Source organism: Larus michahellis, chromosome 6 (genome assembly GCF_964199755.1).
Source record: "Larus michahellis chromosome 6, bLarMic1.1, whole genome shotgun sequence".
Classification (NCBI taxonomy): Eukaryota; Metazoa; Chordata; class Aves; order Charadriiformes; family Laridae; genus Larus; species Larus michahellis.
The window spans coordinates 21,134,848-21,423,205 of NC_133901.1; the positions used below are offsets into that span (position 1 = coordinate 21,134,848).

Here is a 288,358-nt window from a genome sequence, read left to right on the forward strand (position 1 = left end):
TTAGATACTGTTAGGTGCTTCCTGTTACTTGAAAAACATTCTTCATTTAATATACAGAGAGAGGTAGTGTTGACTAATGAGCTGCTCCATTACTAACTTTTACCAGTTAGTAGTAATAGTTTTATCAGAGCTGCAAACACTTTTGAATAGCCAGATCTTTGTTTTGAGAACTGAGCTGAAATGTTCCAAATACAGTAAAACTCTGGAGGTCATGCGCAATATGGATTCTTTGTTCACCTCCTGTACAAGCTGAAAGAGACAACCTAGACATAAATGGCCATTTGTTCTCATTACTGATCCCAAGGAATATTGTGAAAGAATGTGGAAATTAATCTAAGTATCTTGGCTATGATCCAGCTCGGATAACTACATCCTCCGTACCCTAAACACCCTCTATTTCTCTCCACTCTTTAATTTCATTTTAATAAATTACTCATTTCCTCAGTTATAAAACATTGAGTAGTGCTGATGATAAAGAATGTATGTTCCTCTCTGAGGATGGTTGCAGAACAAGCCTTACCTCCCCAGGGTCAGGCTGGCTGGGGAGACAGCATCCTATCCGCTTGAGTTGCTCCTCAATTAAAAGTGCTGAGTAAACATAAGAGATGAGCCAAAGCTAGGAAGAGCAAATTTGAAACAATACATTGCACCTTTCTAAGTAGGAGAATGTTCCAACCTAGGAGGGGAAAGGGTTCACTGCCTTATAAAAACATGGGTTGTGTTTGCAGCTGTGGAGCCATATTCTCATCAGACTTTGAATATCCGTAACTTGGGTCTGTGGCTACAAGTTCTTCCTCAATTTCAGCTGTGATGGCAGAAGAGGTCTCACCAGCCTACGTCCCCATCACAGCTTCCCACCACCCTCTGGCTACTGCTCTCTCAGACCTCCCAGCTGAGCTACTTCTCTGAGTGCTTGTTTTAGACAAAGTAAATCTGATTGGCATAAACAGCTTAATAACAGGTCTGAGCTAACACTAATCCAGTCCATCTTGACTGGAATAGGGCTAGGGAAAATGTCACAAGCAGCTCAATTGCTAGATACCAGAGGACAGTGTATTGTTTCAGGGTGACCAAGACATCCACCTAGGGGCTGGTCTCTTCTTCCAGCTTATCTGCAGCCAGAGAAGGATCTATGTCAACAGTAACTCTTGTCTTTATCCAAAAACATATAAAGCAGGATGCTTTCGCACTAAACTGGAAAGATCCAGTCTCTTGTCATAAAGCAGAGTTCATATGATTAAATTTATACAGAGATAACCTAGCCATACATAAGGGCACAGAAATACTGAAACATAAGCCTAGGAGGTCAAAGTACTGTTTGAAGAGATCTGGCTGTTATATCAGAGGCCTTTCAAAAACCTTTTATACCCCTACCATATTTTGTTGGTTGAACTGAATTTTTCCACTGTTGCTGTATCCTATTAACACTAGAAAAAAATACTAGTAAGGGGGAAGGAAAGCAATTGTCAAAGGTGAGCAGCAACAAGAAAAAAAAAAAAAAGACAAGATCCAAACATACAAAGTCCAGTATATGGTAGTGATGCAGTGCAAGTAGCTACCCTGCTCACCCAACTCCTAATCAGTTTTCTGGACTGTACAACGTGAATAATCATGGCTAGAGGATCTTAGAAGACACTGTGCTCCTGAGTGGGACTGAGAGGTACAAGTGGTAATGGGGCATGATAAACCAGAGAGGAAAAGAATTGTCACTTCGCTGCTTTTTCTGGCTGGAGTAGAGCTGACCTTTCCCCGCCTCTCCAGAATTTGGCATCCAACACCAGGGTTCATAGCAATTTGGAGTTACACTTTCAGCTTGTCAAGTAGCCAGCGGCTCAGATCCACTCTAGTTTTCCAACAAGTTGCAACACCCACAATGTTATTACTCCAAAGAAGATGGCTTCCTGGGTTTGTCAGCATTAAGTAAGTTCATTTAAACATCAGTTCAAGGCTAGAAATATTAGAAGCTTATCCTAGCAACAAAAGGTTGAATACTGAAAGTGGATTACAAAGTTGGAAACAAGATTACAAAATAAAACATCAAGCAGAGAACTTAAGAAGGCTCACTCCAGAGTCCCTGCCCATTAAGCCTACATTTTCCCTTTCTTTCCTCAAAACAAACTCACAAACTATTCACAAATCTTTAGCCAGCAATAGCTCTGATAATTCACATTTGCCTCTACCTTTTCCTCATGAGCCTGGCTTTTCTCTTTCTTCTTTCAGTACAAGTAAAACATTTGGTAACTGGTGCTGAACAAATTCAGGGCAAATCAGGCATTCGGAGCATCTCTGGAAGGGATGACAGATAAAGGGGAGAGGGGAGCTGACTTTCAAAACTATTAAAAAAAAATTTATGAATCCAGTATCATAGGAAATGTTCACTGGATGCACATCCTGTCTCTGGCTCAGTTTAAGCTCTCCACAGGGACTAAACTCAGCACATTAATAATACAGATGACAGAACTGGCATGTAGAGTCTTTGTCTGAACTATATTCCCTACTGTCTTCTTGTCAGCTTGGAGGCTTGCAACAAGTGGGTTGCTTCATCCATCGCTCTTTTCTATATATCCACAAGGCTATATCCAGCAAACAAAAAACTGCTTCAGATATTTCTCTTAAGCATGACAGTAGTATCACAGTTTAAATAAAGATGTTTCTAATTTTCTTTTCTCTATTTTATGTACTTTATCTTTTCACTGAATTACTATTGTTTCAGTCAGAAAGAAATGTCATTGATTTTTTTCTTATTTCTCTGTATAGCTTTATCTAGAGCACCCAGTCTTTGATTTGCAGTGCCAGTGATCATGACTAAATGGATAGTTAATCCAGTCTGTAAACTGTGGTCGCAGTCCAGCTTCTTCACCCTTTCTTACAGAAGACATTATCCATGCTATCATAGAAAAAAAATTCTCCTATGAAACCATAGAAGTCTGAAATCTACTTCCTAACTTTCACCCCTCACTTTCCCTAAGAGCAGCCAAGAGATTAATTGTCTTTTACTATCAGAACAGCTGAACACCCATCAACTCTTAATTGCAGTTACCTTCACCACACTCCTGAGGTAAAGCAGTGGCATAGTCTCTACTGTACTAACAGGAGGCACAAAGAGTCTGTACTACTTGCTCAAAGCATTCACAAGGTCTGTGGTAGAGGCAAGATGTCAGTGCTCCCTTTGAAAGCCATGGCTCATCTTTTCCAAAACCAGGCAACACAGAAGCAGTGGAACTTACTTGCTCCCTCCCCATCACCCTCCTGCTTTTCCAGTTTTGATGGATAGGAGGGTTACATATTGGGGACTTGTCTAGAAACCCCTTATTTTGTGGGCAGGAGGAATAGAAGGTTCAGTCAGTGAAGGAGATGTTACTACCAGTCAAGCAGGTCTGTGACTACAATAATTTCCTGTAACATGCATCCCTCAACCCAGCTAAAGACTCCCTCAGCCACAGAAAACCTGGGAACAGAGATCAATACCACTTCAGCCTCTCTGCACATCTGTCGTCTTTACCATCAGTTTGTCATTTCATGAAGAACTAAATCAAACATGCAAGAATCTGGTTGTGCGTAAGTTTGCCAGCCTCAATGCAGACTTGCCAGACTCAATACAGGAAAGACAACCCTGAAGCTTGGGTTTCTGGGTTCCTGTAGTTATGGCAACTTATCTTAAAGTGTCCTGTCACAAATGAGACAATTCACCATTGTACCGTAAAGTGTTCTGTTATGCACTTGCATTTGTATCAGGCTAAGCACTGCCATCAATAGCCCCATAAGCATTTTTCACACTTGTACCATCCAGTTTAGGAGGATATGCTGGTTTTATCTCAATTATATAACGTAATCCTCTGCTTAATTCCTTCTTTCAGATTTTACTGCAATTTATTCTATTCGAAGTCTGCCTTTGCTGTTAAAGTTGTTACCATCCAGTATGGACGTTTGCAGTGCACTACTTTCTTCTTGAATCACACCAGACCCTTTCTAGGTTATAATAATTTCTTAGGCATTTTTTCGCTTTTTTTTTTTTTAACAAAAGAAAGTAAAAAAGATAAGGAAATTGTCCTGTGGGTACCACAACTAAGTAAGGCAAACATCCTACCTGTTTGTGTCCTCCATCCTTTAAAAGCTCCTCCTCTCCTCCATGCCCTTTCCATATCACTCTTGCCTTCTCTTAGTTCCCAGAGCCACATACCCTTATAAACAGAAGAGGTTACAGACAACTATTTAAACCAGAGCGATTAGTAGCTCCTTCTGTCAAACTTAAGTTGCATGTGTGACAACTGTCCAGCTGCTTTCCAGAATGGCAAAGATGCCAAGTTATAATCTTTCCGCTTCAGGGGGAGAGATGCACTATAGCCTCTTCTGAGCCACTAATATGCACTACATAACACACCTTTGAAACTAATATCCCTCTGTCAAATTTGGCTGAAGTTGTCCAGTGAGTTCCAAAACTACTGAGAACTGAAAGATAGACGGATTGACAACATGGTTTCACAAATTTGTCTTGAAAGCGTATCGCATCCCTCCCATAACAATTCAGTCATTAGCTGTCTCTAGATTCAAGACAATGAGACAGGTTTAATGACATTCCAACACAGTCAAAAAACACAAATTTTAAAAGCATGTGGTCAATCAACAAAGATTATCCAGACTAGAGTAGAAGTGAGTGGATCTGGTTACTACTCTGCCTGGGGGGGTACTCCTCACTTCTGTTAGAAGCACAAAGAACCAGCATCATATGGAAGCTCCATGTTTAGCTTGTTTTGAAGTTTAGAAAATTGTCTCATCTCCCACCATATCTATGAGATTGAAGTCCTTTCCCACAAGCACACAGACCATATCTTCCTCTTTATCCCTATCTAACTATACTGACACATACATTCCAGTTGTCATTATAATCCTGCCAGGGGAAGGGGGGTGGGGGTGTAGATTTTTAAAGTAAATCCCTCTAAGTTTTACTTTAAAGTTACTAAATTAGTTCCAAGTTAGCTTTTCATGTCCCTTTTAATTTACTTCATTTTCTGAAAAAGTTGCTTGTGAAGCAAGCAGTCCAAGGAAGGTAACTCTAGTTGTCTTCAGAACCAAGGACTAGAAGCATTCCTAAGGCTTCAGTTATTTCTTATGTAAATAACAATGAATAAAAGTCAACCCTATAAAATCAAGGTCATTATGGTAATGATGCATCCACAATATCCAGATCTTGACAGCCTCTATAGTCCAGTCTAGTCTGTTAAAATAGGGTGTGATCCAGTTGTAATCAAAAGTAGGTACCTTCTAAACTTTCTACACATTGACTTTCTCCCCTTTGCCAATACATCTTCCAATCCCATGTATCTCAATAAGGTTTTCCAGGAATTGTGGGATAGATACACATGAAGCAGTTCAACTATAGATTTGATATATATTTTGATTTAGTTCCCAGTGCTTCATTACTGCGTGATAAGAGCCATGAGGGACAACACAGTACTCAACTGCTTTTTTATAAGAGACCTTAGAACTTCAATACTTTTCATAGAAGCATGGGAGTTTACAGTATCCAGATGATAGCCAAAGGACAACTTACACTTAATTTTTGGTTTGAGAAACTTTATCTCAGTATAAAAGTAATCTGAAAATTATTTAAAAAAAAAAAAGTAGCAACAGTAGTAAACAGGACCACTTGTGCTGATAATAACATGATACTTTTCCATGGGGATATGTATTAGCATAGATATTGGAGTGCACCGTTTCTGACTGTGGCAATACAAAGCTTAACCTCTTCCTGCGTATCTCAAGCAAAGTGAATTTACCTTTTTTGCAATTTATCGCAGCACCATTAAAAACTTTGGGTGCTGAACTACAGCTAGTGATCAGCCCTAAGGCAGAAAGTACAGCAAGATAGTGAAATGCAGAGCAGTTTTCAAGAAAAGCAGGAGTGCTGCCAGGACTGAGAGGCATCTTCTTGGAGAAAAGGCAAACAGGACAGTAGAGCAGTGGGATGAGGACAAAAATGATCATTTGACTCCATTAAAAAAAAAAAAAAAAAAAAAAGTCTTGAACTGAAGAAGCAAGGCATTTAGGATTCCCCCCGGCCCCAGAAAGAAAGGAGGAAGATGGAAGCAGAGACACTAATAAGTCTGGTGAAGTTTTCTGGGGTTTCCTTCTCTCATCATATCTGAACAATGCTTGAAAAAATATTTGCATTTAAAACTTTTGTAAAAAATTTTGTAAAACTATAACAGAGAGTGAAGTGCTCCCCCAGACCCATGGGGATGTAAACTTCTCTGAGGCATCCAGGACTTTGTTGAGGCTTGCAATACTGCCAAATATGGAAGACTTAAGAAAGCGTAAACTGCCTTTTTGTGTAATTCTCCTGTTAAGCAGAACCTTGACACTGTTGCCATGCACAAACAGGGACAGGTACCTCTGTGGTTAATCCGTTGCTTTTATTCTCCCAAAAGGAATTCTCTGCTCCTTGATCGAACACTAATCTTCCATAATCTTACAAGATTAGGTTACCCATTTATGCCCAGAAACCGTCTCTATCCTTATCCTAGCTTGCTTTCATGTCTTCTCCCCTTCTGAACAAATGCATTGTTTTGTGTCTGAGCAGGGGCTTACAATGTATTTTCTCTTGTGAGTGGTATTGAGCCAAAGGCACATAATACACACTTCACTCAAAGTCTGAGCAACACTCACTTAAAAAAAAATGGCAATAAAATCTGTCACCCACAGCTAAAAATAACCCCAAATGCAAAAAATAAGACAAACTCCAAAAAAAATTAAAATTTGAAGAGACAGGGAACAGCACATCTCCTTATATTTACCTGGAGGGGCAAGTTTTGGAATGAGTGAAAGGAACAGAACAGAAAATGCAAAGAAAGAAGAGTTCCTTGTAGCATTAATTTCCCTGACTGCTTTGCACACGCTTTGAGGGAGATACAGGGCAAAATCGTTTTGAGATCACAGCATTTTGAGGCAATAATGTAGCTCATTTTGTCACCACTACAGATGGCAGGCTGTAATGAGCCCACGTTAATGACTACTATAGATATTCTATACACAGATATGTAATGGTGCGCTGCGAGATGTCGGCAATGAAACCAAATGCTGAGAGCCTTGGCCTTATTTCAGGTTTTGTTACAAGCATGTAGCTCAGACCCAGTTTGCTCAAAGGTGGACATAAGATTAGCACATTCAAGAGTATTTGGTCCGATTTTTAAATGAAACAAAGGTTGATTAATGATTTTGTACTGAATCATTTTGCCCCAGATAAAACCAGGTGAAACTCACAGTTTTTTCCTGAACTGTCATGTTCATTTTTGGAAATGAGCTGGCTGAAACTGAGACAAAACTGGACACTGCAAAAACTGGAACTCAGAAACACCCCTGCCTTTAGAGGTGACAGAGATGGCCTTTTAGCATATAAAGCCCCACAGAAACTCACATGAACATACATTTTAACTACATACAGTCAGGGCTGTGAGTGCATCAATAGGTCCGACCTGCCCTAGCCAGTCTCACCCAGGACCTGCACCCACACCCTCTGCCCACGCATCCACCATATAATCCAAATTTAGGCTGAGACCCGCAGTCCTGGTCCGAGCTATGCCACAGGTATACCTGTTCCCATCCCCGCACCTGAGCTGCTGTTGTTAAGACTTCCCACACTGACCACAGACCAAACCTGTTGCCTTACCTGACGATGGCTGGACTGCTGCTGGTGTCACTCTACTCTGTTCTTCCAGTTCAGACCAGAACTGATGGCCCAGGCTTGAGCTTAAACAAGGCTCCTAGACGCACAAGTGAGGGGGCAGGTATCAGGTGAGGCTGTTCAGGACAATTAAGCCTTATTGGTGCACTCAGGGCCCCGATATATACACAACTTGTGAAAGCTTGAAAAAAAAAAAAAAAAAACCAAAACAAACCAAACAAAAAAAACCCCACAAAACCCAAACCAAGAGATATTGCTTATAGTCTTTCCAAAGAAGGTGTAAATAGCAACCTCTAGTCTAGGAAAGATAGAAAACAGCAGACAGACACTCTATGGGGACTGGGAATTAACTTTTATCTTTGAAAAGTAGTGATAATTTCCAACAACAGTTAGGTGCAATACGCTATAGAAATGCCTCAACAACAGGCAGGCAACCTGATACATACAAAGGATGTGCAGTTACGCATTTCCATGTAAAGTTACCATATTTTGAGCCCATAGGTCACATCAAAACACCACTTCTGCTTCTTCCTGAAGTAAGAGGTGAGTGAAAGCCATACCTTGTTGGCCAACTACAACATCTCCAAGAGATATATCACACAGAAGAATCAAGTGAAATTGAAGTTGACAGCTATGCTTTGTGGGATGGAAGTCATTCTGAAGGACAAGAGTTTGTCATATGAAGAACTAGCATTTGGGATCAGTAAATGAAGAGACATCATTTGAATAAACTACCAGGTGGGAAACACACTTGTCATGAAAGTCCCCTTAATTGGCTCCAGCTTGAGGCTAATCTGAAAAATGGGTTCGGACACAGCAACAGACTAACCAACAAGAATCAATAGCAGTAACTCAGATAACAGCCCAGGAAACAGCTAAATGAATGTGATGCAAGGATTATAAGAGTGTCTGATGTCATAAAGTTATAAGGGGGAAATTACTGACCTTGTATAATTTCTGCCTGAAGTGGTGATAAAATTCTAACCATTTGTCACAACCACAGGAGCAAAATTAAAACAATGTGAGAATACAAGCTGTCTGAGAAGCTTGGTACAGCTATGAAAATGCATTGCCTTGATATTAAAGACATCTTCCACTGCTCACTGTAAACAGTTTCACAGAATCATGCTGTCCTTTATTGGTATACCAACTGGGAATGATTCTCATCTCTTTTCTAGCATCATTACAGCAATGTCAACCTTTTAATGTCAACGGAAATAGTTCTAAATTACTGCTTAACCAGAAGAAAATCAGATGCATTAACCTTCCAGGAATGACATCTCAACATTTCTAACATGGGCAAACAGACACATTGTTTCCATCATTAAGTGAGCAAAGAAACAAGTTTATATTCTTTTCTCAAGCTACCACAACTTACTCCCAAAGGATTTAAGGCTAATGAACAAACTTCTTACACACTACCTGAAATCCTCCTGGGGTAACCACTTTTTCAATCCTTAGCATCACATCACTGTGTTTCTGTGTCTCAAAGAGTACATTGTTCATAAAGTGCTCTTTTCCTGTTGCAAGAAAGCTCAAGACCCTTAAGCCCCAGCTTCTATCTAAAGTATCCCCCAAATATTTGTAGTCCCTCCTGTATAATAGGTTTCCTATATGAGACCCAAGTTATACACAAAAAACCTACACTAATTGCTTTTTATTATCTTAATAATCTTAACATTTCCTCATCTAATAATGGTTAATTTAATGTGCTCCTGTAATGCACTCCTAAATTACTAGTTTATTAAAAAAAAAAAAAAAAACAAAAAACAACAAAACAAAACAGTGCTGATTTCAGGTTTCCACACATTGCATTAATTATCTGGAAATGTCTCTGATACTTCCTAGGAGCAGATTTTCACAATCTCCTTATTATCCCTGTGCAGACGTTTTAAACATACTGAAGCTACTCCAAGTTCATCATCCTTGTAATTTACGCAAACCTTGTAATTGATATTTGTAAGCACAGAAAATCTGGAAGTGAAAAGGAATATTAGATGGCCTCCTGCTTTTAGCTCACAGATCTTCCACTTGAACAGATGTACTGAGAAGTGGTGCTATAAAGAGATGCAGACCCCCTCTCCACTGAATTCAGGGGAAGTAAGAGAGGGGAGGGTGCGCACAGCCTAGCCCTATTCTTCCTTTCATACAGGCTGCTTTCAGGTGCTTATTTGCTATTTAGGGAGATTTACTTGTGAGCCCAGCAGTAAGCAGAAATGAAGAAGGAAAAAAAAAAAAATCAGGAAAATGAAACATGAGAAAAAATGCCTTCCTATCAGAGTAGAAAAAATAACTGTAATCGCTAGTAAGAGAACATGCAAATACCATAAACTGAAAGGTATTATTAGATAATTCAGATATTACAATGAGTACTTTCCTCTCTCTTCTACCACCAGTGTGAGAGCCAGAAGCCTAAATCCTGAGTTTGCTAAACAAAACCACACACACAAAATCACACAGCTCAACGTAGTCTGGACAAAGATAACACCTGTTATGAGGTATAATATAACAGGCAGGATAATTACTGTATGCCACAGTGTAGAATAGAGTCCGAGGGTCTCTTCCACATCCCATTTTTATGGTGGTACCAGAGTTCAACATTCTCTGACCAGTTCTTTTAGATATTCCATACTTGGAGGGTGTAACGCTTAGTAACAAATTTACTTATTTAAAGAAAGCTGATGTTACAGGTGATTTCTGATTTAGTAGACTGATAAAAAAATCTGTTGAATAATACAGTGCAAACATAAATTACACTTCGCAAAATATATAGCAATTGCAATACACAGTTTAGTCAAAATCCTAATGTGATTCCCATTGCCAGTCTCTAGAATATGCTCAGCATCACGACGTTGGGCATCCCCAATTGCCAGGAATGAATACATGGGTTGAAGCCAGCTCAGATGCTTTGCTCTCCAGTTTTTATACTCTGTGTTGGGCTGAGCAACATATTCACTCCCCCCATGTTGGTCTGGCTAACTCAGGGAGACATTCACACTCTCTTAATGAACTCATGGAGTTTATCTAAAACAAAGGCCACTCTCCAAACCCCTTCATGCTGAGATAAAGCCAGCTCACTGCAACAGCTGTTGTCAGTCATATCCTGCATTATTCCCTCAGCTTCACAGGCACATTGCCCTGGCCCATCTCCTCTGAGCCGTCTTCCAGTTCAAGGGTGTACTGGTCAGTCACACAGTTCACAATCGCTGCCTCTAAAGGTACACAGTATCACTTTCTTCTGAGCAATTAGAAATAGGGGATGGAGACTGGGAAGCTTCCATCCTCTCTCTTGAAGAAGGAATTAAATTATCTTGAGTGAAAGGCTACTTGTATCTGCTTCACCAAAGAAAAAGGGCACAGCAGATACATAAATTACAACATTTAGACAGTTTATCACCTGTTACAGTAAATGGTTCACACAACCAAAACTTGGTTTGTGCCAGCTGCAGAGCTAGAAAGATGTCACTGGACATCAGGTATCCTTCAGTGACATTGTGACTTGGGTCAGAAATATCTTTCCACAACCATGAAGAATCATTCTTGGTAAAATAGCGTTGCTAGGGCCATGTCTTTCAGACTTTTTAGGATTTTAGGTCTATATCTAATACGTTTGAGTCTTAATCTGGCTGTGTTAGGTACAAAGAGCATGGATTTCAGGACAGCAGTAATACCTACGAATTGCTGAATTAACAAGGTACGCATCAACAGAAGATATGACCATGTGGTGGCAAAAGGTTTTGTATGCATCTCACTGTCACTAGCAAACACACCTTCCAGCATAAAGTACTTTTGTGCAACAACAGAAGAAAACTGTAAGGTTTTTCACCACCATGACTTTTCCAGTGTCTTTCCTCTGTTTGTCTCCAGCTGCCCCCAGAGGTTGCTGACAGCCTCTCACTCTGTCTCAGCACAGGGATGAAGGCCAACAAGGCTGCTGGATACCTCTGGCATTCCCATGGGCAAATGTAATTCACAGAACGTGGCCATGAGAGTATTAATGCAGGTGCTTTTGTGAGTAGTCCCACTGTCAACAATATGTCTACTCAGAAGATTAGTTTACTCAATTGCAAAATTTGACAAACATGTATTTACACTTGGAAGTCAGTAACAGAACAGTTAGGAGAAAGTTAATTCATTTTGTATCATTCCAGAACTTAACCTAAAGCACTCAGTAGTTTGGGTTTGCCGGTGTTGGAGGCAGGGTCTGCCCTGTGGCAGCTCCAAGTCAGGTGGGAATGCTCTAATTGTCCTCACCCAGGTGCTGAGCAGCACCAGGCATGGCTAAGGAAGGCTTCTCTTTGTCAGTAGCAGTCCCTTGGAATCTGACCCCAGAAAAATCCTGACAAAGCTTAAATTGTACCACTTAGAAGGTATAATGCAAGATGCAGCTCCTTGTTTCCCCTAATTTTATTAGCTAGGACAATGGCATATCCTCTTACTTGATGACCTCTCAGGACCGGCCTGCTTTAGAAAGTCATTCTGGCCCATATGAAGGAAGAGATATTATATGTCTTCTTCCTGGAATCCATATGTGGATCACAGGGGAAAAAAAAAGGAAAAAAAAATACTTAAAGGCAAACAAGAACAATTTAGAGCAGAACAAATTGTATGTATGTACTTTAGCAATTAACATGCCCTGAACAGAAACATTCTTTATCAGCAGCACATAAAACTTGGGCATAAGGATGCTGCGTTGATAAAAATAAATACTGAAATATAGTTCTTGGCTCATGTCTGTATATGGTATATTCCAACTCCCTTTGATCAGCCACACTATTCAAGGTGCAGTTGTGGTGGTTTAAGGCTTTTCATCCCAAAACCCAAGAAAAAGTGAACAAGTTACTGAATCACAGGAGTCTTAGAAACTAACAGCTGCATACTGGTGAGTTTGTGCCAGCCAAAGCACATAAATCATAACAATTGTTCTTTCCGCACCCACTGGATATTTTCCACATTCTGGGTTTCCTTCTTATTTCCACCCTCTGTGGAATATCTTTATCCTAGTGCTACTATTCTCTTAACTATTAAGGAATTTGTCTAGCTTCTTTGAAAAAGTCACCTTCTGTGTCTCCTCCCTTTGTTTTGTTCTTACTTTAATTGTCAACTCTTCCTACCCTTGTGACCTTCATGTACTTGATTTTTTTTTCCTCCTCTTTTTCAAAAAACTGTTGTTCCTACAATCACCCTTTCTTTGGAAAAAGCTTCCTAGAGTTTATCAGTCATAACTTTGCACCAAAACAGTTACTTGTCAGACCACAGAATTTAATAGGAGAAATTCAGCTCTGCTTTTTACATGCTTGGATTGTTTGGGTATGGTCGTGTTTTTTTTGTTGGGGTTTTTTAATTGGAGACCTTCAAGCCTAGTAAATGCTACAGAATGACATGGAAAGCCTATTAAAACATTCACATTGTCCACTATACTATACAAAGCAGTTTATATCACATTCGTTCCTATAATATCTGAGCATCTTATAATAAATACGTCTGTACTTGTAGCATGCATCATGGCATATAGCAAGCAAATAGCCCTATTTTACAGCTAAAAGAGATAGAGCTCTGTATGCATAAAAGAGGATGCAGCAGCTGTTAGGAGTGCAGGGCAGGCTATTTGTCACTCTGGATTTTGTGGCAGTGGATCAGTGACCCTATTTGCCAGGCCTGTGTCCCCTTTTCTGACAGGGCTCCTAAGACACCTGCATCTCCCAACAGACTGCTCTCACTGGAGAGCAGCATATAGGGAATGCTACCCAGTAAAGCTGACTCAATGATCAGCCTTTATCTGGATTGCTCTGGGAGAAAAAGGGCTGCAGGAACATGCTGTGTCTGTAGCTTTTATGACAGTCGTCTCATTTCAACTAAATTTGTTATAGCAGAAAGGTATCTCAAAAGAGCATTTTCTACAGATTTCAGTCAAGTTGAGCAAAGAAGGATGTCATGAGACCTGATTCTGAGAAGGGCTACATCATGGTATCTCCTTATTAGGCACCAGGGAACGCACAGAAACTTTATAAATGCCCAGCCATAGGAAGGATTCATGCTTCTCATGTACCAAAGGAAGAGCAATGTAAGATACTTACGCAGGAAACTGTAGGATCATACTCCATAAGGAATGTGGCTTTACTAGTGCCAGTACTCAAATAATTGCATGATTGCAATTGGTGTCTGAACAAGTAAAGTTAAAAAAAAATAAAAATCAGAATGACTCAAAATTAAAATTGTAGCTTATGAGGTTCTCATGGACAAAATAAAAAATTCCATTTAAGATGAAAATATTTTGTGTCAAGCTTAAAATAACCTTTTTGATTTTAAGACAGTTAAGAGAACACACTTTCTTATTCACATCTGAATTCACAACAAAAGTGACATTTTGAAATTGTACTTTCTTTTGTCTAAAACCGTTTGCTTATTTTGACCCTAACTCAGTAACTATTTTTGTTCTCCTTGAACTCCCTTTTTCAGCAAAAACCCACTGGTCTTTATTTTTTGTACAACTTTATTTCACAGCATTCAAAAAAATTCAGTTCTGAAAAGAACGTACTGTTCTCAGTACATTCACTAGTGCCTCACTGGCCATTTTTTCCTATAGATGCAGTCAAAAAATTATCCACAGAACAACTCCTGTGGGTGAAAAAATTGCCAAGTTTGACCTTCACAATTAGCAAACAAGAAAACAGAATGAGATCTTAGGAGGAGCTTTTCAGTGTGCATTCTTCATCCAGTGCTACTAGTTTTGCTTTAGATCACACAGAGGCAAATGTTAAAGCCAGTAAAATGCCTCGTCTTTATCTCCTGCCTTGTTTTTCTTTCCTCTGTTCACAATAGCAGACTACCCAGTGTGGAATGATTCCCTATAAAGACCTGTCTTGCTCTGTGTATCCTGTGTTGTTTTTTCTCTCTTTTCATACCACAAGCACCCCTTGAGTGGAATAACGACCTGTAAAAGGTACATGTGCTACATGTTGTCTATTTGTGTTTTAAATGCCTTCCCTAGTGTGGTATAATAACTAGTAAAAATCTGTCCTGTCTTTACATTCTGCATTGTTTTTTTCTGATACTATTGACTCCTGCATCTGAGCAGTGTCAGATCCTTGTAAATGGCAGCGGTATTAATACCATGAAAACAAATTATATTCTGAAATGTTTCTCCTTAATTTCTAGAACAAACTGTGCCAATAAGAATAGGTGGTATTCTGCATAAACAACCACTACTGACAAGTACTTGAACTGTAGGAGACTGAGAAACAGGTGTACTAAGAATTTGGGGACAGACATTCAAATAGTGTAGGTACACAAAGATCACACCTACTCTCATCCCAGTTTCTGCAAGCAATAATATGCAAAAATTAAACACACAATTGTGCTTACTCCACCCAGAGTGCAGGGGAGAAAAGAAGAGGGTTTGATCCGGGATGGCCATTTCTATCTGTTATCTTCTCCAGCCCGCTGTTCAGGGAACAGAAAAATTAAGTGGTAGGGCTGTACACCGACAGCTCTCCGTAATCCAGAGTAGCAGGAAGCCTGGATACAGTAGAGAATGCAAACACATGAAAAATATAGGTGCTACATTCTGCAGAACATAGTGCTGAGACCCCAGACAAGCTCAGGTCCACCAAAGCTGCTTAGCTCCTGCTCAGCTGTTCTCATACCGTGTTCATTACACTTTGCTTTTTCCCCATTCTCTCTATCAGCACTATGCATGCTCATTTTCTTTTTAGCTAAAAACCCTTCATCACCCACAAGCATAAAAAACAAGTCCCAGCAATGCTGGGGTTTGATGATCATTTTTAGTTACACATTACTGCTTTATATATTTTCTGTGGCAAATCAGCATTTATTCAGAAGTAATTTTCTGGTCTAAACTAATGAGCAATGAGTGTGACAAATACTGCTGTTAGTGATTGTGCATTTTAAGGCAATTTTAGAGTGCATGATCTCTGTGGGAATAGCCAAGCACATTTCGCTTCTCATATATATAACTTCAAGTCTCAGTGATAAAGTCCCATTAAAGATATCCTACCCTCTTGACTAGGGTTTTTATCTTTGCTAATGTAACGCTAGTGGCTCTCATGCAATGTGTATGTCCTTGGACTGATTTAATTGGGCGGAAATCTTTGAAATATGCACAAGCTAATTCACTTTGAGGGTTAAAACAATGAATCCCTGTAGAAAATAATATATTAGTGGGTAAAAAGATGAATTAATGGCAGTACTTGAATATCATCTCTACAGCAACCAGAACAGATGAATTAATAACATACCAGGGTTTTATTATGGCTTGAGAATTACAGCTATGATGACACTACGAGTAGCTCAGCCTTCCCCTTTATTGGACCTTTGTAGACATGGTAATCCTTTGGCCCCTTGAGAATTTGTTCTCTCATGATGATCGAGCAAGGTTACTCCATTTACATGATCATCTCCTCCCTTAACCATCTCTCTTGCGTGTGCATTTCTCCCCCTCCTCCCTTTCTCTCCTACAAGTTCACACACAGGTCACACAACAAAGTATCTATGTTATACCTGGACTCATGCAAATGAATAGCTTGGAATTTGATTGCCCTAACTTCAAATCATAGTTTTCAAGGGAAGAAATGAGCTCTCATTCTGCCCACAAGAAAAAAAAAAGTATGGCAATAAAAATAAAAATCCTTTGCATAAAAAAAATCCTTTCTAAGTAATACTAAGAAATCAGGAGACAAACTCTCCTGTCGTGTGCCTTGGTAAAAAGCTGGAACTGCCTCTGTACAACCAGGTGAAGGATACCAGATTTACACTGGCATAACAGTGGGGAGACTGCAGCATGTGTTTCTCTATTTTTTTTAAATCTAATGATATTTTTCAACAAAAGGCCTCCTTGTGTGCATCTGACACTAGAATATTTATTTTAATGTACTTCTTTCTGCACCAAGAATTTTAGGGGAAAAATCCTTCAGCTACAGCATTATCTTCAGTTGCTTAAGTGCTTCCTTGATTGCTACAAGTGCCATCTTGTATCACAGAACGAAGGAGACATTTTTACCAGTATGCCTAGTTCTTGCAAGTGCTATTCATGAATACTGTAGACATCTGCTAATGTTATCTGTCCTTTTGGTCAAGAACTTTAGATTGTTTGCTCTATGAAAATTAATTCAAACACCAAAAAAATCCCACTGCATCTCAATAATCTTAAAAGGATTTGATTAACTTGAGGGACCAAAGGCATAAAAGGTCACTTACCATACTTTTTAAATCTCTTTATTTCATTCTGTTGGAGAAGACAAGGGGTTTGGATGGGACTAAGGGGACCTGAGATTCTTGGCTAGTTTGGTTTTGGGGGTATTTTTCTAATTACAAGAGGGAATTGCTTAGTGTATTTAAGAATTCTACTTTTGACCAGATCAGAATCAAAATCTGAGCTGGACAGGCAGAATCACCATTCAGCTTCCAAGTCCCTGGAAGAACATGGCAAGAAAAGACAGGAAAAGACCTGTAAAAAGCAGCAGATGCAATGGCGGAAGGAAATGAAAAGGAGAGGCAAGGAATTCAGTGTGGTAGCTTTATCTTTAAAGCTAAAATTACTTTCCACCACACTCAAACCCTTTTTACCACATACACAATGATCACTTGGCCTCGTTCTCTGGATATTTCTATTCTATTTCATACACATTTCCTGTAAATGGGGATTAAGCTATTTCAATCATGACCTGCTCACATAACAATTACTCAGGCAAAAGAGCTATTAAAATCAATGGGAGAGTTTGGCCCATTTAGAGAATGCAGAATGAAATCCATTACTGCTGGCATTTCCCTAAACCTGTGTTGTTAGGGGTACTGAAAGGAGCGTTTTACTGTGCAGGGTTTCATAGAGGATAATCGCATCTGTAAAAGACTGTTGTGCTAGGAACAGATCAAAATGACTTGGGCAAAAGCAATGCCTAGAGCTCTCAGGGTGAGAGCATGGAGCTTGGTTTGTCTCCAGGCTTTTTCAGATATACCTGTGCTGTCACTAACCTCTCTGCACCTGAATCCCCACCTGCCTTCTACTGGGTTAGCTTACCGAGATTGGTACTTCTTCAGAGAAGAAACAGTGTTTGTCTGTACTACAAACAGGTATGGGTTTGAAGCATTCATGGACATACCTGAGCTAGCACCTACAGGAAAAAAAGATCGAGTGGTAGTAACAGCAGAAAAAATGCCACAGTGAAATGCATCAGCTAGAAATTAGTAATTCAGTTCATTCAGGCTAGAACTAAAATGCCTGTTTCTACATAGAGAAGATAATTAAGTCATTAGAAGACATTACCAGAGGAATTGTTTAGTTTCTCAGTCACCTAGGTCTCTGAACTCTTTGCATTTGAATATGTTTCCAGTACATTCCCCCACATACAAATCTTCTCAGATGCAGTTAGCACTCAAACTGAAGAGGTAATCTTGATGCCAAAATTGCTAGTTCGGGTGCTCTGGCCTACATCACCATGATGCCAGGTACACATTAAAAAGGTCTCCTCTTACTTCAGAAACTAGGAATTTCCTAATTAATTCCTGAGTGAAGTTCCAGAGATCGAGTAGGAAAACATGCTATCAAAAAATTTCCAGTCAACTTTGTAGATTGACAGTGTCTCACATTTTGTATAACTATCTGAATTCAGAGTGTTTATGCTGAACACCACCTTAGTAAACCTCCTCATCAGTCACCTAGGTCCATACAAGGAAATATCTCATTTAACTTTGCAAATAGATATATATGAGACTGAAAATCACATTAGATTTGATAGCAACAGGCCCAACAGAGAGAATACAAGAATTGTCACTCATTTGAGATAGGGCAAAAATGTCATCCTTCGCTGTTATAAATACTGCTTGTGTCAAAGCAATGAAATTATATACCTTGAGCAGAAATGTGAGTTGTTATGAATCTGCCCCAGGCCAGTACGCTATGAACAGCGCATTGTCAGTGTTTTGAGTGTAGTAGGAGCTGGTAATCTTCAGAGATTACAGGTGAGGGGGCAGGCCTGCCATCTAAAACTAACAAAATGTGTGTTGTCTTTAGCTTACAGTTCTTCACAAACACTACCCTACATTCATTTTCAAGCCACTGTAAATTGGACACTCAAAATCTGGTTTTCTTTGAGGTTTAAAGGTTGAGTTATAGGCACTCCTCAGGGGAACAGGCTACTAAACATTTGCATCAGAGTAATCTGGAGTGTTTTGCATGCTGTTTTCAGATCAGCTAGTTTGTCTAATGAATGAGATGTGAAATGAGTTCCTAGGGCTCTGGAGAAAGCTGAAGGATTTCTAAGTCTCTCTGAAACTCATAGCATTAACCCTGCATACGCTATTTTATGTCAGTGTGTAACAAACACCTAGACAAACCAATCCATCACCAAACCTTCTGCAAAGCATTAGCAGCCAAAAGCAAGGGAAAGGGCAGGATGACTGTTTTTTGAATTCCAAGAATTTTTAAAGAAAATAAATGTTGACACATGAAGCTTTTGCCAGCATAACAGTATCTGCTAGGGTTCTTAGCTTCTCTGCTGAGAAAAGCCCCATACAAACACAATGTAAAATACCCTCAGGGCTACAGGTTGTTTCAATCCCAAAACCATACACAAGATAAACTGGCAAATGCACTTTTTTGCTGGTATAAAGAGAGTCCAGACTATGTCTCTTTTCCTGTGCAGGCATGTCAGTATTGCTAAAAGACATCGGAGGCGCTTGAAACTATTTTCAAATACCACAGTCTGAACCTTTGCCACAGCTAGATCATTGCAGGAACTGAATGAGGACTCACATTAAAGAAGAAAAAAAAAAAAAAAAAACAACATTCTCAGTTGCAAACTGCAAATGATTTGTCACTTATTTGCATACATAAATGTAGAGCAGAGCATGTGGGTGCCACCCTAATATACATGTTTCTTACAAGCTATAATAACATCTTTATTTCCATATATAATGTCCCATATATAAGCACTGAAGAGTTTCTCCATGAATTCCCAGGCCTGCCCCTACCAGCCAGGCTGGGCTCTTTCCTTCTCATGCAAATACTGTACAAAAAGGGTGTGAGCAGACCAGGAAACCACAGTAGAAAGATTCCCCAGGCCAAACTGGAACTTCACTAACATTTGTGACAACCCCTGGCTTTATGACTGTAAAGCCATCCTCTTTGTTAGTCATCTAAAGACACACACCCTGTAAGAGAACGCAGGACCTGCTGTTGGTTCTCTCTCCAGAGCTAATACAATTGACAAGGACGAAGAATTCAGAGAATTCACAGACAACTCAAATGAGGGAAGCCTTATTCTCCTAGTAGAAGAGGAAGAAAGCAGTCTTTCCAAAATCAGAATGGCATAAGCTTTTGGAGAAAGGGGAGGGAGCCAAAGCTGGCATTACTGCTGCCTCAGGTATTGTGCTTCCCTCTAATCACCAGAGAAATTGTTATCATTAAATGCTATCAGTCATATTTATACATTGGTATTTCTAGATAAGTGAGATATCCTCCTTTATGGACACTATAAAAATCAGACTGTATCTCCACAATAGTATAGATGTCTAAGAAGATGTTTCTCAAACAGCAGATGGATGACTAAAACCTAACAAAATCACTTATTAAAACAAAGCTCCATCAAAAGCATAGCATTCATGGCCAACAGTGATCAGCGCTTCAAAAAAGCATAAGCAACAATAACCGCAGCTGCTCAGAAGGTTCCCAATATCTCAGATTCACTCAAGGTTCATATTAAAGATCCTCCCGTGGCTAACACAGTTTTAGGACTTAGAGAGGTGCATTCTGATACAGACCTCAAGAAAAAAATCACATCACTCTGTGAGCAACTCTGAAACCAAATCCTTCAAGTGTTGCCCATCGTTTGAACTCTCTCACTACATAGTTCTTTAGCAAATAGCCTTTGTTACTAAAGTCACAGTTAAATAGTGTTCCTATTTGTCATTTACACTTCATAGATATAAAGGAGTATAGATAAAAATCTGTTAGTACTGTATGGCACCCAACCACCATTCACTGGCAGTAATTAAATCCTGCTGTAAAACTGCTACAAATATTTCTTGAAAGCAGGAACAGATGTTTTCTTGCAACCAAGCAATGACGAAAATCTGACAATGCCATAAACCAAAGACGTGGGCACTTCAGAGAAAACTTCCTCTATGATTTTTCTACCATGCTGTCTCAATTTGCCAGCAATATTACAGAGATAAAACACAACCGTTTTCTGGTATTATTATTCTCGTCTTCAGTAACAAAATAAGTGTCAGGGGAACTGGGAAGTAAGAAAAAAAAATCATAATAATGAGGCACAAGGCTTACAAATTTACATTTCTGTTTCCAAACTATTGTAAATTAGCACAATCACTCGGTTACGAGTCACAAATCATATCCTCATGTAGCTTTTATAAACTATGATTGTCTAATTAATATCAGTACTTATAAACCTCTCCTAGCTATTCAGTATATTCTCCTAATCCTACTCCTATATATTCAGTATATTCTCCTAGCTACCATACTTTTTTGGTAGGTATTGAAATTCAATTACAACACATACGTTGTTCTAAGCCGTGCCCAAGCTGTGAGATAGTTATAGAAGATGGGGGAGGGGGGGCCTTGTACATTTTGCATTTTCCTGGCTTAGGCCTGGTGTAAAGAGAACCTTAGTCTTTCCTTCAAAATATGTCACTAAGCCACCCTGAAGAATTGCTGTACAATGAAGCAAACCTCCCCTTCAGTTCCAGAGTGTGTATATTCACCACAGAGTTGTCATGATAGCTTGTCAGAAGGGTGAGATGAAGAGAGCTATTTGATCTGCAGGGATGTAAATTGATAGCAGAGATACCTTGTTCAATCAAGAGTCATGGTAGCAACTAGGAAGAAAATTCTTAATCGAACTGGCTTTAATACAGTGACATGTAGTTTAAACAAAGAGGGAGGAGGCAGACACCAGATTTCCAATAATGCTCAGCACCCCCAACTGGGGTAATATTTTTAAAGAAACAGCTCGGATCTGAGATAGGCACCTGTAAAAACAAAGGGGTTTGCTCGGTGTCAAGAATTTATGAAAACTGGGCCACTTGGACTACATGTCTTAACAGCAACTGAGCTGCCTAGAAAATCTGACACATAAATTACCCAGAAAATATCGTGCCTGCATAGGTTCCTCACTGAAAAGCACGATGACACTAGCTACCACTTATTTAAACTAGTGCATTTCATTATGTCAGGGCAATTGCTACCCTGGTACATATCTTATTAGTGCTTATTTATTATCAATGTTAAGGAGGTTAACTGCACTGTTATTTCCTTTGCTACTGGGCTTTATTGCATATCTGAGGCATGGAGCTCTGACTAAGTTCAGGCAGCAAAGGAAATAACAGAGGCCGTGGTTTAACAATAAATATCCTCTAAAGGAATATAGCAATCAGGTAGGGAAAAACAAAGCAAATTTCTTCTGGGGAATATCAAGAGAGGAAGCCTAGAGCACCCACTCTGATGAGAGCTAGATGAATAACCGACAAAGGTCATTTGTCTGAGAAATTGAATCTTTTTTTTTTTCCTGTTGCAAAATATCTGCAGAGAGTGTGATCTTCACTTGCTTGGCAACTTGCCAGAATTCTTTGATTTAACATTATGGGTTGATTCCTATCAGTTGCTGTGGAAAGTCATTTCTCATTGTACGAGTAACATTAATTAGTTGCTGCCTGGTCAGAAAAGTTACTTTGTACTACTGCTGATGTATCATTGCATGACCTTAAAAGCACTTCCACTAGTGATACTCATAGTCAATCGGAGCAGTCACCTGTTTAAAAGCTTTCCCATCGCACCTTCAAACACTTGCCAATGTGATTACAAGGGAAAGTGATATCAATAGGAGTCCACATCTCAGAAGAAAATTGTGCAGAAGAGAGTCTTGCATTATTAGTATAATTTTTCTTTTGTCCGCTTAACAGGAGCTCTGGTAGAAGAAAGCAGTATAACACTTAAGCTACCTGCACAGAAGTAAAGATACATTAAACAGACCATAAAAAGTTGAAAAAATTAAGAGAAATAGCTACAATGGTAACCAAGCAGTAAACCAACAGCTGCAATTTTCTGTGCTCTTCCAAACAGTCAATGGTGAGTGCTACCTTTAAAATTCCTTTAAATATTGTTAAAATTGGATTAAATCACATGGATTTTTGCAAAAATACAGTCTTGAACAGATAGGAAATGGCAGGCTCATCATTTCACAAAATGAACTGCTAGGTTAATCCACAAAATTATGCTTATCCTCGTGCAGTCTCAAGTAATTTACACGAGCAGGCTCACCTGCACACACATACAAACAGCAATGCCCGCACTCCCCGGTCACCGGGGTTCCTGCAATATGTGACCCAGGAGTGTTTCTTGCGTTTCTTAGAGAGAGAAGCAGCCCAGTTCTAAACAGGAAAAAGGTTTGCTGCGCGTTATGACAGACATCTTGCAGCTTTCTCTGTTTGCTGAGACAGAAGCAAACACGCCACACACAGGCAGGGAATCGGAGTAGCCACCTTAGCTGCTGCGTGCGGTTTCTGGCTAAACAGACACCTTTCCTTTACAATTATATTGGGAACACTGAAGCCCAAAGCACATATCAACCACGAGTTAATACAATGACTACTTTAGCTGTTGATTTTTACCTAACATAACATTTGGGAATATATTTGTTGGATTTACTGTTACACACACAGAAAACACATTTAATGCTCACTGTTCTCCACTTGACTCCCTCAAATACATGCGCATGTATATCTATGGATACATTTTGTATGCATGTCTGTAAAATAGCTCTTCGCTTCCAGCACTGCTCTCTTCAGATCCTATGAGGAACATAAACCAGAGCCAGCCTCCCCCAGCCTGAGGAGGGGGAAAGACCCAGGCACCCCCAGAAGAGTGCAGCAGCCCACGCACACCCTCAGCAAAAATAGCTGAAATTGGGGAAGGAAAGCATCCTCTTTACCTTCTGCTAGTACCCCAGCACTTCACTGAACACCATTTGCTCCCGAGCGCCGTGGTTTGTTATGCTGTAGGGATGCTGAGAGCTTTCCATGTGCCGGGCCAGTTTTGTGGCATTAGCACAACTTCCCAAATAGCCATTATTTTTTCAAAAAAAAAAAAAAATATTAAAAAAATTACTAGGGTTGTGAATAAAAAGGATGCTTTGTGCAGATGAAACCACCACTTACCTTTCCTTTGTGTTTTGCACCATTGCCAGCACGGACAGTCACTTCCAAAAGGGCGGGAAGCTGGTCTGGGAGGGAAGCACCTTCCTGCCCCCCAACGGCTTTTTAACAAAAGCTCTCTTTGTGCTTGTTAACCCCAAACAAAAGAAATTCACCCACTGGCAGTTAAAATACAGTCCACAGAAGAGAACATGGCGCTGCAGGAGGCACTGGGTCCCCTCGCCACTGGGCTGGGCCCACAGCGTGTTGCTCCACCTCAGGCATGGGCCAGCAGCCATGGACGTCCTGGGCAGCCTTGCCCAGGGCACCTGCCTTGGATATCGCCTTTCTGACTGGAAAATTTCCACCTTCAGCTTTGTTTCTTGGGGGTAGAAAAAATTTCTTTAAGTTCCACGCAATTCTCCTGCTTTTTCCTGTCAAATCGGTCTTTCTGTCTCTGCTGGCTACTGCTCAGCCAGGTCTGAGCCACTGGGCTCACAGGGGAGCGGCTGCCAGCTCAGGCTCAGGCTGGGGAGCAGTGGCAGGCCCCCGGCTTGGATCCCCAGGATGGGACACCCTGGATAGTGGAGCACTAAGTTTACACCTTCTTCTCTTCTCCCCTCCGGATGCCTCTTTTTTTTGCCCTTTTCCATTTGTCATCTGGAGGGCTGACTGACTCCGTGTTTCACAAAGAGACAGGTTAGAGACATTGCTACTGCTTTTGCTCTTTCGTCTGCACAAGGCAGAGGTGGTAGAGACAAAAAATATTGCACAGATCATTTGGGCAATCTCTCCAGGAGTGATAAGATTGCTGTTTATTGGTTCTTTAATTAATACCTATAGGATCAATTTTCAAGAATCCCCCGCAACCTCACTTGGGATGTTATTTGAAAGGCTAAAGGCAGTACAGAATATTTTCCCTACTATTCAAATTATTTTTTTCTTTTTATATTCATTCTACTGCTCCTAATTATGTCATAGCTTCTATGGTGTGACTGAATCCTTGGTTTTATTCTATATACATCAGTTACATTATTTTGCATTATTTTGCTCCTTAGCTGGTATCCTGCTAAGCATGTAATATTTACCAGAACGTCTTATGTTTACCTCTATACGGCAGTCCTTCCAGTCCACTTTATTTCTCTGTTATCAGTATTTTTGAGGTCACTGATATCTTTAAAAGATAACCCAAATGCAAGTACATGAGGATGCATGTGGAGATATCAAGGCCCCAAGATACCGCTATGAAAGACACAGAGCAGCTAATCTGGGGAAAAAATAGATGGCATTAAAACCCCAGGGAGTCAAAGCAAGAGTCAGTCTATGGTTTATTTGCTCCAGTACATGTTCCAATGAATCCAGCCCCAAACTGCGCTAGCCTTTCTTTCTGTTACATCACATTGCAGATCAAAGCTAATTTTATGGAAACAATCACTCCCGAGTCTTTTTACTACATCTTGTCTTGCTATATCTCTCCCAATTTGGAGCACACTGTAGGTAGGTTTTGTTCTCATATATATAAGTTTGCATTTTTCCACAGTATGTTGCATTTTATTTTCTGCTCATGACTCAAATCTACCTGTGGAATTAACAGTTTTCACCAGATAAATCGGAAAAATAAAAGTGAAGTAGGGTGGATAATACAAAACCACTCAAGAAACCAAGAAATAGAGAAAACTCATAAGAATATTCATTCAAATTTAAACACAAAGGTGCTCCAGTTATGTTAGCATCCATGATACCTTTGCTTTCTACAAATACCATTGTAGAGTCTTATAAAACTGAGTTTTATAAGATTTTCTCTAAATGCTTGGGAAAGGAAATCTTAACTTTCCATACATGATCATTCACACAGGAAGCTGATTAGGGGGGTTATGTTCATCTAGTTGAGAAGTAAAAATAATACCATACACTTTGTGGCAGTCATCTGTGCCGTAGACCCATGCAGAGCAGTATGGAAGTCAATTCCTTTGACTGCAGGACCAAATATGAAGTGAACAAACAGCCTGATAGGGAATGCTAAGTACGGCAGTAGTTAACTGAAGTGCAAGCAAAATTCATGAAACATTTAATAAAATAATTTTAAAATATGAATGAGCTTTAAAAAGAATCAGAGACTGTATCCAAACTCTGTGAAAAGGAGAGGGGTGGAAAAAAACAGACCAAAACCCAAAAAACACGACATTGGAAAGATACTCTTCCTGGAGATTTACATACTTTCTTCTGTGGGAGGTTAAGCTGGGCTACAGTGTTAGACAGCAATCAGGTGAGAAGACTGGTGAGGTATGAAAGGATAAGACTGGGGAATAATAATTTGACGTACTTGATTTGGATGAGAAGAGTGAGGAGAAATAGATTGCAGGAAAATCTTACTGGAAATCTAGACAAGCAGTCCCACAAGGAGCTTTGTAACCATAGGAGATGCCCAGCCAAGCACCAAGGAGCAAGGAGATGTTCAGCAGCTAGTTTGGCCTCACTGACATTGTAGAGTTCCTGCAACTCCCTCCCTTTGACCTTGCTTCCTGTCTGGGAAGTAGGAGCTGGGGTAAACCCTGCTCTGGATGAAGGCAGCTCAAACTTATCTCTAGATGCACAGCCCAGATTTCTTCAAGATGCCAGTGCTCTGCTTACCTCAAGAAGCTGGTGAGCTTCATAGCTTGTTTACTGCAGAGAGCTGTCACGCAGTAGCTGAAATTCTGGTTTAAAGCAACAATTCTTTCTGGAATAATGCAATAGAAAACAAATTTGGAAGCAAATAGTTCTGTCAGATTCAAAGCTTTCCTTTCAACAGAAGCAGCCCAGCTGTATCCCGAGTCCCAGCGTATGGGTGGTGTGATCATGTTGCCATTGTTCTTCTTCCCTGCTTAAAACAGACACTGATATGGAGAACATATCTCTCAAGCCATTATGGATACTATATGCTGTAAGAGAATACTATTCCCATAACATCTCAAAGGAGACATAAGATATGGCTCCCTTGCCATTCTTCAGTGACCATTGTTAAATAATGTATAAGCAAATGAGTGGGCTGCTGTACAAGGGGGAATTTTTTTTTTCTATGACTTCCAGGGTTACCTCAGTGAAATGCTCAAAGACCTTACTTATTTAGGTGCTTTTAGAAAGTGTTTGATTCCCCCCAGCTGAGAAAACTCTGGAAAAGAAGCTCCTGAGCTAGGGTAATGGCTTTAATGGAGTTGCGCCTACATTTAAGATGTGTCCTGCAATCTTCTGTCTTGCCAGCCTAGTGGGAGTGCTTTGCATTGCCATACAGGTGATTCCAGGCTTGATTTTCATTTCCACTTCCCCATGTCAGATGAAGGTGCCAAATCTGCTTAAAGATAGTAATCGAAACCGTATACTCACTCCCAACCACATTCTCAACTCATTCAGCCTTAAAAGGCTGATGTACCCCACTATGAGGTCAAATTGGCAGAGGCTTTAGGAAAAGGCCTGGCAGGATGAGAAACACCCTGCTCATAACAATCCAGAGTCTGCCAGTTACTGTAGCAAAAAGAAAAACCCAGGAAAACTGAAGCAGCTTTGAACTCGTTTCGGGACCTGCCTTGCTCTGTGCAACACAGAGCTGAGGAAATCCCTGCTTGCAAGCCCAGTTGATAGCACAGAGATTAATCACATGGGTGTGCAAGAAAATAAGTGGGTGCATAAACTCTTCAGCTATGCTGTGCATTTCCCAATGCAGACTTCCTTCATTTTAATGCTGACAAGCTGTTGATTTTTTTATTTTTAATTATGAACTGAAATCCCTCTTGCTATCAGTTATAAATAGAAGTCTACGGTTTAACTTCAAATTCCATATCACTCATGCAAGTTGTAAGTTTAGTCAGCTTAATATCTCTGAAATAAAATATTTGCCAGCAGGAAAATGAAAGGTTATCTTGTATTAAATAAATACATAGTGATATGACTCGCGAGTAAAAATTCCAGCCAGATGACTAGTGTTAATCTTGTAATACCATTAAACAAATCCACATTCATAAAGGGTTTCTCAGCCCATTTCAAACAGAAAAAATGCAGGAGGAAAGATATCCTTGTGATTAAGGAACAGGTTTGTGATCCTAAAGATCTGACTTCTGTTCCTGGCTTTGTCACATACTGTCTGGGTGACCTTTAATGAAATAACTACCTACCAGCGTGCCTCAATTCCTGCTTTGTAAACCGGGGATAATGAAACATTCCCTTTTTATAAATAGATGGGAGTATCTTTGGTAGAGAAACTGTAACTGACATGTTCAAATAACACAAGGGGAGCCTCAAAGAAAGACCAAGATCTTCTGACATCTTGATAGAAGTAACCTATAAAAACAGTAAGAAAATTATCAGTTTTTTCATCTGGGGCAGAGGGGTTGCTAACTGTGGAAGTAAGTAAGCTGCTAAATGCCTTTCTTTTATTTGATGCATTCCCAAATGTCAGTCTCGCAGACAGACTGATCTATTCTGCGGCTGCGGTATTCGCTTCTGCCCTGCTCTGAGAACCAGCCCTCCTCCTCCTTTCCCTGCCCTCCCCTCAGGTCCTTTACCTCTGTCTCCTTCCTATGTCTCCTTTGCTCTATTTTCAAGACTGTCAAGGCTACAAGAGGTTCACGTTTGAGAACCTCTGGCGCACTCAGAAGTCGTAAAAAGAGGATGTCTGCCTTCTGCAGAGAAGCAGATAATCTTTCATTTTTCTTAGGACAGCAGTTTTATAAGAACTTGCTTTAACACACCTTGTCAACTACTGGGATCGACAAATCTGTGAGAGGGAAATGTTGTTACCAAAAATATCTTAGAAACTCTGACTGATCTCCTTTATTTTCTTTAAATTTAAGGAAGAGGAACAGAAAACCTAGCCAAACCCTTTGCTTGACAGACATGCTGTAGGAAAAAAAAAAAAAAATTCTCCAAAAATGAAGCGCTGTTGAAAGGCGGTACAACACCCCACAACTACAATGAGTGGCAATAGGCAGCGTGCAGGAAAACAAGCTCGTCTTGAATTCATGAATCGACTAACTGGTTTCTTACAATAATTATGAATCATCACAAACTTCAAACTTCTAAGTCATTATATATTATTAACTGCTAATTCAGCTCTTCTCTTTCTTGTCTTTTGTCTCTTTAGAGAAATGGGAAGGCGTTTCAGAGTTTCCTTGGAACTTTTGCATTGCAGTTGATTACTTCAGTGCTATCCCCAGGAGCGTCTAGTTACCATCTCAAACAGCGTTATTACTCTAATTTAGAATGGTATTAACACTTCTGTTAATCCATCTGTGTTGCAAAAAAATGTGTCCAGATAGTAACTGCATACACTGATAAGGAAGTTTTTATAGCAGAAATATGCTTTCATATCTATTATTCTATTCTGATCTTTTGAGGGTGGGGTAGAACTATGGCGTTGTTACAGTCTTGAAATAGGAAATAAAATATTTACTAAGCAAAGGTAAACCTTCCTGGGAATACATGTTGTTAATCAAACTCTCTTACTCTGGAGAATCAATGTCACAGAGCAGTTGAAGTTTTGTTTCAGTGAGGGTAAGGCACTGTCAGGTCCATGAGGCCTCCTATAACCTCATCAATGTCTACAGTCTGTAGTATCATCTAAGTAAGCAAAATGTACAAACACAAGTAAACAAAAGCTATTATTTTTACAAGAGAATGTATTTTCTTTAGAGAATAACTACTTGTAAGCTGAAGGTAGAGTCTGTAATTTTTGCATTTTTAAAAAGCTTGTCACAACAGGTACGCTCACAAAAGACCATTTCCTACCAATGAAGTCAAGGAAGTAAAGAATATTTTCCAGTAATTTTAGAGAAGGGGAAGCAAGATCTAAGACACAGATCTTACATGAATTTAAGCATCTAACCAAAAAAAGTCTGAAATTCAAATGCAGTTCCTAAAAAAAACATAGAGGTACCCAACCTGAAGTGTTCATAAATCTAAAAAGACATGTTTCTGTTGAGAGAAACCATCTAGGTTCTTTCATTACCCATATTGCTTTGTAATGTTTTGATAGCATTAATTTTTCCTGGTGCAGACCTGGTCGGAGATCCCTTGAAGGAGCTGGGAAGAGCCTCATGGACTTGATTTCTTTGGATCTTGAGTGAAAGAATACAAGTCTTGCAAACAGCCTATTTAGAAGAAGCTATTAAACTTAATTACAAGTGCTTATCCTGTCCTTTGAAAATGAGCAGTGTCCTAAAGTACTCAACCCCGCAACTAAAAAAAAATCCACCCAAAATCAAAAAAACCCACAAAACCTCTTTAGTTCCCAAAGGCCATTTTGCAAAGTAATGCATGAAAAGGCAAAGAACTATTTGGAATAGGGAACATAAACTTTGAAATTACAACTAGGGCAATGCTGTTTGGGCCAATGGCATGAGCATGGCCGCCTGTCTACAGATCAAGGAACGGGAAGCTGTTTTACAGACTACCAGACAGGTAATTTCTGTTCCATCAAGGCCAAGATCAGCCTTCATCTTTCATATGGTATTCATTAGTCTGTTCAGATAGTCCATAATACAGCCCAAATAGCCAAATGATTGCAAAGAAATGCAAGAAAGCATTACTTGTTTAAAAGCGTTAACACAATTAGTCAAACTTCTTCAATACATATGCTGTAGGTATTTATCTGAATCTAAATATATCCCTGAGACAAAGTAGCTCCAATGGTATGCAACAAAATGCTATGCTTCTATTAAAGCTAGGTGAAAACAGAGCAGAAAGGAACCTAGTTTATCTCATTACCAGTGTGGGCTTCAACTGTATCAGGTCGCAGCCTTGCCCACCTGTACCAACACTTCTGTAATTGATTCCTACAAATCCTCATACGCTATAGCTTCCAGTTCCATTCAAATGCAGATGGGGACTAATGGAAGGGCTGCACATTTCTGAACAGAAACTCAGGGAACATATTACTTGCCTATTCAGTGATTTGAATGCTTTTATTCTTTTCCTTAACAGCCTTTATTTTGTTGTGTGTATTTTTTTTTTTTAATTTAAACAACATGGGTTTTTTTTCCATGCTCTGTTAAAAGAGGAAGGGGGAAAAGAGCTAATTATATCTGAACTGAAGTGTAACCATGGCCCTATTAAATAGGTAGCAGTTATGGGCTATTGATCGCAGTTCACAGGAAAAGCTTGTCATGTAGTGTCAAGAGGTTAATGTAATTACAAGAGCGGGCAGCAGGATCAGCTGTGTCCTCGAATAGGCGAATAACTAAAAGCTGCTTTAGAGACACATAATGTTGTCAAAGCATAAATAATTCATCCCAGCATTCGAGAAGAAATTACTGCTCCGTTCCAGCGTATTATTCAGCCATTAAAATCCTGCCCTTGTAAAGTCTTTTGATGTAGTCATATTTTCAGTTCTAAGAGCAGTTTTGGAGCATTCAGCTTTTATTAAGCCTTATATTGTGCAGTTTTCAAAGTATTAAAAAGGATATGAAATAGACTTACAATTTGTTTAATAACTGCATTGCGATTCAGATAAGAGGGAAAGAGCCGTGTGGATTTATGGAGTGCCTGTGCAGTGTGAAGAGGAAGCCATGGCATGATGTGATGGAATTTTTAACTCCCCTAAGCTGGCCAGAATTAAATGGGCTTCAGCTATTTACTAGCACTGATAGCTGCAGCAGTCTTCACAGCGTTTGGTGACCCATTTCTCGCGAGCCAGCTAAGTAGGAGAGCTACAAGAAGTATCAGTGTGCCCAGCTATTCTCCTGTTATAGCCTCTTGACTCCAGCTCTTTGCTTGTCCTTATTAAAGTATGTGGCAATTTGATATTGAACGGCTTCCACTCTTTGCCTTTGTAGCCTGAACAACCTCTTGGTTTTGGTTGCTAAGTCTGAAACTGCAAAACAGTTGTCCACATTTACTGTCAGGGGCTATTGTGCTAGTTTATGTTAAATTACATGAAAAAGACCCTATGTAATTGCTTCTCTAACGGAGTGCAGCTAGCCCCATGCAGATGGGTAGTTTGGTGGAACAACAGAAAAGAGAGAGGAAGGACCAGGTGTTACAAGGAACTGCCCTCTCCTCAACCCTCCCACCCCCATACCAAGTTAACCTGATGCTCAGACGCCTCTCATGCAGCCAAAGCCCCCAAACTGCCCTTTGCTAATAACTCCTAAATTAAATTCCCAGTTAAAATTTGCAACTAAAAGAGACCTTTGTGGTCTATCTCTTCACAAACTTAGGGTTGCTGTGACTTTGACTATGTATGTAAAGGAAAAAATGTGGAATCTGAATATATGATTTTGATATCTCTGATTATTTTTTATTTTAATATCCAAACAGAAAAACAATTGCTTGCTTGAGAACAGACTAAGCAGTTAAGAGCTTTAAGGAGAAGGGGTGTGTCTTGACAGAGAAAACAGGCTTTCATTCCAGTTTGACCAAAAGAAAGTTGCCCTCCACACACACCCAGAGCAAGTTCTCCCCACCATAAGTATTCATCTTGCTCTCCTGCTAGAGCCTAGTCCCAGTCCTTCCCTTGCCCACAAACGTGGCTAGAGCTGGAAAGCTAAAGCTGGAGACGTGAGCCTTACCTTTCCCTCTGCTAACAGCACTTCTGCAAGAACGTTGCCAATATTACAAAGTCTATAGAGAGCTTTCGGATAGTGATGGCTGTGGACCACCGTTCATTTCCATAAAATAATACAGCAGCCTTTATTTGGTATACAGTTACAGAAAACAGCCATAGAATGAAATACTACAGCTCTCATACTACAGTGATTGGTAGCAACCTGACAAAGAAAAGAATCAAAATTTAGTTATAAAGACAGTACAGGAAAAAAGGAAAATAAAACAGAAGCTAAAGGTAAAGCTGAGAAGACCACAATTGCATGAAGTAGAAGCTTAGAAACAATTTCAGGGGTGGGGTTCACCAACAGAGGAAAAAATACACAGAAAACATGAAGAAAGCAAAAAAAAAAAAAAATACAGATTCTCCATTATCTTTTCCCTTACGAAAGGCCTTAAAACACCACTATTCTGGCATAGCAGTTACTCTTCTGGTTTATTTTCAAGAAACAAAAAACAAGTGAAGTCCTGTCAAAAACTGCCTTTCTAATTTTAAATCAACTTTTGAACAGGACATCCCCAAAAGTTAGACATTTTGACAACAGCACCAAAAGAGACCACATTTCTATGACAAAAAAAAAAAAAAAGAGCTAGTTCATTTGAGATCCTGTCATTTCTTTTCAACGACAAAAAATAAACCAATTTCCAGGAAAAAAAAGACTTGGAGCAAGCAAGTTGGTCCTCACCATGAATATCGTTATCTTTAAACCATGTATATACTGCTTTTCCATGTCTACTTCCCGTGCTTGAGCGTATGGATGTTTGCTGTGTTGTGAGGGGAGTTTGTCTTGGCTTTGTGTATATCTGTATGGTGTTGACAGTGGAATTTTGATGTTTCTTGCACTATTTCATTCAGAGCCTGAGGAACTGAGCCCAGTTTATTCCTAAGGGAAGTTGAATTTAGCATCTTAAACCCGCAATGAGTAAAATAATTAAGAATGTGTCAATATTCTGTATACACAGGTTACCACTCCACATAGTTAAACAAAAGAGGAGGCAATATTTGACACTGCAAAACCAAGCCTGAATAGCAACCTAAATGCAGCTTTCTGATGGTTCAAAATTTACAAACTCTGGAAAAAACATGAAAGATGCAAAAATAGGAGCTTTATGCTGGTTTCCTGTCCCTTAGGGTTTGAGTAGTCTGTGGCAGCTCTGGAATCACACCATTGTGCATAAGGACAGCTAAGGGCCAATCCCACATTGACTCCATCAGGTGGAGATTTAGTCCAGCTGAGGACTGTACTTTTTGTCATTCATAAAATCATAGAATTGCCAAGGTTGGAAGGGACCTTTCAGATCATCTAGTCCAACCATCAACCTAACTCTGACAAAACCATCGCTAAAACATGTCCCTCAGCACCACGTCTACCTCTCTTTTAAATACCTCCAGGAATGATGCCTCAAACATTTCCCTGGGCAGCCTGCTCCAATGCTTAAAAGCCCTTTCACTGCAAAAATTTTTCCTAATATCCAGTCTAAACCTCCCCTGCTGCAACCTGAGGCTGTTTCCTCTTGTCCTATCACCTGTTACTTGGGAGAAGAGACCGACCCCCCACCTCTCTACACCCTCCTTTCAGGTGGTTGTAGAGAGTGAGAAAGTCTCCCCTCAGCCTCCTCTTCTCCAGGCTGAACAACCCCAGCTCCCTCAGCTGCTCCTCATTAAATCTCATCACCCCTAATCAGCTGGCCTGGTTCACACCTTACAGCTGTGTTTGGCTTCCTTGAACTTATCCTGTGATAAGCAAGGATCAACACTTGCTTCCTATGCATGCCACGTACTAAAAATAAAATCTATGCGTGTGCTCCTGTACGTTAACAGTAGCTCAGTTGTCTACCATGACTATGTGAAAACAGATTATTCACTGCCATGGGTTGGACCTAAACCCAAACAATGCTGGCTTGGATTTGAAAATAAGCCAAAACCTGAAATTTTCACCTGGCTTGGATTTGAAAGTTTGGCAATTTGGCAGTTTTGAATAATATCTGTGAAAAAAACATAAACTACTAAGATTAGCCAAAGGCTTGTTCAGAAGGTTTTTTGACAATTTTTCCAGAAAGCTAGTTCCACATTTCTAGTTCATAAAGCAATCTGAACCCCATCCCTCCCGCAGGGGAGCGCTGGCTGAGCCAAGTTCTTTTACTGTGAAGAGATTCACTAGGTGATTGAATAAAATAACACACAGGTTAAAATCTTTCTTCTTTTGAAGACAATGATAAAACTCCCAGTGGGGCTGGGATTTAACTTGAGGATTACAGCTGCTGTGAATCAATCCTCTACCAAGTTTAGAGGAGTTAGGCCAATTAACACCAGCCAAGGGCACAGACCTTTCATTCTACCCAGAAAACAATAGTATCCATTATTGTTTTTCCCAGCCAGCACTCTGCCGTTCTTCTTCCACACAGTTTCCCTTCCATCTCCCAACTTTTCTCCTTTCCCAGTTCTGACACTTGACTTGCAGAGCCCTCTGAACCCTTAAAAATATTTGCTTTCTGAAAAGTAATAGGAAGAAAAATGTTTGGATTTTTGCTTTGTCAGGAATCTGCTTTACTCATGTCCAATTAAAACAAAGATAAAAAGTAATCTCCCCATCTTCAGTGGGGAAGGAGCTGGGGCTTTTAAAATATACAAATCAAGTGAAATAACAGCACAGACTGCCAGCCCCAAATCAGATGTGCATGGAGGGACGTATGCAACGCATTACAAACATCCGCTCCACATTGCGGGCCATGTCCAGGGATCTCTAGGGTCCATTGTCCATGTTGTGAACTCTTTAACACACAACAGACTCCACGTTCTTAGATTATCTTTTGTTTCGATAATTAGTAAATATAGTTATGAGGTTTTAATTCATCAGAGCAGAGTGAACACTGTTAATTTGTGACTTCACTTTTCATTATGACAACTCTAAAAATGAGCAAATCCTCCTTTTTGAAAAACTTTGTAACATGCTCTTTTCCACGTTTTTGTGTTATAAATTGTTCCTCTGCTTTTTTTCCCCCTCCTCTTTCTTGGCTTCCCTTTTGTTCCTCAGCCTGGCTGCAGCTCTGCCCCAGCCGCCGCCTTCTCCTTTCAGACAAACTTTTCACATCCTGGAGCCCGGACTGAAGCAAAGACAACCTCCTAACTCATCAGGGCGGCGCAGATTTATACCTGCTTACAAGGCTTGGTCTGAACTAAAGCGCTGCAAGACAAACTGTACTAGCTCTGTGCTATTTCATGCCAGGAAAACCCCAGCTGACTTCTTAAGCCATCTTTAAGGCTGCTTCACGCTTCTAGAAACCTGGGCCTTAGAATATGAACAGAGTTTTTCTGTTTTGTGTGTTTTTCTTTTAAATTGCAGTTTCTCACTGAGAAAGTTTGATTGATTCAGGCAACATAAAAAAAAATCCCATGCAACTCAGTTGCCCAGTCACACACTGAATTTCAAATAGCAATGAATCAAAGAGGACAGTTCATGAGCTGAATGCTTGGCTGCGCTCTTCAGCAAATCCATTAAAACAATCCGGTTTGGTTTACAAATGATATATAAACAAAAAGAACAACACCGCATATATCAAATACCATCTACAAATGAGCACACAGCTGAAACGCAGCTGCTTTAAGTGGTTTTCATTTGAACCAAAGCCCCAGAACACAACACTGAGCCCAAAGAGAAAAGAAAAGGCTGCAAAATGAAACAAATGAAGGAACACACCTCCAATCCCACCAGTTCAATACCGCCCTAAGTAAATACTCAAGTGCAAGTCACCTCATCTATGGGGATAAATGCCAGTTCATGCAGCTACATATGGAAGGTGCATGGTTATTTTGCACAGACTGTGGTGGGTTGACCCTCACTGGACTCTGGTCACCCACCAAAGCTGCTCTATCCCTCCCTTCCTCAGCTGGACAGAGGAGAGAAGGCTCATGGGTTGCGATAAGGACAGGGAGCGATCATTCAGCAATTACCATCACGGGCAAAACAGACTTGACTTGGAGAAAATTAGTTTAATTTATTACCAATCAACCCAGAGCAGGGTAATGAGAAATAAAACCCAAAGCTTAAAACACCGTCCCCTGACCCTCTTCCCAGGCTCAGATTCACTCCTGATTTCCTCTACCGCCTCCTCCCCCCGAGCAGCCCAGGGGGATGGGGAATGGGGGTTGTGGTCAGTTCATCACATGTTCCTGCAGCCCCTTCCTCTTCCTTCTCAGGGGGAGGACTCCTCACACTCTGTCCCTGCTCGACCATGGGCTTCCCTCCCATGGGAGACAGTCCTCCACAAGCTTCTCCAATGGGGGGTCTTTCCCACGGGCTGCAGTTCTTCACCAACTGCTCCAACGTGGGCCCTTTCCGCAGGGTGCAGTCCTTCAGAAAGACTGCTCTAGCATGGGTCCCCCACAGAGACACAAGTCCTGGCAGCAAACCTGCTCCAGCATGGACTCTCCATGGGGCCACAGGTCCTGCCAAGAGCCTGCTTCAGCCCAGGCTTCCCACAGGGTCGCAGCCTCCTTTGGGCATCCACCTGCCCTGCTGTGGGGTCCTCAGCAGGCTGCAGGTGGATATCTGCTCTACCATTTACCTCCATGTGCTCCAGGGGGACAGCCTGCCTCACCATGGTCTTCACCATGGGCTGCAGGGGAATCTCTGGTCCGGTGCCTGGAGCACCTTCTCCCCTCCTTCTTCACTGACCTTGGTGTCTGCAGAGTTGTTTCTCTCACCCCTCTCTTTAGCTGTTGCTCCACAGGGTATTTTTCCCCCATCTTAAATATGTTACCCCAGGGGCACCACCACCATCACTGATGGGCTCAGCCTTGGCCAGCGACGGGTTTGTCTTGGAGCCGTCTGACATTAGCTCTGTTGGGCACACGGGGAACTTCGAGCAGCTTCTCACAGAAACCATCCTTGTAACCCCCCTTCTACCAAAACCTTGCCACGCAATCCCAACACACAGACTCAGACTTTACAATTAACACAATTTGTTCACAAATAAGACCTCCAGTTGCTCAATTTAAGATTCCATATGCTGTTCCTGCTGATAATGAGATATTAAAGATTATGAGATAAACCAACATGTCATTCTGATTCAAAGAGGTAAGCTTATAAGTCCATGGAAATCCTTTTTTAATACAAGCAGAAAGGGCTTAGCATTAGTACAAGTTTGTTCAACAGTCAATAAAAATTAGAACCAATAAGGAAAAAGGTAGATGAACAAAAGATTAATAGTCCGTCCAGAAATAAGACTTAGCGTAACAAAAATCATCTGGTGACTTCTCCCGTGCTAGGAAGCTGTTTGGGTTACGTGAATGCTTGGAATTGCCTGGGCAGTCCCATGTCTGTTGACAATACCACATACGGCTTCTCAGTCGCACACGAGGGGCAAATTCATCCCCAGAACACGAAGCACATATAGAGGAACGTGTGCGATGTTTAACTGCTTCTCCGCGAACAAAGGCAGGAAGCATTCCAGTACCCAACAGCACATTGTCTTTATTTCCTCAATAATTTAAGTAGAGCTGCTTTTCATTTATTCCTGAAATATGTTTGTATTTGCATTAGATACTGTAGTGATGCTCTCTGGATGCGTGTCATTATGACAAGCCTCTCCAGTCCTGTAACGAGACCGGGGCTGCCAGGAAGTCACGGCGCATTCAGGACTTGGGAAAATGGAAAATCCTCACCAGTGGCAGTTTGGGAGTGAGGCATGAGGGAGGTTTAGTGATGGAAAAGGAAAAAACTGACATAAATGCGAGCTGGAGAATAGGAAATATGAATAATTTGGGATGAGCATAGGAAGGAAGCAATCGAAAAAAACAATAAACCAGGGCTTTATCAGCCAAACTTTGACTTGAGGTTGTCTGCATCAAGAATAAGAGCACCGAGGGACTGAAGACCCAAGCACAGATGAACAAACCCAGCACCGGCACTGCTGATAGCACTGTGTGGAGTAATTACCAGTCAACATAATTTTTCAAATGCAAACGTGCAGGTTTCTTGAGAGAGGAGAATTTCAGGCAGAACCTGCCAAGCAGGCCTAGTGATTCTGCTGAAGGTCCAGACGAGGCCCTTGCTTTATTTATTTCTCTAGCTGGTTTCTTTGATCAATGCAATACAAATCCGAGCTCAGGCCCAGAACTGGTCGTATGCTCCTGGAACGCAAACCGATTCTGTTCGGCTTTTCTTCCTCCGCTGTGAATAACAAAAGCTTATTTCAGTTGGCTCAGTGTTTGACAACAATTAACTTTGGGAGGAGGGAATGAGGACCATATCATTTTTCAACAAACTGCAGAACTACAATCTAAAAAAACAATATGCCCCTGCTTTCAGTTAAAATACGTGCACGCGCACACACGCACGCACACAAATTTAGCATGATTTTGCAGGTGTTTCTGATTTAAGCCACACTTGTTTGCTGTTTGCTGCTTTCCCCCACCCCTTTGGTACGCAAATGACAAGCTAAAGGCTCGCTATGATACGAAACACACCACAAAAGCACCAGCTGAGGCATCAGATCTGCTGTTCCCCAGCTTCTGAGCCCAGAAACATCATCCCTTGAGATGCCCCAAGACTCACAGAGCTCGGATGCATCCCCAGCTGAGCCTGGAGGCATATTCTGGTCAGGAAGAGCTTGCACCACTTCCGTAATTAATTCACAGAGACAACATTTGCATCTCCTGATACCGTAACAGCTCCCAGCCCTGCTGCCCAAGCCCAAAGAGGAAAAAAATGACCTTGTATCCTCAGGGAACTGGCTCCTTGTGAGTTCCTTCTCCCCTTCCAAGCAGCTGCTGGCTAGCTGGGGAGCCAAGAGCATGGGAGCACTCTAATTGCGGTTTGCAATTAAAAGAGATGCCCAGCAGCTGGGATACACCTTGGATAATTTCCACAGCTGGCAAAGGCTAGATACACGTTGACCACTCGTGGTTTTATACACCTTCCAAAGGTCATGCTGAAGACAACCAGTCGCAGTTACCTCAGACAGAAACAAAACTAAAGTAGCTGAAGTTAGGGTAGCAAAAAGACGCAATGTCAGCAGCGTGTTTGTCTTTTCTCCTTAACCAGGTTACCCCTATGCGTAGGTGGCCCCAGTGAAAGAATTTTACCAACCAAATCTCTATCATTTTAATATGTCATCAGTCCCACCCAAACTCTTCCAGTCAAGCTCAGGGACAGATTGATGTGACCTGCCTGTGTTCTTTTATAAGAACAAAGAGTGATTTTCTTTTTATTATTAAAATAGTCCCAAGATATTTTTTCTTGTTATTAAAGAGGTTGAATGTGGAAGAAGTCTGCACTTTAGAGGGAAGGTGGCTGCTCGCAGGGACTCCCGTCGCTTGTGGCAAAAATTCTCACAGGCTCAGAAGCATTTTTTTTAAATGTTCTCCATGGATCCCACGAGAACCCTGGTCCCAGCCCACCACCAGACGGTCTGAAAGCTGCAAGTGAGTGAGTCCTGCTGCATGAGGGCTTGTACCTTTGTTTGGATCTGAGTCACCTTCTGACAGGTTGCTCTGTATTGTACCAAAAGCATCCCAGTGTATTGTGCACATTCATTCCCGGCTGGACTTGTCGTATTGTGATGAAAATAAACAATAATGCCATTAATGATTTGCCCTAGAACACGCAGTAGCAGCAGCATGCACAGCATTTGCTGTGGAAATGGTCCTTCAGCACTTGACATTTTCAGCTGTGCAAGTAAAGGTAATTGGACCTATTTGAGAAACTAATGCTGGTACTACAAATCGTATCTGAATTGTCTGCTAAGGGTGTCCCTGGGACAGGTAAGCCCATGCACGCAGTGAGCCGACGGTGGCGTCCTCCAGAGCTAGCTCCCGCACACCGCCACGCTTGGTGTCAGTGCAGCGTCAACTAGAGCTTGAGGAGGCGTCTCCAGCGGTAACACTCCAGAGACGCGGCTGGGCTGGGGCGAGAGCGGAGGTGTGGTGCCCAGCGCTGGACCACAACGCTCAGCCAGAACAAAGCTCTTTCCATGCACGTGTGTACACCAGGCAATTCCATATACTCATAGAGAGACACAGAGAGATTTTGTACTACACCTTGTTGGGATGAAAGGAGCCTCTTTTTGAAAGCTCCGTTGCCAGATGCTACCTGGCAATATTACAGCAACATTTTACTACAAAAAACTCCTCAAACTCTTTTCAAACAATCCATAAACTTATTCTTCTCACTATTTAACTTGTTACTAAGCAAGAAAAAAACCCCCACCCACTCTAATCCAGCACAGCTCTTGCACATCCATCTGTATATTTTGCTTATAATACTCGGCACTGATGAATTCACAGGTTTAATACATAACTTAGAAGTTATTCCCAGAATTGAAACACTTGTGTGGACTTCCTTGGGTTTCAGAATAGCTCCTTCATAGAAATGCCACAGTCAATCAATTAGAGGAAACTAAAGGTAATCAGTCACCCACGGTTGATTGGATTTAGCAGTTGGTGAATGCTTTTTGTTCTTGGATCAAATACACCCACTTTCAAGGCTGATTAAAAATTTGTGATGATCTCTTACACCTGTTCAGGATGATAAACTGGCTCCAAAAATAATCAGCTCCAAAACTAATCCCCTCCAAAGCCCTGTGTAAGTCAAAAGTAGCTCTTTGTGGGCTACAGCCTGGTGTGAAAACAAAAGCAAGTGAGAAGTGAAGTAACACCTGTGTAAGAAAAAATTCTAGATGTCAGTTTTTGACGGCAGCAACACCTAGGAAAGCGGTATCCCTTGTCACGGGGAGAGTGGAGATGCTGCCTGCAAATATTCAGTAGCTGCCACTGGCTTGGTGTCTCCTCCCTACTTCACCCAGCGCAGTGGGAAGCCACCACAAAAGCCCACATGGTGTCAAACAGCATCATCATTGGTGAACCTTCAAAACTTGAAACAACAGAACCTGCACTGCTGGTACTTCTGAAAAAAACCAACTTATTAGGTTGCTTCCCCTTCATGAGGGATCAGGAAAGTTATCAGAAGTGCCTGAATCCCAGCTCTGCCAGTTCCACAGCTCCTCCAGGCAACGCTGAGCCGCTGCTGCCCTTTGGACTGTGGACACTGGGAGTGCGTCGTGTCCGTGCGCGCCCGCCCAAGCCTGAAACTCATTTAATGGCATGAGGGGGCTGTTCAATTTTCCAGTTCTTTCCTCCATCTGGGGATACTAGAGATCAAAAGTCGGTGAATGATACATAGAAGTCCTGCCTCTCCAACAGCCAGAGTGGAGCACTCTGAGAGACCCTGCAGAAATGACAAAAAGGGTCCCTGAGGACGTCGTGTTGCAATCCCAACCATTTGGCCAAACAAACCCCATCTGCCAGCATAACATGAACCTGAAAACAAAGCTGACAAAGAGAGGAGTTGTGGGACTCCACAGAAACCCTCCTGTCTGTTGTTGGATACCACTATCTTGTATGGTTAAATATGTACTTCAAATATTTGCATGAGTAATGGCCACGTAAAAAAATACAGTGGACAAAAAGACCAAGCTGAATGTGCTAACACTACTTGAGTCGTTGCCAAATCACACTTTAAAGTATTTTTTCTGGGGAAAAATGTAAATAAACATTACCTAAAGTTTCATGTAGCTAAGGACTAGATCCTTAAGCTGATGCAAGTCAGGGCAGTTCCAGTGAAATCAGTTCATACCACCCATGGGATCAGATTAACTCATTTATCCTTATTTTCTTATTATTGTCAGTGTCGCCCTTTCTAGGCCTTTCACATTACACTGCTTCAATCAACTCAGCAGCCTCTCTAAGTGTGGAAGAACATCATCATTCAATTTTAACCTCATATTTTTTTCCAGAAGCATTTTTTTCCAGGAGAGTTTTAACCAATTTTTCGAAAAGGTGAAAGCAAATGCTCTTTAATACTTGTCATATATTGCAAATCTGCTGGCTGGCAAGTCCCAGGTAAGCTCCCAGACACAGGTTAATCAGATGAGCCGGGCACTCCCCTGCTTCCCCGGGGATTCTTGTGCTGAATTTTTGAGTTTCCAAGGGCTCCCATCGGCACGTGGCACTGAGATGACGAGATGGCACTGAGCTCCACAGCACTTCTGAAAATGTGAGGCTAGAGCTAAGGGTCATTTGGATTTAAACCTACTGAAAACTCTCTCTCTGAAGCCCACTCCCCTCCCACACGTTTGCATTTTCAAAGCATGTATGACTTGGCCAGACACAATTGCGGAGCAGCCTAAATGCTGATGCTGTCCCAGAGCTAAAGACCTTCCCCCAGCCTTCAAACAAGAAGGAGCTCAGAGACCATCTCCCAGGACAGGAGACACCCACCCCCCCGTCCCCTCACTTGCCGGAGGACCCTCCTGTGCCTTTGGCCTGGCTCAGGCCAGGTGACAGGAGGCCCAGGTCAGGCCACCATTGCTGGTGAGGAGGCAAGACAACACCTTCCAAGAAAGCTGCCATCCCAGCAATATTTCTATTGTGAGAGAAGGACTGATCGTGAAGGCCACAAGAGGCGGGATGGAAGAAGAACCTGCCTCGGGCAGGTCTCTGATGGAGACTGGCTCAGGGCAGGGTTTGCAGCAGGCTCCGAGGCGTGAGAGGCACCAGAGCAGCACAGCAGGTCCCTCCACAGCTTTCCAGCCTCTCTGAGCTTACCTGGCTTCTTGCTGTGACAGTTGGCTTCCGAAAAATCCCTCCCCTGGGTGATTATGATGGAGACATTTTGGGAGCTTCATCAGCAAGACAATTAATGTGAGGCTGAAAATCCGACCGGGAAGCGGGAGCTCAGTACGTGAGCTGCTGCATCCCTCGGCTAGGCAGCTCCAACGTGTCATTACAAAGTTGGCAACAGGCACCTGTAATTAATTGCCCGACAGCCCCAGACTGCCCGGCCCTGGGATTTTAGTTACTGACCCCAGGGCAGGCGGGGGACCGTGGCAGAAATGGGAGGAGAGCGGGGTTCCTGACGGTGGTTTTGTTCTGCTGACCAATGGGGGGGGGGGGGTATTTTAAAAACAGTCTTCATAAAATGAATACCAAAATGCCTCAACCCATTTAATTCGTTACAAGATTTTATAGAACAGAATCATGAGTAACTTCAAGAGCACTATAAAAACGAGGATTTCATTATCTTTTGTTGGTCTGATTACAGGCTAGTAATCCACAGCAGATTACTGGAATATAATTGCCCTATATTTATGTATATGTATAAAAGTAAGTTAGTGTAGCATATTCCTGTAGCTGCTCTCTCCATCCACCCATGGAGAATACATTTCACTAAGCTGATTGGAATGGAATGTTTTAAGTTTTAATTTTTTTTTTAAAGAAAACGTCTGCATATTCATGTAACTTTCTCGGAGGCTCCTGTAAACAAAGAATTATGTTCAGGGCCACTGCCAGAAATAAGATATGTCAGAGGTCTGTAACCCATTCAGTAGAGAATCAGTCAATGGCCCAAGGGTACTTCCTCGCAAGGGAAAGGGTAAAATAACTGAGGTCAAGGCCTCAAACGCAGCTCTAGTTTTAATCATGTTGTTGATTTAGGACATAACGTGCTGGTTCTTTTTCCTTCCCCATTGTCAAAAACCATTTTGTTTTTCTTGACAAGTCTAGAAAGGCCCCACTGTCTCCAGACAAACCACGTCTGGTCTTCGCGCTGCTCCACGCTCAGCCCATGGGCAGCTACCTACAGTGTCACCGAGATCAAATATATGGGCTTTATGTGTAAACAGCCTCGCTTGCCTCATGGTGCTGTATAAATACGTGGAAAGAGTGAGGGGCAGAGAGAGAACCAATGCCTTTTTGGTAAGGAAATACTTCAGTAAAATCCATATACTTGGAGGAAAACTATTAGGGTAAAAAGTTTGGATAGGATTTGGGAGCTAAAAGAGAAAAAAGAGCAGAATATCCAAAAGCGAAGGGAGAGTACCCAAGTGTTGAATCCTCACTGGACATTTTGAAACAGTTATGTCTTAAAAAGATGTAAAGGTTTTGCTTTGCTTTCGTTTCACAATAAAACTGAATTATTTGTAAAACTTCTTCATGCGTGTGAAATGGAATCTGTTTTTCCAGCCATGACACATTCTCTCTTAATACACCGACTGGCTGAATAAAGGCCCAGGAGAACCTGCCAGCCGGCTGGCGGCTCGCTCTCCCAACTACAAAAGGACTCAATGAACTTGCTTTTAAAATACAATAAACCCAGCGCCATCGGCGGGACCTTCTTGGGACCAACGCTGTACAATACGGTTCTGCTGGCATCACTGGGATCTTTCCCAAGAAGAATTTGGTTCAAAATATTTTTCAAATAGACACGTCAAAAGCTTAAGCAAATTTCTAGAAGAGTCACCATTCTTTCCGCAGTACCTCTGAAGCGTGTATGTATAGAATTCCGATAGCTAAAGTGCCAGAAAGTCTGTATATCCTAAACTAAGCAGCAGCACTGCAATGATGCGATGGTTAAGGACATCACACCCTCGGCACTCGGACCACGCAGCAGGCGCCCACACGTGTGTTACCATCACACCGCAGTATCCTCCACACAACATCCACTCCCTCCGTCCTCGTCACAGAAACTGTCCCGCTCCATTTTCTGCTGCTCCCCGCCCTCTCACGCCTCAGCTTTGCATTTCATCCCTCGGTTTCTCCCTCCCTCCTGGATCCTTTCACCTTCTCCCTCTCTGGCCAGGAGCCCACAGCCCCACGCAAACATAGCCTACAGCAGAGCAGCAAGCGCAGTAACTCAGCAGCAAGGTCACAGTTCCCACATTCCAGGCGAAATCCTGGCCCAAAGGAAGCTGCGAAAACTGTAGGATTTCTGCCAAGGTGACGCCTGGGCCCAGGCAAGGTCCAGACAGCGGGAGACAGGGGAGGGAGACTATTCCCAGCAGATCCCAAGAGTGCAAATAAAACATCATCATCATGATCCTGCAGGTTTTTCTCAGACACGGCGCCCATGGATACTCCCTGGTCTCCAAGGAAAAATCACCGAGACGGTTAACAAGGTCAGCCTGACTGCAGCATCCTTCCCACATCACAAATGCTCAGCACGCGGCACTGGCCGGGACGGAAGAAGAAAAAGTAACGTGCTTTAAGGTACACGTGGGAGTTACGTAGTTCAAATAAAGTCCGGGAGTGTGTTCCTGTGAAGTCTACTGAAGAGAATTAATCCCTTTGGGGCAAACACCAGGATTATTACTCTGAATTCTGCATTCTTATCTGTTGTGGATAAACACTAAATAAAAAAAAATAAATGCAATAATTAGAAATAGTCCATTTCAGGTTTGTACAGCAACTACTTTATTATTTTCAAATGCAAATGTTTGCATTGTTTGCTATTTTACAATTTTACAAACTAGGTATAAAAGACCATAAATAAATGACATAAGTTATGTGTACCTAAAATTCATGGAGGGGGAAAAAAATTACAAATTAAAACAAAATAGAAAAATCTCTATATCTAACCCAGAGATCGTTCAAATGCACGAACCAAGAAATGCTGTTAGATTTTTTAAAGTATGAACTAAATTATAATATGCCTCATACATTCTAATTTTAACCACAGTCCTTGCATATTCCAACATACTTGCAGTGATACAAAAAAATAAATGCACTCTCTTTTTATTTGTCTGATTAGTATTTCAGATTTTTTTTTTTTCTGGTTATGAAAATGTCACATAAAAGAAAAATACTGCTTTTTAAGTCCTGTTTACTGGTTACTTACCAGCCTTTTGTATTTTATACATATATATTTTTAATACATAAGATCCATCACAAAATTAGTACAGCAAGAAACCCAGACAAACATCAACCAGTGGTGTGTGAGCAGGACAATTTCTTAACAGACAGAGGCTCTACCATGCGAGACGGCCCTGGTGATGACCTCTTCAGTGCCCTGGCACTCGCCTTCCTTTCGCACCCAGCTCCGTCCGGAGCAGCCGCCGCAGGTGGCCCGTGCTGGGTGACACAGTTGGCACCTCCCAGCGCCATGACCGTGCCCGGCCTCCACCGACAGCGCATCCGCCCTCGCTCCCCTTCCACGGACCTGCGGCTGCTCCTCCACCAGAGCAGGCAGAAATACGGGATGAGATCAGAGGGTCAGCGAGGAGGGAAAAGAGGAGGAAGCGGGAGCAACTTTGGGACACCACTTTGCGGCTCCGCTCTCCTTTAAGGCAGCGCATCCAGCATCCCCACGTCTGCTGGAGCGAGCCCCTGTCCCGTGGCAGTTCGCTGGGCTGCGTGGGCTGCCACGGCAGACGCCAGCCCCCCATGGCCAGGAGGCGAGCGGGGAGCATCTCCTGCCCTTCTCCAAACACCCAGCGGCCCTACGCTCCCTGGGCTCCAGCCCACGGCTCCACTCAAAACTAGCTCACGCTACGTTAGTGGTGAATTTTCCGAAGACAGAAAGCTTTTCTAGGTAGTACCAGTAAGTCGCAGCACTGTTCCTCGGGCCACGGAAGGAAGAGTGCCTTCTACTGCACTTCACCAGCTCTTCATCGCCCACACGAGGAACAGGACACATCTCACAACTCTTGCTACCTACTGTAACCTCACAGGTCTTGCAATTTTGTTCCTTAACTGTGCTGGGAGCAATTGAAGTGTTTTGATTATTACGTTACAAGTTTCACAGCTTGCACACAGAGCAAGGTGCTTCTGTGAATGGAAGAATTGCATATATTTGTTCGCATTCGACAAGTCTTTAAAATCCTATTTTTGCAGATAAAAAAGGCTACTTAAGAATTCAGTTCAGGGTTACCAGTGGATGGATACGCAGGTGTTGCCTCCATCACCAGCGCCACTGAGAAACTGGTCGGTCTTGATCATGGACAGGGCATCAGTATGAATAAATGACACTTCGGAAAATCTTTAGCACCCTTATGGATCCCACAATCCAGAACTCCAAAACTAACTTGAAATTGCCCGTTTCAGGCTGCAGAACTACTCATTAAGGTTAGTGTGGCAGCTAAAAAATACACTTATAGATACAGAAATTTAAACATTTTTTAATGTGTGTGTTCTTGCTACCATTGCAGACACGAGCTATTGGCCTGCTCTCATATGACAGGAGACTCCTGCGCTTCCAGAGACATTTTCGGCACATTCACAGGCAGTTTTACACACAAGGTGACTCGCACGCAAACACACGCACACAAGCACACATACGCACCTTTCAGAGGAGATAATAATCCATTATCCATTCAAGGGAAAAAAAAATATACTTATATCACTGCAATGGCACGTTTTGTGTAAAATGTCACTTCAGCAATGTATATAGGCAGCTCACAGGAACTGGGTTCTTTGCTGCGGCACCTGGCCCGGTGTCCATGGTAAGATGTGTAGCGCTGCGTCACCTGCCTTCATCTGAGATGCAGCAGTGACAGCCAGGGGGATGAGGAGAGAAAATGCCAAAATATATAAATAAAACCAAAGGTAGGAAGAGAAAGCAGAAGGGGAGGAAAAAAAAAATCCAGAAGTCTGCAGAGCTTTGACACAGTACATTCCTCAAGTGACAACCGGGTGCTGAGTCTTATCAAGTTAGTTATCTCTCAATGAAGAAAAAAACCAGGGTGGGCGGCAAGGAAAAAAAAAAGAGAAAGTAAAAGTCACGCTCTCTTCAGGGACCGATGACTGTTCAGTGTGTGTTTTCCAGAATCAGTGCTAGGGAAGACACAACTGTGGATGCAGAAGGCTTCATGTCTAGTCTATGTTCCTCCATGGTCAATATGATCAATAGGACGGGCTATGAGTCCGTGAATGCAAAATCTAATTTCCCTGCACAAAAAGAAAACACAAATAGAAAACACAAATATATTAAACAATGTGCAACATGACAGAAACACCTACAATTGCCCGAATGCCTCCTGCTAGATTTCCCAGCAGCAGCAGTGCCCTAGGCAGCCAGCCCCTCCTTGGCTGGTGCCGTTGCCCATTCCCATCACGGGAAAAGACCCAAATTCCGCTCTGCCCCGGTGAAGAGGTGACGCGGCAGCAGGTTCATGGAATTAAACCTCTCCCCGGAGAGGGGAGAAGGATTCCCTGAAGGACGGAAGAGAAAGCAGGAAGCGATGCAAGCCTCACTCAGAAGGGTGGCTGACGGGCAGATGCCGGGGCTGCCGCGTCACCACGCGCTCACCGGCTGCTTCGGCCGCCTGGGGCCAGAGAGACAAATACAACCAGCAGTTCTCAAAGGCTGAGGCCCCTTTGCCTTCCTTGGCCCTTTTCTTTCCCTCACGCTATTTCAAAGTCTTTCTTCCACAACATACCTTATAAACAGATATGTAATCTATATATATATTTATTTTTTTATATACGTGCCACCTGTTTTTTTTTTCATCTGTCCTCCTCTAGCTAAACCACAGTCGAGTGGATGCCCCCCCACTGGCCATATTTTATCACAAGGAACACAACCATCAATGGCAGTTCCAAAAACCCGGCATCTTCGCAGTTTTCACTCTATAGGGCACAGTTTTTCATTTTGTGCGGAAAATATTGGAGTGTTTTGAACTACCGCAACTAGACTCCAAGAAAGCAATTTTACAAACTGGCCAGAAAATTGGGTGTATTTTGTTTTTACGTAAAAAGGCAATCTCAACAGAATGCAACAGATTTACAGCAAGAGGAAACTTAAAGTATCTCTGCACTTAAGAAGCAAAAGACTTTTTGCTGATGAAAGTACAAGTGTCAGGTCTTTAAAATGAGTAACCACTTCTTAGGTTGCCTCACAAAATGATATTAAAATGTGCTGATTTAAGTAGTTTTTTAAAAGAAATCTTAAATCTCTTGAAATGGAGAAGCTTTTATAAGTAATACTGCAGAACAGAGTTTACTAAGCTGTCATGACTTGACAGGATCCGAATTTAGCATCTCATATTCTGAACAAGCTGTTTTCTGAGAAAGTTGGGGGTGAGGGAGTTAGTGGTTAAAATCAGCGAGTTATTGTTAAAAGTGACAAAAAGTGATGCGAGTGACAATACAGTAAGTGTGACTTGTCCAACTGAGTGAGCTGTTTTGGATTTAGAATAAATGCAATTATTAAAAAAATCTGACATATAAAGCCCCCAAATCATTTCTGAATTTGCTTTCAGGTGTGGAGAGGGACCAAAATATTACAGACGAAAGAACCAGTCTTAGCACCATCAAAATATAAATCTCACCTTTCTGACATTGTGCCTGGCAAACCTGAAACACAATGTCTATTATAGAGGATGTGTCGTGAAAATCCTCCTCCTACCCACCATAGCATAAGTGGGCCTGATGCTGTCTCTTTTTCTAAGGTCACCTCATCACTTTGGTCCTCCAAAGGACTTTAAAAGGAATCTAATTTATACACTCTGTTCAAAAGGAGTAATATAAGCTTTAATATAAATATAAATAAATAAAATTCCAGCCTAAATGTGTTCAGAGCTTTACCAGATAAAGCTTTATCCTTATGTGACCTAATGAGGACAACCACATTCCTATAGCAGCCACCTCCAGCAAGCGACCCAGGGGATGCTTTCACCCACTCAACTTTCCATCTCTTTCTTAGAGGAGTTGGAGGGCAGCTTTTCAAGCAGGTCACGCCCCAGCTTGTTTGCCCTACTTGCAGAGGGGCGCTTGAACCCCAGCCATGCAGCCTACACCTGGCCCTCACACCCACAGTTGCCTTGATAACCCAGTCCATGGGGCTGGTTTCCAAATTGAATCCGGTTGCCACAGCTGACGAGGCCGGATCACCACGTCTGAAGGGTAACACAGAGCTATCCCCATGCCCAGCACCCAAACGCTGAAAAACCAGAAAGGCTGCGCGCACAACCCCATTTCCTTCTGCTCCCCCTCCCATAAAACCACTGACACAGCTACTGAGACTGATCTTTTTAAAACACAAATATTTCATGAAAGGACAGGAAAAGTCCTTGGTTCTTCTTTGTGCATGAGTATCGTAAATGAGTACTTTACAAGGTTACTCTTTCTATGGGATCCATATCTGTGGGGTTTTCCACCCCAAGAATTAGGGTATCCCTACTGCTTTTACTGCAACGTGGGGTGTCAAGCTCTTAGCACCAAACTGAGTGAGCCCCAAGACGTGCTCCAACACCTTGTCTGCACATCCTAGCACACAACGGTTTGAGAGCAAGACCAGGTTTTGAAACAACGCAATTTTCGCTGTCATGAAATAGAACGAACAATGGGAAACACTAAGCAATTAGGCTGGGAAACGAGCACAAGTTCATACAAACCGGCTGGGAACCCCAAATAATACATACCACAGCACTTTTTTTTTTTTTTTCCCCCAACGGTGATGAAATCCTAGCACAGTTTAAGAAGCAAAGCACCATGAACATGTTGGACACTGTACTTCCACTGACCTCCGTGTGGCAAAGGGAATCGCTTCTTCAAAGAGAAAAGAAGTCTGAACGCTCCACAGCCACGATTGTCACAGCTGACTACTGGCAAGATGTTCACAAAACGTCTTTAAGTGGTAGGCTTCAGCACAGCACAACAACAGCCAATCATCTCCCCAGAAGTCCAGTTTTGCCCAGTAATCCACGAGGTGGGTCATTTCATGTCTCAAGCCCGTAAACGGGTAGATCACTAATCGGCAGGCACTGATTAGCCAAATGATATTCTCACTGAGGTTTCTGCAAGGTATTAGTGACGCGTCAAGTCTGCAAAAAATATCCCAGGGCAGATTCTTCATTCCAGTGAAAGATGCACAACGGTGGTTTCACCCACAAATAAAACACTATGGTTGTAATCCTACGGGTCATGGGGAGAAGGAAAGTAATTTGTTTTTGTTTTTTTTGAGCACAGTATCTGGCAGCAAACATAGCATCAAAACTTGAATGTGACTTTATATTTATATAGTTACATGTATTTTACATATCGTTGATCAACAGAGAAGTATGTTCCAAGAAACAATTTGTTCCAGGTCTGGTTTAAAATGACGGCTTGTCATTTCTGGAGGCCCCCCTCCCAACACACACGCTCGGTTTCCGCAATCTGTACATCAAGCAATGCTGCAGATCTTTATTTCGACGGGCGAGGAGACGAAGTAAAAAAAGTGCAGTTCTTCAATTAAAGTGCATGGATGAGGTAAACTAATTTCAAGAGTTTTGAGTTTATTCAGTACTGGCTCAGACGGGAACCATCCTGCCGTGCATCTGTTGCATTTGGGTGCGCATTGCTTGAACGCTGCTCAAGATCTTGTTCTGGTGGGCGATGGCAGTGATCCCAATCCTTGCCAGGTCACTGTGGAAAGCAAGAGAAGAAGCAGGGGGCTGAGAACCGTGGATCAGATGCTGGTGCAGAGAAAAATACTAAGAGTCAACCACAAGCAGCATCGCAAAAGCAAGGCAGATGTACAGAAATGTTTAATTAAATAAGTGAAGGCATTGTGGAAGCATTTTAAAGTTATCCTCCATCCAAATGAAAGGCATTCCATTCCTTTAATGAGTGTAATGATATGCAGCACAAAGCAAAAGAGGCCGATTAAATCCAGATTTACCAGTTTTTTTGTTATATCGCTGAGTACTTACTCCTGGTTCATATGCACCACTGCCTCTAGGGTGGTATAGCCAGCAGCTGTGAAGTTATCCTTGTATCGCTCCATTTTAATGGCTTGGAGCCAGTCACCGACAGAAACAACCGCCGAGAACTCAGGGGAGCTGGGATCCAGCAGGGCTGTGCTAGGTCTGGATGCCAAACAGTGAAAGGACAGAGAAACGGTGTCAGCTGGATCATGAATCGCAAACCAAAGTTTGGTCTGTGCTACAATTATCTTCAATGATCAGGTAAAAGTAAGGGCAAGACGTTGTGCCCAGCTAAAGCGGTGGCTCTCTGCACAGCAACGTAGATCAATGCAAGAAACTTAACAAAATGCAAAGAAATAGGCCAATTTTTGCTAAGGATGAATTTGACCTTAGGTTTCTATTTTTGCTTTCAGGTCTAATTTGAACCACAACGCCACTTACAGTTTTCACCTCAGATGCAACCAAGTTCACAGAAAACGCTTTTACTTCAAAAAACAAAGAAGATGGTGATGCTGGAAGGCGCTCAGCCTGGTGGGTCTGTATCTCACAGGCAGCAATGCCAGACCTTGCCAATCCTGCGTGTGTCAGACCTCAGCGCTGCAACTATAGAAACACTACTGAAGTACGCAACCTGCCAGACTGGTTTGGAGGGCAAAACTCAGGGCGGGTTCAGATAAATCCTGTTTCTAGCCAGGTTCGCAGGCGAGCTCAGCGCATTCAATCAAACTCAGGACAGCAGGGAGTTAATCCCCTCTTTAATCAATCCATTCCTGACCTGCGCGTGTGCCAGGAGTGGCGGGAATCCTGCAAGCTTTGATCTGTGTTTGCACTGAGGAATGCGCTTCTCATTTTCCCTTCCACAGATTTGCAAATAATTATTTTTACAAAATTTGCTTCTCTTATTACTATCTCATTTATTATTTCGTGTATGTTGTAAATCACAGTTTCATTAAACCATTATAAATTACTATTATCTATCTAACCAAAACAATTATCATTTAGCAATTTATTTGAAAATGCACATCATCAAAGATTAGGTGTGCAATAGCGTAGTTATGTCTTGCCTAAGGCACCGAGTACACCCTGGTAATACTTGGTACAACTCTTTTACTGTACTATCTAACACAAGACCAATGGTGGCAACCTAATTATATACAATTACGCCTCACGTTTAAAGTCATATAATATATTAATAATGTTATGTGCATATTTGAAATACACGTTCCAAAGAGAAGAAAAATAAAGATCTATAAATAGCCATGAACATGAAATGTCCTTGAACAGGTTATTAGCTTACATACACACGCACACCCCAAATGACCTTGAAGAGGCTATTAACTTTTGTAAAATCTATATATTTTCAAAGAGTACCTGTAAATTGGAAAGGAAGCAAAATGGAAGAGTTCATACTGTGATTCTCAAACCAAATTATCACAGCAGATCATATTGTGATTCTCACCATGTAAATTATTTAAGCCTCAAGGGCGGATACATTTTTGCCAGGCTACCAATGCAATTAGGGCAATCTGGAAGATACGCGGTGATAGTGGCCTCACAGGGTTAATAATCTCTCTTCTGATAATGTACATTATAACCAAGACTTGCAAAGGGACCTACAAGTTTAACCAGGAAAATAGCTTTTTCTAGGTGTTGCTCTGTTGGAGGCTGAAGCAGAATCTCTGTTACTGCTTCACTGATTCAAGAAACTTAATTTTGTACTGCCCAGTGGATATTTCTGTACCTTCCCTTATATTGAAAAATATTTTCCCATTATCTTCCTCTTGTTTCTTTTCTTTTAAGCTTTTTTCCGTATTTGCTGTAAACAAATTTACCTGACAAAGCAAATATGTTTGAAAAAAACTGAAGAAACCTGGTGTAAATTAGTAAAGCTCCTATTACTTCAGCAGTGTTTCACCAGTTTAAACAAACTGCTGATCTGTCCCAACAAAGATATTTTGGTTTCACCTTACAACTTTGGGAGTTTCCTTCCTACTGCGCTTCTTTTGCACATACCATGCTTAGCAAAGAAAACAAAACATAAATGTAATGCGGGATCGGTGGAGACATGAAACTGGCTTTCCACAAAATTAAATTCAAATTCACATAAAAATTAATCCACACCTTCCCAATGCCCGCAAGGCGTTGGCTGTAATGCCTTAACACTCATTTGCAAATCCTACACAAATCTAGGGTTTATAAAACTTGATGATGTACTTTTCCTGCAGAAAACCACATCACTGCTGTTAGCTGCACTGCATTAAGGCTACCTGTTCCGGCCCTTTCACTAGGGGGGAGCGGGAAAAGACACGGCAAACTTTGTATTCAATCAGAGCTTGCCTGCATCAGAGCTTTTTCAGACTGTGCTATAAAACTGGTCAGCACTGGCGCGATACAGCAACAGCTCTGCTCGTTCCATTTTCCTTCTGCCAGAGCGAGGAGAGTCTGGGGTGCCCAGTGGGGTTCAGCAGCGTGACCCCTCTGCTGCCTCGCACGGCACAGTGCCTGCTGTGCAGTCTGGCTCTGCAGAGCTACAGAGCACGCTTTAATCCCGGCGCAGAGGTTTAGGGGACTTGCAGCTCTGCCTGTCATCTCCACTCTGCTCCCTCGTACATCACCATTACAAAAGCGCAGCTGACCTGGAGCTCTCGCTCCCCGTCCTCTTCAGGCTGTTGGGGTTGCGGATGAGTTTGTCCAGCATGTTGACAATCTGTCCAAATTTAGGCCTGTCACTGCGTTCCTTCTGCCAGCAGTCTAACATCAGCTGATGGAGAGCAATGGGGCAGTCCATCGGGGGTGGCAGCCGATACCCTTCTTCAATGGCTTTAATAACCTATAAATGGCACAATTAGGAAGGCATTAGAGAACATCAGACACTACTCACATCTACCAGCTGAGTATCATTTGTCCTAGGGCGATCCAAAGTCTGGAAACAAATCCACAATTAAGTGAAACAACATGGAAAATTGCACTCAGACTCAGGCAGTTGGTGGTCTCAGAACTGTCATTTCTCTTCAGCAATTCAAAACTAAAAGGGTACAGCATCCAAAGGAGACATCAGATACAGCAGGGCAACGTATCACAAAAGAGCACATGATACAGGGATGACAAAAGAGCCCAGGTTAGAATTAAGCAACTATCCTTCTTGGACAGACAGCTGGAGAAGCAACAGCTCTACAGCAAATCTTTAATATCTGTCAGTTTTGGGTGTGATATGTTGAAGATGAAACTTTCCCCATCGTTTTTAAGATACATCAGATCACCCCCTTCTCCTGGGCTAGCTCATCTCTCTCAGTAATACAGGCCTTGTAGAGAACCTGTTCTTTCACCACCGTACGCTCTGAACCAAGAAATGCAGAGATCGGAAACCTTTTGTGCAGCTTTATCAAGAAAGTTACTGAAGTCCAACACAGCAGCTTAAGTATGCATTTCATAGTTAATAGAAAGCAGAAAAATTCACAAGCTGAAGTCATTTCAAACCCTCCAGAAAGGGCTCCAGAGCTCAGTGCTCTGCTGGCTTCTTAGCTCTCTCAGGAGCACAGGACGTGACCAGGACTCAATTCTGATATGCCAGGGACATGACCCAGAAGCCTTCAGATCTTAATTAATCAATATGACTTTGCTGGCAGGATTCACCATGAGACTAGAGACCAGGAGTGCACAGAAACCGAATTGCACTAAATTCACTCGTTCTGGTCTTGTCCAATTAGTGGCTAAAATCCACCGGGAGGACAGGCCGAGGGGTATGCTTGCACTATCAGCAGCTTTCCAGTGACCACAAACTAAGTGTCTCTCACTACTCCAGAAAGCATGAAGACCCTTTAGATTTCTCCTGATTCAAGAGATGGAGAAGAATTGGAAATCCACTTCTGCTTTGTTGTGAAAAGCCCTGCTCTCACCATCGTTAAGGAGGGAAAAAAATGGCTCATCTACGCTATGTATTAAAAGAGGATGCAAAGACAGTAATAGTGGCTTCCACTGTCTTGGTTCAAGGCAGCTTTTCGACATGGCCTAGCACCGCACATTAGCAGCGTATACAGCCTAATGTGCTAGCTCTGCTTTTGTGGCGTTGAGCTCCGCTGTGCTGTGTAGACATGCCTGATATAACTGAGACACATCTGGTGTTTTATTTTCTTGCTAAGTCTTGATGACTTCCTGTTAGCAAAGGAAGGCAAGACTGGGTGCCAGAAGAGACATTTCACATCAGAAGGAAATTAAAATTATATCCCCCGTTTAGATTAAATGCCATCCGCATCTAGACACTCTTTGAAAATGTTCAGCTCTACATAAGAAAGCAGATGACTTTTAAAATGACTTAACCACTCCCATGACCATGTATTCAGATTAACATTTTCTTCCTCCTTTATATGTTTGTAAATCCCCTGGGAAAAGAATTATGGATAATCTATGCCTCATTTTCACTGGGAATTTTTTTTTTTTCATTTAATAAAAATTCTATTAGCAAAAGCTCTTATTAGCATTATTATTAAATACTCTTCTGGAATAGCAGCCATTGTGCATGCTCCCTCTTGGAATACACTGAAGTAGTCCAGATGGTACGGTTAAACAGGACATGCATAATTTAAGAATGGTCATTTAGGAAAGCTGCTTTTTAATGTCCTCAGGGGGCAGCTATGCAATTGTCACAAGGATGCTCTGACTGATAATCAGAATTGGATTTCATGTGTTGTTTTAGCTATCCTACAAGAAATAAAATCATCTGGAAGAATTATAAGCATACTGGGGCTTGAAGAATTAACTACTAATAGGAAGCTCCATTAAATTCAAGTGTCTTTTCTTAAAGACTTCCAATAAAGTTGAGGTTTAATATCAACATTCAAATCTTCCCTCTCTTGACAGTATTACAATCTGACAGTTTAAATATATTCGTTCCCCTTTCCTCCATTCTTCTTTCTTACTTTAATTGCTTATAATATTTTTCCTTAAAAAAAAGGAAAAAAATACATGCACATGTTATAGACCCTAAAAGAGAATCCCTGACCATAAGACCAGGCTTGAAGTATTCAAGCAAGTCTTAGTTCCAGAGAGGTTCCCTGAGAAAACAGGAATTTACCACCCATGAGATCCTTTTAAAAACTTCCTGGAGTAAATGCCTTATAAACATATAGCAATTGACACAGAAACACATCATCAGACATCTAAGGACAAAGATAAAGGCGCAGGGGGAAAGGCAGAGAAAACGAAAAGGAAGCTCAGAAGGAGACTCACGTCTTGATTGGACATATCCCAGTAAGGTCTTTCTCCGTAGGACATCACTTCCCACATGACGATGCCATAGCTCCACACATCACTCGCTGATGTAAACTTACGGTAGGCAATTGCCTCTGGCGCAGTCCACCTGATGGGGATCTTGCCACCCTGTCACAAATAAAAGAAACCACTGGCTAGTGTGTCACTGACCCGGTAATGTGCGTGGCTGACACTGTTCTACACTGACATTAAAAATACATAATGGTTTTCTGTACGCAATTCCAGAATCCTTCTTAAAAAGGCATCCACTTTCTCTTTTCCCTGCCATAAAACTGTCAGATCCAACCAGGAGGCAACGCTGCCCATCTGTTTTCTTTAGTCACAAGGAGGCGAACCAGTAAATTGTTAAATGTATTTTTATCAGCCCTCTACGAGATCTCTGCTTAGGGCTATGCTGAAGCCTGAGAACAAGCCAGGGGTTTTACAAAGTATATATTTGAGATTTAGTTGACAAAACAAATAAGTACATGCTGTTAATTACTATTTTCTTGCTTGCCTGTCTGACCTGTTTGGCCTGTTTCAGAAAAATGGGATTATAAACGTTTTGCTTTTCAAAAAGGTAAAATAAAGAGAGGATAAACTGGGAAGATTTATGAATACCGTGGTGTTTCCCATGGGCAATATCCCAACTCCTACCAGAGATGTGAGACAGCAAGCAAGCCTCTGGGCTCTCCCAGTCCCTGTGGGAGGACTTCAGCACCAGACCACGGTACAAGGCTGCTTCTGATACCTGTTGGAGAGGGCTGCCTCTTGGTACGATACTTCTTTTTAAACAGATAAAAGCTCTTGGGCAACTGATTTGGGCCACTGAGGTCCTGCACTATTTTAAAAGGAACTCACTCCATCCTGTTTATCTGATTTTGCCCTGGCTGAGTGATCCCAGGCCAGAGATTTCTCCTTTTGTTTATGCTAATATGCAAGGTGTTTTTAATTGAGCTTTTGGTTTCCTGCAGTTGAATCTGGGAAATGACTTAAGCTGAACAAAGGTTTTAGGGTTGGTTTTTTTTTCATTTGCTTTTATGATTTTTTGATTAAGTTTATTTTGGTAGGTTCCTTCTCAGCAATCTTCTAGATAGTTTTTATCCGTAACCGAGTGCAGCATGTGCATAGTTAATAGTTTATTGTTCCAGTATCTCTCCCAAGTGTTTAATATGGACTTGTTCCAAAGCCAAGTGAAATCAAAAGGGGTCCTTCTCCTGGCTTCTTTGGCCTTGGCATCAGGCCCTTTGTGAATCAGGTTGTAGCAGTATGTGCCTTGTGTGGCTACAGGATACTCTCACTTTAATGAGTTACACTACTAACAGAGAGCAGAACACACCCATCTCTTAAGAAAAGGATGGTTTAAAACTTGCATTTTATTGCATCTTCCCTTGTTATGAAAAAGCTCTATTCCTCTTTCAGACACAGATGCATGGGCATTGTTTATACATGGTTGCCATTCTAAAAATTGTCAATAAGCTCTTTTTATTTAGATGCTTGAGTACAGTGGAGTTCATCCAAATTTTCCTGATCCTTCATTACAGATACCAATGAAGACAATGCACTGTAAAGCAAATGTCATTGATTCCCTGTAGTTTACTCTTGAGAGCAAACATAATACTATATCTCCACTCACTAAATGCAAAGGGAAGCTTTTTAATCATTTCTCTCTTGCCCTTGTGTATTTGTCTAAACTTTGATTTCCCTGAATACAGCTTTTCAGACCTCTGCTTCTGCTTCTTCCACTTGCCACCCTTAGGAGTGAGGAATACCAAGGCTGGCCAGCGTTTAGTACTACGTGAATCTATCCTTCCCTGTAATGAACTGTGAATCCATTAAAGGATGAGTGTTGGGATTAAACTGCAAAATCTGAGTGCTGCAAACAAACTCTGCACTAGGGAGAACAGATGGAGAATGGCAGATATTTTAAAACGAAGAAAATAAGCAATTAAAAAAGGAGACGTTATAAACTCTGACTTTTTTTCTTCGCGCGCATGTTAATTACAGAGGTATTGGTACAAATGCTGGTAATGATCGGGATGTCGTTTTGCGGCCAGAAGTACTCGCTTGCATTAGTACTATTCCACATGCAGCATATTAAAATGGCTTTAGCAAAATTAGTTAACAGTGGGATGCTGAAATAAGATAAAACGGGAAAGAAACAAAAAATGGGAATAGAGGCATCACACTTTTCACAGTCCAAATTATTTAGGTCAAAGTCATGACAAGCTTTGTGATGGGCAAAAGTGGATTTTTTTATTTTTTTTTTGGTGGCATATCTACACTTCTGTATCAAACCTCAGTGGCACTAGCCGCTTGAAAATCATTATGCATGCCTGTAGGTATCAGAAGGAACAGAAGCCCAAGCCCTCATTTCTGGCATCGGATTCCTGTCACACACACTAGCACGCTGAAGGAACCAGAGGAATACATGGGTCACATCCTCAGAGAAGAAATAATGATGTAGCCACTGATGTGGCAATAACACTATATCAATTTATACTAGCTATGGAGTCTGGGCCACTCTTTATTTTTAGGTTGGGATACAGGTTTTCACTTGTGACTGAGATTATTTTAAAACTAACCACTGTCACCTCCCACGCAGTCAGACAAAAGCAGTATGTAGGCAAGAAAACCCACTGGACTTTTTCTTTCCCTCTTTACCCGTGTGGTATAAGCTGCTTCAGGGTCGTCTTCCAGGACCCGGGACATGCCGAAGTCAGACACTTTGCAGACCAAGTTGCTGTTGACTAGTATGTTTCGAGCAGCTAGGTCCCGATGCACATAGCTCATGTCAGACAGATACTTCATTCCTGAGCCAATGCCACGAAGCATCCCCACCAACTGGATGACTGTAAATCTGCCATCATTCTTCTGCATATGGGGAAAGGAAGAAAATCACAGAGCATTAAGCTAAAAGCTGCATTACTGCCATTGCTGAAACTGGCAAAGAGCATATCTCTGGATTCCCACCTTCTCTCAAATAAAATGCAACGTTATTTCCTCAATCTTCTGACTAGTGTCTATAATTCACCAGTAAAGTAAAAACCCCGAGATTCTGTCACAGCTTCCTGTGATGCAGTACCCAGTTTGCAATGAATCTGGTTTTAATGGGTCTATATAGCATTGCGATGCTTTAAAAAGTGGAGCAAATCAGAACTGTTCCCATTAAACATGGATTATTTAAAGACCCTGCTATTTCAAATATTACACTTATTCTGTATTCTTCCACTTAACATTTATTTTGGTTTTTGATAGGAGCAACACGAGAAAACAGGATTTCCCAAGTACAAACACAATTTCTTTAAAAATGATGAATTTTCAGTATCTTTCTGCAAAAGAGAACCAGAAAGAAAACCAGAAAATGTCTCCCAGTATAAAATCTCCTCAGCTTATTATGAAGAAATCACCTACCCTGAGGAAGGCATCCAAGGAGCCATTCTCCATGTACTCAGTTATGATCATTACCGGTTTACCTAGAGTTCGGAGAAAGAAAAACACAATTCCTTGATGAACACCAATGTTAATGGGATAAAAATGGGTTGCACATGATTTTACTGCCAAGACACCTGGCTTACACAATCTAATTTAATTTGAAAAGCACCAAGCTTATGCCTCAGCTGTGGGGAGCAAGAGAAGAAATATTATAGGACAGAAACATTTCAAGGGCCCCATCTGGAAGGTTAACCCTTTGGTTGACTCATTGACAAGGTCTGTAACTAAAGCGGCTCCTGTTCTCTAAGCAATATATGAATTGATATTGAGAGCCAAGAAACAAAGATTTGTTCAAACTTGACAAAAATCTTTAGTGCAATTAAATTGCTTGCAGACTAGAAAGCCTTCCTCTTTCAAAATGGAATTTGTGAATGCTTTGGTCTCTCTGTCTCTTTCGAAAGATCAACGCTTTAGGCGAGTTAGAAGCTGTCGGCAGCTCCAAGGTATTCCAAGACAACTGGATTCAAGAATGCAAAATACAAGCTGTTCCTCTGAACTTTCTCTGTCCCAAATTTGTATCCCATGTCTCTCGTTATTTATAAATGAGCCAAAGCCATTTGCCTCATGAAGTCAACCACAGGATAAATGATTCAATGAGCTGTGTCACACGTGGGGCATGGTGCTTCAGCAGCACTCAGCTTTCCATGCTGCAATACAGAGAGCCAAGCTGGGCGATCTGAAGAGAAATGTAATGTAATGTTGCTGACATGGGGATGCTTTCTAGGCACTCTCCTGCCTAAAACAGCAAGTACATAAATAATGCTTGATGTTGTCTTTAAGAGCTTTACAAAGTCATACGACGTTGAAACTGAAAACATTTAGGTACATACAAGTAACATTAATTATTTCACGGAGTTAAATCATGCTGGATATACAGCATCTAGCTATTTGCAGAAATAGGTCCAGCATCATCTCTGTTCCAAAAGCGAGCAATGGGAGATGTACAGAAGTGACTTATAAAAGGTTGAATGACAAAAGTTCGGTCGCCCCAAGATGAGCACTGTTAAGCCCACCTGAAGTCAAGGGAGCACCTGATAATCAGCATCAGGCCAGCATGACAACACTTCTTCCCAGTTATGCTTTTACTACAGCAACTATAGAGCTTTTTCCTAAATGAAAGACAGTGTCCCAGAGAAACTCTGTTTTGTACTTCCTGGAGCAGCTCTGAATAGGGAACATGATGGGGAAAGAAGGGTTCAATGGACACGTTACCTAAACTGTCGATAGCTCAATTCTGTCTTGGTGTCAGAACTACTCTTTTCCTTGCTTCTGTCACCAGCAAGTATCTGCTCCAGAACAACCAGCTATGAAAATTACCCTACCGTGAAATGCTGCAGCACTTAAAGTTCCCCTAATCATTTCTACCTCAGTGCATTTTTCACCAAGATGCTTTTCTCTTCGTTTGTCAGGGATAGCTACTTTTGAAGGAACCTTTTTTTTTTTAATTAGAAAACAATATGCTATAAGGACTGACTGTACTGAAAACTTTACATCATTTCACTTAGGCCAACATCTATGTGCAATACATCCCTTATTTCACTCATCATTACCTATTCCACCTTTTCAGTCCCAACCTATCCTTTGCAGGGCTTTTACTATTCCAGCTTCTCCTTCCCTTTCCAGCTGATACCAAAACTCATAGTGTTTTGGTCCCATGCAAACTGGCCTGTGAAATGCCAGTCTGGCAGCCGAACCCCTTCTGATTTGCGTGAACGCAGCAGAGATGCGATGGGATTGCATAAAGCAAACTGCTCTGGATGAAGGGCTTAGTGACCTCGGCTGAATACTTGCACCCTTAAGGAAAGGGATGTGATAAAACATCATTCTCCCTCTAATTCACCTTTGCAAGCATTCTTTGGAAGAAAGAGAAAAAACTCCAACCAAATCTGCATATGTCACTGTTTCATTTATCCTTTGCAACTGTGACCGGAACCCTTCCACTGAACAAATACAGCTAAATGAGTTTTAATTAACCTTCCTCAATCAAAAGATACTATGTCAACGCAGAAAGGATGAAGGGGAGACTCTTTCAGTGCATTAACATGTGATTTCATTACTCAGGCACTTCTTTAGCAAGGGAGGGGGATAGAGAGAGGAGAAGTTACCATCAGTGAGTCAATTATTAAAGTACTTGACTAGCAGCCAATAATGTATTCATGGTTTTTTGCTGCCTCTCTCAACCCCTATCTACACCACTATTTATCTCACATTTTAATTTTCAGTTTATTAAATGCATTCATTTATCACAGTATTCAGAAAACCTACGGAGAAATTGAGATAAATGTCTTCTTAAGTAGCCCTGTTTACCAAACACACCAGCTCTGAGGTAACCAAGCCGGCTGGCTGCGGGAGCATCGCTCACTGCGAGCCAGGCAATGAAACGTTCTGGGGTCAGGCTACCACCTCCTCGGTGAAAATTTCAAATCATTTTAATTCAGTGACAACTGCATTATGCAAATGCACACAGTCATTTGTAACTGCTAGAGCCGTAATAGCTCAGGGGTTTCCAGCCTCGGTGGGATTTCAACACAAAGATTCCGCTGTTGCCTTTCTTTTACAGAGGTGCTAGAAAAATCACTGTCTGTGGCAAACACTGTGGCCTGACCACAACCCGCCCCCGCTTTGTTACAACAACAACAAAAAGAGAAAGAGAGACTCAGACCTTCAAAATTCAAACAGAGTATTATCTTTTAATTTCAGTTTTGAGGGAGGCCCTCAGTAAACAATGGTCAAAATTAGTCCAAACCCCTACTTTCCCTAGCGGAATTTGTCTTGAAAAGCAAATAGTGACACACTGCCATTTTCAACAACTGTGAGAGAAGGCAGACTAGGAGAGGGAAACAGAAATGAGCATGGGTAAGATTTCCAAAACCACAAGTGGCAGAATAAGTACTCAGTTCCTGCCCACATTCAAGAGGGACAGGGTTTTTCAGCGGTATTGATGGCTTTGACAACCCTCTATGGGAGATGCTTTGTTCTTCTAGTAATATTTTGCTTTCTAACTTTTCATCCATATCTAATTTTAATTCCTTACACTATTAATACCCTGCATTCATGTTCATCATGCACACCATCAGCTGCAGAAGGTAAGCGTCACGAATTCCACCCTCTAACAGCAGCTCACAAGATCACTGCCTGCTTTCTTTGCTACCCTGAGCATGAGCCCCTACATCCAAAGGTCTTTCGGATTAGCGGTCAGTGCCAGGCTCCGCCAACATGCTACTTAGGGCAGGCGAGCACGGACAATAACTATACCATTGCAGTGGCACCTTATCAGGTCAGACTCAAGTGCGTCTGTCTCACAGGTGTATTTTCAGTTCTAGCCTACAAACATCATCCAGCGAGTGCTGCCATTCTCTTTCTAAGGCAGGGTTCATGGCACAGGGAACGCTAACAGACTTAAAAAAAACCCAAACCAACCAAACAAAAAGATGGGCCAGGTAAATTCTGCAGAGTGAAATTATCACACCTGTAAATCAGAGAAAACAAATAAGCAAGTTTCATACTAAAATAGTCTACTTAATTTCAAAGGCTTGCTCCTTACATCTGTGTTTTGTACCTTAAACATATGACTCTGTAGTTTTGTTTTGGTATTTTTCCCCCAACCATTTTAAATTCTTTGCTCACCATCTGCTTTTGCCTATCCCGTAACAATCAGCTCAGTCTAGCAAAGATGTGAAGGATGCCTGCTTGGCATAACAAGAAGGGGGGGAAAAAAGCCAACCTCTGCAGTATTAATTCCCCCTACAAAATCTTGTACAAGCTGCCTACAGATAGAGTATCAGTTGAAACCATAAACCCATTTATAGCTGACAACAAGATTAATGACTTGTCCCGCACTGATTTCCTCCTATTAGCTATCAGCGGATCTGTTCCATCTGTCATTTCACAGGAAAGAGGGTAAAAAGAAAAAAAAAATCCAGCACACACCACCATAGACTTAATTTCTCCCTGACTTCCAAATTGGCCTTGTCATGAAAATGACCTACTTACATTTAGTAACAACACCTTCCAAGTGGATGATATTGGGGTGGTCAAATTGTCCCATGATGCTCGCCTCGCTCAGGAAGTCTCTCCTTTGTTTATCAGTGTAACCAGCTTTTAGAGTCTTGATAGCAACACAGATCTCTCTTTTTCCTGGTACTTTGAGACGTCCGCTGCATACTTCACCAAATTCCCCTTAAGCAAAAAGGCACGAGAATGGTCAAAGGTCATGAACATGAAGCACTCACTTGTGTTGTCAAACTGTTATGTCAGTTCATTTGGGGGAGCTGTCATACAAAAATCACAGGTTCCCATGTTTCCTAAAAGCAAATTTAAAACTATATTTACTGAAAAAATGCAAAAGTTCTGGCACTTACCCACACCAATAACTTTTTCAATCTTTATGCAGGAGGCATCAATTTCTTTGGCAAATTCCCTCACAGCTTGGTTTGGATCCTCATATGTAAAAGGATCCACATATGTTCTAACACCTGCAAGGCAGAAATGTTTTATTTGAAGTCACTGATCTACATGCTGCTGAACACAGAACATATGAGACTGAAGCCTTAATGATATACAACAGCAAAGAGAGTGTACAATAAAAATGCACTGTAAGCCAGGAATGACTGATGAAGGAAGGATGGACTTAATGTATTTTTCCTTGATGCCATTTTTTTAATGTAAACATTTAATATTTCTCAATATTGATGTAAGGAATCAGGCTTTTGCCAATAAATGAACTTCACAAATCACTGCCATCACTAACAGGCCAATAGCCTGTCTATAGACCTGTGAGACTAAAACACATCCCATTCTCCTTTTGGAAGCCAAGAAATTCTGAGCTCAGGTCCTAGGTTTGGTACCTGGATGGCTGAGACGGAAGTAACAGTATGAGTCAGTCCCGGAAAAAAGGGCCCATTCAGAAACTGCTTTAGCAGAGTATTGTGGGGGAAAATCCTGCCTAGATATGACAGGCCAAGAACAGATGTCTCTCAGCAGAAAGAACAATGGAAAAATTGGATGAACCACTCTCCTGTCTGTCCCCTCCAAACTTTTTACCCAGATACTTCTATTTTCCCTGGTACTAAAGAACATAGTCTTGAGGAAGGCAAGAGAGGAAAACAGAAACACATTCATCTCAAGAGGAATGTCATCCCTTATTTACCAAGCATCAGAACATGAAACATGTTTTACAAAACAAATCAAAAAACCTGAGCACCGCTGCCTTTTACCTTGGTTCAAATGTTTCTCCTCATCTGCCTCTTGCTTAGCCTTACTGTACTTACTGCGCCTGTCAGAACAAAAAAAAAAAAAAAAAGAGTATTACAGTTCAAAATAAGTATCTTTCTTTGAGACAAGCTCAGTCTTCCCGACCTGCTGGGACTTGAGCTGTTTGCACCTGCCACGACCTGTGCTCGGCAGCTCCCCTACAACAGCCCGTGACACAACACACATTTACCAGCGGGGTAGGAGACTCCTCACCTCAAACTGCTCTAAGTGTTATTGGCATCAACAATGCATCAAGGGAAACACAAATCTATTTGCATCTCGGCATTTAAAGAAAGAAAAGAACGCTTGTATTTCGGCTACTTTTACTTCAAACGTGTATTTGCAGTTCTGTGAAAAAAGGGGCCAAATTGCTTTATAGCCCTGTCGCATATGGATTTAAATGCTACAACAGAGGTGTTTTGGTAGATTGATTTTCAAACATAATTAGGCAAATGCTAATACCAACAGTTTAACTGCAAATTTAAAACTGGAACAAGTCTATTAACACAGAAATCAGGATGGCAGCAGAAAAAAAAAATCCTGACCATCAAAAATGCAGATCCCAAGGATTTTGTTTATTCTTTTTATCACTGTGTAATTGAAGGGGACAAAGAACTCGTGATGGCAGAGCTCCTCTAATAACCTCTGAGTTGGAGAGAATAACTCAGTATAGTATGTTAATTCTATAGATTACTAATTCTACACCTACACACGTGATATTGTATCCAGTTTTGTATTTAATTAGTTCAGCTTTAAACTTCAATGGATAAGTGGCATTAAGAAAAGTTAATACAGGAGGTTCGCCTGTTAGGGAAGAGATTGAGGAATCAGCTCAGCCAAATGTGTACTGGGGTTTGAAGTTCTGCAGCATCTAATAGTATGTAGATGGAAAGATTTGATTTGGGCTTTTACCCATCAATCGTTGAAAGTTCATAACCAGGCGTAAGAACAGACATTGCTGAAGAGAAGGGCTCACTGTTGCTTCTTCCTCAGTTTGCCTGTTCCTATGGAAGTCCAAGTCCCCCAGCATGCCAGACCCAGGTTAGCTAACTGGCAAGAGTCTGGGCTGGAGTGAAGAAGAGGGAAGGCAGAAGGAGAAACCAAGCCTGGAGAACAGGAGGCAAGACTGGCACTGCCTGCAACGGGCAACGCACTGCCTGGCGTGGGCAGGAGACAACCAGGCCTGCCATGGACACTGGGGTGAGACCAGGTTAAAAGACTGAAAACGGTGAATGGGTGGAAGAGGAAAATGTGAGTGGGTGAGAGAAAGATATATCAGGAGTTGTGAGTTAAAAGGGGTCAAAAACTCGCAGACAACAGGAAGAAAACACGTGACTGAGAGTCTCGCTTGCAGCAAAGCTTCCTGAGTCTCACCATTCCCCTCCCATCAGCATAACCCTTCTGCCCGTTAGCAAAAAACATCTTGTTTCCCACTCTGCGCCTGGCCTGCGGGGAATGGCAGCTTCCCATTGCTGTCAGCTGAAAGGCCATTTCCCAGCCTTTGTCTTTGCAGTCTTTCAGTGCTGGGTGTTAAACACTCTATGCCAATAATAAAAACTATAAATTAACCATGAAACAGAAGGAAAAAAAAATCCTGTTTGACATGTGAAGACTACCTGATCTTTGAACCAAGCCTCACAGCTCCCAACAACATCAACAGGACTTCTCTTCAGACATAAAAAGCAGGTACCTATCCAACCATAAACGGTTGGGAGCTTCTTTTCTTGATGAAAGTCAGTTAAATGCACATGGCTCCAAATCACAAGAACATCATTATTAAAAACAACACTGGATCCAAACATCAATTTAAACCATTTATTTGCCCCAGGATTTAAAGCACTGGTATAACAGAGATGAGTTAAATAAAAGGACTATGTTCTGCTCCCAGTTACTGAACTGAGTAAGAAGGAAGAGGTAGCACAAATCTCACCCAGTGCCATATGGGACCAAGTCAGCTAAGGGGATTGCAGAGATGGTTTCAGGTATTACACAGCTTCTCTCAGAGGAAAGAAAAAAAGGGGAAAAAAAAAAAAGATTCTGCATGTTAAGCAGGACCCCTTCAAATTCATTTTATTAATGTTCAAGCACAGATGGGAGATAGGAAACACAAACAGGCTTTGCATGAAAGCATTTAAAGTATGAAAAAATGCTCTTTATCTTATTTTTAAAAGTACAAGCGCCCTAACAGCAGATAAAAAAATAACCTTCCCCCACTAAAACGCAAAGATATGCAGAAAGCAAAGAGAAACAAAGGGATTACTGTTCAAGCAATATAATGGTAGCTCATTAAGTTTAAATAATACCTTCCAAACTAACTACCTACTTCCACTTCTCCCTCTGTCACCTGTTGACCTCTCCTGCTCGGATGGGGGCAGACACCCCTGTCTGCCACTGTCCCCCACGGGGCACGCGGGGCTGGAGCTGCCTCTCGGGGCAGCTCACCTGAGTGGCAGAAGGGAGCCTTTGTTGCAGATCCGAACCCCGTAATTACAGGAATTTTGGCAGTGGTGATTAAATAGCCGGCAGTCAGGACAAGAACACAGAAGCCTTCAGAAACTGTGGGGGTTGGAGGCACAGGCAGATCTACAGGTGGGGGCTGGTGACAAAGAGGATGTAACAATGGAGGGTTTTAGCACGAGCTGAGGTGAAACAGCGCGGACCTGGCGCCGCACCTCCTCCTCCCAAACAAATGAGGGGCCGGGGGTGCTGCAGTGCTCGGGCACCAGGGCAGCGGAGCACCTGATCCAACACCATCGGCAAAAGGTGGGCAAGCGCGTTCAGCTGTTGATGGAGCAGAAGATAAATCAACCTATTGATTGGAAGAATTTCTGACAGAAGCTTTTAGATGACCAGAGGATTCTATAGGGCCATCTTACTCCACCCAAGACCTTTTAGAAAGTGGCTCTCTCTGTTTTACACTTTCCCAAATCCTTTACAAATCTATTTGAGGTATTCTAATTTCACTCAGTGTTCCTGCAGGATAGGGTTTAAAAACACTCGTGCTACCTCCTGCGCTCTGCTCTACGGATATGCTCATCTTAACCTCAGTATGTTTAAACTAACATTTAGGCAGGTTAGTTCTCATGTTAACACAAATGCCGTGGTCGTGGGACAGAATCAAACAGCTTGAGTTGCCTGAAGGCAAAGTCCTTTGACAAATTCTGTTGTAAAGATGAATTTGGGGATTTGAGCAATGACTTGAGAAAACGTAATGTTAAGTTAGTAGTAATAACCCAGGGTTCAAAAGTGGGCACCTACAGCATATGCCCAGTTCCCACATTTGGCTCACGGATGCAGAGAGGCCGTGACTGCAGGCCAAAGCATGATTTTGATTGTAAAAATATGACTTTTAGGTCATGGCTAGATTACAAAAGCTCCTCATGGGGACTGTATGGACAGAAAAGCTTTTTCTCATCTGAAGTCATTTTGGAACAAAATATAATTATTTTGCTATTAACTTCTGCTGGTGAAGAACATCGTGAAATATCCCCAAAGCCCACACCTCTAAATGACATTGGTAAAGTGGTTAAAATCATTAAAGGAATAGTGAATATTAAAGTAGATTCTGTTTATTGAGAGCTACTTCCAGCTACTGGAGAGCTGTGTATTGAGGAAGGCTATTAATTAGCAAGGCACCATGCATTAGTATGCACAGAGCAGTTTCACTGTCCTAGTATTTCATTCATCTTGCTATGTCTTTCCCCTTCCACAGCCTCGTTGAGACCTACCAGCGCAGAGCTACGGGACATCTCTGAACCCATGGCCACCACCATACTTTTATCTCCATTCACACCAGTGCTTGGACCAGCCTTTCGTCCCTACTGCCCACCTGCCCTTTGTCTTGTCTTTGTCCAAGTTGAACGCTTGCAGGCAGAGATAACTGAACAGACAGCCCGAGCGGTGAGAAGACCTGCCTGAGCGCGCACCCGCATCAGCGAGTCTGTCAGCTACCTGGCTCCAGGCAGCCTTTCCTTTGACAGCTTTATGGCCGATACTAAAGAGAATCAATATGAGGGCAAGGGGTTGACATTTCATTTTCTAAAAAGTGATCCATTGAGGGCCAATCACCAAGCAGTGTTTATCAGCCTTGGGAAGCGACATTTTTTTATAGGGGGAGGAGGGGAAGGAATCATCTCAAAGCAGCTCGACAGGCTCAATTCTCCAAGGTGGCGACTCATAATTAGAAATCCAATGTATCCTGCTATCAATCCTGCCTTAAATAATAAAGTGATCAATAAAAGCGGAGAGGAGATTAAGTCATCAAGCTCAGTGATGCTATTTTCTGTTGCAATGGCTTTTAATAAACCTGTCTTTCTGCATTACATTTTCATATGTTCTGCTCTTCTTTCTTCTTGCCAGCATGGAGGCTTTGAGTTGAACACCCACAGAAAGCTATAACAATGCGTGTCTACTTTCCAGATATTACAATCATAGTGACTTAACTGCTCTTTAAGACAATTTAAAGTAAGAGACCAAATCAAGAGGAATTTGTGCACATTTATGGCTGATGCCTTTAAACTGATCAACAGAGACTGACAAAACGTGCATCCTTTGCATCCCAGGCTTCAGATGCAGTAATGATACAGTCAGTTTTATCTCAGAATTACACCGAAGCAAAATCACGCTGATCTTTTTAAATGAGACTCAACACAAAGACGAAGACAGAAACACTCACACTGTGTTTCTGCTACACTGTCCTCCCATTCACAGGATTGTTCCTGATGCCTGGGTTGAATCTGGGAGAATGAACAAGTACTTGGTAGAAGATTATGGTCCTCCTCTGATGAAATAACCATTGATCCAGTCTGCTGTGTAACTGCAGCTGATGCTGAACGACTGTGGCTTCTGTTTTACAGTCATATCCACTCACACTGGAAGGACTAACCCAAAAGACTAATGCAGACCCATACAGACTAACACAAAAATCACAAGCATAGCAGGCTGATGGCTTAGTTCACAACAGTGCAGTTGTTTACTCCCTGTCCATCAGGAGTCAGTCCAAGAAAATCTACTGTACCCATACCCATTAAACTTAACTTCAAATTACACTAACCACAAATCTCTAGCTGGCTTGCTTCTCAATGCCAGTTATTGGAATCAGCTTTGCATTTGAAGGGCAAATAGAGCTGGAACCATTGCCATTACATCACATGCTGCTTGGTACTAATGTTGAGAAGATCAAAGCTACATGGGAGAAGGCTTGTAATGCAAATGCACTGTTTATGATGCTAATCAAAGAATTTAGCTTTGTTTGCAAGAGACAAAAGGCTCCCTCATGAAAGAGAGAGGGGGAGAGAGAAGCTTAAGTTCTTACCTCCTGCTGATGACAAAGGCTGCAATGAGAATGACCACAAGAACAACACTGCCAGCCACTGAAACAAGAAGCACTGTGGGATTGGTACCATCGCCAATGATGGGGGAAGGAACTGGAAACAGAAAAGGGAGCATTAGTGTTAGACACCCTCAAAAAATCAACCTAGGTAGCACTCAATGAGGCTTTCTGGCTTGTGAAGGCAGTTTAGAGTAGCACTCAAATCTACTTTCAGGCCTTTATTATATAGCCATTTGACACAATTTTCCAACAGGGCCCTAATTAGCTGAAGACATGATGTTTGATAATGATTTGGGGAACTTCAGCTCACTGGGAACAAGTACTCCCTCTCCTTCTCCCCGTCAGTGTTGCTCAGAGGGTATAACGGCTATTTTTTTTTTTTTTGCCTTTCTAATTGCTTTCCACTCTTATTTCCTCCTCCTTTTTCTCTCAGTGGGGCCAGATGATCGCTCCCCAACTGACACAAGGAGAATAAGTTATTTTAAAACGTCTTCCCTCTTCCTGCTGGATTGATTATATTCAGCTGTTAACATCCTGAAGGATACTGCCACTAACTGGCATGACCTCAAATTGATTTAAACAGACCTGTTATGTCCAAAATAAAATAGGCTCGGTCGCATTGCCTTCCTGCCACTGAAAAGCAAACATTTTGGGGGCTAAATTTGCATGTTTCCTTGAGCAAAGTGAAAAGCTCTACTGACAACATAATTCGAACATTCTGTCTTTATATGACTGTCTAAGGAAAAGTGTAAATATGTGAGCCAATGTAGGGCACCTAACTGATGTATGTCAATAGCTTGCAAAGGGGAATAACAGGGTTCTGTTTTCCTGCAAATGAGATATTCCAAAAACGCGTGCAAACATCTGCATTTACAGTAAACAAAATAGGTACATTAATCTCTCAAGCATCAATGGCTTCCAAGTGTTTATAGAGTACATGTCTCCTTATGCAACACCGAAGTACTTTCATTGTTAGAATTTAGAATATAGCATATCCAAATAGATGTCTCAGGTCAGATTCATGGCATCATTAACAGGCATGTGGCCATGGAAGAACATTTCCCCAGAACAGACACACCAACGTCCAAGCAGGCGATGGGAAACTCCCAACACACAGCTCAGTTACGTTTGCACTCTTTGCTCAAGGAAAAGAAAAAGAAATCAGTGGGCATGTCATTACCTGTGTTAGTTGTGAACTCAAATGGTCCACTGAAGTCTCCATATCCTGCTGCTGTCCTGGCCCGCACGTGAAATACATACGAAGTCAGGGGGTTCAAGCCTTTGATGTCGGTATTCCTGGAGGCTGTCTTCACAATGCGATAGCTGCGCTCGTTTTGGTCCTAACAACAAAAGAACACAGTGGTGATCAAGTAAAAATGCCTCCCTGCACCATGAACCGTGGAACCCCACTTCCTTGCCAAAACTGTCATGATGAAAGAAGATGAGTAACAACATGGAATTCTCAAAATACGTCCCAAGGGCTCCTGCTGTCGGCCTTGCTCAGTACCCCTAGCACTGTGTGCTGCAAGGAGCTCTCAGCAAGCCAAAAAAGGATGACGAGGCAGTAGGTATGATGCTCATATATCACTGATTATTTAAGAAATCACACAACAAAATCCTTTGGAAAATAGCCAAGCCTTCAAATAGGATCCTCTTGATGAACAAGCTGCATTTTACTCACACATGCTGGCACTTCCCTTTTCTTCTTACCAGCCAGGAGCCACATAAAAAAAAATGATAAAAATATTTTTTAAAATAAAAGACTTAGAAAATGTCTTCCAGAAAGTCCAATCTTAAAAACTGTTCTATTTTTGGCTGGAAAATCCATCAAAAAATGTAATAATGTAGATTCCCTGCAAATCAGATGCCTTTTTCTGTATGTGTTAGGGAAGCAAAGAAGTGATTATCTTTATAAAAAAAATTTAGAAGTATGCACGTGCACGTGAGAGACAGCGCACACAAGCAAGAACAAGTAATTGTTCATTTTTGCAGAGAACCTTCAAAGAAAATAGCTCTTTTCATAGTTCCATACTTGAGAAGTTATTTGTCAGAATAACATCTCCCTCTAACTTGGAAAGTATGAAGAATGTAATTTTCTTTCCTTATTCTCTATTAAAAGCCAACCAAGCCCACACTATCACTCTAAGCATGAAGCTATTGGCAAACAGATTTTATTATTATTGCTGTGTTATATACTTCATTATTATACTTCTGTCTATGAAATAAAACTAATGTCTCACTTCTGCCCAACATTATTGATTCTCATTATAAATACGCCTGCTACAAAAGCTCCTAGGTAGGAAAAAAAAAACAAAATAAACTTGTACCATTCAGCTGGAACAGCCTATGAGTCTTATTCTTTCAAGCAACCATTCAAGTGCATGAAATCCTTAACTGGATTTTATTAAACTGAATTTATTTGGTTTCAAATGATGGAATCCTATCTGGAAATAAACTGTAACGGAATGAAGTAAAAAGCTCTCCCCAAACCCAAACAAAACTCCTTGCTTGTCCATTTTTGAACAGTACCTTTTCATAGTATTTGACTTCATATTCCAAGATAACTCCATTTGGCCTGTCAGGTTCCAGCCAAGCCAAGGCAACGCTGTGCCTTGTTATCTCTTTAGCCTGGATCAAAGCGATTGGGGATGGAGCTGCCAGGAAAAAAAATACAAACATATAAGCAATGATTTAGTTTTAAAGTTTTTAATCATAGCTTTCACAACATGAGCACCTTCAGAAACTGTTTTTCTTGCAGGGGGGTTAGAAGCATTAAGTATTTCTCCTGTTTTCTCTAGCAAAATTGCATTTAATTCCTCTCTAATAAAGCTCGGTATCCTGGGCAATACTAGATAGGTAGGCTTTGAAGTAAAATTACAGTTGCCTAAACACTGCAATGTTCGTGATGCATAGGTACAAATCTCCCTAACAGTCCAAGGTACTAAAAGATTCTGCCTTACTTTTGTCCTGTCTTAGGCACAATACATAGACTTGTACTTTTGTTTTGGTCCACAGTAATTTTCTTCTTCCATCTCCTCAAATTAACTGATGTTAATTCATTAGCTGTTTGCTTTACAGGAACTACGAAATTCCTGAAGGGCCAATCTGGTTTTCTCTAAAGCTGAGAAAATATTGCCACTGAATTAAATAAGATCAGAATAAAGCTGAATACATATGAATTTGGACCCTCCCATGAAACCCAGGAAACTTGTATTTCAAGAGTCTGAGCCAATTTGTGCTTCCTAACTTGCCCTGCTTACGCTGAGTCTGTGAGCAGTCCCTGGAGAATGAGGAAGCTCAGCGCCCAAGGGCCAGATTCTGGCTTTGATAGCTCCTTCCCAGCCAGAAGATACGAGAGATTGGTCCATTGTGTACCAAACTGGCATCATCTGACCCCGTCCCGTGTGGCACTATACCGATGCGACGAACAGAAAATGCAGGATTACACTGCCAAGGGTAAGGGCTGCGTGATTTTTGGAAAAACTCTACCTAGCAACAAGCTCAACTCAAAGATCCTTTAAACTGTATCTGTGTGCAGTAATAAGGGCTGCAATGAAGAAGATAATGGAAAACATCTCATTGTGCACCCTACACTTTCAATAGAGCCCCTGCTAATGCTGAAGTTCAGGTTTTTGACTGGCTGGCGGACAATGCTTTCTCCCTTTGACTGTGATAGCAGCAGATTCACGGCTGCGCTGGGGGAACGGGTTTTCTGAAGATTTATGAACCCGGCTGCCCCTTTCTTGCTGTTGTGTTGCTGTGTGGTCACGTCTCTAGCCAGCTGTTATCAAGCCCTTTTGATGCCGACAATAGCTGGTATAAATGGCAGAGTCTCTAGGGATAAAAAGGGACATTCATGAAATTTTTAATCTTATCTAACAAAGCTGTCCTGTATAACCAGAGATTAGAGGTCTTCCTAAATTGAATATATTTCTTCTTTTGTCCCCTGAAGCTGTAGACGTGTTGCTCTTTTCCCCCCCTCTTTCTTTTTGTTTCTTTTTCTACCCTTAACTTTGGGATGACGATCCATGAAAATGTTAAGAGAGTAAGAAGTATCCTTGAAACTTGTACCCTTGAAAACTACCAAGAAAGACAAATAAATAAAACAGTCACAATAAATGAAAAGAAAATTGAATGTTGAAAGCCTCAAACCTACTTGACCATATCAGACAGTTCTGATGGAAGTGAAAATAACCAGTAGACGCTGCACAGTCACAAAAGGGTGTCTCCTCTTGATGTGAAACCATCAGGGAGCTGCTTCCCGATTTACTATCTGACAGTTTGGCATCTCTGTTAGAAATGCCTCCAGAAGCGTTGTCTCTTTTTCCTTGTCTGTCTCTCACATGCAAAGGCAAATACTGGATGACAGAGGAGACTATAAACGCAGCCAACAGGGAGGATCCAGGTGTGCTCCATCAAGTTATATCTGTGGCATGACTGGGAACCTGCTTAACCACCTTACACTTCCTCAACAGAGAATCAGTCCTTTCCCCCCCCACACCTTTGCAGTAAGAATACCACCTAGCTAATAAATTAGAAATCAGATTTGTTAACCTAAAACGCACACATGGGCAACACTACTGATAAATCAATCAGAGAGAAATCTGCTTAGTTAATTGGTGCTTTATGCAAGGCAGACAGGCAATTCTTTTTACTGAGAATCTGTCACTTATGCTGGTCTGACCTGAAGAATTGCAGAAAGTTGACTTTTTTTCCTTTATCCTCTTTTTAACTTCCTTGGTTTCTCATTTCATTTCTGCAGCATTTATATTGGAATTCAGCGAGTCCTTCAATATTGGGCTGGTAAGTGCTGTATGAAAGCGCTTTTCTTTGTTGTAAAATGGCTATTTGCAGCAGAAGAATATATATTAACTACCCCTTCTTGTGGAAGATGCTTAGCTTTCTGTGGTTTAACAGCTGCTTTCTCATGTCTCTCAAAAATGGGCAGCTGATATTAGGCACTGCGGCATACTGGAATAAAGAACCTGCTCCTGGCCTCCAGGACACAAGGAGGATTTGTACATGAGTTCCTTTGTTACTCCTTACAATTACAATTGTAAGAATGGCCCTAGTTTTTCCTTCTTGTCCTTTATATGCAAATTCATCCTACTTAACTTTTAATCTATTCTTTTGTCCTGTATTCTGCAGATGAGCAATTTGTTTCTTAGGTTTTTTGTTTTGACTGTACATCCTGCCTCTCCATATGCTACACAGAAATCCTAAGAGTGCTGAAGTCCAGCTACAGGATGAAGTACCATGATTGCAACAGGCTGTCCAGGAGCTCTTTGACATCTCCACAGCATAGACCTGTAATGGTCTATGCAACAGGATGGTCATCTGTAGCTCTGTGGACCTTGAGGAACTGGCCTCAGTAACCACAGGGAGTACTACAGTTTTCCCACTGCATGGATAAAATCCTCCATTACCAATTCTCTCTTACTTCTGCAAATAGCCCTACAAATCAGGTTTATTTGTTTCCTTGTTTTCCAGGATTCACCAGCTGACCTGAGGATTTGAAAGACCGGGCTTCTGGAAAAACAACAGGTCTGCGTCTCCTTGGATGTCTATTACCAAAAGGGCGTAAGAGTCCAGTCAGTAGAGTCTGGGACAAAGAGGACATCACCACTGCCAGCTCATCACGGCAATCCAGGCAGCAGTCACAGCCTTCTGGGTGAGGCTGTGCAAAATATTTAAATTCTTTGTTCTTCTGCCTTTTGCCTTTAAATTGCCTCTTAGGGATGATGTGAAGATAAACATGTAACAGGTTGTAAAATGATGCTTTGATCACGAGCAGAATAAAAGACAGAATCTTCTCTTGTATGTGCGTGGGCTAACTGTTCATTATGCATACATATTCCTACACAAAACATACCGAGGACAGCTTAACAAAAAAGAATAACGTACATAATTAAGATGTTCACAATAAGATCACATAATACTTTTGGAAGAGAGTGGGAGATCACTTTTTCTTTCACTTTTTGCACATTCCAGTTCCCTGCTCCTTGACATTTGGAAAGGAAAACTAAGCACAAACTTGTTTCTCAATCATTATTGCTCACACAGCAAGTTTTTCTGCCACACGTGCACGGATTGTACATACCAAGCACCAATTCTACCAGAACAGCCCATTTCACAGGGAAGAATGATGAGGTATTTTGGTGTCTAAAATGTGGTCCCCTTGAACAAAAGCACCACGTGTAACTTTCTCTAGTTCAAAGCTCAGCAGTTCCTCTCCCTTAAAAAGCCCACTCCCTACTGATACGAATGTTGCAATTTTCTTTTATCTACTTCCTCAATAACCTGCCATTAAACACCTACTAGTAGTTTTATTACTGTGGTTCTGAGCTTGTGGCCTACAGAGAGAGAAAGAGCACAGATGTACTACAAAAACTTCACCCAAATGCCATAAAGCCATATCCCAAGGCTAATAAGTGCTGAATTATAACAGTTTTGAGGCACTTTAAAGGATGGCAGAAGCAGAGTGTCAGTTTTTCATTACTGGTTCAAATTAGGGAAAGCGGGGAGAGGAAAAAAACAGGAAATAAATAGATGCAATAAAGTCTCTGGCATGTAGGCATCCATGAGTGAAAACAGCCTTTTACAAAACTACAACACACGAGTACTCAGATATCAAAGATACACAATGCCCAGTATTTTAGTGAAGATGCCTTCTTAACCACAGCAGGGTTTGCTTTCCACTCCCCATGATTTGAATTTAAATGGATCATATTTACTCAAGGGGTCTTTCACTGATTGAAAAATATACCCACAGTTTGTACATTATCTCAGCTAAATTCAAATAACATATTTAAATTTAATTACTTGAAGCTTAGGGGTTTTCATGCTTTTCTTTTTTCCCTCAATTGCACACAACAACACTTATTTGTTCTTATCAATGGCTATGTGCTTTGTCAAGCATCAAAATTAAATGCTTGAAAGCACTAATGATGTTACTGTGATTAAGGGTTTTTACCTTCCAGGGTAGATACTAAAAGCCTGCTCCATTATTAATTACTTAAAAAAAAATAAATTCTGAGAATCTAACACAGAATAAAAGTTCTCTTAGAAATCAAAACAAGACAATAAAAGATCTTCTCTTAATTGGGACAAAACACATTAAAGGGAACCTGGCATATTTCAGGTTTTGAGTATTTACCTTGTAATATTGTGGGTTTCTACATGGGATTTTGTAAATTATATTATCAAATAATCTCACAGCAGGAAAAGGATATACAACACAGAGAATCAAATATGTTTTTAATCATTTCTAAAGGCAACGTTCTCCAGGCCAGATTCTGGTAATTTTATTCATGTAAGAGAACAGCTTACTCTACTGGCTGTCGCACTGACTTCAAACCAAGAATTATCCAGCCCTATTCAGTTACATGTACCAGAATAAATTAAAAAAGAAAGCAGTTCTGCCTTTCATAAAATGGTGGTGTTCAATTCTGTTTCCTGTTGGTCCCTTGGACCTTTCACCCACTCTCTCTTGTCCAGGCAGAAGTGCTCCAGGACCCCTGCTTCTGAGTAACACACCACCCCTGTGCTCCGAGTCCTCCTGGCTTCACAAGGGGGAATGCATTTTAGCATCACTAAATATCCAAACATATGCATAGCATATGTATAAGCCATGTATGCGCATAAGGATAAGCACATGAAAGGGTTTTGCACATGTGAACCTATGTGCACGCACGGAGACTGGGCACCTCTGAAGAACAGAGCATTCCCAGTCCTCACTGCCAGTGTGACAGCTACGCCTTTCTCCTAGGGACCAGCAAGAGTCTGCGGGCTGGATGTGCACTTTAAAAACTAACCACATGCATATTTTTTTTTTTTCATTATTCCTTCTGTGTAAGCGGAGCAAACATTTGTACTAGTGATGATTGTGCCAGGTTAGGACTTGGACAAGGATCTAGAAGCCCTGATTGCTCAACTGAACCACTGGAAGCCTCCCAAGACATTCCCTCGTCCTCTGTCTTCCCACCGTCTGCCTCTCCCTCCCCCAGGAATGACGACTGGCAAGGAACACCTCCCAGCTTGGAAACTGAGACACACTGAGATTCAAGCCAGCATTTTCAAGCTTTAGCTTTTAAAGCAAAGACTTAATCTACGCCACTGGAGTAAAGCGCCCAAGGTTATCCACCCACACTTGAAAATCCTGGCCGACGTAACGCGAAGCTGTGTGACAGCTGAGATTGGCCTCTTTCTCTCAATCCCTTCAATCAGCCGTAATGCTTCTGAATTAAACTTTCCCTCCTTGTTACTTAGAAATCACGCTGCTCAGGAAAAGCACCAGCTTGGCCACAGGGACACCTTCACCCCAAAACGACAGGCACAATCGATCTTCCCTTTCTTTCCAGGCTCGGCAATCCAGCCGCTGCCAAGGAGCTCTGAGTGAAACAAGTGACAAGCTCTCAAACCTAGGGACCAGCTCACATCAGCTACATTTGTAATGACGTGTTCATAAAGGAAGGGGCTAGAAAATGAGATTTTAAAGACTGTTAACACAGCATTATTATGTTTTAAACATTTCCTCTGTTTTAAAGTTTTCATTTCTTGCCTCTCCCAAAAGAACCTGCGCTGCAAATCTTGCCAAACCACAAAAGCTGGCTCTGACTTGCATCAAATCAAAAGCTTGAAGGAAAACCCAGGCTGTTAGCAGCAACAAATAGTAGTAGTTGAGGATTATTAGAGTGCTGTATTTTTACCACCCTACTCCAGCTTCAGTTCTTGGAGACATGCGGTAGCTGCTGAGGATCCACAAAGAGCCTGTGCATTTTCTGGGTTGCATGCTCCGTTCTGTGTCAGTTTTAGCACAGACTATTTCAGCACACCAGAACTGCTCTAATTTAGATCAAACCAATTACAGGAGCTGAAGTCTGACCACAGCTCCCTGTGGTTTACATCAGGAACTGCAATGAGACAGGGGTGACGAAGAAGATTTTGCACACTCAGGAGATGGCTCATTCTGGCTATTAATTTCTGAGGACCAGCTCTTGACAGCACTACATTATTTTCAGGTACTGGCCCTCCAATTCTGAAGCCCAATCATGATGTCAACTAATGCAGTGCAGGTCTGGTGTAATTCCAAAGATCTGAATCTGCAACCTGCAATCCCAAAGATTGCCTTAAACCATAAGACTATAGAGTCTACACAGCATTTAGCAAGAGATCTGTATTACAACTCAAGCATGGGGTCTGTTTAGTCTGAGAACGGCTTGTTTTCTTTCTGCTAGCTTGCTAAGAAATCCTGTTGGCATGTTCTGACAAGGATAACTTAATAGTTGCCAACAGAAACATGGCAGAATACCGTGTATTTCCTGTATGTATGAATGCCAGTTTAAAACAAACAGGAAAACAAGTCTTTCAGTTGGAAGGCAATTTACAAAAATCTGTCTGAACATTACAACCCCTTAAAAAAAAAAAACAAAAAAAAAAGAAAACAGTACCGAAACATTTCTAAATGCTTAAACTGGAATGATTAACACAAGAAGGGTGAACATACTTAGCACTGTGAATTGCTCTAAGAAACTCTGGAGTTATAAGCAATTTGTTAAAATGGGGAATTAGTCAGCGGCTGTCTGACCTGAGCAGGTTTGGAGCTGCTGGTCACAAAACAGGTCACGTTGCAGTTACTCTTCCCTCTAGGTGAGGTTAAAACTTGACCCAGTATAAACAACAATAAATTTTGTAGCCTAAAGAAGCCAACACTGATGCTCCACTGCACTATATTGGATTGAGAAAAGCAGAAAAAATGGACCGCGCAGTCCAGAAAAGGAGAGATGGCCGTAACTCTCACAGCCCTTTCTTTGGAGCCCACACCAGTCATGCTTAGAGGTAGAGGTAGGATCCCACAACCTGAATTTGGGTTGAACATTTCTGGGAAGCACCTGCTGTAATCATCCTCTTACTTCCCAGATAATGGTCCAGCAAGCACAGCCCGCCAGAAACCATTGATGCTGGGACACAGTGTATGGCACCCCAGGGTACAGCGGCTCTGGGGGAGCCAGAACGAGAAATTAGAGACCATAACCTCTAGCTATTAAAACAGGTAATAAGGTTGGAAATGGGGCATTCCCCATCCACTCAGAATAAATAGCCTGGAGCAATTTGACCCACTTACCACCATTCCCTCAGGGCAACTCTACTCACCCACACAGCCTGCTGTTCCCCCCGGGAGGCCCAAGGTAGCCACCAGAACTAATTCCTCCCCAGAAATAGCCTGTCCTTCACCTTTGTACTGCCACACAGGAGGAGGAGCTGCCTTTTCAAAACAAACTCCTCCAGTCCCTGTTCCACAATGAAATCAAAGCTACCCTCACAGACACATCAGATGCCCCTAAATAAGACCTCTGTCCCATTCTGCAGGCTCTTCCTCAAGCCAAGCAACCATCCAGCTACTTACTCCTCCTCCCATTTTCCCATCTTCCTGCCCATAGTCAGGGGAGTTACGGCATGTCTGCACACACTTCATGAGTCAACAGATGAAAGGGGGTAGAGTTGTTCTTAAATGGTACAGGACCAATGAAATAACTTACTGTATCTGTGCCCACCACTTTTTCACCAACCACTCACAATAGCATATCAACAATCCATAAAACAATACTGAAAATATTGACCCTGCTCTATTAAAATCCCAAAGGGGCAACCCTTTGCCTCACATTGCGAAGGACTGCTCTCACCTGATGCCTCATGTCTCTATCTATTAAGAGAAAGCCTCATTTCTGCTCCTTGGTCCTTTCTTACACTTACCACCAAACCCCCTGAGCACATGGTTACCCCAACAGTTATGGTGTAAAGCTTAACCCACTGCGCAGCAAATGTGTGATGTGTTGCCCAAGGCAACACATCTCCTAATGCTGTTCTGCCTGGTTCTTGCACAGTTACTTTTTATTTACTTGAAACATGGATGTCTAGATGATATATATATGTGCTAAATAACTTTCTTTGTCACTTACTTTCAGCATTAAGAATATTAGATTTTGTAAAAAGAGCTGCTTAAAAGCCTTTTTGAAATCCAGACAAATAAAAGACTCTGCCTGTTATGTCACTTAGATGCTTTGGAAATACCAAAGTAGCTTCTAAACAAAATAAATAAATAAAAGTTATGACTCATTTTGCTAAAGCAGCATTCGTTATTTTAATAAATAGATTTGGCCACATTGTCTCATCCTGGCTTCTGGAGTGCTATGGTAATAGCAGAGAGTTAGACTTTGCCATTTGGGCTTCTCAGATCAATCACCCGGAGTCAGAAATGGCAAGAATTTTGGAGGAATAAAAGATAATAAAGTTATAAAAATTTTACTTCAGCTGTGATACACAGCTCCAACAGCAACTGCAGGCTGGGTCTCAAACTTACCCTCCTGAGCCTGCGGCACCCAAAACAATCAAAACCCAGGACTCATCTGACAATAAAAATCACTATTCCTGTCTTGAGAGTAATAAATTGTTTTGAAGTCACCAAAGTTAATGAACTCCACCTTTGTTTACTTTAAGCTCCATCACACAGAAGAGGCTGGTGCAGAAGGTCTGTATTTACATTTCAGCTGAACAACCTATAAATTTTAATTGTAGTGGATATTCAGAGCATTAAGCTAGAACTCCGGTTAAGTATCTTCTGTACAAAAGTTAGATAGATTCAATATGATACCATCTCTCTGCCTTTGGGCTGTTGAGAAAGTCTCAAGATTCAATCAAGGTTGCGGTTTTCTGGGCTCACTTTAGTAGCACTTTATGAGGACGCTGGTCTGACAGCACTTGGAGATCCTCAGTTCTTCCAGGATGCTGCGAGACACCCTGCCATACTACCCCATCAAAGTTCCTCTTCTTCAGGGGAAAAAGATACTCTGTGCTTTTGGAAAAGTATCACAGAGACTCGGACTGCAGCACACCTAACTCCCACACTTGGAGTTTTTCTACCAGGTCCTCTCACTGGAACTGAATTAAGCCCCCTTTCCTCCACCCTCAACGGGTGTATTTCTTCAGGAAATTAAAAATCATTAATAGACCCAATGAGAGAGGAAACTATGTTCTGCATGCTGTGTTGCTGCAAAAAGCAAAGGCACCTGAAGTTTGCTGTTCAGTTAAAAAAAAAGTGATGAGGGACAAACTGGGGAAGAGTCTTAAGCTTCCTGAAACACATAAACCTTAAAATTAAAATCTTAGTTCATGATGTCAGTAACCGATTACATCATAGGTGGCACATAATTAAACTTATAAAGGGGTTTCATTATTTTGGTTTTATGCCGGATACTGAAAACTAGTGCATTATTCATTTAAAAATTGTGTCAGTTAGAAAAACCCCAAATGGAATAAGCAATTAAATATTAAAGGTGGCTGCCTCAGTGGAAAACAGTCAGAATGATAATTGGTAAAGTTTCCTGTATGATGCCAGTGCCATTACAAAGTCTGAACAATTTCAATCCTAAATAAATAAATAAAATCAGCCTCATGAGGGTATGAAGATTTGGAGATGTACAAAGAGATCGGTCATGTTTATTTTCTGGAGAAGTACTGAGTTACAGCCTGGGCAAATAAAACCCTGTGAAAATAATAATCCCGAATTAACTCTCAGCAATTGCACAGATGGGTCTGAATTCCGAATCTGGACCTTCATTTTCAGTCCCAGATTTGCGGCTGCCAGGAAGACACTGAGAGCCCACCCTGACCCCTGGTGAGAAGGTCTCTGCGGCGGGTCCCCCCTCCCCTGCGAGGCCAGGGCCCCGAAGGGTACCGGCAGGGTGGAACTGAGAAGCGCACAGGATGGGGACTGAAAGGAAAAAATATAATCCGCATTCAAAACCGGCAATTCAAAAGTCATTTCTTCTTCCAACAGCATGCAAAGCACTTTTCAACGTTACATCTGTCCTCCCTATAAGGTTCATGGCTTTGTTTTTAGCTGAGCTTTGTCATCAACTGGTCCAAAAATTTGATTATCCCCTCATTTGATCCAATGAAGCCATAACTTTCATTTAAGGCTCAGTCAAGACTGAAAATCAGCTAGGACACTCCTGTGCTACAGAGCCCCTCTAATCTGTGGTGTTTGCAGCTCATTGGTGTAACAAATATAAATAAAAATATTCTCTGGTTAAAGAAGAATGCCACATCTGCAAGCGGTGCTAAAGAAGCCTCCCTTTGAGCCCAGTCCACTCTCTTCAAATCAGTTCTTCCCCGTACTGGCATAATTGCCATTTTAACCTTCAGCACAGGCAGAAGCAAAAACTCTTGGAAAAGCACCGCTAGGTCTGCACACCACCTCTGAAGTACGACGGAGAGCCCACAAATCTCCACAGCTCCTACAGGACTCCCCTTGGCCACCCAGTCCCAGAGTGCCTGCGGAGCTCGAAAAGCACAGGATTTAACACTCAGCCACTTACATATTCCAGTCACTTTCCGTCTTATTTATGTGCATGCACAATATCCTGATAAACTAGAAGGGAGGCTGCAGCCATTCCATCTGCGTTGCCTTTTATGCTAAGAAAGATAAATTGAGGCTGATTCAGAGGACAGATTTAAAGAACGCAGTATGTTATCGAGACAAGCGCAATCTTCCCAGGGAGCCGTTGTAGTGGGTTGTCTTGAGATCATGCCTTTATTTGTTTGCTAAAATAAATGGACACCACACAAAACTCAATTCATATACGAGACACCTCTTCCAGCCCACTATACCTTCCTATTTTGCTTAGCCAAAACGGTCTTCACCTATTATTTATTGATGGGACCACTTAATGGCACATAGAAAATTAAAAATAATAAAAAGCTAATTAAAAACTTCAGTGCTTTCCTTTCAGTCTTCAGTAATCTATCGAACTGAAAGACATTTATATCCAAAGCACATTACAGTTTACGGGGTTTTCCGTCTGTGATAATTCATGGATACTTTCAATGGATTTTAATACAGGCAAAACCAAAGAGATTTTATGGAACAGTAGAAGCATTTAATAAAAAATCAGAATCAGTCAATCATCTTTTTAAGACTAAGGGATAGAATTTGATAGCAGGGATAAAAACCCTAATAAATTCCATAGGAACACCTCAGAAGGCTGAGGCAAAAAGTGATAATTTTCTTTTAAATTAACAGTAGAACTTTTCCATAAGGGATGTTACAAAATACAAATGACCAGAGGAATAAAATACAAATGCTTGAGCTTCCTACATCTCTCTAGACTGTATTTCAAAAAAAAACAACAAACCCATCCAAAACCACAACTAACTTTTGTTACTATCAGTTTACAAATCACAACTTTCAGAGACCTCGAATCCATTCTTGGAGTGCTCTACTAAGAGTTCTGGGACTCTGGTTCTTGAATTTAGTAATGAAGGCGGATTACCTTAATCTAAGGAGACGCCATGAAATCCTTGAAGTAGATGCAGAGAGAGGCGACCCATTTGCCTGCTTTGTTTGGGAGGGGAAGCCCACTGGAGCCCTGCCATAATAATGAAGTGCTCCCTGCACACCAGTTCACACGTGGGGCTAAATCTGAAGTGACATTTCACAATGAAAGGAGCAGTATTCACTCGTGTGCTCAGCATTTTGATGTCCGCCAAAATCTGGCAAACATGATTATAGAGATCCAGCAGGCATGGCACAGCTCTATTTAGTCCTCATGGTTCAACGCAATGCTATGCAAGAAATAAATAAAAAAATAACAGGCTGCCTTGGGATGGCATTCTGGGAGTATGATTTCATGCATATGGATGGACTCGACACACGTTTTGCAATTCCTCATACAAGGAATATCTGAACCAAAGGGGGGGTGCTTTACCCACCCTGACGGGGTCCGTTCAGCATCCTGCCCTCCCAACTATAAGCCAGCGCAGAAACTTTGGGCTTCAGGGACTAGCGATGTTTATTTGTGCTACTCTGCATGGCATTTTAATTAGTAACTGTGCGGATTTAAAACCTTTGAATGGACACACAGGGGCAGTTGTGCAGCCTAGCTTTTGTGTTTCCACTCTCTCAAAAAAATCCTGTTTGAGGACATCAGCAGGGGGTTAATGGAAGCTTTGATAAAGTTCTCCAAAGCCTTTTATTGTTGCTCAACTACGGACCGGACTCTGCTGTCTCTCTGGCTGTTTTCCAATTAATTTCGTCAGCTGCAAAAAAACCTAGAAAATTTAGAAGCCCATCTAAACATTTGGTAGCCACAAACAAAAATCTCCTTCCACATGAAAATATGTCCTTGCTAATTGCTTAAGGGAAGCGCTCAGGCTGGACAGCCAGCTTTACGAATGTGAGATGTCAGTGCGCTGCCAGAGAAAGGAAAAGCACAGCTAAATAGTCCAGAGCAAATAAAAGCTGCAGGACCGCATCTTCATCTCTCTCGATTTCGTAACTATTCATCTGTACCAATATCACCAAGACCAGAATTTGATCAGATTCGATGCCTCCTAAAAGTAAGTTTATGTAATTTAAATACGGTCAACACTACCCAGTCCTGAAATTAAACACCTTTTTCCCCAAGAGAATATGTAACTAACCTCCATTTTCCATAGCAAACCATGAGATCTTTTTAAAAATGTGACCAAACTTCTATTTAAATGCTGCAATTACCTCTTGGCACTATCTGACATCAACTTGTCTAAGCTGTTCGCTGAACCCTGAAGCTGGTTATTTACTAAGGATCTTTAGAAAGCACTTTTTTTTTTCCCCTTCCGACCAAGACTTGAATCCCCCACCTTGAATACAAATTCATGGAAATGGGTGGTGCAGACAGCGTTGCCAGCAAGCAGGCAGTTGTTATTTTAATTATTATTTCTTTGTGGAAAGCTGTAGTTACCTTAAAATAATAATTTAATCCCTCCCAACAATAGTTTTCCCGGGTTTGTTTTTGAGACGGGAGCACGTATGCTTATAGCTACACATTTATTACAGACCATCAGTTAAAGCCTGTGCAAGAACACGGAGCTGTTAATAAGAAACTCCCACTTGCATCTGCCAGCTTGGAGAAGCTCCTTACTCAGAAACATTACCTTACGCATGTAATTAAATGTGCAGAAGAAACCTGAAGTGGTCAGCACATGACATCTCTGAGGCTCTGAGAAATCTCACGCTAAACACTGAAATCTGACAATCCTGAAGTATTCCTAACTGTTTGCTTCCATGCAATTCCCAAATTTCTTGTGCTGGGAACAGTTATCTCCTTTGTGGATCTCCCACCGCCTTTATATTTGAAAGGTCTGCAGTTTCCCAAAATACATTATTTGGTTTGCTTCAGAAGTCCTCGCGGTAACTCCCTTCAATGTAAATCTTCAGACAGCGAAAGCCAAAACACAACTCCCTTGGAGAGCAAACGCGAGGGAAGAAGGAGGCAGGTTGTTGTCCTGCACAACCCGGCAGGTCACCCCACCGACTACCGCAGGTGAAACCCTACAAGAGCTGACAACTTGTCCCGACCCTTCTGCTTGAAAATCTGTGTACGGGGCGGGGGGCATTGCCGCTTATGTTTAGCAGATAAATGTGAAGCCTTAGAAACCACACTGGTTTAGATTCAAAATGAGAAAGTTGCATACAATTAGCCTGGAATTCTGCAAGATGCTGCAACAAATCACTCAGAGTGTCACGCTTACGGATCACCCCTTTTTCAAGTCCCTGCTTACTAGTTTTGAATCTCCTTCCCTGTTGAATTCATGCTTGACACAGGTCCATTTGAGGAACAAGGAGACTGCTGATCCATCATCCTTAGTACAAACACCTTTATAGCAAAATAAAAACACCTCCTTGCAACTTCCCTTTTCCATTACCCTGACATTTTGCAGAAAAAAAGAATGCAGCAGCTAGAAGTATTGCACACACATCCCATGCTCTGGACATCTGGCGTGTATCCAGATGTTTGCCAAGAAATTATTTTAAATCAGCTTGTGGGGAACTGGGTGGCCGGGGTGCTGTGACTGTTTATACACACCCAGCTACGTGCACGAGTTTCCTCCAGGGTTTGTGTGCCTGTAAAAGGACTCCTGGAACAGGCTATTTGTATCCTTTGGCTGCAGGGAACAAGTAACTGGAAAGGGTGGGACCATGCTGGTAGCAAGTACTTTGGAAAAAATAAAAAACTGAATAGATTCCTGGATGTCTGGGAAGGCTACAGCCAGGTACTGCTGTGCCCAGCATCTGGAGTGCCAGTCACTCCTCATGTTTGGTCAGGGACATGAACTCGCCCACCTTCACAGCTTCCAGGTTGGGCTGTCCAACTTGCTGCAAAGCCCAACGCTTTACAACTGGTGCAAAACACTCACCCAGTAACAGCCTGCCCTTAGTCCTGCCCTCCACGAGGCCCTAAACCTCCCCAGCACTACCCCGTCCTCGCACCAGCCAAGGGAGCCAGGCGGGGAGCTGGACTGGGAAACCCACCAGGCGTGAAAGAGGAGCTGACCTGCACGAGCCTCCCGACACCCTCAGCAGGCACTAGGGAAGGGTGGTGTCAGAACAGAAAATGACTTACTTCACCAGCTTACATTATTTTAGAGGGTCTGTGCAACTGACGTAACTGTCTGAGGAATCCTGTCTTCAAGCCCCCCGAGCTCCTTCCCTGCCCATTGGAGATGATGTCTTCCTCGGGGTTATACAGCCCGTAACAGCTCATCGCCAGGATTACATTAAAAAAAAAAGGAAATTTTTTGCAAGAGCTGAGCATAAAACTACAGCAGTCTGGAGAACTACAAACTTTGCTATTTTTGAAAGCAAAATTAACTTCTTTTACCACCTCCCTATCGATATGATTCTCGATATGCACATAAATATCTCCACATACAAAATCAAAAAACGTTATGTTCACTCTGAGTGAACAGAAATGATTTACTGTTATTTCTACTGAAACCAGGACTATGCTCAAAGAACACGATGGAGTTTAGAGAGTCAGAGGGATCGATCGATCTTCAGAGTCTCTGTTAATTTTATTTTCCAGTAGTAGTTTAAGGGTATTCATGCAGTCACCTAAAGAAAGCTCTGTGACTGAAATCTAGTTAACAATGTCTTTTGATGTTTCACTACAGAGCAATTCTTTATAGATAAGTTATAAATATCCAGGAAAGTAGCACATTAAAAAGAAAATACTGAAAACCTTAGGTTTCCTGGCCTTGGCATGTGTTGCTTTTGATCTGCCTGAGCAACTATTACTTTGTCGATATGAGGAGTGCACACTGACCAAGGGCAATGTGTGTCCATGAATTTTTACTGACTGCAAATTTAGCTCTGCACAGGCTAAACCACACTGGCAGAATGTAAGACCTTATATGCATTTTCTGTGCTGTTCTGTACAACACGTGAGGAATGCTAATCAGCATTTGAAAGGAAACGTGGGCTTTCAAAGAAGACACATCGAAATGCAAAATGGGAATATGTATTCCCCTACCAAAAAGTCCAGTAGAACTTGTGAGTCATCTGGAAGCAAATAACTCCCACTGCTTCCCCCCCCGCCACCATTTCTAACTTAAAACACAATCCTCCTCAAAGGATCAAGGTCTTTCAGATTTTTTTTCCCATTACTAATGGAATTAAGAACATAAACAACAAACAAATCTAAAGGCTAAATAAATCTGACTAACAGTTGACATTTTCCTTCCCTGCACCGTATGTCAGTATTTCGGGTTCATCACATTTGGTCACCAAAACTGCAGCCTGTCCCAGAAGAATACTTGATTCATGTGGGCCTTCTCAGCGGTGCTCAAGTCCTGGTGGCACCGTGACCCATTTTAGCTCCTGCCTGGAAACGGATACTGAAGAACAGCAGGGCGCTGAGTGATGGTGAGGGACCGGGGGAGCACAGAGAAGGGGGGGGAAGGACTGCAGCACAGCCAGCCACACCGCTCTGCCTCCGAGATGAAGCAGCCTTGAGACAGGCGAACAGACAGCTAGACAGGCAAGGTGTGGGGGATCGCAGAGACAAAGGAACTGGGGAGAGGAGCGAGAACAGAAAGAGGAAAAAAATGGGACAAAGAGCCTGAGATATTCATAAGAAAGATCAGCTCTTGATCCTGAGCACAGGCAGCTTGAAAACATCCAGCCCGATGCAATGTGAGAAAGAGTAAGTTTATTTATTTATACTGTATTTTCATCCTAATTGGCACATCCTGCCTCCACCTAGCTGTGCTGGTCCACTTAAGGAAGCAGTGAGCCCAAGGTAACCTAACAAGGTAACAAATCACCAGGCAGTCTGCTTATTCAGAAATACCGACCGTGTTAACTCCAACAAGCAAAGGAGCAAGAAGGACACCCATCCCTCATAAAATGCAAACAAAAAGAAGGGCGGAAAGCGAGCAGCATAATGAATTGTGATTTTAAATCTCATTTAGAGCTTGTGTAGACTCTCCCGCCCCCCCCGCCGTCACTGCTCCTCTGCTTTATGAATGCCTTTAGCATCCGTGCGAAACCTTGTCCTTGCGGTGCTGCCCCCTCGGACATGCACACAGACTGACTTAGCAGTGAACCTGGCTGTCAGGTTGGAGACCTAAACAGCTCGGCTGTAATCTTTAATAAAAATATAAACTGTTCAGTACCTCTTCAAAAACCCCGAAAGCCTCCTTCTTGCTGTGAACAAGGTCTCTTTATTAAGAGATTTACTTTTAATTTTGAACAGCTTCGCAGCATTATCCTTAGCAGAAAAAAAAAGGGCCCGGAGGTTTTTGAGCTATTCAGTCAACTGCCTGGTAGGATTTCTCATTGAAATCAGCTTCTCCTAGCAGCATCGCATGAGAATTGCTGGTTTGCATCTCTTCCACAAGTCATTTCACATTTTTAAAGCATTGAGAAAGTGGTGATTTCATTTGATCAGAAAACAGAAAGCCACAAAAGTCACCACTGCTGGTGGAGACCCTTAATATCAGCATTTCCCAGTACTCATTGTGCTAAGGGCGCTGGCTGCAAGTTCCAACAGCTCAGTGTTCCATCCTCTGCTTTTTTAATTTATTTTTAATCTTATATGGGAAGAGAGTAGCAGTTCCCATCTCAAAAATCTCAAAAAAATTATTATACTAAACATGTAGAATTGCGAGCTGAATCCACCATTCAAAATTCTTAAAATGTCACAACAGTGAAGTATTTCACTAGGAGACGGGAATTTTTACTTCGTTCAAAGCCTGAAATTTATCTTCTTTCTTTAAAAAAAAAAAAAAAGAAAAAAAAGAAAAAGCTATAAAACCCAGGACCTTTTTCAAAGGAAGCAGGAAAAATACTTTTTCAAATGCTTTTTGATCCTACTTTGAATGGCAAAAGCTTATTTTCATTTAAACATTTTTCTACAGTATTGGAAACTTAAGAGTTTCTAAACAAAGGGGGAAAGTAAACTGCCTCATTTCATTATCTCCAGGAGTAAAATGGCAAAAGCAAACAAAGAAACACCTGTGCCTTTCAGCTGCACTTTTTATAGTCACTGCAACACATTTCTTCAATTTTGTGCTGAATGTACCAGTAACTGATTTCTCATCGCGTTCTGTCCATCTCCAAATGCATACATACCTTGCTGGCATCCATGCAAGCAAATGTACAAATACTGGGATTTCTGAATCTGACATTAAAAACTGTGTTCTAAAAATTCTGTTTATTTTCTTCAGATTATACGGTTGCATATTCGGAAGGTCAATTTGAGACCGCTGTTAGGAGGATGGATTTCCTGGTCCCTTGCATACTTATTATCCCTACTGAATTTAACTCAAAGATGCACCTCTTGGAAACAATTCCATGAAATTCCCCAGAACAGGACCCAAAAGCACTGCTCATATCTAAAGAACCAGGTTAAAAATATTTTTTTTTCTATCAAATGTTGTAAAGCACAAGCATAAATAGCAAAAACAATAAAGCCGTTTACAGATTTTCAGTGTTGGCAGTTGCATTTTTATTAGCAAAACAGGAAAAGAGTGTTACTAAGGATGAGTTTGGCTCTAATCTGAAATTAGAAACTGCTGCAAAGAAACCAAGGTAGCTTTACATTAGTGTAAGAAAGGTGCAAGATCAAAACCAAGCCTGTGGCAGTGCTCTATCATGACATGATTTCTTTATAATGAAATATAGTGAAAGCAAATGAATGGCACAAGAATTTTAATGCACCCCAGACACACATTTACAATGATTAAACAGATCAGTACTTGTAAAACCCAAGGGTCCAACTTTACAAACCTTTACTCAAGCAAGCAGTTTCACTGAAATCAATGGGAGTATTTGCATATGTAAGGGCTATTTATCTCAGTTGAGATCTGTAGGTTTAGGCCACACATTTCTATTTGGATCTTCTATGCAGCAGAATACACAAAGTCATATGAAGAACGGGAGAACACCAGCACTTTGGAGTTAATTTTCATTTGTACCAGTACAGTTTTCTCCAGCCCTCTGAAGCATTTGATAGACTGGGCATGTTTCATAATTGGAAATGTTGGCAAAAATACAAATTTCCTGATGTGAAGAACTGCTACTCATGGATAATAAACAAAATCAATTCTTATTTGCATATTCAATCAGATTTCAGTTTGCATATTAAAGCATAATATGGTAGAATTTTCACACGGTAGATGGATCCCACTCACTTATTCATGCATATATGCATCCACTAATCCTTACACATGCCAAAATCAGTCAGAAATACTCTCTTTGCTAGGCATTCATAGCACAAAAACACTGTCCCTGCTGCTGTTCTCAACCTTCTCTTTTCATATAGCGTATGACAGCATTCTCCCGCGGCTTTCTCCCAAGACTCTGTAATAGCCCCTGTTCTCTATTAGTCTTCTCTTCAACTAGGCAAAGCGATAGTTTGAATTTTTGAATCATAATTTAAAAGGGATGCTGTCAACTGTATGTGTAAAGAACAAAAAACACTGGACCAGATTTTCAAAGGAGCTTCAGCGTGGACTTGACAATTTTCCTTGTAACTGTCACTGCAAAATTGAACGTATCTCTGACTGTTAATATCGAAGTGTTCTGGACTCCAGGTAAAATCTGTAGATTTAGAATGTGCGTATCTATTTTTCACACGCCTCTACTAGGAAACAGAATTCAAAATACTCATATAGTCCAGTACTATCAAAACATACAATATTAATATTGTCCCATAGACCATAAGTCTAATGGTAAATGATACCCCTGTAAGCTGCGCTCCCAGGCGCTGAATGCCTGCAACATCTTGTGGGACTTGAAGGCAATCAGTGCTGTGAGCGATTAGATAACAGGTTTGACGGTCTTGTAGCCAGTCTGACAGTCTGGATAGCTACTTTGCATATAGAAGAGTGTCATATTCAAATGTATATAATTTTGTGCATTAAATTAAAAATTCAACTGGAACCCTGTGCTCGAAACCCTAGCTAGCTGCAAATAAGAAATGTTTTCGTGTAATTAAAGAAAAAAAATCACACAAATGATCATCAAAACTAAACCGCAATCTGCTGCAGCAGCCTTTACTAGGTCAAGCACAGGGGACTGAAAAAAGTAGAACTGCCTAGGGTATCTGAAATAATCAGGTATAAAGAGAAATGGTATTTCACTCTCCCAGATGAGTGAAATGCAAAAATCAGGCAGCATGAAGATGAAAGCTCACATAGGATTTCTAAAGTAAAGCCATCTGATCAATTGAAACGTTGTTAGCAGCAGGTTAAGGAGGTGTTTATTTAACAATGGGACAGAATCTAATTGACTTTGCAGGAGAGGAGAGCAAGCAGCACCAACTCATCCCTCTTTTTGAATCTTACACAGCCCTTTTTGGAAGGAGGCAGAAGCACAATCCTGTGCTTCCCAAGTGCATGTTTTCCCCTCCCTGAACACCAAGGGCACATTCGTGTCCATGTGCAGGGTCTCCCCTACAAGGGGACGAGCCGCTGGCAGCCCTGGCTCTGTCCCTTCGCGTCGCCCAGGGCAGCTGTGCTGTTCTGCTTCTGCAGAATGCCTCCCAGTGTCCTCGCAGCGTGCTGCAGCACAGCTCTGCTCCCAGCTACAGGAGTCAGACCCTCTGCTTTTCTAGCTGTAAAGAATTTATACTATCCATATCAATAACCAGAAAATAAGGGTTTGACCCAGTTACACATCTTAGGGCTCCTTGCGTTCATTTGCTAATGCTACATGCAATGGAAAGCACAGCTTTCCTAAAAAACAGGCAGAAAAGAGTAAGAGAATTTGTGTTTAGGTTCCTACCTGCTTGGTTAGTTGTCACAGTGACTGACACAGCTTGGTCCTGGCTGGGATTTTGCTTGGACACTCCATTCACCGCCCAGACTTCAAAGGTGTAGTTAGTGTGTGCCAGGAGGTCAGTAATGGAGACTTTGGTGGTTTTCAAGCCATTCTGCTGGGGGCTAAAGTGCACACCACTGCCACAGGACCGGCAGCGGCTGAGGTCGCCGGCACCGCACCTCTTGCATACCACGTTGTAGGAGATGTCTTCTCGACCACCTTTGTTCTGGGGGGGGCTCCACTCCAAGTTCACCGATGTCTCATTGACATTGGAAATCAGGTTCTGGGGAGCAGACGGAGGGCCTAGAAAGGAAAAGTCCACATGTTTTTAGTAACTGGAAAAACCTTGCATAGTATCTTCAGACTTAGGGTCCTGGGTGATACTAAACATATGCAACTCCCAGTTAAGTCAAGGACAGCGGAGACCACACAGAATTTTACTTGTCTGTGTTCTCAACGAAGGTGAAAAATTGACTGGTAAGTCAAACGCTGATCTCTTCATCTGATAAATTAACAGTATCTTCCAGCTCTAAATGAGCCTAAAAGCCCAGTATTGCAATTAAACAAGAGTGAGGCTTTTTCATTGTCACTATTTATACTTGTAATGAAAATGTAAAATTTACATATTTTACATTCATTTTTTCATGATCTCCCGAGCAAAGCATCAAATGCACAAACCCCTGCTTCACTTGAGATTTTCCAGGTCCCCCATTACCTACAGGCAGACTCTCATTGAAATTGTTGATTCCTGGTATTTTTTTGTTAAGAATAGAAGTGCAATATTTTCCAGACAAGTTGATGTCAGATCACATTCAGCAAACACTGAAGCCCATCAAGCAGGGAGCTGGGCATGGCACTTTAGGATGCAGGAAGGAGATTTCAGTAGAAAGCCAGGCACAGAACTAAGGCTTTGAAGGAGGGAGAATAAACGTTACAATAGGGGTCGCTGGATAATGTGAAAGAATCGGGGAGGAAAATACAGTGAGCAGCTGAAAGAAGAGCTGATACAAGAAAACCGGTCAGGAACAAGAGACCATACAGAAAGCCTGGAAATAAGGCTGAATCAGAGACACAAGGTCAGCTCTTGCACCACTGCGACAGGAGACTTTAAGACTCATACACACGCTGCCAAAGAGTTCCTAGCCGGTTCCAGCCTGGGGACTATGGGATTTGGGGACAGAGCCGGAGGCAGGCTTGGGAGGACCTCCCTGGGCACGAGAGGGGCAGAGCTGGGCGCCGGGAGGGGTGGCAGCAACAGAGCAGAGCCCGCAGGAGGCAGCTCCTCCGGGCACCTTCATCAACCCGCTGGGACTGTAATGGTCGGTTCTGCCCGACCGGGCAAACTGCCTCCAGCAGCGCCCAGACACGCTCTGTGACCAACGCACAGCCAGGAACCCTATTTATGTGCTTAAATCCCCACAGGACCAAAACCAATAGGCACGCTGAAAATGCAGAAGAGCTAATCCTGTGACTCTTAATCTAATTTCAATACAGTTGAGGTGAGACACTTTTTGTACCCTTAAATTTAACAAGGATGATTCAGAGCAACCCCATGAAGCAGATGGGTATTTTATACATCACAAAAAGCTTCACTGATCATCAAAAGTCATCAAAACCCCACATCAAAAGGTGTGGGGTAGCACACAGGGGTGCTCTGGCCACACACGCAATACTTTGGGACAGGACATAAGGTAAATACCATAGCGAATAGAAACGAAACAGAGAGTGAGAATGAAGCAAAATGTAATGATCCAAACCGGAATGCAGTAAAAATAGCAGTCCTTGGTAGTTACTCATAGTTACAGCTTTATATACAAATATTATTACCAGAAAAATACTGGAAATAATTTTGTAGAAAGTCACAAATTCAGTTTTTATTCAAGACACAGGAAAGCTCGTGAAAGCTTCTTAAATTTTATCAAAATACATGTGACGGTTGGAATTCAAAAAAAGTTCAACCAGATCTCCTGTCAGAAAAAGAAGGGAAAGAGAAAGTTCTGGCGAGTTTCATTCCAGGTTTTCATTCCTGTTATTTGTCAAATGTTATGAAACTGGAAAAAAAATTCAGCCAGCCACCAATTGTTTCATTAAGTGTATAAATAAATCAATCATAATCTCTCACATGCCAAAGGTACAAAAGCAGCCATCGGGGTAAGATGGGAACCGAATAAATTATAGTGAAATTCTGCTGAAATTACAAAGTGACTCAAGTGTAGCAGGGGAGAGGTTAAGCCGTTAAGAGGTGACTATGGTGAAGATTAATTCTGGCTGCCTCAATCCATCAGGTGCATCTAAAAGGAAGCCTGAGACATGAGCACACTGTGAGGACAAGGTTTTGAGAACTGCATCACGTCCTTGGGTCTGTGCTTGAAGCCGCCAGGATGTAACACATGTTCAACAGCAGACAGGACTTTTAGGAGAGGCAGCTAGGTTAAGAAAAGAGTCTTAAATTACATAGAGGTCAAATATATCTACTTATCTTCAGTACCTAAATGAAAGGCCCCTGCTGCAAGAGTAGCTGAGCAAGGATTGTTTTGTTTCTCTGTGCTCACTTCAGAAATATGAAATTAATATATTCGTTTTGAAAAGAGGGAAATCCTCCCTTCCTGCCAAACCTTTGAAACAGTCTCCGAGTTAATCAGGGCTGACAGGTAGAATTACTGCAAGGAGAAGAGAGAGCCCGGGCCAGCTCCTGCGACGGGGAGCCCTCCCGCCTGCTGCACCACCGGGCTGCCATTCATGACTTTTATTTATACACTGGCAGCATTTAGGACTCCTAAGGACAAAACCCTTTTACTCAAAGATCAGTTACCAAACACAGTAAGAGATGTTTCCTGTTCCAAAAATGATTAGAAGCTAGCAGAGAAAGAAAAAGGAAAGAAACTGGGTTTAATCTCTGTTCATCATGAGGAAACTGAGGTAGAGAGAGATGTGGCGAGCCAACAAGGGCACACAAGATGTGCCTTGCACATCTGGGTATCGGTCACAACTCTCCCAAGTCTCAGCCCGGTGCCTCTGCCCCATAGCCAGCTCTCCTTCCCCCAAAAGCTGGGTCTGCCAGCTCCCCTGGGCAGGAGAAAGCGATCTCTGCTTAGCCTGCAAATACATAAGCCCTCCTGGTCAAAAACACACTCCGAGTGCAATGAGGTGGAAGACACTCCGGAAATCATGAACTCGAGCAGCAGCGTAGAAATTGCTGAGCAGGAACTAATCTAAACCCCACCTACCCCAAAACTCCCCAAACTGCCTCACACCAGGGCTCCCTCTTCAGGGCAGGCAGGTGCACACGGTGACAGCATTTGTCCCTCCGCACTGCCAAGGAGGCAGGAGAACAAACAAAAGCCTCTGGAGGAAACCAGCAGCCTCAGTAGACTGCAAGCCCAAGTCCACGCTGTACAGCGAAGGTCTGACCTCGCCAGAGCAGTTGCCGGAGCTGGTGGGAGTTAAGGATGTCCATCCTCACAGAGGCTGCTCAGTACCTGGCAGCAGCAAGCCCTGAACAGAAAACACTCCTGTGGGAAACAACAAAAGCTTTAACAGTGGCAAAAGGCAAAAGACGTTTTCTTACAGTGCGTTCGTTTGCTGCAATCACACGAGCAAGAGCATCAACTTGGAGCACAGCCAGGGGAGCTGAGATAAGGTGGTGCCAGTGCAAACACCTCCCCTCCCGGAGCAACGCCCGGCGCTGCCAGGGCTGCCCTTGTTTCAGGGGGATATTTGGGAAGCGAAGGACTCCACATGAGGAAGGTTCACACTGTCACAGTTACAGGCTGAAAGATCTGCCTTTTAGCTCAGATACAGCAGCCAGTTTGGGGTTAAACTCAGACTTACTCTGATGTCCATTAAGATATTTTCCAAGGCTCTAGGTCCAGTTTCACGTGGGAAAATGTGCCAGAATGAATCAAGCTCCTCAGAAGCAAAAAGTCAGTAATTAGTATGTGGGACAGGGCATTGCAGTGTCTAAACAGAGATGCAATGAAGCGGAAAACCAGGGAAGCAGATGCTTGCAGGTCACAGAGATGAGTGCACCACCTCCAGCATGAAAAGGAAGATGCGGGGGAGTCTCCAAATGGTGGGCTGACATTACAGTGAAGTGAAAAGCAATTTCTTTTCTTTCTGGAGCATAGTCATCAATGGAGCTGTTGGCACTGAGAGTGGGGAATAGTTTCAGATTGATGGGCCCGGTTTCAGATGTGGAAACACAGGGCGTATCTGCTCCTTCAATGGTGATCAGGATTTGCTTTGTTTCTGACAACAGAGACACTGCCAATAGATGAGAAGAAAACCCTTTCAGGGCCGTGGCAGGCTGGAAGTGCCAGCGCTGTTCCAGGATGAACCCAGCTAGCAGGACAGCGTCCTGCTGGTCAGACCACCACCCTCGCACTAACCCTTGTCCTCTGGCAGAAATATCTAGCTATGGGGCTTAAGAAAGCTTAAAAATGTGACAGTTCCTACAGAAAAAAAATTAAAATCTAGACATTTTTATTTTGAAAACCAACTAATTCTAAAGGTCATTTTATGATGATAGGAAACCAGGTGCTCTTGCTTTCCCTGCCCAAGACAACAGAACCTGAGGGATGGATGTAGCGAGCCACTCGCACGTCTCCCATCGGGGACTGCAAAGGGGACACGGTTTGATCATGGTGCCTGAAAGCCAGATCCCTCACCCAGCCCATTACCAGCACCGTGAGCGAACACGGGGGACTCCTCTGTGGGAACATAGGGAACGGAAGTTTTTAATTTTATTCCTTCCTGGGGCTCCGTAAATCTTGCTTCACAATAAACCCATCAAAATCAACTGAGCCATGAAGCAAATGGAAAAGCCCTGGGTGGAGCAGTTCATTGTGTGTGTCAGGGCTGAGGGAAACACTCAAGAGTGTTTAGCAACAAATAATCTTTGTCAAGCTAATCTTACTATCTTCCTCAACCCTCCTATTAGATTGACTTAAATGTATTGGGCAATGTAGATTGTTTGGCTTTCTCTTGCTGCAATAAGCTATAGCCATTTTATCTCTCTCTCTCCCTCACCCACAGATAGACAGATCTGTCTGTCTGAAGGACAATGTTGTATCCTACGTCAAACAAACATTCAGGAAAACTAGAGCTTTTAAGGGGTTAATAGCACAAGCATCACTTGTACTAAAAGAGACTGATGTATTTTAACACTCTTACTACAACCTCAGGCTGCATTTTAACTCTTAGTCTGTCGATATTTCTCTCCCTGCCTTCCCACAAAACACTCCAGTCACACTCCAGTCAGAAGCCTCCCGCAGGCCACTGCAAGATTGACAAAGGCCTGATGAAAACCATGACGAGGGCACATATCAACACCTGACCGGCTTCCTCCTTGCCTTCCAGACCACAGGACATCTCCGTGTGCTACATTACCTGTGTGCCAGCTCTCTGTGGATTATAGGTCTCTGTGGGCATAGTTATGGAGCGTCTGTGATTCATACCAGGGATCAAGTCCTGTCCGAGCACCAAAGGAAGTGACTCACATACAGCTTCCGCAGGGAAGACCCAGTCATGAACTCACTATGTGGGACTGAACTAGCACATGTGGGGTGCAGATGGCAAGGCGCCACGGCTGTGAAGTAAAGCAGGCTGCACACTAACACTGGGCATAATGACATTTCAGTAAACTGTTTATTTAAAAGGAGAATAATATTTTGCCTTTCAATCAGCTGCCCTACACACTGAGGGACCATCGGAGGTTGTTGGCTCAACCATCAACAGGTTGTTTGCCGGTTGTTCAGACACCATCCTGCTGAGGAAGATATCCCAAAGCCCTTTTTTTCCTGCCACCAAAGGATAACAGCGCAAGTGTAGGACGTTCAACCTAGTGGGACTTGGCAAAATCGTTCCACCAAGGAAAAAGTCTCTCCTGAATGCAGCGAACAATTTCAAAGGCAAATAGCACAAAGACGATTAGCTGCAACTGAGGGAACATTCCTGCTGCTCTCAGGGATCAGTCGTGCGCAGCCCTTCATGCATGCCAAAGGGAAAGTACAGACACCAGGACCCTTGGTGTGCCCAAGGACGGGGCCTAACGAGGCTGCGCCAGGACTGCGAGGTTCATCACCACCATGAAGCCACGAAGGGAGAGAGCCTCTCACCCGACAAACTCCATATACCACAAACCCATGTCAAAGAACCTGCTGGAGCTGGGCTTCTGGAGTTGGAGGGACTCCAGCGAGACAGACAGACAGGCACAATTTGTCGGGTGTGCAGATGGACTCCAACCAAGTCAGCCCGCCCTTTCGCCCTACAGCTGTAAACCTGACCAATCTACGCAACCGAAAAATACCTCTGGAAACTAACTCTGGGATCTGAGAGTACAACTGTAAATGCACTGTGCTGGGGAACTGCATTTAAATGGTTATGACAAAGGTTTTAATATCCCTGGTTTTACATCTTCCTTTTTTATTACTGATCTGCCCAGCAAGGTGCTTCTCTAAAAGCCTCTGTGGGTGTATACAGTAAATTCAATTACAGTTTTCTACAACTGGACCAGACAGACTCGTTTGACATAAAGAATACTGTCTTCACTAAACCAGTTAATTTAGTTCAGCAACAGTGTATGGTTAGGAGGCGTGGATTAAAGGGCAGTGAAAGGAGAAGAGAAATAAACGATTCCCAGCAAAACACCTCCCAAATGAGTTTGTTGTCCCATAAAATGACAAAAAATAAGGAGGACCTTGCAGCTTGGTTCTCTGCTGCCCCAGATTGTTAGGATGCCAGAATCCCACTTTTAGACAACTAGCAGCTCCAAATTTTGGGCAGACAGCTTTAGTTCACCAAAGCTATAGGTAAGTAAAAATTTCTTTTTCCTTTTCTCAGAGGTCCCATGGACAAAGCACTAAAGATAAAGTTGTGCGCTTTGGTTTGGCCAATTTTATCAGACGTGAGTAGCCACTGTATACTATTTTCTTAGGTTGAAAAACAAAAGCATCACAAACCAAAAAGCACCTCAGCACAGGGTTCTGACACTTAATGCCTTTAAAGTGAATTTAGCACTTATGAGAAACCCACTCTGATGGCGCCCAAAATAAAGCGCTCTCTAGCCACCAACAGCTGCCTGCCCGCGCTCCTGTCACAGCCTGTGCCCTGGCAGAGGGCTCCTTACCGGGAGCTCCTGGTTTTGTGCCAGCTTAGTCCTCAGCCACTAACAGTGGCAGTGAGCTCTTTTTGGCAGCAACATTACCCATTAAGGACTACACTGACATTATCGGTATTTGGACTGTAACAACATCTGTTTGTTACTAACCTATGGTATGGTTAATATTTATTACCTTGAAAGATCTATCTGTGGGAGGAGATCTATTAAAAACGCAAGCTGAAACCCACACTCTCCATGGAAGTGCTAATGCAGATATTTCAAATATGTACCCTCAAGAAGGCAAGCCTTCCTTATGAGCATCCTGTCAGTCACCAGATCAGTGCATTTGAAATGTACCCTCTTAAAAGAAACACGCTTTCAGAAGATATGTATGTGACTAAGTAACAAGCAGGATGAAGCTTCTGAGCCCTGGAAGGAGAAAATGATTAAAAAAATAATTTACTCAGTCTGTGTGTGCACATGTGTAAAAGCACATTTCTCTATCAGGTAACGGATGTCTCTGCAGCCAGGGTGATGGATAATTATTTTCAAGTGGGTTGTCACCCTGCATTCCGTCTGCGTTCGCTTGACAGTGTGAAATCGGAAGGAAGCTTCATTGGCAATTCCCACCAGACATCAGAAAACCTCAAGCATGTAGAAAAGACTTTAATCTTCCTTAACCATTCCCACACTCTCCTTGAGGAAAATACCACCTCTCTTTTTTGAGGCACAAAAAGTAGGCCTTAGCTTGATAAGGATTAAAAATCATTCAAACAAACAGTAAAAATAATACGATAACCTGCTGCAGTTTGAAGCTCTCTAACTTCACCCTCAAACTGAGAAAACCCTATAAACATACTGGTTAGATGCAGCAGAGTGCCAACTACGGGTGTTTGTTAATCAAAGTCAATCAGGCAGACCAGCAGGCTTCAATGGGCTTTGGACTGGGACTGACAAAAGGATCCTCTTCATGAGCCTGCTCCAGAGATGCTGACCCTCTTCATCTCCAGTGATTTCAAAGGGAACTCAGGGTATTCAGAAATCTTGAGCTAATTTGCTACATAATAAACAAGATTCATACAACAGGGAAGGTTGCTATGACTCACCGTTGTTTAAAAGGAGCCTGGTATGAACTGGCCTGTTTTGATTCGGCAACTTGGCCTTGGCTATACTACAGAGGAGCAGTTAAGTCTGTGATAAGTTACAGGAGCAGCAGGCACCTGCGAGTAAGCATCCGGCTGTCTAATAGCAAGAAAACCTAACTAGAAATGCACTATCAGAAGCAGTGAAAAGTTCAGCACATCTTCTGCTACACAAGATCTGAAAGCCAGCTTTTGTGTACAACACAGCAAGAAGAAAGAGAACAAATAAAGAGGTGTAAAAAAGAAAAGATCCATACAATGAACAACTCCAAAGATCTTTGGAGCATTTCTACAGAGTGCAATGAAATGTCACTGGAAGTACATCAAGTACCTTTGAAGGGGCTAGCTCAGGCACTAAAGGCAGTACGACTCTGCTAAGGCTTTTGGTCGTGTTGCCAGCCTCACCAATGTGACCATACTCCTACTCTCTCAACAGGGCCTCATGATGCCATTATTTTACGGACAGCCTTTAACAATTCTAATCAATACTCTTTAACTTGATCATGATCCTAAAATTTGTCTCCCTGGAGGCAGGGCTGAGTGTGTGAAATAGAGAGTTTACTATTTTCAGAGTGGATGCAAAGAAAGTAATTATTAAATAATCAATGTCTTTAAACTCTTTAAGTTCTCTCAGAAAAACATCTGGCAAAGCAGCGCCAGCACAGCCTTCAAGAAAAAGCACTTTGGCCTCCTCTTCCCATCTCATAAAGCTTCATTAAACCTGTACAACTGTGGAGCTGTCAATAATGTTTCAGCATGTCAGCTGTGAAGCCCTTCAGATGAGCCTTTGTTGTTGATCTTTAACCATCTGAAAGACAAGTTATAACGCAGAGTAAACACCTGGGCTGTGTAAGTTTAGGCTTAGAAATAAAGCCCACACTTTCCCTGTGACAGTTGTGTATGTTGCTGCCACTAATTGCTTCTTTCAGCAGTTGTGGACAGGTCTCCTGTTGCTGTGGGCTAATTTACACAAGCACTGACAGTTCGGACAACGCTCGCTTCTTGTCTGCCTGGCTATTCCTGACCATTTATCATTATAGATTATGTGTTTTTACAACTGGTGAGACCAAAGTCAACAGTCTGCAAGATGCAGCAGACACTTGAAATATCAGTCATCTGCTCTATTTCCACCCCCCTTCTCCTTTCTGTGCATGGTTAGCATTACAACTGGTTTTAATAAGGCGACTGATTTGGTAAACAATTCTTAATTTATTTACTTGGGCAAGACTCCTTTGACTTCAGTGGGAGTTCTGCCAAGCTAAGGATCTTGGACCAGCGCCAATGATAAAATGCCCATTTTACTGGCATGTACGATTTCCTATTTACTTGCCAAAAGAACCCTGGTTACCAGCTTCACAATAGGCTTTGTTCCTTTCACCTGGAGAACAATCCAACTGATATTTCCTCTTCTCTCCAAACTAAGGGAGTTAAGCAAAGAGGTCCAGTTACCACTGGCAGAGACATGGGAAAACTGGTGCCACCCCTGTGGGCTCTGGGTTTCTCTTCCAAAAACCTCCATATAAGAACATTTTGCTTTGCCACGTATGCCAAGACACGTTATTGCATCTACTCTAATACGCTGTGCTGCAGACAATACCACCTGTGGTCACTCAATATTTCAAGATAAAAAGAAGAATTCCGCTGTGGATACCAGAAAGTTATCTGACAGTCTGACAGGAAAGAAATGCAACCAGAAAAATAAGTTGTTCTGCCATTGCCCAACTGCTGAATTTCTTATTCTGTTAGCCCTCTAATTTACTTCAACGACTCTACAGAACTGGGTCCTGACTAACCAAATCAAAGCCCCCACTTAATTGAGTAAATGTCTCTGTTAATTTAAGGGTCTGGCCAGAAAATCAGAAGACAGCTAATAAACAGCTGCTGTATTTAAAGGAGTGATGATTTTAAATCTACTGATTATAAACACACATTGTCAAATTACTCCCGTCTCCTCTCTTCAAGACATAACCACTCCCCTTCTTATTCAACATTTTCTCAATTCCTTCAGCCCGTCACCACAGACGAGGGGAGACAGCCTTCTCCTTTGAGATTCCCATCACTCACAATCCCTTTCTCTCAGTCTGGCAGCGATGCAGCGATGGATGGTCTATTTTCCCAGCCTACGTGGAGAAGAAAAATCATGGTCTCCGAACTGCCTACTCGCTGTTCCCTCTGCTCTTGCAACTGCTGTAACTGTACCCTAAGAGGCATTTTGACGTACTGTTCACATAATCAACCACCTTATATAGTGTTTTAAGAATAAAATAATTTACTTAAGGTACAGACATATATAAAACCATGGAAGAATTATTATGTCATAAATTCAGCTTCTGAAGATCAGAGGCTGTATTGGCATATCCTTCATATTATAGAGAACGGGTTCCAAACGCAGAGGTTAGACTGAAGTAGTGCCAGAAGAAGTGTGCAAACCCTGGGAAGGAAGCATGGCAAAGCCAGCGCAAAGCTACCTACAACACACTAGCCAGCATGACCGCGCGGTGTACCCTACTTTCCTATTCTTCTAAAAGCTAGAACAGTGATAATCGGCGTCTGTCTGGAAATTTAGAAGAGGCACAAGTTAAGTTAAAGGAAAAAAGAGCACATTTGTTTATTTAGAAGTCTAAGCAATCATAATAAACATATGCTCAAATAATCAGCTCCTGTGTAATTACTCATTTGCAAGCACAGTTATTAGGTACGTAAATTCACTCTTTTTTGAAAATGCAGGTCAAATATTTATCTCAGATATATTAAATGCAACACAAGATTGTGCTAAGGGTGTGTATTAGACTGTAACATTTAGAGAATTGAAGTGTTTAGACCTTTCAGACCTTTCTTAAAGCCTTGACCTTGGAAACAAATAAGGACAGTGTTATTTTAATGTGCATTCAAATTTTAACAACACAGTCACACAGCTCTAGTGGAATCCACATTGAGTTTCCACTGTAGATTGCTCATCATTTCATTATGGTTCATTATGCTGATAACTGTCAGAAAGCATTAGAAGCAGGAGCCTTGAGTAATAGCACTGAAATGGTAATTTAAAAACAATATACTTTCTGGAGGAAATACAGCAGTGCACTAAATTCAATTAGAAGAGGCAAATGTAAAGACAAGTAAGTGACGTTTGCTGTTTGAAGTCAGGATCTTCGATTTCTTGATAACCTAAACTGGAGAAAGTCCTTTTAAAGCCGGCACTTTTCTCTTGCACCTCACTAAATCTGCTCTCATTATCTCTAAGCTTCTCTGGTATAAACTGTCTTAAATGCAACCGTTTTAGAAATATTTCAGGCCACGCCAAAATATCAATCAATCAGTCTCTGTTTGGGTGGCACAACAGACTAAATTATTCAGGGTCATTTACTGAGACGAATTTCAAGATGGACAGTCTATGCTGGTAATCTCCCTTTTGTAAGGGGCTCCCAATTAAAAATCATTAATAATCTGAATCGAACAGACAATATAAACAATACAAAACCGTCCCTTTTTCACTCATAATGTGAGCATTGTTTGTTAAGAAACAGTTAGAGAACCCAACTCATTAACGGTGGGGACGCAGGGCCAACACCCATTAACTTGGGTGGGAACTGCACCTGCCTGCGCCAGGCTGCAGTTCACAAAGTATCTCCTTACGGAGAAGGAAATTCAGGGTTGAGGACTATGACTGAGACTGATTGTTTTCAAGCCTCATGGATTTGTGTGTTGGTAAGGCGATTTATTCTCCATTAGATTGCTAACCTTATGAAAGACCCATCCTCTCAGCAAGTACTGAAATATAATGAAGGTCTGAATAGTTGCCTTAATATTATTTTTGCGATGCTTTCAAAAGGGAAAGGCATCCCTGTTTTCCACAGTTTGTGCTCAAGTGTATTACAGGTCAATCATACCATTTCCATGCCCAAGCACACAGCTGACAAGCCCACTGTGCTTCAGAGCTGAAAGTCTAAATTCCTGAGTTAGGGCAAAGCAGCAGATCCCAGGCGGCTCTGCTCCTCAGCGGTGACAGACACATTGATGATTATCCCCATGAGGCAAGCTTGAGTGAAAAGATGCATCGCTAAACATGTGTATGTCACGGTGCCTGTGCCTGGCCTTCCGACACAGCCCACCCCACCATCTCCTACGCTCACGGCCCGCCACACTCTGCTCTTAATTGTACAAGCTTTAAGCCAGACATAACTACTCACTCCAGCAGAGCTAAAACAGAGCAGAATATTAAAACCAGAGTTTGAGTTATTTGTTTAGATTGGATGCCCAGCTTACCAGAAGGTTAGGCACAGTTTTTACAACTCAACAATGGATGGAGATGTCAGAGTGTGGTGTTATGGAATGAAAAAACTCTGGAGCACCTCTCCTGACTAGCACATCAGGAAGTAGGTGTTGCTTTTATTAATTACCATGGGAATTGCAAGGACGGAAAAGGAAGGGGAATTCTCCAATTCCCTTTCATCCACTAGCACAATCAGGCTAATGGAAAGTCATAATGGTCTTCCTCCCCCAACCTAGAAGGCGAGACAAGTGACGAGACCAGCCAGTTTATTACTAAAGGAAATCAATAGCCAAGGGTCAAAGCTTTACAAAAACATATCCTAAGAAGGCTGAAGTTCTCAATCTTAAAAAGTGTTTAGAAATAATAAAGAAAGGATCAATCCACAGTCCATTCCAGGTGTTCTCTCCAAATTACCCAGTGTTACTTTTATTCACCTGGTCTAATAGTTCTCCAAGTGTACAGAAACCTGATTTTACAAGCCACTGGAGCAGAGTCTATCTTTTTGCTAGAAGAATGGATCTCAGATACTGTGTTTTATTTCTTCATTAGTGTGCCGTCACACTGAGTGATTACTAAATGCAGGGCTGAATGAGAATACCAGGGTTAAAGAGAGCATAATGAACAAAGAAGGTGCCTGATTATTATGGCTGTCAGCACAAGGGAATTGGGTTTGTCACCTGGTTTAACCAACTGGTAAGAACTGATTAGAGTCTGAATCCGTCTGAAAGAACCTTTGATGTTTACGCTCCCTTCTGTCTCCACATCTTGTCAGGAAGGCAGACAAACGGGGAGCTTCTTCCGGAGGGGCTTCCTTCCACAGGGGCCCTCAAAACGCTTTCTGTCACTTGCCTCCAGTGCGTGGGCAGGAGGCTACTCCACGTGGGGAGCACGGCAAACAAACGGCCCTCCCAGGCACCCCTTGCACCCCACTCCCTGCAGAACGCAGAGGTGCACCACGCACGCAGGGCTGCATTTTGTGCCTGTGCAGGTACCACCATCGTTGCAATGTTCAAACACTGCTAAGGCGGACCTCAAAGAGGGGATATGAGTGAGCACAGCAGTGAGTGGGGGAGCAAAGCTGCCCCACGGGCCAGCTCAGAAATAACCTCTGTGTCTTCCTTCACCTTGCATCACTGAAAAAAAAAAAAAAGTACTTAAGCTACAGGAAAATTCAAAGCTATGAAATGGGACCTCTAGAGACAGGCCTGGTTTCCAAGACCAGGTGTCCGGGGGATTGTGGTGTTGGCTTGCTCTGCATGCCAAGTCCTCCTAGACTGCTGCAGAGATGAAGACGGGCCAACACCATGGCCCTTGCCTTCTCTTCTTCCCTCTTCATATTTTCAGGGTAAAAGATCAAGATCAGGGACTTCAACTTTGACTGACCTCCGAAGACAGGAATGGAGAAGGGTATCAGAAGTAGGCCCAAGACTTGACAAAAATGGCTAAGCTTGTAGGGATACATTTTGCAATAGAAGCAAACACACATATCATTTGCTCACAATTCCCCCATCTGGAAGTGTTTTGCTCTCTCCTCATACTTCACTCACTGCACATGTCTATTCAAATTCAACCAGTTGATTACTAATTTGATTTGAATTTGGTCAGGATATCACTAGGACCAGGGCTTTATGAGAAACTTTTGCTCGTATAATGTTATTTAGGGTGTACCTTCCAAACAACAGTTTTATTGTAGCAAAAAGACATTTTTCCTATCAAAATGGTCAAGCTTTATATCTCCTAGTGTAAATTATATTATAAAAAACATGTTCCTACCCACTTCAGCAAGGTTTCACAATACAGTTAGACCTCCATCACCAGTCAACATTTGGCAAGGGATATACAGACCTCCCTGCTTTCCTACTGAGCAAAAGCAGCTGCTCCTGGCTATGCCCAGACCTGCTTAACCACCATCCAGCAAAACCCGCAGCTGAAAACGAGGAGATCACTGAAGAAGAGCTGGAATCAAGGGGGCGTGGTGCTGGCTTAGTTATGGACATACTTTCTTTCTGCCTTGTAAGGGAGAAATTACGATTTAAATAAATGTGAGTCATCTCTCCAAAATGAATTTGGAATATATTAAAATGTTACAAAAGAAATATCTCAGCCTTTCCTCACTCACAGACAGACACACACTCGCTACATAAATATACAGCTGAACTCCAAAAATCTGGAAGCGTTTCCAATAGCTTTCAGGGAAAGCCACACATGGATATCTGTGGTAAAATACAGCCCTTTCACTTACTGCTTCAAACTGCTCTGCCCCTACAGGAGTGAAAACCAAAGAACTGGACGATCAAAATTTAACACCAGGGCATGCCTGGAATCCCAGGTCTTCGGCCGTGTGAGCCGTTAACCAACACATAGGACAAGGAGTTGTTCCAGCAACCCCGTGGGTGTGCTCAGTGCACTACGCCTCTGGTTCTTCCTGGTGAAGGCATTTTGGTGGAACTAAAGCAAATTCCATTTGCTGTACATGAGGTATTTATCTACAAAGAATAAAATAAACCATACTGTGGGTGTTTGTTTCATTTAGTTTTAAGATTTCTTATTACCACCCCTTTCAGAGGAACACTTTTATGTTCCTAAGGGTCACAAGCTATATTTTGAGCAAATCCGAGATATAATGAGATTATAAATACTACCTATTTATCCTAGGTCATAAAATTATGAGAAAAGCTTTCACCATTTCTCCATATATCAATATTTAAAGAGATGTGATCTACTGGACAGGTTCTCAGACTGGAAGTTAGACCTGTATTTTATTTCCAACTCTGTTACTGACGTATGCAAGTCACTCCTCTTTTGCGGCTTTGTCTCCTCCCAGTCTCCTGATTTATTTAGACCGTGAGCTCTCAAGGGTCAGTGCAACCATGTCACTGTTAGGAATTCAGGGCTGAGAACTAGCGCTTTCTTTCCCAGAAGCGTGAGCCAAAATGCAAACGGCATCTGCAATGGGCTGTAAGAGCTGGTCTAAGAAGCAGGACACTTCTTAGAGGCACTGATCTCTGGGCAATATTTCCTACACAAACAGAAAGACAGGAGAAAAAAGAGATGATAAAAGGGGAAGAGACTGTACAAAGACCAACTTACGAGTGCAAGGCATGGAGGCTGCATCATTTTCAGCTCGGAAAAAGCCCCGATCGCAGGTGCAGGAGGTAGAGCCTTCCCAGATGGAGTAGCTGTGAGGCGGGCATTTGGCACAAGCAACATCTGTCGAGAGAGCCTTGTAGTATCCAATTTTGCAAGCTAGATGGAGGAACAGGAAGGGAGAGTGTTACTTGCCCAGGCTGTGATCATAAATTGCTAGCTTACTTATTCAAAATCAAGGCAGGAGACATTTCAAAGAGATCTAATGATGTCCTCTTAGCCCCAGGTGAAGAATTAACAATCATCACACTCTTAATGAGTAATCCTATGTCAGGGGATACTGATTTCTAATTCCAACAAGAGCCATTTTAAAAGCTGGCTTGTAGATGGTAAAAAAAAAATTAAAAAATTATACTCTTCTTTTGACACTGCCAGAAAATCAGCTGCCTCTTTGTGCTTGCTGTGGAGTTGCACGTTGCTTAACCCATGTCCACCTGCATTCACACATACACATACATACACACACACACACAGAGAGAGCATGACAAAAGGGGTGCAATTGGTTGATTCTATGACCACTTAAGGAATGGCAGCTGACAGTCAGACACTGCCAATTTTTAAGAGGGAGTGGGACAGGAACCCGCTGGGATTGGCAGCGAGGCCCTCAGCCTAACATGCCCGGAAATGGCACGTCTCCCTCCTGGCAAGGCAGAATTCATTTGGCTCTTTCTCCCCAAGGGAGGAAATCAGCAACGCTCGCCCCTCCTCGAAGCCAGGGCATAGCAGCAACCGCATCACTGCCACCAGGTCCCACATGCAGTTGGCAAGCTTTCGGTGACATCATCTTCATAAATGCAATGCTTACATGAATGGCTACTTTTACATCGCTTGGAAAAAACTCATTAGCATCATTAATAACACATTTTAATAGTGGCTAACAGGTATGTCATCCTAGAAATTTCTCCCTTGGCTAGAGATAAAAGCCCACCATCACCACTGGCTTTCAGCGCTACGGAGAACAGAGAAAACACCCAGGCATGCAAACGTGTAAAAAGGAAAGGTTGTTCCCAGTATTTACTGCGTGACTCACTCTCACATCTCGTCACTTATCACCTACGCTACCTTTAGGGTTCCCCTGCTATGCACAGGCTCCAGTACGCGGGACGCAGGCCCCTGCACAGCCGGGGCTCGCTCTTTCTGTTTTACCCTTCCTTTAATCCCGCCTCGTTCTTTCCCTTCTTCATAAGAGAAGGCCTCTTATGAAGCCCTCCAATGGGAAACAGAGAGGGATTTTAGTAACACATTTATAAAACAGCAAGTTACTTCACTCTTATTACCCAAAGCCATTTATGGAATTTCCTTAACGAGTCCTAACTTTACGACGTGCCGTGCGCCATCTGTAAGAGCACTGGGAGATCAGTCCGCTTTTGCACGCTGTGGCTGTCACTGAACCAGAGGATCTTATAAAAACATATTGCTCAAGTGACTAAGATTTATACTTCCAGAGTTTACATGCATCACATTATTAGATAAGGTTCAACTTGCAAGGTGCTTTCTGGCCATGCTTCAAACGGCCTTGGGGTTTCAATTAAAATCAGAAACCGCAGCTTTGGCAGGAAGAATCACGGGGGTCAAACGCAGGCTCCCCACATCAGAGACAATTAGTCCCTGAGCACAAATACAAACCCACTGGGTACAGCCTATCAGCCAGGCAGTCGCAGTCCACAAAGGCAACTGGTGTAAAATAGCTCGTTCTGCTTGCCATGTGAATTGCCCAGAAAAAAAAAAAAAACAACCCACCATGGAAAATTACCTTTCATTTTTTGATATGATTTGCAATATCTGGCAAGCAAGTTGTACTATCGCTACGTGTCCTCTTGTGCCTGGTTTAACAACAGCAGCAGTCAAGTGGCAGATGCTGATCTGCGATATTATTCCCGGTTTTCACTGTCGCAGCTCAGATCAGAAATACACCTAAACCTCTATATGACCAGGACAGACACCGACAGGCAAAATCTTGCTGCCATATATAAAGACAAGGCACAGAACAACAGAATACAAGAGGAGACCAAGCTGACTCATCTTATTCACAAAATCCTTTCTATTATTCAAGGTTTTTAAAATAAAACATACAAACTCTAACATTACTGTTAATACGAACACCATAGTTCACAGACATTATTAAATGAAGACCTGTCTTTAGCATCTTCCTAGTATTAAAATATTTGGATAATAAACAATCTCGTACAAGGCTGAAGATCCTGCTCAGGATATAACATGCTGTTGGAAAGGTAGGAGAACGTCACAGGTAAAGATTTTTGCGACCGTTCCTCCTCCTCACTGTCTTTTCAGACTCAGTGGCATAAAAGGGAATAGATGGATTCAGTGGTTACTGCAAGGTCAACAGTCTGTAATTCAAAGATATTTTCCCCCCTTGTTTCATGTACTGTATTTTGTTTTCTACTATATTAAGCCAAGATCATTAATATTTCAAGACCTGAAGAAAGCTCTCCAAGCGCAGTGGCTGCTCTTAAAGCACACACAGCCATTTTGCTTCAAAAATCACCTACTCCTGAACACCTAGTTTTCTTCATTTTAGCGCGCTCAGAGATTCACCGCATTTCAGCACATGGCAGAAAAGGACATGAGAGAACATCTTGCATTACCCAGTAGTTCTTTGCCCCCAAGAGCTCCATGATACTGTCACTTAAAAACTCGAATCTAATCCTGTAAAAGCTGTTCTTAGCATGAAGTACTGCTGACACACCTATTACAACCAGCTCCTGTTAAGGCTATGGATGGGATTTTTTTGAAGGTTAATGACTTAGTAGGCAAACAAGAAGCCTGTACAGAACCTGTTCCCTGAAAGTCTTTCTTGCTTGCTCGTGACAAATCTTCCTGTGGCTGCTTTTCTAGGAAGGATTTGCTGGGTGAGACCTGGCATGAATGGGGTTCTTACACAGCTTTCGAAAGATACCATTGTAAAAAGATTAGTTCACATGTGCAAAGCAAACTTCGAATTCAATTCCTTAGCTCTGCCTTAATTAGTTCTTTCTGTTAGGAATTTTTTTTCAAAAGGGAGAAAAATCTTTTCTTGCATTCATATGACCCACAAACATAATAAGGTTACAATCATCTGCACTAGATCCAAGGAAAATTCTCAAACAAAAATATTTTCAGCCTGAAAAAGCCCATATTTTTTCCTCAGAACAGATCACATTGATTTTAAATGGACATCAGTTTGATATAATTATATTGATATCTTTGAGTTCTAATGTTAAAAACTGTTTGATTTCTATTTCTTTTAAAGTGAGACAGGATTTGTCAAACTCTGCTTGTCATTATTATATGCCTTTTTTTTTAAATTTACCAGAGTGATAAATGTTAAAACCACAAAAACTGCTCCGAAGAATTACGATACTTCAGTCAAATCTGGATGTAAATTTTCTCAAGCTGCTTTTCAAACTCTATTTTCTTATTAAAACCTGATTTTCAGACTCATGGCTTTCTCAAAAAAAAAAAAAAAAAAAAAAAAAGAATGCATGTGTAGGCTGGAAAGTCTGCTTGCTTGGTCTCTCCAAATGCTGAATTTTCTATTAGAAAATTTCAGCCAGCAATTTCAGAATTTAAAAACTCATATCATAGCGGATGGGGTTCTAGTTACATTCTTTTTAATCACAGCTCCAACAAAATAGATATATTAAATTGTTTTTAACTAGTTTAAATAAGCTACTTTTTTTTCTGATTTGGGGGGTGGGGGCGGATCTTTAAAAAAATTACTCTTGCAAATTTAAAGTTGTTAAAAAATAATCCCCCAGTGCTTGCTCTTAAATGAATCTTTCCATCATAGTTTGGAAAAGGCTTGACATGCTTAATAATTCTTTAAAAAAAAAAAAAAAAAAAGAGCATAATGTCTTGCAAAGGCTTGGATAAAGAAACCATCCCAATCTCTCTGTTGACAAGTTCCTAAATCATTACAAATGCAGTGCATATCTTAAAAAAATGTCAGCAAGCTCCGCGTAGAGGCTTTGGTAGTGCCACGGAGGCAGCACTTTGCTCTTCACCCACCAGACGGCTAAGCAGGACTCTGAACAGGGGAGGGAAGAGACCCCGGAGCCCGGCGGGGCTGGTGGAGCTCTGAGCAGAAGATGGGATGGGGAAGGTCCAAGCGAGCCAGCCCTGAGCTGCCAGGGACCATGGCCAGAAGAAAGAGTTTCTACCTGCTGCCTCAGCCTCGGCTGAAGAGAAGAACTCGCAACTGAGAAAAATACTGATTTCTTTATTAGGAGCTAATAAAGAGAACAGGGTGAATAAACAAGCACAGAAACATGGGTTTGCTGAAGTAAATCTAGTTAAGTCAATGAACCTACATTAGAAGAAAATCTGACAAAGATGTTCTAAAGTGCTTATTTGCAGCAGCAAAGACCAGAGGGATGATGGCAGTCCTGTACAGGAGGCGGTACGGAAGAGGCACAGGAACGCGGGATTGCAGAGCCATCACCCTACAGATCGCTATGCTAAAGGCTGCGAGCTCCCAGAGAGGGCTGCAAGGAAAGGGCCCTCAACCAGGACAGGAACAGCCACTGGGCACACACCACGCTTCCGCTGCACCTCCCCTTCCCAAAAGGGACCAGCGCAGCACTGAGATCATTTATTATCACAGGCAAGCAAATAATATAGCTAAAAATACGCGGAGTTAGGTAAAATTTCAGAAGCTATGCATTTAATAGTTTCCTTTTTTTTTAAGCAGAAAAATGTATCAGCTACCTACTCTTAAAAATGTCAAAATTCCTTGAGATGCAATTTTGAATCGAATCACCCTCCACACACAACAGAAGATGGGAAACTGTTTAAGTCAATGATTGTAGCCAACTTTAATAAAAAACCCTAAAATAGTATTCTTGGTGAAATGAAGGACAAAGCAAATAATTTAAGAAATATTTCAGTGTCAGGCTTATAAATCTCAGTGGGAAAAGAAATTTGCGTTTAAAGACTTGAAAAAATACTTTGATAGTGTATTTCATGTCTTTCATCACTGGTTACTTTTTCAACAGCTCTTCCCTGTCTGGAAATATTTTAAGCTCATGTTTTAACCACACCCTCAGGAACAAAAAGTTACTTTTATTTTTCCCCTCTAATGTCGTTCTTATCCTTTAAGAGGATGGATTTTCTCTCTCAGATTGTAACAAAACCACATCTGCCACATAAGTAGGCAGCATCTTCTCAGCTCTCTTTTACTGTTATTACCATTTCTGAACAGATTTTTGTGTGTTAATTATAGAACTCAATTGTTTGGATAGTCTCTTTTGATGAGCTTTCTGCCCCGCACCATGAACCCCTCCGTTATTGTACAGCTGTTTTACTTCCAAATGCTCATCAGGGTTTTCTAATTGTCAAGCTGTCCCAGCGACTAGTTCTTTTGACCTAAAAGTCAAAGAAAGGGAGTCACCCTTGTCTCCCCGACATGAATACCGCAGGAGTCCCAGTGGCCCCCCTAATGCCTACGAGACAATGCCTTTCCAGATCATTGCCACTACAAGCATAATTGGGTTTGGGGTGAAATGAGAAGATTTTAAATAGGATGAATTAATGAGTTTCTTGTAAAATTAAGTCATTCTCCTGGTCCAATCTAATTACTCACTGTAATGCCCCTGAGGGTGATAAATAAAGATCCTTAGAAGCCGGGGGGGGGGAGCTTTCTCTTGAGCCTTTCTTAAAAGTCAAGTTGCAGAATTTGATGCAATGTACCAAATGCTGTTTCCAAATAACGTCGGATTCCTTTGATGTTCACATTGTAAGATCTGTGCCTCCTGTTAATAATGACTGTACGATTGCTACAAATTACAAGGAGTTCCCCATCTTTAACTCATATCTCTCATGAGAAAATCAGTATTTCTACACACTAAGCATATATTTCTGTTGCATGAATGACATGAGGAAACACAAACACGTTCCCGCTAGGGAAAGAGCCTAGACTGTTTGACTTCAGAGCACTCTTACTCCTTGATTGGGTACAAACCTGGGAAGTTCAAAACAGAAATAAAGAGATGACCTTGGAGCACAAATGTACTGTGACGTGAAATCCAAACTCTGTTTAAGCCACTGCAGGTACACCTGTAGGTACACACGTAGACCTACTGTGCAAAGCTGCAATATAAACTGAGTGTAGGAACTTTTCACAGTTAATCTGAACAACCTTAAAAAAAAAAAAAAATCTTTGGTTATTTTTTCCCCCACATAGCAACCTTAGCTACAAGTCCGCAGCTCGTGCTGTGGTTTGTGTTTTTTGTTTGTTTTTTTTTTAAAATGCACTGCGTTGTCCCTTTCCAGCCCACACTGAGCATGACTCTTGCAATGCCAAAGTCCACATCCTACAAGGGAGACCTTATCTGGGCTGGGTTTTTCCTAATGCAATAATTCTAAAGTGTTAGAAGACAGACACCGGGCACGTGGTCTCCAGCTGCACAGCATTGCAGAGGTGACTCTCTCAGCCACCTGCACCCACCCGAGCACCTACAGCAGCAACTGCAGGAGGACTTAGACACCAAACGATGGTGGCTCCGCTGTGGGTGACTGTTGCAGCCCTTTTGGCCATCAGGAAAAGCTCGGCTGCAGAGAGCAGGACGAGGAAGAGGAGGGCAGCATCCCAAGGCACTGGCTGTAGATGGTCACAGCGGTACTCAGAAACTTTCAGCAATCCAGTGGTGCACTGCCTGGTGTGCATCCATGGTGAGGTGATGATCACCTCTTTGACAGGTGGCCAGATATTTTATTTTTTTTTCCCCTCCTAGGAGACAAGAAATTCAACTGCCTACTTCGGTTTTGGGAGTTAAAAGAAGTGAGGAACAAGGAGCTAGAGAGATCTTTGGTGTAGAAATGAATCATGATCACCATCCAAGGACTCTTCTTGAATCCTCAGGAGGGAGAGGGAAGAGGCGCTCACTGCTAACATCAAAGCATCAATTGACACAGCCTGTCAAAGACATCAGGGAGCGGCCGTGCACTGACATCAGCCAAATCCCTCTGCAACCTCAGACACATCCTATCAGGTCCCATGGACTCATATTTGTCCACTTCACTTACGTGCCCCTTAACTCAGTCCTCTCCTGTTCCACACACTCTGCTGGACTGAGACGGCCAGGTGGCCAACCTTCCCAGTGAAAACCACGGCAAAAAAGCATTCAGTACCTTGGCCTTTTCCATGTCCTTGGTCACTAGGTCTCCTCCCCTGCTGAGCGGTCAGACTGTATTTTCGTCAGCCTTCCTTTTGGTGCCTGCAGAAGCAGGTGTCCTTGGTGTCCTCCAGCCAAGCTTTGGCTTTCCTAACTCTTCCCCTGCATCCTCAGGCAATGGCTAGATTATACGATCCTGGGCACTTCTCTTGTGTGTCTGAGCTGTGCCAGGGGCTCCCTGCCCATCCACCCTGGCCTTCTGCTACACCTGCTTTGTCTTCTGCAGCTGCAATGGGCTGTTCGTGTACTTTCAGCAGTTTGTCCCTTACAACCCACCAGGTCATGTGGGCTTCTTCACTGCCCTCCTGACAAGCAAATTCCTAAACATGCCCAAATCTGCTCTGCTGAAGTCCAGGGCTTTAGGTTTTTTTATATACATGAAGTTCAGTGAAATAAAACAGCAGAAATGAAAAAGTTGCTACCTCAGCAAAGGGCACCAGCACAACAGGACAGGACATCTGATACAGCAATCTGTTCAAGAGAGAGCTACAAGCACAAACAAAACCACCAGGTGCACGACACAAGAACCAGAATGGTGTATTAATGCCAGCCAAGGAGGTCTTGTTCATCACCCGGGTATCATTGTCTTGCTACAGCCTTCAGAGTCAATCGCCAGGCATTTTTACGGTGCAGCCCTGCACTTGGACACCACATACTGCAGGCACAGACCTGCGGCACCGCTGGCATCGCTACACTTCCAAATCCTCTCTGTAGGGACAGAGTTTGTATATGCGGAGTGCCACTCCTCAGCAGTATCAGTTCTCCTGGGTTTCACACAGACAAATGCTATGCTTGTCTTCTAGAGAAACTTGTCAAACTAACTTGTATCTCATACCAAAGAAACATAATTATGCTGATAATCCGATCACTTTAAAAGCTGAAACCTACTTTATCAGTCACCCTTTTCTAAGGAAACTAGACAGTCAAAAGCATAAAAAAAAATTAAATACATACAGAATTCGTATGTTAAATAAGTTCAATAGGCATATACATGGAAAAGCCCAAAAATGAAAAATTAGCTTTTATTCTTAAAAACTATTACGAATTATTCTGAGCTTTGCTACACAGCTGATAGACCACAACTACTAAAAAAAAAAACCTCTCAGAAATATACAAACTTGAAAGTCTCATATTTCTATGAATTACTAATAATAGCTTATATATGCAACGCCCATCTTTGCTGTAGTTGTGGTACTGGGGGGGAAACAGTTGGGGGTAAGTTTGACATTTTCCACATCATGATTGCTACTGATCTTTGGTAGTGCCCTGATCTTGCATTAGCATTGGCAGCACCGCCTGCATACGCTGCTTCCAGCCCCGTGCTAAGAGGATCGGCTGAAAAGCCTCATCAAGACATCATGAAAGGAAAAGCAGCCCCCGGATAGAATATTTGCTGCACTGGGTTTTTGTCTGAAATTAAAACAAAAGTTAGAAAGCTAAAAATTCAGGGTCTGGGTGAAACAATTCCTTACTGAAAAAAAAAAAAAACCAAACCTACACCAAAAACCCTTTCTCAGTGGGAAGTCAGCACTTTCCACAAGGAATGAAAATCCCAACCTGCTCTGCTCTCTACAGGAAGATATTTGCTAGGACCGGCAATCGCAGTGAAGCAGCCGGCGTTCCACCAGCGGGAAACGGAAAGGACTGTTTGTCCTTGCAATGTCTCCAGGAGGTGTCCCTTCCTTTCCAGGCAGCTGTAAGATCCAATTCAGCAGAGTATTAAAGCACGAATAACTTCACATTTAAGTGCTTTAATGAATAGGGATACACCGCTGAAGTGGTGACTCCGCACCTCAGCAGTTTGCATTTTTATTTTAGTTTTTTTAAATATTTAAACAATAAACAGATGCCCTAGTATGATAAAGACCCCTCTTCTCAGAAACAGCAATTGAGCGGCTGTATCCTTTCTTGCTGCAGAGACTACTAACATCGCTAGCACACGTGTGCAAGTGCTAAGAGGATATATAAAATATTACCAAGTCAAGTGTTCGGATGTTCTCCATTTCAGAGTGCTCAAGCTGTCACTGTGCTCCATCACAGACTTCAGCTAACTTTGAAAGTTTAATCATCTTTATACAAGCGGTGAGATTTAAGAGATGAGTCAGCTAATCAGTTTCAAATAATTACTCAATTAGAAAAACAAGTTGATGGTTTCCCGTGAACAGAAGCAGCACGAGGAGAATCACAAAACTACCTGATTTTTAAGCAAACCTAAGACGTTAAGGGGTTTAAGTAAAAAAAAAAACCAAAAAACCAAAACCAACCAACAAACATTGGAAATTGTGATTTTTATTCTTTAAGTGACTGAATTTTACAGAAAAATAAATAAATCACTACTTAAGTTTTACAATATACTCCAGTGAAAGCTGATTAATTGGCCTGAATCTCCACATTAACAAGCCCTAATCCTCTTGTCAGGAGACCTGCTTACAAGCTTCTCTCCCCAGTCGTGTAAAAGCACTGATGGGAACAGAGATCTGTATCTCAAAGCACTGTCCAGCCAACCTGGGATTATCTCTCATCTCCTAAATCTTAACAGCTCTGTAGAAAGGCAATTAAACTTCCAAAGTTAGATGAAGTCTGCGATAGAGCACAGTAGCAGCTTGAGCAGTTTGACATGGAAAGGCCTAATGCGTAGCCCCGACATTATTGCTTAAATTGTCCATTTGCTCCTGGCACAAGCATCAGCTGGCACCAGCTGAGGGTCTTGGACTTAGAAAAAGTGTTACTCATAAGGTATTAAAGAGCATCTAACATGTGATTTTCAGTTATTTTAAAAGCACTTGTATTTTATACACGGTAATGCAACATTGCAAGTTGGCCAAAATAATTAATATCTGTTAATGAATTGTCTGTTGTTAAGAATTTGTGGATTGATCCTGCACATAAATCCTTTAATGCTGCCTCCTTTATGCAAGTGGAATTTCACTCTGCAGCAGAACTCGGCATAGCTGTAATGTTTTCTGCTACTGTTTGAACTTGTATCGTGACTGTGATGGAGCCACCTCATGTCAGCAAACTAAAAACTACATGTTTTTCTCTGGGCTTTTTAATTCTTGGGTTAACTGTGAACAGCCCAGAACAGAGTTGAAGCTCATATCTCTGGAGCTATAGCAAGATGCCTTAATATGGTTTAATCATCACATCCTCTCTAAATGGCTATATGACACTGTTTAAAAAAAAAAAAAAAAAAAAAAAGCTAAGCTATTTTGGTCTCCCTGGAGAATTGCTTGACACAAAGGTTTTGGAAGATGCCTAAATATAGACAGTTCTGGTGAGATCCGGGTCTATGCAAGATAACAACTCTGCACTATTTTTGACCATTTAACAAAGATGCTGGGAACACAATGGCTTCAAACAAACACTGCTTCGGCTCTGCCCAGCACTACAGAAAATAGACGGAGGTGCTTCTGAGAGACTCCCATCAACATCACTGTAAAAAACTACCAATCCTCTACTAAGTAGTACATCAATCAAAATGGTGGCGTGCAAATCATGATCCATTAAGTACTTCACACTTGATTACCCATGACATTTTAGAGAGGGTCATACATTGATGAGTTGCTTCTTTCTTCTTTGCCCTTTGCTATTTGGGGTGCATGACCACTTTTAGTTCATTACCAATGCAAAGTTTAGCATGAAGCTTAATTTCAGCATGAGGAAAACAGCAGCTCAATTGTTTGTCCTTTTCTCCTTAAATTTGCTCAAGATGTATGTTTCTTTACTCTACACAAATCACACCTCCTGAGGTAAAGTGTCAGACATGGGGCACGGACAGGTGCACCTTTCTTTAAACGTGGCATTCACAACGAAAAACATTCTGAAAGCGGAAGACTCAAGCTACCCAGGACTTCTTCAGATACCTTTTTTCCCTGATTCTATCCCAGATGTGAAAATCAGGCTGAAGATTCGCTCCTTATTGGGCTAACTTACAAATCCCCAAACACGCAGGGAGACATCTGGAAGCCATCTTTCTACGTTTGTTCTCACTTACGGCCTGATGCCTCACAACGAGGTGTGATCTCCTGGCTACAGGCGAGACCAAGACAGTCACCCAGGTCTAAGTCCTGGCTCTGTCACAGAGGCTGAGGACAGCTTGCCTGACCTTTCTCTGGCATTCATAGACACGGTGTGTATCACAGTATTAAGAGGAAAAATCATTCATTTCCTTCCCAGCTGGTCTGGCCTCACCCTCTGCTCAGTAACTTCCCGGTCATCTCCCTGCGGCTCACGGGAGGTTCCCAGGCGTGGATAACCCTTTCTCACAGGAGTTAATGGCAAGAAGGAAGCAGGGAGCAGCGGAAGAGAAAGCAGGGCTGTTCCTTTGGGCCCCCTAATTTGAAGGGTGTAACTACACAGACACCCAGAACATAAACTTCCAATATCCCCGCCTCAGTTTATCCACTTACAAAGCGGCAATAAAATTCACAATAGATAAATCTAAAAGCTGTTGTGAGGTTTAATTAAGCAATAAGCGCATATAGAGCACTTGGAGATCTCCAGATAACAAGGCGCCCGTACAAGAGAGGGGGTGATTACTTAAAGAAACAAAATCTCATGGCAACAACCTGGCATACTCAGGAGGGAATATCCAGGGCTGTCTCAACTCCCCTTTTATAGCCTCGGTAGAGGAAGCTTGCAGAGATTGTTTACCTGCTCCTTTGCATCACAGGCATTGGCAGGATGCTCGAGAGGATGCAGAGAAATGCCCGCATGGGCTGAGCACTCCGAGCTGTGAAATACAGTCCCTATTTAAAAATCAAAGAGCTGGGAATCTGCTCCTGTCAACAAGCCTTTCAATACAGAAGAATAATTTAGCAAGAATAGATGAAATCTCCCACCTCAGGGTGATCTGGGTGGCTGTGAGGAGAAACGCGTTTTGGCAGTTCCCACATTCTTTTGTCAAACTTCTGTTGTCTGGGAAAGAGTGGAGTGCCAGAAGCCCTTGCAGGTGAATACCTTGGCTGTTTCAAGCTCACTTGATTCAGAGCAATAGCATGTTTATCTAGATGTTTGGAAAGTTATTAATGAGATCAGCAAATCCTTTCCATGTATAAATTATAAATCACCTTCAGCAATGCCATGTAAATTACCAAGTCAAGTGAGAACATGCTTATTTATCTGTGACAGTCTTTTATCACCAACAAATAAAAGCAAGAGAGGGAATTATCTGGGGAGAAGCGTATTGCTCATAGCACTGAAGCACAATCTGTTAGGTCATGAACGGAAACACCGGTGCAGCACAACCCCTGTTGAGTTGTGTATCACGACATCCTGATGGAGATGCCAGCAGTGGAACCGCACCAATCTAGAAGGAGTAAGTAGGAAAGCAGCACACTTGCTGTCCAGGCTGCGCTGTTGACCCTGCTCAGGTGCACTCAGAATGGGTTTCCACCACGCTGGTGCATCAGCGCTTGCTCTGCAGAGAGCAGAGGCTCCCCTATGCCTGCACCCAGTGCCTCTTCTCATCATCACACCTCCCTGCAGAGCAAAGGAAAGGCACTGGATGTACAGAGGCTGTGTTTGGGGGACCTGTTTTAGCAGCCCCAGCAAGCAAGAGGTTCAGAAGAAGAATAGCCACAGAGATATCAGTTTTATGAGCAGCCGCTGTGAGATCTGGATAAGAAGAATTACAATTTGAGCCGGACTTAGTTTTTAAATCCTCTCCTCTCCTTAATTCACAAGACACATCATGCACTAATTCCTTTTAGCTGATGTGTGGTATCTTTATATCACAGTTTTGCACATCCATCTTCAAGGTCCAGATAACCCACAGTTTACAACACAGCTGCTGCTTGAGGAGTACAGGATTTGGCCCAGTTGTGCAATGGGCGTATCGCCTGGTAAAATTTGAAAGTAGGTTTGTTTATGGAGGCCGCCATTTGATGAATGCTTTAAGCCAAGCTTTTCTTCAAGAGTTCTGCAGAAAGTTTCCCTTCATATGAGAAGGTACATTAAAAAAAATACGAAATTAAATAAAATCCTGGGGAAAAAAAACTGCAGAAACTGATGAACAAAAATAGTTGCGATAGGTCTCTTGTCCTGCAGCTTAGCGTTTGCCACTCCAAGACGCGTCAGGGAGGTCCTCAGTGGCAACACCAGTGTGCTAGTGGAAATGATGAATTAGGAGAGGGGTGGCAATGGCCCTCTGACTTGCTCCAGATGAAGCATCTAGAGTACGAATCCATCTATACTGGACCAAAACCACACTGGCTGAAAGCTTACACAGCGGAGGTGCCTATTGCTCCCATGGGAGATGGAGTGCACACTCTGGGCATTGCAGGAAGCACACAAACCAAGGCATGATAACGCAATTTCAAGACAAGACTAGTCCCAGCATGAGGAACAAGTCTACAGCTGACCCAATCGCTACAGCAAATTAAGACTTTTCAGGTGGCTGGGTTAATGCTATCTTGAGCTGATGAACAAATGACAGGTTTCTTCCCTCTCTCATGCAGATCACTGGAGGCCAGTCCCGTCCCCAGCAGGGGCAGCTGATGAGCCGTCCCCACTGGGGCTCTGCCACATCACCCTGAGCCTCCTGCGCTCCTGGACACCAGAGCGGGTACCCAGAGGGCACAGCCCATGGGCTGGGATACAGGTCGGGACCAGCCCAGCCTGCAGAGCCTTCACCCCAGCTATGGTGACGCACAAGAAGAAAAGCTTCCTTTCAAATTCCTGCTGGATGTCGCACAGCTGCTAATTAGGAGAAAGTGACAAAACAAACACAATTTTCCTTCTAATCTGGAAAAGCATCCGTCTCTGACAAAACTATTGGCAAATAAACCTAACAATAGCATCCCATTTTGGCTCTGAGGCCCTCATGGCTGACATGATAGAGATATTTATTCAAGTATCTACATGATACGTAAATTAGTGCAAGATAATAAACAAATAAATTAATTGTGGTAACCATGGAGCTATTTAGAAATGGCCAAAAGCACCACTGACTTCAGTCCAGGCCACAAAAATTTACTCTAGCAAAGAAATCTGGCAGCGAGTCTCACCGAGGCTTCACACGCTCCGGAGCTGGCGTGTGACTCATGTCCTCCCCAATCACCCCACGGTCTTCCTGATACGATAAGTTATCAGTTCATAGTTCTTATGAGCGCTGCTTTTATCTGCTCTCACTAAACCATATCAAGACCTAATTTTGCCTCAACAATTAACAAGAATGCTATCAGTAGCATCCCAATTGCATCTAAGATAGCTTAGGAGAGTGAGGTTTTAAAATATTGTCAACAAGATGATCTTACACCAGTTAAACAAATACACTTGGGTATGCAAGACCATTTATTTTCAGCACATATCTTTCACTTTTCAAGAGATCCCAAATTCACACAGAGTAACCTCCACTTTCAAATTTCAGCCAAACAGACCTGAGGCAGAAACGTTCCCCTTTTGGTGGTGCTCCTGTGGCTGTCAAGTTCCATACAGTAAGGCACCATGCAGTTACAGATGGATGATCCTCAAGAAGAGCCCCAGCAGCCATCGATGGCCACCAGAAACTTCTCCCCTGCACCTGCCCCACAGAAGGGTTACTTGCACTCTGCCTTTGACCACCAAAACCAAGTTCACTGTGAATTTGATAGGTTGCCCCAGCCATAATTCCTTCAAGGACCACTGTTTACTTGAATTTTCAAGCACTGCATCGCTCTATTACCAAAATCTTTATTAACCAATCAAAAAAACAAAGGAGAACCTGTTCTTTCGAAAACTAGTGCTTGGGCCAGCATATTAGTTTTCCATGTTCTTGCAATTAGTTAACACACTTTCTTGCCCACATTCATTCATCAAGAAATATATACTCAAATAAACAAATCCAGGATCTTCTACCTGAACCAAAACGCGAAATTTGTACATAATCAAAACTTGAGGTAGTTAAGCAGCACAGAGTAGGAGGAAAAGCGCTGGCTGCAACGAATTAGTTATGGCACTTCTGATGTGTCAAGTTTATTTTCTAGACCTATGTTTCCTTTGTGATGGTGCAGTCGAACAGCAGCCACCAATGGGTCAGTAAATTTGCACTGTGCCAGGCAGAGCCCAGAATACATGACATCAGCAACCAGCTGGGAGAAGAGGAGAGGTGGATAATTTGCTATATTTTATTCTTATACATTTGCTTACATTTTCTGAATGTGCCACTTAACAGAGATATCTTTATAGGTTGCACCCAACTCATCATGGGATGTAAGCAATCTTTTCAAAGACTCATATGAATCACCTTTGTAAACATTAAGTGGGTTTTGACATTGCAAATGCTTAGTGACTTTATTCTGAAATACACAAACAGACCTGTGCCTCTGCACAATAATTTTAGGGCTTCAGAAGAAGGTGGAGTTTGAATATTTAACTAAAGGAGAGCAAATTCTAGGCTGAAATTAGATGTCCGCTACCTACGTTGCCTTGAAACAACAAGGAAAGGAAGAAAGTCATTCCCACATGGGAACGGTTACACTGGACTCATCCACGGCCTTAAAAACTAGCTCACCAAGACTCCTGGCTGAAGGCCTCCTGAGTCCATGGAGGTGAAACAGGAGCCTCCTGGCCCAGGCTGTGCGTGGCACCGGGCTGTGGCCACAGCATGCCCCGGCAAGAGGCCACAGGCTGGGAGTCCTGGCCAGGCTCCATCCCTGCTCCGCACAGGACCATCGGACAGGAACCGAAGAAGCCAGGTCCAGAGGACAGAGCAGCTGTCCTGGTATATTAAAAAGTTTCCCAGAACTGCTGTTACGGAACAGCCTCGGCATCCACATACTTTAATAGTTAGCTGAACACTTGCAGAGCTGCCACTGACTCATAAACCAACTGCACTCGAAATTCTGCAACTGGGGATTAAACGCACCGCTTCAGAGCTCGTCCACCTTGTTACCCGCACAGAGCCCAAGACAAAAAGCATTTGCAATTCAAAGCGCTCACCGATTCAAGGTCAGAGTTTTCCAGTTTCAAGAATTCGTCATATGTGCAAAGTCTAAAGCACTGATACCAACAGATTGATTTTTTAGCATCTACCGCAAGAAAGCAAAGATGAAGGCAATCATTATTTCAGCTTCTTGAGGGGGACTTCCCTGTCAGTGTGTGTTAGCGACTTGTTAAACAAAATGTTTTGCAGTAAATCACATGGAAATGTGAACTCAGCAAATGCCAGAGGCAATGACAGGCGGATATAAATGACAATTAGAAAGGTGTGTCCGGATGCTTGAGGTATGAGCCATGATAAAGTGCTTGTGAAATTTCACCTGCCCGGATTGGGACAGAGGTTGTGGCCTTCAGGAAAAAAAAAAATAAAAAAAAAAATCAGATGTGCTAAGTAAAAAGAAAACTATATGTCTGAACAGCCATCCAAATATTCCAGCCTCAGCAGGGAATAAAACCTACAGATTGTGGGAGTTAGTCTGAATCAGACCTCATTAAATGGTCACAGGAAGGTTGGAGACAGTGCAAGCCAATGGTTACTGCAAGCAACTCTTCAGCCGGTGAGAAGACTGAATTCTTTTCACATAATCATTCATTTGCACTCCCGGGCTTCTAAAATGGATTTAGCAGATCTCTGTTCACCTTCTCTGAGCTGCTTTTGACGTTTTGGAAAATATATAGAACTGATAACAATCCTTGCAAATTTTGAGAAAGAAAAGCAGACAGACATATACTTTAGCTGATTAAATGTTTAACATTAACAACATCCATTACCCTCACACCAGCAGCTAGAGATGACTAACAAAGAAGAACATCAAATCGCATTACTGCATTCAGCAAACCTTCAGAAAATGCTACTTTTCACAGTCAAAAATAGCATACCTTACCAGCCCAGATTTCATCAGCCCATTCTGTCAGCAATAAAAGCTGTTTTCTAGGCCACGGCATTTTCCATTAATGCAATCTGATTTGCCACTGCATTTTTAGAAAGCTAAGGTGAATGTGTGATACTGAGAGAGGGCAGTCGGTAATCCAGAAATGAAAGTCTAAAACTCCTCATGTAGGGCAAGGTCAAAGAACAGCTGCCTACGGAAAACCCCACGCAGAGGGACTTGCATACCACATTCTAGCTGTGTATTCCCAGGAGTATTATACTAAGGATATTTTAAATAAACGGTAACATACTTCGCAACAAATGATTTAAAAATGTGGAGATAATGTCTTCTCATATGGCTTTATTACTGCTTGCACTTATAAATACGTCACCTGGGTAGTTTTATCTCACACATTAGTTGATCTTTAAGAAGTTTTGATTATTGCTCACATTGTTCTGAACGTTATATCTGCTCCTAGTAACAGAGAAGAAAACAAACCAAAACAAAACATAATGGTATTTTTGAAGCTACAATGTGATAGTTACCTATGATAAAATCCTGCCTGCATGTTTCTAAGAACTGTGGTACTATACAGAAGTAGTGACGAAAGAGCTGGTGGCGGTTTTTGATAGAGACGACTATCATTCATAAGCTACCGGCAAACTAAACAAAAACTAATAAGCTCCATAAAACAATTAAAATCCAAAGTGTAAAGTGGATGTAATGACTCAACAGCCTGATCACTACTCTCATAAAACCAGCCTAGTAATACACGGTCTGAGCCTCCTCGTACTGACATCAACATAAATTTAAGTAGCAAACTGAAGTTCTCATCATTAGTGGAGTTTCACTGATAGAAAAGTTGTAAGGCAGGAGAAACAGACCCAAGGGCTGTGCACTGAGAAGACTCACATGAAAGCAGATTTGTGCACCACACTAAATCTGAGCGTGGTTATGTTGGGTGTCACTTTATGGGCCAGAGGCCAGCTATCAGCAGTTTACTGCATGGTCTGCACAGTATGTGTTGTTTTATCAAAATCTCACTCTCTAAAGACAATTAAGCAGGCACTGTCACTCTCGTCTAAGAGTAAAGCACATCCTTTCTGGCAATGAAAAAAGCCTGGAATGATAGCCTAAATATTCTCCAGTGGGTTTGAAGAAAAAAACAACCAAACAACCCACCCCACGCCCAAAAGTGCAGAAGGGAAAGAACAGCTTGTAAACTCCCAGTTTCTGCATTTTAAACCTGTCTCATTACTGGGAGGACAGCCCTGCTCCCTCCATCCCCCCCTTCTGCATTGACAATAGTAATACTGCTTACAACTTGTGAGTGATTCAGACTTAGAAGATCATTCTCATTCTAGGCTTGTACCCAGCTGAAAAGTTTCAAAGATGTTGTAAGACTCAATACAATAAAACAACTGTCCTCCCAGAATCGGTCTCCCAGATAACAAGGAAGGCTTTTTTAGTGTTTAAAATAATCAATATGCATTCCATGCATATTTAAAGACATTTTCGTATTGTTTCTTTATAAAGACAACTTTGGCCCTCACAAAAGAGGCTGTTCATGGTGTTAGGTAATGCAGAGTATATTAATTGGGCAATACCTCACACTTATTTTGGAATGCTAATTCGGACAGACCCCGGCTCTTGCTGCGCTCACTGGTCACTTGCTGACTCTCCAGAGGGGTGGCAGTGAATTTGGAACACAACGGCTTGCCTGCGAGGTGAATTTCCAGCACAGCCGAGTGTCACAGTATAGCTTGAGCAGTGTCCCCAAACCACAAAGTCTGACAGGTTGAGATTTAACAACTGAGTTTTTGTGCCAGATGTCATCAATAGTTTGGGATCAGCTTTTAACTTTGGATGGAGGAAGAGAGTACAAAAATTAACTAGATGCTCCCTGCCCGTATCTGTCACCAAGCCTCTGCCAGGAATGAAGCAGCTATTATTCATTGCTTATGCAGCTCGTATCAAAGTTAGCCCTCGAACTCATGATATTAAAGAGTCTGTGCTACATAGTAATTTGGGACACCACCTGCCTTCAGAAAATGCAAGCAGGATGTTTAAGCAAATGGAACAGCCCATGAATCAGAAACCTCCACAGCTTGGATTTGAACAGAGGAGCTCAAAGCAGCCAAGGATTTGCATGAATGCCACTGCACCCTTCCTTCCCACTCACCCGCGGCCCTCCCCGAGGCCATGCCCTGAGCAGCGCCTGGAGGAAGGCTGGGGAGGGAAAGCCGAGGCAGCCCAAGCAGCACCCTGCAGTGCGAGCAGCTGAAAGGAGCAGAGTGGTGCCCCTCTGAAGTCGGAGGTTGCTAAGAGCCCACGGCTCCAGGATCAAACGAGGCAGCCTCGGGCTTCTTCTGATGCGTGCTCATTGGCACCGGCTTCTCAGGACCATAAAACCTAGGGGGCCGCCCTCCCTGCTCCTGGGACTGCAGGTGTTGACTCAGCAAGGCTCGGGAGCTCCTGGGAAGAGACAGGTTTTATAACACTTCCAAATCCACTTTCTAGCAAAGCCCGGTCCATAGGCCCACTCCTCTCCATCCCTGCCCTGCAATATTTTTCTAGACCAGGGCCCACGTCAGTCAACTACCCATGCTATCCTTAACAGTGTAAATACCTCAATTTGCCCAGCTTATTTTGTCGCAGTACAGACACAGCTACACAACATGGCTCGCAACACTACCTCCCCTCCTATATTCACCCTTCCGTTGCCTTCCTCTTTCTCAAAATGAAACTTTGTTAAATCACCGCAAAATAAATGCGGAGAACCAGAAAGACACTTGATTCCTCTAAACGCTTTCCACTGACAACAGACACATATTTTTGGTGACTTAACGTTTTTAAAAGTTGAGCACTCACGTGTCGGTTTACAACAGCCCACTTTCAGTTTTTTTACTATTTATGTACCTCGTTTTTACACATGCAGAGACACAGAAATTCATGGAGAAGCTCCTGCCCAGCCAAAGCTGGCCCGGCCCAGCCCGGCCCAGCCCAGCCCGGCCCGGCCCAGCCACCCCCCAGGTGAGGGCCTTGGGCCGGGCACCCCACTCCCCCTGGCCCCCGCCCCACCACCCCCATTTCCTGCTGCTCCCTCCCTGCTGCTATGACATTCCCAGCAAGAGCTTTAAATAACAGCCCGGGGTACAAAAAAGAGTGACTAATTCTTTACATTTCCAGTCATACGCAGGGATTTCCTAACAGGCAACAGCACCCACAAGCCCTTCCTGCAACACTCTATTTAACAAGACATTTTTCTGTGGAAAGGTGTTCCTAATCATATCTTAGGGCAATTAGAAACCCAAATTATCTTTCCCTTTCTCCTCCCAGTCAGTGGCTGGCCGTGCCCCTGCAGCGAAGCCGCTGTGCAGCAGGAGAGGCAGGGCTCCCGAGGAGCCAGGAATGGGAATGAAGGGCCTGGGCACGGGCTTGGGCAGGACCACCCTGCAAAAGAGAGCTCAGGCAGAAACAGCTGGGCCAAAAAACGATGAAACTAAACAGATAAGCAAGAAAGACTGACTTCTAAACAGGGACCAGCATCCCAGGGGTCAGGGCAGGTGACAACTTGAGGGAGCTGGGGCTGTTCAGCCTGGAGAAGAGGAGGCTGAGGGGAGACCTTATCGCTCTCTACAACCACCTGAAAGGAGGGTGTAGCCAGGGGGGGGGTCGATCTCTTCTCCCACATAACAGGTGATAGGACAAGAGGAAATGGCCTCATGTTGCACCAGGGGAGGTTTAGAGCAGATATTAGGAAAAAATTCTTCACAGAAAGGGTTAACAAGCACTGGAACAGGCTGCCCAGGGAAGCGGTGGAATTGCCATTCCTGGAAGTATTTCAAAGAGAGGTAGACGTGGTGCCAAGGGACATAGTTTAGTGGTGGTTTTGGCAGTGTTAGGTTGATGGTTGGACTTGATGATTTTAAAGGTCCCTTCCAACCTATAGAAGATTCTATGATTCTACATCAATATTCAGGTGTTCAGTGTTTTTCAGATTAGGTTAACTGGAGAGGTTCTAGTGGGCAAAGCACCTTCATCCCCCTCACATGACAGAGTGAGGTCCTCATATCAGGTAATAGGGTCACCGTAACCTTATCATATTTTATTGCCATATTTTATTGCTCTGGTATTGCAGAATAACACATTCAGACTCCTGTGAGAGCACTACAATAGTCTTTATGAGTTAAGAAATTTTAAAATGTTAATACTAAAATCAGTAGGATTTCTCAGCTAAAAAAAAAATACACTTCCAGTTTATTAAAAACTAAAACCCTGTGATTTGCTAGCACTCACATAATTCAAATGAATAATCCTTCTCTGGCACTTCACTAAGCTCATGAGTTTACACTAGCGAACAAAATGAGTGCTGTAGGTTGAAGTTACTCTTTGATCTGGTAAATAAATCCATAGTGAATTCAGGTTCAATTACAGCATTTAAATTTATGACCTCTCCAGTACTGTAACAAGTTAGTGACAAATGCCAGTTTCATATAGAAAACATGCATTAACATGCACGAGCTACAAAAAAGAAAAATCAATTGGTTCTATACAGATGTACCAAAACGTACTTTGGCAGTTTTATACAGTCTTTTACCTGTATTTGTCAATACATTTGATTGCAGTTCTAGTTACTACGAACAACCTACTGTTACAAAGAAATTTCTAGTTTGGTATACTGAAAAGTAAAATTTGCTTTACTGATACTTGTGTGTGCGTACTTACATGCATATTCACAAATGCAGTCGTTATTGCCGAAATTTCATTTGCATGCAAAATACCTCTGGTGCAAATTACCAATAACATAAGGGAGCCCATGAAATGTTAAAGACTTCAAAGGATGAGAGAAAATCTATTTGCATTTTGGGCCTGATCCAAAGCACATTAAAGTCAAGGGGAGTCTTTCCATTGGCCGCAACAGATGTTCTGACTCGAGGAAGTTTTGATGCAAGTTATTGACATAACAGTAGACCAGCAAGACCACAAAATCCACTTTCTGAAGAAGCCGAAAGTTAACTTTGCTAAATACTGATTTACTGCTTTTCTTCATGGCAATTGTCTCTCAGCTTCTCCTGGGACAGTCTTTGCTGTCTCCCTCTGTCTGCGGCACATCTTTCTGTTCCGATACCCCACATTCATTCCAGTTTTTACACCTACACATTCTTCTCTCTTGGCGATGGCTTTTAAATTCTTTCTCACTCTGCAGATACTTAACTTTGTAATAGTGATATTCAATTCCACAAAAGTGACTTATGAGACAAGTACCTATAAAGGACAATATAGGAACTGCCAAAATATGTTTTGATAGATTGCTACCTATAGAGCATACAGATATCAAGTGCTTTCAGTCTTTGAAAAACTGCTAGTGGTTCTCATGACAGAAGTAAACTGCTAGTCGCTCTCGTCTATTTAAGAATAATCAGCTCAATCAATATTGCTTCAGCAATCTCTGTTCTATTCCATCAGTGTTTTTGTGCAACTTTTCATTTGGCCTAAACATAATAATGCCTTCTACACCAGAGTAGAGAAAAAAACCTGTTCACATAAAGGATGGAAAACACGATGTGGTAAAAGAAAACAAGTGACTGGACTTGCAACACTGCAGGTACCAGGTAGAGAAATAATAGCAAGTTTATTTAAATAAGCTTGAATAATTTATTCCTTTTAGAAAGGAACATTCTTCCTGGCGTGACCTCAAAAAGAAATTAACTAGCAAAAGGAGCATTTCTCTAGCACAAACATGATTAACAAACGCCATATCTATTCTATATGTCTCACCAGTAAGCAAAATCAAACCCACTGCAATTGAACAAGAAAAATGTACTAGGACGTAGTGTACATTTTTCTTCCTCTCTATACTTCAAAGTCATAAGCACTCCTCATATTTCACAGTAAAAGGTTTTATTTCTTGGTTCCCGCAGCTCAGGTAATGATATCGTAACTCAAAGGTGGTGCAAGGCTTGCTATAGCTCTGACCTCATAAACAATTTTAATATCCCTTCTCCACATCCCAACAGATACGGGACTGCACCTGAGCAGCCAATGCCTCCTCAGCAGGTACCTGTTTATTCAACTTGTAAGCGAGCACATGTGCTGCACATTAAAACCAACCTGGATGCAAAGAGGAGGCTTCCGCCTGCGTGAGGGAGGCCATCTTTCAACAACCTGAGATAAATTTGCCAAATATCTGAGATGCGTGGGAGGGAATGCGAAATTAAGCCAAAACACAGCACAGACTCACAAAGCAAGGCACACAGCACCACATCTGCTACACACATCTACTCTGGGCTTCTTGAAGTGTTAGAGACAGCGTGTTGTTTTGGAGCGATGAAAGCACCACTGCTGCAAACGGGGGCGGAGGAAGGACCCAGACAGAAGCAGCATTTCTGCTTGTCTTTCTGGGCGAGCCAGGAACAGGTAGAGCTCCTCGTGGCTGCTCCGCAGCATCCCTGCCATACCACATCATTACCACAGGCTCAGATGAGGAGGGGACACTAAGGCCAGTAAAATGAAGCTACGAACCTCATATGTAGAGCCACAATCCTTTGGAAAAGCCAGGGCCTGTTCAGTGTCACTCTGGCTCTGCAGAGGACGGGAACAAACTGATAGAGATGTATCCAAGATGCCTAATAAGGGTTCCAGTTAGCTGAAATTAGCAGGTTAGTTAACTGGAAAACTGAAGTGCAGGGAAAGAGCTCTAATAGCCAAGAGACCTCTTGGGAAGAAAGAGTTCAGGAGACAGGATGATCAAGTCTCTATTTCTAGGTCAGACCTCAAGAGCTACCTTTCAGCTGTAAGATGATGGTGATCCCATAGCAACTGTTCAAGAGTATTTACCACAAGAGATGAGGCTGGAGATGACCCCAGTTAGTCTATTCCCCTGCCACACAGGAGGATAACCTGTACTTAAACCATGCTACTAGATGTCTAACTTATTCTGAAAATCCTCCAATGCAGAGATTCCCCCACATCCCCCAGCAATCTGCACTGGCACCACAGACCTCTGTGATTATGATTTATTCCCCCTCCAAGGTCTACCCTAACCACCTCCGTTTGCAATTTAAGCCTGTTATTTCCTACACTCTTACCAGATCCATCTTTACGGACAACTTCTGTGCACCTCTGGTTAAAGAAGAAAGGTGAGAGACATTTCAAGATCTCTTCGACTCTAAGCAAGTCCAAACTTTGAACTCCTTAAAGCGAGCTGGACAGTAAGTACTAACTAGGCAGGAGGCACGCCTTAGTCTCTTAAGCCTGCACAAGGGCTACAAATCCATCAATCAAGGTCTGGACTAGATAAAAAGACACCACCGAGTATTTCAATTAGTTCCTTCTGGAATAAGGCCAAAATACACTAAGTTGACATGAACAGAATAGCACCCATTACTTTCTGAAAAACCTCTTTGAGGGACAAATTGAGAAGTGTTCTCTTAAAGAAAATTTATTTCCCCTTATCACATGTACTTACTTGTTATCAAAGGTCTGCTTGCAAGATTCATGATGCTGAGCTGAGGGCAATAAACAATTTATTTTGAGAAATCACATCCAGACTGAATGAAGGTATAGGAATTATAAGCTAATACAGAAAGAAGAGGCAGTTCAAATCAGCACCAGGCTATGTTGGCAATATCAAACATCAGTAATGCTTAATAAAATTAATTTTATACCAGGCTTCTGGTTCTTCAGAAGATTTTTACTAAAAACAACATCAAAAAAGTATCTGGAAGAGGACAGGGGTTATTCTTCAAACACAGTTATGAGGTCTGATTTTCTATTTCTTGGCACAAACTTATCCATGGCCTCAACACCGTGGCTGATTCTGTACAAGGAAGGTATGGATCAGGGTCCAAGCCTACAGACTATGGAAAAAAACTGCTGGGAAACAGTAACAGCCTTTTTCCAATGCCTGCCAACACTATGGCAGGGGAGAGGAGGAGCTTTCATCCTTTTCATCATAAAATGTGCTAGGTAAGTTGCCAGAGTACCACATTTCCATATTTGCTCCAGATTGTTTTATAATGGGCAAATTCTGCCCTCCACTAGACTTTGAAAACCCCTACTAACTCTGTCCAAGTGACACAGGTATATTTGACCTAATTGCATTTTAGTGCCCAAATAAGGTTCTTGCACTCTAAGATGAGACAGGCAACTTTTTTTCTTTGCCCTACCCACAAGTCCCTGTGACACAATACTTCTGACATATTGCAAATTTCTGAAGAGCTATTCCTTCCAAACAAGTATCTTCCTTGTTATTTAGCTGGGCCAAAGGGCAGTTCACCATCATTTATGACAGAAGCACACAGACAACTGAATAGCAATTACTCAGCATTTGTTAAAACGAAGGCCTCACCTTTAATAATTGCACAGTCACATTTCTTTGCACAGGGTCAACCAGAACTCCGGAAGGGAGACTTGCTGATTGACACAAATATGTCTGTGTTTCAAAGGGCAAACTACAAAGTCAAATAAAAGGCAGTGTTTGCACAAGAGTGAACTTAGCCATTTGGCATTCTCAAAGAGCTCGCCAATCCCACGGAAAAATGTCTCTCCTTTGCTCTGCTACAAGGCATTTTCAACTCAAACTTTAATACAGGTGTACGGAGAGGTCAAATTACCATGATCCCTGCAGAAGGTTAGCTAAAATGCACAGCCACAAGGAAGAGGCGTTCATAGCGATCTTTAATGAAGCAGAGCAACACGGTGGGCAGAGCTCCTTCTCCCCAGTATCCCCACAGTGAGCTGGCAGCTGCTAAAAACTCAGTGCAAGTTAGAGCTACAGGGGGTCCTCCGATTGCATGGAAGGACAAACCAATGTCCAAGCAAACAGGAAAGTCAGAGAGGACACCTCCTTTCTCACACTTTCGTCCCTGATTACAGTTCATCTTGAACTAAGAGGACCGGCTCTGCACAGCCACTCTTCCAGTGTGGCCTAACGGGAAGGAGATGCAATACTTAATAAGGTCACGTACTGCTCTTGGGACTGCCCCATTCCTGTTAAGACAAGGGCAGACCCCTGCAGTGCTGGATCAGACACATGGTGCATCTCTGACAGCCTCCATCAGAGCCAGTACTGCTCTTTCACAGGGGACAAGGTCTCCTGCCCCAGCTGCCCTCCTTGGCAATGCTGCCGCCATGCTCAGTGCTTCTTTCCCTTCTGCTGCCACTACACACCCTGCTGCAAGTCACTGAGTGGATTTTGTTCTCCTTTCTCTCTCAGATTCAAGTGCTCTATCTATCCTAAAGCCATAAATGGGTGTTTTCACAGTGCTCACAACCCTTTGAGCTCACTTTCAAACTATTGGGTGTGTTGAACTCAAGGTTACCAAGTACGTAAGTTCTGAGTACCAAGTGCATGCCTTCAAAGAGCCACCAAGAATTTTAAGGTGAATCAACTAAATGGATAAAGGATCTGCACATGGGTATATTCAGCCAAAAAGGATGGAAATAGTCTCACCGGTGATTAGCAATGCACCTTAAGTTATACACGCTGACTTCGCCTCTTAGTTGATTCCTTTCAACTTTCCTCCCCACGTAGACAGGCCTTTGAACCTCAAAGCATTACAAAACAATGTATACCATCAGCCACATCTACATGCATGCATGTGCACGCAGCACACACTAAATTGTCATGTCCAGCCTAAAGTATTGGATCCACTATTTTAATCTCGCATGGGTTTTTGGAAGTTGACCAAATTTGCGTCAGCGTGGCAGAACTGTGCTTGGGATTAGCACACGAGAATAGTTTCTAATGTGCCATGGGAATGACTTCTGCAACAAACTGCAAAAAAAAAAAAAGTTCTTTTGCATTAAGTGTAACTATTGCTACCCTGAGATTAAATATTACCTGGAAAGTACTCTCATTAACTGCAGAGTCGTTGATTAATGAGCAGGTGGAGTGCGTATAGGGACCTGGTCCTGATTTCAGCTGTCTTATTAGCTCTACCCTGGACACTTCTGATCACCACAAAAATAAATGAGGAAATCCAAGAACTAATTATGAGTGGACAAAATGTGTCAACCTAATAACTGTGTTACAGTACTTCAGAGATTAAGGGGAGGCTGGCAGATGCACAAAATGCAAACACTAAAGCCACTAAAAGGGAAGAGCAACAGAATTCAGCTATCTTCTAGCATCCCTGGTGCGCGGGACCACAGCAAGCCTCTCAAGAAATAGTCTCTATTTCAGAATGGCTCTGGCGCAATTTTGACTACTGCAATGGTTTGTTCATTGTTTTAACATTGATGGACACAAGAGGGACCTTCAATGCTCACCCCAGTCCCAAGGAGAGGTGGCGGGGCTGTCTCTCCCCCCAGGGCACAGACATTGAGCACTGCCCAAAGGCCCCTAAGGGGGCACTCAGAGCACTGGAGTTTGGCAACCAGAAAGCCAAGGGCACGGGACATCATCCCACCCAGACCTCCCGGAGGGTGCTGCTGCAGGTTTAAAGGCACATGGGCTGGGGCTGCAGATCACGCACTGGGGAAGCCAGAACCATCTTTTTTGGTTTGTCGGCAAACAGAGTTCTATCTAAGCATCTCCTGCTATACTTATCCAGCAGCTGCTGCCCCCAAGCATTTCTGTGAAACGGTAGGGACTACCCACACACCCTCCTTTTAATTTGTGTTTACTTGTCTCTTGAAAAAGCCCAAAAGAAATCTTTTACATACACTAGCTAAGTACAACAAAACTGAATACTCCAGCATCTGAAGAGGAGTTCAGACAACTTGTGCCCTGTGATTGATCTCCTTTTTCTCCCTACACTTGCCTTCTAATCCTCTCCATGATTACATGAGCTGCCTGATCTTCCCAAAGCTGTCAATTCCCCCGAATCCATTTTCAAATGGCCATCCTTGAAACAGCCTGGGCACTAGATCAAGCTGTCTCAGCTTGATGCAACCCACGCCGCTATTGATGGCTCCCCTGAAACGCATGGATGCAGCTGGCCAGACCCGAGCAAGGGTTGTCCAGCCCCAGCTCCGGAGGAGTGCAGGGGAGGGGAAGGTATTGATCCAGTCCTTTTAACATGCTAATTTGCCCAGTGGCTGCTTCAGTCATTGCCAGGCTGGACACTTCAAAAGGAAACTGTTTTCAAAGCAGGGATGTCTTTTTCAACTGCAGAAAACACTTAAAACTGAAAACAAATGAATTCAAGCACCAAGTTCACAGAAGCGCTGGTCGGTATTCTTCTGCTCCCCAGACAGAGATGTTTGATGTATGGAAAGACAGACTTGTTAATTAATGCTATTAAAATGTGGCCTGGCAAGAAGCCTCTGGGATTTAAAATGAGAAAATCCACACCCTTTAAGCACACACTTTAATATAGAGATAGCCCGTATTAGTATCAAAAAAATTCAGCCGTAACCTCTTCAAGTGTTCCACTGATTTCCCCCACCACCACTTCTCAGAAGAAAAGTAAAATGTAGTTAAAATTAAATTTCTGTAATTCAATTTCTGTAATTCAGCATCAACACTGGAGAACATTTTGGCCTTTCTTAACATTGATAATGGGAAAACAAAGCCAATTGTTCAATCCCTTCAGACTGCTGAGAATGCACGGCGAAGGCCAGACAAAACCCTCAGTGTGACAGAGGCACTATTAAAATATTTCGGAAAGCAGCAGCGTTATTGACTAACGCCTTTGCTACCAACACACAGTCTTCGATCCCTGGCTAAATACAATGTGAGAAATGGATACAATGACAGGATTTAATTAACGGTCTGCGGAAGTACTGAAATACATTATATACACAAGATCTGTAGACAGAACAGAAATCAATCAAGGGGTTTGCATCCCTGTTTGTGGCTCACATCGTGCTTCCAGTAAAACCAGAGACGAGCTGTGAAAACCAGGAGTGCTCTCCGAGCTCATCTGAGATAACGAGTTGTAGCTCTGACCCACAGCATATTACCCTGCTTTCAAAGATTAAAGAGCCAAAAACTTGAATTCCCCTTCAAGTATGTCACTATTTCCAAGGCTAAAGTCAGCGTTGGTCAGCAAGCAAGAAGAGCTGATCCCAGATGAAAGAAGAGCCTCAGCCACCGAGCTCAGCTTGCTCCTCTGGACCCTGGACCATTGCAGCTGCGACCCACCAAGCCAAGCCCTGGCTGCACCTGCAGCACCAGCCATCCCCCTCCACAAGGGAATTCGGGATGCTGCTGACCTCTAACTCCTGGCCACAGGGGAAAAAAAAAAGCCCCTCAGAAGCCATGGTAGAGCATAGGCAAACAGTAGGGAGCAGACGGCCTCATCGGAGCAAACTTACTCACTGAAACAAGGCACAAAGAGATAACACCAGAAAATACGAACAAAATGGAACTTGTTTCCTTGCCACTAAATTGCTAGCTTTATGGGACTTCATGCTGAACGGTATGAAAAAAAATCCAATTTGCTTTGAAGCGCATTAGTCTAACATCCTAATTATTGTTTACATTGCCATTTGCCTTCTATTAAGAATTGAATAATTACCCAGCGCTCCATAGTTTAAAAATACAAGCAAACAGGATTATCTGGGTAATTAAGACACTGTACTGCAGCTCTGTACTGTGGCTGTACAAAGTATTCACATATATGAGCAGAAGCAATAGTTATCGATTGCCTTAGTTGAAATGATGTTTTAAGGACTTCCAGCACGCGAGACGGGTAACCCATTAGAGAAAGGTGACCAATGCCTTTTGACGAGCGTGGAGGGAAGAGAAGCTGTCTTGCAGCTGGAACACTAAACTGAGTCTTCCCTCTGGTCCCATCTCAGCCACAGACATCCTTTCTGCCTCTGGGAAAGCGACCTAGTCTTCCTCCCTCTGTCCTCTGCAGTACCAGAGCATCCCTCCTCCTCCTCCTTCGCCCAGCCTGCTGAAACCCCCGCCTCTCTGCAGCCTGTGTCCTGCAGCACCAGGCCCCCAGCAAATATGAGTCTCGTTTCCGAGCACACCTCTTTTAGTGTGTATGTATAGATGAACTTAATCTTCACAGATTTCTTTAGTGAGATTTAAGCCCATCCATCTAAAAAAAACAAAACAAAACAACCCCAACCCACCAGCAAACTGAATTTTCTCTAGGCATCCATGAGGAAATGAGCCAAAGCAAATACCAACCGTACAGTTTAGCTTTTTTTTTTTTTTAAACCTTAATAGCCCATCCATATTGTAGTTTAAACAGCATGACCTCCCCTTCTGGATGACTATTAGGACAAAAGCAAACTTTTTGCACGTTCCTTTGTTGTTTTAAAGAGCCTTTCCTCCATTTAATTATGCCACCAGGTTTCACACTGAGCAGTTTACTACCCCTGTGAAATTACCTTCAAGTTAAACACTAATTGGACATCCAAGAAAAACGAAAACCCCCCACAACCTTGTTTTTCCTTCTGGTTTCTTATAGGATGTCGCCCCAACATCATCAGGGTCCCAATTTCATACCACTGATTTATAAAGACACAAAATGAAAACCAGTACTTTAAAGAAATACAGTGCATTCATGGAGCATGTGTTCTAACTTATTTCAATAAACCTTTCAACAAATCCGTTCTGAACAAGCCTGTGTTTCGGGAGCATTTAATGAGCCTCAGCTTTATTTCAAGCCAAAGGCAATTTTAAATAAAGTTGAAATAAAAAAAAGTTAAAAAGAAAAGAAAGCCACTAAAACCCAAAATAAAACCAAGTAAGAGTTCTTGTGTAATCATGAGGCTTAAGAAAGCAGAACTTTTCTCACAGATTATTTTCTTTCAATAAATAAAGACAGCAGTTCATTTGCGCATGTTTACCCAAGTGCTACCAGCCCCTTTTCCCCTTAGCGTCAAACCACAACCGTAGGCCAAGCCCATCTCTGCCACCAGGCCAGCGAAGCGAAGGGCACTACACCAGGGTCAACTCAACACATAGAAAGTGTCATAAAATGTAGTGCTTTTTCCATACACATGTGTGCACGCACGCTTCTAGCCTGGAAACCCACCTCCCAAGATGGTCATTGCCCCAGCTGAGGTTGTAGCTACAGAAGGGCCTCACAGTCACTGGTGGACATCTAGAGAAGATGACACCCAAAGGCCTGCAGCTCCACCAGACATAAGAAATGGTGCTCCGTGCACCTCCAGCCATCATTTTACAAATGAGGCCAGGGTTTTGGAGCATAGCACTGTCCCACACACCCGCTTGCTTGGGCTGCGGAGATTGGGGAAAGAGTCCTAGTCAAGAGGAGACCTTGGGATACAAGGAGCACACTGTGCAAATATTACACTATCTCTTAAACAAAGAGATAAAAAAAAATCAAAACAGAATCCATTTGCATAAAATCCAAATCTTTGAGCTCTGCATAAACAGAAGGAGATTCTGGCTGGTGTTTCCAAAGGAAGCTCTTATCTCCTTTGTGAAATGGGGAAATGGGTGTGCTACTTTGCATGAGGGTGTATACAAAAGATGTAAATGAGGAATTTGCCGCATGCAAAAAGCAAAGCGGCCGACAGCTGCCAATCCCCATTCACAGGGAGAGCTTCCTTAGTCTCCAGCAGGAGGAAAGAGAAGGGAACCAACATGTTTGCTTCCCAGGGAGGTGAAGCAGGCTCTGAATATTCATAAAATGGCCATTTAGTCATGGGAGTGTTAATTGTCTCTGATTCACAAAACTGTGTGACCTCACCTGCTCCCCACAACATATCAAAAGGATGTGGCATAAATGGAACGAAACCAGATAAGATATTTATCTCACAATTTTGGGGGGCTTTTTGATGCAGTCTCAAAAGACTGAAGCGTACTGCTGAGCATTTCTTTAATCACTTCTCACAAGCACAATAAAGACCAAGCTCAGCGGAGCATATTATTAGACAGATAATAACCCCTACCCAGCCGACTTCTAACTACTGAAGTCATCACACACAAGATGAGTTGTCTGAAAAGTTTTGGTTTGCCTTTTTTTTTTTAAAAAAAAAAAAAAAAAACCAAAAGCAAAAACAAAAACAAACCCAACACACATAAAACAGAAGATGGTCTCTATGCTCCACAAAAGTCTACCCAGACCTGCCATGAAATTAATACCACTGCAACAACTCATCTGGATTTGATTCCGAGGGCCGTGCTTTTTACCAGTAACATGCAGAATAAGGACTAGATATTGCTCCCCTGTGCGCCAGCTGTCAGGAATTCAGAATGAAGCAATCCCAGCCTTTCTGCAAGGGACACATGAAGGGACAATTGCTTGACAACTGTAGCTTGACTTCTGAGGGGGCCAGGGAGCCGGAAAGTGATAAAGAGCCTGCAACGACGTTTAAATGGAGATCTTTGAAATGCACTAGGTGGTAAAAAAAAAATAAAATAAAAAAAAAAGTCACAGAGGGAGCAACCCTTGGAAGATCTATTGAGCTACATGAGAACATAACATAACCAAATCACTCCTTCAGCAGAGAACAGAACCAACTAAATTTGGTTCAGACAGACTGTGTTTCAGTATCGCTCCCATGCCCCTCCTGGTAGCTTCCGTGTTCTCAGCTCCTTTTAAAACGTAACATGTTGAGTCTGTGCATTTTTTTTTCCCTGCCAAAAATAATCAACCTGAAAAAAATCCTTCTGAAATTTCAAATCTGCAGACTTAGTCACCCTTCTGATTACCCTTTTGTGCAACCAGACTGTTCATCGATGCTATTCTGACAAAAAAAAAAGTTGTCTATGACTAAAATGGAAGAGTACACAGAAATTACTTTACTTCCCCACCCCTACAAAACCCACCATCCAAAAATCTTATCTCAGAAAAAAAAAAATGTAATTAGACTGTAACCTTCTGATGTAAACTGAACTAACTGCTGCTCTCAATGATCACAGCCACTCTTCAAAGCCTCCAAGATAAAAAGAATCTTATCATTCAAATTATTACTTCTTAGGGATGCTCTTATCAAAGTTCGAAGGAAAATTCTAAAAACAGCAGTGATGTGAAACCAGGACTGAGCCATATTTTAAATGACACTGGATTTTCTGCCAATTGGCCAATTCACAACTCAAAAAAGCAAGTGTAGATGAAGACAAAGCTGTTGGCTCTCATAACCTTTACAATATCACAGTAAAAATCTCAACTGTCTCACATATTTATACTAAATGGCAGGTCTAAAATTGAGATTTGTAATTTCACAGCATCAAAATCATCACAGATGGCTACAGTCTATTGCTTCTTTAATCTGTCTTTTTTTCCTTCCTGCTTGTTTTCCCCCCTCCTCCTCTGATTTAAAAAGATATGCATTTTATCATAAGGAAATCATAACTAAACCGAAACCACATTATATTAATATGTAACAAAACAATTTACATAACAATGATGCATACAAGCAAAGTTTAAAATTACTTTATGTCTCAACTTTGCCCTAAAGCACTAATTACCTTAGCCTTGAGATGTGCCACTAGTTGGGCTAGTCATGTTCCATCAACAATATTCCACATTTATGCTCTCCTAAATGGATAGCCATTAACACAGGAGGTTTAGGGAAAAATAAATAGTAGTAAGAAAAAAAAAAGCAACTTGGGGTTTTTTTTAGCATCAAGTTCACAGCTACAAATTCAGCTGTAAGCAAAGAATCGGTGCTCACCTAATATTTCTACTGATCAGGACCAATTTTGTGGAACCACTCCTGTGACACACCTGTGAAGGTTCCCAAATAAATATGGATTAAATATTTGGCTCCTTTCCCTTTCTGCCTTGAGTTTTTGCATTTATACATACATATATAGACACACACACACAGATTATCATCAATAAAGTCAGCGGAGAAAAAAAAAAAAAGCAGTCAGCAGAGGGACAGTTTTTTGTCATCATATTTGAACACTTCCATATCACCAACACAATTTTTAAAAATCCTGTTCAAGGTCAGAGAGTCATTAACTCCCACTACAGGAACCACTTCAGATGTGAAGTGGCTCCCCATTACGCTTCCCACACACACATCAGAAATTAGGCTGCTCAAGGAAAATGTATTATTTAAAAACCAGAAGGCTGAGTGAACTTGAAGCAGCTTTTAGAGTAACCCCAGCACCAGCTGGTCCGTCCCAGCACCGTGCGGCAGGGGCAGGTCCCAGGAGAGGACAGAGAGCTCCGACGTCTCCTGTGGATCTCCCAACAAGTGCAAAGCCCCGATCCACTGGCCTAAACTATTTCTGCCCACCGAGCTTTTGTCAAACATTCAAGATCTTAATCAATCCTAACTCTGACCCTAGGATCACAGGGGAAGATGGATGAGGAAACGGACAACCTCTGACCTTTCCTTGTATTTGTCCTGCCACAGTCAACCTATTGAAAAACAATTGGGGTGGAACCTGCTCACCAGCTCCAGTCCCTGCCCGGCACCCTTTCACAGCCTTTCCCAAACTCAAAGTCTCTCCCCCCCACTCCCAATCCTCTGTACCAAAACCACAGGAATCCTCCTCACTTCATCCTCCTCCTCCCCTCCAAAAACCTGCTGGAGCAGAACATTTGCTGAACGATGAAGTTGAGTGGGGTAAGAAAAGGGGAAGCCTCATTCAGCAGTGTCAAAGGCCAAACTGCTTTAACGGCCTCGCTGGAAACCAGAGAGCAAGATGCATAGTTCTGGTAAACTTCATGAATTCATGAAGAGGAGCTTCCCAGTAAACTGTTCTGGCTGAAGAATGGCAAACATGAGAAGAGGAAACCACAAATAACCGCTGACGAAATGGGTTTAGCACTTTCAAATTGCATGCTGGCTCAAATCCTCTCAAAACGACTAGTACAGGCCAACTTCACTCTGGAGAGCCCAGAAGACAGAACATTTCTATCTCCTTTGTAAACACGGCATCATCTGATCTTCCTTTTCCTTGTGAAATGGAGAATTGGGTTTCCTGAGCCCAATCTTCCCCGGATGCAGCTGAGAGCCAGTAGGTAAACTGACATTCATCCTCAAGGTCTAGTCCAACACCACAAAAATAAATCAAAAAAGCATCCCGCTACCACCACTGCCCACCAGCAAAACCTCTAGAGATCTCCCTTGAACAACACAGGATTTGTTAGACAATTAGCTCATCACATCTGGGCCACTGACACCAAAAAATGGTAAATCTGTGTCAATCTGAGTGACCCAGTATTGACCCAAAAGGCCTTTAGGAGAAGGCGGAATAATCTCCATGCAATAAACCAAGATGCTTTTCCCCCCCCACCCCCATTCACTTCCTCCTCTCACAACCCAGGCTGTAAAGGTGTCAAGAAGCTTTCTCCAGAAGTTATCAAGCTATTAGAAAGTAACAGCACCTCCCCAGGCACCAACACCTCTCCCCAGCAGCACCCAGTCAGAACCACAGCCACAGGTTCACATGTGTAACGATACACAGGTTTTCCAGTTTCCATCTCACAAAGTTCCAAAAAAACAGAGTAATTCACCTGAGACACAATGCCCTGTCATCATGCTGCTCATCTTTCAGCCCATGGTAATTTTGTTACTGATACAGCACACTTAGGATTTTTCCACTAGAAACGAAGGCGGAAGTTTATACTTGGCGCTTCTTTCCTGCCAAAGCTTAATTTCAATGCATAATAATGAACTTCATATTGACTGTACATTACAATTTAAAAGAAATCAAGTAGGACATTCAAAAGTCATTGTTCTCTTAGGAGTCTAGCACAAAAGCAGTCAGTTACTTGCTCTGCTATCTTGTTGTCAGTCTCAAGATGAAGAAAATGACCTAGTGAAAACCGCACCAAGATGTGAAGCAAAGTCATCTGGCCCTCAAGAGCCTTTTCCAAAAACATGGGTCCAAATCCACTAAGGAGTTGAGCACCTTATATTCAGCACCCAGCAAAATCAAACTCACTGACCTGTGCAAGAATCCATTTAAGTTTGATCTTAGTTTATGCTTACATGAGCAAAAGTTTAGAAGCTGAGGCTAAAGATATTTTATTTATGCTCCCTTTTCTTCTTCCCTAACCTCTTACATCTTCTTTTTCCAGAATGAGGAGCTGAAGAGAAGATAGGTTTTGAAGGGTTTGGTTTTTTTCTTTTTAGGATAATCTGTCTTTTATACAAACTTTAATCCCTAATTCTGCAGCACACAGGATGGTGTGTGTGGGAGGGTGGGGTGGAGACTTTGAGCATTTCTAAGAGTATCCTAGCACCTCTATTATTAAGCTGACAATAGCGACCCTCTGAGAAATGAAAATATTTAACAAAGGCAGCAGTGTCAAATATCAAAGGGTTATTTAGTGCTAGAAATTTGCAACAAGTAAAACACCAAAGACTTCCCCTTCCCAAAGTGGGAAAGTAATCCAGCTAAAACTCCTGTTCCCCCCTCCCCGACCGGTTCTTACCCCACTGCATTATTCAAAGGAGACTTTGCCAGAATTTCCTGTGCTTAACAAAGTTCACTTCAGACAAAACTTTAAAGATTTGTCTCTTTAAACGATGGTAGCTCGACTGCGCTGTTTTGCAGTCATTCACATTTCAGTGACTATCGTGAGCCAATTCAAATTTAGGCGCCTGCTAGAAAATGTGTTTCGCCTTCTGCCTATTCCAGCATCATCATGTATTTTGCATTATATAATTCTTAGCCTTGCCACCTGGAGCTATTGGACTTCTTCATTAAACCCCTCTGTCCCACCGCATCCCACAGGGGCTGCTAATTACTGGCTTTACTCCATTTACTCTCATCTCCGATTCAATTACACATTCAACTAAGCCCTAATGAAGAGTACAATATGTCTCATCCTACCTTGGCATTCACCATTACGTTCTTCATAGCCAGCATTGCACAGACAGTTGCCAATGGGCACCAGCCATTCGCCATCTGCCCCACAGTACATTTTTGGCACATCCTTCTCTTCCGAGTTGTTGACGCAGGAGCCACGAACCTCCACCAGAGAGGACGTATCAGCCCCAGTAATGGTGTCTGGAAACTGTGCCAGGTTTCGAACTGTCAAAGGGCACTTCTTATAGAAGACACGAACAGACACCAAAGCAATGCAGGCACCGACATCCTGAAAAGCCAAGTAAAACCCTTTCTTGCTCAGTGGTCCCACATCCCGTATCTCTGTATTCAGCTTCATGATCCTGTCACCAATGTCCACCTGGGTGAAGCTCTCATCAGCAGCAATGGTGTCAATCTTGGCAAACTGGCTCTCTCGAATAAAACGCTCCTTATCATTGTTTGATTCGTAGTAATAAAGGTTGAAAGTCTCTTTGCAAGTTCCCATGACACCTGGCAGGCTGTTGCAGTCTCTTAGCGTGAACTTGATTTCAATATATACCCTTTGAGCCCCCTCACGGGGAATCCAATCAGTTCGTAACCAATTATTCTGACTGGGCTCCATCACATTGCAGACTTGATAGGTGCGGATCGGAGTGTTCTTCTCATCCATAATGCTTACTTCCTCCCACTGCAAAGAGGGAAAGGGGAAGAAAAATACATCAGCATTAAAAAGAACAACACAGCTTCACAACAAACATAATCCGCGCTTCCACAACTAACACAGAGATTGCGTTTTTTTCCATTACAGGAAAACAAAAAAAAAAAAACCCAAACCAGCAGACCAAGCCATAGCCAGGACCTCAAATACTTGGACCTTAAAAGAAGAATTTGTTCAGGAGAAACAAGCTCCAAATCAAGTAACATCTCGAGGAATATGCATGTGTTTTAAAGGCCCTCTGAACCAATCCAAGAATGCTCTCTCAACTTACTACGTTTATTTGCCCACAGGATCCTGCCTAGATCAGGGCTACACGCGGCACCTCGCAGACCCATAGTACAGCACAGACACTACGGTGTTTCCCCTGTGGCAGAGAAGGCAGGTAATGCATGGACCCCATCTTCTACACAGGAGTATCAAGCAGTGAGATCGCATGACTCAGTAAGTAACATCCACATTTCTGACATCACTACCACATATTTTAAACTCTTAAACCACCCCTCATTATTCCTCTAAGCCGCCAACTACTTTCCTGGGCTAGCAATATCCCAGCCACACTCAGCAAATAGCCTTTACTTTGGAGCTGGGCAGAAATATCTGTCTACAGAGAACGGGGTCCTTGACTTGGGTGGCACTTCGAGGTGGAAGGACAGGTAAGGAGACAACATCATCAGTCTACCAGCAACACTGACATAACTTTGTTATCCAAACTTTCTTATTAGTGGGAAGGCGGAAAAATAAGGACTATCGCACATGTTGTCCCAGAGGAAACGTCAGGAAATAGCTAAATTCATGTTCTCAAAAACCCAAAAAGGTTAGCAGAGTGGGTAAATGCTGAAAGATGAGGGTACCAGCATGCTTCAAAACTCTCACACCCCTCAAATCAAGTTCAGGCCTCTTCAGACGCACCAAACTAACAGGCTACATAATTATGAAACAATACATGCAGACCAAGGAAGGTATGGAAAGAAGAGATCTGGCCCTAGTTCAGCAGTTCAGCATCATGAACAATAAAAGTAAAGCATGTATAACCAACAGTTTTGAAAAAAAAAAAAAAAAAAAAAACAACTGTATTATCATAGACTGTATTATCATAGATAGAAGAAAGTTTATCATAGTGCTGTCCTGGTAGGGAGAGGGAGGGAAGAAAGGGCATCGGGGAGACAGATCTTTACAGCAAAAAAAAAAAAAAAAAAACCAAAAACACCACACCAAACACAAACCCATAGCACTTCAGTATCAGAAAAATCCTTCTTTAAAAAATAATATATTAGATAATGCTATACTGTCTGGGTTTGCAGGCAATACAATGAAGCATATAAAATTATCCTTGGAAAACAGTAGTAACTTTAAAAGAGACTTCCCAGAAGTGCTTTTCAGAACTACCAAAGCCGCGGCTTTGATAAACAGAAGCCTTCTTAACGTTAAGGGGCTTCTTGTATAATATCCTGCATTCTTCTCACAAGGATTGCTCTTATGCAAGTGATTTTTACTTAAAAAGATTCCAGCTTAGCTGAATCCGTTTATAGAATGACAGTAGTTAGCACCATGAGTCACTAGGAGCAGAAAGAATAATATTTTATTTGCTGCCTGGAGATAACTGCAAATTAAAATGAAGGAGGGGGGAAAAATCAATACTCAGCATGTCACTCCTTTTCACAGAAAAGGAAAAAATAAATCTTAAAAAGTCATCTATCAATGTAAAGTGTAACATGGTGTTAGTAAGAAGACAGAGTTGTTTAATTTACAGCTGCCACACCGCTAGTTTACTGTTACAAGATTGTCTTTATGATCCATCACTTTCTATTCTGCTTATCTTCAGGCTGTCTACGCTACCTATATTGTGTGTGGTACAAGAGAAAGGAAGAAGCAGAGGGAAATAATACTTGTTGACGGGATTTCCTTTAGTGCATTCATACAATGGAGGATGCTGCTAGAGGATTCAATAAAGAGACCGCTGAGGTCAACAGACAGACTGCAACTAAATTCAGCAAGTTTCAGATCAGGTCCTCAACACAACCCTGTCTCCTGACAAACAAGCAAATATATAGAGCTGGGTTTCTTATTTCATAAACGCACATACACAAAACAAACCTAAGCACGTCTTACTGCCGGACCTGAAAATAACTACAGCCCAAAATTTCCAGCCACTGTAAGTGATTTGTAACTCTAAGCATGTGGTCAAAGCTGTAACTTCTTGCTTTCAAGCTGAAATTAACTTTTATAATTCAACTCTTCCCACGGTTTAATGACGCAGAGTAAACCATTCTGGGCGCAAAACCTGCTTTTCAACTGTAAAATGCAAGAGTAAATCATTAATTACATTTATAATGCAATTCATTAATTCCTCTAGGGCTACTATATATTTGATTACTGCTAGTCACTGCTAAATGACTATGTTTATCTCCAGCCCTTCTTATCCACACAACCCTCACACCTCAGGAACTGCGTGGTATACATCTAGAAAAATACCCTTTTTAACAGACTATAAGGTACACAACGGTTAAAGAAAAACTAGCACTGAAGGACAGAATCTTCCCAGGAAGATAAAGGAGGAGTTCATTTCTGCTGCTTGAAATAAATCTGCAGCATATGAAGTTAAAATAAATGCTTTCCAAGCACTGTATCTCAGAGACAGACCATGTACTCTTAAATTTTTCACTACTGGCTTAAAAATAGAACACATGTATGTAGGTTTAGTGAAACGAGTCACGTCCACAATAAGAGCAGGCATTTTCCTTCTTGAGCTTGCATGGCGCTTTCAGAGAAAACATGGGGGAAAAGGGGGAATCCAACCGCCGTTAATAATACACAGCTGTCCTCTGATCACCGATTCTACTACCGACTTATTAAAACTTGTATTTTAGGTCCTATTTTAATATACAGTGTAGATACCCCTTGGAAAGCCGTATGAAAGACCTTGTCTCATTAACTGACCTTTCCAGGGTGCAGGATTAAGAAGGAAGCCCGACTCTCAGCGAGATAGAGCTGTACCTTTCCACACTGTCAAAAGATGAGGGCAATTGCCTGCAATCAGCAGCGAACGTGCACTGCCGGCGCTGCCAGAGGCCTGCCAATCACTTCCCCGCTCTTTGAAAAAACCGAGTTTCGGGGACAGCACAGTGTGCTCAGGCAGAGCACAAGCCAGGACTGTAGTCAAGTTCACCCAGAACAACAATGGGGGAGCAAAACAATCCCCCACTCTCCCGTGTTATGGTTATTCAGAGCTTATGCATAATGCATCACCAGCCAACGCAACCTCGGATTCCTTCCACTCACTGCTGTTTCCTTAGCTCTGCTTCTTCTAATTACAAGTGGGAACGCACACAAAAAAGTAAATTTGTAGGCTTCCCGAAGAATCCAGTGCTTTGTTGTGCACAGGTCCTGATCTTTCAGCACTTTTATTTTTCAATCAGTTTGACTTCGTTACTTCTGCTTAAGCATACTAAGCTGCTTTACTCATTTAATATTAAAAGGATTTGAGGTGGGATGATTTTTATATTAATGTTTAGTCTGCATTGCTGGCATTCTTCATAAATTGTTCACTTTAAGAAACAAAAAGCCTTTCTAATTGCTTATTACAAAAAAATCCTAAGAGATCCCATGAAGTACAGTCTCCACCAGATCCCACCAACTGCAGAGTCCAGCGTTCTCAGGCGTTTCCCACAGAGGCCCCGGGCACCCTGCAGGATGGGGCACCGATGAAGGAACAGCAAGGTGCCCATCCGCTAATATAAAGCTAAATTAGTAGAGGTATCCTGCCTGCAACTTACTAAGCAAAGCGGCTCTAAGCCCCAGCAATGCATGTGCGAATCTCTTAATGTCATCACATCACCACGGGGCAATGAATTCACGCGATCTTCTCCTACAATCGTCTCTTTGAAAAGTACACAAAAAGAAACTCCAAGGAATCGCTGTTGAGCACTGCGTGCTTCAGTTTATTTGTTCAGACATCAAAACATATGATGTTTACAGCCTGCAATAGGACAACTGTCCCGTCACGCCAAAAGGTCTATCTTGTATATTGATCCCTACTCCTTCATCCAGAAATAGAACAGCAATTGCCCTGAACATCTCCCAGTCGAGACGGCCCACAGATATAATAATTACAGTCAAGAATGCCAGTTCAGTCGCCAGATCACGTTTCTTGTTGGTATTTCAGTTTTAAATAGGCATCTAAGCCCATGCCTCAACCAATCTCCTAATTCTGAAACCTCTTTTCTGCCCTTTTGGTTTCCACTTCTTCCATGACAGAACTATCCGAAGGGAGTATAGAGTTTCTCCAACAAAGAGTAATTCACTTGGTAAGCCAGGGAAGAAATCTGACCTCCCCACCACAATCAACAATAATCGGGCCATTAGGACTCTCTGAAAGTTACTAATCACCCCCTTTACGCTTTTGATCAGACAGCGGTTTAAAACTTACCCCTCCTTCCAGCGGACTTGCTATCCACCCCAGCTCTCCCTGAACTGATCTGGAATCCAGCAAGGTAACTGCAAAAGGTACAAATAAAATAGATTAAATTCCAGCTGCCAAAAGGCAATATTAAAATAAACCGTTTACCTGAGCGTTTCCATATGTGTGGAGCATGATCGCATCCACCTTCAACTTGAAACGTTATTTCCGACCGCGCCAATGCCTTAAATAATTGGAAAGTCTCTCTCGTAGCACTGAGGGGCCGCACGCCCGTCCCCCCGCGGGTCAGAGCCGCTCGCAGGGCGCGGAGCGAACCGCGGATCCCCCCGGCGCCCCCGGCAGAGGGAGAGCGCTCCCAGGGGAGAGGCGCCGGCCGGCAACGGGGCGCTCCCGCGGGCTACACCGCCTTTTCCGCCGCCTGGGAGTTACCGATCCGTGCAACATCGCTACTTAGGGAGACCGCGGGAGTCGCCCAGTCCCGGCCGGGAGCGGGGCCGCGCACCGAGAGACACGGCGGGGGCTCCCCGACGGGGCCGGCGGCGGGCTTCCCCCGCGGAACCGCCACGGAACTGTCCCGGGGACGGGCTGCGGCGCCGCCGGGAGCTCTCGGGAGAACCGGTTTCGTGAGCCGCTCTCCTGGCTGGGGGCCGCCCCGGCGCCGCTGGCGGGAGCGCTGCACCCCCGTGGGACGGGACGGGACGGAGCGACCCAGGGGACCGGCGGCGGTGCGGAGGGATGGCGGGGGCCGCTCCGCCCCGCGACACCTGCGCCGCCGCCACGGGTGGCCCCGCGGGGCACTGCTTTGACGGGTCAGCGGCCGCCGGACGGCCGGTCCCGGCGGCGAGGGGAGAGGCGGTGAGAGGGGGCCGTCGCCCGCCGTCCGCCCCGCGGGGCGCCGAACTTTCGCGTCCCCCCCACCCGCGGTGTCCCGCCGGGGGAACGCGGAGCCCGGCCGCAGCGCCTCACCTTCGTTGGCAGGATAGACCCGGGAGCCGGTGACGGCCCCGCAGACGCCGACGAGGAGCGGGAGGAGGGCGCAGAACGGGACCCCGGCCATGCCGCCGCCGCTCCGGCCGCTCTATCCCAGTGGAATAACTGCCTACATGCGGCGCGCGGCGGGCGATAGACATTGCCAAGGGGGCGGGGCGCCGCCTGCCCGTCACGCCGCGCCCGCCAATCGCCGCCCGCTCCGCGCCGCCCGCACCGCCCCGGCCCGCCCCCGCCGCTCGGCGGCGCGGAGCGCGGGGCGCGGGGCCGGGCGCGGCGCCCCGCGGGGGGCTGTGGAGTGCGCAGCCGGCCCCCCCGCGAGCGGGAGGAGGGCGCTCCGCGGGGGTCCTTAACATTGACAGTGTCCGAGCACAAAAAAGTGACAGAAAAAGGGGAAAAAAAAAAAGAATAAGTTGGGAGCTGCCCTCAGGCTCTCCCCTGGTGCGCGGAGCGGCGGGGGGAGCCGCAGGCCCGCCGCGCAGAAGGGCCCTCCCCGAGCCGAGCCCGGGGCGGCCCCGCAGCCTCCCGCCGCCCGCCCCGCCCCGCCGCGCGCCACTGTTGAGCAACAGCGCCACCTAGCGGGGGCGGCGCGGCCCTCCCTGCCCCGTGCCCCGGGCGGGGGCGTGGGGGGGCGCGGCGGCGGTCACCACCGGGAAACGGGGACCCCAGCAGCGCCGGGGGAGAAGCGGGCAGCTCCCGGCGGAGCTTCCCCGGACACAGCAGCGGAGGACGAGCGCCCCGTTTACCTCGAACATTAATGCCTTTATGCACAGGGCAGCAGCCGGGGACGGGGGTAGTTTAGGGAAAAGCCGGGGGTCGGAGCGAGTCCCTCTGAACGCTGGAACGGGCGCTGCCGAGACCCGTAAGGGCGCACACGCTCCTGCGTGCGCCCCCGGTGTGGAATATATACGTACAGAGACCCCCCAGGATCCAAAGCAGCCGAGTACCGAACAGCACCTGTACTGGCTGATGCCATTGAGGCGTATTAATTTTAACAAAAAGTACGTAACTACATCTCTGCTTCGCTTTGACCACTTTGACCGTGAGAACATGTATATGTTTTAACTCCCTAAACGCGTATTTACAATAAACGCATAGTTTTTAAAAGTCGGCTCAGCCCTCGGTGTCAGCGTGTACCACTGTGTTCCCTAAACGGCCCGTTTTCACAAAGCCGCCCCCCGGCCTGTCAGCAGCAGCAGCAGCAGGAAGAGCACCGGGGGGGACCGAGCCCGGCAGGACGGGCGGCCCCCGCTCCCCCAGCCCCTCTCCCCGCCTGGCCGCGGCTGTCGGGCTCCGGTTCGGCACTGCCCTTATCGGTAACGCCGCTGGCGGCGGCCCGCGCTGCTTTGGCTTCGGAAAGCTTCGCAGACGCCCGTTCCTGAAGCGCCTCCTGCTCCCGGGCACTGAAACCACCCGGAGTTTTCACCTGTGGTACTTGACGGCGGCGCTGCCTCAGTTTCCCCCAGATGAGAAGGGCGGTAACAAACTCCTTCGCCTGGGGCTGCAGCTCCCTCACCCTCTGCGCCTGGGGACAAAACCCTGCTGGAGGAGAGCCGGGAGCGGCGCGTGTGCCCGGGCAGCCGCAGCATCGCCCCGATCCCCCAGCATCGCCCTCCCGGTAACGCGGATCTGCCCCGCGCAGGACACAAACTCTTCCCGTCTGCATCCCAGCATCCCGGCTTCATCCCAGCACCCCGGTTTCAGGGAATCGCACCCAGACTCTCTAAAGATTTTGCTTTTGTCTGGGGTAAACCGAGTTGTTGCCACATTAATTCAGTTTAAGCACAGAACCCCACGTAGAAGCTCGATTAGTTAGAAGAGTATTTTCAATAGATCTTAAAGCTTGACTAACAATTTTGTGCAACAGGAAACATGCCTGGCGTGAATCAGCTGTTTTCTCTTTAAATCACTCCACTTTTTATCCAAATTCAAATATCTGTAAAACATAATCCTTTTTAAAAAAAACATAATAAATAAAAACATAAACCAAAATACACTCTTACTAATACTTTTTGCTTCAAAATACAGAGTATCTTTCACCTCTTAATTTTAGGTCAAGATTCAGGTAGGATGCATTTTTTGATTTTGTTGTTGTCTTGGTTTTTTTTAAACAGCTTTAAAAAGTTTTATTAAACAATATTTACAATGAGGTTTCCATAGTCTGAGGCTCAGATTTCCTCTACCTTGAACATTTATTTTGCAGCACCCACTGGCAGAACCTTAAAGATAACTCTGCAAAGGTAGCTGGTGTATTTTTCTGTAGAAAATAAATCTTTTAAGCGGCTGCTTGGATAATGGGAGCTAGAAAACAGCGTAGCACAGTCAATACAACTCTTAAAACCTGTACTTCCTGACTTTAATTATCTACAAGAATTCTTGGACTAATGAGGAGGAAGAAAAGGATTAGTTCCTTTTTTTATTATTTACACAAAAATATAGGCAGTCCTCAATTAAAGCGATCTGAGTGTTCTTTTCACATCTTTGATGCATCTGACGGATCTACTGTAAATCAGGATAAAACTTTATGGGAAAGGTGGAGCATCAGAACATCTTTTCTTAACTGAAGTTATTTTTGTTGCAATGCCAGAGAAGCCAGTTGTCATAAAAAATATTAAATACTTTGAAACCTTAAAAATACTTCTATTATATTAATGCTATTTTAATTTGTTAAAAAAATTCACATAAAATAAACACAGACAATGTACAAAGGCCCTGCAAATGTCATAAACTAAAATGTTTGCAATTCTACCAAATCCACCACATTTTGGCTCCAAGAAAAGGGGTTTTATAAGAAGCCTTGCCAAAATAATCAAATTTCCTTACTTTGTGTCATTTCAACAGATTGTAAAAGCCCAGCTTGGTTTTAACAGATGTCATCGATACTTGGACTAAATTCTGTTCTCAGCTTCAGCAAGTATTTCCACCTTACAACAAAGTACCTTACATCAAAATTTATTCCTTAAAATTTTGTTAGAGCCGTTGGATCTCTTACATTTTTTCTTAGCTGCCTATTAACTGAGCAGCCTGCCCTGCTGCCAACCTGCCGGCTTCTATTATTGTAACTCACTATCAGAAGTGATTCGGCTTTGATGGGAACTAATCATGTTTGCACCATAATCAAGTTTACACCATTTAAACGGTCAGTTTAATGCAGCTGGAAAAAAAAGCACAGCCAGCGTCTCTTAGATTTGTCTCAGATCTTCTATTTGTCTCAGCTCCTTAGTGAAACTATATTCACTCGCCGCACACCCTGTAGTAATTATGACAATGTGTTAAATGTTTGATCCTGTCTGCTTCATAGAGGTCAACCCCAGCTGAATTATTTAGGGAGCTGTTTACAGGGCTCAAATGGTATAGACAAACAGGCACACCAACACATAAACGCGCAGTTTTTGAGAAACTGTAAATCATCTTGAAATGTAAGGGCTGAAAGACTGTTGTATTTCCCATTCATTCACAATCTGTTTTCCTCTTATTTAAAAAACACCAAGGGAATATGTTAGTAGATGAATAGCTGGGCACTGACAAATGCGGTTTGTCTTGGATGTATTTCTGCAGTTAATATAATTTCTGATGGAGTATTCTAAATGGATATTAAGTGTCTCCCACACACACGTATACATACAGTTGCTTCAAATTTTTCCCAATCACAAACACCACATTCATAAGTTAAATACATTACAGCCCCCAACAGGGCTGTGATTTTGGGTGAACATTCCGTTCTAGTTTTACTTTGTCTTTTCATTCTCCATTTTTCTATGTCCACCTACTCATGCTCGTCCATCTCCCCAGAAGCTTTTTGCTGTCAGTCAAGTGACAACCTCAGTAGGAAGCTCTGTGTGTTTATGGGCCTCCTGAGGCCCAGCACTACATTTAGATGGGGGAGGGGGGGGGAAGGAAAAAAAAAGAGGAAAAAGAAGAAAGCCGGGACGGGGGGAGGAAGCACAAGCTCTTCCTTTAGTATGCAATTCCGCAGCCTGCAGGAAAAAATTCACTGGGCTCCTCTGAAAAGCCTTTTCCCACAAAAATGCAATCCCACTTACTCCACTCCCACACAACTTCCACGCTACTTGGCTATTTGCAAAGGAGTGTCAAATAAGCCCAGGAAGTTTAACACAGACACACACAGAGTCTCATTGTCAAAGGGAATAATGCCCCAAAGGTGCACCTTTATCAGGCTTGGCACCAGAGAGTCACTGCCGGCTCCTTCCCAGCGCAAGTGCTCAGCTCTGCCCAGCCTTTCCCTCCCCGGATTTACTCATTCTTAATGGATCTGTGAGTATTAAATATTTGCCGATAAATTACTTGACAAAGTTTATTGCTAGCTATTTGAGAATAACGGCTCTTTATTTGATCTGAGTAAGATTTCATTCCCCAGGTCATGTTTACGTTAGATGAAGTTGCAATCTGTAGCACAAAAAGCCGTAGCGGGAGGATGTTTACGTGAAGGTAATATGCATTTCTATAAACATCAAACTGGCAGAACGATTTTGTTTCAGCTGGGATTAGCCGGAGTTTTGTTGCTGACCTCAATAAGAAAAAGATCAGGTTTATTGCTCATTTGCAAATCCACTCTGCAAAAAAAGTGAGCGTAGGGCACTGCAGATTATTTACACTTCCTTTTCTTCATCATGATCATCATCACAAGAGTTTCCTATTTATTCCTGCCTTGATGCTTATTACAGGACCTGTGACAGTGTCTTTATTCGGACTAGGCACATGTGGTGACTTGACAATACAGATGTCAAGACGACTTGACAGACAGATTCAGCGATTTTTTGCCTTTTCTAACCAACAGTGCCAGGGAAAACTAGGTAACCGTAAGTGAAATGTAACGGGATTTTAATGACAATTGAAGTAGTACTTTTTATTACATTGCTCCTGACAGCGCAACTCAAATCTCATAGTTAGTCTAAAATTTATAATATGCCATTATCAAGTCCCTGAAAGGAAATCATATCGCCAAAACTGTTTACGAAGCCAGGAGTGTTTACGACACAGTTTATGCTTCCTAAAATAAACAAACATTAAAGGGCACTGGCAAAAGGTAAAATCTGAAGGGCAGTACAGACAGAGCAAAGAAAAAAAAATACATGCTCTAGGATATCAAACCAGGCGTTTTGCACCTAAAAAGCAGATCGAACATGGTAAATACAAGTGCCCACCTCAGCTCACTGTGCCTCTCACCCTCCTTAGGACCAGGGGAGAAGCAGCAACCTGCAGGTTTTCTCATGTGAAAGTGTGACCAATAAACCCATGCAAATAACTGTATAAGGCTGCAGGTAGTTTGCAGGGCAAGCAGAGATGCTTGGCAACCCGGAGAGGAATGTGCCTGCCTACGTTTCACTGAAAGGTTATTTAAAGCAGTGGAGGTTAACAGACACCTTAATTATTACAAACTGCTTTCGAATATCACTGGCTTTGTGCTGCCAGTCCTTCCCAGCTGTGCCTCTTACTCATTCCTGATTGTCGGGGAGTAGCGTCAGCTTCCAGAAAATAAAAGTTACAGGGATGAAGATGTAGGGCAGGCTCTCGGCAGCCGGTGGGAGGATGGCTGCTGGCAGCGGCCAGGGCCACCAGCCAGAGGGGAGGCTCCTCCTAAGCGCTCCTTGGAGCGGCTGCGAGACGGCGGGCCCCATTAATAACGAAACAAACGCAAGTGAAGTAGCCTCTGCCAAAAATGGCAGGGAATCTGTTTGTAGCAATTTCAGAGCATCCCTCCTTGAGTTTGAAGGGTAAAGCTGAAGTCTAAGCACAGAGAATTGCAAACTACACCCAGATTTCTTTAAAAGCACACACCCCCATCTTTCTGCAGTGGGAAAAAATATTTAGTCAGACAGACTTAGTTTTCCTCTTTCAAGAACAGGGTCACAGTTTAAGGTTTCGAAACTAGATTCTGGCCTGTACCAAGGTAAAGTTGAATTTTAGTAGCAGTTCAGCTACTAACCTTTAATAAGTAGGCAGAACTGTGAACTTCACATGAAACAGAATGAATCTAAAATTAATAAAAATGAAAAAAAATATTTCCCATATTTGTTTCCATATTGGAATTTTACATTTTCTGCCATAATTTCCTGCAGATATTATTTAAAAAAAAAAAAAAAGATACAAAGATACAGGATTAGTTTTATAGCACCACTAAATGTTCTTTATAAATAAAGATAATTTTTGTGCAAAGTCTCTGAATTGTTTTTCTGGTAAAATAATCAAAAGAACGGAGTGTCAGAGCTCTAATTCATTTTTATTCTGTGTGTTTGGAGACAGGGATCTTTTCAGAGATTATTTATGCAATGATGGTACCAAGCAAACTGCACGAGAGACAGGTTCCCTACAGAGCACTGAAGATTCCTGGCACTTTTAATAGAGTGTAAATCCTAATTAACTCAGATTAAACCATCCTATCTGAGATAGTCCACCCGTTATTATGAACAAAATATCTGCAACCATAGAGAAGAAAACTGTTTGTGTTTAAAGTAAGAAATAAAACCATCCCCTCCTTCTTTTATTTTAATGTGTGCTGTTTTTTTAATAGCAGGGAATAGGAAGACTCTTTGTCTTTCTTTAGAATCAAATATAAAATCCTTGCTTTTTATTCTAAAAAGTGAAAGCTTTTGTGCATTTTTTTCTGCGTATGCCGGTATGACTGATACATTCACAGGACAGGAGAAAGATTAAGATTGGGAATTTACATCTGGGAGAAGGGCTGTGCTCCCAGTTCTGCACAGACTTCCTTAGGGACCTTAAACAGCCACTGCAGCCAAACTTTTGAAGTTGGATGTAGATGAATACCTTAAATGCCCACCTTAAAACAGGGATGCTAAATAAATATCAAGTTGGAGAGATCTGTAGGCATCCAGTGCCTGTTGCTCCCTTCTCGCAAAGAATATGGAGATGTACAGCTTCGTTTGGTAACATCTATAAGCCAGTGGGACCTGTGCTCTATAGGTTGGACAGCCTTAAAGTAGTAATGATGGGCTTTCCTCACAATCTGAAGCATTGCCTGTGTTTCTCTGTCCTGATTTCAGAGATGCTATAGAATCATCATTTATTACGTAAGAAATTATTTACCCTATTTTAGAGGAAGCACTAACTGGGGAAAAGTGAGCATGTGCATACGCCTGTCTTCTAGCTCAGTACTTGCACTGATTTTATATCAGAATATTGCAAATTCTGAATTAACTTCATATAAGCAGTAGGCACAGAAATTAAAACATGCAAGAAGGACAATGGAAAAAAAACAACCTGTGCCTTTATGTCAAAGTGCCAGCCATCATTTTCCTCAGTACTTTCACTGATGTTGGAAGAGTTCAGAGAATAGGGCAGTTTGTTGTGCTGGGCAACACTGTCACTGTATTTCCTTTTTCTCTTTTTATTTATATCCATCTACTGGGTCTTGTCATGTATGGAGATATTCTTATATAGCTTCTAGCACAACCAGATCTCAAATCCACTCTCAGGGATCTGAGCATCACTGTAGCATTAGAACAAAAGACATGTGCGGGTCAGTACCTGCATCCTGGGTTACATGGGCATGAACTGCATTTTAAGAATTTATTTAATTTATGGCATACAAATTAATTCCTCTAATTTCATACACTGATGGCACCAACAACAATTTTTCTTTAGTTGCAGCCACTCTTTGTCAAGTCCCAGTTCCCTCTGCATTTCCCTTCAGCAGTAATCATCTCATTCCTTTCATGGAAGTCTGCCCCAGACCCCGTGTATTTTCTTGTAGACAGGCCTGTAGTAGCAGTAAAGAGCAGGAACACGTCTCTCTGAATTCTACCTTAAGGCAAGGTTTCCATTAGAAATGACTCATTGGTATTGCTGTACTGAGACAGTCAATTGTAAGACTTTCCGAACACGTATGCAGTTGATTTTTCCAACAACATCTTTTTCCCAAACATTTCCTCTTGCAGTATCCCGAGGTAAACAGCAAAAATACTGTGCTCAGGGAGAAATGTGCAACCACCACAGCTTTTACGGGCACAAAAATGCCACCCTTCCCCTCTGCTGTCTCCCCTGCCCATCACCATTACTAATCCGTATTCGCATTACCACAGTGGCCACAGCTTCTAATGCAGCCTAAAATTAGTAGTGTAAAACTTGCTTACCCTACTCCAACAATGGGTTCAATTCTAAGGAAGAGTGTGACTAACTATTTGCCTTGACCCATTGCGATCCTTCGTCCCCCATTTTAAGGGCTTGCACAGCACCAGGAAAACAGAAAAGAGCCATTTGCAGCATGTTGGAAACAAAAGGAAAGGCTTACTGGTCATTTTTTGGTCTGCTCCCTTCTGCACAAAGGGAACACACAAAGTAAAAGTTATGTTTTTTCTCTCCTTGATTACTATCTGAAACTTTTATAAAAATATATCTTTGGGAGAGATCAAAGTAGAAGACAACGTAGATTTGTTTGAATTTCCCCCACCATTCCAAAATATCCAAAAATGCCAGCAAGATACTCAAATAAAGAGCTGTAAAAGTAAACCAGATTCCCAGTGGTGACATCTGTTAGTATAAGGACTATTCAAACATCTCTAGAGTTTTCCAAAGAAATGCCAGGATGGCTTCCTACCAAAAGGCAGCTCAGTCTAATATCCTCCTTGTCTAAATCTACATACAAACCGTGTTTCTATATTTTGTTGTCACTAAGAAACCCACATGCTTGTCTTGACATGGAAATAAAAAGAGAGTCACAGGGAATCTGAAAGTGTATATTCTGGGGAACCAGTTTAAACAGACCTTGGGATTAGAGAAATATCTTTTTGTGAAGCCGAACACAGTTGTCAATGCATGGTTCAGTAAAAAATACATTTCTGCTGAAAGAAACTTTATCGTTTGGTACAAGACACTTTCAATTTCAGAGGATACCAGTGTGATCAGTTGGTTTATAAACTAATAATTTCTGTCTGTTTAGGGTAAAACATCCTGCTTTACCTGTGAACGCAGCACACATGCTGCCAGGCACATGGATGAGAGAAAAACCAAGAAGGACCCACTAGAAACCATGCTGTAAACAGAAATACAGGCCATAAAGCTACTCCAAAGTTGTTCCCAGCCACGTCATTCTCCATTTTCCTCATTCCTTTCAGGTGGCCTCCACAGACCACCTACACACTCAGCCTCATGGAGAGTGTTATATACAAGACGTGGGTATAATTCCATTTGTATTAGTTTAAGAAGCCAGCTCACGCCAGTGGAATTGTGCCGGTAACGATGTGAGGTTTAACACCAGCAGCTCCACACCCCACGTGGAAATACCACGGTGGTTTCATTACACTGGGAAGTTTCCTAGAGCCCATAAACTGATGGATAAACTTTACCTGAGGATTGCAACAATATTTGTAGCATTGAAAGCGAATCCATTAGAACTCAATGTTTCCAAAACCTGAGCGTAGTTACTCAGAAACTTAATTTGGGAGAGATTTACCAATACATCAATGAAATTAAATCTAAGAAGACGGCATTTACCCTGATTCCGACGCATGATGTTTGTGAGTGGTAATGATTTTTTTCTCCTTTAATTAAAATTCACTTTAAAGTGTTCTTTAAATAAAACATTGCTTAAAATGTAGCATCTCCTTAAGAGTCTATCACTGACATGAAGCTTTCAGAAACAATCATTGCAACTTAAAAGGCACTATAGGATATTTAGACTGGAGTTACCTCACAACATGTTCGCTGGCTGCTTTGTTATTTGAGCTCTAAATGTTAAACACGTGGAAGCAACATAAAAGGATCTTCCCTGTAAAGCGCATTTTCCAAATTCTCTCTATCTGTTATTTAGAACTCCATAAAGATCTGTGTATGTCTACCCATCTGCAGCCACATTTATTTTTACATGTTTTTGAGTGCATATCTCTCAGTGTCATAAGGTCTTCATAAATAAATCAACCTACTTAGATCTGCATGCTTTGAATAACAACTCAGCCACCAAACCAGCAGATGGATACATTTTTAATTAGGTAAGCAGTCAGTGCCTTTTGGTTCGAAAACGCTCTAGTTTCTCTTAAAAAGACAGAAAGTAACCAAATTAAATCCAAAATTGCAGTGGGACTGCATAGTGGTTTTAATCTGCATGTAGCTGCAAATCAGCTTAGAGCCCAGCCTGTGTGACAACTTGAAGGAAGGCAATATTTTATATCAAGGAAACCTCAAAGTGAAATATTTAAGGATCTTGTAAGAATACGTTGTAAACAATATGTATTTTTCAATAACACATGTGGTTACTTATGCAATCTTCTCACTTGAGCAAGACTCTCTGATCTTAATTCATTTACTGTGTTGCCTTTGCAATCTCTCAAGCAAAATATTTTTAAGCAGCAACTTTTAATTTACATAATCAGACATACTTTCCTGAATAACAAGGAAGAAACTCAGAATTAACAACATCTTGTACTGCTTAAATAATCCATGAAAAGAAACTTCAGCAGTTCCAGTTAACTTCTTCCCACAAAAAGGTTTCAGTTTTGGACTTGGAACAAAACTTGGCATGACGGATACACAGCTTATCCGTACTGAGCTTTCCACACTCCTCTGAACTTCCCTGGCTCCGGAGAGTCCAGGTAAATATTCCAGAGAACACCAGTCCCGGGGGAAAGGTTGGCCCATGCCAGGGAGCCCCAAAGGAGACCTCCATGTGACAAGGACTTCCAGGGCACCTTGCTGCCTGCAGTGAATGGGTCAGCCTGGAGCCATCTCTCCTACTGTCCCCACCTTGCCTTGCCCTGATATGTTTTCCGTATTGGTTCTGGTTAACCAAAACAAGGCTTTTTGTGTCTGTTTAGTTCTTTTTCCCATAAGAGTTTGGAAGTTTTCTTGTGGTTTCCCAAGTGGTCCTCTCTCGCTCTTCTGAACTAGTGAAATGAACCAAACGAAACGACTAGCAGCCCCAAGAAAGTGGCAGCCCTGCCCATCTCGCCTCTTCCCCAGCCAGCACAGCAGGCTGCAGCTTCGCGGGGGCAGAGGAGACACGATGGCAACTCTGACTGCCCAGACAATGCTGGCATGCCCACTGCTCCCAAAATCACAGAATGGCAGGGGTTGGAAGGAACCTCTGGAGATCATCTAGTCCAACCCCCTGCCAGAGCAGGGTCACCTAGAGCAGGTTGCACAGGAATGTGTCCAGGTGGGTTTGGAATGTCTCCAGAGAAGGAGACTCCACCACCTCTCTGGGCAGCCTGTTCCAGTGCTCTGCCACCCTCAAAGGAAAGAAGTTCAACCTCATGTTTAGGTGGAACTTCCTATGCTCAAGTTTATGCCCGTTACCCCTTGTCCTGTCACTGGGCACCACTGAAAAGAGTCTGGCTCCATCCTCTTGACACCCACCATTTAAATATTTGTAAGCGTTGATAAGATGCCCTCTCAGTCTTTTTTCCAGACTAAAAAGACCCAGGTGCCTCAGCCTTTCTTCATAAGAGAGACGTTCCAGTCCCCTAATCATCTTTGTAGCCCTTTGCTGTACCCAGTATCCTTTCAAGAAAGAGGAATGACCAAGAGGAAGTGTTATCTAACACAAAATGAAGAATGTCTCAGTGCGACCGAGTAGTCCAGAAGATTGTCCTTTGAATAAAAAGGCTTCTCTGGCAGTAGGGGAGCCATGGCTTCTCTGTGGGAAAATGACCACCTTCTGCTTGGCTAAAACCACCAGTGCACCACATTTGGTCTATTCAGTCACCCCAGTTTGCAGCTTTTCCATGCACAACACCCAAAACTGTCAAAAGAATTTGAGTGCCCAATATGAGGGTCTTATGTCAGTATTTAAGTGACAAAATAAATTTTTCTTGATCCTTATTCAGTTTTATGCTTACAAAAAAAAATAAAAATTAAAATTCACAGAGTAGAGAAAAACTCCAGACATAAAATCTGATACTTAAACAAAATAGCTTAAAAATAAATGAACCAGGTTTAATCTTTGATGTCACTTCCTTGGATTTCATGATACAACACCTGAGGTGAATTTTTTCCATTTTACTTCAGCAGGCTCTTTTTCCTGCGTATGCTTATGGTAAAATAATAACCAAGTTTCCCATATGTTAAATAATAAAATTTAGTTCTATCATTTCTTTCTATCCCTTTACAGTTCTTTTCAGTTGACTAAATGGAAAATACTATATCTCTAGAGGTGACTGGAAAAGAAATAAAGGTCTGACTCTCATCCCACTTTTATGGGGTTTGTGCTGATGTAATTGTACTGGTTTCAAGGAAATTGCTTCAGATTTGTGCCATTAGTTAGGTCAGAATCTGGATGTCAGTGCGCCCTGAAAATACCCAGCTCTGCTAAAAGGTTCAGGATTACTCTCAGAGTTCTACATCCTGAAGTCTAATTGCACTGTGTAAAATAACATTTATTAAAGATCAGATATGAAGCATAAAGATGGCAATTATTTGAAACTTTAGGATATAATATTTGCCCACTGGTCTACATGGGCCATTATGCTTAAAAACTGTAGTAGTACAGGAAATAAAATTTCTCTTATATGTGCTATGACTCTTATTTGAAATGAAAATACTGTAAGATGAGGAGCATTAGTAGGGCATGCTGAAGCCAACTTGTATTGTCTAGAAATTCTTTTTAGCTGATAGCTAGTGTCCTGTGTTACAATTTTCCTTGTGCCTAGTTTGAGATACGTGTTGTAGCTCACAATTGAGAGGGAAGGAAAATGCCGTAATTTCACAGTTGCTGCTGATGAGAACTCACCCATATATTTAATTTTTTTTTAAGCAGAAAATTACAGGGGGCTACGCAGTGCACCCTGAACCTCTGCTCCCACATACACCACCAGCGCTGAAGAACTCGAGCACAGGTCTTGGAGCTCTGTAGGCTGGAAAGCAGGTAGAGGAGAGAGGGGCACTATGCCCATTGGTAATCTTGGGGTGGTGAGGACTGAAAAAAATGGGAAGAAAATGTCCTTGCTATATTTCAGCTCTAGCTTAGCAATTTACAGCCCAATATGACAAGATGAAGGATAATGTAGCTTGAGTCATTTGCATTCAGGTATTTTTGTACTGGGATTTAGAGCCTTGTGCTCAGACTGCCATAGACCATCCATATGGCATTGCCCTGACTCAGAGGGATAGACCCCACTAGACAGCTGCCACAGTCATTGCTTTACTTCTTTGTACTGTTTCTTGGTAGGAGTTATGCAGCCAGTAGTTCACGTTTCTTTTTATAGGCAACAGCAGAAAGATGGAGCATTTCTATGGAAATGAAAGGATTTATGATTTCTATTGATGATCAATATTGGAAAAAGTTAAAGGAGGATTATGCGTGCTCTATTTAACGGGACTTCCAGACCAGTGTTTTGAACCACAAGAAGAATTGGAGTAAATTTCAAAACAATGTTTTTTGTGTTTATCCTCCAACCCTGTTCTGACCTCCTCTACTAGATCCTCTTTTAAGTAAAAGTGTGTAAGAGCCTCAGGAACACGATACTATTGCTTAATTTTGTCTGCCTTTCATTAACATTTATATGAGTTTATGCCATGCCTTTTACTGTTTTCCAGCTGATAAATGTTTTTTTAATATTATGCACAGACCATTTTGCTTATAATCAAGGAAAGGAAATTAAGTTTAACATCTGAGAGCTTTAGGCAAAAATGTCAGGCGTGGACCAGATGACCACATGAGAGTTGCAGACTTTCTTTGTGCCCCAGATTGGCTGGTATTGTTTTGATGCTGTTGCGCTGGAGCAATAGCACTAACGTAATTATGAGATCAAGCAACATCTGGCGGATTTGGCACCCAGCTCACAATCGATTGTTAGTTTGGGTCAAAGGATGAATGCGCCTTAAGTGCACGTTAGGGTGCGCAATCATAAAGCTTGCATTAGCGAAGAAGGAGGAACAGCGGCATTCTTGAGTTTCATCGCCCAAGAAAATTGATGGCCCACAAAAGAGCAGTGGCACAACACACAAAAGTGATGATGCCAGAGAGACTGACGCGCTGCGGGCGGTGTTTGACATCTTCTGGCTGTGGGCTGTTGTGTGTTGTGATTTATGTCACCGTAATGATTGATCACTTTCAGATCATTCCTATTCTACCATATCTCTGAGAATTTCCCTCTTCTTCAAACATCTTTTTGTTCCCCAAGCCCTAGGCTGCAGATGGCACCAACCCACGCGTCTCCATTGTTTGAATCCTACGAGAACTCCACCATTCTTTGGGGGAATGCTCATAGTTGAGTAGCTAGTGTCCAATTCAGTCCTGAAACTGTGGCTGCGGGCACTTTAACCTTTTTATCCCCTTGTTCTTTTAGGAATTTCACTGCGTGCAACAGTTGCAACTCAAGGATGCCTAAAAAAGCCATCAAGAAAGAAAATGACAAGGAAATACATTTTTCAGGTTATGGGAAAGTGCTTCAAGTGATGGCTACAGCTGCATCTGTCGCACCTCCATAAAGGTTCTTCTGATCATGTTTCACAAAATGAATTATCATCTCTGGCATGCAGCATTACAGCAGACTTGGTGTAAAGGTAACAGGCTAAAGCTTCTGCATGCTGGGAAGCCAAAAATGCCTCTGGGATGCTTATGCAAATCATCAGTTTTCTCTGATATCTCAACCATTCTGTGTGACACATAAAATATCAATGACTCAATATTCATATGACGGGAAAAACAAGAATTCAGGGCTCACATGAAGAAAACACTGAATTTTTTAGTATCTTTTTTATTTTGGCAGATCTAACATGGCACAGTAGCAGGGGAATTAGTGAATATCTTATCTTCTTCAAATCACAGCAAGTGGCTGCAATAGACTCTATTATTTCTATTTTCTTCTTCATTAGGAAGCAACAACCCTAAGAACGTATTTGCACACATTTTACCACACCTATCCCTTTGACTCTCTAAGTTCCCACAAAAGGCTTTTTCTGTGCCTGTGTATGTGCAGTACTGCTGCCCAGTGCTCTCTGGAGCTCTGTGCTCTCTCTCTCTTTCCCTTCTGGAAGCCCTGGGAGGTGCACAAGTCCCAAGAAATCCTTCCAGTAGCACGTTCCTCAAGTAGCATCGAAAATCATTTCTCAGATACAATATAAGGAAGTATCAGGAAAAGCTATGTTTATCTTCCCTCAAAGCACATACTGATTTGTTTTTTAGGTAGGATGTAACAAAGTCTATCACACATTTCATTTATCACAATATCTGTTCTGAGTCAAATCACCGGAGGGATCAGCTCCTGTGTAAATCTAGTAAGGATTCAAGATGTGGGGTGGGCTGAAGTTCATCAGTGCAGTTCACCTGCCACACAAAGAGGTTTCAAAGTTATCAGGTTTCTGTCTGATAAGAGTCCAGTAAGTGCCACTTTCACCATACTTGCACTGTGGCAGCGTCCACACCGTGGGCATCAAAAGCCAGTGAAAGCTTCCAGCTGGTCTCCAGGAGGTCTGGTAATACCAGAGAAAATACCCAAAGTACTCATGTTGTGCCAAAAAAAAAATAAAAATTGACCGGAGAAAGAGGGCAAGAACAATAGCTCAGCTTGTGCCAGCTAAAGTTACAACTGATTGTCCTATTTCTTAGAAACAAAATGATGTTAAACTATGCTATCTTATATTTACATGGACAGAGTTAATTTCTCAGTTCCAGTGCAGCTCATCTCTTGCTTTGTTTAATTTTCGTACAGGTAACTGGGGATGCAAGATATCTATCAATGGCTCCAAGCCTGGATGTGTCCTCAGAGTGAAGATTAGAAGCATTGATCTGTGTTTTTCTTTTTTTTTCTTTTTTTTTTCCTTAATAATTTTCTGAGGAGTTTTTGTGAAAGCATTTAATGTAAGTGGGTCACAAAGAACGAAAGCTGTCCTTGGGCAGCCTTTGAACAGGCACAAATATGTTTTCCTCCTTATTTCTTTTTTCAGCAGAATAGAAACCATAAGCCCCTGTCCATAAGCAGTATTTCATTTTTAACAGGCTCTACAACTCCTCAGAAACCGTAAGCAGTACTGAATGTAATTCAAATAGTCCTCGATACACACACTCTGGGCCTGATATCCACTTAAACTAAGGTTTGTATTATCTCTACACCCACTGTAAACCTGTTTCCACTGCTGGAATTGCAAGGAAGACTTTAGTCTTAGGGAGAAGGCAGACCAAAATATTTCGAGAGGGAGGAACATATTTGACACTGCCAATTCAAAGGGGAGGTACCATGCTGCAGAGACGGCATTGCCACCCACAAAATGAAAGGCTCGACCCTATCTTGTGTCGAAGCCCTGCGTTGACCCTACTGTACCCAAATCCAGCTCTCATTGGATTACTTTACTTAAATGCTATGGATGTGTACAACTCCTCAGATGCAAGTAAAGAGACAGAGGAAGTGTTTCCGAAAGAAAGCAGATGAGCCCATGCACCCTGCCATGCTGAGCAGTCGCAGGAGAGGAACAAGCTCTCAGCATCCCAAGACATGCTGTAAGTGACCCAGCTCTTTGGCATAATAATCTTTATCTTACAATTTAGATAAATTCAATATAACCTGGGTTAAATGAGTCAAGGAAAAAGGAGATATATTTAGAGAATATATCTATGGCTTTCTTTTGCCTTCTTGCCTTTTAGCTGCCTTCTGACAGTTGTCATGAGCTACAGCAACTCTCAGGTAATAATGAATTGTTTGAACTGGCTGAATACTTGCATGGCTGGATGAGACGATGGGGAAGAGAGCCTCTCTTCAGTTGCTGTTGGCCCAGAAAATAGGTTTGATGGCTCACTCTTACCAGCAAAAAGACCAAATAACCATTTGGTTATTGGGCAAGATGATGTTTGCCTCAAATCCAGTTTAGTGTTTGCCCCAAATCACCGGCTAAGCAACGGTGAATTGTGTTTTCAGAGGCAACTCTGCATCCTCCACCAATGCTAAGCATCAGCATTTCAAAGACTACGTAAAAGGTAGAGACTCACATGTAATGAGTGCCCTTCTTCCCTCTGCTGCACAGCCAACATGCTCTTCTCAGTATAGTTTTAATGAAAATCATGTGTATAGCTCTTATTCAGCCAAGCACTTAAGCTTAAGTGTTCACTATAAAAGCACCTCTCTTGACTTCCTCAGGATTATTCCTGTGCCTGCCTTTGGCATTTAAGCATTTAGTTGAACCAAAGCCCACAGCATTATCTAATGAAAATAACTAAATATATGACACGTACAAAATTTGTGATCACCGTTCCTGTGGAGCCCATTTTGTAGAACGGATCCCATTTATAGAATAAAACGGGACAGAGGTTTCTATTATTACATCACTTGAATCAAAATGAAGAGACTGGGGAGTTACAGACACAGAATGCCATAGACTGGATGAGGCTGGCAGAGACCTCTGGAGGTCATGTCATCCAGCCCCCCCTACTCAAGCAGTCACCTACAGCAGACTGCCCAGGCCCATGGGCATATTTGTTATTTTGAAAGCATCTGTGATACCAGCAACACCTTCAAGATAAAAAAAAATAAAAAATTATTCGTTTTATGAGTGGGTTTACAGATTCCTGATAGCACTGAAGTCCAAGAAAGGGCTTGCAGGAGAACAGAAACTGTAGTGGACATCGCAGAATAAACTCTCCCCAGCTACTAATCTGACAGCATCTGCTGATTTTAAGATGATAAATCATAATTCACCTTGGCCTACAGACTTGACAGTGCTCTTTTTGTGAAGTAATATCTCCTGCAAAAGGACAAAATCATCTCTCAATTTAATCTGTATACTTCTATTTCAGAAAGATCGTGGGGACATGATGGACGACAGAATTGGGTCTACTCTTCTGAAGAGAATAGAAGAAGCCGTGCAAGATTTTTTTCTAAGTAAACTAATTTTTTGCCTGCTGAAAATTACATATTTTAAAATTTATTATCATACCATAAAAATTCAACAGCCTGCAAAATGCTTGTATAGAGCAGAATCAGTCTATACCTTTATCATGGAATGAAGATACGTGCTTTATGCAGAAATGACCCTTTGACGTTATTATCCGGCACAGCACTGCGCCGTGACTGCTGATAGGGATTTTGCAATGGAGCCAGGCTATTGTCATGGCCAGCAGGATTGCCACCACAGGCTGCACAGTTCGCAGATCAATATGAGATCTGACACAGACAGCGCTTGTACTCTCAGTGTTTGACTCAAAGTCACGGTCAGCAGAACCTATGGGCAGGTGTGGGCCCTTCTGCAAAACAAAGCAGTCAGAAGAATGAAGGGAGTGGAAATATCCATTTTCTAGACTGCAGTGCACTCATTTCTGGACTGCTTTCCAGGTTCCCTACAGCAGGTGTTTCTATACTGCTAAAAAAAAAATCATCTACATGCTAAACACAATTCCAGTAATGTTTCTGTGAAAACTGAGCCTTGACAGTAGTCTCAGCAGACATGCTTTCCTTTCTGTTGTCTCTTCCAAGTGGAAATAAGCCTGACATGTGGACCTGTGTCTGAATTTCTGGTTCATGCCAACAGGAAGAGAGAGGTACAAAAATAAAAAAATCACTCTCAAAACTTCCTGGCTTTCCACATTCCCGCTATGTTTGAGATATTCATGGAGAAAGCACATCTTATCTGGAAGAATAACAAGGAATGATCAGTGTCCAGAGACTGTTCTCAGGAAAAGAAGAATAAACCTAGAGTAACTCCTCTAAAAATCAAACAATATTCTGGTATATATGACCGGCACATAGCGCATAAAATCTTTCCCTGGGAAGAATCAGCATTTTGTAATTTCAGCTCAGTTGCTCTAACTTTCCATATATACCCTTACAGACACCTTATTTATTTATTCCATTTATAAGGATGTTCTGCTAGGGCCTGTGGACACGTGTACGTAACAGCCATAAAAATCACAAACACATTCGCAATCCCTGACTGAACAGAGTTAGTGAAAAGAAATTCTCCATGTTCTGTACAATTCCTGTATGAGTTAAGTTACTTTAACAGAAGCAATTGTTTTTCTTCCATCTGCACCTGTAACACAATCGCTACATTTACCCTAGAAAATGTCTGCCTGAAAACTGCACATCTCTGAGGGTTAAAGAGCTGGGTTTGGGGTTTTTTTTTTTTCCCCCAGAATCTTTTTAACATAGAAGGTTCGGAGGTTTTCTATGAGCTACTTCGATGGCTGCAGCCCTGCACGGGGTCAGCCAGCAATAAGCAGCCCTGCTGTAACGGTGGGCTTTCCGCTCTTCCCCCTCCAATGCAGAATAAATGTCCTTTCCTCACTCTGTGGAGTGCTCAATTTCCCACAGAATGGTTTATTTCTGCAGAATTCTCCAGGCGCACAAACCATTCTGTTCTGGTGAGCTCGGCACATCTTATTCATGGTAATTACGCTCACATCTTTGATCTCAGATGAGATCTCTTGTGCATATTTTGTTCTATTTATGTCTTTGATCTTGTTACTTGTTTTTCCCCCTTTTTTTCCAGTTGCCTGTCTTTTCATTTGAAAGACATTCATCCTACATCACTTTAAAAACAAAAGGTGAAACACTGGCGCACGTATCCTGAGTAACCTTGCAGAATATACAGTAGGACTGAGCAATTTTTGAAGCAGAGCGTATCTGGGTTTTGTCTCCCAGTTTAAACGAGCAGTAGCACATCTTGCTGCTAATGTCAAGAATGCACCTGGGCAGCTGGAAGTAATACGTGGTACTGAGAAGAGTATATTAAAAAAAAAAAAAAAAAGCCCGGTGGTTGTGATGACCGCAGTGACAGCAGATTACCCTGGCAGAGAGGAGACGCACGGGACCCACTAGTGTGCATGAAAAAATCTGCTCTCCATGGCAACAGGGAAGTGGCAGGGGGAGAGTGCGGCAGGAGCCCTGCGCCGAGCGGGGACACGCCGTCCCGCAGCCCTCCCCACCACCCGGGTCAGAGCCCCAGCTCTGTCCGCGGCAGAAAGCTTCAGCCTCCAAAGCACCTCTACGGTAGACTTGCCCGACAACAGGCATTTACCAATAAATCAAAGGATGCAGTAAACACTTGTAACTTCTCAGGTGTTTGTATTGTTAACACTAAAATGCTAAAAGCATCGCAGCTGTCCTCCGCCGGCCACTGGCATCCTGCGCAGGGCTGGCTCTGGTGCTTAACAAGGAGCTCCTTGGTGGGCCCATAAGCACGTGCCAGCTCTAACACTTGAAGTCAACGGGATTTGGATTTATGGTTGAGAGTAAAAATGCAACACTGTTTTGGAAAAGCTGGCGCTTCACGATGTATTGAAGCAGAACAGAGGAGTAAAATTTCCAGGGCTCAGAATCACTACAGTAAGATGATATGATGCTATGACCTAAAACTTACTACAGCGTTTCACAGGGATTAAGCTGAAAGGCTAGAAGGATCTCCAATTATGAGAGAAAAAGCATTGGTAGGTAAGAGCTACCTAAAAGATCTGCCTCAAACCCCACATTCAGTCAAAACTCAGAAACATTTCTTTATCGTGAAACAATTGGCATTTATCATTCCCCTGCACTGCACTGGCTTGGCTAAAATTGAAAGGACTGACAGCAGATCTATGCGACAGAACGGTGACGAGTATCCTCTGCTCTCCCTTATCGCCTCGCAGACAAAATCTTATATCAATAATAAATACAGAATCGTCACAGGAGGCTACAGGGCTGGTTAAGGATGAATGACAGTTTTCATCTGAGAATTTATAGAGATTACTCAACACTTTTGCACTAGAATTCCTCAAGCTATGGGAAACACACGGATGAGGGACAGAAGAGTTCTTCGGGAAAGTTGTTTCTAAATGCCAAAGTCTATCTACCAAATCTTAGTGCAATTCTCAAGCAGCCACATATGTTCATACTGTGTTCTAGCACTGAAAATCCCTGCTTGGCTTCCTCTGAAGCACACGGAAGTTGTGCTAAAGCTACTATGTTATGCTGACACAAAGCTACTAGTGCCGTAGTCTCTGCTTGCAACGTACATGTAGTTAATTTCTTTGAGATCTCAATTACCTCTCTACTCATCCTGTCGTAAGAGTGGAGTTATTATCTCAGCAGGGAATACAGTGTCACACTGCTCACATTGCACAGGTTCCTCTCCACGTGACTCTTCCTTCACCCATGGATATAAAGGTGCAGGGTTTGGTTGCTAAAAGCCCTGTGAAAATAGCAGGTAGAAACTGTAACTCCCAGTTCATACCTAATTCAATACAGGTGTCACCAAAAGCAGGAGTAAAATCTGTTCTTCAGGTTTTTTTTAATTATGCATAAACAGAAAAAAACCCACTTGTCTTCTTCATTAAAATATAAAATTTTATAATGCTAGAGCTAAGAACATACAATGTTATTCGACTATTAGCGTTTTGAAAAAGAGAAGGCAGAAGCTTCAAGTAATTTCCGTCTCTATTCGATTGCCTTAATTCCAGCAACACAGAGCAAGCGCGTGTTTGCTTTGTGCTGGAATTCATCCTGACCTCCTCAGAAGCAGGACTCAGATTTCCTCCTCCCTTACAAAAGCGTATCAGAAATCTCACTTTCTTATTGTGGACAAGCATTTCCAGGCTACTCTCACCTTTTTTTAAAGCAGAACCAGGGCATACTTTGCAACCAACACCTTTCTGCTTGCAGGATCCCACCCCCTGCAATTGATGTGCTTTCTCAACCCGAGCTGCAAATTGTCCAGCAATTATATCATTCGCTGTCTTTGATGATGTGCAGACATCCCAGGGCTTTTGCAACCCAACACAATACTCCATGGGAAAACCCTTTCTGTTTAAATTTAAGATAAATGGAAAGAAACCTCCATTTAAAAAATAATTCTATGGCACGGGAACCTGTAAATCCTTGTTTGATTTGAAATTAAAAAACAAATAGAACAAAGATGTTCTAAATCCTCCCATACGCGTTATTCCATGATCCCAGTAATATGGATTACACTACCACATTTCAGAAATTATTTCATGTTCTCAGACATCGCGTGGTCAGACAGGTTACCCTAAATCCGTCCCTCTTGCCCCATTTTAATCACTGAATTGTTAAAAATAAATAGGAAAAATGGGATCTCAAGAGGTCCCCTGTCCCAAAGCAGGATACCATTCCAGACAGATTTTTCTAACCTTTTCTCAAGAAGATGGGCACCACCCCAGTGAGGTGCTGTGTTAGTACCACTGCCATTGCCTCTCCCCTCGGTACCGACACCTGCCCATCGCCTGTGGGTTTGTATTCTCCACCTGGCCTCTGCCCCTCATCTCCTCTCCTGAGAAGCTGGGGCATCTCCATATGAGTTTTCCCTGCATTCCTGCAGACCCTGCTCATTTCTCGGGGCTTTGACGGTACCCAGAGAGAACCCGAGCAGCCGCCTCCCCCAGGAAGGGTGCCCAGTCCCGGGGTGCAGCCGAGCAGGGTGTCCCTGGCTCCCCGCGGCTGAGCGGGGCAGGGGCTGCCAGCGCCAGGGTGCTGAGCCTAAACCCCCCTTTTAATCTGCCTTTGGCAGCTTCAATAATTACAGGTAGAGAGAGGGCTCAGACAATACAATCAGGTCGTAAAACTCCTGGCTATAACATTTCCTGAAGTCAGTAGCGTTCGATGTGAAAAATGAGGCATTTTGTGTGTAGTGGTGGAAATAACGCAGCCCTGCGCCCGTGCCTGGGTTGCACCAATGGAGAAGAGATGCCGATGGAAATTAACGGCGCCGGGGGCAGGGAACAGTGGGCGGCATCGGGAGAGTACGGGGGTCGGAGCGTGGCAGCAGAGATAAGGGTGGCTGGGAGTGTGGAAAACCGCCAGGAACGCTCTTGACTTCATAGCATTTCTGCCGTTTGGGGAAATTACGTAAAACACAATTTTATTTTTTTTACTACGTTTTTTTGTGTCTGAGGAACAACATGCTCTTCCAGTTGAACACATTCTAACTTTTAACCACTGTTTGCCTGTGCTCAGGAAACACATGGATTACTCTTATATATCAAAATATATATTTGTCTGTATAGTATAGATGAATCCATATTCTATATTCAGCTATATACTCTATATTCACCTATAAAATATCCATGAATATGCTGTCATAACTTGCAGTTATTTCAACATAATTTTAGACCATTGCCATAAGAGAATATTACCGAGAAACTGAACTAATTCAAATGAGAGAGAAAATTTAAGTGAAGAAGCCATACTGGTTTTCTCCCTGGGAAGAGCCGTGGTCATTTTAGACAAGACTAAAAAGTTCAGTCTTCTCTAATACCAAATTTTGTGATTTTTTTCTCCTTTGCAGAAATATTCAGTCAAAACATTTTGGCTGCAACGAAAGGGGTTAACAACCGTTAATGCCTTTCAACTGCAAAGATTTACATCACGATCATTTCTTCACTATGAGAATTTCATGTCTTAGAAAAGTATCTTAATTTCAGATTGAATACAATGGTTCAGCACTATAATTACCCCCCCCTTTCATTCTCTTATGGAAAGAAAATTCATAATTCTTCCTGTCATTTTTACATATTATACTCATGTCATCAGTAGTTTTAAAGTTTCTTTTTTTTAAGGTAGTTACTGGTGGTATAATAAAAGAAAGAAAATTAATTTCCTGTAGTTTGAATCAAAGTGCCCCAGTGTCTCAAGACACGATGCTATAGTAAAACTGTAAAGTTAATGGAATATTAAAATCTGTCAGTTGAGCTTCTCAGGGAAAAATAGTTCATCGTCTGAGGATTGAGAGCGTGATGGTAGAAGGGGCTATGTAAATCACCAATTAACTGCTCAGAATTAAAATGCGAGAGGACCTGTCCTTTCTGTTTACAGAAACGAGAGCTGTATCACAACAATCAAAAGCTCCTTCTAATTTTTAGGTAAATAACAATTACCGATTCCTTTTAACTATCATATGGCAATAAGAGTGTTCCAAATACAAACAGTTTTTCCGTGCCTTTGCTGGAGTGATTAAAATGTTGAAGGCATCACAGCGAGTCCCCGAGCTCCTTGACAGCTGTCATTGCTATTGAACACAACTATAACAGCCAGAGAGAGCTTTATTGGTAAACTGTTCTGCGTTGCCACAAAGGCAATCTCGCCGTTTCACACAGGCATCTGTTGCCATATTTTGGAGCTTTATTCCTTCCCTCTCGGACGGAGCCGGTGATTTGGTGCCATGTGCAATTTCTCCCTCTTTATCAATACCATTTGGTGAGGTTTGTGCCACCAGGGCTCGGAAGGTTTTGTTTCCAGGAAAATGAGCAAGGAAAATACATTTTTGCCGAGTATAATGGTCTCTTTCTGTGCCAGTCATGTGCAACAATAGAGCCGAGGGCTTTTCAATAGGGAGTGGTGTGACTTCAGTGTTTAAATATAAATGCACAGAGTTTTTATGAGAAGTGCTGTACCCTTTCAATTTACATCTTTTTTATGGTAGGAAGAGGAGAAAGCTTCACCACAATGAGCTGGAGCTTCAATAAAGACAGCTCCGACGGCCCCCACGTCTGGCCGCGCGCTGCCGCACAGTCGCCGCCATTGCTGCCCCTGCCACAGGCAGCCCCTTCTCCTCGCCTCCTCCAGCCGCGCTGCCCAGCTCGCCACCACAGCCCCGCGCCTTCCAGCCTCGCAAACCCCCGGGGCAGAGGGAAGCACATTTGCTCTACTTTCTGTATTTCACAGACAGCACGCTGAGGCAGAGGGAAATAAGATTACCGGCTCCAAATCCCCCAGGCAGTCTGTGACAGGGCTGGGAACTGAACCTCAGCTCCCCACATCCCTTCTTCAAGGGGGTGGGAGCGTTCCTGACCTCTCTGCTGGCCTGCCCCAGAACCTCACCTACACTCCAGGCAAACCAAATGTCAGAAGTCCCCCAGTGGTGGGTAACACTGCCCTATGTGCTGTCCCCAGCTCAGCCACCTTCTGCAGGTCCCCACATACCCCAGGTCCCTTACCAGCACATCCCCAGCACACAGCAGCAGCTTCTTAGACTTTTCCAGCACCAACCCCAGGCGCAAGTAACACCTCTTCCTCCCTCCCCCACGCCTTCTCCCCATTTGGAGAGCAGTGCAGCTGCAGGGCTGCACCCGCAGAAGGTGGCCTTGGGTAGCAGGAGGGACACGGTGTTCCAGGGAGCAAAGGGAGAGAGGCTGGGACAGGACCTGGGATTAAGCTGCACTGAATATTCCAGCCAGGGAAGAAGTGATGGAGCCCAGATGTGTGAAAAACATTTGGATGTTTGTGCTGGATGCTCCTGGAATGATAACCAGGTTGTATGGTACAGTTTTCATCTGCGAACAGCTGCAACACTTCGTGGCTTCCCCGGCTCAGTGGAAAATGGGAAATCAGGAAAGAGTGATGTCAATCACAAAGACAAGGACTACTGCAATATAAACTATGTATACATCTTTGGGTGCTGAACGCAGTTAATTGCAACCTGTATTTATACAGCTCTAATAACCCACAAAGAAACCTTAAGAACAGTGTGATTCAAACAAACATAAAAGTTATTTTTATTCTCAGCCCAGATAATGCACTCCTTCAAATCTCTTTGCACAAAGCAATAAGCAATTCTCTTTTCTGAAGAAATCATTGCCTGAAAAACATTTCTAAGTTAGAGAATTATGATACCTTTTCTATGTTCTGCACCTTTAAATCTGTCAGACTACTACTATCCATTTTAGACTTATTGTGTTCATTCACGTGTGCAGACACACACATTGTGTCATGGAGACTGCAGCACGTTCTTTCCTGTTTCCTGTTTTTAAATATAGGATAAAAGTTATTCGGATTGCAATGATCTATTTATTCTTTATTGAAATATATAAAGCTTTATCCGCCAGTGCAATGAATTCGTGTTTGAGGTGCGGTGTGAGAGCTGCTCAGCAGCACAAAGGAACACCAGAACTAGAGCTGGTTAGAAAATAGATTTTCTGCCCTGCAAAACAGCCCAGGATTTCTTTGTCTTTGTTGTTGCTGTTCTGAATCAGGGCAAAAAGCTACATTTCTAAATGTTTTCACATGGCGCAATTCTAGGGGAGGGAAATTATTTTTTGTTTGATATATCAATCCTCTTCATTTTTATGTAAAACACACACTTGAAACCAAAAGCATTTTATAGCCTCACATTTGCACTTCAGAAATGACAAAACCCGGCACACTTGGATTCCCACTAGGTTCCCGCTCCCTTTTTCTTTGTCCAGCCCCATTTTGTGAGGAAGGGCCATTTTGACAAAGTATCATTTTCTACATAGGAGCTGTTTTTTCAAAAGAGAAAAAAGAGACTAAATTCAGGTAAACAGAACGCTCCCTGAACAGCTAAAATTGTCTATCTGCACAATCAAAATACAAGCACGGGGCCTTAACGTTCGCTCTTCCCTAATTGCCGAGTAGGGCCAGTAACTTCTTACAACCTGCAAGAGGTACCTCCATATTTTTAGGTGCTCCCAGGAGATCCCCTAACCCCGACTTTTAGATCTATTCATTTCACTGTTACGAAGCGTCATCTTAAATTTCAGACTATCTCAAACAGCTCTAGGAAATTCAACACCATTCCAAAGAATCAGCCCCACATTGGGTTAAAAAAAAGAAAGCGAACAGAAGTACTGTTGCATTAAAATAAATGGCTAGCAAGTGGTCTAAATAAAGCATTGCTATCTGATGCCTGAAAACAGATTTGACTGAAAAGGTATGCTTTCAGACTAAGAAAGCAGAAAAAACTAATTAGACAAGAAGCAACCGTGAACAAACATGTTAGCAGAATCAATAACTGGAACTGATCAGCTATTTCTTTAATTGTGCCAGCTGGGCTCTAGCGATGTGCTTAGAGGAGCATAATTACCCGTTCGGTAGTACGGCAGAGTTCTTTTTCTTTTCCTATGCTTTTATTCACCCTCCTTTCTCTTCTTTTACGTTAGGAGCTGGTCATATGCCATTAGAGAAAGAAAAACAGGGCTGAGAAATTAGTGGAAAACTGGCCATCCTTATACGTAAGATGATATTATATGAATAATTAGAAGTAGCCCTGAACAGTTATGCCAAACGTGACCTAATAAGAAAGTGAGCCATCAAGGAAATGTAACTAATTTCTTAATGTAAAAGGACATTGTGTGTGCTGTGTGCAAAGCAGCACTGTAAAATAAAATAAAATAAAATAAAATAAAATAAAATAAAATAAAATAAAATAAAATAAAATAAAATAAAATAAAATAAAATAAAATAGGGACCCTTCCCCTTCATATTTCGACATGCGTACCAGGGATTGTTCTAATTTGTAAGGCTGTGACTGATCCAGGCACAGAGTTCTGCTACTGAAGCGCTGAAGTCCACGCTGTACAGCTGCCTGCCACTATTAGAAAGAAACCAGGACAGACATAAAATAAAGCACAGAAAGGAGAGGGAAAGCGGTGAGGAAAGAGAGAAGGGGCTCACTGATTAATTACCAAGCCAAAAAAAACCAACCCACCCTTCCTTGACTGATGTTCACCCGTCTTTAATTGACAGCAAAACAAAAGGATTTAATAACTTCAAGGCTCTTATGGGCAGCTCCATGGAAAATCCATAGTGGTGCAGAGGAAGCTTGGCTTTTTTGATCTATAGCAATGGCTAAATGGGTCTCCATTAGAGCAATGGCTACCCCGAAAAGTGAAAATTAAAAAGTGAAATATACATTTAATCAGCAACAGGCTAATATATCAAAAGAGTCGGCCTATCCCAACAAGGGGCCTGATTCAAAACACATTGACGTGAGTAGAAAAAAGATTCATGCCCCACAAAAGCTTTAGCTCAGAAACTTGTCCAAAGCTGATCTAAACCCTTTATACAGCTGAAAGCCTCAGAAAACCAAGACTGGTCCTATTTTCTGGTTGTGGGCAGGTCACCTCCCCATCATGGGAGCAGTCCTAATTGGTGACATGACCCAGAGCAGCCCAGTGCTGTGCCGGGGGGGACCCCGCCGCCTGGCAGGACTGGGCAGGCAGCTCGCGCCAGCACCCAGCCGGCTCCGACCGTGGCATCGCCTCTAATGCCAGCCGCTTCTGCTTCCTCCCTCCCTTTTGCGTGCACCTTCCCTCAAGCTATAAATTGCACACCCAAAGGGAAAACCCCTTCAGGAGCACGGCAGGAAGCTGAAGGGAACTAGAAGGAAGTGGAAAAGAAGTGAGAAGCTTTGGGATTGAGATGCAAGAACAGGCACCAGTAGCTCCCAGCAGCCTTAACCCACAACCTCCGCGGGCCAGAAAACAAATCAGGGCTATTTTCCCAGCAAAGCCATGGAGGGATGCTGCACACTAGGGTCCCTACAGCTGGGGTTCATCCTCAAAAGCCGGCAGAACGCATTCAAGCAACAGCAGTCCAGGGCTGGCTTGTGTATGCCAAGCAGGCTTGCGTAGGTCGGTATTTTATCTGAGGCAGTATTTCTATGCTTAATTTCATTTTTCTAGCTGAAGCGATTTAGCTTTATTGTGTGGTGCGTATGTCTTTTGATATGGAAAAGAAACTTTTGTGAGGCGATATTCAAAGGGGTCTGCATTTATGTGGGCAGTTACTTCTGGCAGACGTCAGTTCTTTACAGAGAGGAATAGCAGGATTTAGAGCTAATTAGGGAAATTATAAAACAAAAAGGTATTCTCTAACAATGAAAGATTCTTCAATCAAGATCAGTCAATCATCCTGACAAGGAAAATAATTTAAGATTACTTGGTGAGAGAATAAAAATGTGTTGCATGGGGTTAAGTCCCAACAACGTTTGTGTTATCTTTTAACATAACTGTCTGTCTAGGCCCTTAGCATTATATAGTACGCATAGAATATCATAACAGAAGATCTCACTTTCATCATTCAGTCTTTCAAAAAGTATTTAAGTTTCTGATCATTTAAATCTGTGCTGATTATTCATCACTACCACATTTTCAGACAGGAGATGCTAAATTAGCTACTTACTATGGATGATATTCACCATGCTGCTGAGCGCAGCCACGGAGCAAGCCTCACGGAAGCAGCAGATGAGAATGCTTTCTGTGCTCATCCTGGGTACGATGAGCTCTGTTTCAGCACCAAACAGGCCAGCACAAAAGGCGGTCCTGGGGCTGGGCTGAGGGAGAATGAAAGTACCAGTCCTTACCGACAGCTATCAGCCCTGATGCAGGTGATACAGAGTGATGTTCCAAGGACTTAATCCTCAAAAACCCTGATTATGCCAAAACAAACTCAGAAGGGAGAAATTTTCCCAAAATTAAATCAAGGCATTTATTAGATTTCACTGGAACACATTTTTACACTAACAACAGTCCTGGTTTGGCTGTCCATCCCTAGGGCCCAGCTAAGGCTCATTTCCACAGACGCTTTAAGGGATGGGAGGACAGCAGAGCTCTGCCCAGGACCGCCCTTGCTCCAGGAAGGCCACAAGGTCCCACTGAAAAACCACCCCTGTGCCCTGGTGAGGTGTTCCAGGCAAGAGAGGACTTTGACGAGCTCAGAACAGCCTGGAGGAGGATGCTTAGGCACACAGGAAAAAGGGACATAAAAGATTCCTCATTCCTCCCTTTCAGCAAAGGCTCCTCTTCACTCTTGTCCTGTGGGGGGTTGACTTTATATACAGGGAGGAGATGCTTTAAAAACTTGGGCAGAAGAGGAGTCCCTGGGAAGCCTCACGCGAGGCGACAGGCAGGTGGGATGCTGGTCTCTGGGTCCACAGCTCAGGAGAGCAGGCTGGCTGTCCACTGTCACCATGCTCCTGGTGAAAAGCAAAGCTGAAGGCTCCGGATCATCCAGCATTCCTTCAGCTTTGTATGAGCTTAAAGTTCCTCTTTGACTTTGTATCATTGCTGTTTGTATTGGCATTGTCCTCGGAGGCCTCGGCTGAAGTCGGGTCCCCACCGTGCCAGGCACTGCACAAGGATATGGTTAGAGACAGCCCCTCTCCCCGAGGGTTTACAGCCTAACTAGACTAGACAGACCAAATTAACATCATTCCTACTTTCCAAGTAGGAAGCTGTGACATAGAAGGATTTCAACAGGAGTTGGGAACCTAAAAATTTCTAAAATACGGCTCTCAAGCTTTCTGGGTCTCAGAAGCAGAATTAAACTCCATCTTCTCCTACTATGAAAATACAGCCTAACTTTGGAGTGACCTTCAGAGCCCAAGATACAAAGGGAGCATTTGGCCTCATTCAGAGCATGAAACCCGGCCCCGGTCACAGAGTCTGCTATAACAACCTGACAGGATTTTACATCTCTAAATGCCAAGGTGAGCGTTTACTTTGAAAGGGAAAACGTTTTAAAAACCAAAACAGCTCTGAGAACTGTTAAGCAAAGCTGTCATCGGTAAATTATCCCTTTCTGCTGGTATTTTTTTTTCCCCTCCTGTAGTATGATCCGAGAGCTAAGTACAGCAGTCAATATGTAGTAATCAGGCTAATGATTGTCTAATAGCTAAATTAGGAGAGTGACTCTTAATCATGCAATATGATGCCAATAGTCTAGCACCGAAATCCAGACATGAAGCAAAACTCTTTGATTACACTTCATGTTTTTAAAGACCTAATTAACTTTTATAAGACTTCTTGATTTTTAAAATATCTTAAGTGAACGGAGTGTAACATCAAAACTCTACAGAAAGCGGCAAATGTGTTTCTTTGACATAATACTTGCTAGGTCTACAAAGATGGTAGACTTCCAATACAAAACTGTTAAAATTATGGAACCCAGAAACGTATATAATGTTACAAATCTTTTGATATTTGTATTAATTTTCTATAAACCTAAACTCCCTAATAAATATAATTTAAATGGTCTTGCAGAAATACAATCCATTAAGCCCTATGTAATCTACTCCAGGACCGTCCAACAATGAACCCTAAGTAAATTTGTCCAGTTGAAGCTCAGAGAAAAGGTAAAGGGAAAATGGAAAAAAAAAGTAAAATATAGACAATATAAAACATGGACAAAAAGATAAATGAGCCTATGCAATCTCCATTCTGTGCGCTAATTTATTTGATTAGTCATGTACCGGTTCTATCACTCATATTAGGAAAGAGCTTCTATTAAATTAGAGTGATTTCAAATCCTTTATTACAAATCTGTTGAACTTTTAATGAAATAGGAATACAGAGATTCTAATTTTAAAACAACAAAATCTCAAAATCTACTTTGCTAAAATTACTGACGATGGAACAGGGATACTGTCTGGCCTCAAATAAGATTATAGTTCCTGATACCACAAAAAAAAAAAAAAAAAAAAAAGGTATAAACATCCTACCAGAGAGTTACTTGCATTCTGGATGATCTTGCAGACTTCCTGCCAGAAAAGCATTTCAGAAGCCAAGAGAAGTTTACCATAGTAAAAAAGAAATAATCTGTAAAACCTACATCTAATGCTTACTGAAATCAGTAGGCAGTTGTTTGGATGAATATAGAAAAAATGAGTGCAATTAACGCAGCTAAAGACCATTCTTCTTACTTAGAAAAACAATTCTGTTGGCTTCAAACAAACTAACTGCATGGTTACAGCAAGTGTGATTTGGCCCATTGGTGCCGGAGAGACCTAGGGAACACCATGGCAACGGAGAAAATTGCTTCGAGGGAAGGGGCAGGGAGGAGATTCAACACGCTTTTTCCCTACCTACATATTGAACTTGCTGAAGTTTGACACTCGCTTCAATCATGTCCAGTACGCTTTCCATCGTGGGGAAGCTACAATGCACCCTCTGATTTTACAGGAACTTTGGATTACTCTCCATCCGCCAAGATAATGCAAACAAGATCCTCAGGTACTACAGTATTTCAGAAATCAGATAATGAACTGAAATCATATATCTCATGGATTAGGCTCTCTCTGAATCAATTTATAATGGGTATTTTGCTGGGAGACTGACCCAGATTCCATACATATTTTTTTAATTATTGCAAAATTACTTCAGCCAATTCTCCCATTATCGATGACATATTTGTTCAATATTAAATCATATAGGGAAGAAGAAATGAATGGTGAGGTGTAGGAGTTAGCATTTCACTTCCCCGCACTGACTGCAGAAATTCACTGAATGCTTACACCTACTCTTTATGTGTGATTAGTCTGATGGGTCACTGAATTGCCTTCAGATTACGAGGTCCCAAATTCAAAAGCATTTCTTCTATTATTATTACTTTCAAATTCAGCCTCTGATTTTTTTTTAACAAAGTTGCAAGTCAAAACAGAATTTTATAATATGTTATAATATGTTTTCCCTGGCCCCCTGCCTGCAGTTGTTTGGATAGCTGGCAGAGCGTGGTATCTGACAGTACAGGAACAGTGTGGATAGTTTGCCATTCCTACGGGGATCTATCTTTGGCAATAAATTTGGACTGGATGTCTGTTAGTAGAGTGTGTCAAAACTGTGCCAAAAGCACTTTTGGATGTAGAATAACAATAAATGAGTGTTGCACAGCATTAGTAAAGGAATTCTAATACAAGTTGTCCATCATTTCACAGTAAGTTCTTTACCACATTACTGAATTTATGTCTCATAATAAATTAACCGTATCAAGTACTTCATCCCATAGGTTCAGTAAAATAAACATACATAAGTCTAGGTAACTTCCATGCCAACAGAACAATGCCCATATCCCCGCACATTCCGTTAGCACACAACTCAAACAAACACAAGTCTAAAAGCCAAATTCATGGCTGGAGCAGGAGGGCACATTCGAGCGCCTTCTAGCCTGAAGTTCTGTAGAAATCCTCGATTAATGGCATATATAAAAGTTTGTTCCACATTCCGCTATACTGAGTCTGTAATAGCCAATCTAAAAGGGCTTATCTTTATATAGTTTTCCAGTCTGACGCAGAAATATAGATAATAAATCTCGGTAGGAAAAATGTGACTTAATTCCTATGGGAATCATGCCGATACTTTACGGTGCAGCAATCAGTGTTTATAAAACAATAGCTACTGCTCAAAGCAAACAAACAAATAAGAAATGTTGTGTGTTTAGTGAAAAGCCTCATAAATATAAGCATAGGAAAATACCCAAAAGGATTTTGGCATCTCCAAATTCTGAGAACAGGTGTGTTGGTACGATAGGAATCTATGAAGGTGCTGAGGTTTGGTACACATGATGGTACCACCAAATGATCTTTACACACAAGGAGGAACACGTGGCAGCCCAAAGCATCATTATACTCATGGGAAATTTACACTGTGATCTGCAGGAGACAGAGTCAAACAGGACTTCGTTTGGAAAATGGAAAGTCACCAAAATCAAAATTTTGCAAAGGAAAATACACATTAGTTTTAGCTGGGATCTTTTTTAAAGAATACTTAAAAAAACCTTCTGCTCTTTCAGAGGGGAGGACAGTTCCAAACACGCTCAGTTATATCCATGATTAAAGCAAGACGTGGTTAGAAATCTATGACTCAGCTTTCCCCCAATAGCTTTTGTATTTTATGGTCAACAGACATGAGAAACACTTCACAACATTAGCTTTGAAAATGCTGGCCAAGCTCAGGAACAAAAACCAGTCCAACTTTAAGGAACATCAAGAACTCATCCTTCTGAAGCCAACAGAAGTTACAGGTGAGCCTACTTGCCAAAAAGTCAGATATTTTTAAAGCTGCTTGAATACGGACTGGAAAACACTCGTGTTTGAGCAGCGACTTGCAGGCACCGACTCCCCAGGGATGGCCTGAGTGGTGCATGCAGGAACGCAAATCAGCTGAATCAGAAATGCAGCACATGCTTTTTTTTTCTGCCAAGAGGTGTGTCTTTTGGAGGTATAGACCAGGAAAGAACAGCCCAGGACGGTGGGTTCAAGATGCTATAATTAGCAACGCATTCTTCACAGCAACCTGCCCTATGGACAGCAAAGTTATCCAGAATTTCTGCTGTGCCATGTACAGTGACACATTTTTCCCAACCCAAAGCACCTAAAGGAGGGAATTCTTTTCCACTTTGTTCCCCATGTTTTGAAAACACCGCCCATAGCCTGGGCTCTCAGGAAGACTCACCGCCAACAACTCCCCATGCCATGTAACACAGGCTGGAACTCCTCCACCCAGATAAGAGCAGATACCTTCTGAGAGAGACTGCACACTGTAGCTCTCTGAATGGAGCAGCAGGCAGGCATCGAACCAGGGTGCAGCTGTGATTGATGTGCACTTTGTGTGCTTTGTGGCTCGCTTTATGATATTTCTAAAGGAAAAACTTCGGTGGAGTGACTGGCGCGTCAGTTGTGCAGTTTCCATCACCAGCAACGGGAGCCGCACAGCTCAACTCTTTCAGACTTACTGAAAAGGCACACCGTGGGGCACAGCGACCCTCAGCCACCCGTCTCCATCTGGATGGTGCCACCACGTGGGCTTGGCTTACCGAACACTGTATTTAGGAATAACAGCTCAGCGCTACATATTTCACTTGTATAGGTGCTTTCCTTTATTAATTTATTGTACTGAGGAGGTGATGGTGAGGGTCGCACTGAGACACCAACCTCAGCAAGAAAGGCACAGCTGGGACCTCCATCTACAGCTTACGCACAGGGGGTCATGCACGGCGAGTCCAAAGTGGGTAACACAGAGCAGAGGGAAAATATGTCTGCCAGTAATAGCCATCCAGTAGCAACCAGCAGCAGGAACCCACCTGTTAAAACACCACCACCACTCAGTGACGAAAATGGTCACAACTTTCATATAACACTAATTTTTCTCTTAGGGGTATGTATCTCTCGGGTCTGCTCTTGGAGCAGCGTAGCTGTGTGCTGACTCCTACTACAGGGAAAAGGGAAAAACATAGTTTAACTCTACATTGGTAATTTATTTTTTTTTTTCTTTTAAGGATAGAAAACAGCCTTCCGCTTGTAGTAGGCGTAAATGTACTTCAGCAGTTAAGATGTTGGTTCAGCCAACCGAGATGGAGTAATTTTATTTCAATAAATGGTATTTTTCAACAGGCCCAGATGAATATTTGTATTTCTCATAGTGGCTTAGGAAAGAAAAGTCAAAATGTTATACTGTGAAAGCACTCTCATTGCATTTTCTTTATAAATACTGTCACTTTAATTGAGATACAACTTCCACACTTTCCTGCAGAAAAAGTTATACATTTCTGAAACACATTTTTTTAGTGCTGAAAAACAAACAGCAGACATCTTGGCGAAAGTCATATTATTTCCACTTTTTTGTCTGAACAAATATGCTGGCTTATTGTGCCTTGAGGAAAGGTATGAAAGATAGAGTGCTGTGGCTCAGATGTTTCTGAGGACTCTTCCGGACATCTATTATAAAGCTATTGGTGACAGTGGAGGGCTGGTCTCAGAGTAGTCCACCTCAGTTTCAAGGTTAATAACTATTTTTCCATGGTCACTCTGTGACCAATTCCTTTCTGTAATATTTGTATTCTGACACTGATTTAAAGGGCCTTTGGTCATACAAACATCCACAGCAAGAACAGATTCTGGAGAAACTTGTCACCGTGCAATAGAAATACAGGTATCAGCAAAGTAAGATTTTTCGCCCCAGAAAACGCTACTTCAGGAAAGCACAGTTTGGACAAAACACGCACCCCTATGCCAGGGCTTTTGCTAGTGAGGGTCTGAGCTCTTCACACTCCTGACCCCTCCAGCTGTACTGACAGAGGTCAACAGCAGAGACGCAGCCTAGACTCTACCTTTTCTCCCTCCAGAACAGCAGGGAGAAAAATAAGTCTGCAAAAACGCAAATACATCAAATCAGCTGAGCATTTTGTGGAAAAAGAGAAGGTTAGAGGGCTCTCCACAGCCCCTCCAGGGCATACGCAGTACAAACCCTCCTGTTGTTACCAGCACTTCATCTCCCACTTGCCTTTGCTGAAATCAACGCTGAACCTGCCCTTGCAACCAACTGCCTGCTTTAGGTGCAGAACCACCCCCTGAACAGGATGGCGAGAGATCTAACGGCCATATAGTATGTGCCTGTAATTAATTCTGGATACAGGAGCATAAGCACTTCTCTATTCAACGCCCCGGTTGTTCATCTTTCTAGCCATGTGTCGAATTCTGTTCTTGGGCTGGTGTACATTCTGGTCCCTATCTCTCTCCAGTTCATCTCTCAGTGCATCTGCACATCCACTGACAATGGGAAAACCTAAGCCCTGGTTCATAAATCTAATGCCTGAAAAGGCCACCTAATAGCATTACAAATTTCTTAACACAATTTAATTTGCATACATGTAACTCTTAAAAACTCTGATTTTCCTGACAGCCAGAGCTGATGTGTTTTGATTCTGCTTTTATTGTGTGTACTAGCTTCTATTAGTACCATCATAATAATATATACAGAACGATTAATTCATGAAGTAAAGGCTTTTCTTCCTTTCTAAAAGCCACTTAATGTAAACTGTAAACATCACGAACACTCTCATTCTCATTGAATCATCAAAGTTGTTAGCCGGGGCCGAGAGGCACAAGATGAAATGTCTGCAAACGATGATGGATGACTTTAGGCAGGGGTTGCTCAAATTTGCACTGGAACTACTCCTAGCACCTCACTAGAGTACAGCAAGCTGAAAAGCATCAGCAATCATTCCAGATAGGTTATAACGCCTTGAAAGATCACGGAATTTTTCTTACTTGCAGCATCTTGTGTTGACAGGAATATTAAAAACCACCTCTTCCCAAAGCCGCTAGTCCTTTGCATCATTTATGTATTCAGAATAACCCTGAAGTAAACCTCAGTATTGTTCATCAAGTGTCACAACATCCAGTGTCACAACGCCTCTGATCATGGTCAAACTTGCTGTATTTTAAGGAATTTTCAATGTAACAAATATTGCGAACATGACAGTGGTTTTTATCTACGTGTAATCAGAAATATGTTTTCCAGAGATACTTAATAAGTTTGACCACTTTAACCAGTGATCAGCAAGGTATACAAGAACATGAATAACTTCAAGCATATGTGCTTTACCCCTGATTACAGCTGGGCAAGTCATATATTTAAGTTAAGTACATACGTAAAAGCTTTATGGAAACATGAATTTAATGTATGAGAGTTTGAAGTTGGGGTTTGTTTGGGTTTTTTTACTCCTCCTGTTTGAACTGATTTCTTCAGCACTTCTATCACTTTTGACTGATTATTACCCAATTTATTTTTCATTTAACTTCATACATGCCATATTTCCTTTCAGACAGAACGCTTACTTTCTCTTTAATAGATTTCTGTCTTGAAATACTGACCTATTTACCACTGGAAAGAAGTAAAATATAGGCTCTGGTATAATGTCTACTGAAATCAGTCTTGAACAGGTGCGGGATCTGACACACATAGAAGCCAGTAAAATGCAAATGGTATTTAGTTATTGAGGCAAATGGCAAGCTTTAAAGCACCACCTGTGTATATTTTGCAACATATCATGAAAGTGGTGAGAACCGTCCTCATTTATTCATGCATTAACTTGTGACATTTGGCTCAGAACAAAAAGCTGTAGAAAAGGGTAAGTTATGAGATGTCAGGGAAAAATGATATGTCACACTGTAAGATGGTGCACTTTATATTTTACCGTTCAGTTCAGTGTTATTGTCAGCCCTGTAGCAAGGAAAGGGTCTGCTTGCCGGGGGGAGGACAGGTCTTTTTACTTACACACTGAAAGAGAGAGAGCAGAGTTTTGCTCAACCCGAAGATCCTGCAGCCTGACTTTCCCCTCCTCTTTGTTAGATGAACACAAAACCAATTGCCTTTTTGTTCTCTCATTTCTGCAATGCAAACTTTTCTATCTCCCATCTCCCGCAGGAAACTCGGCAAGAGAGAAATCCACCCCCTCCGAGAGGCCGGCATAAAGCACATCGCACCCAAGGTATTAGGTAAGGTCTGTGAGCCAGCGAGGCGGATCCCCCGCCAGTGCCTAACACGCCAGAGGACAACTAATCCCATAACCATCCGTGGCGTGTCCTGACCTCGCACTTCCATTAATGCCACAAACTGCCAGAGAGGCAAACAAATCATCTCCCACGTCAGCATTTTATATAAAGTTGAGCTTTATTTACTTCTTATGTACTTAGACTGTTTTAATAGCTACAGAACCATATTAACATAAGAAATTGCAATGCTGCTTCGCTATTTACCACAATATATTTACCAGTAAGATCTGACAGCTGACAGCTTGTGAATGTGATGGTAATGTAATCATTACATTTACGCTGGATAGAACACGACTTTCTGAAATCGTGTGATAATATTTTCAGACTCAAATGATGGTTTAGGAATAAAGACATAAGTATTTGTTTATGAGTAATCTATCTTGAATATGTTCATTAGTAATATTCCTGAAGGCTTCCAATAAAAGTTATTTGAGATTAATTAGAACAGAAGCAGCTAATTTGTCTGCCCGAGTGGTTATCACATAAACCCTGATGTGAAATAGCACCTAAATAAAACAAATATAAACCTGCCACAAAGACGGAACATGCTGTCCCAAAAGGCACAACAACTTAACTTGTGTAATTGTCAGTACAGTCAAGAAAAGCTGTTCTAAGGTTTGGTTTTCAACACCGGATTATACAGCATGTCCAAACAGAGCAAATTAAATTAAGCTGCATCTAAATTAGACTTCTTCCAATGGCAAGATTACTTTACATCAACAGACACATTGATCTGCATTAGCAGCATCTACTAAAGATGACAGCAGAGCCAAGAGGAGGATTTAGAAAGCCACTCTTAGATCTGATCCGGTTTCCCCCAACCTTAAAATAAGACCACACGCAACTCACTCTCATTGAGTTCAAAGGACACCGACAAACCCCATTGTTCTTGTAATACTCCAATGTTTTCATGGAAAAGTTGCCTGTTATAGTCTATTCTGTTCAGCTCATGTCATCTTGACATAAGCCAAATCTCTCTATTACTGCCTTTATTTACAGAGTACTTGAGCAGAACTTTATCACCTAAAAACATGTCTAGTGTCTCAGCGCAATAAAGTCTAACATTAAGAGATCAATGACAGTTTATACACTTCTCATTAAAGCAGTCTAACAAAAAGAAAAGCCTTTAAAAGTTTCTGCTCTTGAGCTCATTTTTGGATATAAAAAGATGACGCAGAAGGCTCAAGTTTGAAGATTTCCCTGATCCATCCTTTCAAGACCTCTTTGTACATCATGCCAAAGTAGTAGGGGGCAGGGGAGGGAGAGGGGAAACCATTTTTCTGTGAGGGACCCTCCAAATCTCTTTTAAGGATGCACTTCTGAAAGTTGCATCTGTAGCTCCTGTTGGCTTCAGCAGGAATTTGAGGCTGACAGCCAAGAGGGTCTGAGGTGGATCTTTTATGAAAACCAAGGTCTGACTTGGGGAAGGTGGGGTTTTTCGGAAAGTAAATTTTTTCACTTCGTGGATGTCTGAATTTACTTCTCTAAAATTTGCATATATGCCAAAATCTAGGCTGCCAATAATTGATGATCAGTTCTGATCAATGACTCTGCAATCAACAGTATTGTTAAAATGAGGGCAGAGTAAAGGAGCAGGGAGGCTTGGGGGATGCAAGTAATCCTGACCAGGTGCTTCCCTGTGTTCAGTTGGTGTCGGCGGTGTGATGTGCACACAGCAGGCAGATGCCGATGACTCCAGAGCTTGCCCTGCTGTATCTCGTTAACAAATCCACGGTAAATAACCATGAGCCCCTGAGTGATCTACTTTTTAATTTCTTTTCACTTTTTGAGGACAATAATTAAGAAGGGGGGGAGGGGGGATTGCATGTTTTTATTAAAGTACGGAGTCTATATGCTATGTTTTGGGGTGAGAATCATTATTGCTGCCTATTCAGAAACAACATCATGGAACAGAATCACAATAACAATTTCTTCAATCTCCACATTATCAAAATAGATTCAGCCTTTTGTCACAAATCCACATTTTACAGTTGCAGAAAAACCTGACGGAAATGGTCCCAAGCACGGCAACAGACTGTGACTGAAACATGTTTCCGAAATTTGCTGTGTTCTGGAGGAAATCACAATATGGTAAGTGGTAGTCTATGAATGTCATGGAACTGTTTTTACTTTATTTTTTATTTTATTTTAATGGGGAAGAGATTGAAGTAAGAATAATATCTGTGACAGTCAACCACAGCTTTTAATGAAATAAGTAACTAGGTTCAGACAGGGCAACTGACACAAGACTATTCTCCATACTAATTTTAATTGAGGAGCGTTACCTTGTTGGGGGTAAATGCTCCTGCACCTGCTTGTGTTTTGAATAATGAACCACCCCACCATCATTCCAGTAAGTCACTGGGACATTAGCTGCTGCACTTGGACTGGTTTAATCTTGATCTGTGTTTTTCCTGTCTGCACTGTCGCTCCTGACAGCACAAACCTCCGCACGGGATATTTATAGGTGCTTTCTCAAGGATGGCTACACTACGCCTTAACTCAGTAAGCAAGCCACAATCAATGAAAGTACATTTTTTTCCTGGGTTAATGGATGCTGTACATATAACAAGTTTTGTTCTCATTTTCTGGTAAGGTGCTGGAGGTGAACCGTGTTGCATGGACTTGTGTCTCATCAAGCATGATACAAAAGCAAGACATAATGACTAAATGCGTCACAGGTATCATGCACTGTTTTCTTTAAAATTAATGGGGGTTTTGTTGATTAAAGTTTCACCTGACTAACATCCTCTTTCTTGTACCTATCTTCTATAAAGAATACAGGTAAGATGAGGTCAGCTGCTCAGAGTTAATTAAACAGCTAGCTGACTGCTAAGTATTATTTAAACTATGCTAATGCCTAAATGACCTTATAACATTGTTCTTGGCACCTTGAAGCCCATAGAAAAGGTAGATCCCTCCCCAACACCCAACAGATGTACCGCAGGTGAACGTAACAAACAGGCTGGGAGCTAGATGTTTTGCATAGATGATAAAGGCACAAACGTATTGTGTACTGAATAGTAGAGAATATCCACCAAAGATCAGCAGATTGGTGTAAGATGAAAAAATAAGGGAAAATTAGTTTGCAGTAAATGGTTTGCCTCTCTCCCGCTAGCAAAAAATCTGCTTTTTATTAAGTACAGAGCTTCATTATGCATCTAGGTAATTGCCTGAATAAATCTGGGACAGACAGAAAAGTTAAGAGCTATTGGAAAGTTAATTTGAACATTCAGCGGTGGCTCAGAAATATTTTCTCCAGTTTTGAAAGAGAGGCCTTTCCTAGTAGACGGAAATCTCTCTTCATCCAAAAATAGGTTAAAAATCACCCAGGAGAAACGTGCGCAGATGAACAGAAGGTCAGTCTTGCCTCAGTTCTGTCACCCCCTGTTTTGTATCATAAAGAAGGAGGTGGCACAATACGTGAAAAGAGAAAGGCATCAGAAATCCTGGCGGGAAAGTGCAGGCAGCCTGCTTTAAGGGAAGAGGGAGAGTATGGACGGGGCTTTGGCCAGAGGAGCAGCTCAGAAACATGCGGTCCTCGCTCAGCGGGAGTCAGGCATTGCTGCACCAGGGACACACTCCCGACTGCAAACATAACAATCAAATACACACCAGAGTTTTCTCCCCAACTTTGCATATTCCAGTGACAAATAACAATCATTTGCCAGTGTCTAAATCAGCCATTATGGGAAAATAATGCTATATAACTCTAAGACCTACGTACATGAAAATTTAAACTATTATGATATTCTTCAATAAAGTTGTTCATTATATTACTAATGAGACAATGGCTGAACCGCTTAGCGTAGAAAGGCAACAATCAGGTGAACAGGGGGGCTGTCATCAATAATTAATTGTGTATATTTGGAGGTTTGATTATGAAAAAATAAGAAGGAGAGGAAGAAGATAAGAATCAAATTACAAAACCATGATCAGAAAGCGAACACAGTGCTGACTTGTAAATAAACCAAGAAAATCAAATCAAATATTCTTCTGTGCAATGGAAAGGATATTGAAAACAAACAAAAATATGTATAGTCTCAAGAACTAACTGAAACAGAGTGAATCCTCAGCAGATTTCTTCTAAGAAAAAATACAGTACTTCCTGACTTAGAGGACAGTATTCAAAAGGATAATTAAAGCAGTTCATGATGAGAAGTACTGTATAAATATAAAGACACGGTACTGGTAAATAATGTGTTCTCAGAAATGTTGTTTTTTATTTTCTGTGGAACCTATAAAATTTTCACTCATTTGTCATCTCATTTTGTTTCAAGGAGTTACATTTGTAACAATAATTTTATTAAGCACATTCAGAAAAAGCCTCTCTGCAACAGGAACAATGCATCATGCTGCATCTCACAGGCTACAGAAAAATTATTTTCAGGAACAAAAATATATCCTATGCAACATTTTCCCATCAGGTTATTAGCATAAGCACATTGGAAAGAAGAAGAAAATGCCGAGTTGGGACATGGAACAGAACAGAATTTAAGCACTGTCTTAACTGCGTTTCTGCTTTGGGACCTTAAATTTAACTTTTTTTTGTTGAAGGAATTGCAGATTATTGTGGGACCTATGGAAAGCACGCCAGGATTCATTCTGGATTTAAGATAACTTTTGCATCTGCAGACGTAAACACAAGGTCTTACTGGTGATAAATCCCTCCGTGGTTTAAGTTAGCTCCTCTGTAATGGCACAATGTCTCTGAGTCCAAAGAGCGAGAGGGGATCCTTGGGCCAGGGTTACCGCTGGTCAGAGCGGGTTTTAGCAGAGGAATGCTAGGTCTCGATTCAGAAACTGTGCAAATGATGCTACAGGGAGTCAATCAGTAAGAGAGAGAGCGAACAGCTTGTCCCCCATTCTAACAGTTGCGGAAACCGGCACAAGAGACAGAGACCAGACTGCTTCCTTCTGCAAAGGGAGGATTTGCAAAAGCCCATTAAGGAAGGCAGCCGGGGAAACTGCAAAGGAAGAAAAGGAGTGCATAAAAGATGATGAAATTGGCCTAGAGCTCTCTGACAGAAAAGATGCCATTTTCTCCTGCCCTGCTGGAAGGAATATTTTCCCTTTGGTTTAAAATTAGGCTTCAAAGCCTTGATATTTGAAATGCATAGCCCCATTAAGATCGCTCAACTGTCACTCACAGAGATCCATCCTCCTGTAATGTCTGCATATTCGCATGGGCTTTTTGACATCTTTCCCAAAAGGCCTGGGTACCAGATGTGCAGGCTGGCAGGCAGAGGCTAGCTCCAGCAGGGATTACGCACCGGATTACAGCTGTGCTCCTTGCAGGCGGAGCTTTAGCTGCTAATCTGCGCTATGGGGCTGGGCACTGCCCTGCCAGGGGCACACGCTGAATAATTTCCCAGAGGAACTCTACTAAGCGCCCTGTCGTTAGCCTGGGCGTCCATTCCAGCGGTCACTGTTCTTCTGGCCACCCAAGTATCTAATGGTGCTTCATCAAGCTGTAGCTGAAATCCGAAAATACACACATGTTTTTTTAAACACAACTGTGCTTTAATTCCTTTTAACTCTACAGACAGCACACAGCTGTTCTGAGCTAATGGATGTTACTTCCATTGTAAGATTGCTTGAAAATATAACAGATCATATAATGGCAAACGAACAAATACATTTTTATCAACCTCTGAAATGAGTCATTTATCTTCTGGGCTATGCACTGAATCATGACACCAAATGATAAGTTTTATCTCTTTTACTGTCAAACTCAATCTCAGTCAAGCCCCAAATTGCTGAGAACACAAGTGAAGAGTGAGCTTTACTCCGGAACGAAAATATAAGAGAGGCTGGCTAGCTGGCCTTTCCCTAAGTGGCTTTAATCTTTGGGAGGTTTGGTTTAAATGAAAACGTATGGCAGTGTCATCCTCCGACAGTCAAGCACGAGACCCCAGGACAACTCCACTGGCTGGGAAGGTTATCAGCAAGCAGAGTGCCTGTCTCCCCTCGCTGCCTTCACCTCCTTACTTTTCCTCGAAAAAACATTAACCGTTCTCCAGTCACCCAGTCCCACTCTGCTATTCAGTTAAACACATAAATTTCCTTTTATTACCTCTTTTAAACAAATCCAACTTTCCATCATACTGTACAATTAAAACTTAATTTTGTGTTAATCCTTGATAAACGATACCTAATATAAAGGTTGACCCCTTGGAACAGGCTAACATTTAAGGCTTTGATGGAAACCAAGTACTTATGACCTATAAAGCAACAGCTGTAATATCTTCACTTAACTCATGGATAGCTGGCTCTTTTAAAAGACATTTTATTACAAAACTCAATAATTTCCTTCTGAATTACTTCAGAAAGGTCATGAAAATTTGACAGTGACAAAGGTACCCCATACTGACATCCCTAAAAATGACTATTCACACCAAAATAGAAGCAACACAGCAAACATGATTTTTAGGTGTGGGGTGCAGCCCCTGGCGCTAGCCATCCCAGGAAACATACTTCAGAAATATGAAGTTGAATTTACGCTCTTGTGGTGAACAACTTAAGATCTACAAAAATTCCTCTAAGTCTATCTTAAAATAAATATATTTTAAAAAATCAAAGACCGCTGACATGGAAGTAAGAGCCTGTGGCAGAAAAGGAAGTGAAAGAAGATTTATGGTAGGCTAATTTCATTTGAAATAACCTGTTTTCAGCCAGCCGAAGAAAACAGAACCCAAAGGAAATTTAGAGGAAATAACCTTTGGGTCAATTTGATATCTGTTTCACTGTGTGTGAAGAAACATCCTTCACCAAACCTGCACCCTCTAGTCATAGGAGAACTGATAATCAAAAGCAATGTGGAGGAGAAATTATTGATTGCCATCCCCAACAGCAACGGACAGTCGTGGCTATTGTATAAAACCTGCAGGCACAGCACTCCCCGACCAGCCACGACACACAGTCTTCTGGGGAGGGTGAGAAGGTGGGAAGTGCTCTGGGGCCGCGGATCTCAGGGAGATCGCCATGCAGATACCGCTCCTCCCAGCAGCATCGCTCTCCCCTACCAGCTCTGCACCTCGACTTCCCTCCTCGCCCGGGGCTTGCTTTCCCGTCCCTCACTCTCTCTTTTCTCAGTCAAGAAAAGCACGGACCAACCCCTCACTGCAGTGGAAGTGATGCTGTAACACCAGCCTGGCAGGCAGCTGATGCTAAGCATGGACAGACCCAAACTGCTTATTCCTAAGTATCCACAGGTTCATTAGGGCATGGGGCTGACTGATGGATGGGGTGGGGGAGTAGCTTTTATGGGACAGAATCTCCGACTTTTCCATCTTTGGTCGGCACTATATTCCACATATAGGCTTGGTCGTGGAGGGATGAGAACTCCTTAAAGATTCTGCTCAGCGCACAAAGCATGGAAGAATCCAGGAACAAATGTTTTATTTTCATAAGTCACAATTTTAAACTAAGAATATTGCTTCTTGTTTTCCTCCTAAGGATTACATAAGCGCTTGGACATGATTTAGAGTCCAAAATATTTTCTGATGACATTTTCTCTGTGTGTTCCTTTACTTGTAAAATAACAAGTAAATAACTTACCTAACTTCTGCCAACAACACCAGAAGAGAAACATTCTCCTGCTAATTTATTTGGTTTTATCTGCCTGTAGTTTCTACAGAAAGCAATGTCACCTGTGATCTATCTCTGTTATAACCTCTTGTGGCAGTCTGTTTTGCATTTTTTGCCATAACCTTCCATACAAAATCGATCTGTCATGAATAATAGAAGTGCCACCACGTTATGTATCTCCATTTCATAACATTTGATTCAATATCAAGAATGTTGGCTTTTTAAAAAATCCATACCGTTTTAAAATGGCAAACCCTTGAAAATATTTTCAATCCGGATTTTGAGTGCTGCATAAGTCATGGCAAAACTTCTGATTAACTAAATGGAGAAGAAACGTGGATCCACATCAACGGGGAAATGCCAGAATATGCAAAAAATTATTTCAACGAGTCTGCGCAGGAAACACCAAGAAACAGGTACCATAAAGCAAAAGAAAGCAAGAACATTCCACAAACTTCTAATGAGAAACACCCAACAGTTGTGCACTTAGTCTGAGATTATGTAAAGTAGCTCTAATTATTGATCTCAGTTACATACCATGTAATTTTCAATTTTACCTACTTTGTAAGTACTGCTTCATAAAGAGGAAGTAGAGTGTAAGCTATTTTAAATCTAACTATTTCTGAAGAGGAAAGAAGGAGAGGAAGAACATGTGAAGTAAGGTGCCAGGTTCTGTGTGCTTAAAAATAACTCCGGGCCAAATTCTCGGCACGTGCAGCAGAACTTCATTCTTTCCAAAGATCCAATTCCAGTTGCCAGACACACTAATCCTGCACTGATCATTAGCCATCTACCGAATAAAGGAATTTGGGCTCGAGTACCAAAATTCCATTTCAGGTGATGCCAAAATTTCTATCCTGAAAGCCTTTGTTCAAATACAATTTAACCTTGATTGTAGTTACTTTGAGGACAGATGTGGATAGGAAGCGTCTCTTCCACAGCCTTGCCTCAGTTGCATATCTTCTTTTGCATGAAGGGATTTCCAAGCCATACCTGACTTCTGCGGGGAAATTCCTAACTCTGTGTAAGTGTCCTTCTCCCAGGGCCAGGGTTATACTTCTGGAAGTATCCCAAATGCATATGATTGGGACGGGACAAGAGAAATGGGACTGCTCACCCTTCTCTGTAAAAATAAATTATCGAGCAGAAATCTGGGGAGGTTCACTGAATCAGACTCACTGGGAAAATCCAGAGAGCAGGGATCCCACTCTGCATAATCCACACCAGGTCACAGCTGCAATCCATTGTCTAGCCTGTCTCCCTGATCCCACCAACCTCGATTTCTTTACTTCAGGATATCATACCTTCCTCCACAATTGTCTACAGAGCATCCTTCCAGAAAATGTGCAGCTGAATTTATTCTGGCAGAAAAAGGAATTGATCACGGTTAGTCTGTTAAACTACTAAAGAGTGAGCAGCATCGCTCCTCCTTTTGCTCTTCCAATTGTTTTTTTAGAAGATGACAAATAAAGAGAGAGAGAAAGCGCTTTTTGGTTATCTGAGAACCTACCTTCAGGAGAGGTTTCCAAGGTCTGGATAATACATTGCACAGAGCCTCTCTACAACTGAAGAAAATGACTGAAGACTCACCTCTCTCCCATTTTCCTGCTGTCTGGTTTAAACAACCACGCTCAATGGTTGTTGGTTGGATGGTTTAGAGCCCATTCTGAAGCAGCGCCATACCTTCCCCATGAAATGTCAGTGAGCCCGAGGCATTGTAGCCACTCCGAAGCATTTTCCTAGATCTATTTCTGAGCTAAGCAAAGCTACACCAGTGTTTGTGAGAATCAAACTGACTGCTGCAAACATAAATTATAAACGCTTGATTCTGCAGGTCCTAGCTAGCACAGACATGACACAAAGAGTTCTAAGCAGCATGGTAGGGGATGAATGTTCAGCTTAAAAATAAAGGATTCTCTTTTACTGTTTCTTTGTAATTTTCTTTTATAGCATCAACAACCCTACTCCAAATCAAGCACAAGTTTTACTTCTCCTGTCTGATAAAGAAGCAGCAGGACCATGTTTCTTCTACGAGGCCTCACCACCCCTAGACCTCTAACCCTTTCTACCTATTTCCTTTCTCCTGCAAAAAGTAGAGGAAGATGGATTTTAACAGCCCTCTTACTCAGCCCCTGAGTAGCCTCCTGACTTCTCACTGCACAATATCTACCATCTGAATATTTCCACGCACAGTTGTGATCCCGATTTCTCCACACACATCTGTTTCTTCAGGTCAGGCATAGAAAAACTGCCAACCTCCCTCCCCACAGCAGACTTCCAGTCAGCACTGTGTTCCGTCCTAGGAATTGCACGTGTGAATTATGCATACCAATGGGCATATATTTTGGCATAGCAGTTTAAAAAGTCAAAGAAAGCATGTAGAGCCTAAGGTCATTGCTGTTGTAAAGCAAGCTTCAAAGATACCCATCACAATTCACAGAATAAACAGCAACGGAACTTGTCCTGCCTAAAGAAAAATGAAAGAACAATGATTAATATGTCGTAATGGACCTTTTCATCCTTATCGCTTCCAGACTGTGGAATGTTATTTCTGGCACAGAGATTCTTGGTCAAGTATGAAGAGTCATCGATTGGATAAAGTGCTTGATTTAGCCCATTTTTATTCTATTACAGAATGACAGAAAGAGGTTTTAGACAGGAATAAAATCAATAGGGGGAAAAAGCAGAACTTGGCAAAATAGCTATAGCTTGAAATAAAATTATATATTTGTAATGTTGCATTTTTGAATGAGGATTAATTAAAAAAAGGACTAGAAAACTACGGTCAGGCATCAAAAGTACGAAAAATGATACATTACTTTTAAAAAGTTTTCTTTATCCTTATCCTCCCCCCCCAAAAAAAAGCTTTGCAAACTGGTGAAAGCGGCTTCTTTGACTTGACTTCTCATAGGAGGGTTCCTCCGTGGAAGTGCCAAAGCAGCAGGCAGCATCTCTGCTGGTCGCCCTCTTTCCCTGCTCGTTCTGAGACTTGTGTCCCATGAGACCCAGGAGCTTGGCAGGTCTGCACTGCACTCATCCCTTCCCAAACAATAGGACTTGGTACATGCGCCTCCACAGATGATCCATGGAGAAGAGATTATCTTGACCACAGAACTGGTACAGAAGAGGGGCGGGGGGTGAATAGTTTCCCTTTATGTGTGCAAAAATCTCAGTAACACCTCACAGGCTGAGGCCAGATTTCTGGTTAGACACCTGAGGTTGAGAATGATCTCTTCCTCTGGAAAGGTTATTAATTATTATTTATGTGAAATAATATTACAAGGTCCAAGTCGAAATTAGGGCCCCATAATGCTAAACACTCCACACACCTGCAGTCAGGCACTTTCACTGCCTTGAAATGTTCAAAAAGTATTTTTTAAGGAAATTAAATTAGGGCAGTGGTAGAGGAAGTGCAACGTTAGTAGTTGAAATACTCTAGGACACTTCTTACTACCATTTGTTAAACAAAAACTCTCTATGAAACATGTTCTATGCTGAGTGACACTAATCTACACAATTAACCAGCTGACCTCCTGTGCACAGCACATTACAGAGGGTTCTTGAGGCAGGGTTTAAAGACGGAGACGATTCTGACTTTTCAGATCACCTGAGGAAGAGCATTGCTTTTGTTATGGACAGATTGGCAAGAACCAAGTTAACTGGGTATTTCCCACACCAAAATACATGGTGGGAGGATATGATTTCACCTGAAGCACCAGATAGCAGTCTGTCTTTAGAGAAAAACAACAACAGTAAAAGTAACATATTTATATGAACAAAAAAATCACAGCCTGGTTATGGTGACTAAGGTGGCACGGTCCTCGTGGCAGGCAGGGTTCGCTGTCTTAGAGACAACCCTACTTTCTTCATGCGACTTCTCCCTCCTAAACGTGGATAGCACAAGTCCACTATGACTTTTATCCCAGCACTCCTTAATGGGGGCTTTCTCTCCTTGTCTTTCCCCTCCCTTGCAGAGCCAACCAGGACCGTAATGCTTTGGCACAGAACCAGCAAGGTAAACACCCTGCCAAATGTCAAGATCCTCAGTAAGAGTCAACACAGGCTTATTCTTCTTCAGTTCTGTGATCAAAACTTCCACAGGGAGTCTGATAAGGCAAGCGGACTGTTATTGTTAAATACAGCAAGTACACATGGGGTAGATTAATCTCCACTTTACTCCAGGGTAACTGATAGCCTGAGTCAAGTTAGAGAGATAGGAAAATTAGTTTCTTTCTTTGCTTAATATTACATTAAGTTTCTTGTTCATCAGGACAGGAATGCAGCTCATAGGGGAAAAAACTACTTATTCATAACTTAAGGAAGGAGATATATGACAAGTGGGAAAGTCACAGGAAAGGGTGGAGAGCACAAATAGCCCATCAACTGAAAAGAGGAAGGTTTCTAGTGAATGCACAGAAAATTGCCCGAAACTGGAACCACTCTGAGGCAGAGACATATTTGAAGGTCAGAAAGGACTGCTTTTGCCCTTTCTTCTAGGCTGCACCTGAAAGCACTGAGAACATTTCATTTTCCTCCATCTAGTTGTCTTCATTAACTGAATTTCCCCACACGCAGAGTCCTCTGTCCTGAGAGCTCACTGTACCTCGTCCCTTTCAGCCACAGGCTCTTCCCTGGGTGAAAGAGAGTTCAGAGGAGCCCTGCAGCTCCTCACACTCACAGGTGAGCAGAGCCCAGTCCCAGCTCTTTGCATGACAAAGCCTTTGCCCTAGGATGCCATGGCTTGGTCTCTTTCTAACGCATATGCTAGGGATTTTCTGCCATCCTCCTCCTCCCTACACATCTCCTTCCACCCTTTCCCAGCCCCTGTCCTCCAGTTGTCCTTTACTGGAGGCCAGGGAGACTTGAAGGGGTGACACTTAGCCCTGCCCCAGCAACCGCATAGGTAAATATTACTGGTCTTTCCTCAGAGCACGTAAGAGTCCCTATCACGGGCTCTTTTCATTGTGCACCAAGGCCACGGCCAAGGACAAACTGCTGCTTTGTAAAATGGAGACCCAGAGGAGAGGGGGGGAGAGGGTAAGTCAAGCTCTTATTGAAGTCAATGAGCATGATCAAACCACTAATCTGGGTAAACAAAATACAGAAAATGACATTGATTGCACATTGGCTTTAACAATGAATAATTGCGCTTTGATGTGCCCATAAATGTGATAAAAATCAAGGCAATATATTCAAAACAAAATAAAAGAAAAAATACAAAGAGATATTTTACAACTAGGCTCCATTACCATCTATCCTAACGAGATTAAGTAGTAATTGCTGTGTCAAGAAAAAATATAGTGTGCTCAGTGAGTGAAACATCATGATAGGATCCCATTGTATTATGGGCTCAGGTCTAGCTGGAGAGCAGTGATGGGATTTTTCCAGGGCTGCACAACCAATTTTTTTTATTTTTTATTTTTTTAGTATCAAAGGCCTTTCTCTGGAAATGTAATTCTTAACAATAAAAGCATTCCTCTTTAAACTTATCTGTAAGCCCTGCTGAAGCTAGCTGCAGGCTTTTCATTTTTTCACTTTAGCACAAAAGTAACTTGAAATCAGTAGTGGTTTTAAGCGAGCTTTTCCGGCCTGTTTTCTCACTGAGGGTGCAAGGTTTCTAGTAGTGGGGTTTTTTTAAGTTATTGCACTTGATCATCTCAAAGTGCAAACTTCAGTACCATCTAGCATTAATGAATAATGGATAAATATAGTTTACTAAAGTTATTTGAACTTGCATTGCCCTAAATGTAATACAGGTTTGTTTAGGCTTATCGGCTTCATAGAATATTTAAGAACCAGACACCAATATCACACTCGAATTCAACAAAAATTAAGCAATTATACTTTCAAGGTATCTTTGAAAGTTTCTGTCTTAATACTTTCTTGGACCTGTACACTGAGTATAAGGTGAACAAAGAACAACAGCTGAATTGATACATTTTCTATACTAAGAGAATACTGCATTTCTTTGTCATAACTTTAAACTGCATTAAGATAAAAATATCAAGTCTAGAATTAAATAGCACGTAGAGGAAATCCACATTTCCTCCTTGACCTCTTTGTTACTGAAATCCTTTAGGCAGGTGAGAAAATAAATTGCAACTTTCTGAAACACTTCCTTGTAGAATAATCAGTTCCACAGAAGGCTTGATGATAATATTAATGAGTGGTGATGTTACTTACATCGATAAAGTACATGCATTTTGACAGTAATGGAACGATCTCTCTGCAACATGGTGATGGACGCTAGTTGTAAAGCTCACCTTAAGACATATTCTAACAGCCCATTTGTTTGAATCGTGCATGTTGATACAGTGTCAGCGCGACGTAAATGTGGAACACGTTTCTACCAGTAGCTAGCTTCAGGCAGCAAGAACAGTTTGGAACAGAAAGACCCAAGGAAAACAAAGAGAGTCAAGCCAGTACAAAAGATGAAAATGGAATTCAGGTTTGGTCTTCCTTATTTACGGGACCAAAGCAAGTGAGCTTCAGTGACAAAAGAAAATAGAAGAGGAAAGAAGCAGAGATTGCTTCCTTTGTTCTATTAACTCAGCTGGCACCGATGAACTCACCCCTCTCCCATTTTCCTGCTGGCTGCCTCTAAACAACTGTACTTGACAAATTACGTCAGCAAGTCAAATCTCATGCCTCGTGCATGAGGCTCCATCATTTGATCCAGTACAGCTGCTGCAGGTTTTGTTCCCATCTGCTCCTTGCTGAGGGTCCATGAGACAACAGCCTCTTCGCTGGCACAAGCAGTGGTCTGCCAAGAGCCACCATGCTGCGTGGTGGTGAAACCCAGCACTTCTGGGCTATGAAATGCCATATGAAAGAAAAAATGTCTCCTTATTTATCATCATGGTTCCTTCCTCATTGTGTGACCGTGTCTGCTCTGTTGTGGAAACTCACCTGGGGAATATCACCTCTGTGAAAAATAAGCGTGAGAGTGTCCTCTTGGGGATCTGCCCCACTGTACCGACATCCCTTTCAGGAGGCGCTGCATTAGCCATCCTCACTCTCACACTTCTAAAAAGCAAGACTTACAAAATGCTGAAGTCACTCATCACAGACTGTATGGGAACAGCAACAGGCAAGCTAAGCACTCGGATTATAGCGGTGCCTTAAGTGCAATTTAAAATGTAACAAATTAAAACACCTTCTTGCTTATTTGTTTTTAGGTAGGTATTTCATGATCAAAATACCGCAGACAGACTAAAAAGGCAATGCACCTCCATTCGGCAGTATGGTACAAGGCGGGTGAAATACAGCTAACTGCCACAGTTGACCCAACTAAGAACTGTAAAATTGTTTGGGGAAAAAAACCCCACCAAACAAAACCCCCCTAAAGATTTAGGGTCATCACAACAACTGTAATAAAACACTATATATTTTTGGTTATCCTCAACATTCTTAGTTGCTTATATATTTTTTCCTAAGACACTTACATGATTTTCTATTTTTATGCACTGGTAATTGGAGTTTATGATTTACATATTACAGTGCAGTAAAATCCAATTATAGCAAATCTACAGAGAGACTGTATTTATTTCAGGAGAAGATACTGAGGAACCGTGTCAACATGTAGCAACATAATGACCTGCTCACTTTCTGGCTTTCATGCAAAACATTGTAATGATTAGGTTTCAGACACTGCACGAGGATACTTAAGGATGAGCTATAAAACCATTCCACATCTGTGTTTGTTTTATTAGCAGAACCATTTCTGGGAAAAACAGGAAAGCAAATGCTGATCCAGCTGCTAATTCTGGATAACTCTTTTATGTCACTAACTGCATTACCAAACACTACTTCTTGTAATCCTTTCTCCATCTCCTCCTTTCTCAATTAAGTATAAATTTCTTGTCATTTCCCCCATCAGCGCTGAAGCAGAATTATAACTAATGTTAATTGCACAGGTTTTACGTTCCATGTAAACTCAGTTACGGAGAAGATGGTTTGTCGATGGTAGATTGACAGACGATATATAATCAGAGAATGAATGAAAAAAGAGAGAGTTCATATACATTCTGGGACAGGCCAGGATGGAAGAGAGTAAAATACATTTTTTTTTACAGATAACCACTAAGTTTATTGATAAAATGATCACAAGTGACAATCACCTTGATCCGAGTGGAGCTGCTCATACACAATTGCTGCTCAAGACCGCAGCTACTACTAGCGCTCATCAAATCTCAGACTCCAGAGCTCTGTTTCTCCCTGGACCAGCAACTGCAAGTCACCCTGCATGCATAATTTTATGCAGGTAAATTCAATGGGACTATTAAGTCTGCTCTGAATTAAGATACGCTTAGTTGATTTTCTGAAGGACTATATGTGAGCTGAGATTACCAAAGCTGCTGAGAAAACGTGGGGATCCAACACCCCAATTCATTTTGAAAACTTGAGGCTAATGACCTGAATATTTCAAATCTTTCCTTCCTTGTGAATCTGCTGGCTTCAGGAAAATATTTTCACATGCTACTGTTACAATTTTTTTACATCTCTCTCATCCTTCTTCCACAAGAAAAGCTGGCATGATTGTTCTTGAGTCAGTCATTGTAACAAGCTTGTGCTTGATTAATTAATAAACCCCGTAAAGAGTAATCAGGGAAGAATGCTACTCCCCCTCCCCTATTTGAAAATTGCAGTTCAGCGCCGGCTGACTGCAAAGCCAGATTGAACACTGACACTTTGAAGTCGATAACCCTCTCTGCTTTATTCCAGAGTAGCAAAATTAATCGTGTTACTCCTAAAAGCCCTGCTGTATCTTTAAAGTATCAGAAAACATACAGTACTGTGAGAAAACTAAGAGCTGTTTCTCTGTCTCTGCCAGTAGCTTCCCTTTCAGTGTCTTGATAAAATTAAGGTCCTGTAACAAAGGCGGCGAGGGAGCATCTGTGGCAGGATTTGCTAGCACTCGTGAACAGCTGCGTGCACTCTAACTTCGTACACTTTTCCCACTAAAACTGTGCATAACTGAAAGTGATGCAAACAACAATAAAGCTTGTGTTCAGGGAGACTGTAATATCTTTGCAGACAGATATATTTTTCTCCCTGAGACTGATGAGAAATGACTATAAAATACAAACCTGCTTCATTTCTATTACAAAAAAATCAAAACCAATGCTGCCAGCTAACCATTAACTGGAAAATAATGAGGGCTAATGAAATAGCAAGAGTCCAGATCTTTCAGTGCTCAGACAGGTCTCTTAAGGGAACTGAAAATGAATTAGCCTGAGTTTGACAGCAGGAAAAAAAGGCAACTAAGACACTGGAAGGTGGGGATGAGGCTGTCAGAGAAGGAGAAGAGAACAGATTGACAGACAGCTGTATATGAAAAAGAGTAATTTAGGGGTTAGAGAATAACTCAGAAAAATGTTATAATAGTTAGAAATCATTTTGGAAAAGTAGTGCTAAGCAGACTCTTTTATTCCAGCATTAGGACTATTCAATGGCCCTGTATCATCATGAAGAGGGTCAGAACAGATGATCATAATGGTCCCTTCTGGCCTCAAAATCTATGACTTCATTAAAACCATCCAGACTATATGCTGTTCAATTCTGTGTTCCCATGTAACTCGGTAAGTATTCTTCCTTTTCTGTGTTATATAAAGCTCATCCTACAGAGCAGTTAATACCCCACTCCAACTATTTGCTGGTACCTGGGTACACTATGGTCCCAACACTGGGCTTGGACCTCTCAGCTGCTTAAAATAAAGGTCCAGCAAAGACTGTGGAAACTGATACAAAGATCTGTGGGCTATAAGCACTTAACCTCAGGACCCTCTTATGTTAGCTCTGTTTTGTGCAGGGGATTGGACCAGGTGAGCTCCAGAGGTCCCTTCCACCTGCATTTTTCTAAATGTCTCAGCCAACACCACAGCACAGGAGCAGCTAAATGATTTACAAACTTCCCTATTTCACCTGAAAGCGATACCACTCTCCACAGTTTTATTTCTGCATTTATTCAAAACTGATCCAACCTGAACAGTTAAATACCTATCCCTGGATAAAGTCTGGTCAAGATCCAAAGGCAGACAGAGCAGCATGCCGGTCCTCTAGAAGGTGCCCCTTCCACTAGCCACATTCAGAGCAGGTCTAAGGAGTGAAGCCTTCACAAAACGTATCTGTGATGCCTTTGTTTTAAAAATAAACATGGTCAGAGGAGAGGTAGTATTGCTGCCATCTGTAGTTTATACAGCAGGTGAGTAGTTAGAGGACTTGCAGGACTTGGATGTTAAGGCAAGATCTCACGTTTCCTAGGAGAACAGTGTAATCCCTGAACAACAGGCTGAGAAAGCTTCATTCCCACCCCAGAAGCTGTGGCACTGTGCAGAAGGAGATGGTGCAGTTCATGGTGTCAGAGGACATGCAGGATGCAGCAGGGTCCTGTTATGAGGACCCTCAGCTACTTGGGGCAGAATCACACGTTTTGATATTTGGACTTGAATGGTTGGCGCACAGAGGAAACAGGAACCAGGGTCAGGACATATAGAAAAACAACCCCAGTTGTTCTGGCTCTGTAGAAGGACGTCTAATAAATATCTGTCACAGAAGCCTGTCATTTCTACGTTATCTGTCTCTAGGCAGGGCAGCAAGAGTCCAAAAACCAGAAAAAGCATGAGTCTAAGTCTAGCTGACATTAGAACACTAGGTAGCACCGGGTATTCTGGTCAGAGCAGGCTCTGTTTTGGATGGAGGTGCATGCAAGGAGACATATACGTTCAAATTTACTGGATCCTCACTAGCACAGAGAAGCTGCTTGAGAACAGGCTGAGGCCTTGGAAGGATCAGCTCAGCAACTTCCAAGAAAAATAAATGGAGTTCCGAACAATATGGTGCGTACAAATCTCTTGGATGAGACCCGAGAAGACTAAGAAAGGCAGGTCCTTTCAGCTTAACCTCTTGTTGTAGTTTTGATTAGAGAAGTGGTTTACATTGATGTCTTTGGTTAATAATATATCCTCTCTCACTAATAGGGCTCATTCACTGCTTTTGTAGTGCCTACAAGGCACTGCATTTCAATGATGTGTACAGCATGTGCTCATACAATGCCTTACAGTCAGTTTGATTAAGAAATGATACAGATACACAGGGCTATTCCTTGTTTATGGAACGTTATGTCCAAACCTGTCTGCATTTGAGTCTCTGAATTCCTTGGGAACCGCTGGGACTATTAAACAAAGCTCAGAAACCCTCTTGCAGCGTACAGGGAACGAAAAAGAAAACTGAGTAGGTGTAACCGTCTTTCAGAATTACCGCCCCACATTATGGCTATTTCAGTAACTCCTCTACCCATGGCAGTTTCATGCTTATTAGAAAGGTCATGCCAATAAGCTCAGCACCTTTTATTCAGATTCACAGGTCAAGACATCTCAGCTAATTGAGAGTCCGCCCAGATAATCTACTTGAGTATTTTATTATGATTTTGTATAAAGCTATCAGATGTTGCTCCTGAAGAAGATTACTGCATAAAAAAACCCAGAAATAAAAACCTAACCAAGTTTAAGCACTTAGACACCTGCATGAGATTGCTATTTCCAATAGTTCTTGGAATTAGGCAATACTGCCATATCCTCTACTTGGGAGGTTCCAGCTAAGAGCTGGCGGGTATCCCATCTTGCCACGCACAGCATTCCCAAGGGCCACGCGGAAAAAGTTCTCCTCCCTGCTGTGTGTCCCAATAAACTGGCAGGATGATTTCAGTCTTTGGTCCCCTTTCAACACAAAAACCCAAGGATTTTTACAGAAGGAAAAGACAGAGCAAAAGACGGGACACACAATTTGCCCTGCCTACACCGCGCGTGTAGGAGAGGTGCAGAAGGAAGGTGGAAGCATTACAGCAATCCACACATTGTGCTGTTATGACCAGCATGTTTTCTAGAACACATCACTTTCCAGTTGTGCAATGCACTCAGTGCCTTCTCTATGAGGCTTGCAATAATTTGTGGAACTGACATTGTTGGGATTCATGGTGTGTAAAAATAGCAGGGGGGAAAAAAAAAGGAAGATAAGATGCAAAAGACTTAGTCTATCCCTGCTTTGCAAAAATGGTAGAAATCTCTGATATCTTGCATTCCCTATCCCAGAAATTAAGGCCTGTCATCGTTTATTTGTTATCTTACCTGGCAAATAAAAGTAATTGCTGTTTTTAAGAGCACAAACGTGAATGGCAGCATCTGAGATAGAGCAACATCCTGAGGTTTCCAAAGCTCCTCTGAAGGAAGGACCTGAAACACGAGCCAACTCACGCACATGAGGTGGCCTGGCTTTCCCCATAAGTGCTCTTTGCAGGGAATTGCTACACACAGGGTACGGAACACGCACCCCAGAGCGATTACTTCTCCTCCTCCCTGCTCCCCTCTCCTTGGAGCACAGCCATGCCTTGCCCTTTCCAAGAGAGTTTGCAGGATGCCAGTACAGGCTCAGAACAGTATTTCAGCCAGAATGGGACGTATGGTAGAGTTGAAAGTCACTGCCAGAAGAAGGAAAAAAAAAACCAAAACAGAATTATTCAAAGTTATTAATTCTGCCTCATGAGTGCAATTACTAATCACTGGGGGAGGGGTTGAACAGAGTGAAAGAAAATCAATGATTATCAGCCTGCAACATGTGGGTAGTTTCCACCCTCACAATTCCAGTGGCTCTGCCAATACCTGGTCTGGCATTTGGGTCAGCTGATACGTAGTTTGAGGTTAAAAAATGTCAGGATCTGTACTGGCGTAAGCAGCTTTCCTCTTCATCCTTCGCCAGGCATTCCCACCCTTGCACCGTTCCCACAGCTGCCATACTGACACAGGTTTTGGAGCCCTTTGATGATATTTTTAATCCAGATCGTTCCCTTACCTGGTTTACCAGGCAGCCCTGCAAACAGTTGCATCAGTACAATGAAGGGGGATAAATAAGATGACAACTAAACTACTATTTGTGGGGGAAAAAAAAACCAATCAAAACAAGAAAAACCCCAAAACAGTTACCAGGGAACCAACCGAGATTTACATGAGGGAGTCATTGCCCAAATTTTTGATTAAATGTTTATGTTGAAAGTGTTGAATGAATACTAAAGAGGTTTCATTGTAGCAATTACAGGTCATTACATTTGAAATTATTACTGGGAAGCACATCCAGTATGCACCTCCATAGCAAAAGTACATTGAAGTTAGGGAGTAGTTCTGAGAAACTTGCTTTCCCCTTTAAAAAGACATTTGTTTTAATAGGAAGTTAAGAGATTATAAATAGTGCAGCACAAATCTTCAGTGCAGGAAAGAATCAATGCAAAATCTCAGATAAGGTCTGCAAATTGCAGCGATCTGTATCAGGGCCAAGTCCCACTTGCTTTTACACAACAGCCTTATTGACAAAATCAGGATTTCTCCTGAGAGAAAAGGGGATTCCAGATCTTCGTTTAGAATATAAATAATTAAGTTAGTAGAAAATTATACATAATTACAATTTTATTATCTTTGAATATCCATTTATCCCTGGTGGACTCTTTCTTAGGATTCCAATTTTCAGCAACATCGAGCCCTTTCAGTGCTCCCATTGACCTTAACGACAGCAGGACTGGATTCATGTATAATTAGATATAATACTGCAATGGAGCCATGCTAGAAGCGGGAGCTGCATGTTTGTTCCTAGGCCAAACTCAGCAGGGGGATCCTGACATGCACATGGACAGAAAGCTATTTTCTTAAGGATACCAGGTGTTGCAAATAATAAAATCTCAGTCAAACAACACAGACTGAATGCTGGCCTTCAGGTGAAGGCGTTAGGAAACTAGTGGGCATCACATGTGCATGTCTGTGGACAGAATTAGGGTTTTTTTTACAGTACCACAACACTGAAATCATGGAGGACTCATGAATGGACCCCTTGGAGCTAAAATGAAGGTCAGATGACGACAAAGTAGAGAGTAGTTCTTTTTTTTTTTTTTTTAACTTGAAAGGACTAATTCGAAAAATTAAACATATATATACAGTAACAACTTTAAATATATCAGAGTAAAATCTTTTCATGCAATATTAATGTTTCAAAGAGCCTTCTGTGATTATTTCCACTAAATAAAAATATCAGAAAAATGTCTCCACCTGAAACAAGTTCTGAAACATCATAAATAAAAATGCATTCATGGTGCTTAAAGTTCTACCTTAATATAAAGAGAGGAAACGCTCATGAAGTACACTCTGGTCTATGGATAAAAATACCTTCTTGATAAAGTAGTCTTTATTTCTCTGTCAAAAGTACATGTGGCTCTGTGCTAATTCTTGTTCTCTCTGCTAAAGGAACAAAAGCCCGATTATTGCTAGAATTTATTTCTAAATAAAGATGAGTTGATAGAGATGCAGGATGCTCAGCAAACCACATCTCAGAACAGAATTCAAATCACTTTGGGTTTTTTGCTTTTTTCATCTCTTAAATCAGCTTAGACTGACAAACCACTTCCCAAGACAAGAGTGGAATACAAGGTGATATTTAGTTAGATCTAGCTCTGTCCGAGCTGGCATCTGCTTCCATTGACTTCAATAAAAGTGCTAACTAATGTGCAATTTAACCTTAACATACAAAGCAAGGTGCTTGCATTGCATAAGCTCTGGAACAATGTTTAGAGACGGTGAGGCTGATTTACAGTTAAACAAAACACCAGAGAACCCAAAACTGGTCTCCCCCGGGGGCGTTACTGGGTAACCAGATGTTTGGTTAGCATTTGTACCCACAGATTTGCTGCCTTAAGAATGTGGTCCCAGATGTTTTTGCACAGTAATACTTCAGACTAAGTTATTTTAAAAATGTCTCTGTTCTCTATGAGTAAAGCCTACAATCATCTGTCAATAGAATGAAAGCGTTCTTTTTTGTGTGCATTTGCATTGTTTAATTAACTTTCTTCAACACACACAACATTCCTCATGCTGTGAGATATATGGGAGGTAAATCAGTACAAGATGGCAGTTCTTTGTCTGTCCTGGAAAGGCAAATTGCTTCTCTCAATTACAGTTTTTCTTCCTCGATGGACCAGTACACACAACCAAGAATTAACTTACTGCAGATGTAAACACCATTGTGCATCCCCAGTGGGTTCTCTGCCCAAGTCCCAAGATTTTGGTTTTAGTCATCACCCAGGTATGGAAAGCAGAAGCCGTTGTCTCTCACCATCTAATCAAGGTAATAATTACAGGCAGTGGATCTGGAGCTAAGAAGAGGAAAAAGGCTTTTCAATCACTGCCTCTGCATTTCAATCGAAGCCCCATGCTGTACAACACTGGAGAACAAGGTGTAAATCAGCTTAAGAACATAGTTCTGCATTCAATGCGTTGTGGTTTACAGCTCCCAAATGACCTTCATCTATCTTCCTTAGCTGTAGAGGTGTATAATTGAACTAAAGAGAGGCTTGAATAATGAGGTTGAGAGTGGCAGCTCCGCTGCTGTTGCTTAATAGTGTACCAGCCTTGCACTTTGTTTTCTGATATGTAACAAAATACTGTAGTGGGTCCAATTCTTCAGGGTGACACTTGGTGATAGTCCCTCTTTTAAAATAGAAAAGAGCAGGAGGTTTGCAGGCAAAAAACCTATAAATCTGTGGCTGCAACTAGGCTCCCAAAAATACAATTATATGAACCATTTTCTATTCAATATCTGCTCACAAAAGCTCAGAGAGACAAATTGCAATTATCTGCTCTTCTTTCAGTCATGGAATCTTTCTATTTTTTTAACTGTTCATCTTTCTTGTGAAAGATTCCCCCCTCAGCTCAGAGAAGTACGGTGTGACACTTTCTAGCGAGAGTTCTGTACTGGGACCTTGCCGGAGTGAGCAGAGATGAAGTGTCTGAGAGCAGCCTTTCAAACGACAAGACTGTTTTCAGATCATGCTTTTCCTATATGGGTGCTGGAGTCATCCTTTCTCTCTGTTGGTGAGGTTAACATTACAGGGCCTTCCAGCCCTTCTAATTCCTCCTTACCATCAGTTCATTACCAGTAACTACACTGGAAAAAAGGTCTAACAGTCCAATAGCCCTGGATCAATGTAAGATGTCTCCCCAGTCAAACAGCTGTTGAAAACAAATGTTCCTCTTGTGGCATTTTTGTTGATTTCATGGACACTAAAAGACTTATTCATGCATTTACAGCACCAATTAATCAGTCAGTCTGCTAACTGCCTCCCTGTTACACCAACACTACCTCCAAGTCAGTACAAGACCTAACCCTGAGGAATCTGAAGCAGGGGCTCCCAGACCTCACAGAGGCAGCCCCAGAAGCAACCAGTGTCCCCTGAAGCAGCCAGCGTCCTCCATGGACCCACCTGGTGGGAGCAGGTTGATGGAGGTGCCAGCTCTCGAGCCAGTGAGGGAAACCGGAGAACAGAAGGAAAAATCAGATGCAGCAACTTACTTCAGGAGAGGCATCTTCCCTGGCTGAGGAAGTGAGTTACAACCTCCTTTGGTCACATTTACATCTTGGGCGGGGGGGGGGGAGGGGGGGGCGGAACACTCTTACCTCTCAAAATCACCTCTGCAAGACCCCAGAAAGTGCTGTGGCAGTGTTCCCTCTAAAATCCTCATCAGTCTACCTCACGTCTGACATATACGACAAAAAAATGACAAATTGTACTGCCTCCAGGATTTTCACTTTCTTATTATTTTACTCTCCTCCCCTCCCCACGTTTTGTTGTTTGTCTACTTGACAGGGAAAGTTTCTTCGGGGTTGTTGGGCTGGCATTTTTCTTTTGCAGTGTTTGCATAGACCTCAGGAGAGAAGCACTGCACCTGAGAGCCCCATAGCTGAGCTTTTAGACAATCTGATTTCTCACAGTTTCATCACAGCGAGGGAAAGAGCGTCTTGGAAAACAGCAAGACCAAGTCCTGTTGTCCAGAATAATGCCAGGAGGTAAAAGTCATTATGGGTTTTTTAATGCAGCAACATTTCCTAGAGCGAGAGGCGTATACGCTTGAGAAACACAGAGTCACAAGGAAAATATACCACTGGTCATTTGGATATGCCACGGGAAAAATCTGCCAGCAAAATCGGACTTCAAAATTCAAAATAGATTTAATATATAGATGACCCAATCTGTCTTTGTAGAAGTCACTGTTGATTCCTAAAATACACAGGTCTGAAAGGAAAAGAACTGGACTTATCAAATGCTTTTCCTCTTTTATTTCAAGTTGCCATTCTACCTCATGCTAAATGCCTCCAAGAATATAAGCGGTCGTTAAATACCTCCAAGAATATTAAGTGGTATGTTAAGTTTTCTTTAAAATAAAATAGTGTCACCAAAGGCTGCTGGTGTATGAAGTTGTACTGTATGAAGTTGTAAGTGAAGTACTGTAACATATAAATGTTTGGGAGATTAAGTAATAGTGAATTAAAGCCTTTAAGGGCAGCCTGATGTAAGTACTGACTTAACAGAGTAGTTACGCTTATTTTAATAGGCTTTTGTTTGCAAGAAAAGTCTAGTCCTGTCTTATCTAAAACACAATTCTGAGCAAACTTCCCTCTTACTGAGGACCTGATGTAACAGCCTGACTGTCGAGGCTGAATTTTTCCCCTTCAGAAAGGGCAGCATCTCTGTGTTAAGTTTTAAATGCATTAAAGAAAGCTGAGAAAATACAGAATGGCAAGAGTTACAGCCGCTGCTTCTCTGTAAGGCAAGTTGACCAATGCAGCAAAGGCTGGTATCTCATTTGTGATATGGGATGTGGCTTTGCCACAAATCTGAAAAATCTCATTAGAAAGAAAGTAATAAAGGTGGTAACACTGTCCCTTGGGACTCGCAGCCTTTAAGTAAGTACAAGAAACCTGTCTAGAAAGAATAAGGTAGGAAGCATTCATGACTTTCAATTTCACACCTCCAGTACCTGCCTACGTTGGTTAAACACAATACCGCACTCCGGATGATCTCCTTGCATTTACTCTGATGACTGACTCTCCTTTCTAGGAAAGCATTACTGGATATTATTTCTCAACACCCTAACACTGACACGCCTGGTGCATCCGCCCGGAAATAATGGAGAAACTGTCACTTTTCTGTCTAATGGCTTATGTTACTGTAAAGTGCAAAGGTAAACTTTATTTACCTTGAGATACCTGCTTTTGAGACAGATTCTGCTCTCAGCTCTTACCATGTGAGTTTGCCACAACACCCTTGACTCCAGCTTGGAGGGGCTACTTTGGATTGGCACCAGTTTACCTGAAGCACAGGCTGTGCCCATGGGCTGCTTCCCATCAGCCTACAGCCTGCGGAGAACTTCAGAGAACAGAACAGAATAAAACCTCCCATCCCCTCCATCACGACCACCACCACTCGTGATGATAGCCACCAGGCTCAGACACTGCAAATGTCACAGATCACAGCGAGTTTCTCAAGATAACCTGTCCATACAAAAACACTGGAAAACTACTGGTAAGTTTAGGTACACAGGGGAAGAAACACATTTGGTTTTCTGGGACGGTGCCTTGCACTCAAAAATAAGAGAAAAAGACTTTGGTATCCCTCCTTTCCCTCCATGCGTAAGGACCTCAGCAGTTTCCAGAATCCCGAGCTTTGGAGATACTGAAATTACCACAAATATGATGATACTGGTATGGTTTATGGTCTCTGAGATGACTAAATTACCGCCACTACCTTATTTCACATTAAGTATTCAGACAGACTCTTAATTGGTCCAATTTACTACAGTTCCCTTGAACTCAGTGGAAAAACCTGAACACTTACAGAGGAGATAATTCTTTCCTTTCCTGACAGGGACAGAAGAACAGCATGCACAGAGAACCTGAATCACAAAATGGGAAAACACTCTGAATTGGCAGAATCAAGGTAGGTATTTTATTGACCTGACTTTGGTCCTTGGGAAGTCCGTCCAGCTGCAGCAGGCTCAGAGGACGTGCTGCTCCCAGGGCAATAGGCTATTCTGTTTGCAGCCTGGCAATAACAATTTTTGCCCTTGATTATCAATACAGCCCCCACATTCAGCACTTCAGCTATACAGGTCACCTTAGTAGGTAGGACAGGAGGGAAAGAGGGCTTCAATTCTAGCAGACAACATCCGCTGACCGCATAAAGTGATTTTGCAGCTGTTGCAAGCTGCACAGCCCTGTGAAATCTCAATCAGCAGACTTCCTCAGCTGGTAAACAGCTGGGTCGCTGTCACAGACACACACATCTTGTTTAGTAACACCTCACGTGAAGATTTTTCACTGCAGAAGTGGCTACCAGAGGCTTGAGAAAGCTTTATATACCACCACACACGCTTCTTGTTTGTATGGGGAGAACACAGCAAGGGGAATTCTGGTTCTTGCTTTTTCCCTTGCACAGCCAGAGACACATAGACCACGCCACTGACCAGCGAGGATTTACAGGCAAAGACATAGAAAAGAAATCTCATCATCTATACTGGCTGCAGCCAAAAACAGGAGGCACCTCCTATCACACCGCTCTTTGTCAACCAGTTTACCCTTCTCCATTCTCACCTCCCGGCGAGGTTCTCCTGCATGACTGAGCTGCTTTTGCTCTAACACGGCCTGTGACACACAAGCAACCCCTGCCCACTCCAGCCAGGCTGTCAAGGAGAGGATGCCCAATAGGGTCTGTCCATACAGCCTTCCCTCTCCCTGTTTTCTATTAAAAATCTCACTCCTGCACTTCATCTCTGCCTTCACTGAGGCACAGAAGAGCATTCCTCTTCTGGAATCTCCCTCTCACTGTAAGAATCACCAGGGCCCAAACCTGAGGTTTCCCATCCCCCTCTCAGCTGAACTGACTTTCCCCTGGTGAGCAGTGTTGTCCCTTTGAGAGGTGTCCTCTCCCAGGGCTGGAGCCACACAGCAGGTCTCCACACAAACAGATTAGCTCCCCTCCTTTTTGAGGGTGCTCTCCATGTCTGAGCAGAGCACTCCAAACCACAGTCAAATAGAGTAAAACATTATTATAAGCAGCCAATACTTCTATCAAAACCACCAAAATTTTGTCTCCATTTCCTGTGGAAAATCTTGTGATTTACTGCAAATAGCTACATCGGTATGTAGTCATAAAGGATAATGAGGTCTAGTGATTTGAAATAACTAAAAACCCCTCCCTCCTGCAAGGTCGTCTACGAAAAGAACCACTGCCATTTGGCAAACTGATCAAGCCTTTGCCAAATGCTGAATGCAGGCAGCTTGTCAGTTGGTCTGTCTGTTTGTTTTTGTGGGATGGAGACTCTGACTCGAGTATGGAAGAAAACACAGAAGAATTATTATACCTTTCCTTAGGAACGCTTTGAAAATAAGTGCCTTTTGGTGCCTTTTGGGCCTTTCCAAAGGCAAACAAGTTGTTGCTGAAAGGAAGTACTGTAAGCGCTCTCTGATGATTATGTTTCAGCTGACTCCAAAGGCGGCGTTAACTCCTGCAAAGGCAAAGGATGCACAGCCCTCTCCGTTCCCTCTTCACACCACACCACTGGGCACCCAGAGGCCAAAGAGACACAGTCCCCCTCACTTCAGCACAGCCACCTTACAGGCAGAGGGACCAAGGGAGTGGGTGCACTGGGCTCGAAACACACCATGAATTCATGACTTATACACGAGTGATGCCCACGTGAGTGGTATCTGGTCCTCTGAATATCCCACGCTGGTGGAAAGGTCGGGAAAAGGCAGATGAATAACTGACACCGTTAAACCCATACTCTGTTGCTCACAACAGTAGATTGGGCAGGCCTGGTTAAACTAATATTCTTCCAAAACTGTTGTATGCAGACTTACTACAAAATGATTTACCTGGAAGATTGCAAAAGTAACCCACAAAAATATAGGCAGCTAAAATGGTACCACAACATTAGGAAAGTCTCACTTAGCAAGTCAGTTCCTGAATTGCTGCAAAATTCAGGAGCTGGTAGAAGCTCTAGAGTTTTACTTAAAGTCCTTTCCTTGTTTGAAAAATCCATAGAAATAGAAAAGTCCCTTGTGCAAATTTCTCAGAGTTTCTGCTTTCGCTAAAACTTCTAAATAATGCTTGATTTCCAAATCACCTTCCATCTCCACAACATACTTTCAAATCAAAACCAAAAGTCCATGTGACCTTCTTGGGCAGCACCACCATGTAAGCTAAAGCTCCTCTCAGCACTTGGCAGGGTCTTAAGCTGCGCACTTAATTATAGAAGAGAGAAAAAAAATTACTTTGCATAAAGTAGGTGAGAGAGTCACATAGCTCTGCATTTCATTCTAATTATAGAAAAATTAGAGATCTGCATAGCTTAAGTGTGGACAGCATGGAGTCCTAATGGTGTTAACTTGGGTATTAAGCTGGACTAACCCCATGCTAAATTGGCTATCTTAAGTCCTGTGTTTTAGCCATCCCCCCTCTTTTCTTCTTCCTGTAATTTGAAGACCTATGCTATAACCTTGGAACATCCACATGCCGTTAAATATAATTTCTAAAGAGAGAAAGGTCTGAGAAGGGATTTAAATAATTATTGAACCCAATTCTTCATTTCATCTTAAAGAGATACTGATCAATTTATTATTTTTTTTAAATGGGTAATTATAGTTCCATGGTAAACACTTACAGAGCACTCAAAAATAGCACTAAACCCCCCCAAAACATCCATAATCTTTAAGTATTTTCTTATTTCCTTTAATACAGTTTTTCTGCAATCAATTGCACTGAAATCTTCTGTTAAGCCCAGCAATGTACTAACAGGCCCTGCTGATGAGATTGTCTCACCAAGCAGTTTTAGGAAGGAGAGGACAGAGCAGTTCTCAGAAATCAACAGTGACCTGTCTTCGCTGAGTGTGGATCAAGAACAACCCCACCAGAATCAGTGTTATAAACTTCTAATTTATACGCTGGTATAAATTAGAAGAGTAAAGGTCAAAGATTATGAAAAGGTGAAAGTTATCAATTAACTCTCAGGGAGTAGTTATTTGTATTACAGTCGTCCTTAGAGGCCAATGGAGACAGAGCCCCTTGTAATAGATTAAGAAAACTGCTGATACAAAGAGTTTAAATTAATTCACCATTATCAGGATTATCCTGTCTGCACTTCTATGAAATTAAAACTGCAGCAGTTGTGTGGCTTTGTTTATATTTTTTTAATAATATTCAGAATATTTTCCCTTTTTTCAAAAAAAAAAATGTGGATATTTGCCATGTAAGAAAACGTTTGTCCCTAGTTCCAGTGTGTCTGTGCTCCATCACACCCGCGCTCCCAGCAGCAAGCAGGCTAGCACAGACCCCAAAAGGAAACCGTTTTGCCACATTTATCTAAGAGCTTTCCGGCTGCTCTTCCCCCTGCGACACAGTCTAAATCCATTTGTATCATTACTTTTTCTAAGAAATTTTAAGATTTAGAGAGTAATGGCATACTGTTATGAAAAACAACACGCAATATTAGCTTTGTCGTGGGAAGCCAAAAAGGAATGCTCCTAACACAGTAGGAACACAGCTTTCACAGAATGTCACCCAGATTTTTGATTCTTATCCACGCTTTAGGTTAGACATCAGTAACGTTTCTGAGGTGGTGCCCAGAGTACAATATGAGGGTTGAAAGTAACCGATCTGAACTGATTGTTCTCTGGAGACTAAGCAAACAACTCCACGGGCTAGGCTTTCAATACCAATGATAAAAAGTGCAAACATTTTATTCAGCAGACAAGTTTGTGAAGAGGCTGTCACATACATTTGTCAATTGTTAAAACTTCTCACTTAACAGTTCTGCCTCTCTCAAGTTAATATTTTCCCAGTGCAGAGACTGAAAGAATTTAATGATCGCAGCGTCCTTTAGATCTTCTGAGCAAACCAAAATTCTTGCCAGGTAATTGGCATCAGCCCCTGTTTACCAAATGCTCTTCAGCCTATAACCAATAAATGATTAACAAGGAACTTCTCAAGTCACTTTCCAGATGTTGTTTATTGAGACATCCTTGCGCTGCAATGACAAATGGGGCAGAAATAAGCAGTGCACAGCTTGGCAAGATCCCGCCACTCAGCAGAATATCCCCAAGGCTGAATAATTTGGGTGAACACCACCGTACAAAGGTTAAATCTACTTTCCTTTATATAAACGGAAATGTGTCCCAGCTGGTACTCGTTAGGTTTGAAGAACCGAACACTCGTATTTTCTCAAAACAGGTAGTAACAACAAGCCTTTAACACAAGAGCAAAGGGTAACACTTCAGTAGCTCTTATGCTGTTTGATGTGCCTAATGCTTTATTCTCTTTTTGCTGCAGAGGAAATCTTAAGATAGCCGCAAAGTTTGCCAGAATGAGCTGTGAAAAGTTACACTAATAACACAAGTGGGAGGGAGGCTATTTTTTCCATTCTTTTGCACCTCATTATATTCCTAAAAATAATAGTGTTGCTATAATGATAATTCCAATACAAAGCCATTTAAATGGGACAAAGCTGCAGACATACTGCACCAACAAGATGACGACTCTGTATTACCAGGAGTCGGAGGGACCCAAGTGACCAGTAAAACCAGCAATACTTGGATGGTTAAAATGTCAAAATTCATGGCAAGGGCTGTACTGGATTAGTACGTGTATATGTACAGCGCACGTCTGTAACTATTCCGTATACACGCAGGGTGACAGAGCTCTAACCTCAGAACTACCGTGATGAAAATTTTGAAATGTCATAAACATTTTTTTTCACAGAATGGGGTGGGGTAAAAATATAAAATAAAATAGGCTGCATATGTATGGACAAAATAAAGGTTAGCAGACCTGGAATAATAAAACTATAATTGGAACTGATCTAGGAAAAAAAAAAGGCACATTTTATTGACCAGATTTGCAGGTACAGCGTTGCATTAAGATGAAATGTTGAAATCTACTAGCTGGTTTTGCAAAATTTAAATCTCAGAAGCCTGAAATCCTACAGAAATTTGCATATTTTTCAGTACCTCATGTTAAAATCTATAATGATTCAGGCACATTTGAATAAGAGACAAAAAGAAGGACAATAGGACCTGTCTGGTTTGGGATTCAATCAAAACCTGGGACCCTCCCTCCGACTGGGCTGTGATTCACTACTCTGCATCAGGCAAATAACAGTAACAGTTCCTGAGATAATGAGTGTGTTTCGGCAGCCAGAAAACAGAAGAGAACAGCAACATAGCACAGCAAAGAGCCTCTTCCTTCCCCTCTCCCACACCCTCAGCACTAATGCTTTGTGTATCACAACGGACGTCCCTTTCCAACCACTACAAATGACCTGTAGTGATGCTCTAACAAACCTCACTCCGATTTTGTCCCGTTTCAAATCCCTGTGACCCTATAATAACAAATAAGACTTGGGGATGGGAGAGGCTGGAGTTGCGGGCGAATCGGTGCATTCCCACTTAATGCAGGTACATCGTTATTTGACTTCTGTTCCCTGTGGTTTCAGCCATATACTGGCAGATCCCCCTCAAGTTCACCGGCACTCTCTAGCCCCAGAGGATTTAAGATTTAGTTCTCCTAATCTCTGGATCCCATATAACATTAGATATTTAGGCTGTGATCTCAGGCAAGGATTTGTCCCTGGAGTCATATTAGATTACTAAGCCGCTGGGAAACCAAATAATTAAGGAAATCCATAATGAGGGGTATTAGCTAAAGATGTATTCCATGCCACAAAAAAACAACTGAAAGGCACAAAATAATCTCGTTTAAAAGGAAGAAGAATTTCCTATGAAGTGGCAAAATGGCCCAATCAGTCTGCAGCCATCAGCTGGAAGCAGCTGCAGGTCACTGGATGCAGAGCTGGGCATGGCTGCAGGTCGCTGGACGCAGAGCTGGGCAGCCAGGCTGACCACCGGGGTAAGTGGGAAGATGGTGGTAAAACCTCTGCTGCCCAGAATGGAGCTGGGTAAACTTTATTTATCTGTATTCATTTCCAGTTGCACCACTCTCCTGCTGTAATAGCAGTGTCAGCTTGCAGACAGTGAAATTAAGGAGGCATCACCCTCTTCAAATGTAAATAATTCAAACACCTGTCCAACTCCCGATCCAAGTATACACACCAAAAAACCCCTAAACTCCAGTCCTCTCTCTGCTGTATCATCAGCTGCAGATTTCTTCTCATTCACGGTAGTCTTAAGAGGCACTTGCAGGGATCCTGTACCGAGATTTGGCTCTCCTTTCTCATCTCACTCCTGCAAACAGGCCCCAGGCATAGCCAAGGTCTCCCAGCACATCGTTTATCTGGTGACCTCTAGATGCTGGAGTCTGATAGGTGATGATTTCACTACAAAGCAGTTAATTGATAAATCAGTTCAGCTTCTTTCCAAATCAGGTACTGACACAACAGCACACCGCAGAAGGGCCTGAAAGAATTGTGTGATAATGTATTGATTATAAACAACCCAAGAGCCATTGTCAAAAACAGCAGGCATTGTTCTTTCCAAAAATCAAATCCATACTTTAACGATCTGTTTTCCCTCATTAAACACTTGAAAGGCTTTCTTAGCAGCACTTTTTACTACATGGATGTCCTATTTCATTTTGACACGTACAACGTGCTCCTCTCATTCTCTTCATTGTATAGTAGCTTGTTTTGTGTACTGTAAGACGGAGACTTTATTTTATGTCATATCTTCTCCTTTGTAGTGCTCATTTACAAATAGAAAAATCCATGTACACCTTTGTCTCATCTGTCTTTAGCAACAAAATGAACCAAACAAAACCTCTAAGTAGCAAAAGAAAAGTTACACCAGAAAGAAACTGGGGAAAACAGCAGAATTTGGTTGAAAAATATTTGGAATATCCTGTTCAAATTTTTCTTTTGAGGCTCACATGACTCATATCTTTGGCGGAAAGGTAATGACTGCAGACAAGCATGCAAGCAGATGTGATCCAAGCAGATAACTTTACTTTGATGTATTCTCTTAGGCTTATTTTCAGCAATATAACTCGAAAATGACACTTTGGTAATGTTGACAAAGCAGGTTTCATCTCTTGCCTCACCTAGGACTAGTCATTTCACCTCTGAATAGCTTCATTACCCTTTGGGGGGACTTTAATTTTACTTACTAACTCTTTGACTCTACAACGAAAAGCTATTTTCTCTTTAGAAATAGATCAGTGGGTATAAGGTTCTGGATTCTGCCTGGGAAAGGTAAGTGGATTCAGTGTTAACAAAACATAAATTCTAGTATCAGACAGGACACCTCTCTTATTCTGCCTACAACTGTTAAATGCTGAAATTCAGGAATCGTCTTAAACAAAAAATCTTTTCTCCCTGGGAGAAGCCCAAGTCACGCTGGGCTGCAGAAGACGGAGCTGGATGCATCTCAGCACTGTGGATCGCTTGTCATTTCCATAAGAACTATGGCTGACTTCAGTGAAAAGCTGTATTGTGAATAGCTTAGACAGCTATAGTAGCCAACACTGACAAGAGAATTTGGTTGATACAGCTGCAGGATGTTTAATATAAACTTGAGCTGCTGCCACCTAATTACCCCTTGTGTATTTCTTGTTTAATGCTCTTAGGATCAAGGGCTATTCCCCAGAGCTCCTGCTGAGATGCAGCCTCCCCAGCGTTTTTGAAGTGTGCACATGTTGAAACTTGGTACCCACAACCTTATGGATGATATGGGCTGAAAAAGTACTTTGTCAGCATGAGACATTATTGACCCTTGCAACATATCATGCTATTTTCTGGTGAAACAAAAAAATATGGTAATTGGGAAATGTATGTAGCACAGTCAATAGAGTTACGATAGAGTTACATCAGTATAACCAAGATCATGGTCTGGTCCATTATTATTAATTATTTCCAGTAAGATAGGTTTGTGTGTATGAATACATTACCGAACACAGCTTTCTATTTGCTCTGACTTTATGCGCAGTGCACATAGTTCGATCTGGCAGAGAAGCACAGATACAAACACAAAGGCTGAAGGAGACCCTGGGAGCTTCTGGCTCTGCTACCCGTTCATCGTAGAGCCACATGGAAATAGTGTAACACTCTTTGTTTATGGATTCAAAGGTTTTTCCTCCGCATATATGAAGCACAAAGACTTCGAATTATTTTCAACCACTCACACAGCTATTTCAGAAGGGAATTAGGTAATGTTTGTAGGGATCTTTGAAAACAAAGCCCTGCATAGGTGCTAAGTGCTATCTTTATTAGTTTCATAGGCAGGTCTGCAGTAGAAAAACCCTAATAATTTTATTGTGCATTCCTGCACGTTAACTCTTCGCTCTCGGTTTTCCTGAAGTTAACATAGCTGTTCACACTGCCCTTGTATTCGCTGACTTTCCTCAAATAGCTGAGCAAACAAAGTGGCAGTGTTTGCCACAGTCCTGAACCCCTTGGGCTTACAACCTACAAGTGGGCTGGCAGCGCTGCCTTGAAACGATTCACTTTCCACAAGCACCCCAGAGAACAGATTAAGTCAGAAGAAAGGAAAACTGAAAACCAACATCCGTTAGTGCTTTTTTTATTTCAAAAGTGTTTGAGAGAGTGAGTGGAAGGAAGGAGTCTAAAGCTAAACTACACTTTAAAGTATTTTACTTAAGTGTCAAGGACCAAAGCCCAAATGTCAGCTCTTCAGGGCTTTTTTCATGAATCACTGCAAATAGTGCCTGAGACAAGAAGGGGAAGACGGCAAAGAGATGTTAGGAAAATTCTCACGAGGTTTGCACTGCTTTTCTCTCTTTTCATGATTTATAGACATACCAGAGCATGCTTTTAAAATAGTTCTGGATTTGGTGCACTATTTGCAATACTGTTCTGCTTATGATTATAATTAACCAGTAAACTCCTTCTATTGGAATTTGCCTCAACTCTCCAGTTTTAGGAGCTGACTACATGAATATTTCCTAATAGCTTGTTGCTAAAAGCTGGAAAGCGCTCTACCTGATGAGTTTCCCAATGTTCCCTTGTGCTAAATAACTATTATTGGCTTCATTTTAACCTCATCCACACCAAAAACTGGAAACACTCAATCCTGCTGCCATTCTGATGTTAAGCAGTACTCCACCCAAGAAACAGATCTATTAAAATCAACATAAAAATGATGCAAATCAGCACTACTGCTGGGATTTAGCTTTTCAGATCACAGAGGATGGAAAGCTATGCCAGGAATGAGGCCTCACTTACAATGGGGAATTCAAGTCTCTTCTCCCCAGGGAGCACAGTCAGCTCTCCAGGTCTTCCAAAGAGTTCCTGTGGCCTGAAATCCCAAGGACAGAGGGACTCTCAGCTCTGTTCCTATGACATGGAGTCATCAGTTCAGATGGGCTCATGGTCCAGTGCTGCTAGCTCCTGCTCTCATCGCTACGTGGGGACACAGTTACCCAAACTAACCTTATTACTGCAGAACCAGGAGCTGCTTACCCTCCAGTGCCCGTCCTCAAACACTCCCAGAAAGTAAGGTTGGCTTCAGTGCTTGTCCACATGCCATAAAATGCATAAAATAGTATTTAAGACGTTTAACTTGCATCATGTTACAGTTTAGAGAGGAAACAGAGAGAAGGAGAAGGAGAGGGGAAACATCACACTTCAGAAACCAAGATTTCAATATCAAATTGTAAGGTTGGCATAAAAAGATAAATAAAAAAAAAAAAAAAATCATCAAAACATGATAAATTATCAAAAAAGCTAATCAAATTCCTGGCAGTGGGCTAGAGTTGGCTTGTAACAAGGTACAAAGGCTTCTTCTACTCAGTTAAAAAAGAAAACCTCTGTTACTATTTTACTTTGTATCTGCCTTATTTTGGCACATGTTGCTGGAAACTCAAACAGAAGTTTCTAACTTAGATAGTAAATAATCTCCAGACTTTTCCTCAGGTCATGCAAATAATCTGTGTGCAACAGAAGTCAAAGGTACTTTTGTGAGAAGAGCACTTGATAAGATTTATTCAAACTGCACTTCCAGTTTCACATTCCTTTCAATTCTTCAAATTCTGTATTCTTTCAGTAATACCAGTTACAGCTTCACTGCTTTGTGCGATGTAAAGCAGCATTATCAGCATTTAGAGAGAAATAGGAATTCTTTTTTAATATTCATTACGGGAAAATTATCAGTCACATCATGTGTTCATTTGAATAGATCTATCTGTAGAGTATCTATAGGCACAAATGCAACTCTGAAAGCAATTGTAATAGATACCCTCCTCTTCTACCCATCCTCCTTATGGCTTCCTGAGGGAGACAGCTATAACTTCGCTGTAGCATCACCTTCAGCTGTTCATGTGTCAGACTGTGAATTCACACTTGAGGAGTTTCCTTCAAGCTTTTCTAGCTCATTTGCCAATATTATCAACTGCAGAGCGTAGGCACCCAGTTCAGGATTGAATCTCTCCTTATAGACCTCTAACGCTGCACTTGAGAAATGCCTTGCTATAGCCTCTGGGGCAGGACACGGCACTGCTTTGAGACTGCACAGCAGAGGAAATATCCAGGATGCTGACTAAGGTATTTCGATGCTGCCCAGGTATACCAATCCTGGTGATATTTTTGATACTGAAGTTCTTTAGATAAAACAGTACGTAGATAAATTCCAAAGTATATTCTCATAACCATAAACTAACGTCAATCTGCTAATCCCTGTCTGTGTTGAGAGAACTCTATTGCTGTTAGGCTCAAAGGTAGCAAGTTTAATATAGTGAACAGAACTGTTACAGGGGGCTGGGGGTATGAAGCATGTAACGAAGCATGCAACAGGCTGTGCTGGCCACACTCCGCCATCTCTCTCTTCAGCTCCAACCCAACCTATTTGGGTAGTCCCTGGGACAACCTCTGCCAGAGCCTGGGAGCAGAAGAGAGGGAGCCAGGAGTCCCACGGAGGCAGAGGCTCTGCATACACATTAGCGAGCGCACCACAGAGCTTTGAAAGAGAAGCAAAAAGGGAGCAGAGCTGCAGCTGTAAGATGCTTCAGCAATCCAGTGAAGCCGGTCAAAGACAGCAGAGAATAGTCCCAGCTAATGCATTAATAGCATGGTCTTCTCCACAGCAAGAAGCCTAAGGAGAGGCTGCACTACTCGGGACACAGTTCTTCTTCTATCTTTACTGAGCGTAATGTAGCTGTGAATGGCTGCAGCAGAATCTGTGCCTGACTTCCTGGCTCTCCATGGGAGCTGCACGAGCACAGACACAGAGCTTTCATTCCCTCACTTGGGCTCCTCCAAACTCTCTCATCCCAGCAAAATTAAATTGCATAGAAAACAAAAGCCAGTAAAAACATTAAACACAGTAATTAGCGAATAGAACCAAGGGTAGGAAACCATTTATTATGAGAATTAAGTGAATGATTCACAATGAATAATTTATCTAGCAAATTTAGTTTTGGGGTTTTTTTTCCCCGCTGGGAGAGAATCCAGCTAACAGTTTTGCAAGCTGTCTTAACTCTGTGATTTGGTCCCCAATAGTCAGCTTAAACTAGTTGCGACTGAGCAAGAAGCCTAGCTTATACAACAGGGCAGATGAAACCAAAATGAAGGTTCTCATGCACCCGAATTTAACCATTTACGTTTATTTTGTAACACTTGCTTAGCACAGGTATTATTATCTCACAGCCACATTAAGCACGACACGCCAGCACTCCTCCTTTCCCCTTCTCTCATTCAGAAAATGACTGCAAGGTTTAGCAACCTTCATGCCAGATGAAAGACTGGAACCAAAGAAGAGTCATTATTATCTGCAATATTGAACACAAGACACAAATAACTCCCACATAATAACACTATAGATTCCAACCCTTCCTTCATATTTCACTGCTCAAATGACAAATAAATGAACCTATCAGAGCTCCTAGGATGTATCATAAAGTGGAAATATTGCAGATAGAATAAATAAAACATTTTTATTGTAGTTAATAGCACCAGAGTGGCTAGAGTTACATTTTAATAAAAGTCTCTATTATTTGCCATCAGTATTGGACTCGCTATGAGTGGTCCCACTTTTCTTTTCAGCAGACAGAACGTTTGACCTCACGTTCTGCATCTGAGGCAGCTGCAGCAGCTTTGCCTTACACTCAGCTTAAAGAGGGCCAAGGACAAGACAGAAGCTTCTGCAGCATACGGCTGCAGGACCTTCCCAAGCTGTAGGACCTGAACTTCAACCCACATGCAGGGCACTTCATCACGGTTTGCATCCCAGCAGAGCCAGGAACACGAGCCCCACAACCAGAGGTGAGAATTGCCGCCACCACTCCTCCTGACAGTAGGACCTGACCTGCGCTGCTGACAGTGGCCCATAGTACAAAAGCTTTTGTTTGAACAAAGGGGAAAAACTACACCAAGCCTGACCAGCCACACAGTGCCCACAGAACTTACCCAACCGAACACGACTGTCCTAGGAGATGAGGTTACAGAAAAAGAAAAGGATGACGATTTCTCTAGCAAATGCGCTTTTCCCTTAGCAGGTACTGACAACTCCCTTGTAGTTATAGACACACAAAAAATCCCTTACATGCACAAATTCTGTAATAATCACCGATGCTTTTTAGTAAGCACTCCCTTTTGACTGGCATGTCTGAAAGGCACATCAGCTTTCATATATGCTAAGCAGTCCTTGTCCTGATTAGTCCTCTTTTTTTTTTTTCTATTCATAGCTCAGATAACATTGAAAATACCTGCACACAAACTGAAAAGACATTTGAAGGTTTAGCCCAGCTTGTCCTCCTCCAAAGGTGATAAACTGCAATACAGAATTTCATTAGGAGGCTCACGACATGCCTTCCTATATCAACAAAACATTTCTGAAGGAGTAGAAATGTACAGCTTTTATATATTCCCATCTCATTTCTACAGAAATTTACTTCAGGTCAAAGCATGCCTGGTCTGAAGTCCTCAACCCATGGTGTGTAATTTGCAACAGTGTCTTCATGTCAACACTCCAACGCCACAGGGCACAAATGTATGGTTTGGCCAGAAAAACTCAGCAAAATAAATTATTCCACAGCAATGCTTACAAAGGTAAACACAGAGCAGCAAACACCGGAGACTCCCCCAGTGGAAGGTCAGGCTGGAGCATCCTCTGCACGCGTGGGGCTTGGTGAGCTTTAAGTAACAGACACACAGGTAATGATTCTGCAGCTACAGGCCTGTTACATCTTCTAAGTTGTTTTTTTCTTTTCTTTCAAACTAAAGGGACCTCTTTTCGGTTACACAGTTAAAATGCAACAAAACACATCTGCACAGCTGCACAGGAGTCCAGCGGTCTAGGTCAGACCTGGGGGAAACAATGTCATTTTATACTTAGAACTGAAGTTTGAGCAAAAAGACTGGTTTTGATGTGGGGACTCAGAAACAGGGCACCTTTTACCTTCCAAAATGCCACATGTTGACTTTGGAGCTTTCTCTAGTGTGAATGTTGCTAAAGGCAGAGCAGAATTGTTGCCAGACCCTGTATGTATCACGTGATGCATCAAAGAAGGATTACACTGGACACCCCCAAACTCTGTCTGAGGTTATAAGACCTGCTTGGAAAATACTGGGAGAAGAGCAAAAGGGAAAGAGAGCAACAGACATTCTTTTCAAAGAAACCAGCCACTGCAGGTTCACTGGGAGCACAAGGATCACTGTTTGGATAGCAGAGAAAGGGTAACCACTGCAGAAGAAGGAAAGGGAGATTTGCACTGCACTAATTAAGTTAGGAAAGGAGCCTGAGATCACAGGGAGCCGAGCTGCATGGTCCCGAGCACTATCTCCTTATATGTGCCTAGCAGCCTGCTTCGAACTGCAGGGTGCCCAGTGCTCCTTGTCAGCTGAATAAATCATGGGCCAAAAAGTGCACCAAAAATGCCCATCAATTCAGTGATTTACTGCCATCCCAGGTATGGTTTACACCAGATGAACATCAATGCCTTTACTACAATGGTAGAACATTTTTAGACCGAGATGAATAATTTAAAACAGGCATGTATAGCAAGATGGTTTTGTGGAGACAAAGCAAAATAATTAGGTGATATCATCAGGGTCTTCTCTACACCCTCCTCATGACACTAAAATGCCAGTGCCTTGTTTTCATTTGGGTTTCAGCAGGAAGGTTTCTGACACACACTGGTTATCCCACAATGAAATAAAAGTAAGTAAGGTTCCCATTCTAAAAATAACACTTATACTTGGAACAAGAAAGCTAATTATTTAATTTCCAGTACTTGCTTTCAAAGCATTAAGTGATTAAAAAAAAAATCCTTTATAGTCAATGCAAGAGGATGATACTCAGGAGACCTGTTTTTTTTCCTCCAGTTCTGTGACAAGGATCCCTTTTAGGCTCTGGGAAAGAAAAGTTTCTTATTCCCTCTGTGCCTCCAATTCTCGTAAAACATAAATCAGCCCTTGGCATCCTTAACACAATTAACATTAGATACAAAAATAAAAAATGGTAATGCTTTAAGGCAGTTCTTAGGCAAGTTAATCATGGCTATTGGCCCCACTGCCTTCTAGAGACAAACATCCAGCTAGAGTTTATCAGTGCACTGAGAATTAAATTTGTTCCCATGCTCACGGTAGCATGATCGCTGCCCGGCATTTTAGCTGTCTGCCAAATCAGACACTTTTTATTCTTCTATCTCGTTTTATTGTCGTGGTTGTTTTTTTGGTTTGGGCTTTGTTGTAGCGCCGTGTTTGCTGATCACACACCAGCTTGCTCTCTAGGAGCGCATTGTTTGATTTAAGCATCTGTTGCTATTCAGAAGGGGCTGAGGAGTGACACATGGCTGACAGGGTTCCTCCTCCAGGTACCGGCTCCCCGGGAGCCCAGTGTGCATGTGTTGGATGAGGGAGGAGGACAGGAGGCAGCCACTGCCGAAAGCCCCACGCTCAGGGGCTGAGACCCACCGGATGGACACAGGCAAGAGAGGAGAGGGTATCAAGAAGCTGGGGCGCGGGCACATGTTGTTGGCCTCACCAGCAGGATGCTGGTAGACAAAGAGATTCTTTCCACCAGATTGAACTTGCAAATTTCCTACCTTGCAGGACTGGCATTGTAATTCAAACTCTGTGCCACTGAAAGTTAATGATTTACCACTCCTCGCAACCCACATAAACTGACACCAGAGATTTGTGAGCAATTAATTGATAGCGCATTACAATCTGAGATAAGTAATAAGCACTTTTACTCAACAAAGCTGCCAGCACGCATTGCATAGCTTCCTGATTTGGCCCAATCAGTGAAATATGCACCGAACTGCATCTATAATAGCGTTATTCACCATCTAATTATCGTTATTTGCATTTATGATAGGCGAAATGCAGTGAATGGGATCAGACACCCAGGAAGCTCTCAGCACTGGGGATACAGAAATAGTAAAAGAGAGATCTCACTTTTGGAAAGTGACATTGCCAAACAGACTAGGTCCAAAATTTGGCCTAAAATACAATGGTGAAGACAATAAAGCCAGAAAACAGAGCAATAAACCAAGGAATCGGTGCCTTGGGATGCTAGCATGCCTCTGAATTGAATCAAGAGATACAGATGGAGAAACAAGAAGCGAGCAAGCAAATGGAGCAACAGCCTAGACTTTAACATACCACCCTTGACAGCAGCACCAATTCAAGGACTTTCCACCCACCCTCACCCAGTCCAATTGCTGCTCTCAAGTCTCCATGCAGATCTCCTGTAAAAGATCAGGAATGAGTACTACAAACTCCGTAACCCAGAAAGCATATCATAAAACTTAAATTGTTCTTAACTATCAGAGCAGTTAGAAAATTATAAAGCATGCCGCTTGGGAATGCCCTCTCTAGGCCTGAAGGCTTGGCTGAGCAGTAGAGGTACAACGAGGAGCCCAGTGTTAGAGCAAGAAAGAGGGTTTCAAATGCGTTCCAGCCATTGCACGTATCCTATACTAAGCAATTTTGAAGAAAATGTATAGAAAGACCAAATTGCCCCCTGCCAAAGGAAAATCCCAGATCAGCAGGGCACAGAGCAATTGTCACCATTTGCCAAGGCTGAGGAGAGGACGAGTGCAGTGCTCCCTGAGCTCCTGGCTCCCCATGACCCGCATCAGGAGACCTGCTGAAATGCACCTCAGCCCCCTTATCCCTGCATCCCTCCAGAAGAAAACCAGGACGTGAAGGGATGGATTTCATCCCCACTTATGGTTATGAGGATGCCTGTGGGGAGCAGGACTGTGAGGCACAGCCCCATTGCCCTGGGCTGGCCCAGGAAAACACACACAGACCCCTGAAAGTGAAACCTGACTTTCCCCACCAAAAAGAGAGAAACAGTCATCTTCCTCATCCTAGATTTCTAGGCACCAGGCTACTGTACAAAAGGTCCACAGCACCAACACGACTCTCTTGGAGAGAAACAAGGAGTGAGCCTGAGCAATTTCTGCAAGAAAAGGCTATGGCATTTTCCTTCATGGGCCATAAATCCCAAGTAGAGAGAGGCACCTCCTGGTAGCACTGAGAAAAGCACCTGTACGTCCTATTTGTCAAGAGCCCAACGCAGCCTCTCCCTCATCGATGAATTTATTTGGGGTTAGTGTTCACTCTGAGCTCATGAAATCCATCCTGAAATATCCAGACCCTCCCCCTTACTTCCCAGAACCTGACTCGCAGCTGTGAACTCCATCACTAGCCCCCGATACTTAATAGTCAGTGGTTCCCATACTGGTGGGTCTGAGATCCAACCTCTCTGCCTCGGTTTCCAAGCAGAAAACAGGAGTAACTCTTCCTATTTCCGAGCGGTTTTGTGGCACAAATACATATTCAAAGACTACTTGCCATGCAGACAGAGTAGTAATGAAAACTCTGCAGACACTAAGGGTAGCTGATAAAACATTTTCATAAAATGCAGAAAGACTTCAGCCCCAAACCTGCAGAAAGCCTTTCAAACAGGTAGTTTCCTCACAGGCTGAAATTGTTGTGGACAGGTCAAGTCAAGTTTCCACAGGAGAGCTCAAACAGGCAGGAAAGCAACGTTACACTACACAGTGAGGACGTGAGAGCATCCTTCACCCAGCCACACTAATGAGACAAACAAGCGAGTCCACTTGGCTGACCCCAGTGCACAGGAGCCGAGCCCCCAGAACACATCGCCTTTCTGATCATCTTCCATTTAAAAGTTTACTAAAGCAAGCAGGATTACTAGGACAGGGCCACAACACCTTGAAACAGGCTGCTTTTCATTTCTAGCTTGAGTCACAGCAATCTTCATGGTTCTAAGGTATCAATTATGCAGTTTCATACTAATTTGCTTTGCAGGAATTCTCACTAATCTGTCTGCGCAAACCGAGAAAAATAAATGTCTTTAAATATCCCCTCACCACAGATTCTGCTTTGGTGGTCAAATCTGCTATGGACGAGAACTGTAAAACTTGAACTTCACTGCCTTGTGAAGAAAACTGTAAAAAATAGTGGCAAATACTACATCAGTACAAATTCATCCAGGCAACAGCCTTGATCCTACTTCAGCTCGAGACAGTGATTACCACCGATAATTTCCCTGGCCCTGGCAACATCAAGCCACGTATTTCAATGGATAATCAGGTTCAAGGAGCTTTCCTCTGGATCTGAAGGTCAGGAAGCAGGAGTACATCAACAATCAGCAAAGAAATTGTCATTACATGTTTTCAGAAAGCAAAGCCCACCAGTTATTAAAGAACATGTATTTAATTTATTTTGTATTTTTATTTACAGGGCCAGTATGAAGAAAGAAATCCAAACCCTAAACCAATTTTATTCCACTCTGGATAGTATAGACTGTTTAAAAATATATAATCAGCTGGTAAACTCTCTTTCCATCTTCACACCAAATTCCATTCTTCCAATAGCAGATAGCGGCAAAAACCCCAGGGAGGATGTTCATTGTCATACCAGGTCCCTAAAGAAATCACTACAAGAGAATAGCTACGATTCATAGAATTAGCCACCATCTGCTAACAGCAGCATCTCGGGTGATGGGCATCCTTCTCATGACAAGTTTTAAAGGCTTGGGCAAGTTGCTGCTCTGTAGGCTTGCACGTATCAATAACCAACAGTTATTTAAAATCTGCAATTTCTGGTCTACCTTTGACTTTCAGGACTTCCTTTGATTCAGACATTCTTTCTCACAGCACTTTTATGCAGCTAATGATGATGTGAATTTATAAATTTGAGATTACCTACCTATCCAAATGTTTACAGTTTGACTGTACTGCATTGTACTGGTACACGTGCAAAGCACTGCTCCTACCAGAGAGATACAGCTGTTGTCCCTTGGCGTGTTTACAATACTGTCCTAAGTAGTGGACTCAACCTCTGAAGCAGAACAACCCAAGCTATATGAACTCTGTCATGTTTTTCAGCATGTTAATTATTTCACTTTCAAGGATAATCATGCACATGTTGCAGTTTGCATCTGTGCCAAAGCAGACACCATCTCGCACATGAAAATTCCCATGGTGTCAAAGCTAGCGTACTCTCTGCTTCTCCTTTGGAAGGGAATTTACGTTTCTCCAGTGCAGATGTTCCCCTTTCCTTCCATGAAATCCCTGTCTAAAGAGAAGCCAAAGGGAAAAGGAAGAGACATCATAATTCTACTCTTTTTATTATACAAAAAGCCAGCTCTCCAGCATCACAGTCTAGCACTCAGCTCTATAATGAATTATTTATCCTAGGAAAACAAAAATGCTTTATTTAAGATGACAGAGAGCCTGTAAATTTGCTTCTTATATATGCATTGACTAATTAGATTAATTAAGCATGCATACACTTCTGAACAATCAGGCAGGTGGCAAATCACATTTAAGATGACTTATACGATTCATTCTATCATCCTCACACTTGACAAATGACATCCATTCCAGCATGAAACCAGGGCAGAAAATAGCCCATTATTTGCAATGTACAGTACCATTATTTTCACATTTTATTTACTTCTTTAAAGAAACTGTAAGACAAATAAACAGTTTCCAGCAGCTAATCCTCTTTCATTTGAGCACCCAGAAATATAATTCACTCTACTGCATTAAAACAACAAAACCTGGTAAAGCTATTAACACCATGACTCAAACTGAAATCTGAGATAAAGGAACTCTGTTGTAAGGCTAAAGAACTATGCCGAAGCTCTTGCAGAGAGCACTGTGAAACTTAGCTGTTTCAACCAGCGGAGATTCACAGAACCTTTCGTTTTCTCTCCAAGCAATAGAACAAAGGAAGGGTAAAAGCTGGAGATTTCTTTACTGGGTCTGCTCCTTGAGACAGCTGTGAGCACACTCAGAGGCCCCCAGGACACTTTGCAGCCAGTAGTGGCAGCCATTCTAGAGAAGAGCAATTGCAGCCCACTGAACAAGCACTGAACTCCTCTCGACTGTGTTTCAAGCCCTCAGAGACACAAGCCCCGTGCCAGCAGCCCTGCTCATCCTGTACCAGGAGAAGACGGGGCAGAGGCCGCAGTAAGCTTCTGCTTGCAGTGCTGCAGCCGGCACCCACCTTGTCTGCACGAGGCGAGTGCCACCCTCGGCCCAAGTCTCAGAGGTAGTCCAGGCCCCCCACATCCACAGGCGACCAGCCAAGTGACAATGCCCAGCTCCAACTTCGGCAAGCCCAGACCCTCAATGATGTCACCAACGGTGGGGCCCGCAGCAGAAACCAGAGCGATGGTGCTGGGAGCACAAAGGTAACGTGAGCTCAGCAAGAGCAGGAGTATAATCAACACTTCAACTGGTTATTTCCACAAACCAAGGCAGGCACCAAAAACCCGCCCAAAACAGCCAAATCTGAATGGAAAGGATTTAACAGTCTCTCCTCATCTTTATGAACTTAAATGCTGAGGTTTTCACTGTGAGTTAATGACTGGTTTGCACTCCTCCTTTCTTTGTGCACTCTGTCACTAATCAGGAGCAGTGAGCTACCTCAAAGCCTCATTACTAGCCAACAAAAAAAGCCAATGAATCCTCAAACAGAAGTTTTGCTGCAGTGGCATATTGCCTTTTAGCTAGAGGGAGGCAGGAGAAAGCAAGTCAGCAGTGACATATTCTGTGCATCCAGCTGGGAGAAATAGAAAACCCAAGTATAATACCGCATCTTATCGGAAGTAGTTAATCTGACATAACTTACTTAACAAAAATTACAGTCTATTAAAAAGGCATGTAAGCAATGCAGCTGAAAACAAGTCTACACGGGAATCAGCTAGCATAATTACGGCTGGCTAAAAAATAGGAGAGACAAAAGAAAAAACTGTGCATAATTTACCAGCTGACAAATGTTAATGACAAATAGAAGAAAACAGGTCCTTGACAAAGAAGAAATAATAGCTGCTCACTTTGTAGTTTCACTTCAGAACGCAAATATTTTTATCAGGGTTGGGGGGGGGGGGAAAGACCATCTTGCATCTTTGTGAAACTAACAGATCAGCACAAAAAGGGGAAGTCTCTGTGACATGGGTTACTACTGACTTTGGTTTGGTGCTGGTTACACACAGGTTGAGCGTGAAGAAAATACATTTGTGCCTGCAATCTTGCAAGATTAATATTTCTCCCCATCTCCTAACAAGATAATCACATGCGTTGTGTAACATTAAGCATATGAGCAGTCCTTCTGGAGCCACACTTTAAATTCAGGACACGCCAAGTTACTTTGCTGAGCTGGAGCCACGGGGAATGCCACAGGGATTGCGCTGTATGTTTTCTGCAGACAGATAAGAGGCTGTGAGGATTTAAGCATCACATCCTGCTACCCACAAATACCTCTTGTTACAGTGCAGGAAAAAAAAAAGTCATTGTCATTTTCAGGTATTGTATTTTTGCTGCTTAGTTTTAGGATAATTTCATATATTGGAATCACAGCAGAGCAATTCTAACACAGCAGCCTTCAGATGAGCACCTCTAGGATGGCCTGCACAGAGCCTGGAGGTCCCGTGCTCCTTATTAAACTCTTTTTTTCCCCCTCACATTAAAGGCAGTCAGCATTATTCACTGTAAGGATGTAGCTGCCACATGAAAATTAATCCTGGATGGGGATCAAGGCCATGCATTTGCAAAAGGAAAAACTGTACCACAGCTGAAGATTCTCGGGCACCAGGCACTGTACAAGACCAGGGGTGGCATACCAGCATCAAAGTAAGACAGCAACTGATTTTATGATAGCGAAAATATGCAGAGTTATCTTGGGAAGGAGACATGCTAAAATACAATCTCGGGCCAGGACTAACTAGTAGCTTGATTTTTAAAGGTATATTGGCGCCTAACAGGCAGCTAGTAGGGCTTCTTGCAGCATTAGGCCTCCAAATACCATGGCCTGAGGAAGCAAATATGCCGATTGTGATCTTGAATGTTGTCCACATGCTCTGCTCTGGAATGCCTACGCGATCTGACTGTCACCTAGATGAACTCATGCTTGGGGTATATTTCCATTATGTTTTCATCTAGTGGATGCAAGTGATTTGATCATACTTTAAAAAAAGGAGGGGGGGGAGGGGGAATCATTGCTGAGATGTCCGTGATCAAGACCTAATTACTAGAACCTAATTTTTTATCTGAAAGAAAAGAATCTAGTATGACAAGGTAATTGTTTTACACACCCATATATTCACATGGTCTTTCAGGAGGCCAGTTTTCCATAGCAGAAGGCAATCATTAGCAATACTCAAAACTGTTAGACAAATCCTAATCATGACTAAAAGTGCCTTATTAGACACCTAAATGCACAGTTCTGTTTATAGGAGACTCTTTTCAGGCAAGAGTAATCTTGATTAAGAAAGGAAGGGGCAAAGGAAATAGGACTAAAGCTATATGAAACAAGCAGAAAGGATTAGTAATAAGAACAGTCTTTGTGATAGGTAATTTGTAAGAGAACTAAAAACTATCAATGAATTTCATAACCAGAAGACAAAAAAAAAAAAAAGAAAGAGAAAAATAGCTGAAAAATGGTCCAGATCTGGTACAAAGGGCAGCAATCCACAGAGAGAGGGGCAAGGGCTGCAAGGCAGACAACAGCCAGCCCAGGATCAGGGTACGGCTGTGTCTACCCAAGCTCCCAGACAGGCAAACCAGCTCATATCCAGCTGCGTGCACTCAGCCTTCGACCTCACGTAGCAGGGCTGTGATGGTGGGGGTTAAATCACTCAGCCTCGTTCTTCAGAAAATTCACAGCATTTCACACTACTGAATCGGAGGTTACAGAAAGCCCTGAGGATTCCCAGGGGCACTTCAGGCATCAGGAAAGAAACACATTGTCCAGCGTGGTTTTACAGCATGATTCCTGTCTACCTTGGATAAAGACCTGACCCTTTCCTTTATATTTTCAAGAAAACACTGTATTATGTATTACTGAGGGGTATTTTGGAGGAATGAAATATCTGGTGACCACAAGAAGGTTTTTCTTGAACAAATGCTCCTCATGCACTGATTTGCCTAGCAAAAAATGGGGGAAGTAAGCATGGGAGCAGGCAGCCCTAGAGAGCTGGGACCATCCTCTTTACTGTCCTCTGCCTTGCCTTACTATTCTCATCCTGCATCTTCAGCATCTCTACCAAATACTGTAAAGTGTGTTTTGACAAACTTTGATAAACACAAGGAATGAAGTACAAGCATTACAAATATATACGTCGGCACAACACATGAAACGACATGCACATAATAGCCTTAGCAATTTTGTTTAATGTACTCTAGCTTTCAAATGTTGTTTCTCTGGCTTCCCTGAGCAAGCTGACTCCAGCATGAACACTGCAGGTTTCACTGGTTGGGATTTTTTTAAATTCCTCCCCCCGTCTCCTTTAGAGGTCAGTCTCTCAAGTAATAGCTTCTGCATTTTAGCTGTCAGCAATATTTCCTCTTCTTTTCTCCTGCTGCTCAGGTCAATCATCTTTTCCCACTGAGGCTGGAAAACCTGCCTGCTCCTTTGCTTTCTAATTATAATCTCCAATTCATCTCCCTTCACTTTCATTCAATTGTTGAACCACATTGGTCTTTTTCTTTCTCTCTCTGCCACTTGAATATGCTTTTTCCCTTGTCTCAAGCGTTTTTATGCGGCTAACCAGGATGATACATAACCAGTAACTAGCATTTGGTCTATTCATAAGATCCTTGTCCCTTCCGAAGTGTCACCCTGCAGTTTAAGCGCACACAGCTGCACATTTATTATGTGGAGAGAGCTGCTAGCAATTTCAGCCTCCAGCAGAGGACCACACGTGTTGTGCCTTCCAAGTCTCCCTCCTCCTTTCCTAGCCTCCTAAAGCAACCATGGGTCCCACTTCCGAGACCTCACTCATCCCCGTGTCAAGTGGCCAGAGGAGAGCCTGCCATTCCCATCAGGGATGCTACCTGCCTTCACCGAGGAGCTGCCAAAAAAAAACGGAGCAAGAAGCCACCAGAGAAAGCACGTAATGGTGCACACAGCAGGGCCACACGGAGTCCTACAAGCCCAGGAAGAATCCTACCTTTTTGTTACTCACAATGTTACAAGCAGTCTTACAACAGGGGTTTAAAAACAAAGAAAATTCAAGAAACCTCAATACACAGCAGCTATCTATGCCAGAGGATTTAATGGTCTGATTTTTTAATAATTTTATCAATATAGATGTGTATTAAAGCTTTCCTGGGTATATACATTTCCATTTCATGAAGCAAATTGGTCTTGGGAATTGCCAATAGACAAATAATTCTTTTTAATCCCTGTCTTTTCAAGTTCTCATTAGTTTATATAAATAGCACAACCAAAACATTTGTGTTATTTAAGGGAATTTAATCTCTGAGTATTTCTCAAAGACATGTTACATTTAATTGACTTCATGCATCACATTCAGAGTTTTCCAATATTATTAGCAGGCTGGCCAGACAACATTTACTAGAAAGACCCTGTCAGAAATGGCAACATCACCCCCATGGCTGTCAGGTCACGACGAATGCCAGGATTTCTCAGACAACTGTCACAAAGTGCTTCAAATCTTTTCAGCAGTCAGTTTTCAAGCTACTGGGTCAATTCAGACAGTATGTGAGGGAGCTGCATTTTTAATGTGTTTTGCCTGAAAACCTTGGTTCTGAGGACTCGGTGGGAATGAAGGCGGCTTTCCACCTCACAGATCTAGCCTGGGTACCCATCAGGACACACAGCAGGAATTTCCATCGCTTATGAACTCCGCAGTACCCACCACGGGGCATGCATCTTCTCCAGAGCGCTGGGGGAGGAACGGCCTCTCCATACAAGTGTGCAACCTGGTCCCAGCCAGCCTGGGGGGAGAGGGCAGCAACAGCATTCGCTTGAGAGGGCAGTCAAGAAATACCAAGTCTCTATTCAGAGGTCCCTTTCTGGAGCCAGCTGTACCAAGCCAGAACTCACTTTTCAGTGTGTTAGGGCCATTTTTTCCCCTCCTGACAAATAAAGTTAATATAAAGACTTTTATTAGGCCTTTGGAGCCAACAAGTCCAGAGATCTCAGCGTTACAACAAATACAAGATGCATTAGTGTGTCTATATGGATTTAAAGCAGTCAAAGAGGTCTCATGGCTATCAAGAATCAGGAAACCTAGCCACAAGGGTTTCTTTAACCCTTTTTATTAAACCCCAAATTCTTTCCATGCTGCATTTTTCCAGTAAAGCAAGCAGAATACTGCCACCAAATGTGGCCATAAAATGGAAAAAGAGTGCAAACAAATGACAGTTCTCTGGTGGGTTCCCCTTCTGGGCTACAGATTTGCACAAAGTCAAGTTCTCAAAACACTCAAAAAAATTTGAAGGAACACCAGCTCGCACCCAGTGAGGGGAAACCAGAATTCGTTCCATCAATTGTATTCATGAAATACTGTGTAACTAGACCTACCACTAAACAGGGAGTACAAACTTGCAACAAGAACACTCCTTTCATAAGGCCTGAAACAAAAACAAAGGTATGGTATGCCAAAGATCAGAAACTCTAAAGAAAACCATGGAATGCACATTTAAGTGAAAACCGGTGCACTGTATGGGGACACAGAAATAAAATATCACGTGGAGGTAATGATCCTAGTTCCCAGTCAAGCCAGTAGTAACATTCCCGGTTATCTCAGTGGGAACAGGTTTCCACCCAAATTCTAAATGTTTCACACATTATAAAAATTCATATACATGTAAATTTAAAGGGCTTATTTTTGCCTGCTATCTTTCAATAGTATCTTAATTAATAATAAACTTGCAACAGTTTCCTCATCACAGAACAGAAAAATAAGTATCAAAATACATAATAAAATGGTTACAAGTTACAGAAAAGGAGCAAAGAAGAAAGTCCAAGGCAGTGTCCAGCAGATCTGCTCACAAAGCAAAGAAAATGAAGAAAAGCACATCAAATCTCTGTTGAGTTTTTCTAGTAGCTTAATTCTGAATGATAATAGTCTTTCAAAATCAGGCTGTGCAGGCAGGTGTAATCATTACCGAGACTGATAGACTGCAAAGCACCAGTGTTCAAACCTTAATTTAAATCTCTGGTAGAATTCATATTAAAAGACATATTAGGTGTTCTCTGTTAGACTGCTGCGAACATTCCATTATATAAAGTAGCCTATAAAATATTTTCCAGTAGACTGTTTGCTGTCTTAATTATACAGTGTGATATATAATCTATATAATTTGTAGTTCATTCTCTCCTTGGCAATTTTCCAGCAGTAAAATAATAAACCCATTGTATGTTTTCAAGTCAATAAATAGCTCAAAAATAAAATAAAATAAATCTTTCACTTTAAAGGTCCATTTCTCCTCTTTTGTTTGTGTTCCTTAAAAAGAAAGCTTTGTAGTCTGATAGAGATTAAACAAAAACCCAAATCAACAGTTTTAAGTCTATCAAATCTAGAAGAGAAAATTCACAGAGATCATAAAATATGGGTTTGGGGGTTTGTGCTTAAAGCTGAAATTGTTTGGGTTCAAAGGACAGTGAATTCATTAAAGAAGCTACTAATAAAAATCGTTCAGGCCTTTTATTTAGCTTTTAATATAAAAATTATTTGACATTTGCATTACGAGCTCCGACCTCCCTAAGGGAACAGCCATTTCTCCGTATATAGGGTATGCTCTCTGGAACACAGAAAGGTTACTGTGAAGGTAATCAATCATGCCAACAACCCAGCAGTCTTGTAAACAGCGAGCAAATCTGTTAGCTCCAGGTTCCCTTGCAGCTGCTTTTCGATTTGCGCACTGTATAAATACATAAGTATAATCAATATTGTAATTAAATTCCCCACCCTCTAATACTACTGTAATCCCTGGCAGATTATTATTCCTAAAGTACTGCACCTGGAAAGAGTACAAGATGCTATCGACAGCTCTGTACTTTTCAGGGCCATCAGAAAAATGCTGTCAATCATAATGGACTACTGTGCCACTGTGGTGGCTGCTTACTGGCTCCATTACAGCTGTGTTTACAGATAGTCTTATTTCACATCGATGTTCGGGCTGATCAGAATAAAATTACAACAGTGACAGTATTAATAATAACAGGAAAAGAGGAAACATCCCCCCCGGCCCAGGCATATGAGTGAGGGCAGCCACCCTCACACCGCCCACGCTGCTGCTGCAGCCCTGCGCCCCGGTAATTCCTATGGCCATGAAGGAGGGAGAGGGAAGGAGAGGGAAGGAGAGGGAAGGAGAGGGAAGGAGAGGGAAGGAGAGGGAAGGAGAGGGAAGGAGAGGGAAGGAGAGGGAAGGAGAGGGAAGGAGAGGGAAGGAGAGGGAAGGAGAGGGAAGGAGAGGGAAGGAGAGGGAAGGAGAGGGAAGGAGAGGGAAGGAGAGGGAAGGAGAGGGAAGGAGAGGGAAGGAGAGGGAAGGAGAGGGAAGGAGAGGGAAGGAGAGGGAAGGAGAGGGAAGGAGAGGGAAGGAGAGGGAAGGAAGAAGTGCTCCACGCCAGATAAAAAGCTTGCATAAGTGGCAGTTCACCCTGATTTTCAGGCAGTTTCTCAGTCGATAGTTCATGGTCCTAGCTCTGCTTGACTTCAGTGGAGCTTTGTCAGGACATGCCTCTCAGAAATGTCAGGCTGTCTGCCAGTGTCGGTTTTTGGAGAAGCGAGCACAATTTGCTATCACACTACCACTACAAAGACAGAATATCCTGCTCTTTCCGATAATGTTTTTGTGAACCTGAAACTATACACAAAACAGACAAACATAATTACTTCAGAACAAAAATATTTGTGACATGAGTCTAGGGTGTCATAGAAAAGAACAGTAAAAGCAAGAAACATTTATTCTTCATGGAGGCAGTTGTTTTTGTTTAAGAAAAAGCTCGTTTAAAAATCCCAGGAAGAAAACTCCTCAAAGGCTTTTCAATCCTAGATCTCAAAGTACCTAATAAAAAGAAAAATCACCATTCCTCATTTTACAGGTAAGTAAATAGAGGTGTAAAGGACTTATCGATATTCAACATAGAACTGGGGGAGAACTGGGAATAGAACCCATTTCCCAAGTCTAGTAAAATGCTTTTAAAAAAAAAATAATCAACAGAATACTGTTAGACCTGTGTAAGGCTATTCTAATTCCATGCCTTCTCACATCTTTTAGAGCTCACCCATAAGTGATAACACTTATAGACCAACCTCAGCAGGTGAAACACATATGCTGAACCTAGGAATTTCTGCCAGTTTTAGTAACTGCATTCTGATTTCACAGGGTGTGAACAATTCGAATGAACTGGGGATTCTCCTCATGTTACATGAATTATTTACTATGGAAGTGCCACAGACTCAATTCTTGAAGGGAAACTCCAACTTCTTCAGGTCACTGTCCTTAAATTACTTTTATCCAAAGAAAATAAGAACTTAGACAATGAATATAAGCTTATTTCACTAAAAGTCCCATTAATGTCAATGGAGGCATTGTGAAAATGCTGCAGGTTTTCCAAAAAGGTGAACGGATCACTGGACGCAATTCAGCTCTGGGATGCACCTGCATCTCTAGGCATTAGTAGAGCAATAAATCCCACAGTTACCAAAAATACGCAATATACTGGAGCGGGAGAAAGCATGCAGTGGTTCAAAGCTACACAAACACAGAATTTCCTCTCTCTCCTTCCTACACTGAGCTCACCTTTCTCATCCAACTCACAAACAGCCTCCTCAGCTGAAGAAATCAAAGAACAGCACAACCATGGGTAATTTTCCACTGGGAGATTCAGAAAAGCAGCTTGTGAATCAGAAAAACGTGTGTATGTACTCCTTGCTCCTTTTTGTACCACCCACCCACACACACTTATTTTCAATCCATCATTACCACAAGCATTATTTTAAGAAGCGCCTTTGAACTGAGCCATGCAATACATCTAGACAACAGAAGTGGAAAAAATGACCGTCCAAAGAGGCAGCAGCAAAGCAGGCCAGCTCCGCTTCCCTGGGGCTAACAAGCTCTCCGCATTGCACTGGAAGTGTCACAGGAAAGGTTACAGCTGGTTGGCACCCAGCTTTGGTACGCGTTGAACGGGTTAGCACTGTTAAGGCTGGAAGAACGAGCTTCTCTTTCCCGTATTCCAGGAAATTCGTATTCATGAAGTGTCTTAGGTTACTTACAACGCTTATGTGGTCATTAGTAACAGATCTTTTCACTGGTCAAAAGCAAGACTGTACCTGGCTACAAAAAACACGGAATACCTCATGTGGGCAAACAACATTTCTAAAAACTACTTATTCTCTCAAAAGTTTTCCTCAGCTGGCTGGAAGGAAACCATCCTATGAGTAACACCAGGAAAGAAACAAGAGGGTTCATTAAATGAAGGGCTATCAACAATTTTTTTCCACATTCACATCCAAACCGTACTAATTCATCGGGGATTAGCATTCTCCAAAAGAAAACTGCTCTGTAGCAAACAATCTATCTTCTGCCATCTTTATTCATTATCAGAGATCATGTTTCTCCCAATAAAATCAACAGAAGACTCTCATTCACAAGCACTAACAAAAGAGTAGATTCTTTCAAAGGCAACTGAAAGAGCAGAGGAACCGAGCCAGCACACCTTTCATTAGAGACGAGGCAAATAAAATACATTCATGGCTGTACCAACGTCCTAACTCTTGTCTCACCTGTGGCAATTGCACCTTAGAATACCTCGATTCCTTTCAGAGAAGTTGCTGTAACACATGTCAATATAAATGAAATCAGAAATAGCGTGACATTGAACAACAAAACAGACTGGTGCCAAAAAACACTTGGAATTTAATTTTTTTACTTACTTTTGGAAGTATTATTTTGCATCCTACATAATCATTAAGTAGCTTTTTACATATTCTTTATCTTTTTAAAGTTTGTTATATAGCTTTATATCAAAAAAACAAGAAGGAAGGATATCTAAACTGAAACTACCTCTGAAATTACTTTGAAAAATAATTTTTTTTCATCTTTTCCGTATCACAAAAAAGATACTTTATTTTAAAGGGAGTGCATTCAGGTGATGAATCACTGCCTCAGCAGAGATTTTACAGTCCATGATTGAGTCATAAAGGAGAACAAAGCTGAGAACTGAGACAGGGTAGCTGGTAGTTGAGAGGACTGGGATCTAGGCAGCAGGCTATGGGTGAAAACATACCAACACTGCACAAAGGATAAAAGAATAATTATCAAGGCCAAATAGAGACATTCAGCTCTGGCTGTCTGACCCCCATGAGACTGAATATAACCTTTTCTTTTTTTTTTTTTCAATGCTTCATTCTAATCTGATATTGACAAAGATTTTTATGTCTTCTGATGTTTCCCCTGAAAAAGCCTAGTGCTCTTTCAAAATTAATGTTTCCTGTTACACATCTCTTTCTTTTTCAGGAAACGCAGAAATTGTACTTCTTCAAAAGCTTCACACAGGTTTTGTATTGTCCCAGATTTCAACTTTCCTATCACTCGAGCAAAGACCATGTATAACAGACTTTTTCCCTGTTTAAGTGATGTCTTAAGAATTCAAGGTCTGTCTTCTTTGGGGGGGAAGGTAAATTTTATATTTATGTCTTGTCAGCCCTGGGCCTTCTCATTGCCCAATTTATTTTTCCACTTACTTCAAGCCATCAACCTATCTCTGCCATTAGCTCTGATTTATAACGCCTAGGAACATAATCCAATCATGAATCTTCCTTGGGAATGCTGTAGTGGCATGAGAAAAGAACCCCGTTTAGTACTCTTCCTAGGGTAGAAAACATGAAATTTCCAGAGCTATCAAAAACATGAGAGGCTCTTTTGTCTGATATTCCCATTCCAATCCTTGCAATATGTCAGTTCTGCAGAGAGCAGGCCCATCAGGCACTTACAGGTAGGGAGGAAAGGTATTTCCTGTCTCACAAAACTAAGACTTCAAAACACTCCCTTCCCGCAACCGGATTTAACAGAGACATTTCAAACCTTTTCCCCAAAAGAAACAAGAAAGACCAGTTTACCAAATTAGCCAAAAGCTAGGATGAGGGAGATCCAGAGTTCAAACTCCCAGCCCGAATTGGGCAGAGCAGGTCTCAGTTCTATGTCAGGCGAGCAGCTCCCTTGGGTCATTCAGAGGTCTCTGTGCAGCTATCCTCTCTCAAATTTCCAAATTCTTACTGGGAGTAAATAATTTTAGCAAATCGCAGTTATTCCACCTAAACACCTCTTATTAAAATTCCGTATCTTGTTTGTTATCAGCCCATGCTTCTCTTACATATTTCATAGGTTTATTACGGGGTGAGATATTCCATCTTTTGTTTTAAAACAACGCAGAGAAAGGCTGGACAGCATTGCCCCACTAGACTTCAAAGCTTGCAAAATCAGGATTGCAAACAAAGAGAGCTGGATTTATTTATTCAGTCAATTTCACGATCTCACTGATGTTATTGCTTACTTTTTCCTGTCTCTATCAGTTGGCCACTTCTGCTGTAAATCGTCTAAACGGAGTGGAGGAGGGCTGTAAAATGATCTTAGGATTTATTACACTGCTTTTGCAGGATAAGGTTCTGTGATGCAGAATACAGAAGATTCCTATGGAAACATGAGCCCTCTTTGGTCATTTTGATCTTTTCAGCCAAAACTTTCTGAAGTCACATAAGTGACATAGGAGCCTAACCCTGGTAGCTTTCAGTGCAACTTGTGCCTAACTTCTAATGTTGCTTTTGAAAAGGGAGTTTAGAAAAAAGATATAGTCAATGCTGCATAAAAATATCAAGCACAGTTCACTTCGAGGTTGTTTGAAGAGTTTTGCAATGCAGTTCTATAGCCAGGAGTCACCTTTTCAGTCTGAATAATTTGGCAATTTTATATAGGAAGTGTCTTTTATTCCTTTGCAGTTTCACATTATGTCCTCCTGAATGCCAATGAAGATTCGTCTTGGACACTGTAGTGCAATGAACAGCAAATTAATATATACTGATACGCCACTTGTATAAAAAGTCTTGCCAACAGTTCTCACACATCTCTTCTCTATTGTTTTGTCTAATCAATAAAAAGACTTATCTCTGACTTTTACATGAAAATGGAAAAGAGTGAACGCTTACACATCTTGTAAAGCACAGTGCTCTTCTGAGAAATGTTTGGCAGATACTGCTTCTTACAGTAACACTTCGCTTTAATGGCACTTTAATGCTGAATTGACAGTGGAAGTCCCATAGAAACGTTCAAGGCATCCACATTAATGCTAAATAAAAGTCATTATGATTTTAGAGATATGCCAGGACAGAAATATCTATTCTGGCTGACTCCCTGTGAGCATGAGTGGGAGATGCTTGCTAACCTTTTGAAAAGGCTGTCAGCCTTTAGATGCAATGGTCTCTTCTTACATGTGCACAGCACTTTCCTTACAAAAGTCCCCAACTCTCCTTACAGGCTGTTTCACATTTACTATTAAAATCAAAGTTGCTCTCAGGTCATTTCTGGGGCGAAGGGGCAGCAGACAGGCAGGCAACAGGAACATGATACATAAACGGCACCGGTGGTAACAGAGACGTTTTACCAAGGATGAACCCTGCGAAGGCTCCTTCAGTAGCCTTAGAGCGGACAGAAGAGATCTTGCTGTTGCGAACTAATCACTTATCTTAAATGTGCAAGAGAGAAATACAGCATAAAATTTGATGACATTTGGGATGGGATTCAAACTTAATGAGTTTGAATCATTCATGGTTTGGATCCCTTACTAGAACACAGAAAACCTGAGTCAGTTCCTGGATTTAGTCCCTGCTCCTGCCTGCCTCCGCTTCCTCCCCAAAATGAGCTCATCCTTGAGATCCCCTTACTCTGGCTTCCACTGCAGCGGGGGGACACTCATCTTTCCCAGATAAATAACAAATGTACCTGTACTTTCACAGCCTTGTACAGGGACGAGACGCATTAACACACTGGTATGCTTACTGTAGCTGGAAAAAACATGAAGACTATTTTACAGATGGTGAACTAAGTTACAAAGGCCAAGACTAGAGCCACTAACTGGTTGTCTGTGTTTTACAACTATATGTATTTTTCCCTCCACGCACCTTCACAGAGAAGAAAATGGCTTCAGAAAGGACCAGAGAAGCCGGTGGTTCTCTCATTTCATATTTTCTTCTCCCAAAGTCAAAGGCAGATTTTCAAGAAGAGAAAGTGTAAATGCCTGCATCAGGCAAAAGTGAGGTCATGCAGCTCCTCAGGGGAGTCCTACCTTTGGAACAAAGATTAGGTTGGACCCTGAAGCAGGAAAGTTAATTTTCATTCCAAAACTTGTCCTTTAAATGCTAAACGTGGGTAACCCTGACACCCATATTTACGTCCAATTGCACTTTTAATCTTACTCATCTCCTACTCTTTATTTAAAGTGCTCTGTCTTAAGCCAACCCTAAACAAACCATCAGTTTTCTCAGTAAGTCATGTGTAAAAATCACCAGTTGAAAGCAGAAAAGCTCCAGCTGCTTGGAGCGTATCAGCCTCATGTTTCAGCATGACTTCATGGGCAGAGAGTAGCCTGATGTGGGATTTCCCGTCCTTTGCCTGCCCCACAAAGCTTCTCCACTGAGGCTGCTGGACATATAGAGCTCAGATAAACATGAAAAAATAATCCCTGCATTTCTTCCAGGCAAATTTCTGTGTTGAGAAAGAGAAAATTACTCAGAAAAGGCAGACATACGTAGCCCTTACCAAAACACTATTTCTGATCACTGGCTACCATGATACTAGTAGGAAAAATACTGCCAATTCTGAAGATTTGAGTAGCTTAATTAAACCGTTTCCATTTCAAATAATAAAGCTCAAAAGTAATTAATAAAAAGGATGTGGCAATGTCTGCAATAATATTTCCTATTTACTGTTGGAGAAATAATCCCTTAAAAAGGTTAAATGGGCTCCAAAGGTGCAATTGAAAGGAATAAATTCTCAGGGAAGTTCAAATTCAGTTATGGGCTACAGAGCAGTTTGCAGGCAATGTCTGTAAGGCGAGACAGCTTCCTCGTTTGCAATAACTACAGAGACAGTTTCTCCATCTGCAAAAGAGATAATGGTGTTGACCTTCTTTGTGCATTCCTGTGACATCTACTGATGAAAAAGATGCCATAGTAAACACACTTTCTTCTTAGCCTATAATCCCGTGAAGTTTCTATGTAACGGAGCAACCAGAACATCATCTTCTGTCCCAGCATACAGAGCCTGTCCTTGAGACCAGGGCAAGGAATGCAGAGAAGAAAACAATCTACCAGAGAATTTAGATATTCTTTGTTAAAACAACAAATAGCAACTGGGAACTAAGTGACAGAGGTAGCTACCATTGCTGAACCACCTCCACTTCCCTCGACAAGCCTGAAAGTGAACAGCGGCTCATGATTGATAGCTTTACCTCTCTATACACTTAGCAAATGCTTAAGTTTTAAAACTTACAGAAGTTGCCTGTTATTTTCTACAGCCACGGCAGTCCCCAGTAGGTAACGTGAGAGCTGTGCCTCTTACTGTACAGATAAAAGAGTAGAGGCTAGAATATCATTATCCTTCATTTCATGAGTAGAAAACCAGGGCAAAGATTATTAGAAACATCTCCCAAAAGCAAAGCGTGCAGCCCTGGGGCATACCCACTGCACACCAGGGCCTCAGTTAGATTTGCCTTCAGCACAGGCCCAGAACTAGAAACTTCCCTGTGAAGGACATGCTGCTAGGCATTTTATAACCTCTCTTTTTATAAACATTTTTAAAAATAGTTAAAATTTAATTCTTTACTGAAAGGCACGAAGTATCTTGCATCAGGGATTAACCATTAAAATGACGACTACTTTACAGATATCACGACTGATTCAATTTTTCTAAGTAGCCCACAGAAGGCTAACAAACCTTTATTGTGATTAAAAAGTTGAAGCCACAAAGCAAATTAAGAGCCTAGGAAATAAATGATATGGCTCATTTAAAATATACGTGAAAAAGTTCTAACTTATTTGCGAACACACACAGATAAGAACTGTCAAGTTATCTTACTGACAGCACAATCTTCCTTTGCCTCACTACTTTGGTGAAAAGTTGAAGCACCCAGAGAAGGGACGAAAACACTCTCTTTACCCAAAGAACGGGAACACCACTGACAGCAGTAGGGCAAGTGTTCCCACACGGCCCCGTCGGCATACGTTTAGCTGTGAACTGTAAGGGATCAGCACTTCTAAAGCAGGGAAACTAACCCATTCTTCATGCCTCTCCCAAGCCACAGTATCCTTTTTCTGAGGCCGCCAGGAGTGGAGTCTCACAAGTCACTTTTCATTATGCCCACCTAATGCAGTCGCAGTATGTGATGCATTTCTATTAGAAATGCAGGGCATTCAGATACCGTGAGCCTAGTTAAATTTACCCACTGGAAGCTGCACTATTAATTTAGCAGGAAACAACTTTATTTTTGCTGTGTCTTATTCCAGTCTATAAGATTTCTTCCCTCAATTTCAAATAGACAGGGTCTAGGCTTCTAAGGAGAAAATTTATTTGCTAAGAACCTGATTTCTACAGCTTTTCAAGACTGGATTAAAAAAAAGCCAATAGTAGAGTAGATGAAGAGGAAAGGCAAGCAAGCAGGCAAGTTAGCATATTTGGAATAGTATTATCCCAAAACCATAGTTCTTACATTACAGTATTGCACGAATCCCATCCAGCCTCAGTGGATTATTAGGCCTGAATTTGATAGCTTAATAGCAGAGATTACAAAATCTCACATATAAAACCAGCAGTTGGAAAGTACAGAAATTCCTATATAGTTATTCCTTTCTAGCATTAGCTACATTCTTGTGGACAGTAATGTTAAATCTGCCAGGAGAAGGTTAAGACCACACAAAGAAAATAAATCATGGCATCGCTATGTGGACCTGTCTAAAGGTTAAGGATCTAAAGGACAAGCAGATACTCTAAAATATAAACAGCCTCTAGGGAATAATTACTTAACCAACTCCATTTGAGACGTCCCGAACAGATGGTTTAAGTAGGTGTATCGACTATTGCTATGTTTTGTGAAACTATTTGTTACCCGCTGAGACTGGGAACAAATGATACTGTAGACACATAGCTGGTTATCCCTCTAATCCTGTGTATCCTTGCAATAGCTAGTGACCCAGAAATACGTTCCCAGAAGTACAGTCTCCTACAGGCAGTAACTACATGAAGTAACATCAGATAACGTCCTGTAGGTATAAAGCCTGAATAGATTAAGCACAAAACAGGGTGTTTGGCTGAATTTTCTAGCCACTGTAAATTATAGTGACTGCTGTACACTTAAATGCACCTGAGATAATACTGAAGCTGTTGGAAGTATATAAAAGACTCATCAAGTTTATGCTTGGCTGTGAATGCAGAGGCTGTGGCTGCTCAGCTATTGGCCTGAGTTTCTTCAACCTCAAACACTTCTTCCAGGTATCACATGTACCGATGCAGTATATTTTACCTGAACTTCTTACGGTTCAGACTAGTAATAGGCTCGCGCCAGTTTATTCAGGGTGAGCGCAACGATGGTGAAAGTGCGAGGGAGAGAAGGTTAAGCTCTCCCTGCTGATCCCGGGAAGGGACCAGGGAGACAAAAAGGACTCCTACCTGCGCAGGCAGCCAAAGCCAGGTTTGTGCATCACTAACTTCCCACCCTGTAACAACAATGGTGAGTCGTAAGTTGGGTTACACACCTGTCCACAGTGTAACAAGCAACGATGCTTGAAATAAATCAGCAATTTGAATAGGATGCACAGTAGCTGTGCTGGGTACAAAATCAGAAGCTGTTAGCTCAGAGAACTCTTACTGGCAGAGTGGTTTTTCAGTAGTGATCTCAAAAAAAAAAACAAAAACCCAAACTTGTAGTAATGTCCTGCAGTTCAGCCCTACAATATTTTTTCTAGGATCACTCTTTTAGAATTACTAATTCCTATAAAACTCCTCCAATTTGCAGTTTTGCTTTTCTTTATCTGTGCTTCAGGTTTGCCAAACAAGCGCACCAAACATCACCCCTCCCCAGCACAGCCATGAGCGATACTTTACCTCCTATCTGCCATAGAGCCAACTTTCCCAAGGGAAAATTTTGATCCAATAAAACCTGAGAGTGTGACATTTGGTTGGGACTTTTGGACATCTGGCCTGCACGAGGGTCTGCCACGGAGCTGGAAAGCTCAGCCATTTCTACAGCGTACACACAGATCAACTGCGCACAGCACACACGGTACACCTGAGCCTGTCCGCAAGCAGTGTGTTTACTGTGCCTGTGCTAGACACATGATTCATGTGAATGCAGTGATCTGACATGTCCCAAAAGCATTGCATTCATAGTACATGTGTTGACCATATGTGTAGTGTGTGACAGCGAGAGCAGTGCTCCCTGGAAGGGTCGGGTCTGCTACAAACAAGCTATACAGCACACACAGAGAAATACCCGGACCCAGCAGGCCCAGCCTTCCTCCTTGCCCGTCCGTCACTACAACCTGCAAGTTCATCAGAGATATGGGGTAGCGACAGGAAAAAGAGCCATACAGTGCAGAGGAATGATAACAAGCTGCAGTCACTTCATCTGTGAGGCACCAGATCAAGTCCCAGCAAGCAAACCTGACTGCCGTTTCCCCCAGGGACAGGACCTGCTGCTCACTACAGCTTTGGCACTTCCAATGGGCACAGGCTTGCCAGCTACCCTCCAAGTTTCCGTGAAAGCCCAAGGAGCAAGCAGTGGAGCCTCCTCTTAATAAAAAGGAGCCGGTAATCCTCGCCCTTTCCCTTCATATTTGACCATATTTGACTTAGCTTTAATCAGGGGGAACATTACACCTTGGCATGCCAAAGCATCACTGCAGGGGACAGGGGAGGAATGAGCAGAGCTGTGAGGGCAAAGTAAGAAAAACTGGCCAGATGTTGGTTTGGATTACCAAGAGAGAGAAAACAATTGACAGTTGGAGTACAAAAATAAGGTGGCTCCAAAAACCTCCCACGTAATCAGAAGATGAAGAGATATATAATTTATTTTATTAAAACTAGAGCAAACAGTACTGAGAAAGAAGATCCCATTGAATATTCGGGTTCCTTGGTTTCCAGTTCTGACCAAGAACTAAGCGCAAAATATTCGGAGCTCATGCTTTAGGTCTCAAAGGGCTGGCTCAGATACTTAGGTCACGAATTGTGAAATTGGGCTCCACATCGCCTGCGATCAGCGTCTTAGACAGAGGGAATGCCACCATTCCTGCCCGTTTATCACCTTCCCCCATAAACAGACCTTCCTTTTTCTTTTCTAAGCCGACACAAGAAAATGGTTGCTAAAAAGAATTCAGAACCCTGACAATTTGGACAATCTTCCACTAATCTTCCCTTCAGGGTGCCCACAATCCTTTAAAGCATGACAAACTGACAGAGGGAGCTCCTTTATAGTTGCTGGGCTCTATATCTTTATAAACTGGGCTCTTCTGTATGCAGCAGAAAACCCAGGAAGGCAGACACTGTACAAAGGAAGGTGGAAACAGGCATTTTTAAGAGTGCTTGAGAGGCCACCAGATGAAAAGAGAAAGATCTGGGCACAATAATATGATTCTTTAATACAGAGGGGGAAAAGCTACCATAGCCTTGTTGGAGAAGAATCCCACACGCCTGCTAATCTACCTACCAAGGGTTACATGACACTTTAAAAAAAAAAATAATTTGGAAAGCACTCAAAGCAAAATATCAGCTTACCAGAGAACACAGCCCTGCCCTCATCACTGTTCTGCTGTTTTAGATGTTATTTGTAATACAGCCAAACTGATATGCCCTTGACACGTGCAGAACGTTACAGCTCCAGGCAGCTTTCGGTTAAGTGGGGTTGAGAAAATTGTATGTCTGTGTGTGTAACGACAGCTAAGTTCATTCTACCCCTCGTATTTTCTTTTTTTTTTTAGGTTAATCTCTGTTTCGATAATGCCACCCTGACTGCTTCCAAACTGCCACTGTGGGGAGAACACACTGCAACACACCAGCCATTAACAAGCTCACTCTAAGCTATACACAGGCTAGATAAATTCTTCTATAGATTGGCAACACACGTCAAATACACCTTCTAAGAAACCAACTCTGACACACTTCCAATTGCAAATTTTACACCGATTTTTTACTGGTATATCTGATATTGAGTGACTTCAAAAACGCTGCAATGATGAACTAGTTACCTGCCATACGGTATTCCAATTTCTGAAGATGACCAAGCCTGAGTTCACACATTATTTTTCATTTTAGACACCAGCAATAACATTATAAGAATTCGGACATAATGGATATCATGCTATTGGCTAACACACTGTGATTCAGCCATATCACATTCTGTTATACATATATGCAAGTTCACACGACGTGGTCTGCCTGTGGTTCAGCACATAAGTGGAAGCAGCTCACTAGCAAAGGCAGGTCACTTGGGTGGCAGCTCACATTCTGCCCAATCATCAAGGCACTTTTTGCCATGGTTATGCTACATAGCTTAAATAGAAATAGTTTTATTTTGGAGATGGGAATACATGAACCCTTTCTGGAACAACTACAGAATTACTTTAAGAAATGCCTGCTTAATTTTATATGACTCAGATCTTAAGAATGAATGTTTTATACAAATTAATCATTCCCTGTCATTTCTACTAGCACATCCCCAAGAAGAAAAAAAAAAAAAGATGCCCAAACCTGAAAGCTTTCCTTCCACTCTCAATTTAAAGATTAGGATTATCATGAATACACTTGGAGGATCAGAAACAAGATCTCTTAGATATACATGTGAAACCCAGAAGTTGAAATGTATTACTAAAGATACATTTTTTTCAAATAGTACTGCATATAGTACAATACAAAGTAGCAGAAAAATTGCACAACTTAATAAAATTGTTCCCAAACTGTTACATGAACTCTAACAGCATTCCCAATTGACAAGATTATATATTTTATTACAATCAGTTTAAAAAAGATAAAATGGGGACACAGGATGTCTGAAAATAGGATCCCCTCAGTTAATAAAACAATTTCTAAACCTATTCACTTACTTTGTCTTTTTTGTTGTTGTTGTTATTATTATGGCAATAAATTTTAAAGTATGTCAGTAAACACACATGCAGCACTCACGAGAAAGCAGGATTAAGGCAAACACCTCTGTTTAAAAACAGATTCCTTTTAAAGATTATAATTCACAAGCCGTGCATACTAATGCTACTTCATCCTTCTCAGCAATTAACAAAGATGAAAAGAGAGACTGACTAAACAAATAGACTTTGAAGCATCCTTTCATCTATTTAAGAAACTGTAGGGATCTTATTGCCATCACTTTGCTGTGTTTTATAGCTTCCTGAGAATCTTAAGTAAAAATATCAAACTGCTTGGAGCAAGTCCTACAGGTATTTTTCAAATTATAAATACCTGAAAGTTTATCATCTCCCTCTTATTCATACCGCTCTTGACAAATATGACTGGAAGAGATTGATATTTTGTCTCCTTGTTTCCTGTACTTGAAAGATATTTTCTCTGTGACTCATTTTATCAGCGTGTCACTCTTCCACTTTGGGGCAAGAAGGAACATCTCCAGCCACAAACAGGCCCCCTCGTCCCAAACGGCTGGGAAAAGGAGAGGCATCCACAGCAGGGATCACCTGGGAGGAACACAGGGGGCAAACACTCAGGAAATGCTGTTGTGAGCTAAATCAATCCTGAGAGAACACAGTGCTAGCATAACAATTTTTTTTTAAAAATAAAACATAAAAAAAAATTTAAGAAGGGGTAAAGCCACCTGTTTGGTGTTCCAGGATGAGAAGCTATCATCAGTCACGCTAGCGGTAACCACTGTACATGTGCAAAGATACGAGTAGACTAACCGTACAGCAAGATATAAATATCCATCTCAATGGGAAAGCACACCACAGCTGCTGCTACTCATCTGAGAAAGTAATTAAAAAACCTAAAATGTATTACTCCAATTTGCCTTCATCTGGGAAACTTTTTGGTTGGGATTTGGGGAAAATGAGCATTGCGATACATGTAAGCAGTTAACAGTAGGAAACGGGGAAATAAAATTGGTTTTAAAAAAAAACCAACTAACTCCCTTAAGCTCTTCTCTGCCCTCACAAAATAGAGGAAGACTTGAAATGAATCTTGAAGTTCACACTGTATTTGACTGGCAGAGAAGAAGGGAAAAGAAAATAGAGAAAGGAAAGAAAACTCTCAGTGGACTCTGAAACTCTTCAGAAATTCAAAATCTTGCAGCCTGCTCAGGGATGCAAAATGCACGTTACCGATGTGACAGGTGACCCCCCTGCACCTCCGAGCGCAGGGCAAAGCCCAGGTGAGGGCTGGGGCAAAGCTGACACAGGGATTCAAAGCCAGGCACTGAGGAGCTGTTCCAGCAGAGCACTTAAGACCCTGCACAATTTAAGCAGTCCCATATTTAAATGCTCTGCTGAAAGAAGGCTTTTGTTTTGAAAGTTCCTGTCAGTGCTTTCTTTTAATAGGAAATCAATATATCATTTGTTTTCTAGAAAGTAGACACCTGTCCTTCAGGACTTGTGCAGCCAAGTTTAGCTCTGGTGGAAAATTGAGTAGTTTTGACCTAACTTTTCTTTTTCTGTGAATGTCACTTTCCTTACCCTAGGGATAGGAGGTGAGCGAAAAGCAAAGGGAATGAGCATCACAGTATAAGCCATACTAACTATGGCTGAATTATCAGCTCTTAAATTTTTTCAATGATCTTGTCAAGGCAGAAATCTCAATATGAGCTAAAAAGCAATAAAAGAGATAAGAAAAAGTGTGATCTCTTTCCCTTGTGTTTGGCTTTTAGACTAGTAGCAGGATGAAGAAGAAAGTTGGTAGGGCTGCTTGCCAAGAACTCTGCCCTGCAAGTAGGCACAGATGGGGTTTGGCAAAGACCTGGCAACAGGGAGGCCTTGGAATCATCTTCTCCCTTAATACCAAGTCACATGAAAGAGAATCTTAATCCAAAAAAAAGAAGAGAGAAGTGAAGCGTCTTACTCTTCCCCAGAACAAGGTGAGGAGTTCTTGGGGTTTCTGGCAAGAATTGAAGTTGCAAGAATCTGGAAAGAAGAGAAGGAGCACGCTCTGGTCTGTTCCTAGGCTCATGCAGTAGTACATCACTTAAAGAAGATCGTACCATAAAAGCAGCCTGAAGAAAACAGCTTGAATCCCTCCTACTCTTCCTTCCTGAATTAAAGACAAAACCATGGCCTTGTTGCAAGATGTTTATTTACAGCTGCTTAGAGTAGAATGCAAACAAACATCTTGTAACAAGCTGCTTGATGGTTTCCCATTACATGTACAAAGCTTAGCACAGCTTCAGCAGGTACTCAGCAATGCTGCTGAAAGACTAAGTCACTGTAAGAGTATTCTGAATTAAATCTAACGTCGTTTGCTCAGCTTCATCATTACTCCCATGGAAAACTAATGCCCAATAAGACAGAACACCTGATCTGCAATCTTAGTGAGAAATAAATCAATGAATAGTAGGTGATAAGAGAGGAACAATTTTGAAAGCTGCAGTTTGTATTCACGTGGTACTAGAGTTGAAGGAGTAAAAATAAAATAAATAGCAGTTCTATAGTCGCACTTAAGAAATCCACAGTTAAAAGGAAGACATTGAAGATTATATTCAAACACTGGATAAGTAATCCTGAATTGTGTATACAGAGTACTGGATCACTCTTCAGTCACAAGAGAGCTTGCTTGTCTCATTTTTTTTTTATATTTTTATTATTGACACTATTAAAATTCATAAACCAGGATTTCCCAATTTGGTATGACTTCTCCCTTTACATAAAAGAAAGTATGCCCACCTATAACATGAGAAAGTCTTTGAAGGGAGAAAATTCAGCCCTTTGATGAAGAATGACAGTCCTTACAGATGGGCACAGGCTGTACAGACAGAATTTCTTCCTTTGGTTCACTGACCACATCATGCCCCTTACGTGGGAGATGTAAATATCTGCTGTTACTTGTGTTACTGTTCACAGCATGAAGTTCCCGTGTGCCGTACGCTGCACAGCTGATGACATTACATCTGGTAGGAACTGTTCACAGTCCAGATTCCAAGTAACTTGCATTTCCAAACCTCCTAAACCTTGGCGCTTGAAGGTCTCTGGGTTTCAATATAAAGGCACTAGTTAAATTGCTTCTTCTGAAGAAACCTACTTTTCTTACAACTAGAAAATGCTAAAGGATAAGGCAACGTTTTGTTCTTACAATTCTTAATGTGTGATGCAGCCAAGACAAGGGCAATGGCTGGATGTCACTCCTGGTACCTACCGTTAGAAAGCATATCTGTTTGCTATACAATTTGTGATTGTCTGTATTTTCGCCTCCTACACCAAAGCGTGATAAGGCCGGCCACCTGCTGTTAGCTCTCCACAGCTCTGAGAAAGAAGAGGGTATGAGGTGTTTCTCATACCACACAGCCGACGCCTGGAGCGGAGGCAGCACGCGACCGGCCGCGCTGCTGTTGCGGGAGAAGGCTGCAGCACCCAGGCCGGTGCCTGCTGGTCCCTGCTCAGGCTGGTGGTAGGTCTGCACAGATGTGACACAAGAGCCAGCTCAGCAGCTGGCCTAGACCTACTCAGGGCAGAGGGCAGACAAATTGAAAGATCTGTTGCCTTTACGGCATGGCTTTACCAGCAGGATTGCATCCATTTAGCCCAGCAATTTAAGAGTCTAACTAGTTAACTTGTGTAAACACAGATGCACCTAAACAGGATTGAAACAAGCTTGGGTTTGTTGGCCAGAACGAGCTAAGGTATTTAAATGCAATGACATTAAGGATCCATGCAAGTTTAACTGAATCAGTTTTTAAGCCAATTGTTAAACCAGCTTCATTTTTGTGCGTACATAGTATAAAATATAAATTTCTTTACCGCCCCTATACAAGCACTTCCATCACTCCTGGCAAAAAACCTGATTAACATGCCAGGACTGCCATGTTTCTACAAGTCTTTTTGTATGGTCTGACTGCAGCTCTGAAGTATTTAGCCTGCTTTCACCTTACTACTGCTTTGCTCTCGGCTGTTAATTCCCAAAGTAATAATCCCTGACCTGAACTTGTTCCGATTTCTTTCTTGTTTTGCCTCAGGTTACTCACTTTCAACTGCTACACAACTTCTCATGGAATAATTTCCCCTCCCAACTGTCTTCAGTAACACTGTCATGCAATAATTCCAACAAAGAAGAAAAAGATAAAAGTACCCCAAGTGCCATACATTCACATTCCAAATAATAAAGCATATGATATTTTCAGTATTCCAGGAACCTGCCATTCAAGACTATGACCTAATTTCCTTTCCAAATGGACAAGTCAGGCTCCCTTTTACCCTCAGAAGAGAATATGGATCCAAACTTTCCTTGAGAATTTTAATTATATCAGTGGTTTCCATAGAATGTGTTTGCTTTTTATATTTGCACGGTTTATTTTTAATTTCTACAAAGACTGTTGTAAATTAAGACTCAGGGGACTCTGAACAGGTCCTTAAAAACCTACAAAGAACACTTTTGGAAAAACAGAGCTTCCTTATAGATACAGAAGAGGAAAAAAAATAAAATCCTTTTCTGGCTATTTTATTTGAAAATCCTAAAAAATAAAATTATGTAGAAAGCAAATTGTTTGGGTTTACTATATAAGTATCTCGTTACATCATCTTATTTAATTAGAATCACACTGCTTCAGACACAAGCCTTGAAAGACTGATTTCTGTGGAAGCCCGTAATTTCGTTTTCCCAGTCGTTCAAAGAATCTGTTTTATTTCTGTCTTTTTTAAAGGACTACTTCAAATAGAAATTAAAAGCAAGAAACTAGGAACTATCTCCCGCAATCTATTACGTACTCCAAGAATAATCAAGTATTGCAAACTTCCAAGTATATCTTTGAATCATAAAAACAGAAGTCCACACTGTACGTGAAGAACCGTGGAGAGAGAAGAAAAGCTTCCAATTGTTGTCGATTAAAAAAAAAAAAAAAAAAAATCTTCCAGAATTTAGTAAGAGGATAACAAAAGGAAACGGACTATTGTCTTCTACTGTGGGAAGAAAAAAATAGAAGAAACAACACCCAGGTCTTATTTTTTGTGTACAAAACCAAGAAAATCTCAGAGGAAATGACTTCCAGAGTCACTGGTAAGTGCTGAAATGTTTCTCCAGTGGAGAGCAGGATATAAATCCTTATTCTTTCTCTTTGTCGGTGAAGAGGTCACTAACATGCACCCAAACAGACCCTTCTCAAGCAGAATGCTAAGGAAAGACACCAAGATCTCAGGAGTGGTACTTTCCTTTCATGGTTAAATGAAAGTCACTCGTGGAAGCGAGTCTCTTGTTAGGTGCAGGTTCAGATATCTGTGTTCATAACAACTACTTTCAGTCTGGTGCATTCATTTACTGGGGAAGAAAAAAAAAATAAAGCAAAGACTTCTTTTCCCAGAATAACATGAAACAGAAAGAAAGATTGTTTTTAAGGACCAATTTGTTGTTGCTGCTACAACTTGTGAAGCCACAGCCTCTGATCAACGTTGCCCACAACCTCCTGGTAGAAAACTGAATATCAGTAATGGAGAGGTGAGAGTGGGAGAGCACCAAGATTAAAGTAGAACTTCCTTTGCTGTCCAAAATGCTAGAAAACAAAACAACAACAAACCAAATTGTTTCAAATACTTCCTTATTTGTGGCAGACATTTAGCTGTGTACTTAGTGTACTTCTGCCTTACAAGAAATTCAGGAAAGCTTTGGGATCTGTGACATTTCACCCAGTTTGAGCAATGCTGAAGGAAAGACTCCTTTTATGTGCCTGAACAAGGAGGCAAGAAAGCATTCGCTACCCCATGGCTCCACTATAGAGCTCATCTTCACTGCACATCACAACAAACTCTCACTCTACAACTCCTCATCTCACGGAGGTACCTGCAAATAGATCAAGCTTTTGTTGGTGTTTTCCTCCAGTCTTCATTCATCAAAGTGCACATGCATCAAAGTGACCATACCTGTACCTGCTATGCTTAGGTTGACATAGTTAAAATAAAAGAGATGCTGAAAGGTAGCCGAGTAGATAAAAGCCAGGAATATTTATCTTCCCTAATTCTTTAAAAAGTTTTGTAACTTGGGTCAGAGCTGATACAGCGTATGTCTCTTTGGGGGTCCTCTGGGCAGGCAGCAACGCAAATACAATGTAAATAAAAGAAATGATCCAGAGTTGATTAGCTATATATCTGCAGCTTTTAACAGAATGAAGAGTCTCTACATAAAGGTGCAACAGTGATGTCTGGTGGTCTTTAAAGAGTTATATCATCAGTTTAACAAATGATTCTTGTTTTCTTTACAGAGCTTGATTTTTCCAGGTTTGGAGAAGGGATGAATTTTGGAAAATTCAAGACAGCTACAGAGGGGTTTTTTGTGCAGGACTAATCAAGCCTTCAGATTTGGCCATTAGACTTCACATAGTGTTTCTGGAGAAGTGAAGCTGGTGGGTTGTTTACAGACACAGACAGAACAGCAAGGCTAGAAATCATTCTGCTTTCTGAGTGGTTGCACATGCACTAAGCAAAATGCAGGTTGAACAAGAAAAAATATTTTTTAATTTTTTTTTTTTAAATTCCCATCTAGGAAACCTAAGAAGACAAGAGCCACGTCTATTATCTGATGAAAATTATTGCTCTACACACAGAAATAAACTGGGAATCATCTGATTAATCTTCTTACTTTTTATTGCTTCTGTTTCCAGAGGTTTAATAGATACTAACTGCAGGGTAGAACTTACACCACATTCACAATTACTTATTTATTTTTCATACTAAAATCAAAGGTGAGGAGAGTAGAAAAAAAGAACTAGAGGACTTGAGAATATTAGGTGGCAGCCAGATAAGCAAATCCCTTTGCCTGTGACATGCCACCATCACAACTCTTCATCATGCTTAGCCATGAAAAAGATCTAAGTACAAGAGTAATATGAGAAAGCAAGACAATTTCTATCTCTTTAAACAGAAGATGACACTGGCAAATTAGGCTGTGAAATTTGGACTCAGCTATGCATACTGCTATGCATACGTGCCAGCACATAGCCACAAAGCATTTCAGTTCCTTGAGCTCCGACATCCACGAAGTGTCAAGCCACGAATTCTGCGATGCAGCTCTCCAAGGCAGTGTCTTCCTACCCATCCACACCAGATGATGTGGATTTTTCCTGGGTCTATTCCTTGCACCATGGCGCACATTTAAACTTAGAGGTAGAGCTGACTCTGGACCCGGCTAGCAACCAGACTTTCTGGCTAGCGGTTAGCAGCCCCGAGCTGCTGTCTCAGTCTTCCTGGCTGTGGTGGGAACCAAAGGGCAGGGAATATCCCTGGGAGATGGGCATCGAACTTCAGTCTTTGCCCCATCCTTAACTGGGGATGTTAGGTCTTTAGGATGCCCATTGGTACCTCCTGCCTCTGCACTGAGGCAGAGCTTGCCAACCACTCTCTTGAGGCTGGCTCTTGGGGATAAATGGCATTTCCTTGTAACATTGCCCATGGAGTCAGGAACCTAAGACAGGTACAGACAGGAACCACAGCCATCCTTCACAACAACAGCTTGGCTCATTTCTTTTTTGGATATTGCTGCATTAGAAACAGGTCTTTCCAGGCAAGTCCTGTTCCATTCCAGACCTCCTTGAGCCTATTGTCTGTGGTGTTTAATAAAAACCTTGATTTATGAAGATATAGCCAAAATCCAAACCCCTGAAATCATCCAAGACACCAGTCCAAAACGAACATATGAGCAGAAGAGCAGATCACTGAAGCCTACAAAGCACAGGATCTTTCTGTACTTACTTACCCAAGAGCGCTGGAAATCAAGAAAGTGCCCTTTACATATTTGCTGTGCTATGGGCCCAAATAGTGGCATGGTCTCCAGGATTACAATAGTTTTTGAAATCCCTTTTATTTTTCTGCCCTCCCCCCCACATCCCTCCTTTTTTTCTTCCTTGTAAAATCATCATCTCTTCTCCACAACGTCATTCATCAGATTTGCAGGAACAAAATATTACTAAAAACATAAGGCACAGGAAAAATGTAAACAAGTTTCAAAACCTTCTGTATGCAATATAGAACAAAATTAAATAACTATTCCAAAATGCAAGCAAAATCCCACCAGTGAATCACAACCAGGTAAAGTTTTTGTGATGTAATCAAAATAAAAATATCAAACGAACAAACCAAAAAAACCATAACAGATGCAAAATTGGAATGAGAAATATGCACAGAATTTTTAATCCAGTTCTCCAGTTAACTCTTGCAGCCTGAATTTTGATTTATTCCACATTTTCCGGGAAACTTAAATGTTTACTCGATAGTATTGACCGAATAGGTAGAATCAGACCTAAGCCTTCCAGCTTGCTCTGCCATCGCTCCCTTAAGAAACATGACTCAACTACTGGATCTCTAATTGCCGAGCTCATAGAAAAGAGGTCTGGGCAGAAGTTCAAGAGGTCTGCCAGTCAGTCTCCATGTTTTATTATTACAGGATCAATTATTCCCCCATCATTCTTGATGAACATTTAAGAACAGGTTAGACAGATCTCCTTTGGTGGGAACTCCACAATTTTTCAAAGTACTCTATTCCAGCACTGCAGATGTTACACTGAAACCAATGTCATTGCTACCAAACGGCACAAGTGCCAGAATGAAGTGCCATTTGACAAATGTAAGTGCAGTTCTTGTTAAAAAGGCTCTTCATCTTACTATTTTAAAGGCGTACTTCTTTCTCTGTTATTCATTTACAGCAAGCCAGTTACGTTTTATCCGAACAATTCATCTGGTTCTCAAGTCAGATTTATAGTGTAAACTTGAAATAGTAATAAAACCTGTGAGGAAGATGTCACACTCACAGTTTTACAATAAAGCGAACATCTTAAACACCGTACCAAACTGATTCTGCAACCTTCTCTTGTGTGAGCAGGCCCAGAGAAAACAACTGAGTGAGGAATGTTCATGTTATTAAATACTGCTGGGTAGTTACACAGCAGAGGACACATTAACTGTGGTCTATATGATCAGAAAGGTCAAACCAAAAACATCTTTGAACACAGCTTTATAACATACATTTAAAAAAAAGAAATCTGTGTCAGAAAACTGCACTTTACTGTAACAGACTTTTCTGCCTTCTTTTTTTAAGAAAACAGATATAGTCACTTTGTTCTTTTCAGAACTGCTGTACATCTTTCTGATTACTATAAAACAAAGCCCAGTCTTTCGATAGTTTGCTTATTGTGGTTCTTCCTCCCCTCACCCTTTTTTTTTTTCCCCAGATTATTCAGAACATTTTAGCTTCAGGGAAACTGTTCTCATCATCTTTCTTTCCACGTGGAACTAGCTGAAAGATATTCATGAAAGATTCACTAAGGCCAATTTTCTATGAGTATAAGCAACAGCAACATCAATATTTCAATGTCTAGAAAATGTGGCTATTCTCTTGCCCTGAGTAGATTGTTAGAAATCATTGTATTTTAATGAATTCAAAATTTCTTGACAGATTTTGTAAGTACCTTGCTTATGAAAATTCATAGGGGGAGAAGAGATTGTTTTTCTAAACAATATTTGGGGACTATGAACCTGCTCGTGTTTTCCAATATACTTATGGTGGTGCAGGTGGAAATGTGACTGCTGATCTTTTCATCATGGTCCTTGTAGACTGCTAGTTTCCCAGGCAGTTTCAGCTGTCACAGTTGCTTAGAGTCCACTGAGCTGTTTTTAGTTACTCATTCAAATATTCATAAGAACCGAGGGCTGCAGTTTGCTGTCTGGTAACAACTTCATTTTCTGCTCATACTGAGCTCGTCCTTGTGGGCTGCCTCTTCCCGCTCAGATTGGCTTTTTCACAGCCACGTGAGCCTTGAAGGGTAATGGAGTTTTCCTGGGAGTAGGCGAGAGAGGCATGTTCTACCTTTTATCTTTGCTTGGCTGGACGATGAAAATAATTGCAGAAGACAGTTATGGATTACCAAAGAGACATGTGAAATGATCAAACCTGTATCAAGCACTGGTTTCTGCTACTAGAGAAAGCACATGCTTTAATTATTTACCTTGCGGGACAGCTCACACCTTAGGATGGCCACATTTTTGCGCAAATATTTACTTAACAATATTGTACTTGAGTAGAGTAATGAAAATAGGTGTAATTTCATGTAATGTTCCTGGGAAAGACCAATGGACTGTGACATTTCCCTGCATAGGGGAAATCACTGGAGTGCAATGTTCCTATTATTTCATTAAAACTCTTGCTAAATAACCCTTCAGGGCAGCACAATTTTGCATTTTTAGCTAAAGGAAAAAGCTGAAGAAGAGGAATCCACAACTATTGCCAGTTAATAATAGTGTGTGGTAGGTTTTCTGAGAGAAAATACTATTTAACACACATGAATACCCAGACACACTTCAATTAAAACAGTATTTACAGGAAGCTAAGCAACATCCTGCAATTAGTAAGGGCAGCTGCCACTCTGTTGGGTCTTTACACAGTCAAGAGAAAGCACAAAGGAGGAAGCCCCGGCACCGCCCTTGCCTGTCTGCAGATCATTGCTCCCATCTCACTTCTCTCCTCTTACTTCTTTGTACCAGCTCTTTTCTAGGAAAAGGTTAGGGGCAGTCCCATCATGAACCGAATGGAAGAGGACATGGCCCTTCTACCTTCACCTCTCTGTGCAATTGCAGCCCAGAATATGGGCTTTATAGAGGGAGTTTTAAATGAATGTAACAGGTAAGTGTTTCCCTGGCTACCACTTACATAAGTTATAGAGGTTTTAGTGCTAGTGTTTTATGGAAAGAGGCTTAATTTCTGTCAATACAACATACTAGATATATAGCATCTTAAAATGACCATCCTTTTAATTACACTGCCTTGACACTTTCTTTAAAGATTGCCTCCTTCAAGGCTTCGACTGAAAGCGTTTGTTTACACACTTACTAAACATACATACATAACAGCATCAGACAGCAGTGAAGTCTTCCGGATAAGCTACAAAAAGGATGGAATACAATATAAGTTTTCCCTTTCTGTCCTGTTCCACTCCAGGCTCAAAGGGGGGAAATAAAACAACCTGTCGCAGGTTAAGCAAAAAAGATGATAGTTTTGTAACTAATGAACGATAAAACCATCTTTGGAAGAAACAGGGGAGAGTGGGAAAAAAGAGCCCAATAACACCATTTGTTTACATTAGAGAAACATCCACTACTGCAGACACTGTTAAGATACTGTCAGCGTTTCTATTATGATCCCATATTTCAAAGGCTTATAACTTGGCCATGAGAAGTCACTTTTAAAATTTAATCTAGAACATAGAGTGAATTTAGCTCCATTCTGTATATTATTGTCACCAGGTGGACACCAAAAATATGTTATAAAAATAAATAAAATTAAAAAAAACCAGCTGCAGCTAAATCAAAACTGGGTGTACTGATGAGCTATCGATGCTAAAGGCATCTCAGGCTCAAATCACTCAGGTACCCCTTGTTCCATTGTCTTTAAAACAAAACAATGGGAAAAAAATACACTACGTTTTATCTGGATTTTTTGTTTTTTGGTCTGTAGCTTTCATTCAAGAACAAGAAAAAAATCTGAATAAGCAAATCGTGCAAAAGCACTATAAAATACATGAAAACAAACATGAGGAATAAGCTCTGAAACAACCTCTGCTTCTGCAGCACCTGCAAGACCTAGTTGTTTTTTTGTGGAGACATGGAGCAGGAGCTGTTTGGTCGAGCGGAGGGCAGAGGGATCTAACTTGATAGATTTTGACCTTTCATGAAATCCCTTCAGCTTCCTCCCCCCGATCTATTTTTCCTTCAAATAATTCTCCTTTCCAAGGCTTCTGAAGAGCAAAGGTTAATGAAGTAATCTATGACTGAATGCTAACACATGCAACGTATGTACAGAAAAATGCACATCCCATTTTTAACATTTCTCTGGAAACAACTATGGTCTCTTATAGCTGCAATTTTGAAAGAATGCAATTATGGTATAGACTTTCAGCTACCTTTGGGCTGAGGCCTCTGGAAACATACAAAGAATTAGTGTATTGTTGTCCGATACATTTCTGAAATCATGTTCCTCTAACGAGGATTTTCTCCTCTAAAGCTACAGTGAAATCCCTCTCAGCTAAAAATCATGTCTGTCTTTCGTTCTGTTTGTAAAAATACCTATTAACAGCCTGAAGGCTTATTTTCAGTTTCCAAAAATCAAAACTGTATGTCAGCGAAATTAGCATTAACTAACACAACAAAAGAACTGTTCTGCTGATAACAAAAAACGTAAACTGAAAATCAAGCACTGAAGGTAACAGATGGGGTGGCGCTGGTCTACTGCAGAGGAGCGAATCTGTGAGATGAGGGTTCTCAACTGAAGTGCCTTGCACACACTGGCCTGCTCTGGCAGCCTTTGACTGCTGAGTTTAGGTATGAGCTGAGATAAAACATGAGGAAAGAGGCTGGACCAAAGTCAGTTGAACGAGTCTAAACGACAGGCATATCTAACATGTAAAACTGCATCTTCCATCATGATCAGACATGACTTCTAGAGTGTTAAAATCAATGACCTTTTGCTGCTTTCCTTAATGCAAATAACAGTATATCCAGGGATTAAGTTCACTGGCAGAAAGAAAATCCAGGTATTCCTCTCTTGTCTGTGCTACCAATTTGAAGAACTTGCATAAGGAATACATTTGTCCCATAGACGTCCAAGTCGAAGATGGCTTAGGGTTATCTTATTGATAGGGCAAAACAAAGGTAGGCAGGAACTTAGAGACCAGAAATATTAATCAGAATAGCCTAAACTCCAACCATGGGAGCTAGAAATCCACTTCGTAGCCAAATTATTCCTATGGTCTGTTTTAATTCAGCTAAACTTCAGCTCAGGGTGTTTTTTCAAGCTTTTGACAGCAGTGATATTTTTGCTAACAAAACAAAGTTAATTACTATCATTTTCCCGGTAAAACTTCAAGCCTATTCCTTAATACAGTTTTGAGTATACTGGATTGCAAAATAACTTTGGAAATTTTGCTTTATCATACAGAAAAACATGACTATTACAAGCAGTTAGTCAAGTGTTGAGGAGAAGAGACTTGACTGCTAAAGATACTGTATGCATTCATAAAGCCCCAGAAGAGCAAAACCAACACCTAACTAAGGTATCACAAGCAGTATCACTGATCACCCTAACACTTTGCCATGGTGAAGCCTGAAAGAGATCAGGATAAAAAGCGGGATTCAGAGTAAGGCATGGCTTCTCTACTGAGGCCAACGTGCGCACACCAGAGCTTTGCAAGGCATGGCTGCCTCTGCTTGCCATGATGAGGCAAGCCCTGTATTTCTGAAGGCACATAGAGCCTTCAGAATTTCTCCAAATCTGTTCCCAATTCTTCCAAACTATCAAATGTTGCAAGTTAGGTGCTGAATTCAAACCTGTATTATTGACGCAGATTCTGCCTACCAGGTTTAGCCAGACCCTGCTTGGTCAGAACTCCTCTTTACATTGAAAGAGCAAGTTTACAAGCTTTAAGGAAGCTTTTAATAAACCTGAAAGCTATGTTTGTTTAAGTCTGAATACTTGTGGCTAATCTCTAGTGTGTACCTTCTAAAGTGAAGTGTTTCATATACTGTTTGAGTCCACAAGACTACTTGAAAGTTCATTTCAGCTTTCTGAGCTGCGAGAGCATAAAACACTCAGGGACCCACTGCCCAAAACACCACACTAGCAAGATTACATCCCTTCTCCTCCACTTTTATCCTCTAGTCACTCCTATAGTCTGAGTACAGCCCAATTCATGCAGAACCCAAAGCTCTTCCTTCATTTAAGTCTGTATTTGTCCTATATATAAAAAAGAATTCCCCTTACACTCATTTTTCGGGATGTATCCTTCTCTACACTTGCATGACGTCCCAGATAAAACCTGAGCAGCCTAGCCAAACAACCCCATACTTCATGTTTTACATAGTAAAACAGCTTTACTGTATTTTCAAAACGGCCACCTGCGAGAGGCTCACAAGCAGCAAAGTCCTCTCCTTTCATTCACCCACATTTTGACACCACATTTTATTACATCAAGTTTCTTTCTGCAGCCTCTTCCTTCACTCCCAACAGAATTATTTTACTAACAGTATCCCAGAAAATGTCTCCTTGCTCTTTTCTAGTGTTTTAAAAAAAGAAATGCAAAATTATGCACTAACAAAATCCCTAAAAAGCAAATATTCGTATGTCAATGTAATACTCTTGGAAGTTTTCACTGATAAAAATCTCTATGCTATTATATACAAAGGCAGGAACCTTCAAAACATCTTTTCTTCACTTACCTCCACAAAAAAGCAGGGGGTAGGGTGGAGGTGGAAGGGAGAGGCAGTGTCAGAAAACGTATATGTTGCAAGCAAAAGATAAGAGCTTTGTTGTTTGGTTTTGTTTTGTTGGTTTGTTTATTTGTTTTTTTAATGATAGGTGTGTAGGTAGAACAACTATCAAAATTTCCTGGTTAGTAAGGATTTCACTTTAAGAAGTTAATCACAATAGCTACAGTTAGTTTTTCTGTACACTTGATCCTGAATCAGAGCACTGAATCGCCATAGTGTTACTGTATTTAAAAAAAAAAAAAAAGCCCACTTGCAATATATAGACTACTTCCAGAAACACTATGTGGGTCAGACTGCAATCCTTTTGCTCACATTTAGCAGTTACAGTCTCACTGAATTAGTGTCAGTACTCACAGAGTAACACACGAGTCAGCACAGTCTGTCCTGACCGCAGCGGGCCGTGGCAGGAGCTGTGCAATGGGCACCCCACAGCTGCCCACAGGCTAAGCCTGGGCTTGCTCCTCACTCTCCTTAAGGATACGGGAATCAACACCTGGAACATAACATGTAAGATCCCAGACCCCACACAGCCCTTCTCTCCACTCTGGCAGCACAGAGCCCAAGACACACAGCCACACACCACTATCAGCAACAAAAAGATTGCTTAATGTCAGAAAATTAATAAAAAAAAATTAAAACAACCCAGTGGCATCTTAACAATCATTAAAACGTTTACAATAAACACAGTTTAATCCATTTGTGGAAAGAAAGCATCCTGCGTAGAAACAGGGTGTTTCCCAGCATCATCAGTAAATTCTACACCACTACCTAAACCCCGAGCACCTGCCAAACATTTCCTTTCTCCTCCTTTACAGCATTTTCCAGAAAGAGATGAAGCGTTTTTCAGCTGGATGGCCCCAACCGCAGTCGGCGTTTCCCCGCTGCCTCTCAGTGTACCTAACCCTCACGCTTAAACATAATTTTTTTTTTTCCAAGAGAGACGACGCTTTTAGTGCATTTTTGTTTCCCTAAGAATGTTGTCGTTCGCTGGAAGCGAGAGGCTGCCATCTGCTCCCTCCCCCTCCCTCCCCCCCCGCAACGCCGGCGCTGGCGGCCGGGCTCGGCGGGCGGGCGGCGGCTGCCCCCTAGCCCCGCGCCCGGGAGCCGCAGGCCGCCGCCGCCGCCCGCTCCGCCGGGACAGAGACCGGCACCGGGGAGGGAAACGTGCCGAGAAAGAAAAATAGCTCCTACATTTCCCTTTGAAATGCCAGGCTTTCCGTGCGATAACTGCGTTCGGTCCACAGGCGGCTGAATATGAGCCAGCAGTGTGCCCAGGTGGCCAACAGCATCCTGGCCTCTATCAGGAATAGCATAGCCAGCAGGACTGGGGCAGCGATTGTCCCCCCGTACTCAGCACTGGTGAGGCCCCACCTCGAACACTGTGTCCAGTTTTGTGCCCCTCACGACAAGACGTCGTTGAGTCACCATCCCTGGAGGTATTTAAAAGACGGGTGGACATAGTGCTTAGAGATATGGTTTAGTGATGGGTTTTGGCAGAGTTAGGTGATGATCTGAAAAGTCCCTTCCAACCTTGGCAATTCTATGGGTCTGTGATGTTTAAGACAGACATTGTGGTTCTGGAACCCATCCAGAGAAGGGCAATAAAGCTGGTGAGGGGTCCGGAGAACAAGTCTTGCGAGGAGCAGCTGAGGGAGCTGGGGCCTGGAGAAGAGGAGGCTGAGGCAAGACCTTATCGCTCTCTACAACCACCTGAAAGGAGGGTGTAGCTGGGGGGGGTCGGTCTCCTCTCCCAAGTAACAAGCAACAGGGCAAGAGGAAACGGCCTCAAGTTGCACCAGGGGAGGTTTAGGATGGATATTAGGAAAAATTTCTTCACAGAAGGGGTTATCAAGCACAGGAACCGGCTGCCCAGGGAAGTAGTTGAGTCACCATCCCTGGAGGTATTTAAAAGACTGGTAGGTGTGGTGCTGAGTGACATGGTTTAGCAGTGTTTTTGTCAGTGTTAGGTTAATGGTTGGACTTGATCTTGAATGTCCCTTCCAACTTAGATGGTTCTATAATTATTTCAAGTGTTTTAAGCTTTTCCCCTAAAAAATAAAAGGAATGAGGGAGAGAGGAATGGGAAGAACAGCTCAAAAGCCTCCACAGGACCTCTCTTTCCTCTGCATCTATTAATTTAGAGACTGACTTTCAAAATAATATGGGAAAGAAAACTTCTGAGAACTTCACCTCCCCACCATGCAACAATTCCAAATATTTCAAACCACAGCCAGAAAGCAACCTTCCTGCTGCGCACCCTGCTGTGCCAAAAACAGCCCCAAAAATCTACGTTAAGCAGCTTCTCACATTTCCCCATTAATAATTGCTAATCTCTCAGAAGATTTGATTAGCATATATTGAATTTTATAGTACTTTGATTAAGACAGATTTTTTTTTTTTTAACTGAGAAAATTAGTAGTCGGAGCAGTGCAAGAAAGATGAAGCAGCCTTATGGGAATGGCACCCCGTCCAGCGGGCAGGATAAGTGACCCTTGGGGACTCCTACCTGCACATTCTCCAGAGCGGCCTCTCTGCAATGGTATCACAATAGGGAGCACGCCCTGCTCTCCTCGTCTGCCACACTCCCTGAATATACAGTTTATGAAACCTAGTTCTAAGCGCCACCTCATAGACTTGCATAAAATAAAACTCTTGAGTAAATGATTACACAAATCTTTGATTTACCTCTAAACCAAGCACAAACAACTCCCAATCTTGATAAAGTTTGTTAAACCCACCTTTTGAGGGCTGCTAATCAGTCTGTCCCTGCCATTCACCAGCTGCAAATAATTTCCTGCAACATGCAGCTGACATGCAAATTAATTTACCCACTGCACTTCATTTCCCTCCCTACCATCAGATGCACCCAAGACTCAGCCCCCTGCACCGCCTGCGGGGGACTTTGGTGAGGGGCTGTGCAGTTGGGGCCAGGCGGAGGGCAAGCACCTGGGGCACCCACCGGCCTCAGCCCAAACCAGAGGAGAAGATGACTGGAAATGAAGGCAGACAATCCCTGTGCTCCTGGCATCCAAAAGACAAACTGAACCCTCCCTAACATTCTGCAAGGAATTGCTCCTCTACTAGAAAGAAGGTTTCAAGGAGATCAACCATATTTTTTATTTTCTTCCTCAGTATCCACCAAACTCCACTCTTGCCCTCATTTTTGGAAGGCTATAAATTATTTACATAGTTTTTAACAAGAACCAAGACCAGGGGCAGGGGAGGAGGTTTGCCCCCCCCTTTTTTTTTTTTTTTTTTAAATAAAAAACCAACAGCATCTAATAGAAAGCACATCTTGACCTCAGCAAGAGGATCTCTCCCCCCCCATACTCAGTATGGGAACTGAGTTTTTTTTTCCTATTTCAAAGTATCAACAAAGTTACCGAGAAGGAATCCTCAAATTACCTTTAGGATCAGTTTTATTGTTCCAGGGGACATTTTTCAGTCACAAAACACTACAGGGTTGCTCAGGTTTGATGTGCTGAGGTGAGAAGAAGAGCAACTATACAGATAAAGAGATGTTTGCTCTGAAACAGCAGTGATCCAGGTTTGCAGAGCAGTCCCATTATTAGCACAAGGAGCAAAGAGGATTTATTTAAAATTACCTGACAATTTGTTCTGAGGTTTGATCTTTTGTACTTCAGTTAAATCCTACTTATTTTAGGCCCATTTTAAGCCGATTCCACACAGACTAAGAAGAGACTTTTATTCCCTTCATTTTATACATTTTTGGATTACACTGTTCTTTTGTTTCTGAGTCTGGTGAACTGGGTCTCACCTGAATAGCTTAAAGAAACCTGACAATAAGAGAAAATCTGCCCTTAATTCACTCTAAATACACTTTTTAAAGAGTTGGTCCTCAAAGCAGAAATTCCTTTTACAAAGGATACACAGCAATGTCTCCAGATGCAAGAGATGTATCAATGTTTTCACCCTGCAGCATTAAAAGGCAACAGATCCTGTAGGCAAAACAGCTAAACTCTTTCAAAATTCTTCTTTCAAACTCACAACTGCATTTGAACAAACCCACAGCACTTGAGCACTAACTCAAGGAGCCTTCTTGTTTTATCACCGTTCCTACGAGCAAAGAGAATGGCAGGGACATGGCTCTTGAGGCAGTGAGCCTCTGTCCTGGGCTGATGGCTGTGGTGGAGCGCAGTCCCTTCTGCGCAGCAGAGGACGGGGCTCCTGCAGCGCTGCAGCACAGCTGTCCCTCTGCCGCACACCAGCAGGGCTGTTACAGGGGCACAGCCCTTTGCACAGGCACCCTCTCTTGCCAGAAGCATGGCAGCCCAGTGGGGTGCTGGCAAGGGGGACTTCATAGTGAAGTTCCCAATCCCTTCCAAGTGAAGAATTTTTCAAGTAAACCAGGTTAAACTGAATTAGAGGGGCCTATCCTGAGAATCGGATGTAGATCTGATGCTGGCTTTCCTTGCACACGTTCCCTCCGCTACTGTGCATTCAAATACAGGAGAGCACTACAGTCCTCCTTGCCTTGTGCAGAAGTGGAAGGTCAACTTGCAACTCCAGCCCAGCTTATTTCTTTAGATCTGAGTTCCTTTGCCCCTCATCCCCCCTTTCCCTGTATTTGAAGCAGGGACAGCAATGCTCCCTTCAGGGAGGGCCTAAAGTTTGCAAAGCGCTTCAGGAGGCTCAGACAGTAAAGGTTACAAAAGACAAAATTTCATTTTCTTATCCTTGTATTCATTTGATCTCTGTGTACATCATCCTGACTTCCCAAAATACCTTTTTTGCATGAGAGGTATTCTGTCTCTTCAACCATAACAGATGCTGAAAAGATTCCACTCCAGGAAAAGCTTTAGTACATCAGCAACAGCAGAAGGAATGAACCACAGGGTGAAGAGCAGTGCTGCTACAGGATATCTAATTAAAAATAAAAATCTTGAAAAACAGACTCTTATTACTGGTGTTCCTACCATAAGAGATGGGTCTTTCCAGCAGCATTGCCTAGGCAGACGAGGTTCTATTTGTTTCTCATACAAAAGACATTCAGCACAGGATAGTACTACAAAAAGAGCCTTATAGACCCTCACTTCAGTATTGGTATGCTATTCATTGAGTATTTTACTGCCATTGCCATCTGTTCCAGCCTTCTAAAGCCATTACCAGGTCACAAATTCAGTCCTGCAAAAGATCGGCTCAGTCTTCATCATAAAACATTTCATCAGCTGAATATTTCAAGGTTTTCATTACCATCATAAGGAAGCATTAATAGTGATAAAATAATCAGTCAGCAAAAATTCTATTACTTCTCCCTTAGTGAATGTGATCATTACATCCTCACTCAAAAGTTTCTCATTTCCTGAGGGATCAGAACAACTATTAGCTAAAAAGCCCAGAGAAGGTACAACTGACACCCATTAAATGCATAATCCCATTGTCGTAGAGAAACCCCACCGAAATTGCACCCTGAATATCTGTTTCAGGTAGGTGGTTCAAAGTGTTCTTGCTTTTATTCAGGTTAAGAACAAAAAGTGTAGCAGAGAAATATGTAGCCATATAACACAACCCTTCTCTTCTCCTCTCACTTGTATTTTGTCTTTTTGTACATTGAAAATTTATTCTTTTACCTGGATTAGTTAGTTAAAATGCACAGTATTCTTTTAAAATGCTCTCCATATTTCTCTCTATGGATTACTTTGAAGCACAGCATGTCTATTCTTTTAAACAGGTTCACTCTCTTCACAGGTGTTCATTAAAGTGCGCTCAGCTCTAATCCCCTTAGCACTGAAGTATGCAGCTTTTAAAAAGGAACGGTGCTAAACCAGCATTGCCGAACTCTTCAATGCTGTAAAATGCAGACTTTCAAAAAGAAGAATTTCTTCAGCTGTCTTAAAGACCACACATGCTCATCCTGGAACAAACACTGACCTACTTAGTTAACCTGTTTTTAAAATGGCATTTTTATCTTTGAAGTTCACAGAGGAGAAAGAGCTATGCCTGAATATGGTCAAATTGCATATCTCTATAGTTGCTGGTGAGAGCACACGTTGGAAAATCCACCACCCTATAAATAATAGAGGTGATTCTCTCAGCAGCTTGTTTACTGAAAAACTGACTTCATGGAGGAAAAAGCTTGAATAAACAACCAGCTTTTTAGATGCTTTCCTAACTACCCTTTGCAAAACATTCATGCAGCACTTACAAGAACATAGTTTCTCATCCACCACCCTTCCCAAACTGTCCTAGATTTGGTCCAGATAAAGAGCATTAGGCTAGGTCGACATCAGCAAGTACTTTGGCACAACAGTAATGGATCAGTAGATAAAAGTAGCTGGTGCTCAGCCTCCTGACATCTCCACTATATGTATTTCAGATTTACTTCCCATTAGTTTTAGTCTGGCCCCCGGACTAAATGCCCTTGGTGCACATGTGCCTCAGTGCACACATGTGGTTTGATGCTTTCACCTCTTGGGTCTCCTTCTCCCACAAATTACATTCTGGCAGTTTTCCTCATGGCCGTGCTGCCAACAGTCAGCTGGAGATCTTGGGCTCAAGAGACAAGCTCAAACTGATGGGATTGCATTGCCCTTCAGAAGCAGCATTACCAATACAGGCTTAAAAACTTTCAGATGAGGAACACCTCTACTGTGAGCTCAGCCAGTGAATATACCTTCCTAAGACAGCTATTATCAGAAGTCCCCAAAGCCAGAAAGCAAGAATCTCTTCCCCAGTTTTGTTCAGATATTACAAGGTTTTTTTGCAATAGAGGCATCTATATTGACAGAAATTGATGAAAAGTCAGACAACCTTTTTGAAAGTTTCCCTTCTTTCACGACTGTTCAGACATCTCCTGCATGTGCCAGTTTGCTCAGGCTGGCAATCTGAAACACAGCAGGAGGCACCTGCTATATGTGCCAGTGCAGTTTTGCACTGCAAACTTTATGATTCAATAAACATTCACAGATCTTAGCGAAGCGCATTCCCTGTAGGTAGCAGCAGGAGGCATCCACCACCAGCTTTCAAAATAACACTTTGTAGTGCACAGACAACGTTGGATCCCTTTAAAATTGAATTTGTCTCATTTTGAGTTCTTCTTGCACCCTTCTTTGAAGATTTCAAAGCATTTAGCAAACATTAAATAAATTTCTCTTATTTGGGGGAAGTATGAAAATCCACTTTACCAATAGAAAAATGAAGGCAGAGAGGCTGCTAAATGCAGAGATGTAGTGGGGCGGGGGGAAGGAGAAAAAAAGAGTAAGAATCACCATTCACATCCCCTAACTGCAGCAGACAATGCTGTCCTAACACATGGGATTCAGGCACAGGGAAAACAGTAGTAACCCAAAAAGAGAACCCAAGTGTCCACAACCATCACCTAGCACTCTGCATTGGGTCAGGGGATAGAAAGAGTTGTCTGCTTAAAGGATGTTTATGCATTTTTACATGAAACCATACTTAACTAAAGTGACTGGACAATCCTTGGACCATAATTCTCACCTGCCCTGCCTAAGTTGGGACCTGCTCTAACCCTACGCTAAAGGCAACGTATTGTTGACTTGCTCTTTCTGACTGTGAAGAAAAGGACTCAAAAGAACATCAGTACTGGGACTAGAGTTGCCACAACCCCTGAGCTAGCTAGTAGTAGATATACTAAGGGCTTGATCCTTCAAACATTACTTATACCTGGTGTGGTCACTGGTACAAGTAAGATAAAACCAGGAAAGTGACATTGATGCAAATCTACTTTGGACAACATTAAGGCAATTCAGACACATGAACAATTCCTGTTGGAATAACTCCGCTGATGACACCTGGCTCTTCATTGTGATTTTGTGCAACACCAGCAAACTTTTCTATGCAGCTGTTGAACTGGAATCATGGTTTATTCTGGACTGCTCTGCAGTCTTTTACATATATATGTAAACATATATATATGGACAATTGTATAATGCTACAAAATTTGCACATTAAATGGAATTCCTGATTCTATGAAAATGCTGAAGATTTTGCTATCCCAAAATAGGAGACCAAACTGTCAATTTTTTCTCCAAGCATTGCATAATATCACAGGCCAAGAAAAGGTTTTTGAAGCAGAGTGTTGTGCTCTGATATTTCCTATGAAAAACAAACAATTGACATTTCTTAAATCCATGTATTTCATTGACATTTTGATGAACTGACTTAACTGAATCATGACTCCTGAACTTTAAGTCTCATAAAGGAACAGACCATTTTCTTCCCAGTTAGCTTCTCAAAGCAAGCTTTCTCTTTCCCAGTGCATCCTGTCATATTCCTCTCAAACTCAGAGAAATCAGTGCATTTCTTGCCATCACCTTCCACTTTCTTTCCTGCACTGAAAAAACAACAATTTCCATAAGACAGTGTCTACAAGGTAAATAATACAATCAACAAAACCTTTTGAATTAGATCAGATTAACTTAAAAATGAAAGAACTAAAACTACCGCAACCTTTATGAAAACAACCCAAGGCACATACTTCTTTTTACCCTTGACAGACATGTTTCCAAATAACATATAGAGGAAATATTGATTTTGGCAAAGGCAGCTTTCCAGCATAAAGTGCACAACTGTACCTGCTAGCCAATAGCTTACGTAACAACAATGCAGCGCGGGCTTTTGTTGTATTAAAAATTGTCCCAACAAGGTCGTGCTTTCATACTGCACCCCTCAATAGCATTTCTGCTTTTCTCTGTTTAATCTGAATCACTGAAATAAAAGTGGGAAGCCATCATTCCAACCAGGAAAGAAGTATAAAATTAAAAAGTCTGTTCCACAACACTGCTAATTCACAGAGCTCACTCTTATGAATTTCCTTTCCAATTTTGCAGGCTGTAGAAGTGGTGCAGAAACACATTAGGATTCTTGATGTTAAGCCAAAATCCCTGATCCAGCAAGAAAATATTTGAGCAGCTCTTCGCTGTGTCAAGGCTCACATCTTTTCTAACTTAAAAATGTGTACGTTGGTTTTGCTTCTCAAAAATGATACTAATTCTAATTCCATTTAAAGTGATCCAGATTTTAATTGGAAAAGTAGGAAGGAAGATCATCTCTCCATAATGATACAGGTAAAAAAAAATAAATTCACCAGCACAAAGAAAAAAAAAAAACTCAAAGACATTGATAGGCCTTTAATTTCTAATAGACACTGTGCCAAAAACTTGCCTGTCTAAAATAAACATGGATCTATTGTAAATGTGCCAATAACACATTCTCCAGATAAGTGTGTTTCATATTACAAGAAGTATGTGAGCCACTGGAGAATTGATTTTTTTTTTTGCACCAATTACTTCTGAAACCAAAACGCATCTACATTTTGCTTCTTTATCTCATTAACACAGTGTTATTAATCATTGCAATGTGTGCTGGTATTTAACATATGTAAGATAATCAAAATGCGCAAGCTTAAGCAAGACAAAATACCAAGACTATGTTCTTTCACCTGGAATTTTGTTCCTGTAGGTATTCCTTGAAATTATATCACTTTTTAGTATCTTACTGAACAGCAAATTAAACCATACCTCCACTCTCAACATAAGTTAAATCAATTGACCTTCACGCTCTATTAAACAGAAAATATTGCCTTGAAATTATCTAAGAAAGCAAAACCTGTGTATTCTGATGGCTTGTGTAATAATGAGCGTTTTTAGAACCACAGGCAACAGAAAGAAAAGTGAATTTATACATCTTCATTCAGTAGTTAATCACTAAATCTAATTATTGACCAATTGTTTCCTGTTCCGCAATGGAGGTGGAAAAAAATAAATAGTCTTTAATAGGCCCAGATAAAAAAAAAAAATTACATACATTTTATTCATGGAGTGAATGCAAGCCTTTCACAGTGCTCAAATTCTGTACCCACCTTCAAATTAAGAGCTAGATTAGACTTTAATGGTTTTTTTGACTCTAAGTTCCTTCATTCAGTTCACGAATTTTACTGACGACACTAAGGTATGATCTCAAATCCATTCATCAACAACAACGTCTGCAGACGGTTTCCATTAGATCTCAGCATAAACCAAGATTTTACCCTATGGGTTAACTTAGGGACATATTTTGCTTAAACAGAGGGAAAACAGGTGTTTTGTGTGTTTAGATAACAGTCAACTGGGAGTGGTCTCATTCCCAAATCTACATATATTGGGTAAAACAAGGGTAACATCACCCTTGTGACTATTCAGTTTAGTGTTAGGTGTTTAGCTAGGAATTTTTAGATTCCTTTTACAGTTCACCACACTCAGGTGGGCCACCAGAGTCTGCAGTTTTTAAGAAGCCTTCTGTACACTGTAGAGAGAGTTAAGAGAAAGCATCCTTCGCAAAGCATCAGTTTCATTCCACACTGGCATGGTGCTGCACATTAACCTCTGCTCCCCAGCAAAGAGCCAAACCCTAACATCTGTCTAAATTTGCCTAGGACACCATTCCAAAAGATGTTTCATGAATTTGTATGGAGAAAATTTACCTTATCAGACTAGTCAACATTTAGCAGATGTGGTCATAGTTTGCCTAAGGAAACGGAATTCCCTGTAGTCTGTATTCACGCTATGGTATGCTCTTATCTTCCCCCTTTTGCTGATATTTTTACCCATGGGCTGCAGAAGGTTACTAAGGTTACATTGACTCTAAGCCAAGGTATTCCTGATACACACCTTCCATGGTTTCTGCATTGTTTTTTGCTTCTGCACACTTCTGACACATGGCGAATCAAGTGGGTCCTTGGAGTCTAGTCCATGAACAGATAATGGTTTCAAGAGGCAGCAAAAGAGCCTGGAACTAATCTGAAGCCGGATACCTTCAGATTTTCTATGGATTGCTTTTCTAATTACAACAGAAGTAAACATTTTTCTCCTGGCACTTTCCCACCAAACACTCACTGAGACACAGAACTGCTAATTCTAATGTCGCCATCCACTAATTCCACATACTCTCTCATCCTTGAAATGAGAAAAAAAATTATCACATACCCTACTTCGGATAAGCCAGGCCTTTGCTTCTTCTGATATGGCAAATAGCTTTGCTCATTAGCTTCAATGATTCTAAAGAATTATTGAAATTGTTTATGAAAAAAAAAACATTTGCCCCCCACACTACCTCCGAAGCCAGCAATGACAGTAGCTTTGCCACCTACCACTTGCAGTACCAGTAGGGTCAGAGGGTCCTCCTTTTTCTCTGTCTGAGCTGAACTGAGCTGCTTGAAGAGAATCAGATTCACCCCTCCACCTCCTGAAGGCAAGCGAACAGGAAACTTATTTTCTACAAGAGAATAAATAAGAGTCAGCCTTGCCGAAGAGTGGTGCCAACTTCAGCCAGGCCATGCAAACTCAAACAGAAAGCTGACTCTGTGTGTGGGAAACCAGTACAGAGGGAAACTATTAGTCAACTCATTTCAGCAGAACATTTGTGCTGTTTTGGTAAAGATACTCTATACTCCCTGCAGCTGCTCAGACGTGCTCTCCCAGAGCTCTGGTTCTGCATGTTACTTACCTGACAAGTCCAAACTCCTCAGGCTCCCTCCAGTAAGAGGGCCAGCCTTAGCAGCCTCTGCTGCCTCCTGCTTTCCCAGCTGTCAGTCAGCAGCAGGAATTCCCTGCCTACATAGCTTTATGGACTGGGATTTTGCACCCGGCTGACTCCCACGAGCACCCATCTCCACTCTTAAGCAGAGCGGAAAGCAGAGAGAAGCAGCTCTTCCCCCTGGGTTCTTCTCTCAAAGACACACACATTTTTGAATTGTGTATATCTTTATGCCATCAGAGCCTGCAGGGCAAAGACTGAAGTGATCAGAAAGTGATTCCTCCACTCTGTGTGGCCAGGGGCCAGGAATACACTAGCTCCACACCAATCTTTTGCTGCACTTGAACCAAGCCACAGTTTGACCAGCTCTGTTCTTTTAAAAGGAAAGATTTGTTGGTTTCAATCTGTTCCATCCAACAAACAAACTGAAATATATCCATTTCTAGATCAAGCTGCAGCTTTCTTTGACTTGTCCTAGAAATTAACCCACTCTCTTGTTCTCCCCCTCTGCTAGACAGGATCCCACACATCTTTACAGTCTCACCTAAGACCTCTAATCTCTCTGATTTACCTGACCTTTAACTTCCAGTACCTGACCTCACACACCTAACATCCCAGATAGAAAAGCATTACTCCTCCAACTAACATCCTTTCCAAAAGGATAACTTTTTAAGTGTTAGAATTAGCACTAGGTAAGGAGTTTCAATGACCATTTTAGCCATTTCTTTTACTATTTTCGTACACGGTATTAAAAATCTAAAAAAAATAGAGGAAAAAAAGAATAAGAAAAACAGGAAAAAAAAAAAGGAAAAAAGAAACACTACCAGTTACAAAGGTTGCGCCCTTTCCATTATAGAATTTTCTCTATAAGGGAAGTTTTAAACCCTACCCTAATTCCGTAAGTGAGACTGCCCTCTGGCTCTCTGACTTGATCAGCATAATTGTTCATCCTGATCGCTTGCCTTGACAAAACCCACTCACACGTGGAACAAGTCCTCTGATATTCTTTGATATGTTGCTGCAAAGACTGCTGGTAAAAGAGAGATAATAAACTGATTTTTACGTCTGCGGGCAGTATTAGTCTTAACGTATAGCAAAGATTACTTAAGTTAGCCATTAGGAAAAGCTTTGAAGTGGTGAGGATAATTAACAGATCACCAAGAGATTGTGAGGTGTCTGTCTGTCCTTGGAGGTTTGTCATCACAGCTTAGGCAACTTCAGACAGGGATGGGTTGCCACTGCCAATATCACTTTCCACAATTCTGTATATCTGTATTTGGATACAGAAGCCACAGCTATTACCTCAATTTATCTAATAGGTATTATGGACTATCACCAAGTATGATACGAAACATCATCAGATTAATTAATACATGATAATTTAATAGTACTGAGAAGTCACGGGAGAAGCAGACAGATGTGTTAGAATGAGGACAAGGCAAACATACCCTTGTGCGAGATTCATTGCTCCACTAAACTCAGTTACATTTCTGCTTGGGCCTCTAACCAATCTTTGGCCCTACAGCAGGGTAGGGAAACAGTGAATCTGAGATTGGTGTGCTAGTTATGGCTAGTATTTAATAAGCGTTTCTCATTTTTATTCTTAACTTGTTTATTCATATCAATTTATAGCCACCAATATGGCAGCAACAGTAAAATGCTTGGACCAACTTAAATCATGTCCTGCAGAGGGCATCGCAGAGACATACGTGAAAACTTACACTAAGAATAACTTTGGTCTTTGAACACGACAGGTTTTCTTCTGCTAGAACTGCTCTAACTTCTGATTCCTCTGGAGCTTGTTCTCTCTGCTGTTCCCTGCCCTAATGAAGATGATTGCGCTCTCACAGGACTTTTAATTCCTGTCAATATTTGCAGTAATGATGTGACATTTTGCTTTTCTTTTTGCTTAATACTATTTTAAAAAAACAAAAACCAAAAATCTCATCTTGGCATGGCCCACACCTGCCAGTCATATTCTGGCACCTGGTTGAGACTGGCAAGAGGATTTAACTTTTGCTAATCATTCAGAGAAAGCTTGCCATCAAGTAGATGGCAAAAATCAAGTAAAAGAGAAAAACGCCTCAGATTCTCAATGAATGCATCCTCTGAGATGCCCTCCATGAAATTGTTACCACTTTTGCAAGTCAAAGAAACCTAAATGATATTCAAGAGCAATAACTGACTGCTGCAATACGCAGAAAACACAACTCTATCATTTCCCAGAATGACCCCATCACTGAACACTAGAGAGCAGCCTTTCTCCAGCATATTAAGAATTGCACAGTGCTTTTCCTTCTGCTTTCTGGAGGCGAGAGAAAATTGACCCCTATTCTGAGAATTCAGTGCACTCCACAGAGAAAAAAAATATTCAGATGTCTGATCAGACTGGATTGAACCGTAAATCTGCTAGATAGCATAATCACGGCATTTCTTATGGATACCAGCTGTTGATAGTTTGCACCCAGCCCTCAGAGAGTCACACATTTTTGCTGCAGACTTATCTTCTCATCTCAGTTATTTGTATTACTGCAGCACTTAAAACTAAAAACACATGTGGCTCCAAAGGGAACTTGAAATTAGTAAGGAAATGCTCATGTCTATTTACAGTCTGCAACTGCAGATTTAAAAGAGTTAAATAAAATAGTGAGTTTGCAGCAACACTGTGAATTAGACCAAAATGTTTTTAATGCTAACTCTTCAATACTGCGTGCATTGAGCCCACATGGATTAGGCCTTTGGAGTGCATAGGCTATGCACTGAAATAGGAGCACTGGAATCTAAAATTCATTTCCTACCTGCAGGTTATCTATTCATCAGGACTGGGAGATGTGTAAGGTTTCTTCCATAACCCCCACTAGTGCTTGGGCACGTCTCTGAGAAGGCCTTTTGTAAGACTGGAAGCGACTGTTGTCTCATACTTCTGCAGAGATGGCAGGAAAGGATACCTATTAGTGCTGCTCATAACAGCAAGTCTGTGACACATAAAACCTGTCTCCTAAGCAATACAGCATGGTTTTCAGCTCGTCTGCTAGAGCCCCAAGTCAGCCGGGTGAAAGACCACCAGTTCCACAGCTACAAATCTACTGGCAGCTTCATTGCATTTGGAATAACTTTAGTAAATATCATTCTGTTCAAGACACAACTTTAAACAGCACAGAAGGGAAAGACGGGTCCCTCACTTGTCATAATGCAGTGATGTTCTGTCCCCAGGTGCTGATATTTTATATATCTGGTATGACAGCCCATTGAAATAAGACATATAAATGTACACTACAGCTATACATATGTATTTAAAGCAGTACTTTCTACAATGCTTCGTACTTCAGCACTTAGAGAAAGTCCCGGTGTTGATAAGAATACTGATTTTTAAATCACGATCATTGTACACAATTCATCACCATGACCATCAGATAACCTACATTCGGGCAGCAGCAAAGATAGAAGCAAAGATTTTCAATAGCAAAATCGCAGGTCTCTCTGACTTCAGTTCAAAGGGGGGTTATCAGATATAGACTTATTAGGGCTATTACTCTCTTTGGAGTTAGACAGCAATAGTAATTTCCTTGGACCTCTGCCCTCACATCACATCATTATATCTATCTGTTCTCTCGTTCTGAATTGAAATGTTCAGTACAGGGCAGCGTATTTTTACTGAGTGCCTATACGTTGCCTAGCACAGGAGCCTCAGGGGGCCCTCAGTACAGCTGCAATACAAGTCCTTAATTGTTTGTTTGATAGAAAGAAATTGCTAGCTAGTCCTACTCCACAAGCTTTTCATGACGCATTTCAGGTTAACATACAATCATCTGTATTTAAGTAAGACTCTTTCCCCAAATACGCATTAAAAAAAAAAAAAAATCATTAACATGAGCATCACCACATCACAAGCAGCTAAATCATATGGCACAGCCAAATTTTGTTGCCCATTTGTAAAGATGCTTAATAAACCATACAGGATGATCATAAACTGCTCCCAATTGCCTCATCTGCCAATAACACCTCAGTTTAAATGACTAATGTATTTAGAAGCTTATTTCTTTAAAATAAATACAGGCACTCTCTATACTGCGTGATGCAGCTCCTTTCTTCTCCCAAAGACAATTCCTGCTAAACCCATCTCACTCGAGGGGAGCGTCAGATGGAAAGGATAGAACAAACACCAGCAAGGTCCCCACCCGCAGACAGCCAGAGCAACCATTCACTACACGTTAAGCACAGTATGAAGATGCCAAAAAAAAAAAAACAAAGGGCAAAAAAAGTACTGGATGTTCATAAGTGAAGACAGGAAACTGAAAAGACTTACTGATGGATGTCTGTGGACAGACTGAACTGAAAAACAGTTTGTTTTTCTGTCTGAAAGACTTCAGACAGACTGAAAAAAAACCTGAAAGATTTACTGATGGATGAAGTCTGTGGAAAGCCAAGACCAGAACCAAAGTGTTGTAGACGCTAGCTGATAACCCTGTTCACAAGACCTTTGATCCCTTCGATATTATTGAGCCAGCAATATTGATAATATTTAACACTCATCCTTTTCTTTCCTGAAAGACCAAAAAGTAAGCAGATTTATGCATGCCCCAATGAGCAGCATTCTTCATTTCAGAGTTCCTAGTACCTTCCTGGTGGCAAAACTAATGAAACTTGACTCATCCACATTTTTACTCTTCCACCATACAAAGAAACAATGGGGGGAAGGAAAAGTCTAATTTGCATAATTTTAGTTCTACAGTAATTACTGTATGTGAGGAAACATTTACTAGAGTGTAAATCTTAAGAACTGTGGCTATTTGGTTTGAAATATGGAAACAGAAGATAAAAATGGGGTACAAGGAAAAAAGAAATAAAATGAGGTTTAATAAACTAAGGTTTGTCTCGATTATTCACTCATTGAAACGGGGATGTTAAACATTGTTAGATTAGTCAAGTTGGAAATTCAAATAAAAACTTTAAATTAATTCTACAATTGTAAAACACATAAAGCACCCAACAAAGTTGATCAATTCTTATAAGTCCTCTTCTGGCAAATGAAGATAGCAGAAAATAGTTGTTTGTTTTCAAAGTGTTGTGGTATGCAGGGGAGGAGTTGGGTTTTTTCATTTGGTTTGGGTTTTTTTTAAATGAAAACAAAAGAACCCATAAAGCTACTTTTGTCATTTTCTTTCTCTTCCTGCTCAGCGCTTTCTGTGCTGGATAGCAGAAACTGTGAACCACAACATCACTAATCTGTATTTTCTGAAGTCTTATTTTCTTAAATTACAATGGCTTTTAAAACATCTCCACTAGTGCTGATCAAAAAAGACTTTACACAATGGTTTCTCCAATGAAAAAAATGCAGATTTGATTAAGTTAAAGTATTCCACAAGAAATGTCTTTTCATACTTACAAGATCGAACCATGTCATTTTTTACATTTATGTTAATAAGAAGATAACCATGTCAACCTTAGCAAATATTCTGATAAGGATGAAACAAAGAATGTCTGATTATTTCTTTTGGTAAACATTTATTTTGCATTCATTCAGGATGAAACCAGTGGACAGACTCCTCAGCCAGCTGTTAGCAACAACTTTACTAAATTCTACTGAATTCATGAGGAGACTTTCATTAGTTTAAACAACTCTAGACCAGGCCGTAGAAACACGGAGGAACATGGAAGAACCATGTAGTATGTGTCTCAATCTAAAGCTCTTTCTCCAGAGTTAATCCTCTCCAATATCTGTTCAATACAGGACTATAAGGTATAGGCTACTCTTCTCCAGTTCTGCTGTCAGTTCAATTCTACAGTCAGCATAGGGACTGATCTTTCTTAGACAAGTAGGTTTTGCACCTAAAATATTACAGGTCAAATAATAACTGATGGATAAGATCCTGGTCCTTCATTGCCCCTATCCCAGTATACTGAAATGGAATACTGTGCAAGATCCATCAAGCAATATTTAAATGCCTATTCTTACTTTTTTTTTGACTTCCTTTCACTCCCTTACATATCATTCATTGCCCGTGTTCCTTTTTTCCTAATTTGATGCTGGTTTACTGCTTTATAATACATGTAGACATCTGTTAGCTTTGATTGTCGGTAGTAGATACACAGTGAGAAAACCTTCACTGAAGGCTGGTGAGAACAGTGAGACCCATCAAGCTGTGAAATCTGGCAAGACAGTATCTGCTTAATGAAGATAGCTTCTTTGCAAAGCCAGCGTG

The 288,358-nt window shown here is 42.1% G+C and overlaps 1 protein-coding gene and 1 long non-coding RNA gene across 3 annotated transcripts; both read right to left on the reverse strand.

Annotated features, from left to right (window-relative positions):
- Positions 1 to 37,510: 37,510 nt before the first annotated feature.
- On the reverse strand, positions 37,511 to 39,235 carry LOC141745262 (uncharacterized). The gene is made up of 2 exons (XR_012587723.1): positions 39,135 to 39,235; positions 37,511 to 38,592 (listed from the first exon to the last, which is right to left on the reverse strand). It is a non-coding gene; the product is annotated as an uncharacterized LOC141745262 (long non-coding RNA).
- Positions 39,236 to 45,649: 6,414 nt separating this feature from the next.
- EPHA4 (EPH receptor A4) lies at positions 45,650 to 152,889 on the reverse strand. Of its 2 annotated transcripts, XR_012587458.1 has the most exons (18): positions 152,733 to 152,889; positions 151,776 to 151,843; positions 146,656 to 147,319; positions 109,952 to 110,107; positions 94,315 to 94,653; positions 73,737 to 73,861; positions 72,388 to 72,547; positions 71,190 to 71,301; positions 65,839 to 65,897; positions 64,984 to 65,097; positions 64,616 to 64,801; positions 60,542 to 60,603; positions 59,792 to 60,001; positions 57,107 to 57,256; positions 54,517 to 54,710; positions 51,887 to 52,042; positions 50,717 to 51,599; positions 45,650 to 48,140 (listed from the first exon to the last, which is right to left on the reverse strand). XR_012587458.1 is itself a non-coding variant. In XM_074590381.1 (17 exons), exons 1-17 carry the CDS (start codon positions 152,821 to 152,823, stop codon positions 51,485 to 51,487), a joined length of 2,961 nt encoding a protein of 986 aa, XP_074446482.1. In that variant the 5' UTR covers positions 152,824 to 152,889; the 3' UTR covers positions 50,638 to 51,484. The 2 variants fall into 2 exon arrangements, 1 of the variants encoding a protein (XP_074446482.1); XM_074590381.1 differs by lacking the exon at positions 45,650 to 48,140 and having other exon boundaries at positions 50,638 to 51,599.
- Between the last annotated feature and the right edge of the window lie 135,469 nt (positions 152,890 to 288,358).

Excerpts from the sequence above, each read along its gene's own strand:
- EPHA4 (XM_074590381.1), bottom strand. The coding sequence starts at position 152,823 with ATGGCCGGGGTCCCGTTCTGCGCCCTCCTCCCGCTCCTCGTCGGCGTC. Across the intron at positions 94,654-109,951 it reads AGCCTCCATGCCTTGCACTC|GCCCTCCGTCTGCTCCCCAG; the intron begins GTAAGTTGGTCT and ends TTTCCTTTCTAG. Across the intron at positions 57,257-59,791 it reads AAGCAGCTTATACCACACGG|GGTGGCAAGATCCCCATCAG; the intron begins GTAAAGAGGGAA and ends TATTTGTGACAG.